We start from the raw sequence: 235,725 nt of genomic DNA, 5'->3' as shown, positions 1-235,725 counted from the left end.
GCGTGACATGCTGTGAGAAAGGCCAACAGTTATTTCCCTCTCGCTGGAAAAACAACTGACGTAAGACCTTTCATTAAACTAAAGCTGGGGCGGTGAAATTTAACTCTCAATTAGTGGTGCCAGTTCAAAATAATAATTTGGAAAGAACTCTAACTGGACTTGTTGCTCAACAGACAGTCAGCACAGCATCTTGTAAAACATACCAGTGGCTTGTGTATTAACAACTTAGATTAGATAGATGAGATTAGATTTATAGATGACTCTTTGGCAACAGTTTTAACATCATTTGTAATAAATTCTTTGCCGATTTCACACATAATTACCAGTAAAGCAACACTGGAGGATTCAACGCAGATTGTGAAAGCAGTTTTAGAGTTTTTCTGTGGGCTTCTTAGGAAGTCTCAAATATAGCTCCATGACATCACCGTGGCTCCACACATTACACAGAAAGAGTTCATTGTAAGCTACGCTTGTGGAATTTGATGGCAGCGTGGGTCAAATGAAGACTTATGGTGGGAAGTATTCAGAAAAAACAGACAGATGCTACATGGTTGTGTAATATGCAGAGGTGAGTTGTCTTTCAAGGGCTATGAATCCTTTTGAAATGAGGTAACAGTAAAAATACAGGAGAATTTCACATAGTCTAGAAACAATAAGTTTGCGCCTTTTTACTTTGACATAGCAAGGAAACTGAGTCCTTGCATTTCATCACTTAAATAGCAGACAAAGTCATAGCAGGACGTCTAAGAGTCTGTCTTATTGCTACTTTAATTGTCTGTCAAATTTAATAACATTTGTTACACTCTCCCAGACTCTGACTGCTGCCAATTTACTTCTAGTCTAACTGTCTTGGAGTTTTTTACTTGGCATTGTCTGTGAGGTCAGTGAAGTGACTGCTCAATAACTAAGATTACAACATCATTTTCCAAACCCACCCTTTCAAGCAGGCCACATCAAATCACAGATTGCAGATATTTCAGTGGATTTATAAGCTTCCAGAGACTTTTCACGCCACACATTTTAAAGACTTTCTTTGACGTGTCAGAGGATTTGTAAACATTCACTAATTTATTCGCCCGGCGGCTGCTTTGCAGACTAACTCTAATCTATCCATCTATTATCTGTATCTGCTTATCCTTGCAGGGTTGTGGCGCCTATCTCTAGTGGCCATTGGGCAAGAGGAAGGGTTCACAGGTCACCAGTCCATCACAGCACAACATAGACAACCATCCACACTCACAACTCAGGACAATTTAGAGAGAGCAATTAACCTAACAGTCATGTTTTTGGACTGTGGGAAAAAGCCAGAGTCCACAAACTCTGCAGGTTCAAATCCAATGCTGGGATTTGAACCCATGAATGTCTTACTGCAAAGCAACAGTGGTACCAACTGTGCAACTTTGGGGGTAAATGTAATTTTGAATAAATATATATATTTTTTTATTTCAATCAATGATGTAAAGATATAATTTTAACTTAATATTTACTGCATTTTTCTTAATAATTGTTGATGTTCTGTGTCTATAATCAAAAATTAAACTGTCAGCAAGAAATTGTTAGCAAGAGAGAAAAAATAAAAAATCAGCAGGGGTTCAAACACTTATTTCTTCCTGCTGTCTATCACCAGCACATTGCAAAAGCTCTGACACTGAAGTTTGAATACATTGTGAACTGAAGTTGTTTCTGCTGCAATTCACTTTGTCATGATTTAGACAAAGGATATGAATCATGAGAAAATCTCTGTACAGTTAGAAAGCTAAGCAATCTGAATCCCCCGCTTTAAAAACACACAGGATAGCAGACAGAAATAGAGAAGGAAAATCCCCTGTCAAGCAGAAATAAAATCCAAGGGAGGATCAGACACAGAATTAAGGAGTTCTCCATATCAGGAATGAGAAAATGAAAGAAGCACGTAAACAAATACCAAAATTTAAGGACAGTGCTGCCTAAGAAGAGCAAAGATAACATATTTTACATAGATTTTTAATTGGTTTTATAATACAAAAAAAATAATTTTAGATAAATAATTGCATAAGTCTGTGACATGTACTTTGTGAATTTCTATGAAAACTGGATGATTAACTGAGCCAAAAATTAAGTAATGTACAATTAACTATATTAATGTATACATATAAATCTGCAAAACCCTGTTTAAATAAATGCAAACTAGAAATTTAATTCAGCTTCACACATTTAATATGGAATGGTGCTTTATGCATCATTTAGCTTAAAGTTCATATGTAGAGCCATTACAAAAGTTTAAAACAATGTAACCTTACAAAGTTGTCAATGAGGATTGGATATGACACAAATATTTATTTTTTATTTTAGATCATTTTCATCCAACCAGTTTTGTTTCTGATAGGAACTGAAACAAAAGATAAGAAAATTTTATAATATGATCAATATTACATCAATATTACAACATGGGTTTAGCTTCATGGCACCATAAATACAATAGGATAAAAAATATGGGACAACAGGGACATAAGAAACGCAAGATTGGATATTTTTCCAAACCTGATGACAAAATGAGACTGAAAATGATCAGAGAAGCTGCCAAGCGGCTGTCAGCAAAAGTGGAGGAGAAGCTTATAAGACTTGCTAATAAGAACACATAAAACATCATTGGTCCGAGTCAGACTATTACTTAATTCTTAAGACCCCTCCTCCCCTCCACTCTGTTTCTTTTTTTTGTGACTCACAAGTTAGTCACTGACTGAGCGGAAGACCTTGAGCTTTACCAAAGGAGTAAGTCCTAGTGTTTGTGTAGAAGTTCCTGGAAAAGGCTGAGGTGATTTTCTGAATTGTATGTTGACAAACTGACTCACCTTTCTCTAAAAACACACAAATTCAACGGTGAGGTAAATCTCTCTTCTTTCAGAAGGATCCACATTGCTGAGACTGAAATACTATTTCCTACTTCAGCACCATTGTTTAGGGCTGTTTCCTTGAATCATGTAAAACAATCTGAGGAAGAATCTTAGAAAGAATGCTGAAAGAGATTAGGCTGGAAACTTTGTTCTCACTTGCAACTTGGAATGTCATCAAAAATCCCCTAAGAGGAGGAACCAAAATAACTTCATGTTGGTCAGGATGTTTGGAGACCTTAAAACCCCACTTCCTTATGTAATTCAAATTAAACCCTACCTATTTACCTGTGTTAATAGCCACTGACAGCATAACGTCTGACATGGTTCATGTTTTTGAATCTGCAGTTCTTGACAAAAGTGAATGCCTTTTTCTCATTTTGTTACAATACAACTTGAAAACCAAATTGTAAGATATACACTTTTCAGATTATGTTTAATCTGAAAATCGTGACCTTCACCTATATTTAATGCCCACAAGGAAATATTGAGAAGAGCCCAATTTTGCCTTGTCTTTTGGATATTTGTTTACGGGCATCTACTGACTGATTGCTTTTCCTATTCACCTTTAAAAATCAATTCACAGAAGTCAGTTTGGATAAATTGTGCAAACAAACATTTTCAGTGACTCTTTGGTTCGTTGGCGGGCAGCCAGCCTTTGCCCCAGACTCGGATCTTTTGCCACCTCTAATGGTTTTCTTTCAGCTGCATTAAAAGTCCTATCAGCTCTGATCAGCTTTCCTGTTGCTGTTGAAGAAAAGCATCCCACAGAATAATGGACCATGAGTCAACAAGATCAATGTTTAAGCAAAAGGGAAGCTTTAGCTTTCTACCAGACACATTATTTTTGCGTCCCAAAATGTTTAACTTTGGTCTCATCTGACCAAAACAACTTGCCCCACGTTTTACACAGCCTGTATCAAACTTTGAACATGACATGGAGTTTTTTTTTTTAGCACAATCAGGTCATTAAATAGATTCCTCTGACTGAGCTGTGAATATCTGCAGGATCTCCAGAATTTCCATGAACGTCTCACTGATTAATCCTGTCTTCTTCTGGCCTGTCACTTTCAGCGGACGGCCATTTCCTGGTAGGTTTGCATTGTGACACTCTTTTCTTTTTCAGATAAGGGTTTTAACAGAGCTCCATGAAATATCCAGAGCTTTTTCTTTTTTACATTTCTTTGAACTATTCATAATTTAATCCTCATGATGCTGTTTTTTCTCTAACGTTCTCTAAGAACACCTGATGCCTTCACTGAACAGCTGCATTTCTGCTTAGATTAAAAACCGTGCAGGAGGAATTTATCTACTAATGAAACAAGTAACAAAGACAGTTGTTTGCCATGGATTTATTTTGGTGTGTGGTAGAGCAAGATTCTTGTAAAAATACTATTTTAATTTCACTCCACAATGATTCAGTTCTTTGTATAGTTGTACCAGATGGATACAACTATACGTCTGATATAACTATATCAGACGTATAGTTGATATATTAAGGCCCTAACTCTAAGGGATTAAAAAATGTCCAGCATGTAGAAGGATGTGCTCCTCTTTCTTCAACTCTGCACAGACTAAGCCGACACAAAAAATAGGAGGCTTGATGGTTGGCTGTATATCTGGCAAGTCTTAATATGAAAATTTTAATTAATAATAAAAAAAAACAGAACCATCTTATTTAAAAGAAACATCACTACCTGCTGTCTTTTATATACTGTTCAACTTCTAGTTCTACTAGAACTTTTTTAACGTAATGACTGTAGCGTTTAACTGACCAAAATCTAAAGGATCACAGTAACACGAGAGACGTATCACAATGCAGACAAATGCAGAGGTGGAGTTTATGGTGTGACATTTTTATCTTCTCTGCTTTTTTTCCACGCAACACTTTCATCATATGTGTGAAAAAGAGTTCAGATATTTTAAGCTCATATTATTGAACCGAAACTAGATGAACATTAGCTGATTTGGAAATGTTTTAAGTGAATATTCTCTCAGGAAGGCAGTTCAATTTGCTGCACACTGTGAAGAAATGAATGGAGACGCATAGGAACACAACACACACTCAGACCTACACACACACACAAAGCTAATCCCTCTTTTACTCTGATGTGCTGAGCATTGAGAATCTACGCCTGTTGTTTATCCCACTGGTATTTCTTTTTTTTTCCGTCAGCCTCAACATCACATGCAGCAGCCATGACGTTTCACAATTCAGCAGCTGCACAGACAATGTAGTAATGAGCAGGGTTACATTCAGTTTAAGTTTGTGGTTTTTACTTAAATGCACAGTGTATTTATTTTCTAAAGAAACTGAAGAAACAAATGTTGCAAATACTGAACTAATACTTTAATTTTGCCCAGTCATCCATTTACAACTGTGCTTTGCAGATTATGCTATCAGGAGCAGGAGAGTTTCCTCCATAGCAGATAGTTTGTATGAACTCAAATGTAACTTCCCTTTGGTTCTGTTTTTCTCTTTAGAATAAGAACATCTATATAAAGCACTGTAGTACAACAGTGAGCCCTGTTTGCGCTGTGGTTTAGACAAACTACAGCTGCATGTTGGCTTAAAAATTGAAGACAGACATGGGGGTGAGGGTTCCAGAAAAACTGTAACAACTGTCAGATGTGCACATTTAAATTTAATCCATTTTATTTTACCTTTCAGTAAATCAGTATAAAAAATATAGGTTTAAAATGCAAAAGAAAAAGATATTGATTAAACTTGATTCCAAATGTGAACATTTCATCAGTAGTATTGCTTAGAAAATTGGTTTTGAAAGTAGTTCCCCCACATTTGCAGAACTGGACCTCACCACCACGCTGAGGTCAGTGATGGTGGAAACTGTTCTGCTTTTCTGCTCATATGGAAGAGCACCAACGACACATTATAAGAGTGAAAACCTTCCAGTCTGCATGTCTGCTTCTGTATGAAATCATGTTGGCTTATGAGCTGTTTTGCAATTTATTTTCTTTATTAAAAGAGAATGCTTTAAAAGAGAATGCTTCCTTTGTGCCTGCATTGGTTTATGTTTGGAAAGTCGTCATGTTGGTATAAAGAGGCCTTGAAGATTTTTAGTGGTCGGCTTTACTGAGAGGAAGATTAGAATAACATTCCTCTTAGCTCAACAACAAGCCACAAATATTCTCTTGTAAGAGAGCTACGCTGTGCTTTGAACTTCTAAGCACCAAAAATATATTGGGCTCCAACTATTTTAAGCATAAATGAGAGTTTTTAATTTTTGTGTTTTCATTTGTCAATTTGGTGCTGATGCAAGATGTTGACTCTGGACTTTTAGTGTTTTATTTATTGTTCAGAGTGGTCTGACTGCATCACCAGAATTGGTGGACAAGTTTGGAATTATTGTGGATTTTCTTTAATCCATTTAAAGTGAAAATTAAGCATCCAGCTTCAAGCACACAGCCTGTCCAAAAGCTAAATTGGCACCTGGATTTGACGAAGCAAACAGGTAATGATATTACACCTGCAATGTGGTGGTTCCTGGATTTGGTTGACACTTGGACAGAACTTGGTCTTCCAACAGGACAATAATCCCAAACATAGGTTGGCTCCATGCCAGAGGGAAAACAAGACAGGACAAGACAGATTTTATGATCAGGAAGAATAAATAAATTCTGTTGATTTGAATGTGTATCATCCTTTATGTTAGCAGTGGATGTTTGTGTCTGAAGGAAGGTGTCAGTGACAATTAAAGGCAAAAACGACCAAAAAGCTGGAGGAGAAAAACAGATCATGATTTGAAAGATTTAATCACTTCTGAGAAAGACTACAGTTGTTCCAACATGCCCAAATATGCAGCTTTCCTTAAACCCAGCAGAGCTCCAGGGAGACTTGTATTAACTGGGACTGATTGAAACAAAGGCCAATGTTAACATTTTGGAATGGCCCCAACCGCTACCCTGTTATAAATGTACAAATTGTGCTTACAATCAACATTCCTGCCAGGAAAAACAATTAAAATTAATTTACAGCCTGCCAGATATGCAGAAAATAGACATATTTTTGAAAGCAGGAGTACCCAGAGAAACCCCATGCATGGACAGACTTAATGTTTATAATGTTTGAACTGATCAAACATTATAATCGCTCGGACAGAACGTCACTAATTCTTGTTACCAGCAGGTGGCAGTTTTTGACTAGAACAAGAAAATGTGTGGCTTTGAAAGCCTGAAATGTAAACATGCACATTTTAAAAAATGTTTAAGAATTTTTTTTACCATCTCAAACCACAAATGTTTTAAGATTCAGCCATGAATGAATAAATATGACACATCCTACTGCTGTACGTTTTTGTACTGGAAGTCGTGTTCTTAGGCAAATCTCTCTCTCTGTATTTCACCAGAAAGAGACCTTGGCCAAAGCAGTCATCATATAAATCAGAACCTCCACACATTTTGATCTACCTTTCAAATGACTAAAAATAAAGTAATTAAGAAAAAGACAACAGCCCACATTATAAAGAATTTATTGCAAGCAAACATTACTATAAATAATATGTACAAACTATAAAACAACATTTGTTTACATGTTATGTGCGGATTGCTGGTAAAGAGTCTTCCAGTCTTGAGCTGACCAAGAATTTGGGTCACATCGCCAAAACGTGCAGGATGTGTACATATTTGACCAGATATTCGGGAAACCAACTATTTAAATTGAACAGCATTCTGAAAACTTTCCTACAGGTTTTCCTAGTTTAACTTTGAAAAGTATTTAAAAGAAAATTTTAAATGGGGTTCTATGAGAAACAACCTTTACATATTTGTAGCTGCTGCAAACATATGGAACTGTTCATAAAGCTCTGGGCGTAATTCAAGAGAACTTCAGCCAGATAAACACGTGAAAATATTTAATATTGGCAACTTTACAATGCACCACATCGCAACAGTGGAGATAAAGGCTGCACTGTCTTTGTACTTTATGTGGATATGTAATAAAACATCTGCCACATCCATCAATAGTGCATTTTTAAACAAAGAGAATGGATTACTGTATGATGAGTGGCAATAATTAGTATTTAAGAAAATACAAACATATTTTTTAAAAAAATCTTTCATTCAGGTCTTAACTCTAAAAAAAGTCCACAGCACACTATTTGGTTAAAAAGAAAAGCAGCTCCGGGGAGAAATTCCAAACAGCAAAACAAAAATAAAAGAAGAAGTAGTCAACATTTTGAACAGCAATCCGACTGATTGTCCCAATTTCTAATGAATGCAGACTGAAGAAAATTTCAGAAGTGCAACTATAAACAGCTCTTTGTTAAAAAGTGGTTTGTTCGCAGGAAAGTAAAGATGTCAGCTTATCCTGATGTTAGTATCCTTTGCTTTTCAACATTCTTGTAATGCAATTTGGAAGAGTACAGTATAATCCTTGTTAAATGTCACTGACAACCCTGTTCGTGTCATTGCTGTCGTTTCATCTCGGACTCTAAACAAAAGTTCTCATAGGCTTCTTCGATCTCCGGATCCATCTCGTCCTCGATGTCGTACCTGTAAAAATAATAAATCAATTAAAAAAACACCAATTCCAAAATTTGTCTTTTTAACTGTTTTGTTACAAAAAAGTAAGTAGTATTTGAGCAAACAAAAAACAGGGTCACAGACAGTTTTGGGAGAGGGGATGGCAGTGACTAAAGCCCTTTGACACTCAGCTGCTGACTAAACTGGATCTGGGGCCGGATAGATTCTGCTGCATTGTGGGTCACTTTGAAACATTTGTCAAGCTCAGGGGCTCACGGGTTTACAGTCGGTCATGTGACTTCATGTGTCTGGTGATGTTACCTCACAGTCACATGACGAAAGATGAACAAGCAGGATGAAACCTTTAGAGTGATATTTGAATAGTGCAGTAACCTGTGCTGAAAATATTAAAACATGCTAAAGAGGAATGAAGCAACAATGTGTGAACTGATGAAAGGAACATTGTGTTCGTTTGTTCCAGGGTGCTGAAAACTGTTTACCAGATGACGCCTAAGAACCGGTACACTAAGCAAACCTGCACCAGAACATGATCTTGGTCTAATACAAGCTTGTTGATGTTTACAAAAGTCTGGCTTCTCTGAAATTTACTAAAGAACATTTATCCAAACAACATAAATCAATCAGACAAATATCCAAGACTATTTGTCTGATTTTGACTCTCTGCTGACCTGAGGGTGAAATTATATATCGTAAGTCTACTTTAAATGCAGAAAGAATCAACTAAATGATCAGTATCACAAAAGGAGCCGAGCATTCATCCTCACAAGCTTAAACCAACTAGCTAAAAGGATTTTGACTATTGTAGCATTTATCTTCATAAAGGTTACTTACTCTTCATTGCCGTTTTCGCCATAAGTATCATGGAAGTAGTCTTGCCTCTCCAGGAGCTCTTGATATTTTTCAGCGTATTCTGTGAAAACCGACAGACCGACTTTTAGGCACAACAGAGACTGAGACAGAAGTGAGACTCTGTTACAGCAAAGTGAGCAGAAGAGAAGCGCCAACCTAAGTCCAATTTAGTGTTTATTAGTAATAATAAATACAGCTAGAATAAAAATGCTCAAATTTACTTAAAAAAATAATAGTTATTATTGTCCAAATGAGAACTTACAAGTCTAATCGTTTGGGTTTCGTAGCGATCAATGTTGTTCAGTAACCGAAATCAACAGCACGGTTGCTGTACAAATTTTATTGCAAAACTCTTTAACACTTAATTTTGCATAGTTCTCTAGGCTGCAAAATATTAGGAAATCTAGTTATGATATTTGAATTTCTTTTTCTTCTTTCCTTCTCATTTTTGCTTCTGTCACTCTGTGACCTTTGGCATTTTGTGCAACATCACAAAATGCTGATTGTTTTAATTAGATCACACCCGTCAGTTCTGCTTCAGACAACTAAAGCTCAGGAAATTAAATATTAACAGCAAGAAAAAATATGTATAAGTAAATGCCTGGTTTAATTTTATTATTGAATTGTGTTCCAATTTCTCATTTAACATGTTGATTGTATCCCTCCTATGAATTCTATTTATTTTAGATATTTGTTAAGCACTTTGAGGATCAGAAGTTATTCGACATAGTCAAACTTGACCTTAAATGTTTAACCTTACACCATTTATGAGGCTTGCTATGTGTATATTAGCAAACCATAAAACATTTAATTACTTTTGGTGTTTTGGTTATAATCAGTTTTTGCATATTTTGAGAACTGATCCGTAAACTCACCCGGATCTGCTGCTGTAAAGGGTGTACCGTCCTCAGTGTAGAAGGTGGGTTCATTCTGAAGAGCAAAAAACAAAACACTTCATCAAAAAGAACAACATATGAAGATGTAGAACTTAAACTGAAACTGGAAAGTCTGATCTTTTTTCGGTCAGTAAACACCTCATTCCTAAACCTATTGGGTTGCTGACAAAAAACACTCTTTGGTGTGGTCTCTATTACTAAAGAAAGAAGACTCAAAGATAACTGACTTTTGGTGTCACTGTTTAATGAAAAAGTCAGATGAAACTAATATGTGTGAGGCTATTTAAAAGCAACCTGTATTTTTTATTTGTATATTTTTCTTTTACAGAAGCCATGTTGGATCTTCATTTCAGCTGCCAAAATAAAAAAACAGTCTTCAGCAGATAACAGGAAGGCTGAACACAGTAAAGCACAGTTATACGTTAAGTTCTTCATCTCTGTCATGGAATGTAATTTTGAAGATGTTAGTAACCTTTTGGTAAACTCGGTGAAATATGTGCAAAACCCTGTTTTCTCCATCTCTCTCTCTCAGTGTGTTGTTGCTTCTTGTCTTTGTATAAATATTTAATTATCACTCACAACAGGAAGGCCAGAAAAAAAAAAGCTATTTATTCTGATTAAAAATCAGCATCAGCAGTTTCGCGGGTTTACAAAAACTGGAGATTGTCCACAAATCAACTAAGCAATAAAAGCCGATATTGACGTTAAGTCTTGACACTGACCATGAAGTAGTTGGGGTCGTTGTCTGGAGTGGCGTTACTGGCAGCGGCAGCAGAAGAGACTCTGCCCCAGTCACTGGATCGCAGCTCCACTAATTTCAGGAGCATCTGTCTCACGTCCCTGAGGAAAACCAGTTAAACGGTTTTACTGAAGATGCTCAGAGCATTGTCTTCCGGTATTGCTGAACTTTTTCCAGCTGCTAACTGATGTAAAGCTTATTACGGACATGTGCTCTTTAAAAACAAATATGGAACTGAGATTACCTAAAAAAAAAAAAAAAACATCATTAAATTGTTCATTCAAAGATTTTGGATTAGGTGGTATTCAACCATCAGTTTCATCTTTATAGGTAGATTTATCTTACATAACTTTCAAAGATTAATAAAAGTGGATGAGGTTACAGGTATTATACACACACCTGCTGCATGCAGCGTCCAGGAGAATAGTCTCAATTCTTTGGACCAGTTCTTCCATGTGCGATTTCCCGCTCTTTTTCCAGGCATCATCCAAGATTGAACCCGTCAACTAAAAAGAAAAACATGCTTATCTCCCTTTGAAGCGCCACTCGTAACACTGAAAACACTTTTAGGAAACAAAAATCTCCAAAGCATGTCGAAGATAATTCTGAAACCTTTAGCAGCTTGACGGCACAGATGAGATTTGCGTCGACAGGATGTGAAAGCAGACTTTCCAGCAGGTCTTTAAGAGCCGAAAGGAGAATATCTGCTCTGTTCGGAGCTTCTTTTCCACTTTTTATCTAAACAAGAAACATCATTCTAATGACAATGACATTTAAAAAAGAAATGTAAATACGGCAAAGCAAAAGAAGTATGTTCCTACCTCCAAATTTAGATACAACTCCCCCAGAAATAACACAAAGGAGTGAAATTTCTTCTGAGCTTCTGGACTTCCTCGTATGGCTACATTTCTTTGTTCATACTCTGTCTGACATCTACAACAAAAAAACACAAAAATATCTATGTTAATCATATAAACAATTATATGTTTTACAACATTTATTTTTTGCTGTTACTAAAATTATTTCTAATCAAAGCATCTCCCCTGTCTTTTTGTAATAGTAGACGTATAAAAAAAACGACATCCTGATTTTATTTCATCTTGATTCAGTCTGAGCAATGTAAAAACAGAAACATATTTACCGTTGCAAAAGCAATCGACGAAAGTTTCCACTTTGTGGGCTGAAGGCGAGGTGATGGGACAGGTAATTACAAAGCCTGGCGCCAGTGTAGGAGAAGTTTGGGATGGCAGTAGACTGAGATAAAGAGACAAAAACTGGGTCAGTTACACCAAATACATCCGTATCAGTATCTTAACAGAGAAGCTGAATCTGTAAACATTTAACTCGATAAAAAAAATAGAAGAAAACGGAACATTGCCAAACCTGCGTAAAGATCAGCTCCACCAGTTCCTTCAGCAGGTCTTCTGTCGTGACCCAGGAATTAAGCATACTGGTGATCTCTTCAACGTCGGACTCGAAGGAGCCAGGAGAGGAGCTCAGGTGAGCAAGGAAATCTGAAACTGTATCAGCCAATGAGGTGTCGCTGTAGTAGCTTTCACTGTAGCTTTCATTGTCGTCATAATAGCCCAGCTCCTAAACAAAATATAAAAAATGGTTTTTAATATTTAACAGAATGATATGAGTAATATGACTTGATTTTATTTTACAGATCTTGTTTTATCATTTATACATAGTTTTTTTTTGTCGACTGTGATGTGTGTTGTGTTGTGTGTCTTTGTGCCATTACCAAAGAAAAATTTCCATTTTATGTAAGTTTAATGGACAATAAAGGAGAATTAAGCAGTAGCACGTCCAAACAATATATTTAATTCAAATTTATGAAGTACAAATTTAACAAAAAAACACATATATATATATATGTGTTTTTAGGAACATAGCGAAAATCTGGTGTAAAAGTTTCTCTTACTTCATATGAGCCCATCCCGAAGGGAACAAACTCTGGAGCACTAGCTGAAAGCATTGATGTCCTGACCACAGAGTCCACATCGTTACTCCCTCTGGGGACAGAGGCATAGCCGGGGCTCACGTTCTGTTGAGGGCTGCCAAGTGTCCGAGAATCTGAAAGGAGAAACAAATATATATAAGCAAACTATAAAATGGAAGCTGCTTGCGCGACAAAATTAGCAAGGGTTCTTAACTGAACTGGCTGCGAGGCCAGGAGCACTAATTGCACCGTCTGCGCCTCTGAATGTTGCAGAAGGAAGTTGTTCTTGCAAAGCAGGTTTACCTCTACCAGAATTCATATCAACCCTCTGTGAGAACACATTGTAAACAAATACTATACAGAGGTATAGGATTTGTCGACTAAAATATCAAACAGTTCAGTTGGTCCTAATACTGATTCGAAACATGGCACTTACATCTGTATGATCACATCTAGTACTGTGATTGGGTCAGACTCTTTTTATTGGTCACAATTTATTAATACACTTGAAATGGGAACAAATAAATCTTATAACCACATCCAACTTATTTATAATAAAGTCCTAATTGGTCTGCATATTTAGTACGATTAAATAGTCTGCTTTCATGACCTTTCTACATTTTTCCTTGAAAAGATCTGCAAAAGAAGACAAAGGAAAAAATATGTGTAATTACATTGGACACTTTTTTCAAACAAAAAATAAATAAACAAATATGTCAGAGATAACAGTCTCCTGCATCTTTTCCTTAAAAAAAAAATCCCCAAGTATGATCTTTCATAAGTAAATACATATATATATATATATATATATATATATATATATATATATATATATATATTAGGATGCCACATATCTATATTTTTAACCTTTCTTTTAAGTAAAACAACCTTTGAAGAAAAATAATGTGCTCATTGTTGTCAACATAACATTAGGTTAGCTTCATATTAGCAGCTAGCAGCTCTCCAGATAACTTTCAGCTTTGTAAGCAGCCTCACTGTTGACACTGAAATAGGTGCGACAGCTGAGCAACAGCTTTTATTAGCCGCGTATTAGCAACCATGAAACAACAAAACATGTCGCAACTCCAACCCAAAAGGAGCAACAGCAACAACAGGTTAAGAATAATCAAATGGCTTCAAATGTTTGACAAGAGTATTTATGCGGGCAGATATATCCTTCATGAAGTATTTCGAAATATCATTTTGCACGAAACGAATCTGAAAGCAGCTACATTAGCCATGTTAGCTCCCACCTCCTCCGGGTAATCCAGCGGTCGCGTTGAAGCTGCTCTCCGGGAAAGGAGGCACCGACCGCGGCTGCCTCAGCGGCTCCCTCTGGTTGAGTACCGAGGCTTTGGCGTCACCATCTCTGGCGTTAACTGCCAGTGCGGGATCCGCAGGAGCTCCACGGGATCTCCCGGCTCCAGGAGCTCGATCAAAATTCTCGTTCATGACTGCTTGTTGCTGTCGAGCCTCAAAATAGCATATGAGGAAAATAAAACAGACCGTTTTCCTACGGCTTTATCCACCAGTGTTTATGTGTTATCACTGTAACACCTGTTCTATCTGTCTTTCATAGTGGCCTTTTTCTGATCGGCTGTAAGCTAGCAGCATAACTTTTCGTGCTACTTCCTTTCACAACAAACTTGCAGCCCATGACACATTTCTTGGTCAAAAGGAAAGTCTCTCTCTCTCTAGTGGCGTGGAGTGGAAGTTCAGTATGGCAACTATTTCAAGAAATAATCAAATCGCGTTCAGACCTACATTTTTTTCTTAATATACGTATAAAGGTTGCAGTATGAAGCTAAACGTCGAAAATTTTCAAGCTGTAAGCTTCTGTTTTGAATTTTTTGGGGCTGCATATTAGATCTATTTAGACTGAAATGATCAAGATTATTTCTTCCTAAAATAAAATAGAAACTAGGAAGAAAAAAAAGATTATTCAGAAAGGAATGAAGAGATTTTTTCCCCCTCAAAAATCTGAGATTAAATTTGGAATGAGATCATTTCAAAATGTTTCCAAATTTTCACTCATATAACATTGATGCTCTGAATTCTACTAAGACTTATTGTTTGACAAGTTGGCTTGCCATACTCCGACCTACAGAAGCTTTTATCCAGGAAAAAAAGATACAATACAATTGTATTTTCTTTTTCAGGTGTACATCTTAAAAGAACAAAGAAGAACATAGGCCGAAGAGGGTTGTAAAAGATAAGCATCTTAACTATTTTAACTTCACAAGAATTGAATATTGTTTTTTTTGTTCCACTTTAAATAAGTTTCTTTTTTTTATCTATAGCTCCAGCTGGTGATTTTTAAAAAAAACTAATACCAATTAGATTTAACAACAAATAAATATAAGAAAAATGTGATGCATTAGACAACTTGTGTTTTTCATCAATGCAAAAAAAAGGGGATTCATTTGAAAATGTAATTTATATGTGTTTTCTTTATTTACAGAAAACACATATCCCATTTTAAAATGTTCATGCACAGTTTTTTGAAAGAAAGCAAAAACAAAAATAAAACAAAACAAACAAACAAAAATTCCCTGAATAAATATCAAGGACATGACCAATCTGTCCATATTTTCTGTGGAGTTAGTTGTTGTTGGCTTATAACTTCGGCAGTTTCCAAAATAGACTTTCAATAATAACTTTTTATAATAAAACTCATCTCAGCTTTTTAAACTGCCAAAAGTTTGAGATCAGTAACACATTTTTTCCATCACAGAACAAGTAGATTATGGAATTAAGCACTTATAATCAGAGCTCTCTCAGTAGCAGCCTTCTCCAAACATGTGTTGCACCAGACATCCCAACGTAAGCATTCATTAGTTGTTTTTGGCCTCCAGGCATTTTCCACTTGTTTCCCAAAGCTGGATCGCATTATGCCACAGAGAATTCCTGAGCCACAAATTCAGAGACCCACTCTGATAAAAGATTATTCCAGTACTGTTGCTGTTTTCTCCCCATGCCAGATTCTTGGAGAGAGTTCAAACATTCACAGGTCTTGAGAATGCGAAGATGACGAATGACTGGGATTTGTGTGTGAGCATCTGTGTGGATGAGGTTCTCCCTGGCTGGTTACTCACTTCATCATTAACTGCTTTTATTGTATTGGTTCCCCAGCAACATGAAGCTGCATAAAATTTTATGAAAAGCATAAAACAGGAATATGAAGGTCGTGAAACAATAAATGTACAATCTGAACAGATTAGATGTGGCTCTGGAAAAAATTATGAATTTAATATTGCATGATATAATCACATGTTTTAAACCTTTCAATAAAATTCTGATTTGGAAATAAACAAAGAGCAGCTGCTGAATAAAATATTTTGTCTGTGTTGTTGTGAAATAGTATTTGTCCCCATACAGGTTTCTTCTATTTTGGGACGTTATGCAGACCGAATTTGCCCAATGTGAAAAGAAAACAACTGTGATTCTTGTCAAATCATGAGAAAATGAACCTCATTGCTCAAGTCGTACTAGCCGCACCCAGGTCTGATTGTAGTCAGACTGGTAGAAACAATAAATTACCTAAACACAACTGCTCTGGCAACTTGAAGTAAGCTAAGAAAACTAAAAAGGCACCACGCTATCTGCAAATAGAGAAATGATTAAAAGGAGGTCAAAGTCCCAAAATTAATCCAGTAGAAAACTGCTGACTCACCTAAAGGTCAGAAAAAAAATGAGAACATCATCTTTGTTTCTGCAGGCTTCACTTGCCTGAGCTGTGGTCAATGTACATAATTCAATATTGAAAAAAAAAAATAAAATAAAAAATAGCAGAAATAGCATCGGTTGCAGATTTCTCAGGTAAAATCAAATTCTGAAAAAAAAAAAAAACTGGTCATTGTCATTTTCAGAATTTTTTTTTTGACGATCTAAGAGACTTTTGAGAGAATACATAGAATGTGAAAGGTATTTCGCCCAGTGTATGTTTAGTCTGGTGTGTGTCATGTTACATTTGATATGAAACTTACAAAAAGAACATCATGCACCATAATGACTCATAACTGGCAGACCCCTGGATTCTGCCCTTCTCCAGAAAATCCCAGCGGAGATCGTTTGGCTATCATTTTATGATGTTAAGCTCAAGAACAGTTGGGTTCTGCATCAGGGCAATAATCCAAAAATCACAGACAAATCCTCCTCTCAACAGGAACTTGCACATATATCAGGAACTGATACCTGCACCGTTTGTCATGCACCGTAATCAGTGCATGACAATCACATGACTATTCATCACCCATAGTTTCATTTCATATACAACTCCAGCTGGCTGCATAGTTGGACGAGTGCCATGATGTAGTTATATTAAATATTTAGTTAGTGTAACCATATTCATGCACAAAGGCTCCCGAAATATGCTGAGAACAAACTTTGTCTTCTCTTCAAGGGATGAAATGTCATCCATAATTTAAACAAAAAGCATATTTCTGTTTGTACAATGACCAACTATTCATCACCCGTTTTGTTTTAAAATTAGACACAGAGAATGCACCATTGTGATTTTTTCTTTTCATGACAGACCTGCAATTCTTTGCTTTCAATGCACAGACAAAATTAATTACTTGACAAAGTAAATTTCACATTTTTCCAAAGACACACAGACTTTTCCACCCCACAAAACTAGTCTGCAAATTAAAAAAAAAGAAAAAAATAGTTTCCATGGCAGTACCTTTTACTGATGCACCTCAGACCGGTATTACAGCTGCAAGTCTTTCAGGGTGAACCAGCCAGCTTTGTACATCAGCAGACTGGAACATCAGTTCATTTTTCAGCAAAACATACATTTTCAAGTCTTCCTTCAGAATCCAATTTTACTTTACATCCTGACTTTGATTGAACCACAGAAACACCTGAATTGTGCTTTGATCTATTCATCTGACTGTGTTTAGGACTGGAGTCCTGCTAGAAGGTGAACCTCCACTCCAGGCTCTCGTCTGCAGACTTTAGCAGGTTTTCTTCCAGGATTGTTCTGTCTTCCATTAACAGTTTTGTTGTATTTTCTGAAACAGACAAACAAACAAAACCTTCTTCATAGCATTAATCGCCTTTACCATGTTTTAGAAAAGAGACTGTGTGTTAAGGGTGATGTACAGTTCCTATTTTTCTGTCACATTGTCCTTTAGGCCAAAAGATTGGTCTCATCTGTCCAGAGCTTCTTCTGCAGGCTTACTGTGAATTATGTTAAACTACAAATTGGATCTCTATGAATTTTTTCTTTACATCTTTCTTTGCCACTATTCCATATTGACCATATGTGTTAAATACTTTAATTATTATTGTTTAGTCATCAGATTTTCATCACTGAGCTGTGTCTGTCTGGAGAAATTTATTCAGTCTCGGCTGCTTTTACGATTAATGGTCTCTTTTTTGGATCTTTCAATTTATTTAGCTTGACCTCTCTTGATTTAGCTGACCTGTCTTGGTGTCTCGATCTTAGCATTTCTTGATTTCAGACAAACTTTAAACATTTACATGACTTCATTCCTACTGCTTGGTGTCCTTGGTGTTGGTTTTCCTCAAAGAAACCAGAAACAAAGGCGGTTTTAATTTAAGGATATCAAAAATGAAGTGAGGTGAATACAATTGCACATCACATGTTTAAGATTTTATTTAATTTAAAAACTTTCTATCTTTATTGTTTCAGAAAGAAGATGTTGCGTCTGTCTGTCCTTCTTCCATGTCTCTGTCTTCCTCTTCCACTCCTCCTCTGTTTTTTTTAACTGTTTGTTCAGAGATAGATGCTCTAAAAGGCAGGATAAGAGAACATGAGGCCCGGAAGCCTGTGGTGTTAATGTTCCCCGCACAGTCTTTTCATCTGCCATTAAGACAGCTGTCATTGATTAGTGTGTTTGTAAATGATTGCTGAGGGAAGTGGGCGGTCAGACGCAGGTCATATCTCTTTTTTCTCCCCTCTCACACACACTCAGATCCTCCTCCTTAAGCCTCCTTTGCATAGAGGAGCTGGATAAGCGTGACAAAGCTGATTTTATTTTTTATTTTATTATTATGAAATGTCTAGTTGATTTCTATCTGTTCCACAATCAGTAATCCTAATGTCATCCCATTGGGATGACATTAGGAAATGATGTTAATATCTACAGGTCACACCAGGGAAGTTTCCTCCCCGCAATTTTGTTGTGGTTTGTTTCCCTGTTTGTTTGGGGACTAATCATCAGCAGAATGGTTTCCACATGGAGGATCTGGTCGAGCATTAATGACTGCTATTTGTCCCTCCCTACCTCAGAGTAAGCCAGATAAGAGTGAAACCTACCCTGACCTGAATGCTTGCCAGTGTTTCTCAGGACATGTGCTGATACTTTGCTTTTTTTCTTTCTGCAGCTTTCTGTGCCCTTTGTGTGAGAAGGAACAAACATCCACACTGCTGCAGAGAAGAATCATAGTTTTATTTTCACATGATAGAGAGATCCTATAAAAAGTAGAACGCAGAGGATTGCTGGTGTTCCTTCCAGTTAAATATCTCACAAAAATAAATAAATCAATAAAATTCAGCCAAAAACTCAGTGGTTAAATATCAAACAGTTATTTTAAATGTGCTTTGATTCTTAATATTTAATGTTGTCATGATAATCAGATTTTTACCTTTGCCATTTTCTGCCAGACCTTTTTCCCTGCCTCTCTGGAGAAGTTGGATTATATATACCATATTTCGATACATCTAGCTTGGATAGTATCTTCTCTGTTGTCCACAGACTTCAGCTTCAAACTGTTTGGCACAGTAAAAAAAATAAAGATGACCCCTGCTTTTGGTGCCACTCAAAACTCAGATTAACATCTCTCACCTAAAGGAAATAAGCAATCTCAACCTAGTCAGAGTTCACTTCGTTTAACAGTGTTAGTGCCTTTTTCTTTTCCCAAATGAGAGATTTTTCAACACATGTCTTTAATTCATGGCTGTCTGGTATTTAAAACCTCTCATGTCCAGTGCTCTGTGTATCTGTTTCCACTCCAGGTGGGCTCCTTGGTTCACACCATTATTGGAAGGAAGTGGGTTGCTGTTTTCTTCCTCCGGGTTTTCATTCCCCTCAACGGCTTCCCATGGACGTTCAGCCCCACGAACATCTGCCGCTTCTTGTTCTTCCACTCAGCCGATGCGTAGGTGTTGTAGCCGTTCTCCTCGATGCGCTCCTTCAGCTTGCAGTCGACACCAAACTCTCTCTGAAAAATCAGACGCATGTTTGTGTCAGACGAGGTGAGAAAAAGGTAATTTTCCAGCACAGATCAATTTTTGCTCTAAAACACTCCTCCTTAAGCTCTAAAGTGCATTCCTATGAGATTATTGTGAGTGTGTAGAAAAGTAGAACTTCTTAAGTAGGAAACAACACATTTGAACTTATATTTATAATTTAGAGCAATTCAAGCAGAAAATGCACTTAATCATGATGCATGGTACAAACAATGGACATTAACCATCTGCATTTTCACAAACACTATTGAGTTTGTTATTATGTTGGCCAAACACGTAAATAACGTAAATCTACATTGTCAACTCCTCAGTAAAGTAAGTTGTCCTCAAATAACTAAATTATGACATCACCAAATTTGTATCCAGCTAAGAAAAATTTAGGTTTAAAGGAATATTTTATTTTCACCAGCATGCAATTTCAGTTGTTTCTGAGTGACACTTTAATTATCTACAAAATCTCCCATTGTAAAATGGACATTGATCATCTACGAAACCAGGAGCAAACTCAAGTTTCTTGTATGCTAAGATTTTTAAAATTCAGTAATTTTTTTATATTTGTTTGAATTGTTTTAAATGGCTAAAAGCAGCTGAGATAAAGAGTCAGTATGACAGACAACATCATGCTGTGAATCATTTAATTTTCTACAAGCTTACAGCAATCTGCCAATTTTCTACTAGACGTAAGATAACTATTATTGACAATACCTTCACAGAATCTCACTTCAAAATATCCAAACCACTCCTTTAATGGATTCTGCATGCTTTGCCCTATTCTGCATTTTGTTTTTGGACAAGCTCTGTGATTGCATAGCTCTCCTGCAGGTGTGCATGTGTCCACAGGCCTGACTGTGGATTTGATCCAACTGGCATGGAGGTAAAGATCAGGTTGCCTGTGATAAAAACCGCACAATCTAACACTATCTGTCTCTGTGGAGCATTCAGATTGACCTCTGACTTGGATACTAACCGCTCCATACAGCTCTCCTTTCCTGCTGATGGCCAGATAGTGGTTGCTGTTCAGCCCTTTAATGGCCACCACTCCCACTTCCACTGATGTGATTTCCAAAATACCTAAGAAATACAAAAAAAGGTTACATCATTATTCGTGATTATCAAAATAAACAAACAATCCCCTTGCATGCACCATGACTTCATAAAGAATCTCTGGATTGCTGGAACATTTACAAGATGACATCAAATTCAGATCTGCATATCCCATATATTTATATATATATATATTTTTTACACACTTCTTTAGTGCGTGCGAAAAAAAAATACAGAGAAGTCCATTGTAAGTAGTCTCAAGCATTTGAATGACTCGAATGTGATGTGAGGTTTTGCAGCAACCAGATCATCTTTAAAAAAATTTCAAGCTTCATAATTTGTACTCTGGGACTTTAACACAATTGGTTTTCAGATTTTACTGACAAACAACCATAAAATAATCAAATATGTGGGGAAATAAATGTGTAGAATTTTTGCCAATAAGACAAATGTGTTTAAAAATGAAAACAATTGTATTTTATACATTATATATAAATTAATTTTGATTTTTTTTGTCTCCATCCCAACCCAAAACTGACAGATTATTTTTATTTTATTTTTAATTTTTTCATTTAATTGTGTAACCTTTGGATATCTATAAACTGCACAATGAGAATGAATTTCATGAATTGCAACAATGTTTTTTGTGACCCTCATGTTAGTCACTTCAGAGACCTCTCATTATTTCTTTAAATGGATAGATAAAATAAAATCATGACATAAAGTTATATATTTTCCATAAACTGCGTTAGAGTAAAATTATGTTTAGACTGTGACAGCTGTAAGAAGATTGTGCAGATAAGATTATTTTGTTTTCTGCTTGTGTCCAGTGTACCATTATTTCAAGAAGTTTTAATTAGTTATGAAAAAAAAGAAACATTATAAAATAATAAAAAGAAAACTGGCACATTTTCTATTTGAAAAGTGGGGAGCAGATTTAAAAATCTGCTTACTGTTGAAAAACATAATTTCAGAAACAAGAGCGCTTTAGATTTATATTCTGCAAAACAATTCAATCTTGGCAGCACCCTGTTGTCCTCTGGGCCAGAGCAGCACCTTACACCTGGGGTTGATTCTGACTCATCTTTTATGCTGCCTGTGTTTATCCACTCTACAGCGCTATTAATTTATTCATATCTTTTCTGTAAATAAGCGCTATTAAGATGTTGGAGTACCGCCTCGGGCAGCCCAAATACCAGCAGATTTACTTGTTTGAGAGCCCTGGATCTGAATGACTAGCAACCTTCAAAGTGCAGTACATTTACATGTGGGAATATGTGGGAGTTCTTTTTAAGGTTACAATTATTCCTGAGCACATTTATCATTTTGGTGATATTATAAAGTTAGTTTACAGCCTACACCTGCGTAACAGATTCCAGCTGCACAGGTCATTTTGTTGGAAAATTAATAGGTGGATTCCACAGAGAATCTCTGGCTGTTTATGCTCTGTTTGGTATTTAGGCTACACAAATAATTTGGGTTTCTCATAGGCTGGCAGAGGGGTTAATTTATACCTGGGGTAACAAGCGTGTGTTTTTCCTGCAGACAGCCACGATTATTTGTGTGGTCTCAGTATCAGAGGTCAGAGAGATATAACTTCCTAATGTGTCCTCTGACCACAGAGCCCACTTGTCTCGTGTTTTGCTGTTGGTGTGTGTTTGTGAGAGAGTCCTGCTGGTTCCCATGACATGTTTGATTTCTTGCCGCCCTCCCTGACTTCCTTTCCACACTTCCTGTGAGCTGTCGTTATTTTATCTCGATAAGCATCCATGTGTAGGCACACACAGACACACACACACACGCACACAGACGGAGACCGGCGTGGGGGCGTGAACTCCGGAGAGTCAATGACATCCTTTGATCAGATCTGCAGTCCAGTCTGTGTCTGATGACTGTTTGTGTGGCGCTCTAGTCCACTGTCGCTCCCACTCTCCTCTGCCTGAGGTCTCCAGCCGTGTACATGAGTGGACAGTGGAGAGTCCAGGTGTGCCACCACCCCCTCCAAAAGAACAAATACACCTCTTAAATATACAGCAACTTCCCTCCTTGTCCGTGATGTCTTGGCTGTATCAGTTTCTAGTTCAAACGGTGGCACCTCAGGGCTGTGAGGTCTGAAGCCGCAAGGCGGTAGTGGGGACTGTGACACAACGGCCATTGAAGATCTGAGTGGAGCTGGTTTTCTGTAAGGGATCGGATGTCAGGTATGGAGTGAGGATGTAAGACAATCTATGGCAGTCTCTGGCTGCCCTGTAAACATGGGAGGGATGAAAGAAAGGAGAACAGAGGAGGACAGAGGAGCCATGACAGTGAGACTGGGGGTGGAGTGAGGATTAGAAAGGCTGTAATGATCACTGATCAAAGTCAGCCACCGGAGGCAGGGGCGAGACAGGTTGTATATACACATGTGCACGCGTGCTAATGTGCACATATGCATGCATGGACACACACACACTCAACATACGCACACAAAAGTAAATGTAACAGGTGAATGTGCTTTTCTACAAATGTTGGAGGAAAATAACCAATAACTACATTTTTAAGAGGCAACCTCAAAGGAAATTTTTATATTGTGGCTTTTGTTTTCCCTTTGAATATTATATGCATTTCCTGTTTGGAATTACAGCACCTAATTACATGCTGGTTGTGAAACAGATTAAGCCAGAAGGAACTGAAGGTGGGCTTTTTTTCCACAGTGGTATGCCAAAAACTAAATTGTTGCACTTAGCAGCTTGTAGCATTTTGTTGTTTTGTTTTTTTTTTACCCAAAGGTTGCTTTCACACTGTTTCTTATCTTGCCAAGTATGTAAAATTCAACTTTAAGGTGGAAAATGTACAGTTTGTAATTGTGTCAGAAAAAACAAACAAAAAGAAAACTAGGTTGCCATGATACATGATACATGATACATGATACAAGTGTCTAATCTAACCAGTTATATATATATATATATATATATATATAATATATATATATATATATATATATATATAGATATATAGATATATAGATATATAGATATATAGATATATAGATATCTATCTATCTATCTATCTATCTATCTATCTATCTATCTATCTATCTATCTATCTATCTATCTATCTATCTATCTAGCTATATATATAGATATATATCTATCTATCTATCTATCTATCTATCTATCTATCTATCTATATCTATCTATCTATCTATCTATCTATCTATCTATCTATCTATCTATCTATCTATCTATCTATCTATCTATCTATCTATCTATCTATCTATCTATCTATCTATCTATCTATCTATCTATATATCTATATATATATATATATATTTTTTTTTTTTTTTTTTCACTTTTCAAAGCAAATTCATCAGGACAGATTAATGTGCCATGTAGAACGTTTGCATTGCACAAAATGATTTTAGGTGAACAGAAAATGTCCTGTACTTGCACTTTGCTTTATTCAGCCCAGATGATTCCAAAGTGCTATACACTACATTCATTCACATGTATGATAACTACAAAGTTGTTACACTGTAGCCAAACAGTGGGGCAGTCTGACAGAAGCGAGACTGTGATGCAGTTGAGACACTGGGCCCTCTGACCACCACCAGCAGGCAGAGCAGTGAAATAGCTTGACCAAGGACACAATGACTAAGTCAGGTGAAGCTGGGCTACAAACCAGCAACTCACCAATTACAGGATGAACTCCTATTCCTGTTGCCCTGTCACCCCCAGATATCATTCTTTTGTTATGGTATCACTTTTGTGAATTTTGAGAGAGCATTTGTGTAAATTTTCTAGCAGTGGTGCACATGAAAGGTAGTTATAGTATATCTAATGTGTAATACTCATACCACAATTTTTTCCAGGTTTTACATGCTCTTGAGCATCTATATTTATTCTACTGTTAAAGAAATGTGGGACATCTTTGAGTCATACAGGAGAAAACAACCCTTCCTGCATCACAGTATATTATATGGAAAATATTAAAAGATACTAACATTGATCACTTGTTTCTTTTCAAGTGATCTTTTGCTTCTTTATCTTAAACATGAAAATAAATTCAAAATTGTATTTTTTTTGCTCATCTGAATTTGACCACAAAGTAGAAAAATCTTCCATTTCAGCAACTATTTTTTTGCCGACCTGTTTCTGATGAGAAAATCCATTTAACAAAACCTGTGCAGACCGAGCAATCAGCTTAATTCTGGCCACACTTGAGACCCCATGTGAAAAGTTTTCTGTCTTTTTTCAGACACCCAGAAGACCACTGTCGTTATTTGCTTTGATGAAAAAGATCAATGTGCATTCAGCACATTTAACTGGAAAATGACATACACTCTCAGACACTCTTCATGAGCTATGTCGCAAAGTGCGCTGAACACATGGCCTTCATCCCATGCATACACTAACACTCTTTCTTGACAGGCTCCCCCTCTCACACCATCAAAGATCATGAGCTAAACTGTTTCACCACCAGGCGTTAGACTGGGTCTTATTTGGCAATCTTTCACTCATCACTTAAACTTACTAGTTGCCTATAAATATAAAAGAAGTCAGCTGTGAATCATAGATATTTTAATTGCACACTCAGACCATGGAGATAGCTACTTAGCTGACTTCAGAACTTTCTCTCCCTCCCATTCTGACTGCCTCTGTAACCTCTGCACAGGCCCCTGGCGGGCTGGAAAGCCATGTGGGACAGTTTTACACTGGCATCCCCATAAATCTGTGGGAGGCTGGATACTGGCTCTGTAACACAGAGAGAGCCGGGTCTCTGCAGAGTCAACTGCAACACTTGAAACCAAATATCTTCACATCCAATGCACCATTTAAAATAGACCAAATAAACCAAATGTATCATTTTGTAAGCAGAATAGGAAGGAAAATCCTGCTTGTCACTTCAAGAGACCATGAGGGGTCCTCTACAAAAGATGTCATTTCTGGGATCATGCCTAGCCCTAGGGGCCAGAAAAAGAAGACTGAAGCTGCTGTTGAGTAGTATTCTTTACCATGTGAACCTGATAGTTCACATGGTAAATAATCCACACACAGTGTCCCTAGACCCCCTTAGGACAGAGCTTGTTCATGGCACCACCATTGATACTGAAGATGCACACCTTTGATGTGCCTACAATGACGTTCAGTCAGCTTATTCATGAACTTGTACCTCTAGAGGATCTCCCTTTCACCTCCCACCCTGGTGTTCATCACTGCAAAGACTAAATGACTTTTCAAGAAAAAAAAAAAAGAAAGAAAAGGAAACACACTGATTCAGTAAAAATAAAGACAAAGGAGCAAATTACCCTCCAAACAAACACAAGGTAAATTTGCACAAAAAAAAAAAAACTGTGTCAGGCTTCCTTGCACCACTCAAGCTTTACGACTTAAAAGAATCTGCTAACAAAGGTAGCAGTAAAGGCATCACTTCAATAAAGTTTCTTCTGTCATGACCTTGTCCAAACAAACATCTGCCCTGACATTCTGCTTCCCCCATGCTATTTCCCTTTAGTCACTTTGATTGAATGTGTGGTCAGGCTCCTCCAAGAGGAGAAATAAAGCTTCTTATATACACTGACTGTGCGACTGGAAGGCTGGGAAAATGAAGAACACGTCTGAACCTGTGCATGTGTCATGTAAAGTTTTTTGCAGATGACAAGCTGTTGAATCCACACTTATTAAAACAACATTTAATTATTGCTGAGTTACATTTGAATGTAAAATAATTAGCATGTTTTCTAATTCAAAACTGCAATTTCTATTCTATCCATCACTGGTCTTTAGGATTCAGAGTTTGATTTAGCATTTTGTACAAATATTTAGGGGTCTGAATAGATAACTATTTTAAGCTTCATTTTGAAAATTTGACAGGAAAGTAAAGTTCTATGAAAGCCAAATTTTAGTTTCTGTTGAGGCTAAGAAAGCCAATTCAGCGAGCCATCAAGTCCTGTCTTTCAAACATTTATGCTTTTTATGATGCATTTTAATGGCTTTAATGATAATATGTATTGGGATCAGGAGTGTTAAATTCACAGAGTTCCACGTTTATCAGGACAGGGCTGATTATTTTTGTTCCAATGTCATGAATTACCATATTTTTTCCAGTGTTCAAGATCAAATGGCCATCTCGAAATGAAATGTCAGTGAGCTATAAGTAAATAGATAAATATTACCTGAATTATTCTGAATATGTCATTGTATCAGTTTCACTTTCAGTTTCAAACATTTGGCATCCCAAGATGAGGGAATCTCCAATCCCACCCACAGAGCACTTGCATAGTGTAACAAGAGCAGCTATATTTTAGAAATATTTGAGTCACAATTGTGTAAATACTGTCAAAGTGGTGCCTATGTGTGATAAACAGCTGCCCTAAACATTATGTCTCAAAAAATCCAAGCCAGCCTAATAATTTACTACTGAGTTGCAAAGAAGATAACAATAGTGCAAAAGAGGGAGAGAAATATCTGTGACAATTTGTGTATGTAAGTTTCTCTGCCAATGTACTTTACATGATTCCTTGCATGACTCTCGTCATAGTTCTGTCATGCATCATCAATATGTCAGATTCAAAAAATTTTGGTCTTCACTGTAATTTCTGCCACAGCTGGTTTATCACACCATTGGCATATTCTAATTTTCAAAGGCACTCTTGACATCTTATCTACCAAAAGAATCACCAGATTTGTTCAGCTAACCAGTTTAAAACACTGCATGTTTTTTGAACTGGTTTTGCACATTTTCTTTGCCCATTTTCTTACTTTTCTATCCATTGATCGACATTTCATCGATTCCTTCCATACTTCCATAGACATACATGAAAAATTGAGAGCATGCATTAATATCTTCTACGTTATGATCACACACCCATGGAGAACATGCGGGTGCCTGATAGGCGCACACACACGAAGCTTGATGGGAATGCTGGGTTACAAATGAGAATGCTGCCTTACTGACAGATCCAGTGAAACAAACAACGTGTAATTACTTCTAAAGACACGTTTCTTAGAGGAGAAAAAGTCAAACAATTGTCCCAAATTTGACTGAGAATGTGTAATTTACTCCAACCTGTGCTTGCAGAACAGCAATGTGAGTGAGAGACAACAGAAAGAGGAAAAGAAAAGGAGCCTAAAATATCAATGAGCCTGACATTCATGTGCCCCCCCGCACCCCTTGCACCAGCCCTTTTCCTCTGTGGTTCTTATCAATGCTGTTTACCCTGGGTTATGAAGACTGCTTGATAATGGCCCAGTTATCTGCTCCTGTTCCTTTTTAAGCCAACTGAGAGCTACCATCATTGTGCTGAGTGTTTGGACAGAAGAGATATCAGTGAGATGTCTGGTTTAAAACAAAAGGACAACTCAAATTGAAAATTCTTCTGTCAAACCAGCAGCCTGGGATAATATGTTTTATTTATCATAGCCAGGTAGTTTCATATTCTTTAAAACTTAGTGCTGAATTAATAGTTTATACATGATGAGGTCCCCATCTTCAGAATTGGCTCCCCTCCTCTGATTTTATCTTTACATATTAAGAGGTTTTACTTACTGAGTGGGTCATCCTTGCTCTTGGTTCCATTGACTTGTCCATTCCTATCGATCCTCAGGAAAAATTTCTGGAAAGAGAACAACTTTCTTCTACGTATGTCTCCTTGAAGGTGATTGTAGCTGCGCACATGCCTCCCCTGCGGTCCTCCAGCCTGACCAGGCGGGCCCCTGGTGGCTCTAGGTCTAGAGATTAATTTGCTCTCTGAAATGTTCAGTGGAGCCCCAGATGTTTCCAAGTCGGGGGACCTCAGTCTGTCTCTGCCGTTCTGACGACACGCAACTTCAGGAAAGCACAGGGAGAAAGCCAGGAGAGCAACCAACACAGAGAAAGTCAGGGAAGAAAGCAGTCCTGATGACCTTGATCGGTAGCTGGTCCCGGAGCCAGAGTAAGCCCCCAAGCCAGCCCAGGAGCAGAACGAGGCAAATGCAGCCTTACTCCCTCCAGCAGCCCATCTGATCATGGTAGTGTGCAGTGAGGAGGACTAGAGGCAGCCTTAGAGCCTGGGACATGCTGCTGGGGGTGAGGAGAAACTACGAGGGCAGGGAGGGGAGCCCTCCACACTCCAGACTGGCTGAGGTGATCGCACTGCAGTGTCCAAACTTTTCACCACCTGCATAAAGTTTTAGGATATCCAGCTGAATAAAATTTGAATGTTAAAAACCTGAGAAATACACCCAAATCTGTGTGTTAAAAGTGGATATTTCCAAACTGAAAATGAAAGACTGATTATTGCAAAAAAAAAAAAAAAAATCTGTCATAGATTTCAGAAACAAACCAGGGTTATCCTTATGATCAGCAGTTCTTTCGTTGTTGCCCGTGATGCTTAAATTGATATCCTGAGTTGTTCCTAAGAGATCATTGAATTTCCAGGCAGTTCATAGTTGGAGAGAAAAACCTTAATATCCTAGTAAAATGCATACCAAACCTTACAACAATGTCCACCCAAAAATAAAAATGGGTTGTCTCACATCAACCTGTTTGAAGTAGATAAATCTTGATTTGTCCTCAGGAGTTTTGTTCAGCAAACATTGTACTCAGAACCTAAACATCCAGCTGCATGTCAGACAATCCATCTGTTCTCTTCGGTTGTCCTGCTCCTTTTGTTTTTTTCCTCTCATCCCACTTCCTCTCCTCTTCCCAATGACTCCACCTTCATGCAAAAAATGTCTGGGGAGGTCCTGGGGTTGAGCCCAGTTGTTCTTGCCCTTTCCTTGATTTGACAAATTCATTACCGGCAGAGTGACACCAAAATAAATAATAGTGTGTTCTGTGAAGGTTACTCACTCCAAAATTGAGTAAATTCAACTTCCCTCTAACATATGGGAGCAAGCACTGCTCTGTGTGTGTGTGTTTGTATGTGGGAATCCCTTCCAAACAAAGTAACATATGAGAGTAGGTGAGAGGTGATGACAGGGTTTATCTTTGTTGATGGTGCTGGGCAGGAAGAAGCAGCATGATGGTAACGGTTCTGTTCCTTCAAATGTTGATTGTGATGATGATTGCTTTATTGGTTAATGTGATTAGTGCTTTAAACTGTGTGTTAGAGCAAAAAATGCCCACTTGGCCATATTTATCTCTCTGCATGTAATGTTGAAGCCTAGATCCTGCTGCATTGCAGCCCTGAAATAAGTAAAGTATTTTTGTCTTCAAAATATTCTGACTCTTCTTTTCAGTATCAAAATAGATAGTTAAGAACTTTCATTTCTTTTTACCTAATTGAGTACAATGAACTCCCTATCATATTTAAGGAATCGGTTTGAGATTATTTGAGCTTTATACTACAGGACCTAGACATCGGCAAGAAGTCATGTGGTCATGAAGCAATGGACATGGTCAGTAGCAATAGTTTGGCCAGTTGAGGTCCAAAGGGTCTCCAAGAATGCATGCTATAGTGTGACATTGCACCACCAGCAGAGGTGAATACCAGTTTGAACAGGTCCACTTTTTGCGGGTTTTTGAAACTTGAGTGAAATCAAATCTAATCAGACAAGTAAACATGTTTGGAATCTGTAACAATCTAATTTGTTGAGGTTGTGGAAATTGTAGCCTCAGTTTCCTGTTCTTAACTGACAGGAATGGCACCCCGGGTGGTCCTCTGCTCCTCTAGCCCATCTGCCTCATCGTTCAAGGTTTTGTGAGTTCAAAAATGTTATAACAAGTGACTATCTGAACTAATGTTGCTATTCTAACAACAAGACCTGGTCTACAATTCTTTTCCCTTGACTTCTGACATCCACAAAGCATTTTCATCCACACATCTGCAATTTACTGCACGTTTTCTGCAAACTTGAAGGATGGTTGTGTGAAAATCAGCAGGGATGCTCACAGCGAACTCCATACATCAAAATGAGCCTGGCACCACCCACAAGGGCGCATTAAGGGACATTACAGTTTCAAATTAATTATTTCTGAAGGAATTAAAAGAATGTTAACAGTTTTTTGGTTTAGGAAATATTCACTTAGCATTTCTTATAAATGTTGTATGTGAATATTTCAAATAAATACAATATAAAATTAGAATATCCTTTTTCAGTTTCAATGGTTTAAAGATTGATGCACTTTTCCTGCTTGGGTTCATCCCTTGTATAAATGAGAGGAAATTCACAGCTTCAAGTACAGATGAAGTTAGTAAACCTACAGGGAGGACAAGTTTGTGCTTTTGTTTTTGCCTGAATCAACGATTCTGATTCAGTAATTCTAAGCTCACACTGCAATAAAAAAAAAGTACATTTTAAAATAACTGAACATTTTTGATAGATGTTCTCTTTCACACTTTTGTACACATTTCTTTGTGTTGTGGTGAAAGATTTATGTGGAACATCTACTTCAATTGTTTTTGCTTTTTATATCTGGCACATCTGTGGTTTTATGGTTGAGTGTGAAGGGGATAAGTATTACAAATTGAAATTGACCCATTAAGATGTGATAATCTCAACAAGTGTCTGCCCTCTTCTATCTCTGAAGATAAAAATCATATTAAGTTACCATTGTTGCTTCCAGTCTGGATAGTTGCTTTATCTCTACCATCTTGCAAAGGCCTCTCTTTTTCCCTTTAAGGCTTTATCGCCGTGTGTTATCTCTCCTGAAATGCTGTAATGCAATGAGGCTATCCAGTTTCAATCGCCAGACCTCAGCCTTCCTCTGTGACTCAGGTGTCTGAGTGGCTGTTAGCCAATGAGAGTCGCTGAAAAATTTAGTCCTCAAGGGGAGGGAGGCTCAAGATGGACAATTTTATTGCAGCCTTAACGACAATATATTTGGAAACTGTAAAAGATATTAGTGACATTACTAAGCCAATAAATCTTACACGGTCAGTTTCATGTGCTTTCATTTTTCATTCTTTATAAAATACATTGCTTTCCTTGAGCCCCTGTTTTAGTACCCTGTCAACAATCTGCAGCCAGAGAAAAAGACTTGCTAACCCCAGGATTTTAACTGGGGACTCAAATAAAGCAAATGCTATCAGCACTTCCTTTGCAGTATCCCTTTTCTCCACAGAGGTGGAAATAGGTCCATTTGTATTGATTAGTGGAGTAAAGTTTGCACAATTTTCAATTATTCCGTAAAGATTTTGATTCATATTCATATTAGTCTGCAGAATTCTGTGATCTTTTGTTTAAAATTCCTAAAATCTGGATTCTTCTTGTATTTACTTATCTGAGAAAATATTTTTGTTTAAATATGTCACACAGTTGGGGAGCCTTTCGAATTCAGTTTAAATTGTAGTGCTGTGCTCACCAAAAATATGTATTTGCTTTTAGCTAGTAGGACAGATGCACACAGATTCTCTGCTGGTTTGAGAGACAGAGTCGTCTAAAACTGTCCAGATACACCTTCAAGCCTTTTAAGTTCTCTTCTCTTTGAGGCAGTGAGGTCCTCAGATGTTTTGAGGCTTGAAATGATGCTGACAGACACACAAGATTTGCAGGACTTCTTCAGAGGCCAGGGAGCAAATTCTTTGCAAACCTGAATGCGCCTATCGTCTTTTTCTTTTTCCAAATGCAATATAAGTGAGATTTGCAGAAGCTGGTTCCGAACTCATCTCCATCCTTGCTCACAGCTTTAGCATTTAGCGTATCTTTATACATCTATCCCTCAGAATTGCGTTCCAAAGTTCAGGACAAGAAACAAGAGAGCAAAACAAATATACTCCTGATCCTTCCCCGCAGGCTGCTGCTCTGGCAACAATCTCGCACAATTCCAAAAAACAAAAAACATGGTCACAAAAACATAGCTGTAAAAATACTGGAAATTTCCACAGTTGCAGCTGAAAAAAAAAACACTAAAGGAAAACTGGTTGTATTTCTATTTCCTTCTCTATTTTCTTGAAACATTATCCCTTTTTTGATAGTGATCAGACTGTATGTGAGACACCAAAGTCTGTCCAGGCAGCAAAAGCATTTAAACCGCTGAAAATAAGGGAATACTGAGGATAAATTAGATTTTGACTGTGAAAATGACACCTACTGAACTAAAAATGGAAAACTGGCTACTGCAGCATCTTTTGTTTGTTTGTTGTATTGTTTTTATTTAATTGACAAAATAAATTTTATTGTGATGTGCAGACCACAATAAAAATAGAGGCAGCATTGTTAGTAAATAAACAAGACCAACATTTACTAAGCACTGCAAACTTTTGAGACATGTCAATAATATTATATGAATGAATTTACAGTGTTTTCAGACAATTTTGAAAGCACCTCATATTTTGTTGCGTTACAGCTCCGATGTTAAATGGTACCTTTGGATATTATATATGATTTAATCCAAAAGAATTGCATAATTTTGTCAATAAAAAAGTGTGTTTTGAACAGCTTTCAAACATGGAAAGTGCATCTGTCTTCAGCCTTGACATTTCAAATGAAGTCAAATTTAAAGCCAAGTTAGGTTATAAAACAACATTAGAATTTGGTGAAATTCTCTGAGAACTATTCAATGCATCATCTGAAAACTGTAAGTGTGATCTATCTGAAATATTACCATCCCTTGGCCATTCACCTAAAGCGACAGACTGAGCAAGGTGGGCAGAGAAACAGCCAAGTTGTCCCTTGTCACTACAGATGAGCTGCAGAGACCCATAGCTTTTAGTAATGCACACCACAAGTCCAGCCTTAATGAATGAGTGGCGACAAGGGATCCATTGTTGTGAAAAAATTTTTTAGAAGTAACATTTGCAGTTTGCCTCAAAGCCCTGGAGGGAATCAGCAAACACATGGACGAAAGGGCTCTGGTCAAGTCAGACCAAAATGTGACTTTGAGGCAACATGCAAAACTTAACACTGCATTTCACAAAGGGACATCCCAGTGGAACCAAAATGTTTAGGTAATGCTGCATATTAAAGTCCATGTATCATTTTGATTTTGTTGACCAATTATGAACTATATCATTTGTCACAGAACATACAAGCAAAATACACTGAAGGTTGTGGTTCCAGCATGACATAATTTGACTAATTCCTGGAAGATGAGTACTGTAGTTCACATGTTCAGTTATAGTGATGGAAGGATGGACAGACACACAAACATCTGTAGCATTTTGCATCTATAATAGTATCAGCTTGTCTCTGCGGTATCAGCATCAATTTTTTTTAAAATTCAAACAGTTTTGTTTCAGAAAAAAGTAAACTGTTCATTCTGCCTAATGTGCCACATCATGCTAACAATTTAAACTGTGCAGATTCACCTTAATTAGCTTTGTCATGTGTCTCTGATTTTACTTGGCCTCGTTCTGAGTATATTGGCCTCTCTCCTTTGGTACACTATCATTAGGCAGATGTTATGCACAGAAGAAAGCACCTCACTCTGGGATACTTAAGCTCAAATCCATATGTGGTCTATGAGGGAATCAAACGCAAAACCTGACAAACAACTAAGCTGACCTATGGGAACCATGTGTGTGTGTTTGTGAGTTCCCTGGGGCCTTTGTGTGTGCTGGGTCAGAGGAGGCTTTAATAACGGAACAGCCCTGGTACAGGGATGCCAGTCTGCCCGCCTCAGGACACAAAACCTGATGGAGTCCAGATGAGAGCCACCAGACCAGCCTTGTTACTCCAAAGTACACCCAACTGGGGCTGTTTGTTGAGCCAATCTGCGTCAATTCTGGGATCTCCAAGGTAAAGCCAAATAAATTTAATAATTTTTAAAATGTTCCGGAATGACTTCAAAAATTATTACAACATGGGTTAACGCAGTAACTTGCAAACATACATCTAGCTAACCTGGGCAGCCTCGTTCTCCTCCTGGTCATCTAATCTAAATATTTAATGTGTTCTTGGCTGTTGCATCCTTAGTGTCTGGTAACCTAAAAGATGAGGTTGCTGCATCCTGCTTTATGGTGATCAGTCGACTCTTAGTCATGTTATCTTTCCCATCCTGAAAAGCCACTTACATCATCCCTCTCTGCAGGGTCTCAGTTTCAAGAACACAGGAATTTACTTACAGATCAAACACTGGATCAACAGTGGTGCTCAGAACAATATGAGGTGATATTTTCTGACCAAACTTGTTTCTTACTCAGTGAGCACTGATAGAAATTCTGGTTTACAAATTGTGAAAAAAAAATTTTTTTTAATCCCTCTAGATTAACCAAAAGCAGAAAGTAAACAACCTGCCAAGATAAATAACTTATCACTAAAATGGTATAAATAATTTTAATAATTGTATACTGAACAGTCTATATGTATTTAAAAATGAAAAGAAAAAAAACATTGTTTTGTGATACAAACATTGTTTTGTGATACTTCTAAAAATGTGCAAGTCAAACTTTTAATTTCTCTAAATAAAAATTTTGACAAATTTTTCAATTATCGAACATTAATTAATACTTAGTGACATAAAGACATTTACTAATTATTTTTAAAACTTTTACTTGAGAAATACATCAAGTCCTTGTTGCAAAAATATTTACAGTTTTGATACTGCATCCGTCTTTTGCTCCAACACTTTGGATATTAGCTTCAGGACCAACTCCTGACTGGTCACTCATTCTGACTGTATCGTTGTTTGTAGTTGGACACAACAGACACAAAATCTTGTTGGGGCAAAGATATGGTACATTTTATGGCAATGGATGTAAAGTTTCATTGTATTGATACCTGAGCCACATACTCATGAATTCTGTCTTGTGACGAAGTGCTCCGCAAGGCTTCGAAAGGCCTTGCGGTAAGTAATTTGGTCAGACCAAATTACTGAAGGATTTTTAGGCAAAGTTGCTGGAGGAGGTTGGAGGGTGGATCCAGGATCCTTTGAGTTTGGCAAGACATAAGACTTGGGGTGGCACTTAGCATCTCTTTTCCGGACATTACTTTTTCCAGATGGCCAAAATGGATGGAAGGAGGCTTCAATGGAGAAAATAATTTTAGCCCATTACTATGTAGTCTAATCCTGGTATTTAATAAAGAATATCCATCCGTCTTTGATATTAATCTTGCAGAGAAGTGGCTTCTTTGCTGCTCTAGGTTATACCAGGCCATCATCCCATAGTCTCTGCTCAACACTCATTACACAGATAGCTCTGTTCTGGTGGAAGACTAATCATTTTATTCAACCCTCCCAATGAGGACTGAACAGAACCTAGCAGATTTTCATAGGAACATCTGCTTCCATGCATGAATGGAAAATATCCATAAATTCCTTCATTTTTTGTTAGATGTAAAATACAGCCTGTATCGGTCAACATGCATTGTTTTTCTTTTACTGGTCACAGTCTTGAGAAAACAAAACAAATGAAATCCATTTGTTGTACTTGCCAAGTCAGGTTTAAAAGACAATTGGAAATCAATACCAGAGAGGAAAAGCAAGATTGGAACATTTGTCACCCTTTACTGCAACCTAAGACTAATGCTAATTGCATTGATAAGTGGGAAAGTCGACACTTAGGAAAATGATGCACTCTGCTTTACTATTCATTGTTCAAAGCTTTAAAAGGGCAATATACAGGATATGTTTTTGGAAAATCTACAACTAATAAAATACACATTTATGCGGCATAATCAAAAAAACCACAACAACTTGGCTTCAGAGTGCTGAAGTTGTGCTGCCCCAGCTTTTAAGAGTAATTTTATGACCTTTTGGGGCTTTGTAGAGAACAAGCTCACAGTTGTTTATAAAACAGCTCAGATATGGCTTTTCAAGACAAATGAAATTGAGTGAAAAGAGCATTTTTTATTTGTCATTCAGAGTACTTGGTTAATGAAACGCAATTAAAGATGTAGGCATGGGTCATGCAGCTGGGTGGCGTTTGCTTCATCATGACAACATGCAGACACATCCTGCACACACACCATTGGCTTTTAAGACAAGACGCTCCCCTTTGACCCAGTATCGTGTTTCTCCTTCCATTAGTGCTGACTAACTCTTGGTCTCTGGCTTGAATGACAGCAGCACAGAGCATGGAGCAGGGCAAGGTTCTTTCGTGTCAAGTTATCTGGCACAGACAAGCCGGGAAAATCTGGGCCGGCTGAACACGATCCCTGAAACAGAGCTGCTGATTCAGGTGTTACACATGCATCAGCAGCATGCCGGCACTCTGAGGCAACAAATAAATAAATTAATGCAAATAAAAATCACAAAGCAAACGGCTACAATGGAAATAATGAGGTAGATTTGTTGATAAATGGACATTTTTATGATTATACCCCGATAGCTACATTGGTCAAAATATAAACAGCATATTATGTAAAACATATATGGATGAAAAAAATGAAATCAGTAAAAGGAGAACACAACTAAAATATTATTTTAAAAAAAAGTTTATTTCATGTATTTCATTTACAAAAAGTGTTACGTAAAATCTCCTTTTCGTCACAGTTATCAATGAAGACATGCAAAACACAAACACTCTATTGCCAAAAGTAATTGCTTACCCATCTAAATCATTAAGTTTAGTGTTCCAGGTGAATAAAATCCAGCACCTTGGCATGTAGACTACAAATATTTGTGAAATGGGTCGTTCTAAGGAGTTCATCGAATTGCTTAGATTCACTATAGTCAACTGTTAATGGTATTTTCACAAATTGGGAATGACAGCAACTCAGCTGCAAAGTGGTAGTTCGCAAGAAAAAAAAAAAAATCAGAGTGGGGTCAGTGGATGATGATTTGTAGAGTTTGCAGAGGTTACCAACTTGGAGCAGTCAGCAGCTGCAGTCCTCCTGACTTCATGAAGCCTCCAGATTGCCTTCATGAAATGAGTTTTCATGGGCGAGCAGCTGCAGTCAAATGTTACATCACCAAATGCAAAGTACAGTGCCAGATGCAGAGGTGTAAAGCAGTATTAAAAAATAAAAATTATTCTTTGAAGTGACAAACCATGCCTTTGTTGAGCAATAAAACTGGTGAGTCTGGCCAAGAGAACGATATTTGCTTGAGCGTATTTTGCAAAGTGTGACTCAGAGGATTTTTTTTTTTAAGAATTGGGGTTTGAGCTCTTAGCTCCAAAGAAAGGAACTCTTATTGCTTCAACGTACAAAGGCATTTTTGGGAAATGCTCTGGGCTTTCTAGGAATGGGTCCTTTCTGTTCCAACATGGCAAAGCAAACTCTGTAAAGACACAGATGAGTGGCCTTAATGTGGAACATCCACATGGAACTGATCTTAACCCAACAGATCAAGTCGGTACCAGAGTGCAGACCACTGTGACTGACTAGTTACAATGGCTTACGAAAGTGGCTGACCAAAAAAATGTGCTCTGTGAACATTCCTAGATCTTGTGGAAAGCCTTTTCAGAACTAAAGTTGTTGTAGCTGACATCATTTTAAACTATTTGGATTTGGAGTGGGATGTTACTCAAGTTTATATGTGTGAAGACAGACAAGAGATCAATTTTGACAAAGAAGTGTATGAGTAGAGAGGGGACACCCTGTGAACAATTATGTTTTTTCATCTTGCCTCATGTTTGTCCAAGCCTCTTTCACTCACAATTTGAAGTGAAAGGAACAAAGAGCAGCGAAGAAAAGGAACTGAAGATGTACAACTTGGTAAACAATTTCACATAATCACAAGTGCTATCTTAAGAGAGACCTGAGAGGGATGACCTGCAACACCTCTGTTTTAGTTTGAAAAGGGTGCAACGACTGTGAGAGGAGATTGTTGCATTCTGCAGCTGATTTATTAATCTTTGACAATTAGAAAAAAAAGGCCTATAAAAAGTTTTACATAAACACACAGTCAGTGCTGGCTCTGAGAAAAACAAAACATAATTCAACAAAAAACAAAAACAAGCATTAAAAATGTTGACGTCCATTCGAACAATGTTGGAATAATGGAAAATCTTAATGTACATTCTGTTTTTACCAGTTCATTAAAAAAAAACATTAAGTATTAGCTGTGAATCATCAGCAGCCTAATTTTACAAACACTTTTATTAAGTTGTAAAAGCACCTTTGACCCAGAAATCCATGCTAACACACAATGAGGCATGGTCCGGCTGTCTGTATTGAGGCAATGCAAGTTAATAAAAAAGCTACTGTTTATAATACTTCAAATGTTGTTCCTGCCACTTAGAACCATTTTATTGGCCAGAAGAGGTGCAAGAGTTGCCAACACTTTTTCTGGCTACATGGAGCATAAAACCCCCCCCAATTGTTTCTACACACAACTACTCAGCTAACCGAAAGAAAACTGGCACACGTTTCTGCACAAACAAGAAAGGATACATTTGACAGCTGGGAAATTTATGTTGTTGTGAAAAAACTTTGCAAGTTGTTTACCGGTCTCTCCTGGTGAAAAGAGAGCTGAGCCTCAATTTACCAGTAGAAGGATATTCCTACCCTGATCTGTGGTCACAAGCTCTGGGTAGTGAAAGAACGAGAACAGATATTCAAACAGCCAAAATGAAGGTGTCTGGGTTCGGTCAGCTAAGAGGGGTCCAGAGTTCAAATGGAGCCATTTAAGGTGACATGTTGCACCTGGATGACTCCCTGGAGAGGTATTCTGGGTACATCTCACTGGTAGGAAGACCCAGGACACCTTGGGACTCCCCTGGAGTAGTTGGCCCAGGTGGCTGTATGTTTTTATTGTCACTGTGGGCATTTTCTACACATATTTTACTTTTAGGAAAGAACAATTTTACTTTAAGTAATGCTGTTTTGAAGCTACCATTGGCTAACTATGAGCAGCATTTCTGTTAAGAATCTGACTGCAGACTGGCTACATGATCAGATGCCCTGACTAATTAACCAACCAAAATCGGCTTGTTTTCTATTCTTAGAGGAAGAAATGAACCAGCCTAAATCAAGTTCTACCTTTTGATTTTTGTGTAAATATGAACTTGTGGAGTTTACTTTGTGAGATTGTTATACCAGCCCATGCCTATGCATCACTTCATTTCCCCAGGTCCCATGCTCAAATATATTTCTGAAGTTTTGCAAGCACTTTGGCTTTTTGTATTACCTGGTTATGATCCAAAATTTTACTTCAGTGAGTTAAGAACAACTAAACATCATAGAAAAAAAAACACAACTGAAGAAATGCAGTGACCACTGAGGCAGTCAGTTTGGCTTGCTGAAGTTGTCATTAGCACCCTGGTTTCTCAGTCTGTGGATAGCGGTTGTTTCGTACCAGTATTTCATGAACAGATGGTAAGTCGCGTTGCAGTCATTATGAGTCCAGTCTTGGTAGCGCCCTGCAGGTGAAGCAACACTGCCTTTGAACCGACCGAAGCATACAGCGACCCAACAGCTTCAGCTTCTCACAGAAGCGGGAGGACATGGTGTTTTTTCTGCAAACTGAACAGACAGAAACCAAAACAAAACTTGAAGTTTAATACATGAACACATGTGCCCTGATATAAGGAAAGGAATGTAACTACACAATCAGGCCGACAGGTCGCGGCCTGATGAAGCTAAAATATCAGCTGATTTCTTAGTGAGTCTCTAATGCTAAACAGATTAGTAAGCAGTTTGAATTAAAGAAGTTGCTCATACCATTTTTCATTCAGAACCTCGTGTCCCCTGGTCTTCTCTGAAGGTGTACCGTGATGCCCTGCATATTTGCTGATTCCTACAGTAGGTGCAATGCTATTTGACATGGTATTACCTGCCATTTGCACAACAGTCAATACAGATGTATCTTAATTTTCTTGGCACTGAGTAGCTGCAGTTAGACCAAAGGCATAAAATAAAGTATGCCACTAAAATTTGATCAGCACTAAACACCAGCTTTGGAAAATTGTTACCTTCACAATGTGAAATTGAGGTGCAAATGTGTGCATGAACAATGCATGTGGGAACGCAATCTGCTTTTCCAATCAACCTCTTTCACCACCAGAAGAGCACAGGAACACGCTCAGGCATACAAACCTGAGTTTTTTTTGCATTCCTGCATGTTGCATTTCCTGAGTGTTTCTGGTTTAGAAATCTTCTCACAAAAGCGGTTTGGCAAAACGGCCGAATCCTCATCGGTCACGCAGTTGACTGTGCGCTGCTGTTGACCCTCTCCACAGCTCACAGAGCACTAGAAATAAGAGTAGTAAGTTAGAAAAACAATCAAAAATCTGAACTTTAATTGTGGGTCACCAGAGTGAGACTGACCTCCCCCCAGCCTTCGGTTTTCCAGTGCGTGCAAGACTTTAGATTGCACAGTTCAGTGTCGTTTGGCCTGGACATGGTGCTGCAGCGATGAGGTTCGGGGCAGTACACCAGTCGCTCCCTGATGCCTTCACCACAGCTGCCAGAACACTGGGGACAACAAGCATTACTGCTTTATTTTTAGATTGTTTCTCCAAACAGCAACCTTCCTCACACAGACAGCATTGCAAAATTGTTGACAGTAATACAAGGATGTTCTTTGATCTTAACCATTGTGCTGTAGCTCTCGCTGTATGTTTGGGTTTGTTGTAATGCTGAATTGTGGACCTCAGCCACAATTTTAAGTGTTTTGCAATCTCTTAGCATGTTTTCTTTGATTGTCTTGTTTATTTGGCCAGTTTCTCTGTCCCTCCTGAAGAAAATTATCTCCACAGCTTGATGCTGCACTGCATTTCACTGTGGGGATAATGTTTACAGGGGGAGCTAATACAATTTCCTATAAATTTCAAACTCATGAAACTCTTACCTCAGAGTTAATTAAGGACACAAAAATATATCAGACAGTCATTTTAATGCCAAAATAACTAAAAATGTCTACAATCATAGGCAGCATAGATAATGTGCCTAAATATGCCCTGCTATGTTTAATCACATGTAAAATGAATGTATGATTGTCCTACCAGTCCCCAGGGTGACACGGTCCAGTTCATACAGGGCTTTTGGGGGCAACCCAGGGCGCTTAGGGGTCTGCTGGACACAGTCTGACAGTGGAAAGGTCTGAGTGGACGTTTACTCTGAGAATCAACACACTGAACGTCACGGTGCCTCCTTCTCACAGACCCACAGCTTTCCGGACACTGTAGAGAGAATAACAACATAACACGCGCCGAAAAAAAACTATGTGAGTTAAAACAGACACAAGAAAGTTTTTGTATTTCTTCAGTGACAGAAATAATTAATGTATTTTAGTAGTAATTGTAAGTAACAAGTAAACTGTGTGACTATCAGTTTCCTGACAAAGTTCCTGCAAACTTGCTGACCTTGCTCCAGCTGCCAGTCTGCCAGGTGGCGCATGGTTGCAGATGACATGTTCGTGCAGGCTCAGGTCTCTTCACGTTGGCACAGTCCTCATCCTTCTCTGAACTGCACACCACGGTTCTCCATAGAGCTCCAATCCCACATGTTGTTGAGCACTGGACAGAAATGAGTATCATCTTTAAAAAATAATATGTCTATGCTTAGCACAACATTAAAGCATTACACTTAACGTCACTGTTACCATGGAAATAAAAAACGTCAATCATACATTTTCATGGATCATATTAGATCTTTGGACATTCTTCTTTTTAGTCGAATATATTATTATTATTATATGTTGGTTTAGCCCTCAAACTAGTATACTGAAAGCTACTTTATTTGATCTGCTTTATTTTTTTTTTTTTATTTTGTAATATAGTTACTCTGGAAAGTTCTTCTAATTCCACTTTAGGAACATTTCTAAGAACTGTTGTAGATTTTTGGTGGATCTACCAGGATAAAAACAGTAACAAAATAGAAATTTGTGCCTGAAAATATTTCTGCTGGGGAAATTGTTCCTTTCATAATACCCTGAACATTCAGTATGAAGCTTTTTGAAGGGAAGATGCAAAGCATTGTGGATTAGTTCAATTTTTCTAGTATTTTATGTGTCACTATTTTTCATCCCAGTTTAAATTTCGCTATAGTTTATACTTTCTGTTAATTAAACGGTGTGAATGTTAAATCTTCTTTAGGTTATCTGCATAAACAGAGTGAGAAGAATAAATCTTGAGGGTGTAGGATAATTAAGTTTCAGTCGACAGACGTTCAGGGTACCATCGTGGAAATAGCTTTAATGTAAATGTTTACTGGAATGATGTTTTGCAGACAGAGACAAAAAGTTTGAAATATATCTCAACACACCTCACTCCAGTTTCCAACAACCCAAAATACATCCATGCTCACTGGTTCTCTGGCCATCAGATTTCTTTGGTCACTTGTAGAACTGCTCCGCTGACTACTTGGTTGCTGGTTTTGGCTCTTGAAGTCACTTCCTTTGGAACTGGGTGGTTTTTTAGCACGAGCAGTTTGAGTGGTTTTCTTGGTTGCTGCAGGAGAGCTCTTCAGGTTTATAAGTGTCACATGAAGTGGAGCTCCAGTGGTGGATGGTTTTCTTACAGTTGTTACAGGAACTTGCATTGTTTTGAAGATGGTTTTTGAAAGGCCCGGGCCAAACTTATACATGGGAGTGGTTAGAGGAGCACGTTGTGTCCATGGGCGGTATGATTTAACATTTGAGGTGGTGTTGATGTTGGGTAAGTGGTGGGTTGCTCTTGAACATGTGTCACTACTGGTAAGAGAGAATGGCGCAGTAGTTGTGGGTGGCATGCTAGTTATATGCTTGGTAAGAGGACGTGCTTGTGGTTTTGGTGTGGTTGTCTGAAGACGAGTCGTTAGAGACGTTACAGTGGTGAAAAAATCCAGGTCAATAATCTTCTCTTCTTGTTTCGTCTTGTCCTCAATGATGTAATCATATCCTGGGGAGTACAGGACCCCATCCCCAGTACTTCCGTCCTCTGTGTCTACATTTTCCTTCTCTCTAACACTTGTTTTCTTTTCTTTATTAGCGAAAGTTGATTTATTAGGATAATCTTTCCTCTTTGCATTTTTCATTTTCCTCAAGAGAACACTAAACGCATGATCCTCTGAGACTATAATTTCAGTAAATGTAACTTGAGGACTTAAAGTGGATTTTGTGGTGGCAGTTGTAGTTTCTTTGGTGGTTGTTGTAGGTGCAGCTGTGGAGCTCATAGGTGCTAATGATGGTGAGCCAGGATGTTTAGTAGAGGGAGTTTTATTTGGGTAAATGCGGCGATACGCAGGGGGAAGCCCTGGACGTCTGTGAAGACTCGAGTTTGGGCAGCTCTGCAAAGCACACAGTGATTTGGACCTGGGTTTGGTCGAGAGGTCACAGATCTTCTTTGGAGCCAATGTGCACGACACTGTGCGTGAGCGAACTCCTCCTCCACATGTGACCGGGCACTAAAAGCAAAATGAAAACAATATCAAGCTGGTGGAGATTCTGGCAATGACAGTCTTTTATTGGTAAAACTGCGGTTAAGAAACAAGCTGCTACCCGAAAGAAGACAAGCTACCCTTAAAAAAGGCTTACTTCCTCCCAGTTGCCAACAGCCCATTCCTGCCCACATGGCACATCTCTGTTGCACGGCACCACAGGTTTTGGTTTAAGTAGATGCTTGCATTCCACAGGGTGGAGAACTCTCTCCTCCCCTGAAACAGTGCGGACACAAAGAACGGTTCTCTTCCTCAGTCCTGTTGATCCACAGGTTTCTGTACAATGCTGCCAACCACCGACCCACCACCTAAGAGCCAGAGGACAGAACAACAAGGTAAGCAAAAAGATTCTTACTAATCACATGGGGCTGAGACAATTTTTTTTTTTTTTTTAAAAATAAGCATGGACAAGTATTGTTTGCAATGTTCTTCTTTGCACAAACAGTTTATGAAAATGTTGAATAGATTTTAACTTTTAGTTTGTATGCATGGTGCCTCATTAAAGAATCTGAAATTTTAAATGAAAAATCATTTATGTTCCTAAATAATTGTTATGATTAGCTCACAAACAGAGAAAATGTACAAAGTAGTTCTTTTTTGGACTTATATATATATCAACAGATTTCAACAGGTAAAAGTTTAAATCTTGGTTATGCAGCAAAAACGGTTAATTGTGACTGTAGAAAATCTACAATGTAGCGAGAGGATGTCAGAGAATTCACACCTTGCAGGACATTCCATATTTTTACATTTGCGGTGTTGGTCCCCTGGACGGCTGTCTGGGTCGCACAGAGACTCGTCCACGACGCCCACATCTGTTTCAAAACACAGCACTGGCTGGTGCTGCTCTCCTAAGTTCAAAAACATTTCTTATTTAGTATATTTTATTGCAAAAAAAAAGCAAGATGTTTCAAAATAAGCCAAACCTAGGCCACAGGTGGTGCTGCAGTCGGTCCAGGCTCCATGTCTCCAGCTGTAAGTGGGTTCAGGGACCTGATTTTCTATAAATCTTGTCTTCTTGACGGTGTATTCTATCTTTATACCTGGATTTTTCTCCTGAAACAACAACTATATAAAAAAAATAATGTAATCAAATAATTCACATTCTTTTCTATCTGATTTTTCATTAGAGCTTTAATTTGGACCCTTTTAGATTTCTGTGTTTACTTTTTTGTCACACTTATGTGTTTCAAATATTCAAATGAATGGGAATAATACAACAACCTCACTGAAGAGCAGATGAGAAAGTGTCAATCTGGAAAGTGTTACAAATGCTAATTTTATGGCTTTGGGTCTCCAGGAAAAATCACAGTGAGAACTTTTATCCACAAATGAGTAAATATAGAACACCAAAATGTCACCAATGACTCATTCATTGGTCACACCAGAATCAGGAATATCTAAAGCACATTGTTTGTTCTGGCTTTGGTCACTGTTCATGCAATGAGTAACAACCAAACATGGCATCGATTGGGAGAAGATAAATCTAATCAATAAAAAAAAAAAAAAAAACACAGAAGACTGCTTTCACAGCTTCTAAAAACACAATGACCACCAAGACTTTTGTGAAAATGTCTCCACTGCGCTCATAGTAGAATGTCGTCCCACCTGCCTCGTACTCGCCGTTCCACTGGACGGGGTAAACGTCTGTTTTACATCTGTGGCATTTCAGAAAAAGATAATCTAACTAACAGGAAAACACAGTGGTGGTATGATGGTGTGGGCTGCGTCAGAACCCTGCTGACTTTCAATCAGAAAAACCTGAAAAGAAATATTCTGCCTTCACTTTGTAATCCAGTGGAATTGGATCATTAACCAGAACAATCACTGAGAGCATATCAGAAAGTTCATGTCTCAATGACAAAAAAAAAAAGTGGTCTAGTCAAAGCCCAGTCTGATTGATTCATTTTGGCCCTGAAAAGGCCATTCATGCTCAAAAACCTCTCTTTAATTTAGAAAAAAACTGGCCAAAATTAATCCAAATCCATGTTAAAAACTCACTACCAGGTATTGCAAACCTAATAAGTGAGTATGTCGCAGTCAGTTATGATAATTAGGGAGTATTGACTTTTCTTTTTGTGTTTGATATGATTATATTTACCTGAAATTTAAAATTGGTATAATCGAAACTGATACAAAAAAAAAAAACAGAAAAAAATCTGTAAAGGGCTAAATGGTTTTTCACAGCACTGATTGTATTTTCCTTTATTTTATTTAATAAAAATGAATGACCAAGAACTATTTTATGGTGGGACTCAATTCGGTTTGATTAGAAGGTGAACTACAAACACAAATTAATTCAGTTTTAACCTCTATAAACAGGACTCTTTTTAAGGGTGAAGTGGCACAATGCTGATTATACTAAAACTTCTTCTGAACAACTGAGAAAACAGTTGTTTTCATTCACTCCTATGAAAGGGACAACCTACCTGGAGCAAGACTGGCTGCTTGGTAGGTCCAGGTGCAGTGAGGTTCTCCATGTCTCCACTGCGCTCATAGTAGAATGTCGTCCCACCTGCCTCGTACTCGCCGTTCCACTGGATGATGAAGTTCCCGTTGAGGAAGTACTCGTCTGACCCCACACTTCTGAGGGCCAGGAAGTTACCTGCCTCCTCGGCTTCCCTCACCAGAATGTCCCTGGCGCCCTCTGGTATCACCCCCACGTCCATGTACCCTGGGAGAGTCGAGAGGGGAATCAGAGTCGCACTGAGGTAATGGGATGGCCCACCATGGCAGCTGCCACGCTCACACCCAGACTTTCAGACACCTTCTCTCTGATGTTTAACCCGGGTGGGCTCAGTGTGCATGGATGCCTGGCATGTGTGACTGAATGTGTGCTTATTCGGCACGGAGGGGGTGGGCTGGAGGTGGGGGTGCACTGCCCTGTCTCTGTTTTTTATTGCGTGGGGATGGGAGGTGGGTGGTTTGGGGGAGGACGAAAGCAGCAATGAGTGGTTCTGTGCAGTTTAATGATGTTTGTGGGAAGGTGTGTGTGTGTGTGTGTGTGTGTTTGTGAAAGGAGGTGGGGGGGATGCTTGCCCTCGGTGTGAGCCTTTTGAAGTCTCACACATCTGGGCCGCTTATCTGGAAGAGATGCAACGTGCGGCAAACACACACACACAGAAAGAAAGAGAGATTGAAGGGAGGAAGGCGGGAAGGAGGGGAGTTTTTATTGTTTTAGGGCCTCTTTCACTATGAATCTGTCTTCACGGTATGTTGATTTAGCGGGTGAGTTATACTTGTCCAAGTGCAGTAAAACCAGACAAAGATGTGTATCTTCAGACAAACATGGGCCTGCATGCATCCACACTTACATCTCAGCACAACAGGACAAACAGCTGCAAAGTGTGGACGAGGTTGCTGCCATGGCAATAAAGAACAACGGTGCAATGCTGATGCACTGAAATGACTTCTGCAGACATAAATTAAAATTCTGCGCTTTTTCATACTCATCTTAGTAGTCCATCAAAGCTTTTTCTCATTAGCAGTCTGTCTGCTTTGCATTAATAATTTTATAATCATACAGACTCCCTCAGTTGGAAACAGCACCAGGCCAAAATGTTCACACACATTTTTCCATGTTGCAATCACAAACTTGAATGTGTTTTATTTTGATTTTGAATGATAGGTCAAAACAAAGTGGTGCATAATTATGATATGGATATGAAAAGAAACTATATATGGATTTCAAAACTTTTCCATACCAAAAAAAAAAAAAATCATCACCCTGTAGAGATGGCTGTATTTCAAGCCATTGTCTGACTTTTGGGTCATTTATTTCTACAAGCTCAGTCAGATTAATGGTTGTGGTGCTAGTCCTGCTGAAATGTGAACATTCACCTACTCTCAAGTCTTTTGCCGAAATTGTCATAGCTGAAGAACTGAATCGTCACTGCATAATGCTGCTACCCCAATGTTTTACTGAGGCGATTGGTATGTAGGTAAATCACCTACATTTGTGCAGCGTTTTATTAAGTAAGAGGACTCCAAAGCCCTTTGGCTCAGTCATTCACCAATGGAATCGGCACCACCTGGCCCACTGACCACCATAAGCTTGAGGTATTATCTAAGAGCAGACTGCAACTTTAAGATGCTCCACGACTTTCTACATGATTTGCCTGCTGTGTTCTTTGGTCTTCATGATTATTTGTCCACTAATATGCTCTGACAGCTGCATTCATACTGAAAATAATTTAGGAGATATCTGAAGACAGTTGATTGCATTTCATTTATTTATTTGTATCAAAGCAAATCTGAGCACATTTAATATTTTTCTGCCATTTTTGTATACTTTTTCTTTGACTCTACAATGCTCTACTTTGTCTTGATTCTCATTTTAAATCTTAATAAAAGAATCTTGTAACATGTAACAAGTTCAAGGGCTATGAATAATTTTGCAAAGCACTGCAATTGGTGTCTCACTCACCTAAACCTTCTTGTTCATCATATGCCTTATAAACCGTCTCACAACTTGTGCCGTCGCCCAGACAGACCCCACAGCGATCCTCCACTGCGTTTGAGTCGATACCAAAGTCACACCCAACCGCCTACAAACAAACACACAAATCATAGCACAGTGGAAGTTTCCACAGAGGATCTTCTCCCTCTGTCAGTTTGTAGTTGCTCTGCAGTGTGTCATCATCCCGCTCCAATATAACCCTCCCAGTCCCTACAGGTCTCTTACCCAGGCACACTACCTTGCACACTCCGTTTACACAGATGTTTCTGGACTTGTTGTTCATGAAGCACGGGGTCCCGTCGGTCACCGCGTCAAGCATCTTCTCCGAAAAATAGTCACTCACTGGTCGGCAGTGAAGTTCGCAGGGATTTACTGAGGATGAGCATAAAACAAAATTAATCAGGTTTATGAAATTATTGACTTTTTTTCTCATTACTTTTATTTATAATCATCTATTGCTGCTGTTATTATCACTATAATTTTATGCCATACAAATATATATATATATATATATATATTATATATATATATATATATATATATATATATATATATATATATATATATATATATATATATATATATATATGATTGCACTACAAGGCATAAGGCATAACATAAAATGATGTAAGTGTCCAATAGATTAATACAGTGATGTCCAAATTCATTTATTCTGCAGTAAATCCGGCTATATTTTCTATCTCTTAGTAAACAGCTGACATACAAAACTCATCGGATGATACCGTTAAAATTGAATTTGTTTTGTATAAATTGACAACCATTTCATATCGACTAACTGCCATAAAAACCCAACAGAATTTGAGTGCAGATGCCACTTGAATGACAGAAATCTTTCAAGGGTTAACGTTGCCCCCTATTGATTAATACCAAGAACTGCATCTATTGTTGAATTATGTTATGAAACAGAAAATGTAAAAAAATTAAATAAAATACCTAGTCTGTTTGAGGTATTCATCACTTACATGGGTTAACAACTGGGATCCACTGGTAGAGCTGGTTGTGATACGGCACTGTGTCAAACTCACTGCACAGCATCTCCCTGAAGGACGGCTTCTCATTCTGACAGGCTTTGGTGTTACAGGTCCGGTAACGCTTCCTTTCTCCAGTGCAATACTTTCCTCCATATTCAGGTCTGTTGGACAGCAGAATATTTTGAATCAACCACACACCTAAGTATTAAAGGTAAAAAAAGGAGGTCCAGAGTAGCTTCTTACTTGGGATTGTTGCATTCCCTCTCTGCAGACTGAACTCCAGTTCCACAAGTCCTGGAGCAGTAGGACCATTTACCCCAAGACCCCCAGCCTCCATTCACAGTCTCTGGCAGTTTACCCACAATTACACACTCTCCAGAAATACACCACTAAATAAAAAAATTTATAAAAATTAGATTATTTAAAATCCCTTGAGGTGTGTACTGCAAACCCTGGTATGGCAAAGCTTATAACGGCGTTTACCTTGTCTGGTCCACAGCGAGTACCATCTATAGGCGAGTCCAATTTGGATCTACAGCTACCATTCACTGAACACCAAAGAATCTGGCAAACATTCTGAAATAAAAAGGCAAAAATCAAAATCAAGAAAGTTTGTTTTCTGAAGAATTTAATGTATAGTTTAATTTGAGCGAGACTTACATCCACCTCTGGACAGAAAGTAGCATTTGGACCATACTGGAGCTGGCACTGATGATGGGTGGTGTAGCGGATGCCAAGACGGGCAAGAGGGGTAGTTAGGTCTCTCTTGGAAGGACGGTCATCCAAACAGAAACCCCAGCCACGACTAAGGCAAATAAAAATGAATATGAGGTCAGTTATTTTGTTTGGGAGAAGAAGGAAATGATCTCTGCACATACAAATATTCGCACAAACTTTCTCATCTGATTATGGGGAAGCTGGAAAAACATATTGTGAGATTTAATCAGAATTATTGAATTAATCTTTAGTACAATTCTTCTAAAATAATTCTAGAGTTGTAATCTCTCGTGTCCCCTGTAACCGTCGTCATTTTGTTTGTTCTTCTTTCTTGTCTAAAATGCCATAAAGCTGTGTTTCATGGCTCGACTTCCATCATGCATCAGTACCAACACATTCAGGTCATCCAGGAGTACTACGGACCCAGCAAGAGATGCAAATGCTTCTTCATCAGGAAATTTACTTGCCCCAAAAGAGGGAAAATGAAAATAAAATAAATACATTTTTGTCAGCACTTTTCATAGTGAGTGGTTTTAGAATAATGAAGTTCTGATTGTGCCTTACTCGAGGAAACGTGTGATGTACTCTTTGGAGCAGGACGACCAAGTAAGAGGCGAACTGTCATACATCAGTTGTCTCGACATTATGAACGGGTGCTTTGTTCCCACCTCACAGTCATTCCCTTGGCCGTCATGATGGATCCCGAAACTGCAATGAATCACAAATTAACCCAACTTAAATAAAGACTGCAAAGGCTTTTATACAGAGGTTTTGTTTGTTTACTGTACTTATTTGGCAATGATCAGATTACCAGCATACCAGGAGGATTATGTAAGCTAAGACAAATCTAACGATGAATTTGGAATGATTTACAGAAAAACAAAGGAACAATGAGTGAAGAACTGTATTCAAAACAAGAAATATAGTTAAAGGATCAGAGGAACTAATGCAAAGAAAGAAAGGTTCATGCAATTTTAAAACAAATAGAGTTCAAAGATATGGCATAAATTTACTTTTTACTTTAATGGGAAAGTGCTGTTTCAAGTCCAAATTTAAAGGAGACAACATTTTTTGTACATTTTAGGTTTTTCAGTGAACTGTTCATAGATTCTGCCCTAATTTTTAGTTATAGTCCCAATGATATTGTAATGCTTAATTAAAGAATCATTTGGATGTAAAATAAAACTGGCCTGGGAATATTGTCTTGAGAAACACCACATGTAATCTTTGTTTTCTCAAATTTATTATTATTGTTCTACTGCATAAATGTTATATTTTTCAGCAATTTGATTAATGATAAATCTTTTTTATATTGTACATTTTAACAATTATCTGTCAATAAGATGACTTTCAAACTGGGAATCATGCTTTGGAAAAAAAAAACAGTGTACAGCTCTCTTATTTATCTATACCTTTATGTCTACAGAAATAATACTGTTAACAACACATTGATACTTTCTTCTTGTGATTATTCTCTGGTACTTTACAGATATTAAAATTGTACCACCTATGGCCCATTTCATGAGCAACAGTGAAGGCGACAGGCAGTCCTGAATCCTCGTTGATGTTGCAGCTGCGGTGGGGTTGACACATCCCAGATAGATGAGAGAGACCCAGAGTCTCACATGGCTGGTTCATTCCTGCACAAATGTCTTTCCTTTAGAGGGAAACAAAGTGAAAAATTAACTTCACTTCAGACAGGGAACATGTACAGAACCCATGTGACTTACAGGAAAGACTTTTGACACTTGCCTTGTGATCAGAACAGCCAGATCGTGGTGAGCTGGGTGAGTGTCACTCTGTGGATTCAGGTTTTTCTGCCACGCACAGAAACTGGACAGAGTAGTGTCTGCATGGTGAGCAATCTTCAACCCTTTCTGCAGCAAACACGAGAGTTTGACCAACAAATCACCACATTTTAAACTCTTCTTGACATTTTCCATTGACATTTCCACAGGATTATTTACACTTCTGAAACATTTTTCACAATACTATTCGCAGCTCAGTTCACACAGGCAAAGTTTAATAAAATCATTATTTATTAAATATGTCAAAGATAATCCATCCTTCCATCAATCAACAATAAATATGTTGCCTGTGATTTTGTACATATCTATTATTTGTCCCCAACCCTCTGCTGTTTTGCTGCACCTTTTGGATGGTTGTTTCAGCAGATCTTTAAGAAGCGGGCCACCTGCCCTCTCTCTTTTAAAGTATTACTCCCTCTGATGAGTGAACTAGAGTTAAGCACGGGACATAAAGTCCTGTTGCAAGCACTTATCAAAAAGTCACAAAAGCATAGTTGAGTATTTGGAAAACTTTGGATTATTTGTACCTCTTCTCCTTGAAGCAGAATGAGGCGCACTAAGATGACATGGATGGCATTTCCAATACTGGCATCATGAAATATTCCAGCAACCTGCCAGCATAAAAATTATTTGTGATGATAAAAAAACAAAAAACAAAGCAAAAAAAAAACAGCTTAAACCGAGGGGGGAAAAAAGTTCTTTACCATGTTCATGATGGTGAAAATGTAGGACTCAACATTGTCACTGCCATGGTATTCGATGAGTTTGGAGTCAGCCACCACCATGGTCTCCACCCATCGCTCTCGGCTGACTGAGCGCTGCGAGCGGGACTGAGCCTGAGCTTCCCCCCTCTGCTGCTCTCTCTCCCACTCCTCCCTCTCTTTTTCCACCTGGTGAGAGTCACTTGGAGCATCTAAAGGACGCATAATGAAACGCACAGCTTAGAGCACACTTATCCTGGGTTGGCTCAGGTGCAGGCTGAGCAGAAAAAAGGAAGAAAACTCATTTACAATTTCACACACACCTGCAGTCATATATTCACACACTGAGTGAAAGGACACACCTTGAACTCCACAGGGGCTGGGAGTGTGTTTGGACTCCAGGCTGCGTTTTCTTCTGTGGTTTTCCTCAGTATATCTTGGATAGACAACATGTGGTTCTGGAGTCCCTGCTGGATCACTGGGCAATTTCTGGGCAGGTTCGATGAAGAAATGCCCCTCCGGCAGGGAAAAGAATCCTCTCTGCAGCAAGAGAAAAAAAAAAAAAAACACGACAGCGTGGCAAGCTTGGGCTCAGATCATTCATTGAGATGACTCACACATCCCAATGTGCAAAGCAAGCAAAGCTTAAATAGCTCTTTTTGGAGCATGTTCAATAGTTTCACAAAAGAAAAACCTGTGTCAAATAAAATATTAAGTCTCATTTCCATACATGGATACAGAACTCTGGTAGAGATGCCAAATAAATCATCATTAACTACAAAGTTTCACTGAAAGCCAGGAGGGCAGATGATCCCCATCTTAAAAACCTGCAGAAACACATTATTTCCATCTGGCTGAAATCTGTCATTAGCCAGCGGATCAGAATATGAACCTTTTTCTTCTCCTCGGGCAACAATGCAACAACTCCTTCGAAAGTATGTTGTACATGTTCTTACAGGTAGAGGCTATTTAGACAGAGACACAAATTGCTCCTGCAAACAATAACATGAAGAAATTGAATTGACAGCCTGGCCCATTTCTTTTAGCCACACTTGAAAAAAGGAAAGACAAGAGCACATGACATGGCAAATGAGGCAGGTGTGCTCTGATCCTCACAAGTTCACAAGAACACAACAGGTCACTGAAACATCCTCAGGAATATCCACTGTTATGATCATTTGGTGTTTCAGGTTTTTTTTGTTTAAGTTTTGCACTGCATGAAAAGTATCAATATAAATGTGAATTTCCATGGAAGTTCAGGTAATGGCTGAAATTTTAAAACTTCTCCAGCAGATCAGATGGACATGACTAGGAATTGACATAAAATGTGTGTTTCAGGTCTTTAAGAACTCAAAAACAATGACAGGTCTCCTGCTGCAATGCTAGACCATCCACTGGAAAAATAAACACATAACAATTCTTAATGAGAAAATTAATGGAGAGAAGAAAGTCTTTATCAACAAAGATGAAAGCCAAATCATTCTATTTTTAATGTCATAAACTTTTTGGACTTATTTTCTTGCTCCTCGTCTAACCAGCTGTTCCAGCACTGCTCAGCTTTCTAGGTCATTTTGACAAGTCATACATGTGTTTCTTGGAAGAAGAGGCAAAAGAAATAGGAGGATGCTCCTTAAGCAGCCGGCACAGCTATGACTCTGTATCCCACTGCTGCGTTCACGGAGTTCAGAAACTAAAAGTCGACACTCCCTTTGGAACGGAAAGATTTCTCCATCTGCTTCACTAAATCCAAAAATGTAGGTTTCCACATATACTGAAACAGCTCTGCTGGATGCAGCTGAACTGCTCTAGAGAGTTTTCACTCTGGATCACAGTAAGAAAACACAAAGCGGATGAAAAATGTCTGTTTATGCTGGAGGTTTTGGTTATTTTTGAATAAAAATATTAACACTGAAGCATGGTTTCTTCAACAGCAACTCAGAGTGCGGGCCTTCTGCCAAACATCCCAGAGTTGTGGACTCATCTCCAAAGCATGCTGGCTGATATGTCTACACTCAGTAGGAAAAGTTTCCCACAGGCTCTGAGCAGCAAACGCTCAGCTGACTGAGCAGTTCCTCTACGTCTCGCCCAAACACTCCGTGTGACAGCAATAACAGATGGCCTTATCTCAGCTGTATGGGCTGAACACTGGACAAAATATTATTGGAAACCATGTTAATTTTATAAACTGCATTTGATACTTATTCATACCGCTTGAACTTGTTCACGTTTTGTCATGTTACAGCATAAAACTGTGTATTTTATGTCATAGACTTACACAGTGACGCAAAGAGAGGAATTGTGAAGTGGAAATACAATTATTATGAAACGTAATCTAAAAAATGTGACATGCAGTTACATTTAGTCCCAATGCAATCATTAGCAGAGCCAGATTTCACTGCAGTTACAGTTTGGGTTGTGTCTTTACCAGCTTTACACATCTAGAAATCTGGAAACTGTAATTTCTGCACATTCTTCTTTTGAAAAAAGATCAAGCTCAGAGAGTGTAGAAGGAGAACATCTTACAGATTTTTGTTGTGGTGTAAGCTGTGATACACTTTGATTTCTGGCCCATTTTCAACCAATTTCAATGTTTGCATGTGTATCCAACATGTTGGATGTCCTTAACTTTCTTTCAAAAATGACTTTGTTCAACTCTTTCCTGTAGAAGCCAGACTTCTAGTGTGCATTACTAATAGTTTTCCAGTCAACAGCTTCTTCAAGATGACCTTTGAATCTCTACAGCTCCTCTAAAATTATCATGAGCCTCCTGACTATTTCACTAATTAACACCTGATGATGTTAATGCATGACCTGACAGTCATGCATTTGTGCATAAATTGCATTAATAGTTTTCCCTGTACTCTTTCCATTTCCTAATTTTCAGACCTGAACCCTTGTTTGGCAGTGACTGTGATCATCTTCTTGTCCTGTTCCCTGAGTTCTAAGACTTCTCCTGAGTCCCAGCAGACAAAGGCAGGTGGTGGTCCGCAGAGCAACCAGTAAGGAATGCTACAAAGAGACACATTGAGAAGTCAGACTGCTGCTCTGCATGATGTACATGAAACATCCAGACATAGTCACTGTGCCTGCACTGTTTATGGTGTTAATGGTGATCTTTAAATTACTATACTCTACACAGATCCTTTGTGAGCTTTCTGATCTTCATGCACAGACAACCGAAGCCATGTTCGCAAAGTCTTTGTTTTCTGTTTCACCATACATGGAGAAATGCTTCACTGCAACTCTGAATCCTGAATGTTCTGTCAACTTGGACAGGATTTCACTTTCCCCTTTCCAACCTCTGTTCATTAATCCCTTTCCTCTGACCTAAAAGGAAGCGTGCTGTTTGGGTGCGAGGTGCCAGAGCCATAGGAGGTTACCATAACATGGATCTGTGCTCTAAATACACCAGCCATGTGGAACTGCTTTACTCCTGTTTCCTGCTTCTCTGGGCTAGAAGTGGTCTAGTGGACCTGAAATAGACTGGCTGCCGTAATGCAAACTGTGTCCTCAGTAGAAATTAAATGGGACACAAGGAGAGGTGGGGGCTGATGGTGCTCATTACTGTAACATGATGTAGCACAAACTTGCATTTATTGAAGGTAGATTAAGGGCTGCACCAAACAAATTTGTCTCTGCGTTCCTCTAAGTTCAACGTATAATTAAGAGGTGAGAGTTAATTTTTAGAGGTCAAAACCCTTGCTGGCATTTTTTATTTGCATAAATGCTGAGAATTTTTCATTTATGTGAGGGAAATAATGTTATAATAGGTCTGAGCTTGCATGTACTTGCCTTGTGCATTGCCTATGGGCATGCAAAAATGCTCCTGTGAGTTCCCAACAAAAGCAGCTAAAAACAGATTAGCTTATTCTCAGTTCAATAATATGGTTCAAGTGGTCAGCAAAAGTAAGGGGAACTGCATGATGCAAAGACACATGGTTTTAGAGTGAATATAGCTGAGTTAGCAGCTGTAAAACTTTGTTTGTTTGAACTGCAGAGCAATTAAATCTCCAGCCAGATGCAGGATGCTAAAATGGTGTTAATATAGTAGCTTGGGCTATGATGTGGCTTCACACCACTAAGGAACCATGATCCAGTTATGTTGCCAGCTTTGCACATTGCAGACATTTTCAAACATTCATTATTACCCAGTGGAGCTGATGTGAGAAGGTACTACTCCAAAAGACGGACTGTATTTACTTCAGTCTGCGCACTGGTTCAAACTTCAGTTTAGGTCATGTGCGATTGAAAGAGATCACAGTCCTGAGAATTAACAGCAAATTAATTTGGGTTGTTTGTGCACTCCCCCAATACTGACAAAGATATACATGTTGAAATCAGTAAAAAATAAATAAATAAATATATTTATATATGCACCATTCTTCATGGTATACACATAAGCTATGAGGTTTCTGCAAATGTCATATTTTGGGGGGTAGGGAGAGGAAATTATATTATCTGGCTCACTGATTGGTGCATCGCTGGTCTTTATTGTTCCCTCTTATTTAACGATGACACACTAGACTGTGGACAGGAAGTGTCGTAATTCTCTAAGAAACAAAGACAATAACTTCAAGAGCTCACTGTTTCACTGTAGAAGCTGACAACTCGACAAGTGAAGTATTAGAACAACTTGAATTTTAAAAAAAGTGGAACAAAGAAAAATCCTAAGTTACAGTGATATGTGTCATTGTTCTTTTACCTGTCATCATAAATGTCTACCCAGTGCCAGATAAGTAAAGGTTCCCATTTCCATGTATACAGTTCCTCTTTCTCTGCCTCATGAGATTGAATGGCCTCCTTGCAGCAGCCAGGACTTTTCTCTCACATCTGCCTGGCTGAGTCTTGGTGTTTGATGGTTTTTGTGTGCTTTCAGCTGCTATAAACTTTTATCCACAGTTCTGTACAGTGCAATACATCATCCTGCAGCAGGTTAAGGACGACAACGAGAACATTCGGTTTTGTACAAAGAGTACTTTAAACACTGTAAGACAAGAGAGGCCAAATTTAACATTACATAAGGCATTCTTTTTTCGGAGGAAGATGAAAAGTGGGTCAAAGATATAAATTTTCCAGGCTCCTGTCATCATTTCAGTCTCATTATGAGTCATGTGTGACAAATTAAGAAATACAAGTCAGAGAGACACGACACAATTTACACAAGCATAACTGAGAAGTAGTTGGATGAAGAATTCCTGTTGTGACACAATTGAGCAATACACTCACACACAGAGACACACTTCAATATAAGAAGCTAGAACATCACTTTTTTCCCACAAACCAAATGCTCATTTTCCTCATTCATGCTCTCTTTGGTTGTTTGTATAAACCTTGTCATGATAAATAAGGTATTTACGGTGAGTAAAGGCTTTGCAAAGTATATTTGATACATAAATCTATCTTGTGATTCCTGTCAATACTTTATGGAATATTATTTCTAGAAATCTGTTGTCCAGCTGGCTTTTTCATCTGGTTAGAAATGCTACAGCCAAAGTAAATACCTTCATATGAAAGAAGCAGGTTTTCCTGGGTTTCTGTCTGTCACACCTTATTTTCCATGCAATAAAATATGCCACAAACTGTTACAGAAGCCCTATTCCGAGCACTGAACAAAGAGACACTGCATGCTCAGATGGAGTTCATGAAGACATTCTGCAAGTACAGACAGCGGCAATAAGAGTGTATGAATGCTAAAGGGTGCCGGTGAAAAGGAAAAGATGTGAAGCAGCAGCAGTCAGTGAGTCTGCAGAACAGACCTTCTGCAAATAGTGTCAGGAAAGCTTTGAAGAGCAAACCAACAAACACAACACTGTCAGATAGAGGAGTCTGCTGGCTGCCTGGGGCGCATATCTGCTTAGAGTAGGTGTGAGCTGGCTACCTGCAGCAAGGAATGCAGGGTTTTAAAATGTGACACGACCATAACCTCCAACATTTCCCATCATATGTTCCTCCAACCCATCAATTTTCTTCCAAGAACAGATCACAGAGGTAATAAATCCAGGAGGAGAACCAACACAGGATTACCCAGAATCTGGCAGATTCTGGGTAATCCTCAAGAAATGATCATTCCTTGCTGCGTTCTGGGTCTGCTACAGGTACTTTAATGGGTCCATAAATTGTTTTACTTTTTTACTAGATTCTTTCTTTACCACCACAGTCCAGAATTGTGCCTGGGTTACTGCAGACAAAATCCCAATCCGTTTGTCCACCTCCTGGTCCATGCCATCATCATTTGTGAACAAGTCACCTTAGGCATATCAAGATATTTGATCTTCTCACCTGCTAGAGGCACAGACTGACCCCTGACCGAAAAGGGATAGTGCACCCTTTCATTTGAGAATCATTCTAAACAACATATCTCGCTTTGGGACATCACACTATTTCTACAATTTGAAGTCCTTTTAATTACATGCCAAAAGTGCGGCACATATTGCAGTACAGCACTCATCATAAACTATCTTTGGCTGAAAAAAAAGGCAACTGCAGCTTTTTATGGTTATAAAATGGAACCTGAATCAACAACATCAATCATTTAAAGCAAGCATAACTGTTTTGAAACTTCAATTGACAAGTTCTGACTGGAGTCTGGACACTTCTGTAATCAGATATCAGCTTGCTGCACCTGTGATAACGTGATAAATATTTTCTATTTGAATAAAACTAACAGGACCACATTTTTTTCTCTGATGAATGAAACTGGGCTTAAAATAAACTTTTCAGTCCCAGATAGTCAGTAAAATAAAAGGACTTCCTACCAGTCCTTTGCAGGTGCTGATGGCGGCCGTTCCTTTAACATCAGGGGTTTCCACTGTGCCAAGAAGGTGGCAGGAGTTCCCCTCAGACAGGACAGGCTCAGCCCTGCTGGCACTTCCATTCCTCCTCTCCAGGACATATTCGGTTGACAGCAGGTGGCGATTTTGGGTCAAATTGAACGTTAAGGTTCGACCATTGTAGTTGAGCTTATAATAGACCTGTCCCTCTGGAGAAAGGGACCGCAGTGCGCGCCTGGATCTCCCGGTCTTGAAATGGTGAGACACGGAGTGGGAGACAAACTCACCATCAGCTCTGATTCTCACGGGATGGACGATGGATGGATCTGAGCCAGACTGGGGCAATTGACCTGTAGAATAGTAAAGTAAACTGTTGAATGCACTCTGCAGAGATTTGCACACAAAGTTGCGTCCATGCAGCCACACTGACCTTGCCTGTTGGAGAGGGAGAGGAGTCTGGCAGATAACTCACCGTGGCCCGCTGCCAACATGAAGACAAAGTACAGCCGAAAGAGAAGCGAGCATTCCGGCGAACATCGCATATTTCATAAGAACCAAAGAGGAAACCCGGGAGAAGAGTCATCTGCATCTGCATCGGCTGGTTGGAGGAGTCGACCTCTTCGATCCTGAACTGCTCCGGGTCATGACATGAACAGACGCAGATTCCGATAGTGGATTGGGGGCACGCTCCGAGGAGAACTGGCAGCCCGATCAGGGTTTTAGGGGAGAGAAAGCTCCCTTCTCGGTGGAGGACGGAGGAGGAGGAGTATCTACTTTCCTCACAGGAGCGTGGGGGGAAGCAGAGGAAGAGGGTTCCCTGGTTTGAATGGACCGTGTCTGCTTCTTCCCTTCTGTCCAGACATGTCTGTTGATGCAGCAGCGCATCTTCAACACGTGTCAACGCTCAAGCAAATGAGTTGCAAACGTTAAGTTTTATTTCAATGCCTTACAGAGCGCTAAACTATGCAGAGAGAGAGTACAAGATTAAAAATATGTTAAAATTCTTTTATAAAACACTAAAATCCGAGCATCAGGCTTTGTCAACACTAGTAAATCCTGAAATATTTGACAAGTATCACAGCCTGTAAACATTTTCACACCAAGCTTTTAATATTTGCTTGGGGGGGATTTTCTTTCATTGTTGCATAAGGTTCTTTCTTTTATGAAATGCATTTTTGTTATTCAGAGAGCTGTTCCCAGATGCTTGATGTGTGAGAACATTTAAATGACATTGAGGTGTTTTCAGGTGATTATCAGTTGTGAGCTATCTCAGAATTTCTAAATTCTATATGGTAAAAATATATTCTCTTTAATCGACTGAGTGTTCTGATCTGATTTTTCAATCTGAAGTTATAACAGACTTTTACATATATGCTATGTTCAATTGTTTTTGCTGTGGTTTAGCAAATAAAGTCATAATGCTATAGGGAGAAAAACTCCACTCCTAAAAAATTTTATATTTCCTTTTTATCTTATTTGTTTGTCTTCAGAAGCATAAGTTGTAGTCTAAAAGTCAAACTTAAGGCCCAACTTGTGCAAGCACATATTTTTGAAATTCTAGAGCAAACATTTCTTGAGTTTCAGTATTGGCTTGAGGAGCATTACCAAGTGCATCTTCTCAATAGTTCCTTGAGACATTTATTTATTTCCTGATATAAACTAGCAAAATTGTTGCTAAATGCATGCTAAATATGAGGGATTTTTGTAGATCCCTCATATTTACAAGCTCCTCCCAAAGCTTGTTTGGGAGGAGCTTGTTTGCGAACAAAGTAACTGGCTCTATGCATTCAGCCTAAAGTTCTGTAATTTGAATCTTTTTAGTAATTTGCTAAATCGACCAAACTTGCCTGCAGTGCTTTATGACTTGGATTGAACTGGAATGTGTGCAAATGCAGTTGAGCCTGTTTGCATCACTGGAATCATGCTTCTTTGTTTCTGTATTTAAATTTTTTTTTTTTTTCTATGAAGTGGCTTTGGATTGGCACTATAAACTTAAGTTGAATTGAACTGAATTAAAGGCTTTGTTCAGTTGTACTGTCTGAAGGCTGCAATCCCCTTCAATACTCATACTGCTGTAGGTCAGTTTGTGTGATTTATTTGTGGCTCAAAAGCCACAGAGATATGACACACTGCCTCCTGCATGGTCTCACTCTATGACAAACACAAAGGCAGACAATACAGTCAGCTCATAAATCTGCAGCCTGAGGGCAGCACTCTATGTCTATTTATTTATTCTTCCAAAGTACAAAAGAAGTTTACCTATGAGTTTGTGGTTATGGACCTACCACAGACTTATCTCAACGTTGTTGCAATTTGGCCGTGGCTCAATTGTGAGTAAAGAAGGACTGGACTGGTATTTTGAAGAAAAAAAGATGTGAAAATGCTTTCTTACAAAACTGTTTCATAGACTAGAAAGACAAACTTTTCTGTTTGAACAATATCTCACATCCTGACCCTAAAGCACACAAAGTCACAACCAGACCTTATTTCTAGAGTGATAAACTTTAGCCTGCTTGTAAAAAAAAAAACAATAATATCAATGCTAATGGGCCATACTTGGGAGTTCCTCTAACAGGAACCAGTGTAGCCAAAATGTAGCAGAAGTAAAGATTTCTTTGCATGGAAACTTGGGATGAAAGCAGCTATATTTAAACTAACAGGCAATTTCCTTCACTGGAGCTAACACTCCCCCAGCTTTATAAAACAAATAGCATGTTGTGGGCTGGTGATATATTATAGGCATGGATGCCTTATTTTAGGAAAGGGCAAGCTTTGGCTGAGAAAGCCATATTGAAGTATTGCTCTAGATGTTTTATTGGTTGAATGGATTGCAAATGTTCAGATGAAGAAGTTTACAAGTCTTAAATAATATGTGCTATTCCAGGTCACATTTCTACAAATATGTCCAGATTGTTCTCTGGATGTACAATAATCCCAGTATGAATTACCAAACCCAACCTTAACTGACCCCGTTATGTCCCCCAGTTACACTAATGTTCATCAGGCTGTGAAATCTTTGAACTTGGAAAATTATCAAGAGCTTTTGTTAGTTTTAGGTGGGAGAGAGAGGCATTGACACAGGGAGACTGTTGCACGCATTTCTCATTAAGACTTCCCCAAGTGTTGTGGTGAAGCCCCTTTATTTTTGTCTGGCTCCCTGAAGGCTTTGTGATAGTTTCAGGTCAAGGTTAAAGTGCCGTTCCTATGATATGATACACTTATTTGTTGTAAAGATAAATAAGTGGTTGCATGGTATGCTAACATGAGAAGATTTAATAAATATTTATTTTAAACAGGAAAGGAGATGTTTGACCTCAACATATTTTTGATGTGAAAATATTTCAGCATAAGTCAGCCTTTTCTTTTACTAATTTCAAGTTAAGTAGATACAATTTAGAATTTTCTTTTTATCATTTTCTTTTATAAGTAAATATGAATTAAACTTATGGCTTAATGCAAAGAGAATATTTTTCATTCATTTACAGTAGTTGACTGAGTTTGTACTTGGGTTTATTGTCTCACCACTTTATAGAAAATATGATGTTCAGGCCAGAATATTGCTGATGAAATCATTCATTTTCTGAATCATTCTCTAGAAGTGACATTCGTGTCTTTGATCGTCTGAAGAGTACGCAGATAATCTGGAAGCAAAAAGTGCTTTTTGCTGAGGTGAGTATAGTGTTTCCAAGCTCAAATAATGTTAAAAAATAATAATAAAATGAAATACACGTAAAAATAGTTCCCTGCTTACTGCTGGCTTCATAGGAGGAACATTTATGGTCGTTGAAAGATTTTATCTTTTTTTTGGTCCTGGTCCACGTGTCTGCTCTTTCCTAGCTGAACACATGAGGGCGCTGTTTGACCCGGAATCCGTGAACTTTGTTCAAGTAGTAAATGGGCGTGTTTTTGTTCTGCGTGTTCTGTTCAGTCCTCCGACAGAACAGAACATGGAGTGAAGCTTGGTGCGTAAGTTGAGCTGTTGTAATCTGAGAACTTCTGCCGCTGGTGATTTCAGAAAACTAACGCAGTGAGGGAAAGCTTTGATATCTCTCTATATCTGGTTGCTCCATTTATTTCTGTAAGCACGAAGGTTAAATGTGATATTGATATGTGGTGGTTTGACTGGGTCTGTGTCAGTGATTGTAAAATGACCTTTTGATACTTTGAACTTAGTTGAATCACCTGTGTTAGTTTGTGGATTTTATGCTTATTTCCTGTTTCGAAGAGAAAATTCTTTGAATTTCACTAAATAGATACATGTTGAGCACCATTTTTATTATCTTTTAAACAGGATAAATCTAAACTACACATCAAGAGTTGTTTCTTTATTTGTCTCCTGTAGTAAACCCACTGTGTCTGAGCCACAGGGCTGGTGAACCTTAAGGAATAACGGGAAGGATGGAGAACTTCTGGGCAGGGGTCCTTTGGGCCACAGATATCTGGCTCTACCTCATTGTCTGCCTTATTATGATCCCAGCCATGTTTGGATTTTCTTTGGGTATCTCTGAGACCTACATGACCATCCTGGTGAAGACTTTAGAGGTATGGCCATATAAAACCACATGCTTAAAATCATCCAGATAATCTAATACACACTTGACTTGTCTTTTGTGTGACCTCTTCCACAGTGGGCCACTCTGAACATACAGAAAGCAAATGCAGAAGAAGAAAGTGCTAAAGCTTCTGCATCTAATGGTGAGACTGTCTGTGTTCGTGATTGTAAAACATGAGTACAGATTTAGGGACACAATTGTCTTTGCTGCAATACTGGATTTCTGTTTCGCAAGTCTGGACAGGCATGTTGCAATGACATGGTGGTTTGCTACCTAGCAAAAGCTGGCACTATTTTTTTTGCATCCTACTACAGTTCATTATCATCTTTACTTTGTCAAGTTAAAATATTTTGGTTTTAGCGATACAGAGACAGTGACTCAGGAACAGAAACATTTATGAAGCTGGTCTGGCAACCCTGCCTAGAGTATCTAAAAAGACACAATTACTCAATTCCTTATCGGATCCCACACTGCATGGGTTATGATTCCTGCAGCAGCATATAAATACAAAACAGCTATCAGAAAAAGCTGCTTTTTAGGTCTCTGTAGAGGCCAAATGCATCTCTGCCACACCGTTCGCTGTGGATAAGAACTGTTAAATTAATAATGCTTCAAAAATAAATGTTCAAAAGATTTGAAGTCGTCAACACAGACTTTAGTAGATCAGATTTTGGACTTTGATGCTATGTTGTCAGGCTAACTGCACTGAGATCATTGAGGGAGAAAGACAGATAACTTTTACTGCCTTAGAGTGAGCTGCAGGCATTGAAAGAAGAACTTCTTTGCATAATGCAGTTTGTTATTTGATAACTGGTAAAGCCTCTAAGAGAAAATTCTAATTTAAGGTATTTTTCCAGCAGAAAGTATTATTAGCATTCCATAAAAGGTGCAATAATTGATCTGAATTTTCCTCGAATGAACACAGACTCAAATGCTGTGCTGCAGTGGTGCAGAATGCCGCTAAACACCTTGATCAGTAAAATTTCAATAACACGCAAATAAGATGAAGCAAAAAGCAAAAAAAATAAATAAATAAAGTAAAATGAACTCAGTTGTCTTATGTGACGTTATAAAAGGCATCTGAACAACATAGAAAAAAATATAAGTGAAAACTATAACAGAAGGATATTTGGTTCCTCTTTCAGAACCATCTGGTTTGTACACTTTGAATCAATATTACTCTTTAATCAAATGTTACTAAAAGTATTTTTAAGTAAGCCTTGTCCTTTTTATTTTTCTCTTTGTGTTTGGTTTTCTTTTCCAGCCAGGATAATCTGAGGAGATATGGAGAGGAATTCATCCAGATTGCTATCAGGTGATTGAGTTTGACTTTGACTTTATCTGTTTGTTTCTTCATCAGGACTCATCCAAAGGGAACACGGCTCTATGGAGAAAGAGTTGGGGGAACTACGACGCAGTAGACCCAAACCTCCAGTAGGAGGCGATTTCACTCTTAGTGACTGTTTCTATTTCACTCGAAGAGGAATTGAGAGCATTGTGGATGATGAGGTGCCTTTGATTTTTGCCTACTGAAGTTTAAGTCTCTTTTTTCAGTTCCTACAGATCTTGGTTTGATTTAAAAGAATGTTCTCTGGTTTACTATAAAGGTAACCCAGCGGTTCACTTCTGAGGAGCTGGTGTCCTGGAATCTATTGACTCGCACCCACAATGACTTCCAGTACATCAGTCTGAAGCTGACACTGGTCTATGGCCTTGGTATCTTGGTGAGATACTGCATCCTTGCTCCTCTTAGGTAAACAAGTACTTTGCATGACCTGCTGACAGCCAAATCAAATTTTTAATGTATTGTTAAAAGATTGTCCAGGAGATTGTCAAACCTACATTGTGAATATCTAGCAGTCTTTCTTTTACTGAGAACAAGACGTTGAGACATGTTGAGACCAACAGAAACTTTTACAAACATTTCTGCTTGAAATGTTTCAGTGGTTTATAAAGCCAAAAATAAACATTTCATTAGAGTTAAGGGCTTTTGCTGAGAAATACATAAAGTTTATTCAAAGTACATTCTCAATGGTTTAAGGTTTCTTGGCCTTTGCTCCAAAATGCTAATGCTTTGATTTCTGAGAAATCATCAATAGTAATTTAGTGCTTCATCAAACATTGCATTGTGCAAAGTAACCTTGGAAGATGTTTCTATATGGATGAGTTCTTTAGTCATAGCAATATTGTTAGACAAAATGTGAGCAACCCCACTTTCTTCAATGAAAGGCAACTTTGTTCATGATTGGCCCAGTATCTTTTACTCTCAGCACAACACAGGAGATATGTTGTGCATCTCAATGTAACATCTCACCTTAGCTTCTCTGGATAATTATTTTTTTCCAGATTCCCCCACACAGTCTGAAGTGGGCACAGGGAGAACAACTTTACCCCATTCCTCTGCACTCATGTTCTGGTCCTTCTGCAGAATGTCAATTTGTCTTTAGGTGTTTTTGCCTCTCTTGACATCAGACCAGCATCCTAAAGTATTACACCTGTCTGTCACCATACAGTACCTAAGCAGATTCTATGTTTGTACCAGTCACATCTCTTGGCTAAATCCTCTTTAGAAGATAAATCTGCACATGCTTGACTATCTTGAGCCCTTGTAGCTTTCATCATCGTCATCGAACTTCTCTGCTTGAAGCGCTTAATAATTGTTCATTTCGTTGTGATCTTATTAGCAGCAGTATATCAGTCTGCGAAGGCCCTCTGGTGCAAAGGAATCACACCAGCATGTTTTCTTACTTATTAACAAAAGGAGAATGATTTAAGGCACCACTCCCTTTTATTACACCCACTCCATTCTTTTGATTTAATATAATTGACTGATATCTGATATCAGCTGTTCTTTCCTTATTGCTTTCCCCAAATAATGATAATATTCTGATTATGCCAACGGACAGGACAAAACACAGGGCAACTACGTTTCTGAGATTGAGATAATTTTTGTTAATATTGCAATTAGTTGCACTTTTCATGTATTATCTGAACATTCTTCGTGTCATAGAGTCAATGACCTCAGATTGGATTATAAACAAATAAAAATCTAAATCCTGAATTGGGAAATGGAAAAAATAATTGTGAGAGCAGAAGCAGCAGAACAGGCAGCCTTCTGTTTTTAACATTAGTGGGTGTGATTACTTTTATAAAAGCTGACCAGCAGTGTCCTGGTCCAAAACACACAATCTGAAATTGTGCACACATTTCCGAGTTGGAAAGCAAACAGTAATGACCTTAGAAATTAAACTGTTCTTCTCCATCATGAAATGGAAATCGCCTGACCCACATTGGGTCATTCACCATGACCGTTATCTTAAGAGCAACAGCAAATCTATAAAAGAACGCAAAGATTGAAAGTCCAGACCTGGACCAGACTGAAACTGTCCTGACAGCTGTACAGGATTTTTATTCATTTATTTTTATTCAAATGAAACAAGAAGTCATAAGTCTTCAGTAGTGAAAAGGTCATACACACTCTGGATTATATTAACAAACTCTTGCATTAGTAGGTTTCCCAAAAAATGTGTTTATCTTTTCACTAAAAAGTTCTGTACTTTTTAGTTTTTGAGTGGCATGTTAATTTCTTTCTTTTAATAGAAGAACAGTTTTTATTTTCAAACTTTATTGAATATTTATTCTGTATCATCATTATCAGGCTGGAAATAAGGTTGAAACAAAATTAGTAAAAGCCCTAAATGAATATAACATTACAATCAACTATGAGTCTGCTAACTTCTTATCAGGGCTCCACATCAAAAATGAAAGGACTAGATTGTGTTTATAATCTTCTGGTGCAAAACAAATGTCTTCAGGACAGATCTTTGTGGCTTTTTGCCTTTCACATCTCATTCATTCTGACATTTAGTCTTCTTTTCTCTGTTCAGGATCACACTGGCCTGCATCGGCCTGACCTGGTTGGTGATTGGAACGTCTGCGGTTGGATTTCTTCCAAATTGCAGGTGATCAGAAAATCTTTCAAGTCTAGCTATTGTTCCACACAAAGGGAATTTCTTGCTCTTAAAGTCAGTTTCATGCTTTGACCTGACTGTAAATTTCTAGGGTAAAGTTCTGGCTCAGTGAGTGGGTCCATGTCATGTGCTACAGGATCTGTGCTCGAGGTCTTTCTGCTACTATCCACTACCACAACAAGTATTTTCTCATTAAACATTCTACTGCAGGGGTGCCCGTCTTCCAGAGCTACTATCCTGCAGTCTTTATATGCATCCCCTTTCTAACAGAGCTGAATAAAATGTTTGAATCCGCTCATAATCATGTGAGTGATCTCAGCAGAGACCTGATAACCTGCCGTTCATTTGACTCAAATGTGTTGGAGAAGTGATTTTTCGAAAAGTTGCAGGATAGCAGCTCTTGAGAACTGGAGCTACTCTGTTTGTATCTTCAGAAATAAAATTATTCCTTTTATTTTCAGTTTGACAGTGACTTTATTTTTTAAATGCAGAGAGAATAGACCCAAAAAAGGAGGAATCTGTGTGGCCAATCACACCAGTCCTATTGACATCGTCATACTTTGCAACGACGGCTGCTATGCTATGGTATGTGATAAATCTAACATGTCTCCACATTTATTGCATGCAGTTTTCTGTAATCTTTGAAGTGTGCATTTTGACAGTGGAGCTTGTGGTTTTCAGGTGGGGCAGGTCCATGGAGGTCTGATGGGGATTGTTCAGAGAGCCATGGTGAGGTCTTGCCCTCATGTCTGGTTTGAGAGGTCTGAGATGAAAGACCGCCATCTAGTGACCAAAAGGTAAGCTTTCACTTACTTCCTGTAATGTTTCTCATTGGACCTTTTGCTTGCTTGTCTTTATGCAAAATGTTTCACTGTAAAGATGGTTGTTAGTGTGTTTTGTTGCAACCTGAAGTGTGAAATAAACTTCAGCGGAGTTTGAAAACAAAATGAGTATATAGGTTTACGTCTGGTTGAACAATTTTGTGCCCAGTTGATTCTTTTTTTCTTTTTTGGGGGGATTTTATTGCAATCCATAGGGGGCAGAAGAAACATTTTTGGGAACCACTGCCTTAGTGTGTACATTTATTTGGGTCTGGGAGGTTTTCCTTCACCTTTTGTTTTGTTTCCAGGTTAACAGACCATGTGAATGACAAGACAAAGCTTCCCATATTAATATTTCCAGAGGGTAAGTTTGGCCATGTTACCCGGTTCCATGTTTGATGTTTATACATTCATAGAAATAACTCTTGGAGGCCTGTTATTTTAGTTAAAGTTTTGAAGCTAAGTGTTGACTTGTTTAATATGAACATACATTGCATGTTTATTTAAAAAAAAAATCTCACACAACATATTCCCTTTCATCTCCTGTATGTCTTTTCTCTGCAGGTACCTGTGTTAACAACACGTCTGTCATGATGTTCAAAAAGGGAAGTTTTGAAATTGGAGCAACAATATATCCTGTAGCTATCAAGGTACTTTTCTTGTATATATTTTTATTTTAATGTGAATAATGTACATACAGTCATACCTCAGTTCTGGCCTTCTAATGACTCTTTAAACTGTTATCCTTTTAACAAATATTAAAGTTTGTATTATCAAACCTACCCAAAAGTCCCAAAGTAATGACATTCATGTCTATGATGAGTGTTTGAATCTATTTTATTGAAGCTGTACCTGCTTGCCGGTCCATTTTTAGTATGACCCAAAGTTCGGAGATGCTTTCTGGAACAGTTCCAAGTACAGCATGGTGAGCTACCTGCTGCGGATGATGACGAGCTGGGCTCTCGTCTGTAACGTCTGGTACCTTCCAGCCATGCACCAACAGGTTGGTTTCACAGGCTTGGAAGAACTCAGTACCTCCGCAAAGTGGGTCAGTTTTTACTCAGAAGAATATCCTGTTTGTTCTTTATTGTTGAATATTAGGAGGGCGAGGATGCTGTCCACTTTGCCAACAGAGTGAAATCTGCCATAGCTCACCAAGGAGGACTGGTAGACCTTCAGTGGTAAGCGCTGACCTCTTTTCTTTGTGAATTATCTCAAAACGTTGAAACTTTATTCCTAAACTTACAAGAAAAACTCAAACTTCAAAACTGTCTGGTAAAACAGTTGACGCCTTTACATCTCAGATAGTGAGAGATACAGCAGGTTTAAAATGTTGAATTGATCTGTGGCTCTGCAGGGATGGAGGTCTGAAGAGGGCAAAGGTCAAGGACACATTTAAGGAGCAGCAGCAGAAAAAGTACAGCAGTATGGTGGTGGGAGATGACAGCAGCAGCAACAGTGACTGAGATCAACTTTCAGCACAAGGGACAAGATCTCCATCTTGTTTTGACAGGCACATGATGGAAATAGACAAAGTTACTCCTTTGTTTTCACATTATCTGGACACAGTGAATGCCTGAATGGACTTAATAAGGAGCAGCTAAGTGGAAACTCAGCCAGTGACATTATGTGCAATATTGACGCTGCTAGAGCAGAAAAAAGGAACATCCTTACTGCTTATCTGTTATTGCAATTGAATATTATTGCTGAAAAACGTCAGCTTTTGGACTGAAATGTGTGTTTGAAGAAAACTGACTCTTGAAATGGTTCTTTTCCTTAAGAATTTTAGTTTACAGATTGCATGTTATCTGTGTGATTATGCAAAGGTCTAAATGAGTTCTGTTTATTAGTTCACATAATTAATCAGGAGGAAAAAAAACTAATTGTGTGATTTAAAAATAGAATTACCTTTGTATATTTATTATGTAGTTTAATTGCAAAAATAATACTGATAATTAACAGAAATCTGTTATGATTTTCAGTAAAGTGCCAAAGAAACGTGGAAATCTTGCTGAGTATTTCTTACCTAAAATGGAAAAGGGTCCTCCTGACTCTTAAAAGTAAAAACAAATCACAGACAAAAACAGATGCAGGAGGTTTTATCCTGAGGGATCGATACAGTACATAACAGTCCAGTCAACTAAACATCAGGGTCAAATGTTGGTTTTCACAGTATGACACACATTGATGACACGATGGGATTGGGTGCTGGTGGTGGTCTTGCTGTGGCGGTCTCCACACACCGATGACACATGCTTGTCTGAGTCGTTTGCTCTCTAGGAACTGAAAGCAAATTTCAGAAAAACTGATATTAAAGCCACTGCTTTTTTCTAATTGGACACTTACAGAAGGTCATAAAGGTTGATTAATGTTCTGCATGAACCCTCAACCACAATCCCTAAAGTTGTCATCAGACATCAACAATATTTTGGTACATCTTGCTGGAGTTTTGTCAATCTGATTGAACTCAATCTTGTTAAAAATTGCTGAGCTGAGTCCGTTCCATGAAACCAACCAATTTAAATTCACTCTACCAACTTTGTCAAGAATTGTACTTTAGAGATATTTTTGGAGCTTTTTAATAGATTAAAAAAATCAACAAACATTGGGGAAAGAGTGCAGGGCCATATGAGCAGTTAAATGATAATACATTTCATAGGCATCTTTCTTGACTCTCGAAGACACTAAAAAATCCTTCACTTCAAATAAAAGTAGAATGAAATTAATTGAATACAAAAAAATCTTACTTCTTTGTGTTCTTCATGTTCACATGAAGAAGGTCAGACAGATAAAAGGATTTCCTACTGAATATAAGCTCCACTGGCTAATGGAGCTCCACTTAGTGGAGCTCCATTAGCCATTGGAGCTAATGAAGGACATTACTGATGTGACAAATTAATAAATTGTTAAAACCTTCATATCGCATTGGTGGAAAATTGAAGTTGATAGTTTGTGTGTGGACCTGAACGTTTTCTCACCTTTAATCCCGAGGTCAGCTGGAATTCTGCACTGTCAGATCAAAAAAGACAAACTGTACAGATCTTGTGTATGTCTACATGGATAGGACTAATATGAAAGCCTCTAAATCATAATAGCACCTACCTCTATGGGACAGGGGGTCTTCGGCGGTACATCTAAGCAAACTTTAAGCTCCTCAAACCTGTTTAAATCCGATTACACACACACATAAGTGGTAAAATAAGCACTGGGCATGTCAATGATTTCTAATAGGGCCATTTACATAAATTCACACCAGTTCTTGGCAACAGTCTGCAAAATAGTCAAAGAAAACATCTCAAATAGGCTAGTATTTAAAAAGCATTCCTTCTTCTGTTACGAGTAAATCAATATCAGCTGCTTTACTATTAACAGCTGGGTTATAAAAAAAGCTTCTCATCACTAAAGTGTGGTATAAAGTGGAACAATAACATCAAGAAGACCTTTACAAAAATTCTTATTATTGTAAAGCTTACTTTTGTTAGTATTCTGATGAGTGTCTTTGGAGCCTTAAGCCGCAAGTGGAAGCATCATTTCATGAATCAATCATGTGTCCCTCATCATATTTCTGATGTAGAAGTCCATTCAGCTCAAAAACACTTTATTAATCCCAAAAGTAAATATTAAAAATTAAAAGTGCCATCCACAAGATTGCTGCACAAAGCTTATGCAAGTTTCAAGAAGAAGCTTAAAACTTGCATAAAGTTTGCTGCAGAAAATTTGGACAAACCAGTCAAGTACTGAAAGAATATTGTCAGATAAAGTCAAAGCAGAAATATTTTGATGTAATTCAACACATCATGTTTGGAGGGAGAACACATCTATGAATCACCTCAGAAACATCATCCTAAAGGGGAAGATTGCAGCTGCAGACATCATGTGGTAAAGCATGCAGTACTGGCAGGATTCCCAGCAGCACAATATTGGTATAAAAAAAAAATTTCGAACTGCCAGAATGAACTGCCAATCACTTCACTTATACCCAGTTGAAAATCTGTGGAAATAAATGACTCCTAGAACTTTTAAGATTTGAAGACACCTTTTGTGGTTGAATAGATCAAAATCCCACTTTAGTAAGGTGGTTAGTTATTTCTTTACCAAAGATATCTTCAAGTTATCATTACCAAGAAAGGCATCTAAAGCACTTATTTGCTGTACCATTTATAATGTTTAACCAATACTTTTTTTGTGGACTAATGTGCTTCAAATTATTTCCTTATTTGGGTTCTTCCTGACATCTGGTGTGAGTTTTATGTCAGTGGTGGAGCAGCTGCTGCCAGAATAAATGTTTAGAAATGTTTGATGTCTAAATGATTAAAATTAGCTCCTTTAATCTCCAGAGAAAAAAAAAAAAAGAAGCTTAAAGGGTATGCCAACAATTTGTACAAGTATAAAATTTTAATGGTAATGATTTCAGCAACATAATAATAATAATAATAATAATAATAATAATAATAATAATAATAATAATAAGCATGGAACTGCAGATACACCAAACACTGAAAATGCAAAACATGTGGCCGTTTTCTTATTCATAAACATTAACTTCTTCAACAAGTTAATTGATTCTCACCTTATCATACAGGTCTCATCCTGATGCTTTAGTTTTCGAAACTTCAGTGAATCTGGATCCTTATTATTGTTTGGATTCGATTTTACATCTAGGTTGGTTTTTTCTGTCTGCACCAGAGGCATTTCTGCCAGCACAACCACAGAGGTTAGAAACAAAATGGAGGGAAAAAAGGAGATGACAGTAAAAGAAGCATACCTTCTTCTTTGTAGTGGTGATGTTGTGAAAAGAAGAAATTGCAACTATTCCCAATCTAGTCAGTTGAGTTTAATTTATGAGTTGGAAAATTTGGTTAAAGAATTTATGGATCTGTTTGTATTTGAATCCTTGGTAACAAAACAAAGAAACAAAGAAAGATTCTAACTACCTCTTACTGAATTTCTAAAATTATTTGTATGTTAATTAGTACAATCAGTGTTTTACCTGAAGGAGCACACATTGCTTATAACTTTTTGTTGCATCATTTTCATTTTTTTATTATTGCGCTTCTGCTCTGGAAACATTCATTTTTGAAACACTTTTCTCATATTAGTATGTACTCAAATTTTATTCATCATTTTTTAATCCTCTGTTCTGATGCATAATGTTGGCAATGGAAAAAAGAAGACAAATGTTGGGTTTTATGATCTGCATAGAGGAGGAAGGTTCTTCTTTATTTCAGTTCTGAGGGGAAATTCAAAGCCACGGACACTTAAAATGGAAGATGGCAAAAAGAACTTGGAATCCTGGAAATTAATGTGTTTGTGACATTTGTCAGTATCATACAATCTAGATCAGTGGTTCCCAAATTGAAAAAAAAGTGTTTCACTGTAAAGATGTTTTGTAGTATGTTTTGTTGCAACCTGAAGTGTGAAATAAACTTTTTTTAAAATATTTTTGTTTCATCAGCGATTTGAAACAGACTTTTTGTATGATGCTTTTCTAAAGATTTTCTAAAAATATCTCATATTTTCATGTTGCTTGAAGAAGTTAAAGAGCATTTTTGAGACATGTCAGATCCTATCAAATGTATCCTCCAGCCCCTGAAGAATTTTATTTGCAAATTGTCACATCATTTACAAACCAAATCATAATTTTTCTAATTGTTTATTTGTCTAATTTTTAGAGGGAGTCCAGCAATTTATTTGTTAAGTCCAGCAATTTATTTGTTAAGTATTTCAGTACAGCATTTCTTCAAAGGAACAGAAGGGCAGTTGACAGTAACTTTAAATATCTTTAAAAAATCCACTTCATCTCCAATAATTGCCAGTGTCAACTATTCCTCTGCAGTAGCATTGTTACTTGAGTACACATAAGGCCTGTTACGATTCTTCCTTTTCATCTCCATGTGTGATGATGTAGCAAAGTTGCTTGTAGTCGATGTTTCCGATTGGGTCAATTGGTGCCAAAGTGAATGCCTGTTCCACCTATATGTTGTTGACAGGACAAATTTTATGCTTAGTGTTACCCAAATTTTACAACTTTGTAAATGACAATCCATAAAATATAGCTGACCTCTTCTGCCGTGAATTTATCAGCCTGATTCATCAGCAAACGTTTAAATCTAAAAAAAAAAAAACAAACAAACAAGCAAAAAAAAAAAAACTGTGTCAGAAACTTTATGTTAAGCAGTTATGGAAAATAAAAATAATTTAAAATAAATAATATTTATGTATGACATATGTTGGGAACTCAATTTATATATATTGATGTAAATATTACCATATGTACTGTATGTCTATATTGTATGTATTTTGTCACTGTTTTTGGATTTGGCTGTATCTCATAATATGTATGCACAGTGACAAACAATAAATTCTAAATCTAATATGAGCAATGTTAGGACCAAACAGTAAAATTAATCTTACTCGTCCTTATTAACAAAACCTGTCCCATTGGGGTCAAAAGGTTTGAAAGCAGCAAGTATGGTGTCTTCGGGATCGGTCCCTGAAAGATGACAAAGAAAATCTACATGTATCATTTGGGAGTCCCTCAAAGAAATCCCAAATGTAATATTCACGACTATAAAAGTCCCTTACCGTTGAGTTTCTCCCCAAAAAGTGTCAGAAACACAGTAAAGTTGATAGGACCCTTCCCTTCATTCAGCATCTCTTCCAGCTCCTCATCCTTAATGTTAAGTTTTCCTGGTGAACACACATTTAGTAAGTATGATGAAAATAGACTCAGCAGGTGCAGCAGGTAACTTTGTGGAGATTACAAATTATTGTTTATTCAATATGAATTCAGCTACTAACATGCCCTAAGTAAACAAATTAAATTAGACACCGAGTTGAGCGTAGGTCTCCTTCAGGTCCTGCTTCTTGATCACCCCGTCCCTGTCCTGGTCAATGCAACCGAAAGCCTGCAGAAAAAATATTAAGATGTGGACAAAAAGACGATGATTTTAACTTACATTTAGGTCTAGAAGAAAATAATTATTTAATTCAAATTACAGCAGAGTATATTAAAACTACACAAATTTGTTTTTCTTTTACCCCTTCTGAATAAATGTAATTTCAGCTGCATTTGGAGCTCAGCTGTACACAAAAAATTAAAACAAACTAGGATAAATTCATGTTGAAGGTGAAACTAATGGATCAGTTATTTTAATTTCTTTTTTTTTAGATTTTTCCTTCTGTTTAGTTTCTGTGCACATTAATTAGTTGTGAGTTCAGTAAATATTGTAATACTACGAAATTGAATGTCCATTGCTCAATTTTCCAGGAATCCACGCACTTACTGCTTAACATACAGTGGGTTTAGTTGATTTTACACAAAAGTATGGCTGGTGTACTTAAATAAGAACAAAAGAAAAACAACAAATAATAATTTTAGGGAACTGTAAGCATTGCCTTACCTCTTTGAACTCTTGTATCTGCGACTGCTCGAACATTGAAAATACATTGGAGCAGGACTTCTGATTCCCCCTCTGCCTTTTATTGGAGGCCTTTTTACTTGCCTGAGAAGATCAACAAAAACATTCAAATCATATGCTTTTATGACAGCAGAGCAAAAACGTAGTTAATAATTCGTTCCTGAAATTATTTAAAATAATGCAAAACCTTGGTTGACTCACCATGTCTGAATGAATGCATTTAGATTCTCAGCCAAGTTATGATGCTGCAGGGGGATTTATGTTCAGCCCATCTTATCAGACACCCTCCTATCACGGCTTGCAGTGGGCCGTGGAGCCCCTTACATGGCCATGTGAGCTCCCTGTGTCACTGAGGTTGCTTGATAAGAGGTGAAGTATGCTGGATTCCTCTGGGCTTGGGAAGACAGATATAGAGCTGTGCACACAGAAGAAATGGACCTCTGACCTTTGACAGACAATTAAACAGACATTACTAATGTCAAAGTGACCCCAGGAGATTAATAATGATTTAGATTATTTTGTCAATAATCATAAAGATACTAAAATGTCACGTTAATTTTGTATAATACCTTCTTTTTCATCCACTCCTTGCTGGTTTCTTCCATTAACTTCATGGTTCTTTGTCCTTTTGTTTCTGCTGTTCTTGTGGCCTGGCTCATTGTGTTTTCTTGCTGAATTATTTTTATTTTTATGAAAGTTTTCTTCAACTATTGCTCACCTCCAACTGTGTTCAACCACCACCTACATTAAGACACAATTTTTCCATTTGTTGTGGTTTCATCATTGTTTTGACCTGTTGACAGATTTGAGATCTGACAAATTTTCATAAAATATCTCATAAATATGTCAGTCAAACACAAAACTTAATATTTAATTATTATGTTTTATTTACATTTAGGTATAAGTATGGTTCATCTTACACATAAGAAAAAAAGTACACAGTACATGCTGACAAAGTAAATAGGATGTAAAGATAAAATTTTAAATAAACAATAACATATATTTCAATGCTTACAAACAAAAATAGACAAGAAAGCAATGAATTTGAGTTGGAGCTGATTGACAACAGCTTTTACAAAATATTTACGCTGTACATAAACTAGTTAGCTACATTTTAAAATACACATTAAAATCGGTCCAAATAACCAGTGCATGTATTTTACATTAGCTTTTGTGCCGCTCAAAGTTCCAAATGCAACAGTAAACAAGTCGTTTAAGGTCAGAAACAATACAACTGCTGCAGGATGGTATGACACTAGAGACAGGCTGCATTCACAAGATATTTAAAGGCCTCTTTGTCCTTAAATCTGTGAGTAGCATGTACTCTATTCCACTACTCTCAGCAGCAGATCTTTGGAGAGGATTTCACAAACAACCTAATTCTGAGCTTTTTCTGCTGTTCTTCAGTGGATTCCTCTCTTCAGATCCATGATGCCATCTTACAAGCCACTGCTGAGATCAGAGCAGCTCCGCGCCCGCTGCCCTCCTCCGATTGCAGGAAGGTTATCTCAGAATGAGGGGTGAGTTCCCTCACGACCTGGTGGAACCGGTCACGGAAACTGTAAAACAGAGGCACAACTGTTAGTATTAAGCATTCTCCATCTGTGATGAACTAATGTTACTTGGACTCATATTTGTACCTATTGAGCCAGCTAAAACACTTACTAAGGGTGCAGCTTGTAGACGGATCCATCAACCCCAATTGTGATCTTCATGGTATCTTGGCCGCGTCGCTCTTGCATCTGGTTAATGACCCCGGCGAGGCCTGCGCCACACATATGAGCAGAGCGAGTGGAGACGCTCTCACAGACCAGACGCACAATGTCGCAGTCCAGCTCAGAGGGAAGGACACCCAGAGAGGAGAGGATGTTGTAGATCTGCTTTCTGTCCCCAGAGTCACTAAAAAATAGGAAAATGTCACATTTTAGAAAACAGTTCTCAAAAATAAATTTTCCTGTTATTGATAATATTGTTTTATAGAATCTTATTTTGATTGTAAAATGCTTGCAAGTCAGCTTCCTATGCATCCCCAAACCAACAGAGAGAGACTTGAAGTTTTTTGTTTTTTTTCTGCTTTATGATAATTGTTTTTTTTCCATTTAGAAGTTTGAAACAAATTCTGTTACAAACATGTCCCATTTAAGCTCTATTCAATTTAACAATACATAACAACTGTAGTAAAACACACACCATGTCTTTCCATATCAACATTTTTTTCTAGTCTAATGTTCTGAGCACTAATGTTTCTTTTTTATCTGCTTTAAAACATCTGTAGCCTAGCTACCATTTCCTATTTATCTGCTTGCATGCATTTTATGGGCGATATCAGTAAAATGTTTTTTCCATCACTCACTGCTGATGCTTACCTTTCAACCTGGGAGACAAAGCGCGTCTCGAAGCTGCCTCGTGTCTTCAGCTGCTCTGAGGCTTCGCCGTCAAACAGCAGGTTCTCATTCACCAGCTTCATCATGACAAGTCTCGCCAGCTCCCCCATGTACTTTCCACTTATAATCTTCTCATACCTGCATTAACAAGAAAAGGCAGAGGGAGACATGTTATCAAAAATATGGTGAAGTACAAGAAATGTGTCATGATAATAGATGTATGTTTCAGTATGAAGGTTGCGAGTCAGAGGACGACCGGATAAGGAAGGAGACATCAAGGCTGAGGCTGGACTCAGCAGCCAGCATAAAAGGTAAACAGCCATTAGGCTTGGAGGCAATACGGCGAGAAGCCAAAAGGGGCCATTAATCTGACATCTCCACCTGCCAACTGACCGACCACTGACGTACGAAAGCTCTGTCCATTTGCCTACATCCTGAGGAAAACAGCTGGTAGCTCGGCAACTTTACAGAGACCACAGTTTAGGGCCAGGTGATTTCTGCCATAGATGGATGCTTAATTCATAAAAACACCACAAGATGGAGAATGGAGGGTGGGGTCAGAGTGGGCGGCACGTGTCTTGACCCTTGTCCTGATTAAATTCACTGACTAATTTGAGAAGATTGCTGGGCCTAATACAAACATGCGTGCCTGTGTGAACGTGTTGAATGCTTAATTTTAATGCATCTTTTTTACTCACAGCTGGTGTCCAGGGTTGATTGAGGTCTCGTCCACCACTCTGTCGTACTCCAGCCTGAACTCCTCCAGCTCGCCCATGTCTCCAAATGCTCCCCACTCGGTGTTCACACACATCCGGCCCTCCTCCCCCTCCACCAGCTCCACAGTCCTCATCTCCTCCATGTAACAGGCATTACAGCCAGTACCTTGAAGATTAACACACACAGAGAAAAAAAACATTAGTGTCTGTCATTTTATGAGTTTGTGTCAACTCAGCGTTGCCGACTCTCACTCTTCTGGAGTGAGACAGTCTGGTTTTTTGTTTTTCACTTTCTCAATCTTTCCAAATAAATCTAATAAAAAAAAATAAAAAAAAACATTTACAGATATGTTGGAGAAAGCATTGTAGCTTGTCTTTTTATGACCGATTATTAGTCACAAAAACTTGCTTTCTATCTTTTTCTTTAGTACTCAACACTTCCTCTTGTCTCAATTCAAGCTCTTTCCAAAGGTTGGCAACTCTGGTGAGCAGCCACATTTGCATGTGTTTATGGCTTCTTACCGACAATCATCCCGACTTCACAGCTTCTGTCCTCATAGTAGCAGGAGATCATGGTTGCAACTGTGTCATTCACCATTGCAACCACATCCATCTCAAAGTCCTGTATGACGAGATTGTATCATATTAGAATGTTTGCCATGTATGCAGACAATAATATTGTTTACATAGAGAAAAATGTGTATATTTACTCACCCCTCGTCTCTTGATTGCATCTCTGAGCAAACCAACAACATTGTTCCCTTCAGCCCCAGAGGCCTTGAAACCTTTGGTCCAGTTAAGCAAAATTCCCTGTTTGAGTAAAAAAAATGAGTACCATTAGATAGATGAACTTTACAATACGAAGGATAATTTTGCTTACTAACAGAAAAACTATATTTGTACCTTATCAAGGTCTTCATGCCGTACGGGGAAGGAGAAGGTGAAACCCAGAGGAAGCTTCTTGTGCTTGATGTGGTGTTTGTCCAAGAAGTCAGACATGCATTCTGCTATGTAGTCAAACAGCTAAAAGGATCAGAAAAATAAAAGATATTAGAGTACAGATATTAGAGTACAGCCATTTAAGCTAGTTGAATATCCACAGATTCCAAGCTGAGCTGATATGTTTTGAGTATCTGTAAGTAGAAAAAGCCAAACGAATGATGGCGTAAAAACAAGACAAACAGCAGTTTTCACTGACCATTTCTGCAGTCCCCGTCATGGCATCTTCAGGAATGGAATACATTTGGTTCTTCGTCTCCACCTTGAAACTTCCCTCTTCGTCTTCACCCACTTTCACAAGCATCACACGGAAATTTGTCCCTCCGAGGTCCAGAGCCAAGAAATCTCCCACTTCTATCAAACCAAAGAAGAACAAGTTTAAATTTTTTTTCATTTGAACTTCATAGACAATTGTTCACTTCAATTTTAAAGTTTTAAAGGATTATTTCCTTCTCTTTATACAGAATGAATTCCTACCTGATCCCTCGGGGGTGGAGCAGACGTAGGTCGGAAGCATTTTGACGCTGGCCTCTTCGTGGGTCTCCAAACGCAATCCTCTGTTCATTTCATGCTGCATCCTCTTCATGACTTCTTCCAGCTCCTCTTTGTTCAATCTAAACTCAGACAGAATTTCCTCCACCTGCAGTCGAAAAAGAACAGAGCTGATGAGAAGAAGCACAAAAGCACATTTTTCCCAACTCTCAAGCTTTTGTGTTGAACAAGGTAAAGCCCAGATCCGGGGAAAATTGAGGAGTACAAAAAAAATAATAATAATTTTCCTTCACAAGGTTTCGGCAGTCCTAAAATAAAAAAAATAAAATAAATAATAATTCAAGCTGCAGATAGAAAGTACATCTTACCATGCAGATTTTTTCAACCATATCATTGTAGCTACCGGGGAGCTTCATCATCTGGTCAAGTTGGCTATTGATGCACGGCATCTTGGAAGGTTTGGTTAAAAATGAGCTCGGATGTATTTTCTGAGAATAGAGAGTGTGTGTTCACCCAGTGTGTGTGGTTGGATCCAGAGGCGGTGAAGTGTGAGTGTCACTGAGGCCCCTGGCCGTTTTTATGCCCAGGTGAAGTGGGCAGGATGTGCTGAACTGCCCTCCCCTTTCCCATCTGCTGATGAAGGTTTACACACCCACAGTGGTTCAGAGATAAGACTGGAATGTAAAAAAACCCTAAATCCTCCATGTGACCTGATTTCAAATATTGGGTCCAAGGTCTGTGCACAGAAGCTAATTTGAACTTCTCTGAATATTGTAACAATGCAATTGCAGTTTTACAGTAAATTGATATTAATATTTACATAGCAAACAGTAACAAATAGTAATAATATGTTAGTTACCTCAAAAATCTTAATTGATTTTGAATTATTTCATTTGTGTCATGATATGCAAAGTACAGAAACGTTATTGATTTATAATAACTTATAATAATAATAATAGTAACTTCATTTTATTATTGTTTACCTATTATAATAATCATATTTTAGAAATGATAGATTGTAATTTTGAGTTTTGTTTTTATTTTTTCTTCTTAGAAAGTTTGATTACGTATGAAGAAAACATGAAAAGTTTATTTAGAAGTTTGATTCTATTATTTGTGTAAATTATAATAACTGTTGCAAGTCATATTGTTGCAGAGTCTTTTCTGGGCAATCTAGATTTACTTTTTTTAAATGATGATGCAATAATGTATGCATGTGATTTATTTGATTGATCATCAAATTTTATGTGTTCTGGGAAAAAAAGACATAGTGATTACATAACTGCCCTCCCCTTTCCCTTTTATTTTTGTGGGTATTAGCTGCAATCGATTTTACAACACAAGTTAAATAAATCCAAACAGAACCGTTGTTACAAAATCCTTCTTTTTTTTACCTTGATAGCTCCAGGGTTGCTCAATGGATCGCAGAGTTCCACGTTAGCATTTTTAAAATTAGAAAAAGACCTAAAGTTAGACCCAGAGAGGAGTGAGTGACCTCTAAAACAAACAGTAGCGCGATAATGGTGAAGGCCTCCTGCTCTTATCAAATCAGATAGTTTAACAGAAGGCAGGTCAGAGCTTTTTATAACTCTGAGGTTAGAACTTATAGAAGAAGTTAAGTAAAGTGAACCTTTTGCACCAGAGTCCAGACTGTTGGATGTGTAAAGAAACTAGCTTTTGATAGGTACTACGGATGTAAGTTAAGCAGTGATTATTACAATAAGAATAATTATGATAATTGGATATAATTTATAATTATGAATTATCAGCTTTTTCAGAAAGGATAGTAAAGGAACAAATTGTTTAGCCATAAAATTTTCTTCTAAAACTTATTTTAAACTTTGAATGTTCTGGACTCCTTATGAAGGGATAGTGGCAAATAAAACAGAATATTTGTCTTTCAGAGATGCACATCACAACAACATCAGTATGTTTGGCCTCTCAGCATCTTCCATTTATATCAGAAAAAATTATAAAATTACTGATATGTTGAAAGTGGTATAATTAGCATTGGAGGTCAATGTTTTGACCTTTCACCTACAAACAGAGGTCTTTATTGTTTAAACGGATGAAAAATTAAACTACAGATCACTTTTATATTCAGCCAGTTTCTTAGAATTTAATCCAGATATTTTGTGCAAGAATTGCATCATCATCAGTTCAAAATGTGTCTGACTTTTATAAGTAAGAAACAGTATTTATGACTAACAAATGCTATACAGCTGAATGGACAGATTTACCTAAATTACAGAAAGCAGAAAGCTTTTAAGGATTAGGACATTTTGAAAATCCCCCTCTGACTGTAAAACAACCAGAAACAAAATGTTCCAAGTTTGTGTTGCAACCTTTTTCTGAACAGAGCTGACCATGGGCCAAGTGCTTGTCGATAGCTGAATATCCAGTTAATTTAACTCACGCGGCTGTTTGTACAGAGACCTGCCTGATGGATCTCCAGCTGCCTTTGACAAAGTCAGCTACAGATACAGAGCAACATACAGATACAGATACAGCCATGAAATTAAAACTAAATTTGTGAGTATTTTGCAGATCATAATTTGATACAAGGCATACAATAACTACAACATCTGAGCGTTGTGGTCACTAATGAGAGACAAAATTCATCAAGATAAAAGCCTGATATGATATTCCTCTTGGACAGTCTCCGTGCATTTTCCAAATTTTCCTAGTTCTACTTCCAAATGTGTTGCATCACTTTAACAAAAATCCAATATGAACATGATATAAAGCAGTAGCAATAGTCTCTGTTGCCATGTTTTAGTTAATAATTTCCAAGCATGTTTTATTGGGTGATTGGGGAGAAGAGTGGCAGTCAAAGTTATGTCACGTGAAAAATGCCTTTTTGGAACTCCCCTTAAAACAACATGACTATTTTTTAGTTTTAATTTCCCATTGGAATAGAAGAACTATACATGAATTAAATTGAATTTGTGTGTGCCTGGTTAATTGCCCTGTGTCTCTGTGGGTTGGACTGTTGACCTGTCCAGAGTATAAACCACCTCCCACCCACTGATGGTTGGAGAAAGGCACCATCCTCCTGCAGCACATTAAGAAAAACAAAAATGGGTGAATCAATTACTCCAGAGTGACCCGTGTTTCTCCAAGAACTGCAGTATTTGTTTTCAGATTTAAGAATTTAATTATGGTACTTCATCATTAAAGTGCCATCATTAAATTCACTAAATGTAATGTTTCAGTTGTTGATTCTATGTTGCATGACTTTGTATTTTTATGCCTTTTTTGATGTAAAGCACTTTGAAATGCCTTGTTGCTAAAATGTGCTATACAAATAAAATTTTATTGACTGATTGATTTTACTGCATCCATATAGAATCACTAACTGACCAAAGATGACTTTAGACCTTTGGTCTTTTGAGCCTTAAACCTGAATGATCTTAACCACACATATAGAATAGCATTATAAAATTGTAAGCAACATCATCTACATGTCCTGGCACACAAGTTAAGGAAATATTTTGACTATAAATATTAATATGGAGACTTAGTTAGATGTTTCTCTTTTTTTTGCATTTCATTAAATAGAAACATTTGGATTTATGAAGCTTCATTACTCACTGTGCATAGTGGAGGTAAAATGAACAATGGGTCCACACTTTCCTCCCCCCACTCCTACTGTTGCCAATATGAAAGACTTTGTAATTGTTTTTCTTAGTACATATGAGCAGTTTTAATAAGAAGCCATTTTATTGTAGACATTTTCTGACCTTTGAAGATCAAGTTACATTTACCTTTATTGACTTGAATTGAATTGAATTGAATTGAATGAGATATTTTCTTGTCTATCCTACTTCAAAGAGTGACTAAGAGAAATAGGCCTCTGTGTTTTGTCATATCAGGGAAATGAGCAACAGATCAACTTAAAAGTAAAGGATAAAATGCAAAAATGTTTTGGTTATAATTTATTTTGTAGCAACTTTTAGGGGTGCCGATAATTATGGATATGGTGAATTTGTTTTAAAATTTGTCAATGGTATTTGTGACACACTGAGGAAATTAACTCAAATTAAGAATGAGGTTTAAAAACACCTCAGTGAAAATTACTGGGTCTATGATAAAAACTGTTTTACTCTAAGGTTTCTGAATATTTTACCAGGACTGAGAAGAGTTAGTGATGTCTGTTTTTTTTTTGTTTGTTTGTTTGTTTAAATAAGGTTGTATTTTGCAGCTCCTTTTGTTAAAGTGCAGCCAGTGCTTCTTGGACAGTGAAGTGGTCTGAATGGATCTCTCCTTCTCTGAGGACTAAAGTCATTTGGATTTATTTGAATGATGAAATCCCCAAACTTATTGCAGCATTACCTTGAGAACTGTTTAATTATTTGCATACAGTCACACACCCTCTGTCTTATCTCTGAATCCAAGAGGCTTGGCTTCTGTCATATGGTCTTCCTTAGGTAACCTGTCACGTTACTTGGATCATATATGAGGCATCATATCAGACAATATCTTTAAAATCAACTCCTATACATTGTTTCTTTTTTAATCATGTTGCAGACATAATTTTCTCCGACTTTTATTGAGGACAGGTTTTTTTTTATTATTTACATTCACAACTTAAATTCGGCTCCTTGATGTTGTCCATGACCCAGTTTCTGATTATGTAAGTTTGCCCTGGTTTTAAACTTTGACTTTTACCTTATCCATCGCTTTTGAACGAAGGTTAAATCCTGACTCTCCTGCCAACCATCAGCGTTCTGCGGTTGGAGTTTGAATTTTTCCAAATTTCTGCCTCAGGTGACGTTTTGCCTTGGAGTCCGTGCATAAAATGTAAAAAGATAAATAAAAAATAGATCCCTTAATTTTTAATGAAACGTAGGCCCAGCATTTTAAGACCTATGTGTCCAGCCTGTGAGCTTTACATGTTAGACATTTACATTTCTGACTTACTGTCAGTCAAATAAAATCACTTGGAAAGTAGACATGAAAAAAGGCTCATGTATTCTCCTCCATTCTTGCAGATGTCACATGGAAAAAGGAAAGAATTTTCCTTCAAGAGCACAAGCATCCCTTCTTGAAGGTGTCAGACATGTGTAAAAATACGCTCAAGAAAGTGAAAAAGTAAAAGTTGATGTGTCTTCATCCATCTAAGCAGGCTACATGGCCTAAAAAAAAAAAGTCCTATTCTTTCTTCATTCTTGATTTACATTCTGAAAGTGCCACCGCTCTCAGTTAAAAAAAAAGAAATGTAAAGCAGGTCCTTTATTCCACAGATATTACAGGCCTGATGAAAAATAAATATATGAACCAAAAAAATGAGATAACAAGAAAACCTCCCGTTCGTGGCTGCACTCCTCACTGATTGCTTTGCTCCAGTTTCTTATCAAAACTCGCACCAATTCTTGGAAACACAACCTTTCTTCCCTCTGCTGTCGGTGATCCAACAGATGCACCCAAAGTCTTAACGATTTCCACTTTGTGTTGCCTGGGAAATCACTGACAGGCACACTTGTGACATGGAAAACACTTACTTACCCCAAGTTAAGTGGCCAAGAGGAAATTGTTAAATGGAGCAAGATTACCAGAGGCAACATCAATTGAGGGAACCATGTTTTGGTTGAAACAACTGCTGGTTGAAGGGGGGAAAAAAACAACTAATTTCTTACCCTAATATAATAAAAGAATTGAACTAAATACTGAACTAAATACTGAATTAAAATAATGCTATGATTTTATACATTTAATACAACATTGTGCAAATGTTTTAAGCTATAGCTTCAGTTTCCTTATGTTTGAACTGCCTTTTATTTCATCTCTTACAGTAATCTTGATCAAAGGAGCTTAATGTATGCTGAAAACAGACTTGTTTGTTAGTTTCTACTCAGTCATTCTACATATAAAAGTGCACCATTTGCTTAGAAGTAAAAACAATTCATATGTTGAAAACAAAAGAAGAGTATATGAAAAAGTAATACACCAACAAAATCCTGACACAAAATTTCAAAGATTTTTTTTTTTAATCTAAAATATCTTTGAACTCAAACACAATTTAATCTCTGTCAAAGTATGTTAGCTTTGGGTTTCTTGGTTTTAATTTTATATTTGTTAAAAGTTATTAGTAAATTATCTCACGTCTGTTAAGTGCAAACACAATGTTGGTTTATCCCTTGAGTTCCAAAGACATATAAACTCTGAATGACGCAAAAGTCAGAGGGTTCAGAAGCTCAACAAACAATAAGGCATTTTCCTGGACTCAAAATAGATAAACACCCAAAGTAAAAAGTTTTTTTTTTTTCATTTCCCTTTGACTATTATTTTTTCAATAGTTTAAGAAAATTATACTGGGGGTTATTATTTTATATGGCCTCAAAATAATTCAATCTCCATGTGGGTCAGGTGTTTTTATACCTTTACTTAAAGTTATGTTCTTATATCCTGAAAATAATAATAAATAAAACAATTTTTAATTCTTATGTATATTCTTATTTCTGTTCAATATAATATAAATGTTTTCAAGCACAGTTGACAATTTATTTGAGATTAAAATATCATTAAAAAGGTACAAAATATGTTGATAGTGTAAAGCTTTTCAAGAGTTTGCTTAGAGCAAGAGTCATGTTATAATACAAATATTATTCAAAATGTAATAATTAGCTGATTTCCAAATTCCCTAGTGTTATGCACTAGGGAAGAATTATTTTTACTTCAAATAATTGAGAACTTTCACTATGAATGAGTTGATTTGACCTGCATTGTAATATGAATCACTAACGGGCAAATAAATTAGTATAGAAAAATCAAACCAATATTTAGTTCTTTGACAACACAAAATAATTGAAATTTTATTTTGACAGGACTTTTGAATTTTATTTAAAGCTAAACTTTCTTTTCATTTGGTTCCTTCACCATTTTCCTTTTTTCTTTATTTTGTTCTGCGCTGCATACTCCTGTCCAGCAGGTGTCGTTTTCATCCGTAATTGTGATCCACCCCTGAGCTCAAAGGGGAAGAAGAAACTGCGACGCGTCTGTTTCCACCGAGTCAACTCTGATAGGAGTGTCTGACTAATGAAGTTTTGATTTAACTACTGAGATACATAAAATTGCGTTGTGATATAGTGACGGTCTATTTTTACTACATATCTGAGCGTTTTAGTCGATGTTACCTCAGTCAGTTGTGTTGTTTTGACGGGAACTGAAGGGGTTTTGCTACTGTTTTGTCCCGGTAAGTTAGCTCGGGCCTCACAACATATAGCATCTGTGGCTAATTAGTTTCAGTATTTCAATAACAAAAATGTTTGTGAAGTTAACTTAATGACTATTTATGTCAACAAAAGTCTACGGGACTGTCTGCTAGTTACACCGGTAAACGCAGCAGACCGTAAACACCCTTCCATCTGTCGGCACGGAGGCTACTTTCGCTTGTGGTTTAACTCCAGTCGCTGAGCTGCCTAAGAGATAAAATACTCTCATGTGATCCTGCTTGTGTCGTGTGTAGACCACCGTGTCCTCTTACCAGACCTGATCTTGCGGCGTCATGAAGCTCTACAGCCTCAGCGTCCTCTACAAAGGAGCGACCAAAGCCAACCTGCTCAAAGCGGCCTATGACCTGTCCTCCTTCAGCTTCTTTCAGCGCTCCAGGTGAGCCTTACTGACCGCTGATCACAGGCTTGTCCCGAACAATTACAGTTTATGGAAAGTCTCCTATAGCATTTCTTGTCCAGATCTCTATTAATATTTAAAAAACGAACAATACACGTAGCTATGTTTATGTCTTTTAGGTACAATCTACATCAAAACAAACAGTTTCATCCAAAAAAACTTGAGTGGGTTCTTTAAAAACGTCAAATAACATACTTCTACTTCTCACTTTTATTAAAATTCAGTTTCTCTCCAGATAAATGAGACTTGGAAGTATATTGTTGTTGGACAATGCTCTCTCCAATCTGGAGATTTCAAGAACTCAAGTGCAAAAGTCCTGACAATTCCTTACAGGTCCCTCACACTGCAGCATATCCATAACTCGGATGTCAGACTCACCTCCACATGCGAAGAAAATTTCTTCCGTTTAATAAATTCAGAACCAACTGCAAGAACTTTTAAACCAGTGATGCTTGTTTGTCCTTCCAGGTCTTTTCATGCAGAGTTTGTACTGGCCTATTCTGTAGATTTGTTGTTGTTTTTTTTTTCTACAATAATTGTTTACCGTTTTTCCATGAGCAATAAAATTATCTTTTATACCTTTAGTGTTCAGGAGTTCATGACCTTCACCAGTGCCTTGATTGCAGAGCGAACATCTGTTGGAACCCGTGCCTCAGTCAAAGAGCAAGGTAAGACCGATTCTGATAGTAAATTAAGCTATATTACATTATATTAGTTTGCATTTTGGGACATTTCCAAATTGTGTGATCTTATTTTGCTGATGTGTTATTTTATAGATTTTTAATGTACAAATGTAAACAAAGCAGAGTTTTAATCTGTTTTTTTATTTTCATTGCATTTCTTTTTATTAGAAGGCCCTCAAACATTTCCTTGTTTAATATTCCTCTGCTATTTATTTCCACAATCATTTACCCAGTTTTCTGTTTACATTCATTTGTTTTCCCTGTCTTGAGTTGTATGTTAATGACTCATAAAGGAGGCAGCCTATCACAATCCAGCTATAAGAAAACTCTCACCTGTTTTTTTGTTTGTTTTTTTTTCTTTTTAAGTTTCAAAAGTGTTTAAAGTTGCCAAAAGAAGAATGACGATTATCTATTACATTTCGCTTGAGTTAATTGGACTGCATTTATTAAAATATATTTGCAGAGTATCTTTGCCATGTGTATGTCAGAAACGACAACCTGAGTGCTGTGGTGATCTCAGACTCTGAGTATCCACAGAGGGTCTGCTTCACTCTGCTTGACAAGGTGGGTATGAAAACAAAGCAGTTTGGTATTATTTTGCTTTCTACTATATTTCTTTAAAGTGTCTTGTGGTGTGTAGGTATTAGAAGAGTTTTCCAGGCAAGTGGACAGTATAGACTGGCCGTCTGGTAATCCTGACACCGTAAGCTACAAAGGTCTGGACATTCACCTTTCGAAATATCAGGTAGGTTTATCTACCATGTGAAAACCTGTTTGAATATCCTAATATATTAGAATTACAATTTCTTCTTGAGTCACTTGTTTTAACATCTGCTAATAAGAAGGTTGCAAAAACGTTTTAGCAAAGATAAATATGTGTCCCTTTAGAAGACAGATTGAATCATTTTGCAGCATTTTAAGCCAGTCATGTTAAAGCTGACGTCTGGTTTCGATCCAAATGTTATTCTTCTTCAGAACCCCAGGGAAGCAGACGCCATGACCAAAGTACAAGCGGAGCTGGATGAGACAAAGATCATTTTGGTAAACCTCTTCACAGTGATTGCAAATTAATACGAAATGGGTGTTGATGTTTTGGTGTATATAGGTATTAAAGTTGTTTGTGTATTGACTCTCTAAGCCTTGCAATGGCAGCAATGCAAATTGAGAAGTTGACTTGTTGTTCCCATTATGAGGTATAATGGAGACTGCCACTTCCTTCCGAACAGTCTGTTTGTGTGCCGTAATTAGACCGATGAGTTTGTCCTTTATGCTTCAGCTGAATTAAGATAGGAAACATCCAGCACATCCTCAGCTGTACCATCTCAAACTGATTAAGAACAAATTAAATTATAGAATGGAGAATAATACAAGCTTTGACTTGCTTTTGCTAAAAAAAAAAAAAAAAAGAAACATATGTTTTGATCATCACCTGTCAGTATTTACATTCTTTAAAGCCTTTTTTTAAGAGTATATATATATATATATATATATGTGTGTGTGTATGTAGAACTGGTGAATCTGTGTCAGATTTTAAGGCCCCAATGGATCACCCTGAAACCTTTAACTTAGTAAAGTCACTGTTTGAACTTGACTACAACTAATAAAGGAAAGTGCAGATTTATTTTAATCCAGAACAAGCAGTGAATTTATCCTTTGCCACACTCCAAAAATGGTAAAACTATTTCAGTGTTTTCACAACCCACAGATAGATCCAGGTTACTACTGAAGCAGTAAAAGGCTAATATTTTGTCTTTTGTTGTGCAAAGATAAAAAACAGAAAAAGCTCAAGAGAAAGATCTAAAAATGTTTCATCTAGTAAGGCAAGGAATGATGAAGTTATTTGGAAATCTAAACTTTTTATATACCCTGGAAAGGTCTGAAAAAGTTTAAGTAGGAAATAATTTATTGAGCCATTTTATTTAAAAAAAAATACTAAAAATTTACAAGAGCAGCTAATTCTGTCACACTAATTTAACATTTTTGGTTTACAGCTGTTATGTTTTAGTATGGACTTGCAGGTGTTATGTTTTTCAATAGGATCTCCTCATTTTACATGACTATTTGATAGCTTTGAATAAAAGTCTGTGCTGCTGCACTGTTTCATGACAAAATGTTGTCCTCTGCAGCACAACACCATGGAGAGTCTGCTGGAAAGAGGAGAGAAACTGGATGATCTCGTGTCAAAGTCGGAGCACCTGGGAAACCAGTCTAAAGCCTTCTACAAGACTGTAAATATGGCGGACTCTCCTGTAATATTAAACTGGATTCATGCTGCTGCTACAGCGAACATTGTGGTCTTTGCTACCTTTGCAGGCACGGAAACAGAACTCCTGCTGTGAAATCATGTGACGCTGCCGCCTCGTCCTTGTGGAAACGTCTTTCTGGCTTTCTGCTTTTCCTACAACCCCCATCATGCACCAGCGACGCGCTCTCCAACAGGACGCTATGTCAATCCCAGATGGGGAGCAGGAAAAACGGTGGCCACTTTTAAACGGGACCTCTATGTGATGGGGGCTGAAGGACTGAAGGCGTTTAGTGGGAGGAAGTAACAGTTGTGAATCATGCTTCAAACCTTATCTAAGGTGAAACATCCGTGTGGCGATTCTGACCAGCTGAGAATATTTTAGCGTGACGTTGAGAACTGCCGGTGTGTTGTTAGAACGTCTTCAAACCATTTAATGTTATTCAGGTTGAATCTAAACTCAATATCTTGATCTCTTAAACTTATTGACAGAGTATTAACCACATGTGTGCTTTTGCTTCAAAGCAACTGACAATCTCATATATTCAACATGTCAAAACTGGGTTTCTTGTTGCTAGGAACATATATGTCCAACAGGGGGCACTATCTTTACGTACTATAATCTCAATTAGACTCGGAAAGACACAATATCACAACTTTGCAGTCTTTTATGTGAAATGTTAAGCATCTTTGCATTGCTACATTTAGTTGCTTTATAGCCTTTGTCTGTCTGATGTTAAATTAAGTCTTCAACATTCCTGCCTTGACTGATTGTGTTGTGTGATGAGACTTAAAGCTGAAGAGGGGTAGAAGATTTGGTGTCAAATATGTTAAAAATTTCTAAGCATGTTAATCATTCATATATCCAAACACGTCACCTGAACAGAGGTTTGCCCGCTCAGAAAAAGCTGCACTTGTCTTCTGTTCCTCTTGAAACATAGATTGCCCCCACAGGAGCCCAAACCTGTCTGGGTGGGTTTTAGTCACTCCACTTCTGACTTTCACTTGCATCGAGCACCGTTTGCTTCATATTGAGTAGAAAAATTGTTTCTGATGAAACTCTGCCTTCAGATCTGTGTTTCAGATGTTTCTCTGCTCGCATTGTGTACATTTGTGATCCAACATACAGCTGCAGTCTGTGTAGATACTGAGTGCCTGTGCGTTTGTGTGCTGAGAAGCTTGTTGTGCCGTCTGTTGCTCTTTCTGCTTTTACAGTGTAAACTGTGGTGCAATATCTGCAGACTGTTGCTGTGTGTCTCTTTTGCAGTGCAGAAAAAAGCTCAAAATGTTTCTCACAACGGACACGTCATTAAACTTTGATGAGCTTTACTTTCGACTAATATTGATGAGAGGCTTGTCCAGTGAGTTTCTTGTTTTGTTTTTCCAGATCTTTGACTTAGTCTCTTGAAAAATGTTTTTCTGTTATGCTGTACGCTCCGGTCCAGTGGCCGCTGTTGGAACAGTGGTTTTAAACGGTTTGCATTAAATGTTTTGATCCAAATGTGAGCCTCACTTTTAAATTCAGTTGATCAGCTGTCATTTTCTGTCTTTATTGGAACGAGTTTGTTGCATCATAAGGTTGTTCAAGTTCTTTACATGCTCAGATAAAAATCTAAATACCTTTGTGCCCCTTCTTTTCATTTGTAAAAGTATTAATTATATTTATCCACAAATCAGGTCAAATTTGTGGAGTCATTCTGTCCTGTCCTGGATGGAGAAGCTGCTAATTTGCTCTGAGAAATGTGTTACAAAGGAAGAAATTAAAGAACGAGCGGTTTGCAGATGCAGGTGCTTTAAAAGAGGAAACATATTTTAATTTATCGGACTGTTGCCTAGTAATTTTTACATAAACATGTAGCTTACAAGCTTTTATTTAAGAGTATCCAATCAGCTCAATTTAGATTTTTTTTTCTTTTATTCATACAGTTAAAACAGCATGCCCTTTTCTGTTGCACAAATAAAACAATTCTCTAAAAAATGAAAACATTAAGTAGTCGTGTTTCTCAAATCCCTTTATGGAAAATAAAAATGTGTCCCTAAAATGTAACTAATGTAAATAAAGAAAGCGGTTGACTCTCATTTGGTAGTAAAATTCAAGTGGAAAATCTGCTCTATAAGGTTTATTGTAATTTATACATAAATACTTTTGGTAAGCTCTAAGATGTGGTCAGCAATATTTAAAAGAGAATCAAAAAGACGTTTTGTATTATTGTTAAAGGAAACGATCTCCAGTGTTATTTAACCAAGAAATAACTATTATTAAAAATGTTAATATTCTCCATTGTTTATCAGTCTTAGTATTTTTTTTTTATTTATTCTGAATATTTGTATGAATTCTTTCTGCCAAATGAATGAAGTCCATCTATTATGGATATGGCTAAAATATCCAACTGCATGTCCTAATGTGTTTTAAACCACTACAGGTAACGATCCTTTGTGAAGAATTGTAAAATGCGAGTTTGAAGGAGGTCCGTGAATGCATCACCAAAGGCGTTGAGGGTCGCAGCTGAAGCCCAGAAAGCAACGAGCAGTTCAGCAGTTTCAACTTGTAGCTCTGAAATGTGGACAGAGATGGAAAACAAAAGCTTGGCTATCGGCCGCCAGACTTTTATCTCAAAGATGAGCAGCTAGTAGCTCTTCTCAGCTGCACGATGGTTTTTGCAAACCTGAGAACATGCGATCAAGTCATATCATTATTTTTGCTTTGATGTCCACAAATTGTTCAATTTTCAGCAGTAAAGTTTCAGCTGTTGCAGTGAGCTGCAGAATAGTTTTGATTTTCCTTGTGATTTTTTTCTTCCCCCTGTTTTTAGTTTAAAGCTCTGATTGAGACAGCAGGTGCTGAACATTACCAGCAGTGATGCTCTGCCCTGCCTGGAATCACTGCCCTACTGCTTTGTTCACGCAAAGCAGAATATTTTTGCTGCATTTCAGATGGTTGACCCAAATCCGAGAGAAGAGCTTTTAAATGTAAATGGTAAGCTGCTGTCTGGTTAGAGGCAAGTTGTTTATGCTGCCTTTACATGCATGTTGAGTACAACGGTGTCTTTCACAACAGATAGTGTTAATAAACACAAAGGGGCTTTACGATTGCTACACTTAGATCAGATTGCAGTGCCAAACAAACTTTAGATCCAGTCAGTTTGCTTCAGGTGAATTCAGTTGAGCCATACGTCATCCTATCAGGCCTAAAGGATAGCCAACCAACAGTGTGCCTGTTCCCTTATTTTAAAAAGAAATGTTTCATTGGTTACTACGGTTTTATTTAATATAGCATACACAGGTGCATCTTAAAACATAATCCTGATAAGTGTCTACCTTTTTGTTTATTTTGCCCTAAGATGGGCCTAAATGGTGGTTATGTTGACTTACATGTATTGTAATTATTTCTGTAAGACCATAAAAAAAACCTTAAAATGTAAGATCTTGAACACAAAAATAACAGAATAATAAAAACATATACATTTAGAAAATGTCACCGATATCGCCCTTTAGTTTCACATCAATTAACATGTACATCTATTTTAAAATTCAGTTTTGTTAGCAGTGTTTTCGTTTCTCTGTATTGGTTTGTTAAAGTTTCCAGTGCAGCTGCCACTCATCCGTCCAACACAGAGGATTCTTTAACACGGGCCAACGGGATCATACCTGGTGAGCAGCTTTTCTGTTTCACAGTCGACCTTTGTATCAACAGCTTAAAAGAACAGCTTTACAGACAAACACTTTTGGCACAAAAGGAATGAAAATTTGTGTTTGGTTTATTATTTCTTTGTTCTAAAATATCCTTCAACTAATGGAAAGTCAGTTCGTCTAGTCTTTAAAAATCCTGTCCAACAAGTCCTGCAATAAATGAGCATTTCTGTTCAATAAATTACAAATGTAAATGCTGGGAGGTGGTTTACTTTTGTGAAGAAATGTGATGCGTTTGTGTTGATAAAAAATATTGCTGTTGTTTTAAGTTGAAGGAATAATTCAAAATTTAAAGCCTGAGTTGTGAAAAAATTAAACAACAATCATTAAAAAAATTATACATCACTGTTTTCATTTTTTGTCAGAGGGAAGATGAAGTGTTTGTTAAATGTGTTATGACACATTTCCTGCATGAAGAAACCAGTTTAGCGAGTTAAAAAGATTACAAAGCTGCATTATGAACTGCCTTATTGCTGAAAATGTGCTATGCAAATAATCTTGATTAATTTATGGTTGTCATTCCTGAATCACATCATATTTGTGTTTTTAGGTGCAATAGCAGCCTCTGTGTTCATTGCCTTTTTGCTTGCTCTCTACACTGTTCTCTGGAAAAGCATGACGTCGCCACTGCAACGGTAAAAATCCAACACAAGCTGGAACCCGAGTATTCAGGGGCCTCATTTGCTTGATGTGTGTCAGAGTTGTTGATCTGATTGGCTCCTCCTTAAACACATATCAGGCACATATTTGAACTTTGTACCTCAGCTCACAAAGAGAGAAAAAAAAACAGTTTCTGCATTTTAGGCTTTTTGGTGTAAATATTCTGTAAAAACTTAACTTCTGCTTGTCTCTCAGAAAGAAAAGCAAGAGGAGAGGAAGGGCACAACAGACGGTGTCTGTGTGAAGAGGATGAACATGTGTTCTGTCCAGCATCTTTAAAAACCAGGACAAACATCAGGAATCCCATGTTGTTCTCTGAAGACAATCTTTAAAAAAACATTCTGAAAAAAGAAATGAGTCAGTTGGATGTGATTCATCTGATCCATGGTCTGCTGGTGACCTTTGTTCACTCAAAGGCTGATAAACTGAAACACAGTTTTGCAAGTCAGACTACTTTTTCTCATGCATGTAACTCCAGCTGCTCTTCTCTCCAGCGTCCACAGAGCAGAGTGTTGAAAGAGGTTAGATATATTTGTTTTTTATGTAGGAATTCAGCTAAATTGCAGCAAAATTTTAGCTAATCTTTTAAAAGTATCATTATTTTGGTGTCTGAATTTTGCTAATTCACTGTAAAGTTGGAACCCAGGAAGCCTATATTGTTTAAAAAGCTCATTTTGAGATTTTTTTTTTCACAAAATAAACTCTAAAATACCATAAAACTCATATACCCACATGTATTTTGTTTTTGAATTCTAGAGCATGTTGGGGATTACTTTTTATTTCAATGGGATCCAAACATCAATTGGATGTTTCTTGCAAACATCCAAGAAATGTTTGCAGTAAAAAGTTGCCAAGCACAATAAGATGACCTTATTCAATTTTTTAAATGTAATTTATTTTTTCACTTCTCTAATGTTTTAGTTATTGTATGACTCTGCACAACACAACAATCTAAAGGAAAAATCTAACTTTCTATTTGTAGAGCTGACTCGTTGACCTCTACTTTGAATTTAAGACACTTTTCTTTCAGAACCAGCTCAACAACTTCAGGAAATCACACAGCAGTCCTGCCTAACCTATCAATGAGTGTGGAATGTGTATCAGCAAGGGAAAAAACCACATTACGTTTGTTAAACCTGATTTTCAACTCGGGCGTGTCAAAATGCCAAACTGGTACTCTCATAGAACAATTTCTACTTTGGCTGTTTATTATTGACACAATATGTACCTTTTATGTTACATAAATAGCATGACACACAGCAGTTTTCCTTTTCATGCACAAAATTATATATAACATGAAAGATAAGCATCTGTTTCTGGGATTGCAAAACATTCAACATTTGCAAAACAGCCAGATGAACTGATAAACCTCAGACATTTCTTGGTAGAAAAACGGTGTTGGCTCAAACATAAGCAACGCCCTACAACGCAAGAAATTATTTGAGATACCGAGGCAGGATAAGATGCAGAGCAGAAATCATTTAATTTTCTCTTTTCTCAGTAGCAAGGGACACTTAACAAGTTGTATGTCAAATACCCATGTTTAAAAGTAATAGAAAAGTTGTTCAGGCCACAATTAACTGATGGATTTAACATTTGATGCTTTGATGCTTTTCTTTTGCTTTGGGCAACAGCCTGCAGTATAAGGTCACTAACGGTAAATTGGAATGGCTTCTTCTGGTTATTTTTGACATTATTTAGACATTGACTAAAACATTACTTATTGATAATAAAAAATACACAAGATCAAAGTTTTATGTTTTATTTTTTTGCTGGAGTTCTTTGCACACAAATTTAACATTGGTTTCAAATGAAATTAGTTACAAATGAAACAGCTCTGGAGAATCTGCTTTGTGTGCTTTTCAGCAAAACCCTTTCTTGTACAAAACAAGAGCAGCAGCTTGTTGGTTATTTTAGAAGACAAGAATCTTGTTACCGAGTTGCCTGGTGCTCCACAGCAGAAGTTAAAGAGCAATAGCTTTATTATTCCATATTAACTTACGCTTATTTACAATGAAATTGATTAGCCCTTCGTCACAAGATTTACAAACAAGCAGGAGGTTGTGACCTTTCCCTATTGAACTTTTCTTTTTCTAACAGGTTTCCATTGGTATTTTCTCCAAAGAACACAAAACACAATTTTACCTTATTTCAGAAACACAAAAACAGTGAACAATAGCTGCAGAAGTATTTACAGCAAACTTTTAGATATTTGAGTGGTATTTTAAGCGATAGACCAACACAAAGTGTCACATATTTGTGAAACCACACTGCAGTTAAAGCTGTCTCTTTAACAGCTTTGCACAGACTAAAATGTTTTTTTGTTCTTCTTCACCAGACCGCTCAGTCTCAAACACATGGGACACGGAGCCGTCTGTGAACATCAATTTTCAAATCTCATACATTCTCACTTGGATTTAGGCCTGGACTTTGACTGGTCCATTCCAACACAAACATACTTTGAAAGGACATTTCTCCCTCTGGCTGTAGTCACTGACTCCCTGTTCAATGCAATGCACCCTTTTCTGAGAAGAACGTTGCATTCATGTACCATCGCATAAAATCTGCAACTAAAAGTTTAAATGTTTTATTGCCATGTGTGACCTGAAAAATAGAAAGTTTACCTGTCTTTAAGATTAACTTTTCACATTATATCTCACTTTCCAGGCAGTTCAGTCTAGTTTTTGAAACTTGTAACTAATCTCCATCTTGCATCTGTCCTTCCTCATACCTGCTCTCTCTTTACATCCTGTAGATAAAACTTCTAGTTCCCTCTGTGTTTGTTATGATCTGTAAAGTGAGTTGGTTTCGTGCAGTTTTGCATGCTTTCACTGCTGTGCCATGACGTAGTCTGAAAGCTTCTGATGCCTAACACACATCAATAAAGCATGTTAAGAGTGTGGTAGAAATCACAAAATGAGGTTTAGAAACAACAGCAACAACATTTTGCCTCCACTTTTGCAGTATTTATATTGTTGAACGGGAGAACAAAAAGGCTCAATATTGTTTGTTTTGCGTTTAACCCTGCAGATTTGCAACAACTTAGCCAGTCTTTGAAAGTAATTTGAGCCTGAGAGGGTTAATTAACTGTCAGAGATGTAACCATAACGTTCTGCACATGATCCGTGGAGGTGGTCAGAAATCTCAAAGCTGGATCTGATTTCACTAAACTCAGTGATGGGGCTCAAGTAGCTCTTGTTTGCAATGCACACCAGTTGCTGATGGGCGGGTGTTTGGCAGAGCGGGACAGCAGACTGAGGCCGGTAGCCTGTTAGGATTGGGACACAGGAAGGGGCAAGAGACGACTGAGGAGCAGGCGAGCATGTTGTGTTTGTATTCTCAGGATCCCTCAGGTTTGAACTTTCATGCCGCAAAGGTTTGACTGTCAAGACTTCAACGTCACAGCTGATGCACTCTTCCTGCCTTTGAGACAGCAACTTCTGACCAGTCTAAACCAGAATGCAGAACAAAAAAATATATATAAAAAACATGCCTTCTAGAGAAACCTGGAGTCATTTTTGTGATTATCTTTATCAGAAGAGGGTGCCGAATTTGGTGTGAAAAAAAGACGCAGCGGCGTACTTTTTCAAAGCAAAGATAAAAAAAACTGAATCATTAAAAAGGTCAAACATTTCCCAGCAAAAACATTCTTAAGAATTTACAACAGAAACTGTTGTAAACTCAGGAATGGATACAAATCTAACATTTAATGTTATAGTTTTAGGGTTTTCCACTTAGAAGTCACAGAAATTGAGAGGAAGGGATTTATTTTTCACAAATAGTCAATTAGTTCATTAGGAATGTTTCAGTAGTTCAGACAATCTGACCAACATTGAGGTATTTGGACACAATAGTAGTGACTTGAGGTCAAGACAAGAGTTTTTAAACATAACACTGTACCATCTGTCAAGTACGGTGGTGGTAGCAGCATGCTGTGGGGATATTTTAGTGATTGGAATTTTCTAAATATATTTAAACTTTTCAAATCAACAAAAAGATGGCTGAATTTTCATCCAATTGCATATTCCGACAGGACCGTTATCCCAAACACAGAGTTGGTGGATTTGAAATTGATAAAGATCAACAGTAAGAAGCATTTCAAGATTCTTCACCTCAACTCAACAGAAATCTGTGGACTACACTGAAAATGTGGATTTATACCAAGTGTTACCAAGAACATTGGTCAGACATTCAGCCAAAATTATACCAAAAAAATGTTGATGGATCCAAAACATTTGCAGATGGTGTGTAGCTTTCTATGAGATACTGTATCTGAACTGGAGAAGCTTAAAAAAAAGAATAAATAAATTTAAACTTGTCCACCCAGTTCTTATTTTAAAAAAACCTCTAAAGTTGCATGACTGAATGTAGTTATAGCAAACAAAATTAAAACTAAACTTCCTTTGAGATTAATGAAAAGTCATACCTCAAACAAGAAGCTCTCAAACTCAGGAGTTTTGATATTCATACCAGCAGGATAAGTAAATATCTCCCTCAGTCCATTTTTTACCCTGGGGGCAACACACAAAATCCCAGAGGTCTGAAAAAATTGAATATAAACATACTGGAGTAAATCTAAAAACTCCCATCTCTCACATTTTCCTTTTTGGCCACAGCAGAACGGTGCAGCCCAGCAGGAGCAGGATGGGTGTCAAGATCTTTGCTAAGTGGGAAAAATCTGCAGAGAGAATCAGAGAAATATCAGAATTCAGTGAGCTGGGAGAATCAGACTTTCAAGCTCAATTTATTGATTTTGGTAATTGTCAAAGTTTTGTGAAAGTCTTGGATCGAATGAAGCTCACAGTTAACTTTGGTCCTGATGGTAATGCTGGCAGGGAATCCAGGCCCAACTGTAGTCAGAGCACTCACAGAGCAGACGTATTCCTGGTCCTGCTGCAGACCCTCAATGGTTACTGACTTTTGCCGGGGATCATCCACAGAAACATTGAATGAAACTAGGTAGACACAAAGTTTGTTTATCTGACATTATGCCCACTAATCAAATTATATTATAGACATTGATGTTTACAGCAGTCCTGGTGTAATTTAAAGTTTTCTTCTGAACTCACTTGCGGCATGACCTAAATGAGCATGAGTCTTTACTTCCTGCACTGCTATCAGGTAACCAGTGATGAATGCCGGCTGAGCTGGATCCTCTTCATCAAAGTGCCACTCCAGTGTCACAGATGCATATGTCCTTTTAATAGGTACAATTGTTCTAGGGGGATGCACAGAGTCTGCGGAAATGGAAATGATGTCATGGAAAAAGATCAGAGTTGATAAGAATCACCAGAATAAACAGGAAGCATGATTATGCTCAGTTATGAGACTAGTTTTTGTTACAAATATTTGTACATGAATTTGAAGGTGGTTTTAATTGCTAATTTAATCAAGTAAAAATGTCATGATTTTGTGAAAAGAAGATCTTCTTGGGTGTTTTCCAGAGACCCAATAGACCTGATACACACCACAAAACATACAGACCAAAATAAATATTTTTGGGGAAAATTAATCAAATTCTTCTATATATGCCGTGTTTTAAATCTACCTTCTGCAAATTTTCATGGAGCCGATTGCGGTACTACAAGCAATGCCTTCAGTCCTTTTAAAGTCAGCAAATGTTACCAGTTTGCACATATATATTTATATACAGCAGGTGCAGGAAGTGATGCAAGACATGGACAAACACATTTCCTTTCATAGCATCAAGTTCACAAAAACTGAACTCGGCAGGTGATGCATCATCTGATGGAGCTTTCAATATCCTTAAAGTTTAAATCTTAATTCAAATACTTGATTAGAAAACTGATTAGCAAATGATTAAGCAAATTGAAGCTGCTTCATTAAATCTGTGTGTAGCAAAGAGCACTGGTCTTAAAGAATCTGAAGAAATTTGTTCTGGCAATAATGTTTATAAAAATATGCTAATATGGACAGTTTATTACATGATTTAAACATTTAACATTTAAATGTGAGAAAGACTTTTGCTCAGAAGGTTTAGTTGAGGAGCAGGCCTTTTTATAAGAATTAGACAGCATTTTAATGTTAATGCTAAAATGTTTTATTGAACACTTGTAATAAACTAATCCTGACTCCATTTTTTCATTTCCTCTGAAATAAGATGTATTTTCATGAAACAGAAAAAAATCTAAAATATGTTTTAAGGAAATATTTTTCTCAGTAAAAAGGCTTACTGCGCTCCTGAATGTATCCAGTCTGGGTCTCTAGCAGTTTGTCTCCATAGTCTGTGCATCCATAAATATTGAATGAATATTTCTGACCTGGTTTGAAATATCCTGCAAAACAAACCCACATAAATTACAATAAGTGTCCAAGTTAATGCAAAAAATACCAATGAAGAGAAAAACTTACCTGCAGGTAAGAAAGTGTTGTTTCCTTCAGGCACTTTCCTCCACTGCAGCTTGCAGGTTGCTTTGCTTCCCAAGATGCACCACTCCACAGTGTGACCGCAGGTGACCAAAGTTTGCTCATCCCACCACAGATGGAAACCATCAGCTGTTGTGCTCAGGCGCTTCTTCACTGGAGGGATTTCTGGACAGCCAAAAATTTACAATAATTTATCATTTAAACGTTTCAGCTTTTCAACTTAATACATCATCCTGTGGGGAAAAAATAATCAACACAAAGGAGTGCATATAAACTATTTATTTCACAATTTAGTTAATCAAAATAGCTTCAATGCACACCCCATGTAACAAGAACAAAAGCCTGCAGGACCATTTATTTTAAAAAAAATAATTGTAGTCATATTTACACTACGAAAAATTGTAAAAAAAAAATATATATATATATATATGCAAACGTCACCTGCGTCGTCCTTTGGTGGGACGATGATGTGGGCTGAGATGAATGACCCTATGCTAAGAACAGCTTGAACAGTAAAATTACACCTGCTGGGACCAATCGGGATGTCTGCCTGACTCTGGCCGCTGTCCTTCAGCTCTGTCACAGTTTGACCTTCCTGTGACCACTGGACTGCATAACTTTGGATCTTCACTGAGGATGCTGTACCAAAAGCAGGCTGGAGATACAATGGATCAGTTTAAAACTGTTCAGAAGACAAAGTTAGACTGATATGATGTTGCTCTTCTTTGTATTAAAATAATTAAAATAAACATACAGGCTTCCATAGCAGAGTGACATCACGAATGCCTGAAGGTCTGTACTTTATTCTCCTCCATAAGTCCAAGGTTACCACTGAGGAGCGTTGTTTGTTCAACGCAACAAAAGTGGGGTATCATTTGTTAGAAAAAATTGTTTTAAAGTAAATTTCAGTTCAACTTTTTATTTCTCAAAACAGAAAGTGTTTAAAGGAAATATACAATACTGTGTAAATAGTTAAATTGTGACAAAAGAGTTTGTTCTGGGTCAGGTTCCCTTCTACGGTCCAGATCAAGCTGACGTGTGTCACCCCAGGGATCAGTGTGATCCCTGGGGTGACACTGATCCCTGGGGTGACAAGATAACGCTGTTTGTTTAAATGATATACAACCTCTGTCAGAGATATTGAAGCTATAGGTCGCCGTCTCCTCTCCCAGCTGGTCCTTCACCTCCAGACGGATGTTGTATTCCTGCTGCTGTGGCACAGCTGGGAAAGTACAAGATGGTGGCTGACAGTGGATCTTAGCCTGGCCTGTGTTCCTGGTTATTGAGATCACATAAAAATAAAGATACCTTAAATATGAACAATTTGCATAGTCACATTGGCATCAATGCTTCAGCATTTCTAAATGTTTTACATTATATTGGTTTTACATTTCTAAAAGTGTGAATACCCAATAAAATGTAAAATGTGTGTCCTGTAACGTCAAGACTCAAGCCTTTAGTCATCCCTGATAGTTTACAGATTTTCTGAAAAAAAGTCAGACTAACTTCTAATCTTTTAAATGTCTCATGAGCCAAACTAATGTCAAACATACATTTTCAGTCTTTATTGGTAAAGGCTGAATATTTAAGGGCACCATAAAAAAACAGCCACAGTCATATTTACACAAATATGACTGTTGTGCAATCATGCTTACTCAAAGAAGAGTGTGTGTGTCTGGTTGTTGGTGTCAGACTGGTCTCGTTTCCTCCCGGGGTCCCACATGCAGGTAATGCTCTTCATGTCTGAGCTTATGCAGTTCAGGTTTCTGGGCTTTTGAGGAGGGACTACATTAAACAAACACAGTTCTTAAAGCGTTAGGATTTATAAACAACTTTTTTTTTCCAAATATCTGTAGATCTTTATCATGGGCTGCATGGTGGAAACATGGTTAGCAATGTTGCTTTGGAGCAAGACGTTCTTAAGTTTAAAGCCATTCAGAAAGGAATAAATAACATCATTCTGATGCTGATTAGTCATTTTTACCAACAAACTATATTCCCTATTTATTCCTCCAAGGACTAAGTGGATATTGACGATGAACAGACAGGTTTATGTGATAAACTTACAGCTGACAAAGTTCTGAACTAAGCTGCTCTTTCCAGTTGAATCAATGCAGCTGAAAAACAGTCTTTTGATGTGGATGGTTGGAATTGTCAGATTGGTCACTAAAATAGCCTTAACCCCATCTCCAATGTCCAAAAGTGGGTAGGAGTCCTTCCTGAAGGTGATACACCTGACGTTTATATCCACTGGGGGAACACAGCAGAGCATGGGAGAGCTTCCCTCTTTCAGTAACCGTTCGGAAGGAAATATCAGTGCTGTATCTGCTGCTCTGGCTCCTAAAACACAGACAAGCAGTTTAATGCACCTCTATATGTATATTGAAACAAATAAAAAAAACATTACAGCTATGAAACATAACAGGAATGAAGAAAAGTTAAATGACTTCCATTTGTTGTAAAAGAAATGAGCAACCTAAAGAGTGAAAGAAAGAAACATGGAGGCTTTTTTGAATTTTGTTTAAATCATAGTCTTTTAGGCTGACTGCCAGTCGACTCACCATGGTTGGTCACCCAGTTGCTCCAAGGACCGGGGGCGGTTTGATGACATAAACTTCGTATCCTGACTGAGTGATCGACACACTCAAGTGGCAAATCAGAGATCCATGTGAAAGTGGACCAACCTGAGTCCCCGGTAGATATGCTCACATTACTCTGGGTTAAAAAAAGAAAACATTAACAGTTTGGAGTTTATCAAAAAAAAGATCAATATAAATACTAAAATCTGATCAGTATAGTAAAAATTCTTGAAGAAATAACGCAAAGTGCCCCATAGTTTAAAAACACTCTTGTTCTGTTATATATCCCATTTGGATTTTATGTCATAGTCGACAAAAAGCAGCTCATAGTCAAATTTAGTGGGGTTTGTGAGCATCAAATTGAAAGTTTTGACACTTTTTTCAAGTTGGATTCATGTCTGGATTTTGACTGGGCCAAACATGTCTTGATCTGAACTACTGCACTGATATTTAGAGATACTGTAATGTCGAAAGGTGAACTTTTTCCATGACTGCCGGTTAAATAGCTCCATCCATCAACTGCGATGACACTGACTCCAGTGTTCCTTCGTCTTACATTACGTACAGGTGAACTCTACTTACATGATCAGGTCATCTGAAGTTAGCCAGGAACATCTAAACAATTTCAGTGCTACTTCACTCAGTTACCTCTGTTTTTTTTTTACTTTATTGTGTTTTGCACATTTTTGGTCCATATTCTGTCTTTCTTTTTTAAATAAAGCTACTATCAAGATTGTTCAACTCTTAGCAAAAGAACCAACTTTTACTTTCAGGTAGGAATCAAGTGATTACTTTACAACAGAGAGACAGTTTCTGCCCAAAGAAATAAAAAAAACATGAAAGCCTCAAACACAAAACAAAAATGCTCAAGTTAAATTTGCTGCTGTACCAATCACAATTCTCTCAAAGAAGAGAGTTTTACAGACAAGGATTTTACCAAAAGGAGATTTGTGGTTTCTTTGTATACTAAGAAGAAGTTAGTAAAGTGTTATTTGAAACTATGTCACCAAATTTGAGGCAATACTCCTCTTGTAACATACTCACATTATAGATAATGGTGTGACTTTTTGTGCGGCTGATTTGGATCTCATAAACGTCGTTCTCTGATGCTCCCTTGTTCCTTGGCCAGCTCACTACAAGGCTCTGATTGTCACTAAAATTATGAATGTTTGGTTTTGGTGGTAGAGAACCTGGTCCAACATAAAAAAAAAACACAACTCTTGAAAATTCAGCAGGAAAAACATAAATACATTCATTATAGGGAATCCAGAAAACCCAACTTACCAAAGTCCCCACAGCCCTCAGTATGAGGATGAGAAAATATAAGATACAAGCCAAGGAGGTGAGCGCAGAACAGTTCAGTGTTTCCCATCCTCATGACTAAAACAACAAAGTGGGACTCTGGCCGCCTACTGCAAACACTAACGGGAAGTCTCTTGAGTCAAAGTCAAATGGGAGTTTGCCTGCAGTGAGTCGAGGCGTGTTGCGAAATGTTGCACAAGAACTCATGAAAGATGCGTAGCTATTGAACGGATGCTTGAAATAAGGTGAAAGACACTGAAATAGATGTTTACCAAGATAGTTTTATATACACAGTGTTACGTTACATACAGCTCTGGTCAGAAGCTTTCATACAGACAACCTTGGCATGAATGTCATATTAATCTTATTGACATACTAATTAATTTGAACATGTTTTTTTTTTAAATATGACATGACTGTATAAGAATACACTTAATTGACTTTAAAAACAGTAACCTGGTGGAAAGATCTTAGTTTGAACAGTTTTCTTGATAGAACTGGTTAAATGATTGGTTTCTTGCACAGACCTGGCCTTTTAAAATATGCCAAACATTTTTAACAGGATTAAGGTCATGACTTTGGCTGGGCCACGCCAATAGCTTTGTTTTATCCTGCTATAAGCTTCTACACCTGTCTTCATATGTTTTGAGTAACTGATTAATCGGAATACTCACCCATGTCCAAGAATGAAATATGTGACCCAAAAAGTCACAACTAAAAGAAAAAAATAGCAGGAACATCAAAATCATCATATTTATGAAGGTATTTATGAACTGGAAAATACAGAAAATTGTACCACTGTCAACAGTGAAGAAAGTCTTAACATAAATATGAACAGAAAAAGAAGCTTCCTGTTATAGAAAAATACTGTTGCCCACATGGACAAACCAAAACCATTTCTATGACCAGAGCAAACAAAAACTACGCTAGTTTTACACAATGACAGGAACTTTCTTTGTATGAGTGAAGGTGAGGTTTGTGAACAAGTAAACATTGTGACAACTAATGGGCATGGTGGTGATAGCTTCGCTGCTAATTGTGCTAGTTATTACCTGTACATAATTCAACTTCACCTCAATTCATCAATGTGAATCAATCTGAACACAGCAGAACAGTTATTCTGTTTATATGTATAATAATTAGTTTAGGAATAGAGCATATTAACTAAGCTTCCCAACTAATAGACCATACTAAAGTGTTCACCAGTTAACCTGAACTAATTTCACTATAGAGGTGTGATTACATATCCAGCCAGAAAGAATTATTTTCAGGTTCTCTTGGTGTTTTTTGTTTGTACCTGGATGTTGTGGGTTTTATTTTTTTTCCAATTTCTGAGGATTTCTTATGCACATAAGATGCAGTTAAAGTTGTGCAAAAAAGAAAGTTGAGTATCTCAGTAAACCAGCCACAAACATAGTTCTGATAATGTCTACGTGTAAACATTTCCCTTTGAGACAATCTGAGAGAAACACATGAACTTGCATTTGTCAAAGTAGTGACAAATCTCTATGGATTTTCCATTTACAACTAGAACTTGATCAAATTGAACTGAATTTGTACAGCACTTTTCTGCTCATACCGACTATTACTTTACACTAAGGCCTCATTAACCCAATCTCACTCACACACACACCCACACACACACACATGCACATTCCCACATAGTAGGTGTGTGTGCTTGACGTTAAGTGCCACAGTGAGGTGAAATGTCATTTGCAAATCAAATTGATAATAAGAACATATTTGACCCCTTTTGTGTAAAAACTCTAAATTGTTCAATTGTAATAGTTTTGTAAAAAAATATTGTTATGTACAACAGTTCCACATTGCAAAATTAGCAGTTAATATTAAAGTGGCATTCATGCCGCAGATGAGGGTGTGTAAACTTCTAACCCCACAGAATACACAGTGAGACATTTAAAAACAAAACATTATTAATGTTGGGAGTGTGTGAAGCGATCTATGTCAAATAAATTAAAAGAAAACAATTATCTTTACATCAATTACAGCATCAGCAATGTTTTTGGCACTTCAGAGAGATTAAAAAATTAGGAATATATGATCATTTTTCAACACAATGTGCATAGGTAGCCTATTCATAAGAATAAACATTAAATATATATGTATATATGTACATTAAAAAATGTCAGCATATTTGTATCCTTTGCAGATGCTTACGACAACTTATGTTTTAAATGTACAACTTAAACAAAAACAGCACAGCAGAACTGCCAAACAGAATATTACATAGTCTGGGGAAGAGCTTCATTGAGTTTACCACAATAGTTTACTTTAAGCGCTTTTGGAGAAATGCACCAATTCTTCTGATTAAACTGTTCGAGTTGAATGTACCTCTATCTTCAAATTAGTGCAACAAATAATAAACTAGAATGTAAGAAAAAAAATAAACAGAATTTTCTCTTTTTTTTTCAAAATTAAAAAGGCACAATTGTTTGATCACCAATGAGGCACACCGAATTACATAAAGGCACATAGTCAGAATGCGTAAATATTCAGATTTTTAAATGGACTTGAGTCCATTTTAAATAGATATTTTACAATGAAGACACAGATAGATTATCCTTTTCGTTCAGTTGCTGATCTGGCAGCTTGCTTTGCTGCTTCCGGGATTCTCAGAGGTAAACGATGTTTTCCTCGACTCCCTCCTCTCCGTTCTGTCCTTCAAGGGAGAGATAAGCTTGGGGAGGGAGCAGCGGGGTAAGAGAGGGAGAGGAGGAGTTGTGCTCCTTAATGGGTCCGTGACCTGTGACCCCTGGCCTCCAGGAACCTGAAGTTTGTGTTTCCTCCAGCTGGGTGAAATCTGCTGCAAGGAGAAAAACGAGTCAACAATTCTGGGATCTGAATGAAGAGGAGATGAATCAAGTTCATGTTTTAAAAGCAGAAATGTGTCCTACTGTCGCTGCATCTCTGCTGCTGTGAAGGCACTCGGCTGCTGAGGGAGTGGAGGCAATCAGCGGACGGTCGGGAGCAGCTGTGGTTGTTGCTGTACAGAGGCTGCTTGCCGTGCGTTTGGCTCAGCAGCGTGTTGAGGCTGTTGTAGAGGCTGGCGCTAACGCTGCAGTCAGCTGAGCTGAGCGGCGGCCCATCCGGATTATTCTTCTTCTGCGTGGAGAGGGTCTGCTGGTGGTTGTGGACGGGGGGCTGGTGGAGGTGGTTCTGTCGCAGGGAGCTGAACAAACTCGACTCGTTCTTGAACAGTGAGTAGTTTCCGTCAAAGCTGCCTGTGCGGCTGTGTGTGGCAACCTGGAGAGGTAACATGAAAAACATACATTTTTTTATTCCATGACCATTGATTTTCCTGCTCATTTCTACAGCAGACATCAGCAGCTTTCCCTGATTAAAATTTTATTTTATGTTCTTGAAATGCAAAATATATTATATGGTAATCATAAAATAGAAATGTTTTCTTTTTCTTGTTATTGCAAACTATTTGATTCTGGAGAAATATTTTGATAATCTTAACATTTCAAAAAGTTATTTTCAAAAGATATAATCTGGAAATGTGGGTTACCTTCAATAGATATCTTCAGCACTACATTTAACAATAGTTTCAAACACAAAGCTGCTTAACAAGACTGCAATAAAGTTTCCTCATATCCTAAGTGATCGTGATTTCTATTAGTACATGTAGTAAAATTGTAATAAAATTGATACACAATTATAGAGTTCATCGCAGTAACAGTGAACAATGAACCATAAACAATTATGTATGAATTATGTAGATTAAAGATAGCACATAAATATAATACATATATATAAAAGATTATATATGTGTAGATGTATCAACCTAAAGCTCTGAATGGGAAAACAAGGAATATCTGGTTCAAAACATGAAAATAGTGAGGAATTAACTTGAATAAAAGACAAAAAAGGGAAATTAAATCAGAGCTAAAAAATAATAATTGCCCAAGATCTCGTTTTCACTCAAGAAAACCACATGAAAAATGTTTACAGTGCAAACAGCAATTTTTTTTGTGCTTCAACATTTAACATTTTCTGCCTTGATGTTTTTCCTCCTCCTCCTCTCTCTGATCTGCTTGCCTTGTATCCATCTAGTGGTATTGTGACGGGCAGGCTGCTCTGGCGGCTATGTCTCCAGCTCTGCAGCAGCCTCTGCTGGGCTTCGATCCTCTCCTTCTCCCTCTCCACACTCCTCTGGCCCTCCCTCAGCCTGTCCAGGTTTTGCTGATACTCCTGCAGCTGAGCGTCGAGCTCCTCTCGCTCGCAGCGGAGCCGCTCGGACTCAGACAGACACTGCTGCTCTCGCTGCTCCAACACGTTCTCCTGCTCAGTCTGTAAGCAAACAGGCAAATATATGTTTACCTATGCTTCAGTACGTTCTGTCTTTTTAACTTCAGGAATTATAATAGTATTTATGTCCTATTTTAACTGCTGTGAATGAATCTTACCTGTTGTTTCTCTCTGGCCACACACTCTTTTTCCCAGCGCTGCTGCTCTTGTTTCAGTTTAGCTTGGAGCTTCTGCACCTCGTCCACATCTTCTTTCTTCCTCTCCAAACTCTTCTTCTCCTCTTTCATCTTGTCAGAGCTCCTCTGCTTCTCCTGTTCCTGGAGGGATAAAAAGCAAATCAGCATCTTAATGCTATTTTCAACCTCATGCCACAAGTCATTGACTGGTCGGAACGTTGCATTACTTCAGCCAGTAATAGCAGCTCAGGTAAAGAAGTGGAGGAAATTTATTGTTTTCACAGATTATTCGTCTCAATAACAAACTGTCATGACATGGTGCCAGCTTTAACAAATATAGAGAAAACATTTTATTAAAGTTATCTACTGCAGCTTGAATAAAATGCAACTACATAGCATTTTCTTGGAGAAAAAATGCTATGTGTACATGTATTTTGCATGTTGCCTTTGTGGGGAGAGACATTTTAGTAAGCTAAAACTAATAGAAAAAATTTAAGGAAGCTTCTTGCAGACTGTTGGATGTAAAATTCATGAGCAGTAAATATTGTGCTAGTTATCAGACTTGCACCAAAGAAAGCAAGGCAGTTGCAAGCCTTTAAAATTGTGATGCTTTTGATGGGTCAGATAGACTCAAAATGGGAGGGCCCAATTAAATTTTCCTTTCAGCGCCCCTGATTACAGATAAATATTTAAATGAACAAACCAAGTTGGTCTGGAGGGAGGTGATGCTGCGAAGCTGAGGTCTTTCTCCCTCGTGAAGAAGAAGTTTCTGGACTTCATAGAAGCTGTCCTGGAGGGTCACAGCTGCCTGAAAACACGAGACTCTGAATCAAACTGTAACATGACCACCATGTTCTGAATGTCATCAGAGTTTTTCCTCACCGGAATACAAACTAGTGAAAAAAGTAAACTAGTAAAATATATATTGCCACAATTTCCTGACCAACTACTATAATGAACATAAAAAAAAAAAATTCTAAGAGTTATATTTTAAGGAATTAGGGTAGCTTACAATAAAGATTAATAATGCATTCATTCCCTTCTTCTGTATATTACCATAATTTTCTTAAGGTTCATTTCATGTCATTTTTATTTATTTCATTCACTCAACAATAAATATAAATAGTTAATGTAGCAACTGAAAGTAATCATGAATAAGAAATAGCAGAAAGAAGTATAAACTTATAAATGTCCCCTATTAACATAAAAAGAAAATTATTTTACAGACATATTTCAAAAACAGAAAAAATGCACACAAAAAATAGGCAAATCAAAACATCAGTTTTATCAGTTGATCATAATGATTTAAATTTTTTTTTTACCTGCAGACTGTAGAGAAGCTGAGTCAGGCTCTGGACACTCTCTGCCACCTAAACACAGTGCATTAATATAAAATAATAACTTCTATTTGTTAATGTGTGAAAACGACTGATAGAAAGGAGATCAAACCTTTAAAAGTGTTCCTTTTGCGTCTCCTTTCCTTAGCTCAACAGCTGAGCTCCACGATGCGCTCTCCATGCCCGCTAACTCGCTGTCAGACCCCAGAGAGTTGGAGCTGATACTGAGCGTGCTCAGATAATCCGCTGCATGCATATAAAAATCAGAATCAAGATTTCTGTAATTAAAAAATATATATATTAAATGCTGAACTGTAGGGTTATCCAGTGACTCACGTTCAGAGGGAGACTCCTGAATGCTGCTGCCGTGGCTGTTGTAGCTGCAGCACTCTGGGGCCTGGAGAGGAGAGTTCTGACTCGGGACGCCATCACGGGTCTGGAGAATGTTGATCAGGTTCTCAGCTGGAAAACAAACTTTAGTCAATTTTGATGATTGCAGAAAAATGTGCACTTCTCATGGATATTTTAATCACCCACATAAACAGAGCTTGTGCTCTTCCTAACAATTAAAGTGAGAGCTTGTTTTTGTTTTTATGTGTGTGTCTCTCCTGAGCCACAAAGTGTAGTATCTACCGTAGTTGTGTTTGAGCTCAGATTAATGGGAAAATATTTTTTTCTTTTTTTTTAAATAAATAAGCTAATTAAAAAATAATTGATTAAAAAAAATAAAGAAATAGTTAAAACAGCTATTGGCTGTTCTTTACTGTTTTTCTTTCATAACCTATAAGTCAAATTGTGAGAAAAACAGGAAAAGACACAAAACAGTGATTTAAAATATTAATTTTCCAGGATGTGACATTTAAATGACATTTCACTAATACACAGAAATTATGACAACAAAGTCAAGGAAGATCATTTTGGAAGATTAAACCGACATGATGAAAATTGTGAATCTTTTTTAAAAACAGCAAAAGGAAAAATGATATGGTCTTATGGTGGAAACCACAGCTTTTGGAATGATGGTTTTAGAAAAACCTTTTTGAGGAATTTCTCAATTTGATGCCCAGTTTCAAACTGGGATCAAAGTGTTTTCAATTCAAATCATATTGTTTGAATTTGTGACTCAGCTTAAACTCAAATTCTGCTACTTATTGGCCCACTGTATGTGATTTTGGTTGCTTCAACCCACAGCAAGCAGTTCAACCACAAATTGAGCAGCTAGTTTACAAAAAAACACACATTTTTGAGTGCAAAGCAGGAAACTGTTTTACAGACAGCACAAAAAAGTTGAAATAGAGAAAAATAAATCTGAGCATAATCTCTTGTTTCCATCACTGCACAACTATAAATTATGATCGTATATAGCCTTTATTTCTAAGAAAATAAACCTTGAAAACATTGCATCATGGAAATCTTGACACATTCAGAAATCTGTAACTTTAAAAATATGTTGTGCAGCTGAGTTAACCTTCTCTCAGTGCAGCTGTGAGCAGCGATGATGCTTGACGCGGCGCCTCAATGTCGAGGTACTGTGCAGGTCCCACCAGCAGATGGCGATGTGGGACAGATTCTGGTGACCGGAGAGTTAAGTCCGTGAGCTCAGCGTACAGCTGCAACTTTTCCTCCAAACTGTGGCAGATCTGCTGGTCCTGACCAAGCAACGTTTCTGCACAAACATAGAGAACAGAACTTGCTGTTTATGATTTTTTTAAAGAAATATTTAAAATATATAGATGCATTTTTAACTTTGTTTTATTTTACCCTGGAACTTGCTAATCTTTTGAACTCTGACTTCTGCAGCTTGTCTGGCTTCCTCTGTCTCTGCAGTTCGCTCCTCCTCCTCTTCTTCCTCTGGACAACTGCCATGTAGATTAGCAGGTTGTGAGTAACCCAAGCTTTATCACCCATTAACTTGACACACACACAGACTTTAACTCAAACACCCTGCTGACGCGCACACGCATACACACCTCTCTACAGCCTGTCGGATGTGTCTCATCCAGGCATTCCTCTCCTCTTTTGTGGTGGTGTGAACTTCATACATCTCTGGCCCCACAGAGGATGCAGAGATAAGGAACATTCCTCGCTCCTCATTAGCTACCTCTCTAACAATGAGCTTCTGCAGAGGAATAACTGGAGGCTTCTGGTCCTGAGGGAGAGCCCAGAGAGGCAGGGTTACAAGATGGAAAACTTGAGTATAGGTGTATCCGATTTCAAAGCATTGTTTGGGTTGATGCCCTTACCACAGATGCAAATATGAAGCGCTGGTCTTTCTCTTGCAGAAAAACCAAGACATCCGTGAGCAAAAGAGCTAACGTGTCTGGGAACCAAATAGATAGATTCATATGAGCGATTTAGAAAGTAGTAAAAAAAATCTAATTTGGCAGCAGAGATGATGCTCTTCACACCTTTCAGACGCCCTGTGGCAGTCTTCCAGTAGAGCAGTCCTTTGTGCTGCAGAGCTCTGTGCTTGCTGTGCAGGTCCTGTTTGCGAAACACCTTGCTGTTCTTGAGCTTGGCGAAGCTCTTGGTTTCCAGCCTGGCGAGGACTTCCTGCAGCTCTTGAGATCGCTCATACTTACCGACCATCACATCCACGGCTGTGATGATGTCACGGATCTGAGCCAGGGCATCTGACAAGTTGGAGTATTCCTGGCTTCCGTCTGGGGGAGGAAGCAGCGGCAGCAAAATTAATAAATATGTCATAATGCAATGCAGCTTCGCTGTGATGCGGTGAAATAAGTCCTGATCAAATTACTAAAACAAGAATGCCTTCTGTGATCTATATAAATCCAACTGTTCTGTTAAGGCCTCAGAGGTTTGTTAGAGAGCATTAGTGAATAAATAGCATCAGAAAAAACCGAGAAACACAGCAAATGTAATGTTGTAGAGCAGGATCATGTAGAGCTAGGCTAGAAATATCCCAAGGTTTGAATATCTTACTGTCTTTTAAATATGGAAATAGTATGGTACTGCAAGCCTAACAAGATATGGTTCCACACAATAGTAAATCTGGAGGAGTTACAGAAATCTAAAGCTACAGAGAGGGAGAATCTGCTCACTGGACATAGCTAATTAGTTTCGGACTTCGCAAATCTGGACTTTATGACAGCATGGGAAGACTAAAATCTGATGTGGACAAACACTCTCCATTCAGTGTTAGCACAATGTTTTCTGCAAAGTTAGAACAACAGACCTACCATAAAAGACTTGTGTAATTGCAGTGATAGGTAGTTTAACAATGTTTTTAGTCAAGGAGCCAAAACATATATTTAAGTCACATTCTTCAGAAAAAAAAATAGATTTTTCTGTAAGCATTATTTTGTGTTTGACAATTATATAAAATCCTAAAAAAAATATATAAAAGTTTTGGATTTTAATATGACAAAAGTATGCATCATTTTACAAGGTACTGCATACAAATACAAGATTTAACATGCATGAATTTTAAATCTTTTACAATACATTACCTTGAGTGTACTGCAGTATCTTCTCTAGCAGAACTGGATACTTTGTGATGCGCTGCGTGACCAGCAGAATGAATTCTGGCACTTCTCTTCGTCTGACCAGAGAGTTATTACTCTGTTGCTGTCAGGAGAGAAGGAATGTGAGAGTAAAACATCTTCAGCTAAGCAAAGGCATTTGAAGGTCAGAGGGAAACTTACTCTGACAAAGTTTTGAAACTTTTTGTTCTGCTGCTGGAGCTCTTTGAAGACATTGACAGCCTCCATGTGGTGACTGCAAAACTCTCCGTACACCTGCTTCATCATCTCAGCATTTTCATCAGAGAACTGAAGGAGATGACGATGATGATGATGATGATGATGATGACTAATAACATCGATCTCTGATTATCACAGACTGCCAACCTGCCACCACCAACCTGCTGAAGCAGTACGTCTCCAATTCGATGGATGAGGTAATTTCGGGAGTTGTCCGTTTGTGTTGCAGCCTGGCGGCATTCCTGCAGCGCTCTGAAGAGGTTTCTGTGGAAAAGCAGGAGAGGATCCAAGCAGGGGAAGATCCGGGCCACACAATCCGAGTCGAGCTGCAGCTCTTCCAGCATACCTCTCCTGAACACCTCCGACATGACTGTCAGAGTTTGAATATGGTGAAGCTCCGTCTGCATCAGCTCTACACCGAGAGAGAACACTGAGTCAGTCGTCTAATGGTTTACACACAGATGACTCATTTATTTGGAAAGTTTCCTCATAGTTTTAGCCAACTGTTAATACATAAGTTAATGCAACATTTTGAAGGAGAATGAATAAAACTGTCAGGACAGGTTAAACAGAAGAGCCTTTCTTTGGATGCCGAGGATAAGATGGTGTTCAGTAACTGGGAGGCTGGTTTTAGGCTCTTTCCAAAGGAACATAATTATATAATAGTTTGGTCACAACTATTCAAAAATAGAAACTTTATCTTGTGCTTTTGTATTTGTAGCATTTCTGTGGGAATGCTTGGTCTTTTGAATGACCACATTTCTAGATTTCAATAGATAAGTGACAAAAAATACACATATGAAAATATCCTGACACAAAATGGCAATTAAAATCAAATCACAAACTAAAGGATCATAGCCAACTCAATGGAATTGTATTCAGTTTTCTTCAAGTTAGTATTTCAGATATTTATAACACCAACTTACAATAAAAGTCATCTTAAGCCACTTTATAGGTCAAACAGGTGACATTTATAATTAAAATCCAATTCGGGCCAAATTAATCAACTTTAATCAGCTCAATTCATAATGCAATTCAGTCAGAATCATCCAGTTCCATAAAATCAAATAGATTAGCATTATTCAGGGTAATGACAGTTGGTAAAAAGTGTGAAGAAGCGCAGTCCATTGCATTAGGTCATGGACATTGCAGCAATCGATGACTATATCCAGGAGACCTAATAACACATATGAGAATGTATGACAAAGAAAAAGAAAGACTCCACGCTGAGGACAGTAATTGCTCTGAAAGTGGCAAAGCAAAACACAGAAGCTTCAAGTATTTTCTAGGTCACAGAAAAACAGAACATATAGAGTTTCTAGCAGTAATAGTTTTGCCAATTACTCTGTCCAGGAAAGAGACACAGCTCCAAACAGAAGTACTGAGCCATGATTACTTGATACGAGAGAAAAGAAATCAAAGAAAGTATACAACACTAAAGGCAACAATAGGTCCACGAATGGCCCCAACCAGGAAAGAAAAACAACGAAACACAGAAGTACTTTGCCAAGAATCCAATCTACAAAACAAAACGTTGCAAAGAAACCAGGAGTCATTTTAAATGTTTTTTTTTGTATACTTTGAAAGCCTCCTTGTTTGTGCAGTACAGCTGCACAGCTATGTCCTGCAAGAAACAACCAAAGACAGAAAGACCTCACCATAAATAACATCTTGTCGTTTGATTGTGCGTCTGTCATGTTGTCTACAAAAGTCTGGAGACACAGCAATACTCCACGACTCTGCCTCGAGCCCCAGCAAGTCAGCTGACAGGTCACTCAGCAGAGGAGCATCAACAGTATCTGTATATACAGCATTAAGACAAAGAGTCACTTTTATTTGATGTTTGCCCAAAATCCTGCTGCTCTCTGTCACTCACCCTTTGTGCTGATAGGTAGGTCGGTGAAATGGGGAGTTGTTATGACAGGTATTCCTTCTTCAGGAGGAGAGCTGTTAGTGTAAGCTGCCATGTTGCATTCACTGTCCACCCCTGCTGTTTCACTCCAGCCTCTACAGGGAAACAATGTAAAATAAAAAAATTAAAAATCAGGGCTCGATGTCCTTGTTGCAAACAACAATAACTTCAATAATAGCTTTAGCCACATGAGCATGATGTTGACTGATGAATACTTAATGCAATCATTCAGTGTTTCAGACATTTCCTGAAAAGCTTGTTTGCACTACTTATTCATAGCATTATAGTGCAGTCTAAAAGCATCATCACATTGACAATAGCAATAATATTAAAATAATTGTGTAATTGCTTTGGCATATAATTTACTGCTGCCCTACCTGCTGTCTATAGAGATTGATTGGCTTTTGGAGAAAGAAGCGACTGTTTCCCTTTTCTCTTTGGTCATTGTTGGAGCTGAAGATGATGGGGACGAGCAGGCGGAGGAAGAGAAAAGAGAAGCTGGAGAACTTTCCTTGGCAAAACCTGGAAGATAAACAGGAACCAGACTCAGTGTGGATTTGGCAAGTTATTTGTATCTGGATTTTATATTAAAAGTGTTTTTAAACTGTTGATGTTTTAGTAATACAGTTTCTGTGGTTTCAAGTATTTTAAATGACATGCCAAATTATGACAAGAGTTTTTTCTGCTCCATTGCCTCTGCCACAAGATTTTGCTAAGAACTGCCAGCCAGCTCGCTGAAAGTAAGTCCCCTCCTACATTTAGGTGCAAGAAAGATAAAATTGGCTGGTCATTGTCATTGTTGTCGATCTATTCACATCATGTCCTCATCATCAGATTAGTCACTACCATTGGCATCATCACAAAACTGAACATGTCTCTTTTGTTTACCTCAATTGAATCAAAATTTAAGTCCAGCTCCTTTTTAGTCACAATTTGTCCTGGGGTCCATCTTCTTTGTGCTTCACCTTTTTACGCTTGTTCACACCTTCTGTAAATACGGTGTATTTTTTAACCTCCCAACTCACTTTGCAACTTCTACCAGTTTTTTAAAACTGTAAAGAAACAGAAGTCCTTGTTGGCACAAATGCAGAGTAATGAAACATGGGTGTTATCTAATTAAAATGAACACACCAGTTCTTCCGTCCCCTCAGCTTAAAGAACTAACTGTTATTCTTGACTGAACTCGGGTTCTTTCAGCCACACATTGTCAAGATAATATCTTCAACATATTTCTTTCTGCTCAGCTTTAATAGCCTTCTCTCATCTGTTACTCCAAGCAACACTGTGTTATCACTCGATCTACATATCATGTTTCTTGTCACTGTGTGTTTATCATGAGGGCCAGAGCTTCCAGCCACTTTGCCCTCTGGAATTCTCTTCTTCTGTAACTCCACCAGTAAAAGAGACTGACCTAAAAAAATGATCTGAGCAGAAGCAGACACGCTGCAGAGTTACATCACACGAACCCTCTTGTGCTGTTTTAGGATGATCAAATCATAGTTGTCTTGGTAGTTCCACTGATTACTCACAGATTTCTGATAGTGACCCATAAATAGTCTAATATTTTGTGGGATCATTCCAGTAGAAGCATCTGGTTTTTACTACTGTCCTCCAGAGCTGCTGACAGGAAGTTAGCTCTTTTCCACTTTCATTCTCATGTTAAAACAAAGCTGATGATCATTTGTCTTCAAGATTTTAAAATTATGTTCAGTAGTTTTCAACTTTTCTCTGGTTTTAGGTTGTTATACTTCTGAAAAATAATCTAAAAGGTTGACATAAACAAAATATGTTGCACAGTAAGTTAGTAGTTGTGCTTTAATGTTTTAACTTGAATTTATGCACCACATTGAAAATAGCAAAAGCTATTATTGATTGCAGTACTATAATAGTAACAACTGTGGATTTTCTGTTCTAACTGAAAGAAGCAAGATGATGTTATATATGTTTATTTTAAATATTTTCTGAATTACTCAGGGTTATCATACCAGCCTAGTTTCAAAGACTTGTGAAATACTTGTATATATTCTTTCAAAAGCTTTCAACTTTTGAAGAACTGCAGGACATTAAAATGTATTGGATTTTATTTTCTTAACTGCTAATTACTTGAGATCATAAGCAATCTTAATTTCCCAAAAGTGTAAGAAAAAGGTGAGCACAAAAACACACATAAAGACAATCCAGGCTTCACCCCCAACTGAGGTGGATTGAAGTTTAACTGGGCAGACTGGGGGATGAAGGGAAGAGGTTTACTCAACTGTGAGATGAGGGAGGACAGGTGAAAACTAAATAAATACAAAATAAAGAAGGACTTTTGATCCCGAGTCACTTGGGTGGGGGCGTGGATACTCACTCTGTGGGAGAGACATAGTCTTGCTTTTCATTAGCACTAGATTCCTCTCCTGCAGTTTCTGGGAAACAAAGACAATTATATTAAAACGAGCAAATAAGTAATTTTGTTCATAAAATGCACACGTAGTCAACATTTACATAAAAACAAGGTGACTGTAAGAAAAACACATCTATTTTTTTCAGTGTGTCACCTCTATGTTTGTACAGTTCATGGGGTTAAAGGGTCATTTGTGTTTGTTGAGGCTCAATAGTGTTTAATGTGATAAGTTCCCAACTCTGTTGAGAAAAACCTATTGTGTATGTGTTGGCCTGCAAAAATAGTGCAAGTGAAAAGCACATAATCTAGCAACTATTACTTTTTGTGTGTCGAAAAGGACAAACCTTTTTAAAAGGGTTTTAAAAATGTTCACTGTTTATCTGAGGGTGAACTCATAAAGAATGAAAAAGAATGAAGATCTAAACACCAAAAAGGTCTGGTACCCCAAAAAAGTAGATTTTCCTGCCTTGTCATGTAAAAAGTAACTATTTTGAGTCCAAATAAGCTTCTTTTACTGTAATTACTGCTTTTGATTCAGTACACTTTGCATTGCTTAAATATACATGACTGGTTATATCATTAATTTGAATATGAACTTTTAAAAATTAATCAAAGAATATAGAAGGCTTGAATTTGACTTTCTCTTTCTTTGGCGTCAAAACATGTCAAAATGCAGAGGCTAATTTTTCATAGTGACACTTCAAAATAAGATCATTACACACTATTTAGGCCCAAGCAGTTATTAATGTCAAGAAACAAGATTGTCTTTCCTACCATCAAAAAAAAAAAAAGGAGTTTGCTAATCCATACTGAAACTTTGTGAACCTTGTGCTTTGGTCAGATGAAACAAAGATTGATCATTTTGGCAGCAGAAACTCCAGATTGATCAAATATGAAACAAATTAATTCATTTATAGGAAAGCACTTCTTCCTCTCTGTTAGGTTTATAGAAGTATCTGTGATCTGTGGGTTTGTTTCACTTCTAAAGGCTCTCGGTAAAACTCAGCTCCAAATGATCTAATAACAAACGGTAGTTTTAATTTATGTCGAAATTTTCCAAAATGCAGTCTACGGATCCTCTTGTTTGTTTTGTTTTTTCATCCAATACATAAGGGAAACTATTCTGCAGGTTGTTTCATAGAAGTTATCATTTTAAGGTGAAAATTAGCATAAGGAATTATTATCTTATCTTCTTCAATGCATCAAAGCTCATGACACTCAACATGGTCTAACATGCGTCAAAGTACATGCTGCTGGCTGGTCTTTATACCCAAAGAATTTTGCAAGTTTATCATATTTGAGAACATGATTTTAAAAAAAGATATTTTTTATTAGTACTGGGTAATCAATTCTAATACATTAAAATAAAATTTAAATAATTTGCTGTTAAACTTGACATCAAAATGAATAATGAACAATTACCTTTCCACAGGCTGCAACAGATTCCCGACAGGTTTTATGGACATTCAGAGAGCAGTCTACAGATTAAGGCAAAGGAAATCCCAGTTAATTTCATAAATTGACTGACAACAAACTGAAGTATCATATATATGGATTCTGTTTCCAGTGACGTTGGTATTCTTCTGTCATGAAACATACTTAAAGTCACTATGGAAAACTTCATGGCAGCACGTGCAAAGTAATTTAAACAATCTTCAAACACTCCAACCACTACAGGACATGATCCAACACCAGTTCTGACATTAAATACTCACTGGCGCACTGCAACGACTCTTTCCCAGAAACAGGCTTATCACAGGCCACACAGAGAGAAAGAGCAGACGGAGACATGGGAGCGAACTGGTGCCCATTAGACGCTCCCAGCTTCTCTTTTCCCTCCTTTGTCTCTTTCCCTTTTACCTGAAACAAAAGAGGTCATAAATACTTGGATTTTACTCCTTTGGCTGACGTGTACTGTACTTAAAGCCACATTTCTATGTAAACCGCCAAAGATGTAGCACATAGCAGCCCTCAGTTTGGTGCAAGACACCTGCTGGAGTGAGGCTAGCTGAGATAAAGAGGCACATGAGTGGGCTTTTCTGTTTACTTTGCTAAGGTCTACGGGGACAGCTGATGTTAGAGTGCTTTATCCTCGGGGGGCATTAGAGGGATTTCTCTCTGTATGTGTTTGATGGGGCCATATTTATTTTCTTCCCAGACTTTGCAAGGAAGTCCGAGAGCGTGTGTTTGTTTTTTTTGCTGTCCCAGTGTATTGTGTGAGGAAAACATGCCTTCAAGCACATACAAACATGTGTTCACGGGATTACAGCAGAACGTGTTTTTAGTTCTGCAGGCTTTTTTGGAGAAAAATAAGTTGAGGGTGGAAGGGGGAAGCAGAGGGGTGTACTACATGTTATGTAAGGGAATATTTTTCACTATGTCCTCTGCAAAGTCCTGAAGAGAGGAAACTTCTCGCTTTCCAAATAAAGGCACAACTATCAGACAATGGGCCTCCCAGGGCAGGAATTCTGACCGGGCTTTTCTGAGGGCTGTTAAACGTTTTAGTGCACTACTTCCAGAGGCCTTTCAGCTCTGACTTTTTAATTAGAAAGGTCAACTGCACAGATTTTTCAGTCACATTTTAACACATGCCAGCAAAATGTCATCCAGTAGGAATTTTATTTTCCCTTTGGAACAAAGTCCGTCAGCACCGACTCACCTTGGTTTTGCTTCGGGTACTGGACATCCTGCTCTTTAGGAAGCTGAAGGTCCGGCTCACTTTGTACTTCTCCGACTCAACCTTAGATGGGATTATGTATTTATCCCACTCTTCATCCTCAATCCTGTATGGTATATTCAAAGGGAACTCACTCTTACATGATTTCAGAATTACCTCTGCACTAAAATCTAACATGCATCTCTTTTGCTATGAAATGAATAATTATTTTAGTACTTTAGCAAACCGTTAAAGGATGACTAATCAGGAAAAATGGTGTCATGCTGAAATGAAAGAATGTCCAGACAGTCTTCCAGGATCCCTGGTCTACAGATTATTACTCTTAATAACATGCTTGGCATGCTTGGAAGTCACTATGGACTCAAGTAGTTGCTATTTATAGATCCACCTTGGCAAACTCCGGTTATTAATTTGTCATCTAATTTACAGCAACTAATATTGGTTACCACAGGCCTCCTAGGCAAAAAGAAACAATGACAGAGAGATAGGAAAGAAACATGCAATGAGAAGTAACCTTTCCCTATATATTGGACTAAACTACTACACATTCCTGCACAGCCAAATACAAATACAAATGCAAAAGAATAAAAATCTGTGCGTTTAAAAAATGGGCTGTAGATTGGTGCTACAGCAGGGACAGAATGAGATATACCACACGTGCATGTCTATGAGCCCATTTTTTTAAGGAGACATACTCTTTGAGGAACTCTGTAAGCGTGAGATGTTGGACTGATGTCGTGCTCTCCTCCTCTGCTGACTGGGCCCGCTTACGGAAACCCAGAATCCTGTGTGGATATAAAACACCTCAGAAAGGCTTCATATCTTCTTAGGTAGGAAACTGAAAATTAAAAATTTATCTTGTTGGTGGTATCTGGGATTAAGGTTTAAGGAAACTATGTCACAGACATTTGTTATTAAAGGGTTTAAATAGAGTTTTAGTGGAACCAAATTACAACCAGAGAAGCACTAACAGGACACAAAGTCATAATAAAAAGGAATATACAGCAGTTCAAGTGTTTTTCAGATCAGGCCACATAGAAACAATCTGATCTTTCCTAGTTTTTAAGACTAATCCAGTGTGCAAAGACACACAACTGGTTCCAGATTTTCATTATTAACTGAAGAAACTTTTAATGGAGCATCTGTAATTAACAAATGAGGTACATCCAATGATTATGCAGGATGTAGAACCATACTTAGTAGCAATAATCCGAAATGGTTGCTTTCTATATGACTACATACTTTTATGTTGTTGAATCGGATTTTTGGCACCCTATTCTTTACGGAATCTCTTTGTACTTTGCTTTGAGCTGTACAGCATCAAATCTGTCTTCTTTCACATCAAACACATCTCAAAACTTTGTCCTTCTCCACCTGATCTTGGAGCTGAAACTCTTTTTCATGCTTTCATGAGCTCCAATCTGGATAAATGCAAATGTGAACTCTTTGAACCAGTCAATTAAGTTCTGGAAAAGCTCTGACATGTCCAAAATCAGGATTTTTTCAGTTCATGCCAACACTTCTCCCCCACTATCAGTCAGTTTCATGTAAGTTACAACATTTATGTTCTTGGCCAGGCTTCACCTACTGGACAGATCTTACCACTAATTCTAGAATACTTTGAATACTCCATGAAATAAAATGGTGGCGTGACTGAAAAACATGCTCAGACCAGCAACCCTCTGTAACCCTGCCTGGTATGAGGTGTTTCTGATGATATCCTGTGTTTGGTTTTTGCCAAACACGATTCTGTTGGCTTTGGCATCACTGTTTCAAAGAATATATTTCTAGCAGTCTTGTGATTCATGTTATTTTGCAGATAATTATGGTCACATTGGTGATTATCAGTTAATAAGTAATGGAAATCTATCTTCTATTTTGTCTTTGTCTTCGTTTAATTAACAGTCACACTGCAGAGTGTGTTCTTTGTGTTTGTACACTTCAGGGTCAGCTTTTTATAAATTTACAACCAAATCGTTTTTATTATACCCTGATACATCCAGCTGCAGAATTAATGTGTTTTCTTTTCAACACTATTGTATCTCTAGTGCCTATGCATCCAATATAATTTTCTAGTTGTCTAATACGTAGGGGCTTACCGAGTTTTCTTCATGCAAAATCCCATAACATCAAAACATCACAATATTTCCTATTGAAGTGACTCCAATCTCAAACCCGAGCCAGTTGCGGTCATGGTGGCTTTGCCTGATCTTTGAAGTTTATTTTAAAGTAACATTAAAATTCTGTCCTCAGTACAACTCAGTATTGTCTCGTCTTGTGAGTTTTATGTATTGTTATATCCCTACCATTATAATGCCCTGATGTTTCCTATGTTAAAGCAGTAAATGTTTTTTAACAAATGATGAAGTCAGTGAGATGAAGATGAACAATGGTATATGAATGAAATATGTTACATGAATGGAAAGAATTTAAAGCAAATGTTACTTCAGAACAGCTGTTTAAATCACCACCCAACATAAACACTACAGTATGCACACACAATAAATTCAGTACCACTAATGTGGTACCGATGTTTCCTGATGTTTCTTGACATCCAAGAAGGCCCAGGGTTTTGCTGTTTACTCTGGGTTATTTTGAGGTTGCAACCAGAGAATACTCTCCAACCCAGCCTGGCTACAGGAAGCATGTCATATCCTGCACACTAAGACCCTGGGTAGTTCAAAATCAGAGCGATACAAACACAAAACCTCCCACACATGTGTACACATTCGGCCTCCATCTAAGCCAATCTCTATCTGCTGTTCATTGCTGATGACTAAAAAAAGGGACGTAGGTCTGAGTGAGAGCACACACAGTTCAGCAGACCTGATGGTCAGGAAGTGACGTGCTGGTTTACCTCTTTTCTCTCGTCGTTTCAGTCAGGTTGAAGGCTCTCTGTTCTGTAGCAAGGAAACAAAGAAGTTAGAAATATAAGTCAATGCATTTGGAGATACAATGCAGTGAAAAAAGTGTTTTTTTCCCCATCAGATCTATTCTGTTTTTGCTTTGTTCAAAAAAATATGCTTCTCCCCCTAATGAACAAAATCACAGTGTGAAAACCCATGTCTTTAAGATGTGAGTAGAGCTATCTTTTAAGTGTGACCAATACAAAAAACAGAAGAAATCTGTAAGCGGACAAATCTTTTATTTTTTTTTTCACAGCACTTTATTAGCTGCCACAGAATCACAGAAAGATCAGCTGACAGAATTGGAAACCCCCACCAGATCTCATTATTATTTAGAGGCAAAAACAGGGATCACATAAAAAGGCTGAATCCAGCAAAACCCAATAGAGCAAGAACAAACACAACCTTTTCCATGAAAAACCAGATGACAGTGAAGATGGAAAAATAAAAAGCCAAGAGGAAAACAAAACGTGACCAAAGGGAAACATAACAGAAGCCTCAGACCAGAAACAATTCCTCCATCCATCAGATGATCAACGGGAGCCGAGTGTTATTCCAAATCTCCATTCTTCTGCTTGTCAGCCATTATAGGTTCTTTTGTGTTATGAATTAGTTTTTGGAAAACTATTATTTTGTTATTCATGGAGGGAAAATAATGAAGATTGGAAAAAGGTCTGCTTTTGATTACTGGACATCTGAAAATATGTTCTTTCAGTGAGACAGTGGTCTCATGCTCACCACCATGAATTAAATCCCACCACAAATACAGAACTGCACAATTAGGGCAACAATGGGAAACTACTGGAAAGTTTATTATACAACAAAAACAGGCTTTTATTTTCTGCTTTTCTGATTTGTTTTTAAGTCTTTATAGATTTAAAAATATAACAATCTCAAATGTGCCTTGTAATTGAGCAGCTCTTCACATGAAATGAGTCAAGAAACAGTAAAATGCTTTCACCAGCAAACCAAGTTGATGTCTAAGTTGCAACCTGCACTCATACTTACTAACTTGGGTGAGACGTGATAATGATTTAGAGAGAGATAAAGCCTGAAGTAGCGAACGACCGCCGCTGCTCAATGTGCCATCTAAATGGAATAAAGCAGGAACGTAATGCTGAAAACTTTTAGTTTAAAATCACAAACTACAATTGTCTCATCATTAGTAGTGCCACTGCAGCGCTATACCAAGGCACAACTGCACATTATGGTACTTGAACTGTCCACATTTTTCAGTTCAGCTGGCTTGTAAACACAAAAGCGGGGGATCGCAGGACAAAGATGCCAAAGTTCACGCACCTTCTTCCAGATCATTGACAGCTGAGTCCCGGTTCAACAGAGGCCGCGATGGCCTCGCCTTAGGGGAGGAGTAGGAGTAGGAGCGCATACGAACCTCAGCATCTTCTGAATTCTGGGTAAGAAAACACGTGATGAAAATGTTACTTGTAAAAATGTTCACAAGTTCAGTCAATGAGCAGGGAAATTTGGAGAACAGCACAATCACATAAGGCAAACAGACCCATCTCTGACCTTTAGGCCTCATTATGGAGCTATTGATAATCTGACCTTGTCTACTGATGGCTGTCAAGGGAGGTTGTGTTTGTTGGAAAACTTGTAATGGAGGATGTTTTTTGTGGAATGACTGAACAGGGTTCAAATTTGAATTTAGTTTTAAAAGGGGTATAATCGGTTTGATGGAAAAGATTACAAAAATATAGTATATAGTAACACTGAATCCAACATGTTAGCCACTGAAGGTTTTTTCTAATTATCCAGCTCCAGTTTTCATCTGCTTCTAATGGACTGAGATGTACCTTGTTGGACGTCTTTGCAGTTTCAGAGTGTGAGCGATTAAAATCGGGTGAAGTGTCAAAAGAGTCCCTTTCTTCTCCAGAGCTGGACTGCAGGACGGACCTCTGTTTCGAAGATGAGCAAGGGTAGGATTGGCCCAATACATCCTCTTCTTCACTGTCACACTCTAGACTGGGGCTATTTACCCACAAAGAGATGCAAAACACACAGATAACACACATGGCATGGCTCAGTTTTGACCCTGAATGCTAAAATATAAATTTTTCCAGCATCATTCAAAGTACATACAGGTAAATTAACAAATGTAGTTGAAGTCCTGGATTTGCCTGTCTTTTTATGGCTGTGTAAGTCTTGTGTCTTCCCCATTTTATAAACTCAACATAAGTCTTGATCTAAGTTAAGAAAGGAGTGCCTCATAGCTGTGTACTCAGACCATCACATTTTACTTTTATGTAATTCCGAGTCATTACGTTATTTCTCATCAGGTTCACTGCATTTATAAGTCAACTCTTGTCTAGCAGAAAATATCAATGCACTCAAACGTAGCCACAGTAAAACCCTGTTTGTGGCAGTGAGTGGGAGATGTGTTTCTAAATATAGATTGTTTGTCTAAAATCCTGAAATCCAGTTTCAGTGTATGACCAGATGTGAAAGCCCCTAAATACTCCATCCATCTGGGAACTTGTGGCTGAAATTCTCAATTATGATTTTGTAATTTTCCATCAACATAGCTTAATATCTTATTTTGTTGTCAGAATCTCTAAGAAATGGCAAAGATATCTACATAAGATAACTAACTTACGTGGTTGATAACTACCTCAGATCAAGAGGATTCTGTAGAAATGATCTTATTCTTCAAAACTTGAAGAATAAGAGTAGAGTGGCAACCCACACAAAATAAAACTGAATTGCCAGAAAAATACATTTTTCATGATGAAGCATAATATAGTTCTATTTTTATTCTGTTAAGATAGGTACCAGCTCTACCTTTCTGTCAGATTTTCTGAATTAGCAAAAAAATCTCCATACTTTAGATGATCAGCAGCTGAAGGTGATGCGTTTTATAGAAACTGTGTAAGGCCTTTGTTGGATTTTTCTTGAAATTGAACATGATTTTCAGATGCTGTTCTGTTGTTTCATATTTTTCTCTTAGGCTGACACTTTGGTGCTCAACTTGACCATTTGTCCTGAGATTTTCAAGCATGCATTGGACAGCTTGTGAACAGAAAAAAGTTGTTTAAAACTTAAAAAGTAAAATTTTTCAAACAAAACAAAAATTTAAGCAAAATGTAAATTCAATACTTTTCATGTTAAAAGATAAAGAGTCAGCTTGTCACCTCCTGTTCATAAACATAAAAATTTAAGAAGGTCCTTAAGTCAAGTTCGACAACATACTAGTTTCTGGTAAGCTTCAAAATTTATTTGAGAAATTCAGCCACATTGCCCTCGTGACCCAGAAAACAGTACTAACTACCATTGTGTGCAAATCTGAGCATCATGAAGTCTTCTGAGGGATTTCCTGAGGTCAAACCTCACTGAGGAAACTCACACAACAGCTCAAATGCATCAGGACTTCTTTCTTTCTACTTCATCTTCACTAACTGCTGCAGAAAATGGCTCAAAATAGTTTAATGAAGCAGCTGCATTAAACTTAGCTGTCTTACCATAATGTCTTAAGTATTTATTGCAGCAAGATCACACAGTGATGAAACCCACAGCAGAAACAGAATCATACCTCAGGCCCCGGCACGCATCTGTCAAGCTGCACTCTTTGTGCTTCAAAGCTGGAGAGTCCGAAGGACCAGTCAGCGTCTGTCGCCTCTGCCCTCCCTCGAACAAACGAATTGCGGAAGCCAAGGGAGAGGAAGGAAAAGATGGGGAGGAGGCAAAGGGATAAGGGGGAGAAACACAAGAGTATGCCTCCCTGCCATTGTCCCAGCCTGGGCCCTGACTTCCCCTTGGCCTGTGATGGGGTGAGGATTGGGAACGATTCTGGGAGCAATTCCCCGATTCAACGAGAGTGGGAGAGAAGGAATCCCAGCAGGATGAAGGGCTGACCTCCTCCTCATCCCCTGGAGACCGAAACTTAATGTCAGCTCCATCCACCTGAAGCAGAAACGGGAAAAAGCGAAAAGAAGAAACTTTTCTGTATGCAGATTTCTGTGTTTTACATTAAAAGAACTTTCACTCAGATTAAAAAGTGATTGTAGCTCACCTGGTCCACCAGCATGGCGTTGGCGTACACTTGGTCTTTGCCGTGTATCATTGCTGAAAGTCTGGCAGCTGCTGCCCGAGTCGGGGACGAGGCCTGGCTCTCCCTTATAGACTGGCTTTTCTCTGCACGGAGAGGGGATTTTTCAATATTACATTTGGTTTCCAGAGCAACACCAAATGACTGCTCACAAACACGGGAAGTGACATAGACATCCTGGGCAGATGCATGTCATTGTTCAGTATCAAGACTCTCTCTCTCTCTCTCCTTGAGTGTGTGTGTGTGTGTCAGGGATTTTTGCACATACATGAAGTTGCTGTGGATGGAAATCTGTAGATATGTTTGTTCCCCGCCCTGCTTTTTGATACAGCGGGTGAGTGGAAATAACTCCTGGCGAGCACACAGTGGCATTGAGAGGAACCCTTCCAACACAGAGGAGGTACTGTGAGCTGCAGCCTGGCTGTGCTGATCAGCAGGGGAAAAACACACACACCTCTCCCTTGGGCATGTTGCTCTACACAAAGCACACCTTCTCCGCAACACAGCTTTTTTTTTTTTTAAATATATCAGGCTACAATGTAGCATATGCATAAGCTGCAGCCCCATGAGCCTCTGAGGAAATACTAATAGTTAGCTATTGTTCAAACTTATCTGAACAAAGCACAACGAAAGGGCTGTAAATGCTAAGTCAACTCAGGAATCTGAGAATGCCCATTTTAAAACACAAACAGTCAGGCTCAAACTGCTGATGAATATCATGTGATTGATCAAAAGCCGTCAAAGACTTCTTAGTTTTCAGGGTTAAAGTAAAAAAGAAAGAAGAAGAAGAAGTAGAGAGGAAAAAAGTATTTTGAAACTCAAAGCTACAGCATGTTTGTGATGATTGATTTTAATTTGATTTAAACTTCAGTGAAGTTCCAGAAAATTTCCACTGTTTCTAACTACAAAAATTGTTTACAGTCTAATTTTGTTAAATATCATCACTGCACTCCTTGGTCAACCGGTGCTTTATCTCATCTCAAACTTGTATAGTTTTTCTATTTTCAAATCATGCTGAACTTAAGTTTTTACATGTCGCTTTCTCCTGATTAACCATATGTAAACAGCTCGACTGTGTACAGTCATGTGCAAAATTACAGACTATTTTTTAGCTCTATTGGCAATGTACAGCTTCCCCTCTACAATAAATGTTGCACACCTGGTTCTCTCTTACCTTTCCAGAAAGATTAGATTCTTTTTTGCTACTTTATATTTTTTTAATGTAGGGATCTCAAGCTCCAAATCTAATCTCACCATATGGTACAGTTGTGTGCATTTTAGTTCAATTGCAGGGATCATATCCCTTTCCATTTCAAACATTTTCTCACATAACAACCTCACACCTCAGTGGATTTTATTGGGGTTTTATTGACTAGATTAGAAAGGTAATAGGAAATGGATTATCGTCAGCTGATATTTTCAGCAGATATAAAAAAGTGCCTTTATTTCCAGAACCAATCTTCGACTTCGCCCATTATTTATGAAATGGCGCACTTGGAGGCTTTTTTTGGCCTATACTCTGACTCAGAGGATTTGCTAAATTAAACAAGCATTTAAAATCTTGTTGTTAAGCCAGAACTGTAAACATGTTTCAAAGTGCAATGTAGTGAGTCAGAGTATTTATTTTCTGAATGAAGTGCATTTCTTTGAAAAACCACAAGTGTAATGACAGCAGTTCAACAGCAACAAATCAAGATGTCGAGGGTGTGATATATTTAGGTCATTGTGAGACACGCGTCTAAAGTCATTATTAAGAAATCACAACACATTTAAAAGACATTAATAGCCCACACAGTCTGAGAAAGTTTCTGGGTGATTACCTTTTCACCAGAAAAAAATGTGAAGATAAAAGCTCCAGTTGGTGTCTGTATAACTGGATATAAAGGTTGTTAAGACTGAAGTTTTGTCTAGGATAAATCTCATGTCATTATTGTTCAACTCTGTGATGAACCACAACAGTTTGTTTGATTCCCAAAACAATTCGAAAAACAAAGAAGACAGTTTAAGTAAAAATCTTTTGCATTTTTTAAAATTTACTTTGGTTTGGTTTTGGTTTTTGATGGTGTATTATTTTATAATAGGGACTACAAGGTATTTTGTATAATATTAAATATAAGTATGTAAAAAAAAAAAATAGGAGTTTGTTTGAAACTAGACAGAGGAGGGACGCTCATGAGCTTAGGTAAATGTTAATTATTTTTATAATACTCATTTTACAACCTTTAAAGCTCCCCTCCAATTATAACAAGGGGTGGTGGGTGAAAAAATATTTCTAGCAGAAATGCTTCTACCACTTCTCTTCCAGCATTGTTTAAAACCAAAACTCTGCAGTATTCTTTAAAACAAATCCATCGTAACTATTAAAGTGAGCAGAAGAAGAGAGGTTCAGCATCTGAAACACAGAATAAATCAGACCCACAATTGGCTGTGCTTCCTGTGGGCGGCAAGTCCCATAAATCTGAGAGGCAACGGGGAGTCAAACGGACACTGATGAGGACGCCAGATGATTCCCGTCACATTCACATTAAATCTAAATGAATTAACTCTCGTTGAACCAGTCGAGTGTATACAGAGATTACCCGACATCGTTCCTCATTCTCCAAAGTCCTGACATACCCTTCAAACAGACAGCAAACCGTTGCGGCTACTTTCTTAAATCCTCCGGGTCCAACAAGCTTCTACTCTGTTTGAAATGTGAAACCACATCTGAAATATCTGCACAAAATCACATCAGGCACGCTACTACATATCATCGGATTAGAACGAGTCCAGCAATTTAATTCACAGGGGGTGGTTATAGCCTGGATGGGGATCAGACTGCTGTCTGAAAGTAGATACGGTTTCATATAAACCCATGTCATGAACTTGACAGACAGGCTAAATATTTCAGGTTCTGGGCCCAGTCCAAAGCCACAGCTGGCTGCCATGGACTCAATTACTCACACACCTCTGACCTATAAACAGTGACTCAGTGAACATTACTGTCAGGCAGCAAGATCTGTGTTTAGCATCAGTTAACCAGTGAAATAAGACATTAAACTACAAAAGAGTTTTAATAGTAGTGCACAATATCCCTCTATATTTGTTTTGTTGTTCTCATAAAAGGTACAACTCTCCACAACAATTGGTACCAATGTTAAAGATACATAACAATTCTTAAATATATTTAAGTTTAATTCAGATTAATTCTAAAAACTTTGAGGAAAAAGCAGTCTTACAGTCTGCTTGACTTAAAAGAGCTGTATTATATATTTTCCGGTCACTAGAGATTCAATAATGCATGAAAGAATCAAAGCAACATTCCAAGTATGTTTTTGATGAGGGAGCAACATCTGATGTAAACCTTAAAAAAGGAAATTTTACTTAATACTCCTTTATAAAAAAAATTTTAGGGGTGCCAGTAAGTGATGCACAAGTGATTTATTTTATTAATAGCATAGTCTTATAAAACCTATTGTTTAAAAAGAAAAACAGATAGTGTGACAATTGACAGTCAACTGACAGTGCAGAATCATGATGATAGCTGAAGGGTGAGGTTGTCACTGAGGATTTGAAAGTTTCATTTAAAAGTCAGAAAAACTAGCTGACAGCCCTCATGAAGTCACTTTCCAAGCAGCTCTGGGTTCACTTTCCAATATATGGCCTCCTGCATTCACAATATAGGAAAAGTTAAATTACCAAACTATGGCTAATTTCTCATGGTTTGCTTCTCACAAAAACTGTGTTAAAAATTGAGTGAATTATCTATTTGTGAATATGTTTTGTGTGTGAATGGTTAAAATGGCTGCTACATGGTGAAGTAGCTGCTTGCAGCAAGATGGTTCTGGATGCAAGAAGTTTGCATATTCTCCCTAAAGGAGGCTCTTTGTGGTTCTCCCACAACTCAAAAACAAGACTGTAGCTTATTTGGTCTCTTTAAATTGTCCTAACATAAAGTGTATGTGTGCATGGTTGTTCCTAGTTGATTGTGCTTTACTTAATCCCAACTAATTTCCTCATATCTACCTTGAAATAGCCAATAATAAAACCAGTTAAACAAATAAAACATGCCTAATCTTTGTTTTGAAAGAGTAAAACCCTTTTTTACAGTAACTGTTCTCTCACAAACATACAGTGATCTGCTTCAATTATAAATAATTCAAACAACAGAAATTATACAAAGAAATATATTGCACAGTAATGATTGTAGTTCCTCAAAAACAATCTAAATCAGCTTGTCAATGCTTTACAAAACCTGGAAATTGTAGTGATTCTTCAATGTTTACCAAACATCCTAATAAATGCAGCGTGTTTAATGTATGTGGAGGGATGCGATAGTCAGAATAAATTGCTATGTGAGAGCTAACTATACAGTAGCAGCACCATGAAAAAGAGAGCATGTAGGTCTGCACAGACAAAGACAGCAGTCACAGTCAGGCTTCCAGACCAGGGCAGTTAAACATGCAGAGAGTGACCCTTCAACTCCCGCACACCCCAGGGAAAAGGAGACGGAGTGTGCTTTGACACAAAAACACTTTCTCTCAAGGTTTCTGTCCAGCTAAAGTGTTTATGCTGAAACCAAAAGTTCCAGATAAATAAAATTATTATCAATATAAACATTTGGAGCAATTCCTTTTGAGAGCTAAAGAATAATTTGCTCATATTAAAACATTTCTTATGATGTAAGTTTCTTTTGAAACACCTATCTAAACCAGCAGTCACTCTGAAGATAGCTGAGAATAAAATAATAATCAAAGTCGAAAGGATTCATAACAAATGTTGAAGTATAATTTTTCAGCTTTGTTTTAAAGGACATTTAAACCATTAAAAAGCTGCTCACCAATATCCACAAAAATGGCTCTGAGTTATGACACCTGTGGTCGAACTTCCTGGTCCAAGCATCACATACTCGTCGTGTTTACATTTGAATGCATGAAGAGATCAAGTCAGAGAGCCAGACTGAGCCAGCGATCATTTCTCACCAGTAAAGAAACAGCCAAGCAGCTGTGCACACCTGAAATCACGATTCACTTTTCATGTGTTGAAAAATGAAAATGTCTGTAAATGTTGCAACCTCTTGTGAGATTTAAATGTTTGTGTAGAGAGAGTGTAAAATGTTTGCAAATGTCAGTAAGCGTCACTGTGGCACAGATAATCTTCCAGAGGGTTTATGGAGAAAGTTGAAGAAAAGAGCACTGGAGGTAAGCCATGACACAGTCGTGGCAGTAACAGGATCTTCTCCTGCGTCTCTTTTTCCTTCCAACAGCTACTTGCATACAAGTCATAAGCTTTAAAACCACAATAGAGTAAATTTGGACTATTTTAAGCTCCTATGTTAGGTTTCCCATGACTCTCCCTGAAGGAAATGTTAAGTTAAAGCACACACGTGAATTTTGGTAGCTAACGACTGAATGTAAACTGCTACTTTCAATAGACGCATGAAGGAAACTGGATTGTCGTAAAAGTAAAATCAAGCTTTTCTTTGGCACTGTGCTACAAAAGCACCACTTTTAGCTCCTTCCACGAAACAGTGCAGCCTGAGGATGATGAACGCCACAGAGCGCTTCATCAGCCTTCGAGCGGACATCTGACATTCCCCAACACGCTGTCAGAGATCAGGTTACATCACTGGAAAAGATGCGGCAATCTAAGTCTGACTGAGCCGCCGCTGCAGTGTAGAATGCCTGAGAGCAACAATGCGTAATGGGAACAGTTCTAATTTTAACTTTATTGTTCCACAGTGAATGGTGAAACATATATCTGCCAAGAGGGAACTCAGCTGTCATCTTTACCGTAAAGGAAGAAAATAACCTAAGACTAAAACGCTTTTTAAACCATCTATTTATTGTCCAGCTGACAACAAATCCAGAACTTTGTTTTAGACATAAGCTAGTAATCTTTATCAAGGCACAGAGTTTTCTCAATGTTATTTTTATTAAAACCACAATGATTTGCAAAAATATTGTTCCTACTATTTAAAATCATTTTAATGAGACTCAAATTTCTTCTGGGTGATCCTCTTCATTACTTTTTCTGCTGCAAACTGCCAATGAAATGGATAAGAGAAGTCTCCACACTGTTCCCTTTATAACAAGAAAGCAAAACTTGGAGTTTTAAAATCATTTTCATGGTGTAAAAACTAAATCTAGTCTGTATTATTGTCATTTTAAAACTACACTAAGCAAGCCCTGATCAGCATGTCTGTTGTACAACCAGTTGCAAGCTGCATACTCAGATAGATGCTTTGACTGATTGAGACTAATGTCAACTTTTTACTCTAAAAAGAGTCGAACAGAAAATTGTATAATATTGATTTTAAAAGATTCCAGCCCAGATAGACTACTTTTACTATTGATTGTTCACTTCATAGTACTAAAATAGCATCACTTTACATTATCACAGTTGATTCTGGACTTCTTTCAGTTCTCCTTGGTCTAAATTTATCCTTTCATACCACTTCACATAACATCCTCAGTGACAGATATGTTTGTGTTCCTAACACACTCTTCAAATACTTTAAATCATATCTCTTGGACTAAATAAAACATGAGCAGCCATGGATTGTAAACTGAAGGGGTATCAATCATCACACTTATTAAAGCAACAAAGGTTTAATGAACGATAAATAAAAAGGATAGGTAAGATTATTATACCAAGAACAATTAGTATATTCTTTTTGCGGTAATAGAAATTGTTGTCATGTCTCTGTTTTAAATTAAAGCAGTGACATCATGCTGTATATTTTTGTTTTCTATATTTGTCAGCTTCTAAATATTGTGAAGCTGTTGTATTTTTGGTCGAGGGTGTCATGCTGTGAGAATGCCCTATGCCTGTTCCTCCGTCGGTATTTGAAAATGTCATAAAAAATATCCAAGAACGTTTTTATCTTTATGTTTATATGTAATAGTTTTTAAATAAACTGACATCCTGTTACCTTTTTTCCCTGTTTTCCGGCACATCCTCATCCTGGGAAATGAAGGCCAGGAGTAGTTGAAAGGAGAGTCTGAGTCAGAATCCATGACTTTTGATGTGAAAGAAAAAACCTTCATCCAAACAGCTCAGAGAGTCCCAAACATAAACGAGTGGAGCCTCATTTTACATCCATTCCCCACATGGCTGAACAGTCTCCAGACAAGCTGCGGCTCTCGCTCTTGTTTTTCCAGAGCCCCGCTGCAGAGTCTGACACTTCAAGAGTGAGCCAGCATGTTCCCCTCTGCCTCCTCTAACCACCCCTCCCCCTAAAATCCTTGCCTCCCCCCTGCCTCAACCCGACCAACAAAGCTAGGACACAACTTTTTCATCTGTAGCCTCGTTTTTATTCTCTAATAACTTGCTGCTGCCTTTCAGTTTGTCTCAACTCTGCGTCCATGTTCTTTAATCCAGTCATTCATAGATTGTGCTCAGTAGTGAGTGAGTGGGGAAGATATCAGCACATACTGACAGCAGAAGGGGGAGGAGGGTCCTGACTCACTGAAGAGTGACTGAGGGAAGGAGTGAAGCAGAGGGAGAAAAAGAGAGAGAGAGAAAGTTGAACATAGGAGTGACTTCAATCTGCAAAAAAAAAAAAAAAAAAAAAAATGCAACAGGCAGCTTCAGACATGGGAGAAATCATCAACCCACTGAGTTGGTGATCATCTCAAAGACAAGCCGCTCTGCAGCTGAGTCCAAACATGCCACATCTGAAGAGAGTTCCCCTCTAGCAGTGCACCTTCTCGTTCTTTATGTTTTAGCATGTCAAAGCTGAGATGGGGGTGGGGAGGGGGACTGCCAGGTCAGCAGCCTCACCATGGAGACAGCAGTGAGAGCCGCTGCTGTTTTCTTCTTCCACGTTGCTGCTCTTCTACTTTTTCTTCTTGCTGACGACCTGCAGGGGCACGAACAGCGCAGCAACCCAGAGGCAAGTAAAAATCCTCCAAATGGGCTGGTTAAAGGGAGTTTAAGAGAAAAATTGGACAATGATTCTGCAGAAAGAGGCCAAACGCATGTTTGTGAATGCACATAAATTTAAGAATGTGATAAAAAAAAGGACAGGAAGGGTTTAGTAGGGAGAGTATCTGCTGAGAAGAGAGAAAGAGCCACACTGTGGCTGCAGAAAAAAAGTTGTGTGGGTGTGCGTGCGTGTATGGAGAAGGCTGCTGGAGGATGTTGGCACTGTACTGGTGCACATTAATGCTGGCCTTTGTGGGGTCTGTGTGAGGTTTAATCCTTTTTTCCAGTCTCCAATTAGATCCCTCGGTTGGGGTCGAGGAGATGGAGGAGGGGGGCTGATCTTGTTGGGGCTCCCAGCATTGCACTTATCGTTTCTTGTCACTTCACCAAACTATCCCTATCATAAATCCCTTTACTGTTGCTCTGTGTCTTTTCCCTGCAGCTTTAAAACTCCTGCGCTCTCCTCGCCCGTGGGGATTTCAATGAGCGGCTGGAAAACTGCATTCAGAAAAATCCTTGGCAACCCCCATTCAGCCACAAACACCTCTGTTAAAAAAAAAAAAACCACCAAAAAACTCTCCTTTGCCCCCTTTTAAAATCATTCTTCCCTTCTGTGGTTTTCTTTTTTCTCACACAAAATAATTTCCACATTCAAAGCTTCTCTCTTCATTTAGCTGTGAAGAGCCTCTCTTTAAACTCACATTAAACACGGATGTATACAGTGGACATTTTTGATATAGGCAACATAATGACTCAGGGGGTTGAAACAGGAAAATATATACATGAATGGATGACGAGAGGGCCTCTTAACTAAAATATAGACTAACAGGTCTGTGACAGCAAGAAATTCCCCCCACCCCCCAAAAAAAACCCAAATGTTCTGGATTTGTCTTTTAGATTGTGTCTCTCAATTAATATGTATCTATGATGAAAATTATGACCTCTCCATTCTTTGTATGTGGGAATATGTGGAAAAATTGATGTCAAATGCTTATTTCCCCCAATGCAGGCAGCTTGCAGTTTTAATGCCTCACCTAAACATACATTTACACGGGGCAGCAGGAAGCTGCAATCAAACCTACTACTGCAGTGGTGAGACACTGCAGTAGTAGTGTCTCACCAATATTTTTGATGCACCAGCTTCATTTTTCACATAAATCTCAATCTAGTGTTTCAGCTCCAAGCAAAAACACTTGGAGCTGAAAGTGTTAGACACAACAGCCTTGGATCAGGTTCAGAGCAAAAACATTTAAAATCTGAGGTGGCTTATTAACAATACCTATTTGTCTATTTTCTGGATATGGTATCGCACAAATTGTGTTAGAAATGGAAAAACCTTCCACTATTAAATATTGCTCTACATGCATGTGATACAGTGCTAAAAATGTGATCAATTGTGATCAGTGGCAAAGCTTCTAATTTTTTTATTGCACCACTTCTAAAATATTTTAATTATAAATATACACAAGTTCACTTGCTAATTTGCTTTTTAAATGGTCAAAAAGCTATTGTGTCTTCTGTCTTTAAACTTAAATGAATTAATATATATGTGTTTTTAATATACACTTGAACTCTTGTAAACAGTATGGCCTTGTTAATGAAGTTACAGTAAGCTGAGCGGGTGAGAAGAAGGATGACATCAGGAAGACAGGGGGAACATGACAAGTACCTTCCAAATACCACATCCCATGCTGAGACCCCGGCTGCACAGATTCTATCTGTCTACCTGATGACGCATACATGCCAGTCAAACGCCATACTGCATGTGTCAACAAGCTGATGCAGTCACAATGTAAGGCTCAATAGTTTGCAAAATATGTAAGGTCAGCCACTCATGAGGCCCGGCAGCTCCAGAAAAACTTAATGTCTTCAAAGCTGAAAGTGGGTGTTATTAAAGGAGATGTCACATTTTAGTCCAGTTACATTTTTAGGGAGCTGAATGAGGTCAGTATACAGAAACTTTACAAAAATATGCTAATTTAGCCAATAAAAACACATAAACATGCAGGACCAGAAACAGAAAATACTTCACCACCTAGAGAGTGTTGTAGTCCAGTTCCAAGTATTATTAACTTGTAACCACAACATTCTTACACCAAGGCATCAGTCTTCTCTGCAGCAATCAAGACAATTATTAACCCACAGGATGTTCCCAGTTTAAAGACCTTCATTTTACTATCCAGAAGCTGCTTAGAGCAAAACCACACTCAAGCTTCGAGCATGCTATTCTAGTCCAGAGATACTCAAACATTTTAGTACCAGCACAGTAAAAAATACATTTATTGAAATCACCACCACACTGATGGACTTATAAAACAGTGGTATAACAGGACTTGGACCTTATCGGTTTGCCATTTCGTGCTATTCAATGGGACGTTTGATACCAACATGCATGTTCCTCTGATAAGCAACAATTTTAAGTATTTTATAAATATGTAGAATATATATATATATATATATATATATATATATATATATATATATATATATATATATATATATATATATATATATATATATATATATATATTCTCGTCATTCCCTATTGTGAGAAAATGATTACATCAATCCAACAAATAACACATCCCAGCAGGACATTTCCTAAATTTACTCTAATTGGATCAGGATCCCATAATCTGTAATATTTTATGGGACAACTGGCTCAAACAAGAATCAGAACCAAAACTAATAAAAACAGGAAGCACTAAAAAGTTGTTGGAAAACATTATTCAGCTGACATAAATTACATCAGATTTCCAGCTTTTTATTTATACTTTAATCCCTAATAATCATAACATTAAATGGTGAAAGGGTAGAGCTGTTTAATGATAAAAACAAAACAAAACCACAACTATTTCTGCTGACAGTAATAATATGCACACTGTGTAATTCATACCCTGCCATGCACTTTATTAGCTCATTAGCTCTATGTATCTCTTAATTACAGGACTTACAGGACTTTATGCTATTTTAAACTTCTTTTGAAGGTTAAAAAAAAAAGAAAACTTGTTCTTCAAATCAAAGTCTTTAAACCTTCAATATGGCAGCAATCTCTAACATTTGGACAATGATTTAGAGTACTTGACACCAAAACATCCTCTGAGAACCATTAAGTTATTTGAACCACAGTTTTAAAATGCTGTGTCTCGTTTTTTTCCTACTTATCAGAAATCAGGTGGCTCAACATCTTCTTTGCCCATCACATCAAATTTAACAACTTCTTTTTGGTAGCGCCATAACTATAAAGTAGCAAGATTCCAAAATCTCCAAAGGTTGGAAAGAAAAACCTATTATCTGGCCTGAAATGTGATCCCAGTGTCAGCTGGGAATGTAGTCAGCCATGGTTGACCATTAATGCTAAGCTCCAAGTTTTGGTTAAAAAAAAAAAAAAAGAAGTAAATGTTTCCTCTTTTAATGATTAAAAGACACGTTAATAACATCCTACGAATAAACCAGCAATGATCTGTTTAAATCAGCACAAAGTCTGATCTCTTGCAGAAGCACAAGTAGCTCAAGAATTAAAGCCAAGTCGTAAAGAAAACACTTGTGCTAAAGGAAACTTTAAGATATTTACCAGAGTCAAAGTGTGAAGGATCGTCGTCTTCGTCCTCCTCGTTCAGGGCAAAAATCAACGGCTCCTCGCAGTCCTCAGCAAAGAAGTTGAGAACCTTTTGGTGGAACAACAAGCACGTTTACTCGGGGAAACCTTTTGCCTCAAGCATACCAGAAATCACAAGCAGAACTAAGCACAAAAACACAAGTGTTTGGCCATCGCCTGGCCGTGTGAGAGAAATCAATTAGTTAACCATCTGTATAACATAAAACAGGTTCCATTGGATGACCAGAGTCATGTGTCACACCTGTCAAAACATTAGACACACATTCAACCTGCTCAACAAAGCCAGCTTTTCTTTACTGTGTGCAAGGTGCCAACTCCAACACCTTAACAATAAGAGATGCAATAAAGAGCATAGAGGCTCAGCCACTTTCTGCAAAGCTGGTGCAGATGTTTATCAAACCTCCATTCAGAGGAGGATTTAAAAGAATGAGGAAAATACACAATGCTAGGAAAAATATTCATCTTCTCACAAATTTATTTGATTTTTTTTTCTTTCTTTGTCACGCTAAGATGTTTCAGTTCATTAAACAAATGTTCTTATCAGATCAAGGTAATCTCATTACTATCCAAAAGAAATGAGGAATACATCAAAAAGAAAGGAAATGGTCTCACATTTGCTTAAAATGAATTTCTGAAATGTTATGAGAATATTTTGTGGACTCCTGAGACAAAAAATAAAACTATTTATTCTTCACATCAGATCTGACACTAAACTAAAAAGAAAAAGAACATTCTACCATCAGACATAATGGTGACAATGTGATGGTCTGGGTTTGCTGTGCTGCTGTGGGATCTGAACAATTTGCCATAATGAATCAAACAATAAATTCTGCTCTGCATCTCATGTGTATCTGATTTATAGTATGAACAATGAATCAGAGCAACACCAGCAGGCTTCCCTCCAAATGGTTCAAACAAATCCAGCTCAAAGTTTTGGAATGGCCTAGTCAAACTATGATCTTCAGATTCTTCAGATTGGGATGCTGTGACATGTCAAATGTAGCTGAATCCACTGTTTTCTTTACAAACTCTGATTATTTTAGCATTTTGTTTGATAATCTGGAACATTTAAGCTTGACAGAAGCAAAAGAACAGACAAAATCTGCAATGGGGGCAAAGACTTTCTCATGGCTCTGTCACTGTGGGACTTTTCTTAACACCATCTGGTCTGCATCATATACTCACATTTACATCAGCAGAATTTTCTTCGTTCATGTCAGCATACAGAGCTGAAAGATGAAGCCATACAGAAGCCGTTAAACTTCAAAAAGGAACTCCAGCAAGCACACATGTTACTCAGTTTTTTAATGACAGCATGTAAAGTCTGACATTTGTTTTTTTTTTGTATAACCTCAGGGAATTTCTACTGTGTGACCTTCTTCTTTTCCCCTTTTTACTACCATGTTCATCTCAGACCAAAGTCTGCGGTGTATAATCGCTTACCAGAAACAAAGCATCAACAGACAGTGTTTGGCTGGTTTGATTTACGACGTAGAGACAAAGTAAAAATGTAAAGTAGAGAAAGGTTGAAAGAGAAAACAAAATAGCTTGAAGACGCTGTGGAAAGGGAGAAAGTAACAGCTTAAGAATGTAAAAAATTCTAAAAGCTATTCAAAAACCTGAATGTATTTTCTCTTCCAATTTGTGACATCAGGAAGTAGAGGGTCTATGGCACAGTAGTGATATACAGCAGTGGTATCTATTGTTTAGATAACACAAGAACAAATGCACAATGAAAGGATGAAAGAGACTAGGGCAATACACCAGATAAAATGTCTGCATTTCTCTTCTATTAGTCATCCAGTCATTACTGTGGCTTTTGGTCTGTTTGTTCGTCACTGTATGAAACATCTCCCCTAAAAATATGTACTGAAACGAATTATGAGACTTTTCCTCCAGCGCCTCCTGCAGGCCAGATTTGATCTCATCTAGTGCAGTACATTTACATCCATATTAAAATATTGACGCCCCAAACTCACTGGCACAAATTCACAATTAATTTAAATATAGCATTTTTTAAAGCATTTTCATCATATTATGCCAATAAGAGTGTTGAGAAACTTAATCCATTAGCTATGGGAAGCAGAAAAAAAGAAAATCTAAAACTCACTTACGTTAAATGATTTGTATTAAACTTTACCAGGATGCAAACTAGTGTAGAAGGTACCAACTTTTAATGATCCAACATAAATCTATTTATCTATTTGTTAAAATTGTCAATTTGTCCAAATTTCAGTTCATGATCAAGAAGAAAATCTCACTGTGCTCAGTTAAAACCAACATGGTAGCTTCACCATGGAGGCCTGAACTGTTAAGTATAAAACTTTTAATAATTTTTCAAAACATAAAAATGTGGACTTAGCTCTTTCAAATGATGATGTAACAAATATAAAAAAAATATTTGAATAACTAAATTATCTATTTAAAGAAAATTTTGTTGTGACAAACGGTTTGAATTTTATATAAACTACCAAAATCAAGTCACATTTTTCTCTTTTGAGAAACTTTTGCAGTACTTCATCTTCCCATTAGATGGCAGTCTGTTCCTGTCAACAATCAGGTGAAAATATTGACCCCTAACTCCTCTCACCATCCTCCACTGACATTTGCATTCCTAATTTCTTAATATTTTAATTTCAAACACCCAGTTTTTATGGTACTCTTTTCACAACTAAAAAAGTAGGGGAAAGTGTTAGTTGTTGGTAACAAATACCTAAGGATCAAATTCACCAATGTGTGTAAAAATTTTTGTTTTTCCACTAAAATGAGAGGAAGAGTCAACACAGCTCAGTGTTTGAGAAAGTCCCAAAATAATACTGGTTAAAACCACTTTAAATATTACAAGAATGTCAATTTGGAAGCAAGTAAATCAAGAGAAATTTCAGTGTTTTTTCATAGAAACAATTAGAGAGTTTTTACCGGTGTCTGCAGGATCATCCACAAGTTCTTCCTTCTCTGTTATGGTTTCCACCCGCTCCCTTCTGAGCGCTTTGATCTGCAGAATGAAAAGTAATGGTGGAAGAAAAAATATGCAGTAAACGAACCAAACAGAATCTGTGCTTGTGTTTTTCACTTTTTGAACTGATGCATTTTAGTTAGGTGCACTGACAGTATTGTGCGTTTCTCCATCTCAAGAATAGTGGAGGTTTATGAAAAGATAATAAATAAATGATAAAATGGACACATTAAAAATAGACAAGATGGATTTAAAAAAGAAATCAAGCTTCTGTGTATAAATAAACAAACAAATAGTCATTGGTATTGCACATTAAAATGATCTAACTGCAGTTCAAATGTTGCACATTGGTCATTTTTTGTGTTCCAGCAGCAATGAATAATTCCTGGTGCCATTTTGATTAAAATTTAATTAAATAATATTACAATATTGAATTTATTATATGAATATTCCAGATTGTGCAAACTTAAAGAAATAAAATATTACTCTTGCGTGTAAGAGCAGATTTTTTTTTTCACCATCAAGCACAAAAAAATCCTGACAATGAAAAGAATAGCTTTTTTTTCATTTTCAGATCCAGACTTGCTTAGCTGTTTGGTAACACAAATAAACCAATTAAAAGATAATTTGATATTTTTCTGGTATGATTGACAACAATTTTTTTATTAAGCTTTTTAAACACAATTTAATTTATCAAAAAATTAAAAAAATGTGAATAGGCTTCCTCTTAGTGGCAAAAGTGCGGGGGTTTTTGGGCCTTACTAATCCTTACCTCCCTGAGGAAGTTCTCATCTCTGAGCCTGTTTCTGAGCAGGAGGATGTCAGCGGACCGACTCTCCACTGAACTCCATCTCAGGTTTTGTCGAACGGACAGAGTCAGGTTCCCAGTGTCGTGGCAAAACCGCAGCAAGCGGGACCGATCTGCCCACACTTGCGTCAGACCTGCTGGAGGAGTGGCGAGGGGGTTGGGTGGGCTGCAACGGGTCAAGATGATAAAATTTTTCAAAAAAGTAAATCAAGAGAAATTATACTGTTAAAAATAATTGACATCATATAGAAAAATGTTATAGATAATAGTTAAACACATAAATTATGGGATGATCTAATTCAATCTTAGATATCAGCTCAGTTTCCCAAATTGGTGCTTTTGGAAATGAGTCTGTCAAACTCCTGATCGCTCTTGTTGCCTCACAGAGTTTGATGAATTAAAACATGTAAATCAAATGGCTTTATTAAAAAATTAAATGTCCCAAATCCACACTTATTCATGTGCTTATTTATGACTCGCATCACTGTTGTATAAACTATGTTTATTTTTCATAAAATATATGGGATTTTCGGTGAGAACTGTCTGGGATTTTTCAGATCCAACCCCAGAAATCTGCAAAGCTGGAAGAAAAAATTCAGCTTTCATTCATAAACATACCAGTATCACATGTTCTGTAATACTGTAAGTAGGCCTGCACACATTATTTTGTTCATTTAAAGATTCTGAGACTGACAAAAAAAAAAATAAATAAATAAAATAGATCTTTGCCTTGTAGAAGGTAAAAGGGTGGTCAAAAATTCCCATAGACACAACCTAAATCTTATGGAAAGCTTTTATAGCACTTATATAAATAAAAAAATATATATGTAAAAGGTGGGATGTTACAAATGACCAAATAAAGCTCTGCATTCCAATTGAAAGCTCTTTTTTGAACATATTCTCTTTAGCAAAACATTTTTTCTTTTTGTCGTATCGTTTCGAAGAACTACCTAACTTGTAAAATCCTAACTTCTTACTTTGTGAGCAGCTCCAGGAGCTCTGTGTTGCCTGTGGTCTGTGCCAGCTGCAACGGTGTGACTCCCTCTTCGTTAGGGAGACTGACAGCCATCAAACCCCCCGGCTGGCAAAGCAGCAGCTCTGCAAGCCGATAAAATCCCCACCGTACAGCCAGGTGGAGGGGACACTCTCTGGGAATGCATTCTGGAGAAAAGAGAAACAGACACAACAGCATTGAAAAATGTATGTAGAAAAAGACACAAGCAAGAAAGAAAAGGAATAAGAAAATAATGAGGAGAGAAAAATGATTGGCTGTTACAGAATCTGAGGAGAAAGTAACACATGAATTGTACGTTTGTTTATAAAAACATGCATCCATTCTAGGTTATAATCAGCATAATCCAATTTAGGGCTATAAAAACTGAACACTAAGTGAGGACAGATTATCTCTTTAGCCGATGAGCGTCATTTTCTAAATCTAATCAGCTGAAACAAACTGCTAATACTGAGCATGTGCAGTTTCATTTAGCTTCTTTGGTGCTCTAAATTATCCCAAAATATTTCATTCCTAAAAATTATTTCCATTTGTAGCATTGCTTAAAATCCCAGCTATTCAGACACCGGTCATGACATTGCCATTACGGGAGCAAGTGATCAAAAGAGGAACTTTGTAAAAAGTTAAGCCTCACAGGGAATGCTTTGATTTGTTACACATGCGGACTAGTGATGCGGTTAAATGATTACATTTATAAAAAGGTCAGACGATGCAAGAAGTGGGACCAAATCATTGTTTTACAAGTCACTAGTAAGTCTTAAGTCTTCCCTCCCGAGTACAGTCCCAGGTAAAGACATGTAGTCAAGGCACCTGCATCAAAAACAAGTTGTGAATTTTGAATCTTAAACTGTATATTTAAAAAAAAAAATTAAAATAATATATGTAAAATATTAAATTTAATAACAATATAATAATTAATATTTTAAAATTATTTAAATCAATAATAATCTATTCATAAATCCTGATTCATTTATAACTAATACATACATTGTAACTAATAAACATCAACATAAAAATGTGTGTGGATGTTTTTTGTTCTAAATGTAAAACCAAATAAACAAAACAGCTATTTAATTTAAAGAATGGGAAAACTGACCCACATAAAATACACATTTTTTCACACTAAACTATCTCGATTTGACCTAATTCAACAGCACAAGTCTGTGTCTGAAATCTTTCAAAAGTAACATCAGGTCATGAAAATAACAAAATTTCTTATGCTGTATTATGTTTTATTGTGTAAAGCACTTTCAACTGCCTTGTTGATGAAGTGCGATATACAAATAAACTTGAAAAACAAAGACTTAATCCCAGTAATTTATAAAATGTAGACAATACAGTAACATCATGAGTACTGCTATCCACCTCACTGCAGACATCCAGAGGGAGACATTGCAATGAAACAGGCTGCCATAACAATATTAACCAGTAAAATTATGTAGGTGGCCTTACACAAGCTCTCCGATCACACAAACAGTTGGTGGCAGCTGGTAAGCAACGGTTGGCACCAACGTACAGCAACCTTGCATACACACACTCACTCACCTTCAAATTTACTGAGCTGTGCCTGTGGTTACTTCCCAATGGAAAGGTTCTATTAACCCCATAACACACTGCTTAATTGGCTTTGATTTATCTGCCCAAAGCACACATGTGACTATGTTCACCTCCGATTTCAACCCTTTGAGCTCAGAAAATAGGAATAATAGCAGCAGGGAGTAAATTGGAGGAAAGAAGGGTTGAAGAGTTCACTCTTACTGCAGGTCTCTCTGCAGAACATTTTAAACAAATCATGATGAATTCAATTCAAATTTAACGTTCCAAAAACGTTATTCACTTGAATTTTATATTTGTGATGAATTCTGCGTTAGATAATCCATAAACAATGTCAAGATTTGCATACACTCTATACTATGACATAAAAGAGGTGTGCAGTCCTGCTTTTACCATCTCCATGGTGGCTGCCCAGTACATTCCAATTTGGAGGAATGTCCAGGTTGGCCATGGCGAGGGCCACTTTGCGATCCATAGCCCTCCGAGAGCTCTCCTGGCGCAGGCTGAAGAGGCTGCTCAGTTCCTTGTGATCCGTGACATTCAGACAATGTCCGTGAATTATGATATGCTCTGCCAAGTCCTGTGAATAATCAATCGTCAAGGAGGATAAAATTAGCACATGAAAGGAGAAAACTCAAGCAAACCTTTTTTATCTTGTTTGGATGCCTTAAAAAAAAAATACTCGCGTGATACTTGCCAATCTGCAGTCAAATATTTTTGGATATGCCTAAGCTCAGCCATGTGAGAAAAAGTAGAAAACCCTTAAAAGCCTTTGTGTTTTTCTAAGACAACATTTCAAATACAATAACTGAAGTAAAGGCCTTTTTTTTATTAAAATAAAATGTTATGGAAAATGTCTAATGAGGAATAAATAAGGACATTCCATTATTTATTCTGACATAAAATTTATACAATTACACAGAAGCGAATCAGATCAGGTACACATGATTGAATATTATTACAGGATTTTAAAGATCCTTTGCTGTTTAAAGTTCATAAATTTTGTCAGGAAAACTGTTGATTTGCCGTCATGACAAGCTCTACTGCCGGGAAGAAGCTGTTCCACGGCAGAAACCAAGGGGGAGAGCGTAAGCAGAGCATACACAAGCTTGATTAACAGCCTCTTTCTGGCTTTGACTGGTTGTTTCTTGCACATGGCACTGGAAGCATTGGGAGAAGGCAAAGAAGAGAGATATTTTTTCACAGATTATCTGTCTCATACCATATTGTCACAATGTAGAGACAGTTTTAACAAGTATGTAAAAACATTTTTTATAGAAAAGCTACATATTGCAACTTTTAAGAAACAATATTTAGGAAAAACTAGATCTTATCTGGTGATGTTCATAAGAACATGCATTATTCTTTTAAAATAAAATTTTAATGTTCTTATTCTTTTAAAACATATATTTTAAAAGAATAATGCAACACTTCAGGTGACATAAATAAAATCCATTTACCTGAGCATCATCATGTACGTACTCTAAGGAAGCCCCTCCCAACCAGGTGAGCTGAATGGATTCAGAGCATAGATAGGCTTGCACAGACACCTCCTCTGGCAGATTGTGTCCTAAAGAAGCAATAAGACTAACTTTAGACTGACTTATTTAAGTCTGATCAAAAATGTATTTTATTTTCCTATGTGACATGAGGCATTGGAAATATAGAGAAGGAAGCTCATTCCTTTTGCAGGTGTGCTCTAGAAATGTACCGATGTTTTCCACAGGGCAGGTAAGATGAATCAACTGTTCCCCCTATTTTTTGTTTCAAGAAAACAAATAGAATGAAACTTTCATGTCAAAAAAGACATGCAAACACAGAATGCATACCTGGCACAATAAAGTAGAGCATGACATCGTTTTGAGCCCGGGTTACATGGACCAGTGTGGATCCCTCCAGAACAACATAGACTTCAGCATCTTCTGGCACTGTGTCTAACCCCTCCAGCAATGTAAATACTTTGGCTTCGCCCTGAGATAAAGAAAGGTGATAATAGTTGAGAGAAAAATAAAGAAGAAAGATGATAAACAGACAAAAACTGATCTTCTCGCAGAGCATGCAGGCTCATTTTAAGCTCTGACTTCTGTAGGATTCTACAGATTTATAAAGTACACCAAATCCCCCAACAGCAGTCCTTGAGGGTACAATAAAGAATCCCCCCTCAATAAAAAAAGGAATGCCTCATGTGTCTGATGTAAAGACCTGCCCTGATCCCAATAGGCAAGAATAATTCTAACTTCTCATGTGAAGCAGCACAAAAAAGTACACAACTTTTCATTTTTCATACTCGTACATCCCAATGTAATTTCAGGCACCTGATAAAGTTTCTGCCTGCTTTAAATGTCAAAGTCCATGTAACTTCCAGTAACGATCTATCATTTAACTGATCATTTAACTGATCATTTAACTCAGACATGTCCAAAGTCCGGCCCGGGGGCCAAATGCGGCCCGTGGTCAATTTTCATCCGGCCCGCAGCCTCCGTCATAGAATCAATAACGCCTGGCCCGCGTGTAATACATTACTTGCGTGTTCTAAGTGCTGACATCTAGAGGCTCAAATAGGAACAGCATATTAGTATGTGAGGCCCCCCAATTTTCTAAAATGGCGGCAATTAGCAAAAGGAGGAAAGTTGACAGCGAGGGCCGACGGTTCAAGGATGGGTGGAAATTGGACTATTTCTTCATTGAAATACGTAACAACTGTGTTTGCCTCATTTGTAAAGAGACAGTGGCTGTTTTTAAAGAGTTCAATGTGAAGCGACATTATCAAACTAAACATGCTGAGGCACATGACAAGATCACAGGTAATGAACGCAGCGAGAAACTGAAACACCTTGAAGCTAGCTTAATCTCCCCGCAGCAATATTTTACAAAAGCTCGAGAGTCAAACGAGAATGCTACAAAGGCTAGTTACGAGGTAGCAGCGCTGATCGCAAAGCATTGCAAACCTTTCACCGTTTCACTAGTGCGCAGCGTCCTGTCCCCGCGTCGCCAAGCCAGAGAGAGGTGTGCTAATCAACATTTATAGTTACTGTCATATTTTAAATGAGCCCTGCACTTGTTGATATGACAATTTCTCTGTTATTGTGTTTAAAAATTCTGTAAATATTAAACTCCCATTTTGAGATTTTTTTTATGTTTCAAATGTAATTTGCACCCAAGAGTACAATTACTTCTCTTCAACTGTTACAAAAAAGTTAGTGTTAAAAAAGTGAAGTTAAATGAATATTTAATTTCAATTTTCAATGTCAATTGAATTTTGATATGTATGTTTCAAATGAACCAAAACATATGCTTAAGATGGCTGAAATTAAAATAAAAAAGCAAATGTGAAACACACAACAGCTCGCTGAAATGTATTTAAATTAATTGCTGTTATATGTAAAGAACGTCCGCCAAGGTTGGCCCCCTATATTTTTAACACACCAAATCTGGCCCCCTTTGCAAAAAGTTTGGACACCCCTGATTTAACTGATCATTTGTTCAGTTAAATGCAAATGATCTGTCCCCAATCTCTTTCTTAGGAATGAAGAGGCCACTGAAATATAATAAATTCATTTTTATGTTCAAGAAAATAGTCTGTGATTGTTCTGATATGGTGAATTAGTTATCAGAAGATAACTAACGTTCTGATAGTCACAACTGATTGTGATACATTTGTGCCTGTAATACAATTACAACTAGAACTCTTGGCATAAAGCAGAATCAATGCATTCATCCTGTTTAAGCTCAATTGTGGCCATACAATGTGAATGCTAAAGAACATACATCCTAAGGAAAAATATTTTCCTATTCTCATCTGACATCAATAAGGTATTTTCTTCATACAACTGCCAAGCATTGGATATTTTCTCTTTTTCTGATCATTGACTGTGAATCTAGGAGATGGTTCTGAAAATCCCAGATCAACAAACATATCGTGTTCAGTCATTTTAATCCCTTTTTTCCCATCCTGATGCTCAATTTGAGCTTCTGCAAGACGTCTTCACGACTGTCCAAATGCATTAAGTTGCTGTCATGTCAGTGGCTGACTCTAAATTTGTTTCAACAAGCAATTAAACAGATGACCATAATTAAATGAGTATACTATAATTAAATGAGATACTATAGTATCAAAGTATTTCAGGGCCTTTAGCCATTTTACAGATTTGCCACATTCTAAAAGTCATAAAGAAACAGAAATCAATTTGTCCACCTCAAGTGTCTGAAATAGAGCAGAGTATTGAGGCCACAAGACGAGCCGTGTGGGTTATTCTTGGAAACATATCAAACAACTAACTCAGGCTGGAGCCAAAGAAACAAGCTGAAGGAAAAGGACTCGACCAATATGTTGAATATAAATGATCATTGATTTGAGGAGATTTGTATGCTCATTTTCTCATTTAGATTATATTAGCCTTGCTCAACAGATGACCTAATTTTATAATGGAATTAACTGAGAAGTTTTTCAATCTCAGAGACTGGGTAATTATGTCTCTGTTTCTCTCCACCTCCTTGACCTGATTGCAAAAGGTTGTGGAAGGACAGTTGAAGAAATCACAATAAAATTTGAAAAACAAAGACAAGCTCAATACAAATTTAATCACATTTACAAGCAACTGTTTGTAATGGTCTGCAAATATTTAAAATGTTTACAATGTATTCAATGTTGACATCCTTAATATATTAGAAACTACAACCACATTGTGTAATTATATACAGTCATGTCATGGAGAACAAATTAAATGTGCAAAACATTTCACACAATTTGAAGTTCAAAGAAGGAAGGAGCTATGGGATATCCATTGTAAAAGGATATAATTGTTATACTTTTAAAACAAAGATAAAATGAATAATAAAAAAAATAATAAAATTTGCCATTCTTTAATAAATTCATATCAACCACTTAAATGTTTTCAGATAATTTCACATAATAGGCATCTTTTCCAAACAAAAAAGACAACTTTACCAGTGTCTCACACAGAGAAAAGACATAAGTAAAAGAAAAAATTATCTTATCTGACAAATTAAATATAATAAAAACTAAAGTCTGAGTGCTGTGATGTCACTCCACCCTTCTGTTCATTACACCACTGGTGAAAATGTAATGACATTAAAGCTGAGTACTTTAGTCCTGGATTTGAAGTGCCTATTTTTTCAGATAAGAGTTTAAAAGCTAAAATGTTATGTATAGATTGGAAGCATTGTAAAAAGAACAAAAAAAAACCCAGCTAATTCTCCTAAGCTGATGAGAAAATGAAGGAGTAAACATTTTCAGCAAAATGTTGCTTTCAGAGCACTTTTTGAATGAACATTCAACGTTTCTAAAGTTGGTGAAAAGTTCCTGCCTTCTGCAAGATAAATCCAAAACGGCTGTTCAAATTCACAATTTCTCAACATACTAAACACTGCTTTTTATGTTTTCTTTTTCACAAGGCTCTCAATAGTTGCATCTTAGCACAGTGATTTTGGTATTTTTCATTACTAGTGGAAAACACTGGATAACTTAGTGTTTACTTATATTCCTGCTGAGAGCAAAGGTTGAAATAAACGTCTTCAGATCAGAGGTCTCTGACTTCCCAAAATGGTCAATCTTTCTTTCCATTAATGTTTAATATTCCCTAGGTAACCTTTAATCAAACTAAAAAAAAAAACATTATATTGAAAACATGTCAGCTTTATTTAAACTGAAAACAGTGTGAGGAAAGGATTTCCTGTCTGATCTTCAAGGAGCCTTCAGCATTCCTGAACACTAAGTAAACGCTTAGTGTTTACTTATATTGTCAAGATGCCCAACCTAAAAGCACTAAAGTGTATTTGACTACACTGTTTGACTTATGTTGCATCACATATGACAGAACCTTTGAAATGTTCACCACTTGAAGCTCCACAAACTAATTGCAGAGCAAACACACAAATTATTCTTTTATTTTTAATTATAGGGTTACTCATTTGCCAGCAATATAAACATGTGTCAGGCCACCATTGTTACTATCAAACTGATGGATTAGACTGTTTTACGTTTTGTATTTTGAAGTTTTGATTTAGTGTTGAAATAATCCAATAACCGATCACAGAAATGATAAATTCAAAGAGCGATTTAAGAACATCAATGAGTATGCATCAGTCACTCTCATGCTGGGGTCACTGAGGTCTTACTGGGATTTTAAAAAAACATTGTGTAACTATATGGAGCAATGGAATTGCATATTTTTACTAATGGAGGGACAACACAAAGAAATGCTGCATCTTGATTAGACATACATTCCTCGTAAAAGTATTAACCTGCTTTAACATCTCAGCAGGTTAAAATCACAAAAATGTTTTTTTTTGTTGTTGTTGTTTTTGATAAATTAACACAAAGTAGGGGATAATCATTAAATGGAAAGAAATTGACGTATCAAAGTCTGAAAAGAGTGTCCTGTCTTGGTATTCAGCTCCATTTACATTGATAAACATAAATACAAACAATGGCCTTCACTCATTACACATGACTAAACATGGCCCATCTGTGCATAATTCAAACTGAGTACACAAACTAATTGTGTACTCAGTTCACAATTACTGTGTACTGAGTACACAATTGAGTGATGTTTAATGTTCCCTTTAAACATCACTCAATGTTTTAAGGGAACATTGAGTGAATAAACAGCATCATTAAGAACAGGGATCAAAAACAATATTCCATCCCTTTCATGCCTTATGGAAGACTGCTAAATCTATTCTCATGGAATGATTATTGCACAGCTGCAAATCTTGCAACACATGGCCGTCTACCTAAACCGACAGTCCAGGCAAGGAGAGCATTATTCAGAGAAGAAGCACAAGGTAATTCTGGAAGATCTTTGGATATTTGTATCTCATGTGAGCAGCAAACCTGTCAAATTCAGAGCTTGTGTGTGCTCTGGAATCAGAGCACACACAAGCTCTGATTCCAATGATAAATCTGAATTCAGATTTATCTTTTTTTTGGTTTAACAAAGCCAAGCACCCCACACATCTGGTGTCCATGAAAGAGTGGGAAAATAAATGCCACAAACACTAGAACCCCAGTTTGAATTAGTTACAAGCCACAGGTAACATTTAGAAAAAGATTATCTGGTCAGATGAGACATCTAATAAACATTTTACCCTTAATGAAAAACATGTTGTGGAAAACTAAAATTACAAATCAATCTGATCAGAGTGACATGGAGATGTCACTGGCTGATTAGAAGATTGATGGAGCAAAATACAAGAAAATCAGGGAAATAACTTGACAGACATTGCACAAGACTTGAGGCTTAATTTGCAAATATATAACTAAAGAATTAAAGTCCAGACCCAAATTCAAATGAGGATCTGACGCAAACCTTGAAAATTGATGTACACATCTGCTCTCCATCTAATCTGGCTTAGATTGAGCTGTTTGCAAAGGTAAAACATTTAAATTATAGAAACAGGAAAGAGACTATCCCAAAAGACTTGAAGACTTTTGGAATGTTTCTTTGATGAGGTGGAGGTGAACAGATAGACACCACACATTTCTTTAGTTTTTCTTGCAAATTAAAGGAATATGAATACATTTACAAGACAGAAAGAAAGGTAACTTAGATTTTCTAATTAATGAGGGCACTCATTTTTCAGTGCCATCCAAACTCATTCTGCAGATTTTCCGCAGGCAGTCCAACTTACTCTTGAGATTAACTGAAGAAGCTTATATTGAACTCGACAGCACATATACTCACATAGAGAGGCACCTTCCTCCTGCTCAGCTCCATGTATACAGCAGCTGCAAGGTGAAAAAAATATTGACACAAAATGAGAAAATGGGGGAAACGCACAGAGAAGCATGTGACTCCTAATTATTTCCTTGCTTATTTTGGTTTTCCATCTGATCTTGAGGATTATCAAAGCATTTAGAGAGGTCATTTGAAGAGACAGCATCAGCTTTTGATCACAAGAAGGTGAATAATGATTTTAATGATGGACCTTCCTGCCATAGTGCGTGTAAAGAGAGAACACCAGAATGTCCATGAATCTGATACACACCGCAGTTCAATAATGCGCGTGCCTGGCTTTGTGCATGAGCAGGAAACCGATTACATTTCAATGCTCCAGGGTTCAGATCTGCTCTGTGTCAGCGGCCACTTCCTAAATGAGACCCAGCAGCGAGATCTTAACAAACTGCCACGGTCATTGTTCATAATGACACGGCTTCCTGTACGCTTTTAGTCTTCTGCAATCACACACTTAGAAACAGGCTGCAAGATCTCTGAGGAGGAAAAGTGTGAAAATAGCTGTTTATGACACCAAAAGTCCTGCATAATTGAAAAAAAATTAAACATGCTTTAACATTAAAACATTAAATGGATGTGATTTCTTTCATAAAGACTTAAATGAATAATTTTGTGCTCATTTAGTTTATTGATGTAGATACCAACCACACTTCTATAATAATTATTTTTAAAAAAAGACTACCACAACACCACTTACCTTGGATCTTACACTCCAGCAAATATGTCCTCAGAGTAAGTTATAATTCCTTTAGGACAAGCTCTGAATTCAGATTTATCATTTTTTTCGTTTAACAAAGGGATCAGCTCGGGGCCGCTGCTGTCTGCACTGTTTCAGCCTCCTCTCTGGTACAGCACTGATGCTTGTCTTCAGCCAAAATCCCTCCTAACGTGATAAAGTTACCCTATTGCCTTAAAGCTATAGCGACCTCAAGCGGAAGATCATATGACTGACAAATTCTGTTCTCAGTGGAAAGTTACAGTTCTTTGCACCTTCTGGTATGAAGTGTTCATTGCACCTTAACCTCACTTGAAAAGTCCAAGTGCATACAAGTAGGATACTTGATTTTTATTTTACTTTTTTCAGTTTTGTTCATCAGACTTTATTGTATTTCGCTGAGATTTTATGAGACATTCCAACATAAAAATCACAACAAAAATAAATAAAGCAAAAATAAAATTTTATACATTTTTGTTTAGACATCATGAGTCAATATTTAAACCATCTTAAGTCGTTTTGTAGCCTCTTTAAGGTTTTCTTCAAAATTTGACCTGTACTTCCATCTTCTAGTCAGCTTTGAGCAGCTTCTCTGCAAATAACAAAGAAGCTCCCCATCTACCGAGCATGATGCTGCCTCCACCTGGTGGACGGTTTGCTATGTGATCTCGAGTTACTTGTCTGCCATATAGTGTTTTGCACACAGACTTTGATCTCATCTGATCAGAACACCACTTTCTTCCACATGTTTGATGTTTTCCCTGCATGACAGGTCATGCAAGTTCACTATGTTAGTTTCACCATGCTACCACTCGCACTAATGCATAAACTAGTATGACAATGTCCCTTTGTACTATGCTTTGCTTCCTATGAAAAGTAAAAACTTGTGGCTACTGAGAAACCATTGCCTCCTGAAGGCATGGTCTCTGTTTTTCAAGTTTTAAATTTGACCCAGTTGCTAACATAGGTAATGCCAGATCAACACAAGAACCGGGAATTGCCTTCGCTGTAAACAATTATCCACCACTGTAAAGAGAGAAATCCCAAGCCGAAGGAGGAAGATGTTAATACTAATTAAATTTTTGGAAGAATGAACAGCTTTTGTTCATTTCCACCGCTGCCATTGTTAAACTACAGGCAGACCACAATTGTAAAACATTCCATGGAAAAATGGAAGCTGAACTTCTGGTGTTAAACGCATTATATCTGCTATATATGACACTCATTTTCCTCCCATTTCACAATTACTCTACCTTGTCTTAGGCACCTTCACAACATATAGAAAATTCAAGGAGTTTGAATATTTTTGAAATTGTACCATAAAAAGTTGACTAGTCTCAAATTTTATTTTCAACTCAAATAAAGCCAGTAACACATGAAAAAACCTTTATTTCTTTTCTGCTTATATGAGTGTCGGATATTATGAAAGTACTTCATACACACACTGACGTTTACAATTGATGCTTATTGCAATTATTCAAATTACATCAAATATGACTTATTTAGATTCACACATTCAGAAAGTCTCCACGTAGAAAATGTTTTCATTTGGTTCCCATGTACAAACAACATGGGTTAGAATGACACTGGATAAGATGGAGGGATGGAGGCCTGCTCTGCTGCGATTGGTTGATATACCAGTAGCATCTAAACAAAGGGCAAAAAACTAATCTCTTCGGAGAAAAATATCCTGTTTTTTGACCCTACGCCTTATTCTAGAAGATATAACCAGTCGACTTAAACATATTAGATGTATAATACAAATAAAGTTAGAACCAGTCAAACTGACTGATCAACCTGCAACGACTGCTCTGGATATTCCATTTTTAGGTTATTTTTTGCAAATTAGGCTTTTGCCCAAAATCTGGGTAAGAATTACTACTTTTAGTTGAAATTTTACAGCTGGATTGAGTAACAATTCCTATGCCCAACTTGGTGTTGAGCATAAAAAGTAGAGAAATCTCTTTGAACTTTGTGCTATCTCCAGCATACAGACTTTAATATTCCAATTTAATTCGAGGTGAGAAAGAGATGTCAATTCAGTCGAGAGACCTTTGTTTAATGATAAAATACTACAATATAACAAATTACAGCGAATGAATTCCCACAGCAGACCTCACTTCCACCAGAAGGCAAAATGTAGGACTCAACACAGATCCAATTAAAAAATGTTTGTTTGGTGTTGTTTATACACAGAAAATGATTCTGATGCCTTCAATCGAGATTTTATAAAAATCATCCTAATCCAGACTAAAATCAATTCTTCCTCTCATTTGATCTCAGGTGACCTGAAGCTCTGGTCTCGATCTGCTCGCCTCTCCCTGAGCCAGCCCGTTGGATCTTCCCACGTCGGAGTACGGCACCTCCTTACGAGCGATGGAGGTGGCAAACATGGTGTCCAACATTCCCAGGACCTCCAGTAGCTCCCGCTCCAAGTTGATCTCTGACTCCAGGATGTTCTGTAGGCGCAGCAGCTGCTGGTCGATCAGTGCCGACTGACCAATCACCGATTTATAGATATCAAGGATCATTTCAGCTGCCGTCAAAAGGACGGGCGCAAACCTGGTGTCGACAATGTTTCTGAAGAAGAAACAGAAACAAATGATCAAGGTTTAAACTTTAATTTGATAAATCTGTACATTATAACACCCTGATTTTATTTCACAACTTTATTGATTTGAACCCAAAAAGTAAGATGTCTTCTGCTTCATACCCAATGACAAAGTGGAGTAACTGAGAGAGTTTCTTTTCATCTCTTCCTGCTAACGCGTTCTTCAGAGTTCCTCTTCGATCCAGCTCTTTGATTACACCCACAGTTATCTCTGGCTTTTTCTTTCTTAACCATATCTATCAGAAAAGAAGATTGAAGAAACAACTTTGCTTAAAACAGCCTACTAAGCCATTATTTGCTATTTGGGGCCCTCAATTATCAAATGTGGGAAATAAATCAGTAATTGTGGGAAAGTAAACATGATAAAATAAAAACAAACATTTATTACTTAAATGCTTGTGAATATTTAGATTACTCTTACCTCCAAGGATGCATCCAAAGCTTTGGATACATTAAATTTCTTGAGCTCCCTGTCATATTTGGCCAAATGTTCTTTGACTGGCTTACTGACAAGATAGTCATCCTGTAAATGCACAAAGCAAGGAAATTAGAAATAAAAAAAAAGTTGAGTTATAATTCTTACAGAAAAAGATGAGTGAAAGATGACTGGAACATAGAAACCTACTGGTTTTGGGACATAATTTTTTCCTTTCACAAAGACACGATATGACGGGCGGCGGCTACGCTGGCTCATTATTTCCTTTGACTCTTCAGTGTGTTTTCTGTGTTTGATGCTTAAAATACTGTTGGTCATTCCCACAACAATGGACTCGTCATCCGGCTGAGAAGAAAAAAAAGTTTTCAACTTTGGCTCAAGATGAGTGCAAAACAATACCCCTTGTTTGCAATGCAACATAAAATAAAATCTTTCATGTTGTTTTCAAAGTGCAAACAGGGAAACTTGTATAATTCCTGTTTTATCTACGCTGTCAACATGTCAATTATCTAAAGAAATGTTTTCACTGAATATTGCTGGAACATTTATTCTTACAGCCACAGCCAAACTGAGGATTGCAGCAGCGTAGTCAAAGTTGTGGACCACTTTGTACGTGGTTGTGTTGTAGACTTTCACATGCCTGAAAGACAAATGGTCCACGCGTCAAAATATTTTTCATTCATTCGCCTTTTATTTACAGAAGGTGGCAACAACAAGAGGACTTCCACAATTCTCATAACACTGTATTTGCAACCTTTGCCAGACAGAAAAGTGCCAGATTTAAAAAATTAAACATTTATTTTATGTCAGGAATTCCCTATATCTGAAGTTCTTATACCTGTCCAGAGATCCCGACAGCAGTCTCTCTCCGTTCTTGCCGAGAGCCAAACAGGTGACGGTTTTATGATGGTTTTTCAGCGACACCAGAGGCTGACCTCCTTTTAGCAAATCCCACATTTTGACGTAGCGCCCACCTAAAGAAAGAGAACCAAAATTTGTGAATTAAGGATGTATTTCAAATATTTCCAAATAAACATAAAAAATAACCCATGCACATATACTACGTAAATGTAGAGTAAAAATAAATTGGGATGGTTCATAGAAATCTGAACAAATCTAACATGTTTATGTGACATACCAGCCTCATAAAGCCTTTCATCAAAACTATATAATGCTCTGATGAGCTTAACACAGATGAAATGTGGCAAATTGTTGTAGGACGCATTCTCACCTCATCAATTTGTGCCCGACACATAATTGTTCAGTGTAAAGTTGTCCATAAAGTACACTGGTCCAAAAGCAAACTGGTTCGAATCTTTCCGGACATGGATTCGAAATGTGAAGTGTGGTTTGGACCCAGCCACTCAGCCATATGTTTTGGACCTGTTCCTGTTTTTGACTCACTTTCTGTAATCAACTCGACCACAGTACAACTTTCTCCACTCGCTGTTTTATTTCATTAAGCATGTGCAAATATGGGTGATCTGGATTATTAAAAAGTGTATATTTTTATTCAGAAAATATCTTGTGGTAATTTGTTTTTACATACACTTTAGAGGTTAAGTTCTGATCTCTGATGGAAAAGAAATTAACATAGTGACTGCCTTTTAAAAGCGAAGCTGTCTGGTCTTGTGCTATCACAAACACTAAAATCAGGCACAGTGACAGACCGAGGAAAACACAAAGCCAAAATGTTAGTGGACCCTATGAATCAGAGAGCAGTGTTTCTGCATTGGACCTTTGCTGACCGCTCGGTTCTGAAATGAATCTGAACTTTCAATTTGTTTTGTATAAATATGCTAAATGATTCGGCTGACAACCTGCTGAGACAAGGAGTCCCTCAGAGGGGTAGAGAAGGAGGCTCTCCACCGGCTGTCCATGATCCATGGTCATTGCACTCTTCTCTGCTCTGGCATCAAACACTTTCAGAGTGTGGTCATATGATCCTGAAGCAACAAAAAATGAGAAACAAATTAGATTTTTGTTGGTGCCAGTCAGCTGTAACAGGAGACATATAGACTCTATTTTATTATTTTATTTATGTTTTGAGTGAAGTTAGAAACTACCTATAAAGAACCGCAAACAGATGTTTATCAGACAAAAGGTTAACTTCCTCTTGACCCTTTGACATTTTCCCACTCCTCTGCAGAATGATCTTTTGACTAACCAGTAATGAAGAGATCTCTGTTGAGTTTGCTGGCAACACCACAGCGAATGTAGTCTGTGTGTTCCTGGTAGGTGCAGAGCTCGGCTGCGTTTGGGATGTCCCACAGTCGGCAGGTGTAGTCGTCAGATCCCGTGAGGATCTGATAACGTTCTGAGGTGAAGTCAGTGACATGTACGGCCCTGAGTAAAAAAAAAATAAATAATTTAAATTCAAATTAAATTAAATTCAAATTGTTTTCAGTATGCAGGATTTTAAGAATCTCAATGGCTGTCAGAATTCTTGGGATCAGCATGAATTTCAGTCGATGGATCACTCAAGAAATCATCATTCAACATTGTTGTCATCGGCCAATGACTTCCACCACATATTCATTCACCCAAAACTCTCCCATTTGAAAACATGGATCGCTGACAAAGGTCAGTTGATGTTGATGAATAAATAATACAAAGTTCCTATTAGGGATGAAGATGTCAAATTCAGCATGATATTGCTGTTTCTTTAACATCACAAAAAACAGTCAAAAAGAATAACCGATTAATCACAACAGTCATTATAATGTAATTTACAGTTATTTTAATATATTAACATAGCTTGCAGTTTCAAAACTGTGCTACAGTATCTTAAAAAAGATGATTGATTCTTCCTAAGTGTTGCCTATAAGTCTTACACAGCAGGAAATATTTTCAAAAAGCTTCTCTTTCCTGTGAAAAAGGAAAAAGTATTCAAGCTTTCTTTGGACTGGAGGACTGCCAATGCATAGCAACAGGTTTAGATGTAACCAGTCTAAGCCTAGTTTATTTTAGATCAATTAGAGCAACAGAACAATAAAGAAAGAGCTTAAAAAGTCACCACACAATTTCACCTTCATGAAAGATTTTCTTGCAAATTTCCTTTGCAAGAATTCACTAATATGTCAATGACCTAATGACAGAAACTTAAAATATGAGACTCACTTTGTGTGTCCTTTGAACATCCTTAGCGCCACCTTGCCGCTGACATCAAAAAGTCTGACAACCGAGTCTTCGCATCCCGCCACGAGCAGCTGGCCATCTGACCTGAATCTACCACAATAAGCAGTGTCCTTGAATCGGGTAAATGTCTTGACAGGCTCTTGAGAGAAGGGCCCATAGACGTGGATCTGAGGGGAAAAAAAGAGTTAGAACATGAAGAAACTGTGAAAACAAAGGTGCATCCTTTACTTATAGACAAATAAATCATTTCAAAACAGAACTGTTTATCAGATTGCTTTAGGGTTGCTGTTTAACTTCATAAATTTGAGAGCCTATACCAGTAGAAACTTAATTTTGATTATAAAATAGTAACTGTACAAAGTAAAGAATATGAAATGGGAACTTAGTGTTTCCTTCCTTTATGTTATTGTCTGTGTAAATAAGATGCATATCCTCTGGGAAAAAACAAAATCCAATATGAAAATCAACCATGTCATAAGGTGAACTACCTAGAATTTATGCAAACAGAGCCTACTCACTCTTGTAAAGGCAGTTACAGCAAAATTATGAGGAGCCACAGGAGAGAAGTCGATGTTTGAGACTGCTCCATATTCTTTTATCTGAACAGGAGCCTATGAGTGGGAGGAAGAGGAAACATATCAGGCAATGGATTCCTTCAAAGCTTGAGATCACAAATTGTTCAATATATTTTTTCATCCACAATAACATGAAATGGAGCCCATAGCAGGTGACTCACCTTGTAGTTTTTCCAGTAAAGTGTGTCCTGTGTGACTTTTTCTCCGAGCTTTGGATATACTGGGATTTTTGTGGGTTTAAATGAAGCCATCTATATGGCGCTTGTTGAAGCGTCTGCATACACCCAGTAGGAAACGACAGTTGAAGAGGAATCTTGGCATTTAAAGAGTTTACAGTTAAGAAATTACACTATTTCTTGTTTTTTGGGTTTTTTTACTTTTAAAATGAAAACAAAAATTACAGATAGCACCAAGTTGTTCATACTTCTTACTACATACTGCTGCTCCAGGGTTGTTCATACTACTCTACATATTATACGGGGAAATGAAGCAAAAATTGTTACGAATATGATTTTAATTTTGAAATTATATGTACATATTGCAAGAGAAAACAAATAATTCTAGAAGTAAACTATACACTTACTGAGCATTTTACACATTTCCAATTGTCTATTAACACAAATAGTAAATTAGCCAATGAAATTACTGAAACCCAATGCATTTGGGCATTTCGACATGACTTGCTGATGTTAAAAGTGCAGCCAACATATCCAAACGTTAATGTTAATATGAACCAAAATTTTAAAAGAATGATTTTGGTGCTTTGTTTAATCTGCACCATGGAACAACTTGAAGACAAAAGGGATCCAATCTGGTTTTTAAAAAGATTAACCTAACAAATAGGCTAATGAGTGTAAAGTATATGGCAAAATTAAGAACAGAAATTAAACTAAACAAAAACATGCTATCTGAGAGAAATTATAAAAACAGCATTTGACTTTTTTAATAATGTCATAGAAATAAATTAGGTATCTTTTCCGTTAGTGCACTAACTTCTACCTTAAAATATAATAAAACATATTTATGGACATTACACAAGTGAAATTGCCTAAACTAGTTGATTTCAGAGACAACGCACTGTAGTATTTCCCATGGGTTTCCTTGTATAAGTGAATGATTCGTTAGTCTTTTGATATAACATTCAGTGCTTAAGTTTTGATTGTACAAAAATATACTACACCCTTAAATCTAAAAGATTTACCGTCTTGACAGTTTTCAGTTTAGGCATTGAAGTATCACCCATGTTGTGTTATCTATGTTGTCTCATCTAACAAAATAAAACATGATGTCAGCGATGAGGCTCGGGCAACAGTCAATTAAATCTTTAGATCGTTCATAAACAAATAAAAACAGCACTTTGTGTTCTTTAAGCTGAAATAATGCACGTGATTATGCATGTCTCAAACCTGGCACACTGTCTGTTGTTTATACGACTAATATTTCACACAGAAATGGCTCGATGATGTTCTCACCTTTGATTAGAAAAATGGTCCCAGCGTGCAGATACGTTTCACCTACAATAGGGCTTATTTAAAAGTATACAATCTTTTGTTATCTAAAGTGAAGGAAAACTTTCTCATTTTACCGAAGAATCACGTTGCCTCTCGGCGAACAGGAGGACGCCATGTTTGAATGTAACTACTTCCGCAATGAAACAATGGAATATTGGAAATAAGCGTCTTTTTATATTGTTTTTTTAATTAGATTGTCTATAAGATGCTTGAATATTTTTTCGGATAAATAAAATATTAGTTTTTCTCTGTCCTTAATATTTTTTCATGTTCTTTTTATTCTTTAATTTACGTCACTTCCTGGGCTCCCTCCTTTCTGCCTCCATCGCTTATTGCGTGAGCCGCGTGTTTACACACTTCCAGGTATGTTCCTCGCTGTTATTCTGTTTTTTTAAATCATGACATATAATTTTAATGTAAGTGTAGCTTTTAAAAACTAATTCTGCCTCAGCTTGAGAAACCTAATGCGGGAAAAACACACTCCTTTCTACTGTAGGAACATCTGTTTGAGGAGGCCCTAGCTAGCTGTTTAGCTGGTTTTGCTAACTAACCAGTTCCGTTGAAGTAATTTAGACTGCACACAAAATTTACGACGAGGTATGTTAATAAAATAAATTGAAACCAGAAGGACTGGTTATACGGCATCACCCTAAGTCAAATGTTGTTTCATTGGCCTAATGTGAAAAAAGTTGTAACCCAGTACATTTGTGGTTAGCGTGTCCCATGCTAGAGCTGTAGTTGCCCACCTCCTGCATTACTTGCAGACAGGCTCTGAAGTGTGACGCTATTTTCGGGGCCGTATGACAGCTCTGCATTCTTGGTTTTCTGCGTGAAAGAGCAAAAATTGAAGGGAGATTTGAGGGGGATTTATTTCTAATACTTTCAGTTTGATTACATGTCTACCACTTCTTTCGAACTGCTAGATCACACATGTAATAAATAACACGTTAGGGGCAATTTCTGTTGATAGTGAAAGTTGGAAATGTACCATTTTTTCCCCTCCATAATATATGTCATTTAAAATTAAACGATTAGAATAGAACCAGAAGCAATTCTGATTCTGAGAAATAAATTAGCTAATATTCAAATTGTGAGCAAAAATATTTTAACTTCACCTAAACTAAGATTGGAATGAGATTCCTATGCTATGACTGTGTCATAGTATTTACAAATGAATTAATAATTTACTTTGCTCTTTTGATGCACATATGTAAGCAAGAATAAAATAAAAACCTAGAAAGTTTAGTGAGAAATTTCCCTTGCTTATTATGCATAATATTTGACATTTTTTCCATTATCTACACTTTTTTAGAGTCATCCATGTATAACAAGCTGGTATTGTCTGGGTAATTAGCCAAAACTAAGGTACAGGCCAATGAAACAACATTTGATTACTTAATAGCAATGTCTCTTCAGAATCAGAATAATCTTTGTTGTTCCCCAAGGAAAAATTTATTATCCTATAAAAGAAAATATAAATAAAATCATTTGTGGTATAAAATTTACAACACAAATATAAAATTACATTGTTAGATAAGACCTAAATATAAAATAAATTAAATAAAATGAAATAAAAATACAAATTATTGAAGTTTATCAGCTTTCATGTAATTGCTGTCCATGTTTTGTGGATGTTTGGAAATATTTCCGAACAGCCATTTTGTCTCGACTACAGCAAAAGATAAGCGTAGCAGAGTTGTGTTACTTTCTGTCTCATATAACTGGTGTTAGGAAGGTGTTAGTGATTCCTTTTACTCCAGCTTTTTACTTGACATTTCATTAGAGTTGTGCTAATAACTCCAGTAGAATTGTTGTTTAAATCTGAGCCTGTTCTCTTACATGTAAGATGAAGGAGTCGATAATGAATCAAGAGAAGCTTGCCAAGCTGCAGGAGCAGGTCCGCATAGGTGGTAAAGTAAGTTGCCTAAGTGCTGCCAAGTAATAGTTAGAATCTGAATCCTTTGCTAAAGCTAATTTCACTGCTTTGTAGGGGTCAGCCCGAAGAAAGAAGAAGGTGGTGCACAGGACGGCTACAGCAGATGATAAGAAGCTGCAGTTTTCACTGAAGAAACTAGGAGTCAACAACATCTCTGGTATTGAAGAGGTACGATAAATGTTTGAAAAGTAACACACAACTGACTTTATTTACAAGTAAAAATTGTCTTAATGTCTTTAAATTGCAACTAAAACTGAACTGAAATCCCAGGAGATGAGATGCTTTGCCCAAAGAGTTTTCCAGAGTGTAAAAGTAGGTACCAGCAGCAATGCTCTTTCCACTCAGGAATAAGAGAGAACGCATTTTTTAAAGAATTTTCATCTTAAAAGTAAGCTATTTATACGGTGCATATTCATGTTTTCAATATGATATGATATATTTAAAGAATATCATTACAAATAAGTTTCAAATTGATTTATTTTTTTAAGTAATCTGCTTTCAAAAATCCCATCTTTTTCTACTCAAAGGCGGGTTTGTGGCAAGTTACACCTACCTCCCAAAATATCAAAAACCGTTGGACATAATGGGCTGATTTTTTTTTCTGCTCTTTTCTGGTGATACACTAAGTAGAAAAATGCATTCAGAATACAAAAAATGAAAAGAAAAAAATTGACTGCCGGTACCTAGTGAAAGTCCTGATTTTTGACATTCGGTGGCCACATATCCTTTGCTGTAAAAGTTGCAATGAACTTTATGATTAGCCATTTAGTAAGAAAGTAGTTTTCATATTGCTCAGTGAATGCACTGCTGGCTGACATGGAGCGTATGATTGACTGTTTTAACTTCTGCCAACAGTTGGAAACTTAAAATGTTTCATGGTCCTGTTTCAGAATTTGTTACTTGTTTTTATACAGGCTTTGTGTGATGCAGCCCTTGTACAATTCATTTTCCATTTTGACTTCTCGGCTCTGCTTTTTTTTTTGTCTAGTTTTGCTATTTAATCAAGTCAGAATTGTCCATGTTCCCTTCTCAATGTATTTAAAGTCAAAGTACAAATGTAAATCTATTTTTGTTGTCAGACAATCTCTATTTAATCAAACTTTCCTTGATCTATTTGGCAAAGAAGAATGTGCAAAAATGTCAGCCTTGCAGCAATAATTTCACCAAAAGATGCATCTACAAAATATTGAGGCAGGGAGATGAATACATTTATTCCAGACTTTTCAGATATGCATCTGTATTTAAAAAAAACATTGATGAGTTCCTTCCACTTCGCAATCATTCACTACTTTATATTGATCCATTGGATACATTTCCAATAAAAGACATTGAAATTTGTGGTGGTAACATGAGAAAATGTAAATCTTGTTCAAAGAGTATAAATGATTTTGCAATACATTGGAACATGATGGCAGATTAAAGTTATCTTAACTGTGCTCTGTTCTAATGGCCCCTTTTGGGTCCAGTAATATTGTACTGGTTACTTAGCTGTTTACTTTTTTAGACCAAACTGTTGACTTTTCAAATAAGTAGAAATGAACTTATTTATTTCCACTCGAAAAGACTCAGGATGGAAAGCTGCTGTTCTTTTAACAGCAAACCTGCCACACTTCTATTCATATATCTTTAATCCTTTTTGTTTTCACTGTAGGTGAATATGTTCACAAACCAGGGGACGGTGATCCACTTCAATAACCCAAAGGTTCAGGCCTCCTTGGCTGCCAACACGTTTACGATCACAGGGCATGCTGAGAATAAACAGCTAACAGAGATGCTTCCCGGAATCCTCAACCAGATGGGAGCAGATAGTCTTACCAGCCTCAGGAGACTAGCAGAAACCCTGCCCAAACCTGGTATGCACCATAAACTATTCCTGGTTTTCTCCACGACTATTGTTGTATGGTGTCTAATAATAAAATTCCCTAATTTTCATCATAGCTGGAGACAACAAAGCTCCCATAGATGCTGCTGAAGAGGAAGATGACGAAGTTCCTGGTAAGCAAGAACATTTGCATCTCATTTATTTATAAATACAGTGTATCTTGCTGAATTGTTGCACACTAAAGGCTCTTAGAAATAGCTAGATTTTTAATAATAAGATGAGTGAGTCTACTAGTTCAAATATATGCTTTAAATAATTTTACCATCGTTTGCAGAAGTCCAAGAGAAAGCTTTATCGCTAACATAAACTGAAAGAATTCACTTATACCTATATTGTATTTGTCCAAATTTATTCTTATTTCTTTCTAATCTGTTTATATAGTTCTAAATATAATACGCAGTAACACTTTGTTTCATTTGCTGTTTATTCTTACTTCCTTTTTCTTTTTGCATTTTCAGATCTTGTGGAAAACTTTGATGAAGCTTCAAAGAACGAAGCAAATTAACCAACATAACGACATCCGAGTGTTTCTTGAGTCACCACCGTATTTAAGTCATGTATTTGTGGCTACAAACATAATCTGCTTTTAAATTCAACAATTGGGTTGGAACAAGAAAATTGACTTTTTACGAAAAATGTTATTATACAGTTAAAGCAAACAGAATTTAGCAGAACCTGCACAAGCTTCTCTTTCTCATGCTGCCTTCTTCACATTGCAGTACCCATGCATCAAAAATGTATTGGTGGAATTAATTGTGTGATAAATCTAACATTTTAACTTCTTTTATATATGGAGCAGAACAGTTTTGCTTTGTTTTGTTTTTTCACAAATTAAAATCATTGGAGCTGTTCATCATATTCAAATGTTAAGTTCTTAAAACAGTAGAAGTATTAAAAAATCTCTCTTCTATCAAGGAGCACTGACAAAGATGAGTTGCAAGGCAATTATGTTCCCAAACACAAAGAAAAACAAACACCACTGTTGTAACACCACATAAAATATATGGCATACAAAAAACCCAAATTGTTATACATATATTACTACAAATCTTAACTAAAAACATTGACACTGAAGTTGTTTTCAATGTTTGTTTTTTTAGATTAATAATTGATAATTAAACCAAGTGTAGTATAGCTTGGAAATCCTTACATTTGAAAGCAGCTTTGGGAAATTATGTATGTGACCTCTGACCTATAAAACAACTTTCTAAAGATGGAAAGCTGGTATACACAATACATTGAAACAGTATTTGAGCAGACTGAATTTAATGTTGGAACTTGTCCTTCAATATGTTAGCCATGAACTTTTTTGAAGTAACATTTAACAACCAATAAAGTTTTCATGTTTTTATTATTTGGAAAATTCAGATCAAACACTTTATATATCTGTCTGCATAGATATTAGAATGTAGCTATAGAGGAGGGAAACTAAAGAAATGTAATTAAAAATCAATCTTTTGGAGTGCCTGGATCAACATAAAAACATACCTGTAAATATAATGCATACATTTTAAACAAGGTCTCATTTTGGATAATAAGGGAAGAGATTGACTGGGATGCCCCTAAACTGTAAATCATGAGATTTAATGAAACACAAGGTTATTTCCTATTGTAAAAAAATAAACATGTTTTTATTGTTTCTGGTCAGACAAAACTCAGATTGGTTGAGACAGGCATGGTATTTCCTGTTTCTGGAAGGCTCCTTTGTCCCCCTCAACAATTTCTTGGAGCCACTTGGAGTTTAGGATGTGTCAGAAAGGGACAGAATGGACTGGGAATCATTTAAAATCCCACTTTCCATTTTGTGAAAACATTTATTGTATTCATTCTCTTAAATGAAAAACATTCTCTTAGGCTTTAATTTTCTCTTTGAAACAACAGTGGGATTTGGTTGAATATTCCTTCTCAATGTAAGCGATTTATAGTTATTCCAAAAGGTTACCGGGACTTATGGTTTGTTTGTTATGGAGATTAATAAACTTATTTTAAAGTGAAATACTGAATAATCAACAGCTCAAAGTGCATTTTGATCATTTAAGAAATTAAGCAAAGAAAATGAGAAATGACTCCCCTGGCTAGTACAGGGAATTTAAGAAAAAAGACAAATGTATTGCTTTAACATTCACCAGTTCTGTAAACTCATGACTTCCCATCAGCTTAACAATGAAGGTACAGTTGTTTTTTTTTTCACAGCTCAGCATCTGCATGGCCTTGGACGGTTCAAACCAAGTACAGAGAGGTAAACAACCTCCCAGAAGCTCTTCATCTTCAGTCTTAATTAAGCCAAAGTTTTATTTTGTCATAACTGGAGGATCAGTCCTGGGCGTTTTCACACTGTCCAAGAGTCAAGTGTTAAACCCTTGGAAGTTCTTGATGAATGTTGCACCGGCACTTTCAAACACCAGCTTTGTCAAACAAAATCTGTGAGACATTGATCGACCGTGGAGTGACGATGAGGAAACTGGAGTGACGATGAGGAAACTGAAAGTTGAGCTGATTCTTTGTGAATATAAAGTGGGATCAGTCATTCAAACATTCAGTAAAAATCATAAGTAAGTTTGGCTCCAGTGGAGAGATCCTCAAATTAGTAAATTTGCTTTGATTTTTATTTACCAATTTACAGAAAGCTACATGCAGCATCTCCTCATGGTCAGCAAAGATGTGAGATGGATGGACAGATACTTCGTTGGCATTACTGAATAACAATTTTTTTGTGCAGTTTTGACAATTTTGAGAATTGTTCAGTGTGATCTCTGTGGCACAACAGAAGGGTTTTTTTTTTTTGTTGATTTTTAAAATCTTTTTGTTTATTGCATTTGGGCCTTTCTGATGAGGTGTTTGGTGTTTACACTCCATCTCAGATTTTCTGAAATGTACTGTATATTTCCAGAAATTTGAGACTTGTGATACATTCTTCCTTCTCTCACTTGAAGTTCAGGGCACAGGGACAATTATTTGGTGTTTTTTTTTGTTTGTTGGTTTGTTACTATTTAGTCATTTTTTTCATTTTGTTGAATGACATGTTCTACTTATAAGCTTCTTCTTTAGTGTTTGAGATAAGATCCGTAATAGTTGAATAATGGTTTATTTTAGTGTTTGTGCTGTGGATTCAGGGAAAGTTGTTGGAGTTTTTTGTGTACTGTAGTGGGCTGAAGACACAGCCTTGGGGGACACCACTGACAGGTATAATATTTATTAAGGTGTGGCTACTTAGCTCAGAGACCCGCAGGAACATGAATAAACCATTTCAAACAGAGCTTTGGTCAGTAATGTTAGTTGACTGATAGTAATTCAAGTCAACATTTAGATTTCATATTTAGTCAACAATCACCCAAATTTAAACCAAATGATCAGATACAGACGCAGACGAGGTAATTTGACAGAATGATTTTTGATAAAGTGAAAATCTGTGGCACAAGTACCAGGACAGAAGTTTTATTTAGTGTCGTGTTGCATTGTTCATGCAGAATACAGTTTTGATGACACGTTTCATCTGACTTGAACAAATAGCACTTTGGAGTGTCCCAGAATTTCCACTTGAATCTGGTGGAGAATCTGTAAAGGGAGATAAAAGATTAAGGTGATGCTAAAGATGCCTCCAACCCTGAAACACTTGGTCTATCACTAAAAATAAAGCCTCAAAAATACCAGCAAAGGTAATACCAATAAAGGTTAGAATACTAATTATTGAGAAACCTACACATCATTTTAACGTGTTGTTTCACTGTAAAAAACGATTCTCCTTTGTTTTTAGTTTCTGATTGATGTCTGCCTCATTTCTGACCAGAAACAAAATTCCTAGTAGGATAAGAAACAAATTTACATTTAAAACAGTAAAGAGTATTAATAGTTTGGGGTTTAACTGTAAATACAGTAAGAAATTATGATTATGGAATAAGTTATTTTCATTATTAACATTAAATTTTACTGATGTTGCTACAGAAAACTGGAAAATATTTTGACCCGAATTCCGTGTTGACTGATTTTAGTTTATGAAAATAGATATAATGTGCTTTGGTGTCAGGTGGTGCTAAGCGAATTTATTTGTGTACATACAGGAACATGGTGAGTACTGACTGCCAGTAGCACTGTGAAGTAGTTTTATTTTGTTTTTATAAAGCCTTCTAAAGGAAGAATTAAGAACCTAGTGCTTGAGAACTTCATTTCTGAAAAAAATTATAAAACGGTAATAATAATAATAAAATAATACACATCTTAGTGCGTAGACCAGCCTCATTGGAAATGAATTTTATATTAGGAAAGTACCAAACAAATGGATCAAGTGAAATCAAAGGCAGTCCTGAAATAAACTGCATTTGAGCCCACAGAGCATTACTGCTTTAGTTTAAATAATATTTATGACTCAGTTGTATTCCAGGAAAAGGCAAGACTTAAAGTTTGCGAAGCTGGCAAAAAACTTTTGTGTAATTGTCAATTTCAAGTTATGTGATATTCCCCTGGTCTATCACATAAAATGCCAGAACAATACAATAGTAGGCAAAATGTCAAAAATGTTTGATTAACATAAATACTTTTATAGGTACAAGAGAAAAGTTGAGTTTTTGAGAATGTGACTCCTCACTCAGCCATTCACACAGTGATTCATGAAGTGGTTTCTCAGAATCCTTGTTGCTTTATGTTGTGAGATGGATGGACTGTCCATGCAGTTTATAAGAGTGGACAGTCTGCTTTCGGATAGAAAGTTTGAGCTTTTACTTTATTGTAACAAGATCAGGCCCTGGCAACAACATATGACTTTTCTGAACAACTCTGGGAGGAATGTTTGCTGGTAAAATGGTGGTAAAGGAAAGTTGTATTTAGACATTCTGGGGTACTGACATCACTGACACAGTCATCTGTGTTACTTGTGTCTCTACCAAATGTGATGGTAATAGTTAGAACAAACTATACACATATTTTATTTTTATTTTTTTATTCGAATATTTGGTTCCGGTGCTTATATTCAGTAGCACTCCTGTGTTCTGTGACTCCATTGGCTTATTAGGGTGAGTAAAACCCAGAACTTACTGAAACTGAAAGCTAATGAAAGTCATGCCGAAAATCATTTCCAGTGAAGTAATTAGAACTGTTGAATTTATTTCATATGTGTGAATATAAGCAGGGAATTTCCATTTCTTCAGTAAGTAATATGAATGTTTTGGTAAAGGTTATACATTGTATCATTTCTAGAGCACACTTTTTTAATTTTGCTTTCCAACTAATTTTGTTCACTAATTTTCAAAATGAATGACTCTTTTTTGCACTCTTATATTTGCATTTTCCCCAGCACAGGATGACACAAGCTTTTCAGGCTTTTAGGGAAGTGAAACACTACCCCCAGCTATTTTTTAGTTTACTGACCGAAGAGACTTCAAACGCTGGTTCAGCAACATATTTGCATCATGCATGTTGTGGTGAAGACAGCAAATTTACTCAAGAAAGAGGAAGGGGGGGAACGAAAACGATTATAACACCTAATGTAACTGGTACTCCTTCAACTACATCACACACACACGACAGAAACGATATGAAAAGAGGGAGGATAAACACCCAAGGCTCTGTTTCTGTTTCCACTTAGTTGACGCTGACATTTTGCCAAGCAGAGGAGGGTTGCCCCGTCTGTGATGGGGAAGTCCTGGTGCCAGTCCCATTTTTTTCCCTGCCCAAACTTTTTTGGATTGTATTTACATTGTATGTCGGGGGAATGCCATTGGAGGAGATAATTTTTTTTTTTCAAAATCTGAAAATAAGATAGTTTTAGATATAGGTATTTTATATGTTTTGGCTAATTTACCTCATAAAGTTTTTCTTTACAATAAAAAAAACTTTATTACTCTATTTAAAATTGCCATCTTACAAATTTATGGCCTTTTTGCCCATTTTCTTACACTTATCTGATTTAGATGAAACAAATTTTGACATCGGTCAAAGATAACCCATGTAAATGTAAAATTAAGTTTTTAAATAAGAATTTATTTTGGAAAATAATGTCCACACTATCCTTACTCCATGTAAAAACATAATTATCTCCTAAAACTAAATTGACTGGAACTTTGGAATATCTTACAACAAATACTGTATATATTTGCTGAAGCATTTTGGCCCGTTCTTCCTTGTAGGATTGTTTCAATTCAACCATGTTGGCGGATTAGGTAACCCTATTTTTTTTTTAGCCATATCGGTTAAGTGGGGGATAGGTCGAGAGCAGGAGGGGCTTTTGTTCAAAAGTATGAAACAACAAAATAGGACAATATTTTATTGTTTAATTTATTAAGAGAGCCCAAAATGTTGGTTTAGAGTTGCAGGTTCCAGAAAGCTGTGATTCTACCTCAGTGCAACTGAATCTAAAAGAGACAAACCCCTGTACTGTCACTTCAGTACATGGGGCTACAACAGGGGCCAGGACCAGTTTTACAAAGGCACCTGATCCCAACTTGGAAGTAATGACAAGTGAAATTCTATACAACATTAATTATGTTACACCAGCTAGAACTGCCCATGATTCTCCTGTGGGATTTAATTAGTAGAATTCATGATCATTTCATTTACAGCAAGATGTCCCAACTCTGAAGCAGATGTCATGATTGACTGTCAATAGATGATCTTTAAAAGGGCTGTGCTAGCGCTGTGTCATGTGTAATTGGATCCACACCTTCCAAAAGATCCAGTTGGGTTCATTTTGGTTAGCCACTCTTTCCTATCGAAGTTTCCCCACGTTTCCATGCAACCACAGTTGCTTCACACCACACTATAAGACCTTTGGGCACTTAAATAACTTAGAAACATCATAATATGTAGAAGAAAACATAAAATACAGTTTGTGGTTATCGGCTCTCGCTGCTCTTTGCTGGAGCCTCAAAGCCTTTTAATAGCGTTGTAAGTCTTTCAACAATGACAGATCTCATTGACTTTGTTTCTCATGTTCTTGGATCTGTTTTGGACATGCTGTGTTTTTTTTTTATCTTTCTTCACTTTGTCAGACATATTTTATTTAAGTGATTCATTAATTTTACAAGGCAAAAAACAAAACAGTGGCTTTATCTGTGAAAATAAACTAAATCTGTGAGGAAGTGTATTCTTTCTTACTACACTGTAATGCTAAAATATTTGTTCTTTGAAGATGTTATGAAAAGGATCATTTATTTTAACAAAGACACATAGATGAGAAATGCTTAATTTATGACCATAGCTATAAAATTTATGACTGGCAAAGAGAAAATTACATAATATGCCATAAAAAAAAAACGCTTTCTTCTTGATGTAGAATTAGGTCTTTTTCTGAGTGTGGACTTAATATTCAAATTACAGTGCATGTGAAAAGTTAAGTTTTTCACCTTAATGGTCAGTGGCAAAACCCCCGCCTCATTCAGACACCCACAGTCCTTATCCGCATCTTTCTTTCTTTTTTTTTTTCTTTTTTTTAACCCTAGTCGAAACTCAGATAATATCTTTTTGCAACGTCTGAAATGCAAAGCAGAACTGAGGAAATGAACTATCTGCGGGCTTTTATTAGCTCACTGCAGGTCAGTTTCTATGGGACCTCAAAAAAAAAGGTGTTAAAAAGAGGTGTGGAGTGATCTGATGATGTCTGCTTCACACCACACTATAAAAATCATACACTGTGAGTAGTTAGAGCATACATCACCAGGTTCACTTGTCCTTTCCGCCTGACTTCAGAGTAAATCCATCTAATGGTAAGAAATAACTAGAATAAAAGAAAAATAATTACTTTCTTGTCTGAGCTAATTTTAACTTTAGAATGTTTCAACTATCAAAATAAATATTTGACTTTTGTTGGCATCATTATAAAAAAAAAAAACTTTGTAATTACAAGTCACTGACCTGCCTAAATCTTTGTTTGACAAAGACACAAAGATTGTAAATGTTTAATTTATGACTGCAGTTATAAAATCTATAACAAGCCAAGAGGAAGATGAAATAAAATTTTTCTCTTGAACTTCCCCTTTGACTCTCTCACTGTCAAACAATCTAGATGACCTTATTGTTGTGGATCACTGCCTTTCTGCTCATCAGCGCAACAGCAGCTGCTCAACAGGCTAACCTCGACCACTTTCCAGAAAACTGTAGGTTCTTTCAGCACACACACATTTTTCAATTCTCATTTGTGCCTCATGTGAAAGTGATTCATTTTGTCTAAAATTAGTGCATCTCTTTGTTCATCTCTCTGAATCTGTGTAGTTGTGGTGGCAAAACGAGGCGAAGATTCTGTCAGCCTGACCTGCCTTGCGACCACCGCTGGACCTGTGACATGGAAGCTCAACAACGAAGACCCCGATTTTGAAGACTACATGAGCAAGAGTGGCCATAATCTAATCGTAAGGGATGTGGATACACCCCTGCTGGGGGAATACAGCTGCTGGAGAGGTGAAACGAAATTGTCGTCGATCTATCTGCTGCAGGAGACTGACGAAGAAGAGGATACAGGTGAGTCTCATCTCTTTATCCATCTGCCGTTCGTTCAACTGAAACTGGCTGAGTTAGTCACAGAAAGCTGATGCGTGTGACAATCTCTGGTGTTCTGTTTTTAGTCGCACTTCCATTCACTCTCGCTGTTTATTATTGCAGATTCTTTGTTCACATGCCGTGCAAAGTCCTATGGTTGTAGATTCAGCTGCAAATGGACTGAAGACAGCTACGGAGCTGTGCGCCTTGGAATTGGCCCTGACTGGTAAAAATTAATTCAATTAAGGAGACCACATTTAGTGCCTTAAAAAAGGCCATTGTATAATTACTGTCAATTCTGGTAAAGATGTGTAAAAAGACATTTATCACGTTATGACATAATCTTCCTCTAAAAAAAATTAAATATAACCTCCAATCGTACCACATAGAGTGGAAGGTGCCACCATGACTGACACAATAAAAAATTCTATAAAACAGGTAAAAATGAATAAAATGGCTTTTCTGAGCTGTCAGGATGTGTAGGAGCCTGTGAGTCAAACCACTGAAGTAATCTATGACTTTATGATGTCCTGGTCATAAAAAACATCGAATGGCACACCGGCTCATTTCTTTTATCTTCTCTTAATATTAAAAACAAGAGGACATGCCATTTAAGTAAAGCATATGCATGTTGATCTTCATAAGTCAGAAAAAGGGGATGAATTAATGGAGATCGAGATATAAGAAAATAACTACTTATCCTAAACTTTTACTCCATCTGCAGTTATCAAATAGCTTAAAATAATTCAAATGTATCATTTATATTTTACTTTTTAGGTTGATCGGAATGTCGAAGAGCGTTTAATTAGTAATCCATGACATAAATAAAACATGGTACAAAGGATTTTTTTTGTTAAGCCAATTTTGAAATGGGAAACATACACTGGCAAGTGGCAAGAGAAACATGCCACTTCAGACAGACAAATGTAGAAGGAGCTTTATGAATTGAAGAAAATAGTGACAGGCCTGACCTTGCCCATATCTCCAAGAAGATTAGAAAAAAAATATTAAGAATAGCTTAAAGTGTGACTAACTAGTTTGGACAAATAACCATGTCTTTCCTTTGACCATAGACACTGAAGAAGGGACATGAAAAATCTTTAAAACTGACTGTCAGAGAACTATTGCATACAGAAGACTTTTGTGGACATCAAGCCTCCATAATTTATTTTCAGACTTTTATGCACATCTTTGTCCTGCAACTTTGAAGGGCTCTTTAGCTGTTGAGCATCATTTATTGATCTAATGAAGTGGTATTGATATCTGACGTCTGTGGTGCTGTTTGCCCCTATAGCACTAAAGGTCTGCCATCATGTAACTGGGTGAGCGGCCAGCCCAACAGCCAGGGATTCCACTTTGAGCTGACCCACAACCTCTCACCATTTGGTGAGGAAAGCACCAGGCTGGAGGTCACCGCCGAGGCCATCAACGACTTCTTCCTCCTCAGGAGAACCAAACTGTTTTATCTTAGAGACATTGGTGAGTTGAATGAAAATATGGGAAAACTGAAACAACTCAGTGAAAGATTACCAGCAATTTCACAACGATCTGAAAAAAAAAAAAAAGCTATTAGAAAATAAGCTAATTTCAGATGACAAAGCACAAGAAATCAAGTATCAAGTGCTGGATTAAAACTTATCGTTCTATATTTCTCTGAGAAATATTTCAAATGTTTTTCCCATTTCTATGCTTTTGCTTTTGTTTGCTCCTCTGCAGTTGTACCTGACAGCCCCCAGATTGTCAGGGTTGAGGTGGTGCAGTCGAACTTGAATGTCAGCATCGAGCCACCGTCCAGCTGGTCGACTCCTCACAGCTTCTTCACTCTGGAGCACGAGATTGAATACGTGCTCAGAGACAATGGAAAGGTAAAAACGACCAGACTCTGAACCACAGTTTTGGGTTTTAGGGTTGTTTCATGTTCTTTCTGTGGTATTTTGTTGTCTGACTGTAGTTTCTGTTTGACTTCAGACCGGAACCTCTTCGTCTTCTCTGATACCGAAGAAGATCAGCATGTTCAGGGCCCGCTCCAGAGATCCGCTGGTGTTCTCATCTTGGAGTCATTGGACTCCCTGGAAAAATGTAACCCACTGAAGTTATCTGATCGCACTTCTTTCAGCTTCTACTCTTTGTATGCTCTCATGTGTCCCGCCTGTCTGCAGTGTCTTCTCGTACTTATTAGGAGGGACTTTGATGACGTAAACTTCTGCCTATCCACAAACCATCTGGAGCCCATCGATGATTGAATTTTAACACAGACCATAAAACGTTTATACTGAGAAAGAGAGTGCTATTAAATTTAATTTGACAGTTTCAGCATAAAACAACAGACAAAATAATTTAAAATTGGAATTTAATATCTAGAGGGACTTGCAGATTGTAAAAATACAAAAAACAATATTTATTGTTGTTACAACCTGACACTACGAGTTCAATGCTATCCTTATGTTTGACATTGGTTTGTTCACAAACACGTCTTAGCCAATAATAACCTATTATCTGTGATTGCTTTTGGTTTGAGCCAGTTAAACTTGGCCGCCTCCACTGGATTTCATCAACTAAAATGTATTAGTTATGGTGCTGTCCTTGACCCAAAGAGGGGCCCAAAATCAAACTCTGTCAAACTCTGTTACAATCTCAAAACATACAGTTTTTTTATGTGCCATAGACAAAATGTTCATATATTTTTTTTATATTTAATCTTATTTTTTATATTTATTTGTGGTAAAAAAATATATATATATATATATATATATTTATTTATGAGTATTTATTAAGTTTAAAGTTTACAGAACACTTATTGCTAATGTCAAGTCTGATGCGTCATTGCGGGGGTTAACTGAGATCGAAGGGGGAACTCTCAGCTCACATCTCAGTTGGAGGAGTCTGCTTCAATGTCTGACATCACAATGTATGTTTGTTATTTTTGTTCGTATGTTGGTGTTTCTGTGAACTTCTGTGGTTTTATGCAGAGCTAAGCAAATGAGTATTAAAAGAGCTTTCTGCTTCCTTCCTTCATTTACGTGTTGCCTGTGTAATGCATGTATGAGCTCAACAGAGAAGTTCCCTTTTAAAGTGATTCTCGGTGAACGCTGTCGATTCAAATGTCTTCATAAGGCGTGAGAATCTCGGCCTTTGCTGTACGGACGAGAAACTAATTTCAAAGTGCTAATTAATCAAATGCTTTTTGCCAATATATAAAAAGGAAGCACACTTTCCAAAACCCACAAAAAATAGGCACTACTAATTTAGTCACTACAGTTCCTTGTGAACCTTTTCATATCTCTTTAACATGTTCATATATTGTCACATGATGACCAATGTATGTCATGAGATAAACCAACACTAAATCTTTTACAAATGTGAAAAGTGTGGCATATTCATCAACAATGACTTTTATTTAACCTGATAAAAGTTGAGATCTTCAATAATTTTTCAAAGAAAACCTGGCAAGATAGTAGCACCCTTTACAAGTATAAACATTTACATCAAACCAAAAAAATAGATTCATTTTTCCATGATCCCATCAATAAAATGCATCCAAATATCACAATAATCCCACTGCAATGCTTTCGGGGCTGGCATGATGAGACCAGTTTCATGTGTTTTTGTAGCAAACATCATTTTTCTAACAGGCCAGAGAGATTAATTTCTGTCCACCCTGATCAGAGTATCTTCTTCCACAACAGATAATAGAAATTATACTTCTTGCAGCTTTCTGTGACAATACAATTCCTCCATGAAGGTCAGACTTAGAGGCTTCACCAGTGATAGTTGCATTTTCCTTTCTCAGCCGTTGACCTCTGCTGCTCATCTGGAGTTTCAGTTTCTTAAGTGTTTATTTGATTTGTTCTCTCCTTTATGTTCCTCAATCTTCACAATGTTGTTTTCCACTAGTGTTCTGTAACAAATCTACCAAAGCCTTCGCCAATCAGCTGTATTTGTAAAGAGAAATGTTTTGTAATCGACATATTGCCTGTCATTCGCTTCACAATTGTTCAGTCTTTTGTGTTGGTCTGATATATAAACTACATTTAATGTTGCAATGTAACAAAATCCCCCCCAAAAAAATTAAAGAGGAAAGAATACTTTTGAAAGAGCTGATGAAATGCTAAAATATAAAGAGGTATTTACATGTATAACAATGCCACTTTACTCCATTTAAGTCACTTTATAATTTTAGTGGAATAAAGTCAGAAAGTGACTTTGGGAAGAAATTAAAAACATGTTCTGTTATCCCTGTATTTTTTTAAGGCAAACTACAGATAAATGTCTAATATTTGACCTTATTTTTATTAGTTAAATTTATACTTGTGTTAAAACTGCAACAGAGAGATAGGCAGTAAACATCTAGGATTTTTTTAGTCTCACATGATATTGTGGTGAAATGTTTTTAAGCATTACACTCATCACAAAAGAAATTCATCTGATTATTTTTGGATAATAGTTCATGCTAAAATTCTAAGAAAAATAAGCACAAGAATGAGAAATCCCCCATCTTGTGAAAATGATCCAGCTTGGCTCCAAGCATTATTGTTCAACAATGATGCTTACCATTTGATTTATGAGTCATTCACAATCTTTGTCATCACATGGTCTTCCAATTTAGAGTTTCTATGAATTTGGACAAACGCATTTTCAGTTTTCAGTTTTCAGTTTTCACTTCAATATCTAATCTGTTGCTGCTTTATTGCAGGGGAGGAATTCATGCCAATGTAAAAAGAAGCAGACATCTGAGCTGTCACCCCAGTGTTTGGAACGCTGCAAGAAGAAAATGGAGAAAAGAAGAACTAAACATGTTAAACAAAGTCAACATCTTCTAAAATGAAGTTGTTTTTGACAGAAATGTAGACATTTGAAATGAGAGGGAACATCTTGGCACACAACAAAGCACTGACAGATCAATTTCTGTTTTTAATTAGAGAGAAAAAAAGCTCCAAAAAACAGTTTTTCATTTGATGCATTCACATGAGTGAAGAACTAATTAAGTCATTGAGCTGTGTTGGAGTTATCTGGTTTCAGAATACAAAACTGCATGGCGAGTGTCTGTCAGACATTTAGAAGGTTGAAGCAGAAAAACAAGGAAAGGAACAAAACATTAGCAGTGTGTGTGAAGCCACTGCCAGGTCAGTGACCAGTATGCACTCAGTGGGGATTGTTTTGACCATCTCTGGTTTGCATGAAGCTGGGAAACTCTAGAATTGTACAAACAAACAAATTCCACCCACAGGATTGCAGTTGTGGGCTTTTTTTTTCACCTTGGCTCCATCTACAGCTGTGGTACACAACAACATCGCTGTAAAATCATTGCATTAAATCCTCTAATGTATCTGTTGAGACATCCAATAAATTATAAAATATTTGCTCTAATATGGATAATAGGTCAGAAAATGACATTTTAAAAAAATGATGTCTATAGTTTTGATATTCTGATGTTAATCGTTTTGTTTTATTATAGCTGTAAATTGAAATTGTTCCCAATCAGCAGAAATAAAAGCTTGAAAACATCAATCTGTATGTTCTTGAACTGCAAATGAAAATACTGTATGAAACAGACAAAACATCTTGAGAGACTGACCCTCTATAACTTTAATACATCAAGACACTGTAAAGAGAGATTTTACAGGACACACGCTTTCTTATTTCATGCAGCTTTTCAAAGATTTTCTTTTATTTTATACGATTCCCTATGTAACATTTATTTTTTATGAAAATTCTCCACTTTCAGATTTCCTTCCCTCTATTATTTTGATAATTTATGAAAAATACATCATATTTTTTTTCAGTCAACTTTGTACATAATGTTTCCATAATTGCCACAGTCAATTTATTTTATTGTTTTTGATCGTTTGATGGCAATAAACATGAATTCAACAACCCATGTGTTTTTTCTTGTTAAAAGAAATTTCTTAACATACTCCATAACAAATGGAATAACATCTTCTTTAAAATATCCGTTGAAAGAAATCAGTTGAAAAAAATCCAAAATATACTGTATGTAAAAATATTATTGGACATATAAGCCCCACTTTTTCTTTATTTATTATACATGTTCATCAAATCAGGAGGCTCGTTGGTCAGAGTATTTAGAATAACAGTAATGCAGGAGATGAACATACATTTAATTAATCCAAGCATTTCTGTGTTAGTGTGATGTAGAAGTCATGATTTTTATCAAGTGAAGATGAAAAAAAATCATCATAATTAACAGAAGTAAAGGCCTGAAAACATAATCCGTGTGAAATAATTCTAGAATACGATTCACTGGAATATAAAAATAACAAAACAGGAATAACAGCATTTAGTCATTATGCTTTTAGGCAGTGATGCCAATTTGCTTATCTAAAAATTTGCTGCAGAGTTTGTTCGGATTATCTCAGCCCCTTTGTGTTTAGATTTAGGTTAAATCACAGCGATGTTGTACTTAACATGTACAACATCTCTATGTCAAATTTTCTGTAATTTAACTTTTTTCTGTGACCCACTTACCTCCTGCTGCACCGGGGGCACAGCCGTCCCCACACTGTCCTCACTGTGGCGTCCCGCAGGGCCGGGCTCCCCCACACGTAAACGGACGGAGTGGAAACAGAATTCAAACGGGCCAGGATTGCAAAAAGGTTTGTGGCTTCGTTTCTAAACGTCAGCCCCCCTCCTGTAAAGAACCTAATGGCAATATTCACAAAAGAGGGGCACCACAATACCAGGAAGCTTATCACAACAAAAATAATGATCTTCAGCGACTCTCTCTTGCTCTCTCTCTCTGGGCCTGGCGGCTCCCTCTCCAGCTGATACTTTGCCACAACATAAAGTTTGATTGTCATGACCACTTTGGTGAGCACTATCAGCTGAAAGAATATGATTCCAAACACATACAGCTGTGTGGCTTTGGAGACTGGCAGCAGGTTCCTAACCACCAGGTTGGCAGCATTGTACAGCCAGCAATAGACATTTATTCCTATCACAACCTGCCTTGTTATGAAGCGGCTGTAGACAAATGGATAGCATACAGCAAAATACCTGTCAAACTGAGCAAACAGAAAGGTCATAATGTTGACCCCTAGCAGATCCCGTAACACACTGTATGTCCCGTTTCTGAAAGGATACCCATCATGAACATCAAACAGGCCCAGATAATACACAGAGAAGCCCACCAGAGTGTCACAGATGCTGGTGTTCAGCATGAAAATGAAGCGGTTCTGAAGGCGGAGCGCTCTGGTGGCCGAGATCCCGATCACCACTGTCCCTGCAATCAGGACGGTGGTGGTGGCGAACAAAATCTGGAAGATGAAGATGAAGTAGTCCTCTGGACTGCTGAAGTCCACAGAGAGAGGAACTCCTGCTGCTGCAGAGTGCGTCATGTTGGACAGGAGCATCGTTAATGGAGCTCAGCCACAAACATCGAGATTTATGTTCTGTGAAGCCACTGGAGAGGAACTCCCCAGAGTTTAAGTCAATTCTCTCATCAGACTTTTGCAAAACTTACTAACGTTTTGTCACGTAACCAAAACACTAAAGGTATCTTATTGCCCTTTTATGTGATTGAAACTATAATTCTGAAATTATATGCCACTTACACTCAGTGGCATAAAATGTGAAATTACTTCATTTATGTGTTCATTTATTTTTCAAAGTGTGTTATGTATCAGCCACTTTTACTCTAAACCCCTTTACCTTGAAACTTCAGCTGATTGCTGATCAAAGTGGACAGAAACATAAATGTAACTAATGTGATCTTTATCATTTCTGTCTGGGTGATTTTGAGTGCAGATCCCAATTTCTAAACGTGCAGAGCTGGTGAGGAGGATAGTAGCTTTACAATATGCACACCGCCCTTTTCAGTTTTTTATTTGCTAAATAAAAATTAAAAATGTGTTCAATTCTTCACCACATTGTTTGGTCTTTACAATAAGATCACAAAAATTCAGTTTCACACTTGAAATGTAAGAAGGTGATGGAAGAAATGATGAAGGCAAACATATAATTCAACCACTTTATTGAATGTCATTTGTTGAAACCTGATTTTTGTACTTTGTCTTTTATATGAGTGTTTGGTTTTTGTTTCCTTTTACTTCTTTTTATATGACATCACTGATCTGAAGTTGTTCATCTTATTCACCTACTGTATGTCCTGTGTTCTGTCTATTCTATGTCCAGTGTTTGTATGATACAGATGAGATTCTGCATTTTTTTCATTCTGTTTTTTTTTTATTCTGTGTTTTTATTTTTATTTTGTAGTAGAATTGATACAACACCAGTAGAGAGACTTATTCACACATTTGAAACGTGTTCTCTTGTTTTTTCCCTCTCCTACAGACGACAATTTTAAAAAATCCCTTTGTCATAATTTTAAGTAGTTGTTAAAACCCAAAACCGGAAGTGAAACCAGCTACTTTGTCTTAGCAAAAAATGATTCATTCAAGCAACAGATGATTTGTTCTTCATTTCATTAGCTGCACTCACACAGATGCTTTTTTATTTATTTATTTATTTATTTTTCTAACAACACTGGATCTTAATTGCACGCATTTAGGAAGCAACTATATTACTAGCCTGAACCACTGAGACATAAAACTGTTTCTGTAGGTTGTCAGGTTTTGGAAAATGTGACAGCACAAAATCCTCCCTTAAATTACAGGGTTATTTGTGCACAACATACACCAAGGAAGAGCAGCTTTGCACACTCACCAGTTAGTGATGGTAGTCATTGCTTAATAGTCCCGTGATTATTAGAAGGTTTTCTTTAGTTTTATACTGAGTCACGGGGATGTGACTGAAACTGATGAGGAAGGAAAGAAATGTTCTTTTCCTGTTGCTGCAATAACAGCTGAACTGAGTTTCTTCCGTCATAAAATTCAGTTGGAAGGACTTTATCCTGCACGTTTCATTAAGAGGCTCAAACATTTTAGTCTCTGAAAAGATAAAACTGTATTTTATTAGAGTACGTGAGTAAAACAAACAAACAAAAAAAAGATAATTAAGAAGCACAACAAAATAAAATAGACATAAAAAAAGGAAACAAGTAATGTGTGAATTTTAGAACGTTGTTCAAAGTTCAGACAAATTCTCAATGTCGTAAAAATAATATTGGGGTGTAATTTAGGAAACTAATATTTGACTAAGACTGAGATAAATAACTTGGAATTTGATGATTTATCATTTTTCTGATTGAAGAAATGAGGAACATGGAGGCAGAGGAGCATCATACTTCCAAGAAGATATAAGATGATACATTTTAACAGGAACTTTGGGGAGAATTTGGGATCAACCTTTATGACACAGAATGAGCCAAGGCTTGGAATATGACAGCTTTAAGAAATGTCCCAGGAATGCTATTCAATTTATAAACTTATCTTTTTCAGCTGCCGTATACTCAAAGCTTTCCTTTGTTTTACTCCAGCAAACACTTCAGAACAACATTCAGAAGAACTGTGAGGGTAGTGTTTCATTCAATAGAAAATCCAGCCTGCTGACAAACAGCTAAACATGAAAGAGAAATCTATACTTTTAATCATAACTTAAAAATAAGGTCACTGTAAAACTGTAACTATTTCTGGGTTAAGTCATCACTGTTTTGGATTATTATGACTCATCGAGATGCATCCATAAATAAAGTGCAAATTTAGAATTACATATATGATTTTTTTTTCTAGCAACATCATTATTAAAGCCATATTACCTAAAACTTGGCATGCAGCAAATGATCAGGTTTCTTGAAGATTATAGGGTTAGAAAATAAGAAAACTTAGCAGCCCAGAAATTTGAACCAAAAAACTACATTGAGAAATTTGAGGGAAATTTACAATTTTACAATTGAAGTCAAATCAGCAAGTAATTAGTTTAAAAAATATAATTTTTTCCTAATTAAAGCACCATAGGGGAGAACATGCAGGCTCAGATCCGATACTTTTTAAGATCAGTCTTATTAAATTGAATCAGTATTGCTGAACTGAATAGACAAAGATTACGGACTTAACTGAAAAACAGAAAACATTTGCATCTTTTACACACTAAAGCAGTACTGTTTAAAGTATTTCCACAAAAGTAGAGGATTATATTACTGTTCATCTTGGCGCCTCACTGGGATCTGCCTTCGGACAAGAGCCACATCTGGACATAAAAAAGAGCTTTTATGAGTTTATAATCATTGGATAATTTATCATTGATTATCCATATGAATCACATCTGTTTTGAACGCAACTTTTAGGGAGACCTTTATCTTTCCTGATGACTGACAAAAATGGACAACTTTCAATTGAACTGAATAGTGGCTGCACTTTTTTTCCCAAGATGCACTTACTTTCTCCTGCTGCACTGGGGGCACAGCCGTCCCCACACCGTCCTCATCGTGGCGTCCCGCAGGGCCGGGCTCCCCCAGATGTAAACGGACGGAGTGAACAACGCATTAAAACGAGCGAGGATCGCAAAAAGGTTTGTGGCCTCACTCCTGAATGTCAGCCCCCCTCCTGTAAAGAACCTAATGGCAATATTCACAAAAGAGGGGCACCACAATACCAGGAAGCTTATCACAACAAAAATAATGATCTTCAGCGACTCTCTCTTGCTCTCTCTCTCTGGGCCTGGCGGCTCCCTCTCCAGCTGATACTTTGCCACAACATAAAGTTTGATTGTCATGACCACTTTGGTGAGCACTATCAGCTGAAGGAAGACTATACTGAACACATACAGCTGTATAGCTTTGGAGACTGGCAGCAGGTTCCTGACCAGCAGATGAGTGGCATTGTACAGCCAGCAATAGACATTTATTCCTATCACAACCTGCCTTGTTATGAAGCGGCTGTAGACAAATGGATAGCATACAGCAAAATACCTGTCAAACTGAGCAAATAGAAAGGTCAGAATGTTGACCCCTAAAAGTGATGGCAAAACATTATATGTCCCGTTTCTGGACGGATAGCCCTCCTGAACATCAAACAGGCCCAGATAATACACAGAGAAGCCCACCAGAGTGTCACAGATGCTGGTGTTCAGCATGAAAATGAAGCGGTTCTGAAGGCGGAGCGCTCTGGTGGCCGAGATCCCGATCACCACTGTCCCTGCAATCAGGACGGTGGTGGTGGCGAACAAAATCTGGAAGATGAAGATGAAGTAGTCCTCAGGACTGCTGAAGTCCACAGAGAGAGGAACTCCTGCTGCTGCAGAGTGCGTCATGTTGGACAGGAGCATCGTTAATGGAGCTCAGCCACAAACATCGAGATTTATGTTCTGTGAAGCCACTGGAGAGGAACTCCCCAGAGTTTAAGTCAATTCTTTCTTGATGTAGAGTGCCTTGAAAAAGTATTCATACACTGAGGTCAGCCACAATTTTTTTTTTTTTGCTGAAATGTTGTCTAATAGATCAACACAAAATTACACATGATGAAAAGTGAAACAACTTTTACAAGTTAAAAGTAGAACAGTGGATTTTGTTGTTGTGTTGTGACTTTTGGTATTTTGTGGACAGGATTTTAAAAGTATTGTGTCCATCGTTCCTAAAACTGATGTACTTTCCTGTCAGTGACAACAGAATCGTTTCGCACGTGCTTGGGCTCCAGAAGAGCAGGAAAAACACAACCACCACGATTATGATCAACAGAGACTCTTTCTTACTTTCTCTCTCCGGGCCTGGAGGACCTCGGAGAAGCTGGAATCTGACCACAAAAAGAAGCGTAACAGTCATGGACACTTTGGTGACGATAATTACCAAGATACTTATTCTGCTATAAACTGAAATGTCTAAAGCTTTGGACTCTGGCACCATGCGCTGGATGACCAAAAGGCCGTAAACATGCACCCAACTATAAATCGTCACATATACAACAATTTTTGTGGAGATAAAATTAGCATAAAAGAAAGGATGGCAAATAGCAAAATATCGATCAAACTGTGCGAATAAAAATGTCATAATATTAACTCCAAGTACTGATGTTAAGACATAAAACGTCCCGTTTTTGGAAGGATAATCATCCCTCACATCAAAAAGTCAGCGTGTCAGAAATGTTGGTGTTCAACATAAATATAAAATGATTCTGCACTAAAAGAGCCCGGGTGGAAATGATGCCGCACACCACAGAGCTCGCTACGAGCACAGTGCTGATCCCCGACATGATGTGGAAAATGAAGAGAAAATAGTCTCCTAGAGAGGTAAAGTCAACACATGGATGAACCAAAGTGAAGTTGGTGGACATGATGGGAAGGTGTCTGCCACAGAAACAAAACATCCAGTCTCTCTACATATCGGTGTTAATGGATTGGGCGGAGTTTTGATAACCCTCCCATAACTTATCATAACTGATCGATTAGGTTGATCAAGTAATTTTTTTATTTTTTATTTTTTGAAACTTTCTTAGTTTTGAGTGATCAGAATCTTGACAAATCAATGATTAGGTTGCTGTCCAAGGTGCTGAAACTGCTGGAACGAACACCGGTGTTTGGGTTTCTTATCGGTTGGTTTTGTGTTTCAGAGCTTTGAAAGCTGGATGAGGCCAGTGTTACTCGATTTCCAAAACGACATGGTCGTCTTTAAGCGATATGCACAATTATTAAGGGAAGTTCAGGGTTGGAGTCTAATTTGATCAAACATGTTTATTTATTTTTTATTTTTCATACAGTAAAATCAAAACAATGTTTGGAGGAAAGTCGTTATTTTAGCGTCTTGCATAGGCTGTCTACAAATCAAACCGCTGTACAATTGTGTTGAACAGCAGCCCTTTCAAGACAGAGCATGACTGGAAAAAAAATAAACTATACATTCAATGTCAGTGAACCGAAATAGTTAACACTTCCAGGGACAAAAACAAACATTTACTTGATCTTTAGACGTCACTACAAGCCCTGCAGAGTTACAGACGTTGTGTGCAAACAAGTCTCACTTAACATTAACTCTAGGATTAGTTGCATTTAATAGCTGACCTGTAGTCGTTGCAGATCAAGATCACAAACCAAGTGTGACTCTCTGCTATATTCCTGTCAGTCAAATGAATAGAAAGCTGCATTATAATATGACTTGCTTTGTCAAATTTCTATTCCCCAACCAGACAGACAACACTAAACAAGAGTTAATGACAGAATAAGATAATTGACATCGACAGAAATGAGGAGCTTGACTGCAAATCCGCCATCCTAAAATTGTTAAACAATCATGAGTTGATTTTCAGCCAAGAAACATTGTATTGATATATTTTGTGCCAAGTTTATTTTAAGAGTTTCATTTTTTCTTGATTTTCTACAGACAGACATGAAGGGCTTTTGTGTTATATTTAAGATTCATAGAAGTTTATCTATCGGTAAGTCTGGTGAAAGCAGTTTCAGCGCATTTTGCTCCATATGGCTTTCCACACGGCCGCTCTGAGCGATGGACTCGCCCACAGGTAGAGAGACGGAGTGCACAGAGTCTTGACTAGGATTTTCAGAGGATTGTGTGTGTCATTTCTGAAGAAAATGTTTGATCCTTTCAGAGCGTGTACAACAGTAAAGAACATGCTGAACCCCAGAAAAGCAGAACAACATAAAAATGAAACAATGCTGTGTTAAAAGAGCCCGATTGGCAGAGACGCAGCACACCACAGAGCTCGCCACGAGCACGGTGCTGACCCCAGCCATAATGTGAAAAATGAAAAGAACATAGTCTCCTGGAGAGTCAAAGTCAACACACAGAGACAGGAAAGTCTTGTTGATGTTCATCATGGGAGGGAGCAGCTCAAAGCCGATCTGCTGCACAAACTGAGAGTCTCAGCTGTTTGGAAGCCTTATTCTTATGGTCGATTGAATGGTTGTTGCTGCATGTAGGAGGAGACCATGCTGCCAAAATAAAACACAACCAAGATCGAAAATAGTAGATATAGTTTTTAATGTATGACATTCAGAGTAACGTGAAGAAACTATTGTTGAATAATGAAAACTTACCATATCCTATGTGAGAAGGTTGAAGAAATGTTGTGTCTTGGACAGATCAGCGTGGTTGACCGCAACAAGTGGGACATTTTTCCAAATTAAACTTAAGAAAATTATACTTCACCACCACATAATGAACATGTTGAGCTTGACAAACATCCAGCTACAAACACAATATGAAATGAAGTAGGAAAAATAGTGAGGGAGTGGAAAGGACTTGCAGTTGTTGGGTCAGTCTCAGAAACAGAAAGCTGTTGGTGATTCATATGAAGGTAGAAATCATCCAGGTTACGATTAAAATAAATAATAATAATTAAAAAAACAAAAAAAACAAGGAGTAAATATTGAAAATGAGTTTTTTTTGTGAGACATGAACCAGAACCAAGGTGTGTAAATGTTAGACCATTCACAAAACAAAACACATTAGGAACAAACACCTGGAAAGAGGAAACTGAAAGAAAGCCACAAGACGCTTTGTCTGCTGTTCTCAGTAAGCTTTGTTGGCACCACAGAAAACACATGAGGGGAAATGTACAACACTTATTGGTGAACTATTTTTTATACAGCTCACTGTAAACCATTTTGGATCACTAAAAGCTTATTAAACAAATTCAAAGACAAAACAGAGTTTTCAAATGAAGTTCATGTGCTCTGATAAGTGCTTTTTCTCAGTATTTCTTTCTGTCAGATGTTTTATTTTCTCAGTGCAGCATGTGAAGTAACTGCGGATTTCATTGAGATATCAGATACCAATATGTCTTCATTTTGTTCTTATGGTCGTTTAATATATAAATTATCTGGTGCGTAAGGTTTTGTGTTTTTGGGTCATTTTCTGCACATTTTCAGATTTCAGTTTGCGCGTAAGGCTCCACCAATGTTTCACTTTGTACAAATTGCAATTTTTTATTTCTGCTTACCAACTAATTTAATAATAAAAAAAAATAGTTCAGCAAAAAGGATGAGACAGCTATTAAATATTGTCAAAATTAAATATTTCAAAAGCGTTCCTTGAACTTTTTGCAAAATATATTCAACTTACATCTAACTGGATATTAAATTGATAAATGAGTAAACATGTCAATGCAAATTTGCTGACAGATTTTTGACTGTTTTTGCACTTTAAAACAACAAAACACATTTTAAAATCCAGATTATTTACTGGCACACATTTTGTGCGCTGCCTTGTGCTTTTCCTTTCATACAGTCATCGAGAGGCATGAAAAAAATCGCATTTTTGGGGAAGTGGTGTTAACTTGTAGGTGATTATGTACTTGTAGGGTAGTATACCTTCTTCATTATAGCTTTGATGATGAAGGTGCTTCATTTGTGGTCACTCCGCTCATATTAAAGGTCACTCTGTAAAAGAACATCCACTGTTAGATTCACTTCTCACATACAAGTTAAAAACGGATTTTGATGTAAACGCTCATTACCTCCCCTTCCTCCAGGGGCTGACCTTCTGCCACACGGTTCTCCACACCGCCCCCCGCAGCGCCGGGCTCCCCCACAGATACACGGCCGGAGTGACCAGCGCGTTCATCCGCGCCATGGTGGCAAACAGGTTGGTGGCTTCATTCCTGAACCTGAGCCCTTTTCCAGTCAGCTGCCGGACAATGATGTTAACAAATGACGGGCTCCACAGAGCCAAGAAACACATGACCACAAACACAATGATGCGCAGAGACTCCTTCTTGCTGTTCCTCTCCGCGCTGGGCGCCTCTCTCACCAGCTGGCTCCTGGCTATGATGTACAGCTTGACCGTCATGATCACCTTAATGAGCACTATGACCTGCAGGGTCATCACGCCGAACGCGTTCATCTGAGCCGCCTTTGAGATGGGAACTAAGTTCTGCGCCGTCAGCATGGAGTAGGTGTAGATCCAGCAGAACCCACAAACTGAAATGACAGCAGGCCTTGTTATGTAGCGGTTGTAAAAGAAAGGGTGGCACACAGCAAAGTAGCGGTCAAACTGAGCGAAAAGGAAGGTCAGGACGTTAACGCCGAGGAATGACGGCAAAATGTAGAAGGTTCCGTTCCTGGAGGGGTAGCCCTCTTGGACGTCGAAGAGGCCGAGGTAGTAGACCGAGAAGCCGGTCAGAGTGTCACTGATGCTGGTGTTCAACATGAAGATGAATCGGTTCTGGCCTCGCAGGTACCGGTTGGATAAGATCGCGATGACCACCGAGCCGGCCACCAGCACGGCGGCGGTGGCGAACAGGATGTGGAAGATGAAAACGAGGAAGTCCTCTGGGCGGTCAAAGTCCACCGACAGAGGAACCGTGATGTTGAGGAGCATCCTGGAGCTCCAGGAAAGAAGCAGCTTTCACAGCTTTTTATAGGCTGGACAGTGTTGGTGAGGAAGGAGACAAACCTCCAGAGAGGAAGGGATAGATAGATAGATAGATAGATAGATAGATAGATAGATAGATAGATAGATAGATAGATAGATAGATAGATAGATAGATAGATAGATAGATAGATAGATAGATAGATAGATAGATAGATAGATAGATAGATAGATAGATAGATAGATAGATAGATAGATAGATAGATAGATAGATAGATAGATAGATAGATAGATAGATATAGATAGATAGATAGATAGATAGATAGATAGATAGATAGATAGATAGATAGATAGATAGATAGATAGATAGATAGATAGATAGATAGATAGATAGATAGATAGACAGTTTTCTTCTATTGCACATTATTTGCATTTTTCAAACCATCATGTTCAATGATCTAACAAATACACATTTGTTACAGCATGTGTTGTGTAAATATCTTAAGATTATACAGTAAATCAATACCTTTTGCTTCATTATTGTGAAGGACACAAACCACTCAGTTGATTGCTGAGATAAATTTGCTTTGCGGCCACAAGAGGGCGGACAAGACATGTTTCTTTCTTTCACTGGGTTTAACGCCACTGCATTTCACCAGAGGGATTTTCACAAGCGCTTCAATTATGTAATAGCAAAGTAGTTATAAAAGTTAGATATAAATCATGAACCGAAAAAGAAAATGCATTTATATTCAAGGTTATATTTCAGTGCAGCAGACTGTAAGCAGTGATGGTTGCGCAGTCTGATAATGTAGAAGGAATAACCAACAGTAATGTTGTGTGTTCTGTGTGTTTAGGATGCAGCAGCTGCACTGAAGGAGCTCTCCAGCTCTGTGGTGACGAGGTGAATGGAAACATTGTCCAAGAGTAATGTCATTTTTGGCAAGAACATCAACAACCAACTCACAACAACATTCTAGCATATTTATAACAAAAATCAAAGAAAACAAAGCCATGATTGTTGCTCTAATTAACTCTAATTGTTCTCAATTAGAGTTAGTTCTGAACTTTGAATGAGCCATTCTCACATATGATATGTGTTGACCTGTAGCGTTTCATTATAACTCTGCTGTCACAGGAAGGTAAATGTTACATTTTGGTTGTATGTCCAGAGCAGCTTTACTGTGTCTTTTTTATAGCCTTGTGGTAAAATCAATACTTTTATAGCTTATTTGTAAAAATGACTTTCCAAATTAATGGAGTGTTTAATTTTTAGTCTTCTTGACAATAATCTTACACCTGAGCTGCGGATCCCTGCATCTTCTCCAGAGTCACCATGAGCTGGTCATCTGCTCGCTCTCCCCGCCTGGCCTGTCAGTTTAGCTGGGCAGACATGATTTAGAAAATTAACAGTTAGTATGGAAGCACTTTCCATTTCCCGGTGATGGACTGGGCTGACCTCTGTAAGATGTCCAAAGCTTAAAATATGTGGGTTTATAGTCCGAATTCCTGCTTTACATTTCTTCACAACTTTCTTCTTGACTTGTCTGCTGTTTGTTCATTTACAGAACATCTGTATTGCACTGAGAAACTGTATTTGCTGAGGTTCAAAGCACTGCATCTTCGGCACAAGAATGATCGTAAAAGATTCATATATTTGTTTGAATAAAAGAATATAAACATCTTCCTCTAATTAGTCGCTGCTCCCTGTCTATTTTTACCAGCAAACTATTCTTCAAGGGAATTAAACTCGCTCAGGTTAATATCTTCCTGCATCTACATGAGTCAGATCAGAGGGCAGCCCCCCTGCTGTTCCCTTACAGCTCCCTCACTAAGACTTCTTTTGTCTTGAGGTTCTGAGGCGTTTTCTCTGCACCTATGACTAACTTCAGCCATGTTTTGTCTCCTGTGTTGCCTCTGACGAGTTTTGGCAACGTGCTGTTGTTTCTTTTCAACATTGCCCTTGCTACGGCGATCATCAACCTGAACGTGTCTGTGTTCCTCTCCATTCTTCTAAGCAGGTCGCTGCGCAGCGAGAACCGCTTCATGTTCATGCTGAGCACCTGCCTCAGCGACATCTGCACCGGCGTCTCGTTTTATCACGCAGGCGTGCTCGACGTGAAAGACCATTACCAGTCCCCAACCCGCACGTTTTACATCGTGCCCACGTTTCTTGGCCTCTCCTTCATGGCTATCCTGGCCGCGCAGGCGGACCGGTACCATGCCGTTATATCTCCTTTCAAATATTCCCAGCGCATGACCAGGAACAGAACCCTGTTAGTTATCTCCGTCTACTGGTTCTATGCGTTCTTAATCGTGGCTGTGCAGAACCTGGTCCCAATAGGGACAGCTTCTAAGATCACCAGCATCGGTACATTTATTGGGAACATTTTCAGTGTGGTTATAATGATAGGTCTGAACATCAGGCTGTTTCTCATCGCCACCTTCCAGCTGGGCAGGGAGCCTCCCTCTGAGGAGAGAGACAACAAGCGCTCCTCGGTGTATCTCATTCTGGTGGTGGCTGTGTTTTTCCTGGCGGCCTGGATCCCCTTGTTCTGTCACATTATCGCCTGTAATTTCGTTGGCACCACCTGCTACACCTTTAGGAATGAAGGCACCGATCCTCTTCGCATTTTGCCCAGGGTCAACGCTGCTCTGACCCCTGTTCTGTACTTGAGAGGGTGCAAAGCTCTGAGAGTGGCGCTGTTCTCCACTGTGTGGAGACCCTGTTATAAAAACAGGTGAGGTGCTGATTGTGTTTTTATAAATTTTAGGCCATTTAGAAACATATTTTATCACACGTTTAAACTGCACCTATCAAATTTACTGTTTTGTGTACATCTAAAGTACTTCTAGGATATAAATCTAAATTATAAATGAATACAATACGACACAAATGAGGATAGGTGAGTAAAATACAAAGTGAATTCCAATCAGAGTTGCACTGAAAGCCTTCTTAATGTCACAGTTCAGAATCCTTTGCTTTTACAATGACAGCTGTGTGTTATGTTGTGGAATGGCCTGCTGACCCAAACTCTTTTGCTCTCTCTGTTAAGGCTACTTCACCGACAGCTTGGCCCCTCTAAGCATCCAGACCCGACTTAGTTGAGAGGTTGTAGGATTTTTAGGTCAGCATTCTTTGCAAACTCTGTTTTTTTTTTTCTTGTGTACTTTTTGTTGGAAGTTGTTTGACATTTCAACTGGTCTTGATGGGTTGTTTTATTCAATGTCCAATAGAGATTATTACTGAGCAGTGATCACATTGCATTTATATTAAGTTGTGTAGTTCATACAGAAGTGTAATAAAATAATAATCTCAAGAAGATGTGATTTCCTTTTTAAGACAATGATGTTAGCTGTGCCTTTTAAAGCTTTTTAAAGCAATTTGTTTCTGTGTATTTCAAAATCCCTTAGTTGTCCAAATAAAATAATGTATGCTTGAGCAGCTGTGGGACCTAACTTGCTAAATAAATTGAACTGTAGCTATATTTAAAGTCCATCCAGTCACAACATACAACTACTTTTGCATTTATTCTTTACTTAATTTTGATCTTGATTTGAGAAAGCATTCTTCTGACATAATCTGTAAGACTTTCTCTTTCTCTGCTGCTGTTTGTGGTGAATTTGTTCATGTCACATTGTGTCTTCAATGAAATGTAATGACGCATAATATAGCTTCACATTTTATTCGACTCTTCTTTTCACAACAGAGATTATGTTGAATTTTAAATGCGGATTTGTGTAATTTATTTGTTAAAAAAAACATTGCTTTACTTTTTGTTTTAAAAGTCACTCAAAGTATAGAGTTAAATTCTGTAAAAGTAACTTTACTCTGTATATATTTATATAAAACACATTAAAAATCCTCATCCAGACTTTTTTTGTATGATTCCCACACAAATATATAATCATCCGTGTTATCTTTCCTGCAAATTCTTTTAATTTCAACATAAAATACTAGAAGTGTTGCATCAAAAGATCGCTATCATCAAACACCAATTTAGTTTCTCTGTCGTTATTTAATATCATGCAAAGTTTTTCTCCTTTATTTCTAACCTGAAATCAAATCTGTAGCATCTGTAAAAGGTTTCCATGTCATTTAGGTTCTGTTACTGAAATCATGTGTAACTGTGCAGTTGTTTTTTTATGGTCTGGTTCTGCAATAGTTATTTGTAAGTAAGATCTGTGCTTCTTGGCCAGTGGATTAAAAAATATCCCATAATATTTCCAAACGACATTAAGTAATTAAGACTTTTAAATAAGAATATGTTCTTAGAGAAGATATATATTTATCTTGAAATGTCGTCACGTACAATTGAAACAGTCTGATGCAATTTTGTTATTTTTTCAGCTTTTTCAACAGTGTATTGACCCTGCAGAAAGATGCATTATGGAGGGTACTGCACAGACGTAATTTGAAACCTGACCACACGGGGTCACCAGAGAGCTTTGGCACGCAGCCATAATATTCAAAACGATGTCAAAAGCTGATTTAATATATTATATTCATTTTTATAAAATAAAGTCACCATTTCTTCTTTTGAACAATTCAGAAAGTGATGAAGTGCCTTTTGTTTCCGAAATTTGAATCACTAACACAGACCTTAAAAGACTGGGTGGGACTGAAACCCATTAAGGCTTCTTCCAGGTTTCAATAGGCTGGAGGAGGGTCGCTGTTGTGGGAGGAGGAGCCTGAACAACGTCACACTTCCGCACATCTGGTGCCCAGTCTTTGAACACCATTATTCGTATGATTCATTTCTTTTATAATTATTTGAAAGGGGGTAAAGGACAGATAAACATTATTCTATACACTGTAACAGAGGTTGGTAGATTTATGCAATAACAGGTTACCACTAATAAAAGAGCTATCATCAGGCAAGCTGCTTCAGTGTGTGTATTGAAAGGGGGATTTTATGATATTCAAACATCCACTAGTGAGATTTGTGTAATTAAACTCCAGCAACAGACATTTTGCTGGAGTTTGTGGTTTTGCCACAAATGTGGCAAAACCACAAATGATTTTGCAACATTTGTCAAACTGGGATCAAAACTGTCCTATTGCTCTAACAGACAATCTTTGTTATTTTTCTGTGCCTCCGTTACAGAACCACTGTATTTCACCACCAAGTTATCATGTCTGGGATATGTGTTTGTGTTATTCTGCAGCACAATATAAGTTGCGTCCTTGGAATAAAAAGCCCGCCCTGAAAAAAAAACCTTTCTCTTTCTCTCTTTTTTTTTGTATTTATTTTTTTTTTCTCTTATCCTGCCGTGTTGCAGGTAAAGTTGCCAGGGGTCTGGGTCTGAGAAAGTGGTCGAACCCTCCCACAGTGGGGTGTGTGTGTTTTCTGCTGCGCTCTGGGCTGGTTTCTATTCAAATGTGGGTCAGGGGTGAGGAAGCCTAACGTCATAAGCTTGCAACATGGCGTCCCGAAGGCTGTGAGATGAGCAGGAGGATGGTAAAGAACGCCTGAGAACGGTCCTACCGATGTAAAAAGGTATTTTCAACGCGTTATTTCTCTTCACGGTGGCTTGGGAGTGGACAAACGGAGCTGCTTTGGTGTCTTTATGTTTGGTTCGGCTGCAGGAATCGTAAGGGTATTTTTTTCCCCTCTTCTACGGCGTGCCAACAAAAAAAGAGGGCTCTGCTGCTGGTGGCTGTACATGCTCTACCAGGCTGCTTGGCAGAGCTGTAAACACACCGCGGGTTTGCAAAAACGCGCATCTTGAGTTTTTGGTGCTTAATCGCAGAGCGCGTTGTTTGCAAATATCGTGGGGTTTATTTTCTCGTCGCAAGACTCCCACGAGAGATGCCCCACACACAGGACGGACGGCTGTGCATACCAGATAATTACCGGGGCTGGTTGGCAGAGCGCATCAGCGACGAAAGAAATGATCTCCCTTAGAAACACTGAGATGTTTTCTCCAAGGGTCTTTTCTCCCCCTCTCAGGTTAATGGTCTAAAACGCTCGGAGAAATCTTCTGAATGAAAATGTGATCAATGAAATTACTTGTTTTGGTCGATTCTCGTCATTTAAAAGCCCACAGGACCATTTCCCAAATGGAATTTAAAAGTCCCTCGCTTTGAATTTTACGCACTGCTTTTGGCACAATCACAGACTAATCGTATATGTTGGTGTAAACTGCATTGTTTATATGTAGGTTAAGCTTCCTTCATCTTAGGTAGGGCCAATTAAAATGATTTAACAGGATTTTGTGCGTAGACGATCAACACAATATATAATCTATAGCACATGAAATGTTATTTTCAGGAGCCTTCTCGTTAGACCGATGTGATTTCTAGATTGCATTGTATAGCGTGTTTTTTTTTTCACGGGGCATGCTGTGGGTGTAGCGTTACACTGACCTACAAACTGCAGTGTTTTATGGAAACAGTGGCGCATGACTTGAATTTCCGCGTGCAAACAAATTTCTTTGGCCCAAATCTGATCATTATGTGGTACGTTTGATGCGCTCTTATTTTTAACTTCCAGACTGGGCCATGCGCATTCCAACAATGCATGTGCTCAGGTGTGAAGTGAAGGCAGCTTTGCTCCCAAGGTGATCAGTGTTGTTTAAGTACCAAGGGGCATGGCGATAATAAGGCACAGGAATGTCAGTAATGCGTGTTTGTCTTGAGTGGCTGCTGTTTTTCTGTCTTAGTGTTTTAAAATTTTCCATCTTGCTTCACTTTTTGCTATTGAGTGGTATGCTTGCATATGATTTAACGTGGTGAGCTGAAGTGTAAATATTAGGTAGAGTGTAGAAGTTTTCACTTGTCTGAAGACAGGTTTGTCTGTAAAATGACAGTTGAAATAATATTACTTACTCATTGTTATGTGTTTACCCCACTTGTGTGTGGAAAGTGTTAGTTTTTTGAGTAATGTAAAGATAAGAGTCTGGTAATAGTTTTGGGCATTGCAGTTCTAATATCATTACCATGTATGTAATTAGATTATTTTATTTTATTTTATTTTTTTTTTGACGTAGACTTAAACCAAATTATGTAATAAACGCAGTCGATGTTTATTAGTAGATTTTGCGTGATGTTTTTGTTGTTTTGTTTACAGTGAAGCACTGGGAGTGTAACTATTTGATTTTAGCCAGTTAATTATTCATATATCTGCTTCAGTTGAATCTCTTAAGAGACATGATACTCAAGGCTTGCCATCCAGATGTTGTTTTGTTTCTGTTACTTCATTAAGAGTGATTGGTGGCTATGCTTCGCTCGTTTCCCACAACATAATAACTTTTTCTGCCACTGGTAATATTAGAAATGTGTTTTCATTGTTGATGCAGAAAATAATGCTGACCTTTTCTGTCAGCTGATGGGCAGTGTGCAGCAATACACGGGGGAGGGGCAGCTCCAATCATCTGGGGAAAAAAAAACTCAAATCACTCCAGCACTTTCTGTGGCCTGTCAATAAAAAGATGGTATAAATGTCTTAATGAAAATTTGGACCTTTTGAACCGTTCCAGTCATTCCGACTTTCTCTTATACAGTTAATTAAAAGAATGTCAAAGCTTTAAGATCGGTGTGATTAAAAGTGTATCAGTTTTGAAGTCATGACCTTTGGTAATCTTTGTATTCCTTGACACCAGAAACCAGCCCAGGCCTATTTTCAGCAACCTTTTATCCCTTTTGTTTTCCCCGGGTGCTTGAACCTATAATATGAAGATCCCTATATATTATTTTGGCCGGTTACACCCAGCCAGAGCTGAAGTTCAAATGTTCAGTTGTTTGTCCCGTTAGACTTGTTTATGTTTTTAAACATCAAGGGTTATTAACACATTTTGACAATGGTGAAAATGTAGAAGCCTCTTTGGATCATACAGGGATAAAATGATGCATATATTGTAAAGGCTATAAGCACTAAGCAGTCATCTTCACTGTAATTTCATTGCCCAGCTGTTTTACCACCCATTGCAGTTGCAGTCAGGTAATTATGCGACCTTACAGTGACCTTACAATTAATTCAGACCATTAAAATGACCAAGTCAACTGATCAGTGTGACAAGTTTCATTGATTACTGTATGGGCAACAAATTCTGGCCTGCAGGGTAATGTAAGGCCTGTGTTTGTGTGCCTCATCTGATTCTCTTGATCAGCCGGTTGCCTCACCCTTCTTGTCCCTTCCCCTCCTCAACATGCACTCAGCATCCTGTGTGCAATGCAATCATGGCTTACAGTGGCATGTGTGGGCAGTAAGAAGGCTACTTAGGCTATATGTTCTGCTGACATGTTGGAGGAGGACTTATAGATTGTAGCTGCTCTGCTCTGTGCAGCCTGTTCATAGGCAGTTTGGTTTGTTCAGTGGATAAAACACCTCGGGGCAAGGTTGTTGTTCTTCTTGAAGAATGTGGAATGTATTACTGATAGCCAGAAGGTTATGTGCAGTTTAAAAGTTGGTGGGAGAAGGGGGAGGGCGGTATTTTGTGAAATATTCTCTCCAGCCCGCCTGCTGCTTCTTAGTCCAACCAGAAGGCATCGGGTCGTGTGGGTTTGTTGCTTCTTTTTACAAACCAGGGTGAAGTGGAGAGGTCTTATCTCATCAAGTTTATTGTGTCAAAACAGAGAACCCTTCATCACTTAATCATATCTTCAGTTCTCAGTGAGGTAGTTGATCACCTCACTTCTGTGTGAGAGCACACAGTCATGTATTATGTGTGTTACAGCAGGCTGCCACACAGTTCAATGAAGGTGTAAATAGTATCGTTTCGGTCTTTATTTAATTTCTCCAGGGTCACTTTGGGTGAGCCACGAAATGCAAAAGCGCCACTGATGACGCAGAACAGAGTCGTGCATAAAACAAATCACAAACTGGAGGTTGTTTTTCTCAAAGGGACTGCAGAAAAAAATAAATAAATTCAGTGTTCATTTTAAATCAAGCGAGCTTCTTGCAGATCTAAGCTCTGTCTCAGACCAACTTTTAACTTCTCTCACCTTATTCCAAGAATAAAATCATGTATGGGTTTCTTTATAACATAGAAGGAGATGGGAACATCATTCAAAATGCATTTCGAATAATCATTCATTATTTATAATAGGAGCAGAGGCAACGTCACACCACTGTGTGAGAGCAGGCACCATAAAACAAGGTTTTACTGTTATTGTAAAAAAAACAAAATTATAGCTTAAATATATTATTGTCTTTATCACCTTCTAGTAGCAGTAGCAGAGCTAACATGACTAAACCTCTATATTCCTTAGAGAAGTTAGATCATTACTTTATCGGCGAGATTTCTAAAAAGACTCATTTTCAATATTTTCAAATTCCAGGATGTCCTTTTAGTGGATGGAAGCTCAGATGAAAAACAGAATCATTTTCTTCATTCATCCTGCTTATCTGCTTGAAATCTTGCTTTCTAACTCTCTCTATCTCTCCCATGGTATGAATAAAATGCAGACGTTTAAATTTTTTTTTTTTAATTGCTTCTGATATGCTGCTGACTCCATTTTCAACCACGTCGGTGATGGTGCTCTTTACTCAGTCACTGCTTCTGTGCCAGAGAGTAGAGCTGTCTGTAGATGTGGTGCTATCACTGATTTTAAAATGATTAGATTTTCAAGTTCTGTCAACAGACCATTTAAGTGCTTATCGCTACTACATATAGGAAAGCACATAAAAAATAATTAACTTTATTTATAATTGTGTCTTGAAATGCCTCCTTCAACACTGTAGGAAGTGAGGAGCCATGATCTGACACTGTAGCCCGGTGATGCTGTTTTACCTTTCTTGTTCTATCTTCTTTTCATCATACAAATATTTGTTGATGCACCTTGTTTTTGAGCATAATTTCTGCGTTAACTTGTAAAGGCTTAGATTCCCTGCATTAATAATTCAGAAATACTAGTTATGTTTCCATTTATTTTCAGTTGCAGGTCTTTTGCTTGAATACATGCAGGATTTGTTGTCATCAATTAATATTGGTACATCATCAAATTCTAATGAATATTAAAAATATGAAATTTGAACATTTTCATTAATTGGATATTTTAATCCTTTTATTTCTTCTTTATTTGCAATTAGGATTCTTTTTTTAATGTTCCCTATAGCAATGCTTAAACTAATAGATGTCTGTCAATTCTGTATTATTTGGAAACTGTGTTGCTTTAAGAATGTACAATCTTCCTAAACATGTGCTAGTTTTATAGCTGAGAAATTAGTTCTTTATGTTTTACCACATAGTGGTAGGAGAGAAATGGTGCATAATAACTCTTGTGCTTCCGTTACACTCTGTAAATTTAATTTAGCATGTTTGTTTTGTTTTAGTTTAGCTTTAGAACCTAGTGTCATACAGGTTGGTACCATGCACAGAGTAGCACTTGAGCGGTGCTCTGAGACCATGATCTCCTACTGTAAGGTAATTCCTGAAAGAAAAATGCATGTTGTTCGACTTCTATATTAGAAACCTCACAGCACTGGCACATTTGGGGTTCACTGCAACCTCTGCCCCTCCTTTTCCACTGCGCAGCACCCTGAGCAGGACCTGTTTGTCTGCAGGGAAGCCCATCTGCCTGACTGCAAGAAATCTGACATTGTTTTTACAAAAAGCAATAGCAAATTTAGTTTATGTACTTCCCCCGTCTTTAGCCATGCAGCACCGCTGTCATGTAAATGTTTGGCTCTATTGGTGATCTTGCAACTCTGCAATGTTTTGCTGTTGTAGGCTGTTTAACAGCTGCATCCTGCTCATGGAATTGGATTGATGTGAGGAATTCCAGTAAACAACCAGCATGAAAGGCATTGCATAATTTGGCATGAGGACAAAGTTTTCATTCATGATTAACTTAAAGACCAGGAGTTAAAACACATAACAATATTTTTTAGAATTAGCTTTGGATCATTTCTTCTAATATGACAGAATTTTTAAAAATTAGATAAACTGGGATCAAAGTTGAGTTTGTCGCTGATTTCTGATCGATGGTTTTCTAGAACTTTGACCTATCGATACAAATTTTAGCTGGTATACTGCTGGATGACATGGCTGAAAAACTTACCATGCTATCAATGTTTCATCAGTTGATATCAATAATTCTCTAATGGATTTGTTTTTAAATATTTGAAATACTGCCAGACTGTTAGCATGACCTTTCCTGTTTTTAGCCAGTTTTCACTCCATGCCGTTATGAGGCTTAGTGGCGAAACCTGAAATTGCTGCTGCACAAGTTACTCACCAGGTTATTGCTTGGTAACCAAAGAGTCAATGAGTTGATGCTTAGCTGGCCGCAAGAAGTTGAGCAGCTAAAGCCTTTCCTCTGCCTACATCCCCCAGAATGCTGTGCAGTTCTGGATCAGAGTTCAGTGAATATTCTTTATTTTGAAGAATAAAGAATTATTCTATCAGATGTGTTTTTCATTCATGTTGATCATATGTTTATTATTATATATTGTTATTGATTTATTGTCCAGTCCTATTTGTTACATGATTTCTCATTTAAATCTTGACATATTTCCTGGACAATGTAGATGTTTACATTATCTTTGAAATTTCCAAAACACTGCCGACATTTTCAGAACCAGAATCTTCTGCAGATGGAGGTCCAATGCTCAAAAAAATCCAAGAAAACCATTTTACTGTATTCTGCTTAGACTTCCTGTTATTTGTTCAAAGTTTTGCTCTGTCTCTGTTCTACAGTCTGAATAAAATAGGGATGGTGACATGCTGTTGTCTTTGAAATGGCTTCTTATGTCTCTGAACTTCATCTGACGGCTAACTGATTCTTTAGTTGGTAGCCATGTTCAACTTGAACAGTCTTGTTGATGTACTGATCTGGTGGCATTTCGGTTCTCTGACCGATTGGAGTTTTGAAATGGGGCTGATTAAAATCACCCAATACCAGTGACCAGCCAATTTCTCAGAGGTTTAAGTCCCTTTTTATGAAAGCTAGTGTTTTGTCATCTTCCATAACAACTACTTTTACAATACAGGCTCCTGATTCCCTAAATAGTATACAAAGGAGGTTTTTTTATTATTTTATTTATGCTTTTTATTTGCATCACAGAAATTCTGAATGATGCCATATGTGACACAGCTCAGACAGGTGAACTATTGTGTGTGTGAAAGCAGCATAAAGAAAAAAATAAACTGCAGTATTCCTTTGGGTGCATCTTTGTAACAACAGTAACCAATTTGTAAAACAAGCAGTCAGAACCTGTTGGCTCTCTCTATGCTCGGCTTGTCCAATACGTTCACATCTACTGCTTTTCATTTAGCCCAGAGTTTAAAGATTCATGGAGCAGAAACAGGCTTTTTTCCCTGTGTAACTACAGCTTTTTACCTTGCATGTACTGCCCCTTTCCTGATACCACCTTATTTACTTATTTATTAGCGTAAGCTCAGATGTAAAGGTCCGAAGATGGACCTTTATGGATGCTCCTGCCTTTAGCCATTTGCAGCACATACTGCATACATGTAAATGTAAACAATGGTTTACATTTACACTACAAAGCCCATCTGTTGCATTTAATCTCCCCATTGTTTCACCTGTGAGAGAAGTGAAAGTCTGGCTTTTGCAGCTTCCATGAGTCCTCAGCGGTTTGGCCTGTGCCCATGCAGCAAGGTCAGCCATGTTGAAATGGCTCTGAGGTGGTTGCCTGGTGTTTGTATTTCAAACTGGCTTTGCACCATCCCCCCTGCCCCCTCCCCCACTCCCTCTGCCCACCAGCATATTCCTCTTTCTGTGCGTTGTCAGCGTGCGTGTGTTTAAGTGCTCCGTGTTTCAGGGCACACACACATAGACCGAAGTCTTTTTGCTCCTGTACATGATTGGCTCACCAGTCTACATGTCTCTGCCACTAATCCTTTTTTGTGCAGATTCTGAGCGTCAAAGGCGGCTCGTTGTTGGGCTGCTGTTTAATGTAATCAGAGTGAACGATAGTCATCCAGGTTGAGTGTTTTTAAATTCTCAATCTTGCTCTCTGTCTGTTGTGAGTTGATGACCTTTCACAATGCTAGGGTGTGTTTTGTTATTGCGCCAGAGGACTTTGCCTCACCTCTGCCTTAACTCTTTGCTCTCTACCCCCCTGTTCAGGAGATTACTGCTGCAGCCCACTGCTCCCTCATTCACCTTTGTTGCATGAACACTCACTCTGTTAGGTTTGCTTACTTGATTTTTAATCCAGAAAGTCCTTGTAGGAGAAAAGGGAGCATAAAGACGAGCTGTAAATGAGGTCAAACCTGATCATCCACGTCTCTGGAGTAACCAGTTTAATTCAGAGGTGGCTGATATTTATACACTGCTTGGGGCACTTAAAGGCTCTCTGGTTAAGTCATGAATCAACACATGGGTATGCCAACCAAATTACCTCTGTCTACTTTGTGGTAAACATCCATGTCAGCTCATCTCCTCATCAGCAGACTTCTGATAGAGGTCAAGGTTGAATCATTTGACATGACGTTGCCTCCTCTATCATTAGGCCTTAGTGTTTTAAAAGGTTAACTCTGCAGGGAAGGTAAGCTGATCATGTGTCTCTACAAGAGCAAAATGCCCCCTGGTAAGTTGCAGTCCAAGTCCAAGGCTTACTTTGGATCTTATGTGGTGCCAGAGCAGGTCTTATTTCTTCTCCTGATCAGTGATCATGCCATCTGTCAGCTGACATGCCAGCCATTGCAGAAGGATTAAAAACACAGGACGTGCTTTTGCAGGCTACATCTTGCAGGATTAACTTTCTAATGATTCATCTTTATTAGCATTTTTGTTCTTTGACATTAGAGCACAGTCAGCTGGCGTTTCATCCCAACTGATTTAGCTTCTACTCATGAAACTAGTGGCATTTGTTCATTGTTGCACTTCGGGTAAACACTTAAGGCGATAACGATTTTTCTTTCTATTGCAAGAAAGAAAGACATCTCTGGTGATTTTGGTCACCAGAGGTTGGCTGGTGACTGAAATCAATTGATTTCCACCTTGATCCAGCCTGCCTGATTACCAGCCAGATGAGTCTTTCTGATTATAAATTGCATCATGCTGCTATTAAATCTCGCTGACGGTGCTCTTCAGTGTACAAGGTGTTAGCAAGGGAGGAAAACTTAAACTTAAACATGTTCAGTGTCACTAATGTGTTTAAGAAAGAAACCAGAAGAAACAGAGAAATGAAAAAAATTGATAAAAAGAGCAAACTGTAACTTCTATGACTTGTAAAAGATTGTCAGGTTGTGGGAGAGGAAGCAAAACTTTAAACTGATAACAGAAAGGCTGATGGGGATACATCAATGTTGCCCTGTGTTTCCTTTGAAAGCCCAGCCTCTGCTTGTCATGGATTATACTGGATCAAAAAAATGGCAGCCATTTTAGAAATCTATGGTTACAAGAAAGATAAAAATTTTCCATGCAATACACTCAGACAAAGTTTTAGCCATTTTTGCTGGAATAATAATGCTTACTGCCAAAATAAGGTGCTAAAGCCAGATTAAAATGGTTTTATGGTTTATGGTTTTAACAGTTTATTAGAAGTGAAAACTTCTAATAAACTGTGTTATTGTAACTTTCAGTATGTGTTGTATGTGCACCAGATATAAGGAATAATATTTCAGCTCTGTCTTTGGACTTACAAGTTATCAAGTCTGACTTTTGATATCAGCGGCTGTTGTATTTACATCCTCCCAAATGAAATTCACTCATTTCCACTTTCGAATGCAAGAATAATCCACCATTATTTGGTGAGTCTAGAATGCTGAAGAGTCATTCCAATTGCTTAGATTGTGGCTCTTGCAAGAAAATTCAATCTTCCACAGACGGAGGTCCTATGATGGTGCAGGTCTGCTGTGATATGTCTGTTTTTCTGGCCAGCATCATTAGAACATGGAGCTGAGACTACATGTATCCCACCCTAACTGCATATAGATCAGCAGTAATCCATTAGCAGCCCCCTGGAATCCAGCCGGCATGGCGCAGCACTGAAGGGGCCAGGGGGAGAGTGTAGCTGAGTGGGAGATGGGGGAAGGAGGGAGAGCGAGGGATGAGAAGAAGATGGAGGTGGGGGAGGGCTTTTTTTTTCTGCTCCTGCGCTGGTTTCTCTGCTCTGGTCCCAGCCCCCTTTTAATGTCGGCCTGCAGGAAAAGCCTCTTGGATCCCCCCGTAAAGCATGCAGAGGTGTGTGTTTGTTAAAAGAGACTTGAATGATATATGGCTTCCTGGCTGGCATCTTAGCAGAGGCCCTCTTTTCTCCTGCAGCACTCTCCTCCATTACTGCCTGCAGGGTTGAGAGCCATAGACCCCCTGAAGCAGGTTCTGTGATTAACAGATTTGGATTATGTATCCCAACATGTCTGATTGACATTAGGGACAGCTTGGTTTCATTCCCAGAGACTCGGTGGTGAGGGTGGGAAGATAAAAGAGGAAACGATGTGTTGCTCAGAGCAGACGGGGGAAGGGAGGAAGACCATGAGGAGCAGTGTCACAGCAGATGAGGCAAGCCAAGGCGTGGACCTGAGAGTAATGATTACTTCAGCTGATTGTATCAGCCAGTCAGACTGTGACGGACCACAGTTTACAATTCTAACCTTGTTGCACTTAAACCTTGTTCAATACTGCCTGAAAGGCTTGCATTCTTCCTACGTTATCAACAATTGTTTTTGTTTTCTTTCTGTTTTTTTCCAGTCTAGTATATTTTACTCTTGCGTCATGGTCAGAATGTTATTTTTGAGTCTGAATTTTTTTCTTTTCTGATTGAAAATATGTCTGAATTGAAGTGGTATTTTTTGTGGGGGGATGATTTATGTGCTTCCTGAAGGTAATACTGCACAAGGAATTCCCCTGGGAACTGCAGAAATATTTTTTTTTCTCCTCTTGCCATTTTAATGACAAAAGACTTGACATGCACAGATTAGCTATACTATTATGACCACTGAAAGACTAAGGAAGATTGTATTTGTTGAAACAAAACAAAAAAACAAGTTCTGCTGGTTAAATCTACATCATGAGTTCTAATTGGCATTGCTTTGAAAAGTGCACCAACCTAAATCCCAATCACATTTTTTGCCTACCAAAACAATAGGTAAAAGGTTTTACTCTTAAATCTGCTGAAAGTTGATTCAAAGATCATAAACAACTTTAAAGCCATTTTACAGAACATTTCAAGCAAGGATAATTGCATCTTTGCAGATTTTCTTCTGAATGAAAAATAATGAAAGCAAAAAAATCTCTTTAGTGACCTCCTACTGCTACACTAATCAAAGTCACATAACACATGTATTTAATGAAAGCTAATAATAAACTAAACTATTAACTTAAAATCTTCTGCTTTTAATGAGGTGGCTTCCTGCAGCGTTCAAATTAATGCATGTTGTGTGTGAAAGGTTCTACGGGAAATGAAGAAATCAGATATAAAATGACATATTAAGGTACAGCGTCACTGTAATTAATTTGATCTGTTAAGCTTTTTCCAGAATTTGAAGGAAAAAAATGTACATCAGTGCTGTAGATCTGTATTTGTCCAGGTAGTTTATACTTTACCTAATGAGCAACAAGTCGTACAAATTGTAATTCAGATTCTCTTTAGTGTTCCTTAAAACAATACTACATCAGTTGTTTTCATGCTAATAACTTGACAGAAAAGCTGGTATGTTTTCCAGAAGTTATGCAACTTAAAGCTCCTGTTGCCTAGAAATGCTATAGATGAGCTTGAGAGCGTCTTAACGGTACTAACTAATTTAGCAATCAGATATTCTTAAATCTACATGCTAAAACCAATCGTGTAAGCCTGAAGTTCAACCCAACCCTTAGCCCGTATCTCTGCTCTTAATAGTTCAAAAACATTTCTTGGTTATGCATTTTAGGAATGGCCTGTCGCACTGCATCACTGTAAATGATAATTCAGATGTCACAGGACGAAAGATGAACCACATTTACCTTTAACCAAATCAATTTAAAAGAGATTTGAGACAAAACTGCTGTCTATAGGCTGTTTGTTTTTTCTTTCTACCGTTTACTTTTTTGATGTGTCCTGGTAATGCAAATGTTTGCTTTTTACTTTTAGGCTTATTTATTTAAGAAGAATCCTCTCTTTCCCTGTTGTGAATTATGAAAGAGAATCTCTTGGTTGGCACAAGGTTAAAATGGTGAATTTTCACACGCATTTACGGCTTGAGTAAAGCAGCATTTATCTGCATTTCTGTTTAATCTCTTAATTCTCCATGCTCTGAATAATGGGAGCTCATTTTACCAGTGTGCCCAAATCCTACAGAACCTGTTAATCGAGTGCCAAAGACAGACTTGCTACCAGAGGCTAGATCCACTGCCACTAATATAGAAGTTGTTTTGCATGTACTGCATAAAATTGGTGAAAGCCACGGTTTAGTCAGAAAAAGTTCACCGTGATACATTGTAGGTAATCAGTGAATGAGATTTACTTGTCCTAATTCCATAAATGAGGGCCTCTTTGGAGGATCAAGTAGTGGTGTCCTTGTCTTTGAGCCACACCCTCCCCCTCCCCTTTTGCCCGGGCTCTTGTGTAGTTTTACCTGCTCAGGTGTCACCTAATCCTTCCCCCCGGCCCTGCTGTGCTACCGACCCCCACCCTCAGACAATGGGGCTGGACTGACATTACCATGACCTAATGGAGACGAGAGTGATGCATGTTTCCATGGAGGGCACCCCACAGAAACTAGAGTTTCTCTGGTAAAATAGGAAAAACAAGGTGAGAGGAGGAACTTGAGGGAAATGGTTACCTTAGCCTTTTCTTCTCCCTCCACCCCTTTTGGCCTTTGTGCGAAAACAGCAGCAGTGTGCACAATCAGAACTTGATCCTTGTAGGGTAGCGATTTGTTTAAAATAGAAGAGGAGGAGGACTACTTGGTTCCAATTTCTCTACTGCCATGTTTTCTGGCATCTGGTGTTACTGCAGATATGCCGATCAGAAGGCTGTCGCCGATTTCCAATCTGCAGGCTTTGTAAAGCTTTGGTCTGCTGCGTCCTATTTTGATAATATGCATAAGATGGCTCGGAAAACTTTTCATTTTCTACGTTTCCTATAGTATGATCATTATTTATTTACAACAGAAGCTGTCACTGTGAAACGTGTTACTTTTTTTTTTTTTTTTTAAAGAACATACCAATTACAGAATTGACACTTTTGTACTGCTTCAGCAACTTTTGCAAAACTTGAATTATTAAAAGCTTGTCAGCTTGTCTGTTTCAGAAAATTTAGGTAATTCACTCTGAAATTTCTTAAAGGCTACCAATATTTCCAAGTCTAGGATGTTGCTTGACAGAAGTTGAAATCTAAAGGTAAAACAGGAGCTTTGCTTCACTATGTTCAACCTTCTTATATTTTGAATGATTGTCTCTCACTCTCCTTGGCCTTAATAAAACAGACATGTCAATAAAGAAATCAGCTTTCTTTTTAAATGGCTTCCTATCATTTAGTTTTAAATGAATTAAGTGAGAAATTAACAACTTTGAGTACACATAGTAACTGCATCCTCACCAAATGTTGTCAGTGCATCCTCACTGTGTTTTAGCCTGGTGCATTCAGTCATCTATTTTTTTTTTATTTATATATAAACATATATATTTTTTTAAAGATTTCCACTTGCCAGTAACCAGGCAGTGTTCATCGAGCTAAAAATCAATTTCTCAGTGCATCACTTCTGGTAACAATTACTTGAACTGAGAATCCAGCTAGAATTGCTCGCTAAAATTATTGTTTTAAAGATGCAAGGTCATGAAGAAATGTACCTTGATTACAATGCGAGTCATATAGATGGTAGCGCTCGCCTTTAAGATGCAAACTTGAGTGTAGAATGCTTTCTAGGCAGCAGTTTTATTATTTGACTGGTGTAGCGGTTGGCACAGTTGCTTCACAGTATGAACCCCAGATTGGTTTCTGTATATTTTACAACTGCCAACTATGAATTGCTCTTGATAAAGATTTACATCGTGACAGATGCTCGACAATTACTGTGCTGGTAATTGTTCACATTGTGGCACTATCCAGTAAATGAATGAGTTGTGCACTGTACATTTTATGTAGACCTAACGTAAAACATTAACATGATTTTCTTTATGCAATGTGCTTATTTCGGCTTAAGACTCAATTCTATTCAAATGCATTTCCAGCCTGTGAAATAAACAAGTACATGTGACTTAATGTCTGGTCGTTAAATAAATATGTTTGCACTGAAATGAAAACATGAAATAAAAAAATACAACGTCAAATGGGAAACACAAATGTAGACATCCTGTAAATGTTATAATTTTTATGATCATGAGATCAGGGCCGTGTTTTATTTTCATGTGGATTGATGCAACATTAGCCGTTAGCTTGGAGAAGCAGCAAATGACACACCGTGCGGTTTTGGCGTTCTTTCACAGCATGAACAGATCACGTTCCAACTCAAAGGAGGCGCTGTTTAGCACAAATTAACAGTTCAAGCAAGTGAATGGATCATTTTAATGTACTCATCCCAGAGATTCAGTTCACTCAAATGAACTGTTGTTCCTGTTACTGCAATACTGACGCGGGAGTAGAAGACGGACGACTTAGCTGTCATTCACTGCTGCATGTCTTTAAATGTGCGAGAGCTAACCCTCTTTTCTCTCTGTTTCAGCTTTAGGTGGTGCACGTGTAGGAAGACAGAGAGAGAAGGAAGGAGGAAATGGAACTGCCAAATCATGCCAAACAACTGCTACTGCAACTCAACCAGCAGAGAGCCAAGGGATTCCTCTGTGATGTCATCATTGTGGTGGAGAACGCTCTCTTTCGCGCCCACAAGAACATCCTGGCAGCCAGCAGCATTTACTTCAAATCTCTGGTCCTCCACGATAACCTTATTAACCTCGACACGGAGATGGTGAACCCCTCCGTGTTCAGACAAGTCCTGGACTTTATCTATACTGGAAAGCTCCTGTCGTCGTCAGACCAGAGCAGCGAGCAGAACTTCAGTGCCCTCTTGACCGCAGCCAGCTACCTCCAGCTACATGACCTCGCTGCTCTGTGCAGAAAGAAGCTCAAGCGGAGTAGTGGGAAGCCCCTACCAGGAAAACCCTCCACCCCAGGTCCACTCAGCCGCTTGCGCCTCAACAACCAGCGTCTCTCCTCTTCTACCCCTGCTGGTCCCAACAACCACTATCCTCCGACCCCTTCTGATGCCGACCAACCACAGCCAGATGAAGGCCTTCGGGACAAACTGTCAGATGATGAAATGTTTGTTGGGAGCTCTGGGAAAACTGGGAATGGGGGAAATGGCAGCAGTAACGGTAATCTCAGCAGTGGGGCAAGTGCTGGAGAGCCAGATCTTGGGTTAGATCTGTCCAAGAAGAGTCCTCACTCTGCTGGCACAGCCACTGATGCCCTCAGCCCACACAGCAACTCCCAAGAATCCCCGCAATCTGCCTCAGTATCCACAACCAACAGTGCCTCGTTGGATGACTCCTCAACCACCCTGCCAGGTGTAGACACATGCATCTCAGAGAACATGGAACTAAATTCCTCCAAGACGCCAGATGACTCCCTAAACCAGCCCGAGGGCCCGCCACCCCAGAAAAAGACTCGACATGCTGCTCGTAAGAACGAATGGCCCAAAAAAGAGGCATTAGGGTTGAAGTCTGAAGAACATGACAGGCCTTTGGTCAACGGAGTGATTGTAGGTCCTAAAGACGGCCGCTCCTCTGGTGCTGGTGGAGGCAGTGGTAACAGCTTTGCATCTGACCAGTCCTTCCAGTGCAAAGATGAGGAAGAAGGGGGAGAAAATGGCCAGGACCACAGTGAAGAAAGTGGTCAGAGTGATGGAGAGAGTGCAGGAGGTGGAGGAGGAGCAGGAGGCGGACACCATAGCGCCAACTATGTGTACCGGCAGGAAGGTTTTGAGCCAGCATTTGGGGACAACCTCTATGTGTGCATTCCCTGTGGTAAGGGCTTCCCCAGCTCTGAGCAGCTCAACGCTCATGTGGAGACCCACACTGAAGATGAGCTCTACATCAAAGAAGAGGGAGGGACCTTTGTGAAAGAAGAGGATGAGGAGGAGGCGGAGGATCTCTCTGCCCCTGTCGGTCCCTCCAGCTTTGCCTCCGAAACGCGTCCCTTCAAGTGTACCGTGTGCAGCAAGAGCTACAAAGACCCCGCAACTCTGAGGCAGCACGAAAAGAGCCACTGGCTGACCCGGCCCTTCCCCTGCAACATTTGTGGAAAAATGTTCACCCAGAGGGGAACCATGACGCGCCACATGCGTAGCCACCTGGGCCTCAAGCCATTCGCATGTGAAGAGTGCGGCATGCGGTTCACACGGCAGTACCGCCTAACGGAGCACATGCGAGTTCACTCTGGGGAGAAGCCGTACGAATGCCAGCTATGCGGCGGGAAGTTCACCCAGCAGCGCAACCTCATCAGTCACCTGAGAATGCACACCTCACCCTCTTAGAAACGCATCAAGCCAAAGAACTACAGGAAGAGAGAAAAAGGAACATTTCTCCACCTTTTTTCCATCTCAGAAGCAAAGAAATGCACACACAACATACACACAGTTCTTGAATCTGATTCCAGTTTACGACACCCTGGCTGAGTGAACGGTGTAGCTGCTTGCCACAGTGCGCTCTCTTGGTGACGGTGGGATCCCATTGATGCAAGGATAGGGTCATCGGTTATAGCGAATGACAAGTGCTCGCCTCTCAGGAGTTTTTCGAGGGACTATTTACTTGCGTCTCTCTCCAAAGTCACAAAGCCATGGTGGAGAGGCACAGTTGGTTAAATGTGAATGTGGGCACCTCGTACCCATCAGCCGCCTTCCTCTCTTCATGGTTTAAGCATTAAATCTTAAGAGTTTTTTCCCCACTGTTCCTAAAACAACTTTTGACCAAAAAGAAGTAGGTGCAAACAAAACTGGCAATAATTCAGCAAAAAGAAAATTTTTACCCTGACAGCTTTATATCCTTTATGATGTTGGTGATGCTATATGTATGAAAGAGGAGGGGTAACTGGGTATGGGACCATCTCTGTGCTTTACCTGAAAGTCTAGAAAGAGGGAAAGAAAAGCTTTTCTCAGGAGGACATGTTTGTTTGTAGAAGATAACAAATACTCTGTGTCCTCTCTGTGGCTGTTTGCATTGATGTAGACGAGAGTTTTCATTCAATTTTGTTTCTTTAGATTTGCCTGCTAGAGCTCCAAGGAAAGAAGCTGGAAAGAGAAAACCCCTTGTGGTAGTACTCATACTTTAAAAGCTTGTCATGTTTCAGTGAATGTTTTAAACTGGAAGGTCTTGGGATTTTTCTGGTCAAGTGCGGGTGGGGGTCGGGGTTGTTGGGCAGGGAGGGAGGTTTAAAGGGGTGTTTTAAACCTAATGCTATGTTCAGTGGGTACGTCATATTTTTCTGTATAGCTTTCCTCCCCTTGGAAAAAAAAAAAAAAAGAAGTCTATTTATATATAGGCTTGTGACCTCGCTACCTCTGATTACTCTTTTGAACTCTGTCGATTTAGTTAAAAGTTGCTTATGTAATTAATTGTAAAAAGTGTGTAGATTATGTAACTTCTCACCCAATGCTTTAACCTGCCCATCTCTCAACACAGGTTTTTGACGCTCATAGATTTTACACATTCTGATTGTCTCTAGCTAATATTTGTACTCGTCAAGATATAACTTCTCTTTTTTTTTTTTTTTTTTTCTTTTTTTATGTTTTTGGGACCCAGGTCACCGTGGCCCCCAATTCAAAGTGTACTGTAGCGTCCAGCCTGGAGCAAATAGTGGTTCGTTGGTTAGTTTTAGATGTATAGTGTTCCAAAGATCTTATGAATGTTGAGGAGAACTGAACTAACTAACAAACATTGCTAGACAAGTTCATAACCAAAGTTTTTAAAAAAAAGATGTACTTAAGATATATAGCATACTAAATTATTTCTCTTTTGATTTCTTTTATTGCTGTATAAAACAAAATAAGAATTATCTTCTAAAGTGCAGACAAAGAAATCCACTCTTTTTGTGATTGTTTTGGCCAATAACTCTGAGGTTCTGGTGATGGTTCTGGTGGTTTTGCAAGGAAAAGCTTGTGCTGATTGGTGGGCTGGTGGGGATGTAAACACTTTACCACCTGATGGGGTTCTGGAGTGACTGGTAAAGTCTAAGACATGTTCACTGAGCATGTTTATCCCATTTCTGTTATTTTGTTTGTATCCAGAGTCCTTATCACTTTATATTCTCTGACTTTTAAAAGCAGGACTTGATGACAGTTTGTGTTCTGTTCAGACCAAAAAAAAAAAGAAAAAAAAAAAGAGTAGGATCTATAATCAGAATTTTAATGTGAAGTTTAAGTTACTCAAGTCTTTTCAATTTCTCTGAGCCGAATTTGTGAAAACCTGTCATTTAAAAAAAAGGAGAAGCAGAGATGCACTGGACAGCTTTATAGTTATATCACTAAAGATGACTTAAGTTATTTTAAACTGTTGTTGATGTACATCTCTCATGAAACTTTTAGATGTACCTCAACAACAGCAACCAGAGACTGGCTCTGGGTCACTTCGCCCCTCCGCTAATTTGTACCTCAATTTCATCTCTTCCTGTGTATCTGAAGCTGATAGTTCACGCTGTGATTTCAAAAACCTGACTGGACTAGAACAGGTCAGGCTGTGTGAACGTGATACATCATCCTGATAGTAATCCTTATCATACTGTAAGAAGTCTGTGTGTGCAATTAATTACGAGAGCAGGGTAACACAAACACTAGTATCAATCCGACAATGCCTGGACTACAAGCTGCAGGCCTTAACTCTTTCAAGCTCTGAAAAGGAGAGGAGTATGCAGAAAATGAGACAGCTGTGTAAGCGCTGATGACTGCAGAAAGGAGGACAGTAATAAGTTAGTTCTTTCTGCAATCAAACGTCAGAATTTTCCCAGGAAACGTCTGAGGTACAATATTTTACATTGTACCTAAAATATTTGTTGTGGGGCAGCTTTGGTTATACGCCTGCAAAGTTGTATTTTGTTTCAGAAGGGAAATCAATTCCACATTTGGAATCGAGTTTTGAACTATTAGACATTTTTTATTTTCACTTCAAGTTGTGAATTATTTCCAGAAAAAATGGTTATAAATCTACCGGCATCTCAATGTAATGCCTAAGGTTCTTGTCCCTGTTTGGGTCACAACCAATAAATCAATAAAGATCAAAACTTCAAATGTACAAAATGGCGAAGGGGCGAATTATTTAGTACTCGTGGGGAATGGCTTGTTTCTTGTTTGTCTGTTTCTCTGCTCAGTGTATCCACTCTGAAAACTCTCACTGTGGATCATTAACCTTCACTACAAGTTTTTGTTATAGGCATTCCTCTGTAATGTTGAATTTTAACTACCCTCTTGAGTTGATATTTTTTGGTAATACTTCCTTCATCCTCTTGTTAAGGTTCTGTGAAATGTTTTTTCCAGCGTTGCAGCTGAAGCTCCGTTTGTAGGTACCTGCATCCTGGACTCCCAGAGTTGTTTCCTAATTTAACATTGACTTTCTTGTTGTTCTGCATGGTACATGGGAATTTTTCACACTCCCCTCCCCTCTTCAAACAACAAACATGTTATTTATCACCTGTGACCTCTCTTGGCTAAAGAGGGAGTCCTCAATGCATTGCCTTCAAACGTTATTGTACGTGTCAGCACTAGGTGCACTGCAGCACGATGTCTGTAATGCAAAAGGTGTTTGTACATTATCTTTAGCCATCTCTGCAAAGATTTTTTTTTTTTTGCAGCTGCATTTAAATGCTTGCTTGTTTGTCAAAACGAAGAAAAAAAAAACTCCAAACTGTGACCATACTACTACTATTACTACTAGTACTACTACTCTTCAAGTACTTCAGGGATTGTTCTGCGTGTGTGAACACAGGCTTTCAGCTACATTTGTTAGATAAAGCATTGTATCAGTTTCTCTGTATTTTAGACTTTGGAGAAGCAAAAAAAAAAAAAAAACACTAGTTTCATATTAAGATGAATAGGGGGGAATCTTTTTCAACTAACACAAAAAGCCTTGACAAAAGGCGAGGCAGCTCAAAACAAAGTCTACATTTTTAGTTAGTTACACAGTACGTGCAGAAATGGGTGCAAAGTTGTACAAAAAAAAACTTAGAAGAAATAATAATTAAAAAAAAAAGCTCATACCCAAATTCACAAACTATTTTTTAAACCAAAGCACATTTGAATGATTATGGAACCATGTGTGGCTCTAAAAAATAATAAAAAAAAAAGAAACATATGTATTTATCTCATTGTTTACATGAACTTTTACAGTTTTACAGACCTCACTCGAGGCTCGGCCAGTCAAAGATTTTTACTTTACGTTTTCTCATGTGTGCGTGTGTAATTAAGACGCTTTTCCACAGACGTTGCTGCCAAAACAGAAGCATAGCATTAAACATGGGGTGAACTGCTGCATATTCAATTAGGGGGAGGGTGTGTGGTGTCTCCTCCCTGCCAGCTGGCTTTGGGGTGACCCTGCACCCCGTTCTCCTGCCCTCTGGCCCGTCTTCAGATGGGACTTCAGGGAGTGGTGGGGGAAGTGGGCAGTGCATCTTTGACGTATTAATCAAAAAGGCATTGTTGGTCGGGGTCTGTTAGCTTAATGTTGTCTCTGTGTTTACCCAAACAAGGTCAAGGCGTTACTTCTCTGCTTAAGCCTTTCTAAATGGCCATCTTACATGGTACACCTCTTACCGGCCGCTGTCTTTAAAACCCTTTCGGAGAATGTAGCACGATTTGTTTTTTTTTTTTACTTCTTTCTTTTTGTTCTTTGCATGTAAACGGGCTCATCAGGTAGTCTTAACTGTGAATCTTAATTGTTTTTGTTTCATACTTTACACTTTTCCTGTATTTTGTGGACAAAAGCAGCACAAACCTCTGGCTGGCCGAGCCTCAAACAACATTGGCGCAAACACTTATTGACAGTGTTCTGTTTTTGTTTTGTTTTTTTCTTCTGGTTTTTATTTTTTAATCAAATGTCTATTGTCGGTGATGAATGTATTTATTTCCGGGGCCTGCCTTCACCTCTCTAAAGAATTTTCTCAGTGTGTGAGACTGAGGTGGAGGCGGGACCCCCTTTCTTTTTTTCATTGTTTTTGTTTTGATGACTTTCAAGCTGAATCTTAAATGAGACTCAAACATAGCCATTAACCACAATCTGTGAAGACTTTTTTGTGTGTGGGAGAGCTGATGTATTTTTTTTTCCAACTTAAAACAAAATGGTCTATGGCATTTACACCTGACAGTCTGTAGAGTTTTTTTTTTTTTTTTTTTTCAATTTTCATTTGTTTAATTGAGTGGGATTTTTGCCCCACATTGTCTTGAGTTCTCACTAATTGGACACAGAGGGGACGTGAACTTTGACCTCCTCCTATGTGTTTGTCTGTGGACCTGAGCAGGATGCTGTTGCTGCCTGTGCAGAGCGGAGGCTACTGTATGTTTTAAAACTTGCTCTCCCTGGGTGTTGCCATGATGCTGAAGAAAATAAAACTATATAAAGCAGAAACATGCACACAATTCACGTTTTTCCTCTTGAAAATTAAGTCTCTTGTCTTAAACTTCCATCTTTTTGTTTTCCAGTGTCTCTTATCTCCACTTTAGCATATATGTTTTGTTTTAGAAATGTTGGATGAGATAGCTTTACTAAGTGCACTTTGTATGTTTTCTAAAGCTTCTGAGAGAACTCAGAGGCTCTCATATCAGCTCCGATTTACCTGACGGTTTCTTCTTTCTCTTCTTACCTCATCATTATTGTTTGCTAATACTAACTAAAACCCATATCATTATGCAGTGTTAGAAAAGCTTTAAAATGACACATGAAGCAGGAATCCCCTCTGAGAGAGTGTGCAGTTCTTTCGTTGCTCTTTAGCTACTTTTGCGATCCACCTTTTTCTTTTATTGGTGTTATCATGAAGGGGCTGTTCTGTCCAGTTATTTTGTAAGTGATCCTTACCTTGGCAGGCTGAACCGACCAAAGCTAGTTTATAAAACAGCCTTTGTGCTATTAAACCCTGTTTTAAGCTTTATTGCCCCTTGCTTTATCTCGGATACACCTGACGCCTGCTTCGAGCCCTTTTGGTTCTCTGTAATCTTTACTGCACAGAGGCCTCTATACTCTGCTCTGCTGCATTTTTCAGTGTTTACTGTACCTCCAGTGACACCAAAATACCTCAAAAACTTCCAGTGTTTACAGACAAATGCTGTCTTGCCATTACATTTATACTGTTTTGTTTTTCTTGCCGTCCATCTGTAACCAAAAAGAGTTTATAGAACCGTATTTTCATACAAAACATTTTCTTTACATATTTCTATGAGTTTATTGCACACTGTCACCTTGCTGTGCACTACATTCACAGACGGACATAATTAGCTGCTAAATGTAAAGTCAGTACTTGAGGAGTTGACTGCTGGAGCTGGGTAGATCGAGCTTTCTTGCTGGTTTTCTTCAAGCCTCTCAATAATGTATCAGGATCTATGGGGCTGAGAGGCTCTGGAATGGACCTGTAGGGTCTTTGCTGTTAAATAATTAAAAGGGCAAGAATCCCTTCTCCTTTGTCAAACACGCATCTCATGCAAAAGGTGCACACGCCCAGGTGCGCTTTTTTTTTTTGCCATGTGTTAATGCAGACCTCCTTCAACGCAAACACGGATGCCACTGTCTAAGTCTGCAAGTGTGGCCTCTAAAACCATGCGCACACACCACCAGTATTTAAAGGGAGGTTTCCTGACCCTTGTTGTGGCTTTTGGCAGCACCCAGGCTGGGCTCTCGATCTCTCTCTCGTTTTTTCCTCTCTTTATCTCCACTCCTCAGAGAGCTCGTATTCAGGTCAGAGCCACCGCTGTGTAGCGATCGGGCTCGCAAACTCAAAGTGTCATAAAAGTGTAATACAGCTGACCTCAGCACTCACAACCTTGCAGTCTTAATGTACAGCAGTGAGGAAGAATAAACTGTTATTTTATGATCTTTTCATTAAAAGCTTGATTGAAAACCAAAAATATGGCTTGTCTTTTTGTACTTTATAGAGTTTACCTAATAGATCAACACAAAGTAGAATATACTTGTGAGGATGAATGTCTAAATAAAATTAAGGTGAACAATTATCTTTATAGCTCACCCTATGGACTAAACAAAGTGAAACTGTATGTTTAGTCTCAGTAAAGGTACAACAGTTTGTCAGTTTTTCAGAGCACATTAAACAGAATCATAAAGACCAAGCAACACAACAGAATGGGCAAGAATAAAGCTTAATCTGAAAATAGTAGGAAATTTCTAGCGGAGATCTATGAAATAATTAAGAGACTGCACAGTTTAAAAATGAGGCTTGCCTTAAAACCAGAATGATCCCCAAAAATACAGCTGTGTTAGAATGGCCCAGTTAAAGTCCACTTAAAAGCCAGTAACTGGCAAAATTTAAAAACTGATGTTTTTTTTAGATGCTCTCCAGTCAGTTTGGATGAAATTGATTTCTTTTGTAAAAAAGTGTGGGCAATCAGTTTCTAGATGTGCAGGTAGAGGGAACACCACAAAATTACGACTTAAAGTCCTACAAAAGGTGGTTATGCAAAGGATTGACGCAGATTTACTGAGAAAGTATCAAAGCCTTTTCCATTTTCCATCAGCTTCATAATCTCACATTATTTTTAGTCTGTAACATTTAATCCCATAGAAATACATAGGCTTAGATGTAACTATTAAAGTTCAACTAGAAAGCGTTCTTGTTTTGAAGGAATGACAGTTTGATACATTATCTGTTATTTTTGAGTTGATTTAACAGTTTCAGTCACAGCTAGCTGTCTTCAGGACGTTCTACCGGATTGCACCAAAGTTGAGGAATGCTCTTTAAAGACAGGTGTGTATTTAATTACAGTTTGTGTAATTCATTCCTGGTAAATGAAAACTTGTTGGCAGCATTTCACACAAAAGATAGCAATAGAGAAGCATGCATAGAAAGCACTGAAGCATGAGGAAGAGCGCAAACTGCCTTCAAATGAGGTTTGGCAAGTTTGCTATTTGTCAGAGAGAGATCACGGAAAAGTAAGATCACCGATATCAATTTCAACAGCATTCAGGCGACTGTTATATATTATGTTCCAAAAGTATTCATACTCTTTGGTTTTCTTGGCATTATAATTACAAAGTTCAATGTTTTTTATTTGGATTTTATGTTATGGACAACAAAAAGGTTACACATAATTAAGATTAGAAAATTACAGATATGTACAGAAGAAAACTGAAAAGTATGATAAGAGTAGTGTAGAATATCTTAAAATTAAGTTTGTAGTTTAAACATCATAAAATGGGCACTGTTTCAGTTGTGTGGAATCTTTTCCAAGGCCCTGTTTTAGGTAATAATGAGATTTATAGAACGTAAGTCATTAGTTTACCACTCTTAGACTGTTGAATCTAATTCGTCTTTTGTGTTAGGTTCAAACTGAGCCGTGGCGAAACCTGGGTCTATTCCAAGCCTCTTTAAGGGCCCCTTCCCTCAGTGTCTCTCGTTTTACTTTGATGCTCAGACAGGAATGCCCATAGCTGTCGGCTTTTTTACCTGCCAATCACTTACATTAAACACACACACAGAGATAACGTGGAGTCGTTTGCTAACTCCCTCCTGAGCTATGCAGATGAGCTCGTTCAGCCGTGCTGTCAGCCTTGCATCTGAGTGAAACACTTTCTGCTCATTAGTTCCCACTTTTAATCCAGTACGCTCAGTTTTTACTCTTCTGCTTCTTGTCATTCTGGCACAGGTCAAAGTGTAGGGAACTGGCACGTTTATTTCTCCTCTGTGCCATTTGGGACAAACTGTGCCCCTATAGGTGTCAGATGCTAAATGACCCTGAATAGAAGTTGCTCAGAAACAATAGCCCTGGTGTCCATAGCCCTCTACCCTTCCCTCCCCCCAACCCGAGGCCCTCTCTCTGCTAGTATCAGAGCCAACCATACACAATGGGGTGAGCATGGGAGGCAGGAGGGGGGTGGGCGCTGTGAACTGAGTGGATGTTACCCACACAAAGATCTGGAGGTGCTGCTTTGCAGCCTGTTCTGACTCCTCACACTCTTTGTTTTTCTGGTTTCACTCGACAAAAAATAAAAAATAAAACAAAATCAGAATTGCCCAAAAAATTAATGGTCTTTCCCAACCTTTTCCTGGGTGGGTTTGTGGGTCTGTGAACATGAGTGGAATTTACCAGGGTCTGCCCAGGTGGGTTCAGGCTTGCCTGTTCTCGTCTGAGATGGCCCTCCATAATCTGAGGAATGTGGATGAGAGATGCCTGGCCTGCCCACCGTGGGCGAGGGAGATGGACAGAGCCTGTTACAAGGGGGTGTCCACCCACATGGAGCCCACACCCACCTTTATCTGCAGGACCAGATGACCTTCTTGTCTCTGAGCTGATATTAAGCAGATGTGCTCAAGTCTTGTCTTGGTCACTACTTTTGCCTTCCCCTCAGTTTGAAGAAGTGTTTGACGTTTGACACTGATAATCAGATGGTGCAGCTTATCTAGATTTTCCATCTTTCGTATTCGACAACTGCCAAACGGTTGTCATTCGTCAAATAAATATATATCTGAGTTTATAACTATTCACCCTGCAATTAGAATAGCTAGTATGTTCTGTTTATGTGTGCAGAGCCTGGTCAGATGTTTCTTCCATTATGTTTTCAGCCTAAGGCCAAATTCATATTCATGGTAACCACATCTGCTGCTCGGACACACTTCTATTGATGTGACATTGTGGATCAGCTGCACAAAGCTTTTCAATGCATGGGCATTTAATTGATTCATACAGTTTTGTCAGTTATATTATTAGAGGTGTGGAGAAGAGTATTATCCAAAAACAAAGACAAAAGACGTATCAGTTGTTTTTCTGCTTCGGTTACTGCAAACAACTAAGCAGTTGTTTGTGTTGACGACTGCTTAGTTAGTTTTCTCAGTAGAAAGTGTCTTCATTTTTAAGTTAGATCAAATCAAAGCTGCTGAAAAGCTACAAACTAGCACAGATGATCATTTTTAGCTTTCTCATGTGAAATGCGCTTCCAGTTTTTTTCTCTATTTCTTATGAAGTTGTACAATAATGTGCTAAGTTTGCACATTTACATAAATTTTAGTAGTTTGAGCTTTTACTGACTTATTGGAGCTGTTTTTTCACTAATTGCAGTTACAGTAATTTGAAAAAGATTGAAATGATGGTGGATTTTCTTTAATTCATACAGAGCAAAAGTTATGGACGTAGGCTTCACTTACTGATCAATAAAGGAACAAATTAATCACTGATCTGATAGGTATTTTTACCTAAGTAAAAAGAACCACAGACAATGTTAATTAGTATTGATAACATGATCATTTATAGATTTTGTTTAAAATGAGTTTTTCTCATCTTAAGCAAAGTTTAAGATGAGTTTTTGTCAGGAAATTTTCCATTTTTCTCATGAGAAGTGAAATCAAATATAAACGGCCAGAATTGTGCCAGAATTTTATTGATGGCAAAAATAACATGTGACCAGTTGCAACTGGTTAAATGACATTGGCTCAGTACCATGTGTATATCTGGCTGTGGATTAGAGAAAATGTATTGTCCATTTGTCCATAAATTTAAATAATTCACCCTAGAAAAACTTTTTAAATAAATTGATAAAAACCAATAACCTAACATGATGAGTGTGTTTGTAACCACTGGTTTCTGAGATATAATAGACATAACTTAATCTCAATAGACTAGGCGGTAATATTTAAATTTACCACCATCACCATCAGTATTAATGGAGCATCTCCCTTTAATCAAAGCTTTTTGCACCAAGAAAAATAAATGTTTGTTGGTTTTAAAGCAGAACTGAGTTCTATGGCCCCAAAGTTGCTGTGTTGAGTGACTGTATATACCGACAAACTAGAAAGACAGAAATCTGCTCCAGGATATAAGGAAATGTCCACGAGAGGGATTTATGCATTCTGCTCATGTGTGCATTTATCTCCAATGTTTTGATGGGCATCAATTATTAACAATGTGTCGAACTGACGCCATGGAGCCTCGGGTTGTGTGTGCGCCCGTTACAGGCTGTGCAGGGAAGGAGATCTGGGGAAATGTTGATTCGGTGCCTGTCTACCCCTTCGAAACACAGCACTGTCTAATTCATCTCCCAGCTTCCAACGCTGCTTCTCCTTTTCAAAGTTTCTTCATGTGCCTGCCTCTGCCTGTGGGGCCGTTCCTTCTTTCCATTCAACCAGTGCTGCCCTCCTCCCTCTCTCCTGCGTCCTCAGGGAGGAGGGCATCAAACCCTGTCCCACTGGGAAGACAAGTGTCTTGGCACAAAAGTGCAGCGCTGCAGGCAATGTATATATCTCCATTTGTGTGGGATTTTATTGATTTCTTTTAGCGCGTGAGAATCCACACATGTATATGACAACACCGTGTTCTGGCTCTATCTCATTATATCGTCACGCACATGCATACACAGATGTTTCTCTGACAGCGCTGGTCTCATGGTGGTGCAGGACAAGGATTCGCTCAGTCCTTCATCAATAACCCATCAGTATTGATGAGGACTAAGCTCACTCTGACCATCAATACCCGATCTTAAATTCTGCCGGGCTGCTAGTGGAGCGCGGGGAGGGTGTCCAAGGCTGGCTTGCAAAAACAGAAGGCAAAAACATTGCATGGTTCAATAAACAGTATGAGGTAAGGTTAAAATAAAACTGAAGAATTGCAAAAAAGACACAGATAAACCGTGTTCACCTTTAACCTTCTTAAAAATCTGACAAACAGCATCATGTATCAAGAGCAGCTGATACAGAAAGACAAGATACATAAAAACCCCCCTCACCAGAGAGCTTTCAAAAAAGAAAACCTCATAAAAAACATTCATTAATCAGAATACTCGTTCTGATGAGGCTCATCTGTCAGATTGATAGCACATTTTAAAAATTGATTACCTTTAAGCAGATTTAAAATCTACTTTTCATTAAGGTTACATTTCTGTGTTAAATTTTAAATTGGTTTGATTTTAAATGTTGTGTTTTCATTAGCTGTAATCAGAAAATCATTATAATTAACAGAAATAAAGACTTTCACACACACACTGTGCTTCCAGGGAGTATATAAGCTTAAATTGCATTTCAATTTGTGATTGCATAAGGAGGAAACTTTTACTCTCCTATGGAAAAGTAATTCAGGTCAGGCAGAAGAGACTTCAAGTAAAGACCATGACTTCAGGAACAATGCTGTTATAAAACTGAATTGTTTGTGACCCAGAATGTTGGACTTGTTTGGCATTAATCAAGTGCAATATGTCAGGAATGAGTCAGGGACCTACCAGGTATCAGAGGATGCCCAAGGAACATGTTAAAAAAAAAGAAGCAAAAATATCACCGTGGCTGAAGAATTTGCTAACTTTTTTCTCATGTAGAAGAACATTGTTGATGAAATCATTTTGGTAAATGAGTAAAACTAATTTAGTATTTGTTGTTTAACTGAAATGAAATCACTTTATATTCAAAATATGAAGAATAGAAATATGTAGACACACTGATTATAAACTAAAGTGGTGTCCAAGTTTTTATATGCACATCTGCTTTATGTTGCAACCTACTCTCTAGATTGGATGCTATTTACTCTGTTTTGCTCTGTTCTTTTCTTTTTACCCTCTCGTGAAATTAATCTTCTCGATCTTTTTGTCCCCTCTCCTTTTTTATTGAACCTGTACTGCTGAGTCACCAAGCGCTTTGACGTGAAAGGCAGAGATGGGGAGCGAGGGAAGGATGAAGGAGAAAGAGCTCGGCAGGTGGTGGGCACCTTTGCAGCCGCAGCCCGCCGAGTCCTTTCAGCTGGCACACAAACCGCGAGGCTGTCACTGGGGCCCTGCTTTCCATCAGAATATTGGCCCTGCTCTTCCCCCTCTTTAAAACGATAAACGGGGAGAACAGGCTTGGCCTGGAATAATAGGATCCTTTCTTTTTGCCCCTGCCATGTGTGAGCGCGGGAACAATGGCCGGGACAGGGAGGGGAAATGATTCAAAGTGAGATTTTCACCTGCTCCCTTCAGCCCCGGCTCTGCTCCTTTTCAGACCATGCTAATGCCAGTTCATTTGCAGAGCACTACTGTAAGCTGTGACTGAGAGGCACACACTAAAAAAGAACAAGACCCCTTTCGCTCTTTTTTTTTTTTTTTGGGTGTAGAACAGTTTAGATTATTGTGCTTCAAAGCGTACATTTGGATAATCACTCTCATTATCATCATTATCCCATTTTCAGGCCTAAATAAGAATAAGGAGGTGTCTCATCTTAATGGTGTTGTTGCTGTTGGTGCATTATGTTGCCCCAAATGGCAACTGCAAAGTTTAGATCTTTTTTTTTTTTGAACATTTAAATATCTTTTTCTGTCTTTGAGGCCTTTTTTCGGTACATCCATCAATGCGACATGAATTGAATCAAGTATGGTATTCTTTTGTAATATCTCTCTGGAGGAGCGTTTTCCAGACTTGACTGTCTTTTTAATGAACAGCCTTATTATTTATTTCTGAAACAGTGAAAAAATGAGAGGTAAAGCAGAGATGGACTGAAAATATATCTGCTGCTCTTTCTCACTTGTCGTTTTCAATTCACTGAGAGCAGCCACCAATAAATAAAGTCCAATTTTACCATTTCCTTACAAAACAAATTATTTAGCAAAACCCAGTGGCAAAACAAAGTAATTAATATTGCCATGGAAGAGCATTATCTTGCTAAACGACCCAACATTCAGTCCTTTCTATTTTTAGGTAGAGTCAAACACTTTGAAAGACTTCATGATGCTATGCGCTATAGCAAGGATTCAAGGGAAGAAATAAGTTCACGGCATCACACCTTTAGTTCCTATTGAGCTTCATAAATGCTACAACCAGAGCATTTGTGCTGATCATGTCTATATCTTTATGACCACAGTCACAAGGCACCTTCGGAGAATTTTATCTTAATATTAGCATGGCAACATGGATGGGAGGATTCTGGAAGGCATTGTTTTATCTGACAGTAAGTTTTTTGTTTTTTTTCTGAGTACCACTGACCTCTTTGTTTGAGGGCAATTTCTTTACCTGGAGGAAATTCCCTGATCATTCACTTTATTGGGGCAAACCATTGGGGCAAAGGTGACATAGGAAGTGGGCCAAAGCTTTACTTTTATTTGACACCAACTAATGTATTAATTGTTGTGTGAGTGAAATAACTTTGGAAAGTGACCTACTGTGACCTCTGAAGTTGGTTAAACAGTTTAAGCTGCATTGAAGTTGTGACTTTGGTGCCAGAATCTGCAGCTAGTGAATCTGTTAAACATTCTCTTAAATATTAAAAGAAAAACGTTCAGAGTTCAGAAAAACTGATGCAGCCTTTCTCCAGCACTTTTTTAAACCTTCATAAAGGTGTTACAACCTCTCCCCAAGACCATAACCGTAACAAAAGGCAACAAATTAAAGTGCTGGAGAAGGCAAAGGTGATTCTAATCCAGTTTTAAGAAGTTGTACTTAAATAAAATAATAATGAAACAGTTATTTATCTTAATTGTCTGTTTGAGTCATTGATGGAGGTGGGTTACACACGACAAAGGCTTCCTTCTTTCTCTCTGTGTTGCTGACACATAAATTGCCTCCTTTTCTACATGTGAAAATTAAATTAAATACGCTAAAATACAAACACAGATACGGATATAAATATCTTCTTTGTTTTGGGTCTTCAAATTTATTTGTCAGAGTAAATTATTATCATTTGCTACCTCATTATGGCAGAAATCAGGATTAAAATATTTTCTATCCTCTTTAAGTTTGGGAACATAATTGTGAGATAATTTGAAATTAAAAACAGCCGTGTAAAGTTCATTACCCATAAACAAAATAGGTTTATGGGTAATGAACAGGGATATAATATGTAGCCTCTTCCTCATAAGCACCGTGCGATAAGCACATTTGGAACATTTGAAGGTTATCATAGAGAAGAAAGTTATTCATCTTAAAAAGTAATCAGTGTCATAACTCTTTCGCTTTCTAATCTCCTCCCTTTTTGTCATATTTCTCAGCCTTTTCTGTCTGTGTGCTTGCATAATTTGATTAATACAATTTGAATCATAGTGTCCAAATACGCTCGTGATATTACATATCTCAAATGTCAAAAGTCCAGCTCTTATTGTAGTAGCTGCTGCTGCCTATTTAAAGTCAAACACAAAACATTAGTTTAACAAGAAGCTTCTGTTTCATAAAAGAAAGGAACACAGATGTGCACAGAGGCGTAGTAGTTCCTTTCATTTTGGTTAAAATGCTCCTGTTTTGGCCAGATAAATATGAGAAAGTAAAAGATGTAAAAGAAAAACCCCTTCTGTGTCAGGGTTCATTATTTTAAAAGAAACAACAATGGAGCCTTGGAAGATCTTGCTCTGCTGGAAGATCAAGCAGTATCTGAAAGTGTCTCAGTTTCAAAGAAATCCCTCCTCTTTGTTTCTGCTCCTCGTTAGTCTGCAGGGTGCCTTCATTGAAAGCTGGGATTTGGGCTCAAGATAATATCAAACATACTGTTAAATTAAAATAGAAAATCAAAAACTTTCTTCGTTTAATGGTGTCTCTTTGTTCCCTTAAGTTAAATTTTGTATGTTTTAGAAGTCATTACCTGAGTCGAATTGCAGAAACCTATTAAAGATATTAAAGTGATCCCACTGATGGTTTCTTTATATTTTACATATGAAAGAAACTATTCTCCACTTGGAATCTTAATCAATAAAGAAGAAATAATCAATGAGTTGTAATTTAAACATAATAAAATTACACCGTAGATAAAGTTTGTGCGATGATTTGAACCTGATTTGAAAAAACGTTTCTATTTTAATGGACTAATCTCAAATATTAACCTGTTAATATTTAGTTTTAGTTCATAAGCAGCTACAGTCACACTTTAATTTAAATGGTCATTCTAAAAGAAAAAAAAAATCAGCCCAAGTTAAAAACATGCATCACAGCACAGAAATGTTGAGCTAACTCTTTTGTTTTGAAGCGTTTTCATCTAGTTGTTGAGATGCATAATATATCAGCATTAACATCTGTACTGGCCAAAAAGAGTCATTTTTAATTTATCATTGGTCCTAGTAAATAAAACACTGATATTAACAGCTGGTATTTATTTCCATCTTGTGTCTGTTTCAGAGCAGGGGGCTGGTCATGTGGTATTTGTTTGGTCATGTGATATTTGTTTGGTCATGTGATATTTGTTTGGTCATGTGATTGTGACACAGTGCAAAAACCAGCCACAATGTGAACATTTCATAAGCAATTGTTTGAAACAGCAGTTAGTTTTTCATTTCTTTACATTTCCCTTCATGCTGTCATCTTTTAGAAATCTATCTTCCATTTGCTTATTAGCTGTGTCTGAATTCTTCACCCTCTTTTCTCCACTCTGGTTTATATTAACAATTGTATTTTTTTTCACATCTTTCCATTTTATGTAGATTACAACAGATTTCTTTCTTCTGTTTCTTCATTTTTCTCTTTCTCATTTTCGTCCTTTTTCATATTTTATTGTCTATTATCTCTTTTTCATGCTGTCTTTACTCGCCTCATGTAAATCGTTTCTGCTCCTTCTTGGGTTAAGGACAGATAAAGAGCAGAGACAGTGATAGCAAATAGACTAATGTGAAGGTAAAGGTTGTGTCTCTTAAAGGGCTGCAGAAAACTCCCTGGTGGTACAGGATGATGTCTTAACCCTGAAGCAAGTTCCTGGCAGCTTTACTCAGGGGACGAAAAGAATAAAGGAATGTTTTTTATTTATTTATTTATTTATTTTACAAAGAATAAAATCTAACATCTCACAAACTGCCATCTAACAACCTAGTGATGTGTTTAACATTTTAAAAATCTTGCTGTGTAATAAATTTATATTCAACCTTCCCATTGGAAAGATTTTTGTCATTTTATTTGAATTAACAATGTAGAAAAGTGGCATTTGTCTAAGAAAGTATACCTTCAATAATGTGTCCTTCTCTGTTGTAAAGCTGATTTATTTTATTTATTTTTTTATTATTTCTGCTGCAGTTGTATGTGTGAAGGCCAAATACGTCTGCAGCATAGAAATTGCCCAGTCCTTGCCGGTGTGGTCTGATGCTGCAGGGGGACGGAGGAATTATTGTGTGCAGAGAAGAAAAGAAACAGAGGCAAGTTGTGGGAGGCATATTAAAACAATTTTTCAGTCAATCTGTTACTCTAGATTTCTGATCATCATTCACTCAGATTCTTTTATTCTAACCATGGTTCTGCAGCATTAGCTTCAAAGCGATCTACTATGTGAACATGCTACGTAAAATAACAACAAAAACTGATAATATTGAATTTCATTCCAAGAACTGATGTTACACAATCACAAGAGGTTTTACTGTACATCAGGTTGTGTGTGACAATTTTTTTGTTTAAAAGTGCACTTGGCAGCAATTCAAAGCATTTTGACATTATCTCTATGTAAGGTAAAAAAAACTGGGAAAAATGGAGATTTAAATGAGTTTGAATTTGATCTGATTGTTGGTGGATGAAAATGTGTTACAGATGTCAGAGGTCTCCCGGTGAACACCTATGGTGCAAAAGAGGATTCCTGAAACTAACATAAACACTAAATAGAAAGGAAACTTGTAACCGAAAGAACATAAATTCAAAAGCCCAAATAATAATAACCTAAGAACCAAAAACACTGAGATGTAATTAAACGAACAACAAAGAAAGAATAATAACATAAATACAAATGAAACCCAAAGCACAAAAAAACACTGATAATAAAAAACACACATTTTACATCATAACTAAAACAGGTCCACATCATCATCCTCTTTTTGTAAAAAAAAAAAAAAAAAAAAAAAGAAAAAAGAAGAGAAAGAAGAAAATTCAAGTTGATCTGTTTTTCTCATGCTTTGCAATTTCTTGCAGTGTTATTTGAAATTACATACTTGATTTGCTGGTCTGTGTTTCCGTGAGATTAGATTGTTTGACTTAGAAAATGTGATCTGTTTAAATATTTTCTAACAAATTCAATCAAATCCCTAACAATTTTTTTTTTATAACCAATTTTTTGTAATTTAAATAAAATAAATATTGGAAACACTAAACAAGACAAAAAGAAACCATCCTAAACATTATAACTCAATAATATTGAGTTATTTGATACTCTTATTGGTTCGGATCACAAGGATCTGGTATTTTGACCCAAAAAGTATTCTGCTCTTTTACCTTCTTTGTTTAAAGAATACAAATCCCATGATGCTCAAAAACAGTTGCGCTCTAACACATGACCTGTACTTACTCAGCTTCATCTCTCTTCATCAACTGTGAAGATGTTCCAAAATGTTACACTGACACTTTAAATGAGCCAACAGTCTCAGATGAATAAGGCTGTTTTAGTAAGAGGGCACCTGGAAAGGGTGTAATAACCTAAGAGCTGAGCCTGACCCTGTATTCACGACACCATTACTATGCTAATGCTTACACAGCAATTGCGACTGCATTGTTCAGTCACAGATTCTCAGAGCGTGCCCGATATGAGTGCATTAGTGTGAGAGAGAGGATGAACGGAGACTACTGTGTCTAATGAGAGCATGTGTGTTCAATCTGCATTTATGGAATCAGATACTTCCACGTCTCAGACCATCCTGGAGATAATGGAGTGGATGAGTGAGTGGCAGGGTCTTTCAAGGCTCAGGGATTCATCAACTCTATCTTTACTCTTAAGTTTTTTCAAACCCTCCCCCCATCCTCTGCTGGAGGTGAGTGGCTTCAGAGCAGGAAAGGATGTTATGGAGTATGAATAATTGAGGAGAAAAAGAAGCATGTAAGCTGACCCCGAGCTGTCCTCGCCTGTATAGGGCCAATCCTGCTCAGGAATCCACATTCAACTGTTCCACAACCTGGGTATCAAACTACACCAGCCAGTCACTGGAAAGGGTTAAAGACGATTGGAGGTGGACGATGAAACATGGTGCTTGAGAGACCTTCAGTGTGGGTTTCTGCATCGTGTGGGTGTGCACACACCTTCAGTCGAGGGTCAGTTTGAGGTTGCGTTGCACTTATCCTTTCATTCCCAGGAGAGCGCCACACTCTGCAACCGTGCACGTCCGTGTGTGTGCGAGGAAGAAGGAGGCGGGAGGAATGTGTGCGGGTGAGTCGGTGAATGAGTTTTATGCCCTCTTGGTTTCTCTTAAGGTTCCGGGGGAGCCACAAAGGAAGGAGAGATTGTTGCCATGCAGGCTTGACCCTATTCAGTTCCTGAAAGATGTAGAGTGGCTGCAGCGTGGGCCAGCACTCCCAGTCAGATGGTGAGTGAGGCTGATGGGCACTGCAGACCCTTATAGACGAGTAAACACACCACACACCTACAACTCTCTCACCATGGTTTCTGGGGAATGTCGTGGGGCAAGTCGAAGCAGATCTCTGGTAATTCCACCCTGCCTGGCAGCGATGTTAGTGTGCTGGTGTGTTTATGTGTGAGGCAGGCAGGTAAGAGGGTAAATATGCTCTGGCTTGCTACCTGCAAGAGGATTTGAGGTTTTACACAGACATGAAAATGATGTTTGGTTGCTTCTCTGTGGTCATAATATCTTCTCCAGCAGTGATGTCAGTTTTCTACTCATAAGCACAAACAATCTGTGGACAATACAGAGAGTCATGAGAGGAAGTCTGTGCAATTGATTAAAGCAAACATTTCATCTTCTCCCTCATGTGACTCAGTGTAAAGCAATGCAACTTCCCATTGCTACAGTGTTAATAATGGCTGATTAAGTGTGACAGTGAAGCTGCTTGTCATAAGACCTACTGCAGTTCATAATGCGTTTTGAAAGGCCTTTCATGACCCCAGTTTGTTTGTTTTTTACTTTAATTAATCATGACAATTGCTCTACATACAGTGATTTGCAGAAGTATTCATCCCTCATGAACTTTTTCACATTTTGTCACATGCTCATACCACAACTATCAATGTATTTTATCTGAATTTGTAAGGGGAAGAAAAATTGTATGTTTGCAGTTCTGTTATCCTCATCCTGTCCAGGCTGAGGGTCATCCTGCCCAATGGCTGCTGGAAACAGGCACCAGCCTCCCTGTGACCATTTATAGATGGATGGATCTTCTCTTCAGGTCACTCATGAATCATTTTAGGTTTGTTGTAGCTTTATTTAGTTATGATGACTGAATAGCACTTGAGTTCACTTTGCAAAATCTTTCCAAGTATGTTTCGTTTAGTTTCTAGTGTCTTATATCCTAGTGCAGTTGATATAAGACAAAACTAACTTACAAGTAACTTTCCAGAAGGATAGGGGAGTTTGTTTAAAGTCAATAATCTCTTAATATATATATATATATATTTTAAATACTTGCATACCACTGGAAGAATTTTTGTTTTATTTATATGACAGGAAAAATGTCTTGTTGTAAATTCAAAATCTGTCAGGGAAGCCAGTACTTTTTTATTTATATAGAAGATTATTGAGTTAAAACAAACTCCTATATATTGCTGAAGAGTTACTTGTAAGTTAATTTGTCTAATTCCAAACATTATAAACTAGACAAAAATACTTGGTCATATTGACATGGTTATTGTGTTTTTAGTAGGATAAAGGCCTTGAAGCATTTTCTGATGAAGATATCTTTCCTCTTAAGTGAAGCATTTTGTGCAGATCGGCCATCTGGGATTTGATTTCCAACTTTTTATTCTTTTACCTTACGCCCTTCCATTTCTATCAAAAGTTTTCTATTAATAACCAATGCATCCAGATATTACTGATCCAGAAAGGGGGACAGTTTGGTGGTCACCTCAACATTTCAGGTTTTTTCACTATCAATTACTTTTTTTGTTGTTGCCAATTCCAGTCTTTATGCTATGCAAACATATATCAGAGTAAATTTTGCTTTCTTTCAACTATGATGTTCATCTTGTCATGCTTTATTACCAGTTTGTACAATTTTACCGATTCATCATATTGTTTTTCAAAACTTGATTAAATGCATGGTAATCTTACTGTCACAAAACAGTTGACTTTAAAGAAAGTAAGTAGAATTTTCAAAGATTGATCTCTGTTATCATTCATGCATTTAGCAAATACAACTAATTTTGCTAATACAAACTAACAGAAAGAAAAGAAGAAAATTATCTAATTTAGTGTCAGACATTGTGTGTAAATATTAAGTTTCTATCTGTTTCTTTTTAACAATGTGTGTCAAATCATCCTGTGTTACTTTGAAACATGCAGCTGTTTCTAGAGACATTTTGGTATTGTGCTAACTTTTGTTTTTTGGATGCAATTTTACAGCTAAAAAAGACAAATCCAAATTTTTTGAAGATTTTCTTAAACACTTTTCCCACAGTTCGAAGTAATAATCTCATTACTGCAGTAGCAAAGCAATTTACAGGTGGCTTTTCAGTCCCATGCTTTGGACTGCGGGTCTCTGCATGCTCATAACCAGTAAAACCAGTGGCTCTTGTGCTGCGTGTATGATTTTTTTTCTTTTTCTTCTTGTTTTCCCACCACTGGCTTCTCAGATATGATTTACTTAGTCTGCATGCAGCCTCACTCAATTTCTTATATTTGTCTCATTTTGTCTTTTTCTATTCCACATATTTTAAAACAATTACTTTCAATGCTTCAATAAAAATGTATTTTTTGAGGCTTTGCTGTTAATGTTGCTGTAATACATGTTATATTGCAAGACTTTGATTTAAATAATCTGTGTAAACACTGAAAAGAGAAAGTTGTGGGGTTTTTTCAGTGCTGGTTAAATGGCCTCTTGTCTCTGAATGTTGAGGCGAAAACAGCTTCATTATTGTTTCACAAGTGGAGTGCTATAGTAAGACATTAGCTTGACATGTAATAAAATCCTGGGCTACCTCAAGCAGACAAATGAGCCACACGCCAACACAATGAATATAAATTTGCACTTGCCCAAAGGGGGAGTTATGAATCCTTATGTTGGATTTGTTTTGGTTGCAAACATGCATATCAGATTAAAGGTAAAATCCACATTCTTTCGGGCTGTTTCTCATGCTCAAGCCTTCTCTTTGTGTGTTTGTGTGTCTTTTTGAGTGCGTTGAACCCGTTCACCTGAAGACTAGACTCCACGACTC

General features: G+C 37.7%; 16 protein-coding genes and 2 pseudogenes across 23 annotated transcripts; 6 read left to right on the top strand and 12 right to left on the bottom strand.

Moving 5' to 3' along the window:
• Positions 1 to 7,344: 7,344 nt before the first annotated feature.
• On the bottom strand, positions 7,345 to 14,435 carry paip1 (poly(A) binding protein interacting protein 1). The gene is made up of 11 exons (XM_055039500.1): positions 14,055 to 14,435; positions 12,784 to 12,935; positions 12,240 to 12,449; positions 11,998 to 12,110; positions 11,678 to 11,789; positions 11,469 to 11,594; positions 11,256 to 11,362; positions 10,840 to 10,957; positions 10,097 to 10,151; positions 9,204 to 9,282; positions 7,345 to 8,381 (listed from the first exon to the last, which is right to left on the bottom strand). The coding sequence occupies exons 1-11, from the start codon at positions 14,251 to 14,253 to the stop codon at positions 8,294 to 8,296; spliced, it is 1,359 nt and encodes a 452-aa protein (XP_054895475.1). The 5' UTR covers positions 14,254 to 14,435; the 3' UTR covers positions 7,345 to 8,293.
• A 4,829-nt stretch (positions 14,436 to 19,264) lies between these two features.
• Positions 19,265 to 29,235, bottom strand: fgf10b (fibroblast growth factor 10b). The gene is made up of 3 exons (XM_055039506.1): positions 28,592 to 29,235; positions 20,988 to 21,091; positions 19,265 to 19,992 (listed from the first exon to the last, which is right to left on the bottom strand). The coding sequence occupies exons 1-3, from the start codon at positions 29,049 to 29,051 to the stop codon at positions 19,801 to 19,803; spliced, it is 756 nt and encodes a 251-aa protein (XP_054895481.1). The 5' UTR covers positions 29,052 to 29,235; the 3' UTR covers positions 19,265 to 19,800.
• Positions 29,236 to 37,328: 8,093 nt separating this feature from the next.
• Positions 37,329 to 60,519, bottom strand: adamts12 (ADAM metallopeptidase with thrombospondin type 1 motif, 12). Of its 2 annotated transcripts, none has more exons than XM_055039493.1 (24): positions 60,086 to 60,519; positions 59,641 to 60,005; positions 53,248 to 53,425; positions 52,889 to 53,097; positions 52,712 to 52,795; positions 52,129 to 52,253; positions 51,884 to 52,033; positions 50,941 to 51,084; positions 50,320 to 50,464; positions 50,143 to 50,235; positions 49,903 to 50,048; positions 49,651 to 49,820; positions 48,906 to 49,039; positions 48,635 to 48,755; positions 46,638 to 46,882; positions 45,135 to 45,276; positions 44,933 to 45,059; positions 44,306 to 44,516; positions 43,057 to 44,175; positions 42,156 to 42,308; positions 41,796 to 41,972; positions 41,119 to 41,265; positions 40,888 to 41,041; positions 37,329 to 40,314 (listed from the first exon to the last, which is right to left on the bottom strand). In XM_055039493.1, exons 1-24 carry the CDS (start codon positions 60,195 to 60,197, stop codon positions 40,187 to 40,189), a joined length of 4,779 nt encoding a protein of 1,592 aa, XP_054895468.1. In that variant the 5' UTR covers positions 60,198 to 60,519; the 3' UTR covers positions 37,329 to 40,186. The 2 variants fall into 2 exon arrangements, with proteins under 2 accessions (XP_054895468.1, XP_054895469.1); XM_055039494.1 differs by having other exon boundaries at positions 60,128 to 60,519.
• A 2,783-nt stretch (positions 60,520 to 63,302) lies between these two features.
• On the top strand, positions 63,303 to 70,997 carry agpat9l (1-acylglycerol-3-phosphate O-acyltransferase 9, like). Of its 4 annotated transcripts, none has more exons than XM_055039504.1 (14): positions 63,303 to 63,324; positions 63,998 to 64,197; positions 64,284 to 64,350; positions 65,569 to 65,717; positions 65,816 to 65,961; positions 68,096 to 68,170; positions 68,271 to 68,360; positions 68,671 to 68,764; positions 68,861 to 68,976; positions 69,309 to 69,364; positions 69,565 to 69,650; positions 69,875 to 70,003; positions 70,102 to 70,181; positions 70,358 to 70,997. In XM_055039504.1, the coding sequence occupies exons 2-14, from the start codon at positions 64,054 to 64,056 to the stop codon at positions 70,464 to 70,466; spliced, it is 1,341 nt and encodes a 446-aa protein (XP_054895479.1). In that variant the 5' UTR covers positions 63,303 to 63,324; positions 63,998 to 64,053; the 3' UTR covers positions 70,467 to 70,997. The 4 variants fall into 4 exon arrangements, with proteins under 4 accessions (XP_054895479.1, XP_054895477.1, XP_054895476.1 ...); XM_055039502.1 differs by lacking the exon at positions 63,303 to 63,324 and adding an exon at positions 63,567 to 63,617; XM_055039501.1 differs by lacking the exon at positions 63,303 to 63,324 and adding an exon at positions 63,595 to 63,682.
• A 3,702-nt stretch (positions 70,998 to 74,699) lies between these two features.
• myl7 (myosin, light chain 7, regulatory) lies at positions 74,700 to 76,663 on the bottom strand. The gene is made up of 7 exons (XM_055039508.1): positions 76,623 to 76,663; positions 76,404 to 76,505; positions 75,833 to 75,908; positions 75,586 to 75,690; positions 75,415 to 75,493; positions 75,062 to 75,110; positions 74,700 to 74,973 (listed from the first exon to the last, which is right to left on the bottom strand). The coding sequence occupies exons 1-7, from the start codon at positions 76,623 to 76,625 to the stop codon at positions 74,869 to 74,871; spliced, it is 519 nt and encodes a 172-aa protein (XP_054895483.1). The 5' UTR covers positions 76,626 to 76,663; the 3' UTR covers positions 74,700 to 74,868.
• Positions 76,664 to 77,308: 645 nt separating this feature from the next.
• On the bottom strand, positions 77,309 to 81,543 carry gck (glucokinase (hexokinase 4)). The gene is made up of 10 exons (XM_055039499.1): positions 81,381 to 81,543; positions 80,998 to 81,160; positions 80,720 to 80,874; positions 80,425 to 80,544; positions 80,236 to 80,331; positions 80,044 to 80,143; positions 79,504 to 79,687; positions 78,788 to 78,943; positions 78,087 to 78,320; positions 77,309 to 77,980 (listed from the first exon to the last, which is right to left on the bottom strand). Exons 1-10 carry the CDS (start codon positions 81,459 to 81,461, stop codon positions 77,842 to 77,844), a joined length of 1,428 nt encoding a protein of 475 aa, XP_054895474.1. The 5' UTR covers positions 81,462 to 81,543; the 3' UTR covers positions 77,309 to 77,841.
• Positions 81,544 to 88,002: 6,459 nt separating this feature from the next.
• ykt6 (YKT6 v-SNARE homolog (S. cerevisiae)) lies at positions 88,003 to 93,190 on the top strand. The gene is made up of 8 exons (XM_055039507.1): positions 88,003 to 88,207; positions 88,481 to 88,623; positions 89,230 to 89,312; positions 89,791 to 89,891; positions 89,968 to 90,072; positions 90,303 to 90,368; positions 91,454 to 91,555; positions 91,641 to 93,190. The coding sequence occupies exons 2-8, from the start codon at positions 88,520 to 88,522 to the stop codon at positions 91,674 to 91,676; spliced, it is 597 nt and encodes a 198-aa protein (XP_054895482.1). The 5' UTR covers positions 88,003 to 88,207; positions 88,481 to 88,519; the 3' UTR covers positions 91,677 to 93,190.
• Positions 93,191 to 93,926: 736 nt separating this feature from the next.
• On the top strand, positions 93,927 to 96,559 carry sb:cb288 (uncharacterized). Its single transcript, XM_055039510.1, has 4 exons — positions 93,927 to 94,546; positions 95,149 to 95,220; positions 95,810 to 95,894; positions 96,115 to 96,559. The coding sequence occupies exons 1-4, from the start codon at positions 94,504 to 94,506 to the stop codon at positions 96,161 to 96,163; spliced, it is 249 nt and encodes an 82-aa protein (XP_054895485.1). The 5' UTR covers positions 93,927 to 94,503; the 3' UTR covers positions 96,164 to 96,559.
• Positions 96,560 to 97,665: 1,106 nt separating this feature from the next.
• Positions 97,666 to 106,317, bottom strand: osmr (oncostatin M receptor). 2 transcript variants are annotated; one of them, XM_055039497.1, is made up of 15 exons: positions 106,170 to 106,317; positions 105,930 to 106,075; positions 104,868 to 105,021; positions 104,374 to 104,646; positions 103,962 to 104,091; positions 103,433 to 103,581; positions 103,061 to 103,137; positions 102,748 to 102,961; positions 102,292 to 102,471; positions 102,114 to 102,215; positions 100,989 to 101,156; positions 100,722 to 100,874; positions 100,516 to 100,597; positions 100,346 to 100,430; positions 97,666 to 99,368 (listed from the first exon to the last, which is right to left on the bottom strand). In XM_055039497.1, exons 1-15 carry the CDS (start codon positions 106,261 to 106,263, stop codon positions 99,003 to 99,005), a joined length of 2,373 nt encoding a protein of 790 aa, XP_054895472.1. In that variant the 5' UTR covers positions 106,264 to 106,317; the 3' UTR covers positions 97,666 to 99,002. The 2 variants fall into 2 exon arrangements, with proteins under 2 accessions (XP_054895472.1, XP_054895473.1); XM_055039498.1 differs by having other exon boundaries at positions 104,374 to 104,556.
• A 131-nt stretch (positions 106,318 to 106,448) lies between these two features.
• On the bottom strand, positions 106,449 to 148,034 carry LOC129365942 (rho guanine nucleotide exchange factor 28-like). Its single transcript, XM_055039492.1, has 36 exons — positions 147,889 to 148,034; positions 145,907 to 146,090; positions 144,894 to 145,095; positions 144,085 to 144,160; positions 142,351 to 142,394; positions 141,121 to 141,214; positions 129,603 to 129,724; positions 129,123 to 129,493; positions 127,390 to 127,564; positions 126,875 to 126,986; positions 126,584 to 126,664; positions 125,527 to 125,569; positions 123,365 to 123,454; positions 122,652 to 122,775; positions 121,708 to 121,852; positions 121,415 to 121,470; positions 119,957 to 120,014; positions 117,984 to 118,128; positions 117,571 to 117,701; positions 117,353 to 117,523; positions 115,856 to 116,106; positions 115,638 to 115,763; positions 115,443 to 115,560; positions 114,381 to 114,635; positions 114,216 to 114,292; positions 113,943 to 114,121; positions 113,734 to 113,831; positions 113,441 to 113,638; positions 112,309 to 112,434; positions 112,085 to 112,218; positions 111,958 to 112,005; positions 111,339 to 111,443; positions 110,618 to 110,776; positions 110,250 to 110,501; positions 109,103 to 109,451; positions 106,449 to 109,008 (listed from the first exon to the last, which is right to left on the bottom strand). The coding sequence occupies exons 1-36, from the start codon at positions 147,968 to 147,970 to the stop codon at positions 108,821 to 108,823; spliced, it is 5,169 nt and encodes a 1,722-aa protein (XP_054895467.1). The 5' UTR covers positions 147,971 to 148,034; the 3' UTR covers positions 106,449 to 108,820.
• A 9,305-nt stretch (positions 148,035 to 157,339) lies between these two features.
• On the bottom strand, positions 157,340 to 164,343 carry utp15 (UTP15 small subunit processome component). 2 transcript variants are annotated; one of them, XM_055039993.1, is made up of 12 exons: positions 164,200 to 164,343; positions 162,889 to 163,001; positions 162,671 to 162,763; positions 162,135 to 162,319; positions 161,182 to 161,360; positions 160,835 to 160,960; positions 159,853 to 159,988; positions 159,570 to 159,654; positions 159,204 to 159,359; positions 159,000 to 159,101; positions 158,681 to 158,814; positions 157,340 to 158,547 (listed from the first exon to the last, which is right to left on the bottom strand). In XM_055039993.1, the coding sequence occupies exons 2-12, from the start codon at positions 162,976 to 162,978 to the stop codon at positions 158,247 to 158,249; spliced, it is 1,587 nt and encodes a 528-aa protein (XP_054895968.1). In that variant the 5' UTR covers positions 162,979 to 163,001; positions 164,200 to 164,343; the 3' UTR covers positions 157,340 to 158,246. The 2 variants fall into 2 exon arrangements, with proteins under 2 accessions (XP_054895968.1, XP_054895969.1); XM_055039994.1 differs by lacking the exon at positions 164,200 to 164,343 and adding an exon at positions 163,929 to 164,093.
• Positions 164,344 to 164,505: 162 nt separating this feature from the next.
• LOC129366136 (transcription factor BTF3 homolog 4-like) lies at positions 164,506 to 168,914 on the top strand. The gene is made up of 6 exons (XM_055039807.1): positions 164,506 to 164,601; positions 166,085 to 166,153; positions 166,229 to 166,342; positions 167,826 to 168,027; positions 168,113 to 168,169; positions 168,515 to 168,914. The coding sequence occupies exons 1-6, from the start codon at positions 164,506 to 164,508 to the stop codon at positions 168,559 to 168,561; spliced, it is 585 nt and encodes a 194-aa protein (XP_054895782.1). The 3' UTR covers positions 168,562 to 168,914.
• Positions 168,915 to 169,027: 113 nt separating this feature from the next.
• Positions 169,028 to 182,198, top strand: si:dkey-88e18.2 (interleukin-12 subunit beta). 2 transcript variants are annotated; one of them, XM_055039806.1, is made up of 8 exons: positions 169,028 to 170,295; positions 176,050 to 176,140; positions 176,256 to 176,501; positions 176,643 to 176,745; positions 177,814 to 177,998; positions 178,236 to 178,384; positions 178,488 to 178,598; positions 181,213 to 182,198. In XM_055039806.1, exons 2-8 carry the CDS (start codon positions 176,050 to 176,052, stop codon positions 181,342 to 181,344), a joined length of 1,017 nt encoding a protein of 338 aa, XP_054895781.1. In that variant the 5' UTR covers positions 169,028 to 170,295; the 3' UTR covers positions 181,345 to 182,198. The 2 variants fall into 2 exon arrangements, with proteins under 2 accessions (XP_054895781.1, XP_054895780.1); XM_055039805.1 differs by lacking the exon at positions 169,028 to 170,295 and adding an exon at positions 175,707 to 175,750.
• Positions 182,199 to 182,923: 725 nt separating this feature from the next.
• On the bottom strand, positions 182,924 to 183,889 carry LOC129366019 (uncharacterized; annotated as a pseudogene).
• A 2,688-nt stretch (positions 183,890 to 186,577) lies between these two features.
• Positions 186,578 to 187,700, bottom strand: LOC129366017 (uncharacterized). Its single transcript, XM_055039608.1, has 2 exons — positions 186,814 to 187,700; positions 186,578 to 186,623 (listed from the first exon to the last, which is right to left on the bottom strand). Exons 1-2 carry the CDS (start codon positions 187,698 to 187,700, stop codon positions 186,578 to 186,580), a joined length of 933 nt encoding a protein of 310 aa, XP_054895583.1.
• Positions 187,701 to 187,911: 211 nt separating this feature from the next.
• Positions 187,912 to 188,701, bottom strand: LOC129366016 (uncharacterized; annotated as a pseudogene).
• A 3,134-nt stretch (positions 188,702 to 191,835) lies between these two features.
• LOC129366014 (G-protein coupled receptor 183-like) lies at positions 191,836 to 192,702 on the bottom strand. Its single transcript, XM_055039607.1, has one exon. The coding sequence runs from the start codon at positions 192,700 to 192,702 to the stop codon at positions 191,836 to 191,838; it is 867 nt and encodes a 288-aa protein (XP_054895582.1).
• A 5,401-nt stretch (positions 192,703 to 198,103) lies between these two features.
• Positions 198,104 to 219,514, top strand: hic2 (hypermethylated in cancer 2). Its single transcript, XM_055039542.1, has 2 exons — positions 198,104 to 198,194; positions 212,251 to 219,514. The coding sequence occupies exon 2, from the start codon at positions 212,299 to 212,301 to the stop codon at positions 214,057 to 214,059; it is 1,761 nt and encodes a 586-aa protein (XP_054895517.1). The 5' UTR covers positions 198,104 to 198,194; positions 212,251 to 212,298; the 3' UTR covers positions 214,060 to 219,514.
• The last annotated feature ends 16,211 nt before the right edge of the window (positions 219,515 to 235,725 follow it).

This window comes from Poeciliopsis prolifica, unplaced genomic scaffold (genome assembly GCF_027474105.1).
Source record: "Poeciliopsis prolifica strain line A6 unplaced genomic scaffold, Auburn_PproV2 SCAFFOLD014, whole genome shotgun sequence".
In the NCBI taxonomy this organism is placed as follows: Eukaryota; Metazoa; Chordata; class Actinopteri; order Cyprinodontiformes; family Poeciliidae; genus Poeciliopsis; species Poeciliopsis prolifica.
Note: the sequence above shows the minus strand (reverse complement) of the source record. Positions and strands in the feature narration are given on the sequence as shown.

Coding starts and splice junctions, on each gene's coding strand:
- paip1 (XM_055039500.1), bottom strand. CDS start 14,253: ATGAACGAGAATTTTGATCGAGCTCCTGGAGCCGGGAGATCCCGTGGA. Junction 12,450..12,783: donor TCGGGATGGGCTCATATGAA/GTAAGAGAAACT, acceptor TATTTTGTTTAG/GAGCTGGGCTATTATGACGA. Junction 11,363..11,468: donor GTGCCGTCAAGCTGCTAAAG/GTTTCAGAATTA, acceptor TTTTCTTTTTAG/TTGACGGGTTCAATCTTGGA.
- fgf10b (XM_055039506.1), bottom strand. CDS start 29,051: ATGATCAGATGGGCTGCTGGAGGGAGTAAGGCTGCATTTGCCTCGTTC. Junction 21,092..28,591: donor GAGCAAGGATGACCCACTCA/GTAAGTAAAACC, acceptor TGTATTTCTTAG/GTATTTTGGAAATCACATCA. Junction 19,993..20,987: donor AAGGAGAGCTGTATGGAGCG/GTTAGTATCCAA, acceptor CTGATTTTTCAG/AGAGAGTTTGGTGTCGACTG.
- adamts12 (XM_055039493.1), bottom strand. CDS start 60,197: ATGCGATGTTCGCCGGAATGCTCGCTTCTCTTTCGGCTGTACTTTGTC. Junction 52,254..52,711: donor TTCTGCTTCAAGGAGAAGAG/GTACAAATAATC, acceptor TGTTTGCTGCAG/AAAGGGTTGAAGATTGCTCA. Junction 50,465..50,940: donor TACATCACACGTTTCCTCGA/GTAAGGCACAAT, acceptor TATTTGCCTTAG/TCGTGGCTGGGGTTTCTGTT.
- agpat9l (XM_055039504.1), top strand. CDS start 64,054: ATGGAGAACTTCTGGGCAGGGGTCCTTTGGGCCACAGATATCTGGCTC. Junction 68,171..68,270: donor GGATTTCTTCCAAATTGCAG/GTGATCAGAAAA, acceptor GTAAATTTCTAG/GGTAAAGTTCTGGCTCAGTG. Junction 68,977..69,308: donor CGCCATCTAGTGACCAAAAG/GTAAGCTTTCAC, acceptor TTTTGTTTCCAG/GTTAACAGACCATGTGAATG.
- myl7 (XM_055039508.1), bottom strand. Junction 75,494..75,585: donor TTTTGGGGAGAAACTCAACG/GTAAGGGACTTT, acceptor GTCATCTTTCAG/GGACCGATCCCGAAGACACC. Junction 74,974..75,061: donor ATAAATTCACGGCAGAAGAG/GTCAGCTATATT, acceptor AACAACATATAG/GTGGAACAGGCATTCACTTT.
- gck (XM_055039499.1), bottom strand. CDS start 81,461: ATGCCGTGCATCAATAGCCAACTTGACCAGATGATGAAGCTCCCCGGT. Junction 80,875..80,997: donor CTCCACCCCCGAGGGATCAG/GTAGGAATTCAT, acceptor TTGGTTTGATAG/AAGTGGGAGATTTCTTGGCT. Junction 77,981..78,086: donor GTCTACAAGCTGCACCCTTA/GTAAGTGTTTTA, acceptor TCTGTTTTACAG/TTTCCGTGACCGGTTCCACC.
- ykt6 (XM_055039507.1), top strand. CDS start 88,520: ATGAAGCTCTACAGCCTCAGCGTCCTCTACAAAGGAGCGACCAAAGCC. Junction 90,073..90,302: donor TTCACCTTTCGAAATATCAG/GTAGGTTTATCT, acceptor ATTCTTCTTCAG/AACCCCAGGGAAGCAGACGC. Junction 90,369..91,453: donor ATGAGACAAAGATCATTTTG/GTAAACCTCTTC, acceptor TGTCCTCTGCAG/CACAACACCATGGAGAGTCT.
- sb:cb288 (XM_055039510.1), top strand. CDS start 94,504: ATGGTTGACCCAAATCCGAGAGAAGAGCTTTTAAATGTAAATG. Junction 94,547..95,148: donor AGAGCTTTTAAATGTAAATG/GTAAGCTGCTGT, acceptor GGTTTGTTAAAG/TTTCCAGTGCAGCTGCCACT. Junction 95,895..96,114: donor ATGACGTCGCCACTGCAACG/GTAAAAATCCAA, acceptor CTTGTCTCTCAG/AAAGAAAAGCAAGAGGAGAG.
- osmr (XM_055039497.1), bottom strand. CDS start 106,263: ATGAGGATGGGAAACACTGAACTGTTCTGCGCTCACCTCCTTGGCTTG. Junction 100,875..100,988: donor TCATTTAGGTCATGCCGCAA/GTGAGTTCAGAA, acceptor GTGTCTACCTAG/TTTCATTCAATGTTTCTGTG. Junction 99,369..100,345: donor TTGAGAGCTTCTTGTTTGAG/GTATGACTTTTC, acceptor ATTCTGGTTTAG/ACTGGTCAGAAGTTGCTGTC.
- LOC129365942 (XM_055039492.1), bottom strand. CDS start 147,970: ATGGATCGCAAAGTGGCCCTCGCCATGGCCAACCTGGACATTCCTCCA. Junction 120,015..121,414: donor CTGTTGCAGCCTGTGGAAAG/GTAATTGTTCAT, acceptor TTTGTTTCCCAG/AAACTGCAGGAGAGGAATCT. Junction 114,122..114,215: donor GCTTCATATTTGCATCTGTG/GTAAGGGCATCA, acceptor GCTCTCCCTCAG/GACCAGAAGCCTCCAGTTAT.
- utp15 (XM_055039993.1), bottom strand. CDS start 162,978: ATGGCTTCATTTAAACCCACAAAAATCCCAGTATATCCAAAGCTCGGA. Junction 161,361..162,134: donor ATGTTCAAAGGACACACAAA/GTGAGTCTCATA, acceptor TTTTTTACTCAG/GGCCGTACATGTCACTGACT. Junction 159,360..159,569: donor TCCTCAGTTTGGCTGTGGCT/GTAAGAATAAAT, acceptor TTTTCTTCTCAG/CCGGATGACGAGTCCATTGT.
- LOC129366136 (XM_055039807.1), top strand. CDS start 164,506: ATGTTCTTTTTATTCTTTAATTTACGTCACTTCCTGGGCTCCCTCCTT. Junction 164,602..166,084: donor GCGTGTTTACACACTTCCAG/GTATGTTCCTCG, acceptor CTTACATGTAAG/ATGAAGGAGTCGATAATGAA. Junction 166,154..166,228: donor AGGTCCGCATAGGTGGTAAA/GTAAGTTGCCTA, acceptor ACTGCTTTGTAG/GGGTCAGCCCGAAGAAAGAA.
- si:dkey-88e18.2 (XM_055039805.1), top strand. Junction 177,999..178,235: donor GTTTTATCTTAGAGACATTG/GTGAGTTGAATG, acceptor GCTCCTCTGCAG/TTGTACCTGACAGCCCCCAG. Junction 178,599..181,212: donor ATTGGACTCCCTGGAAAAAT/GTAACCCACTGA, acceptor GCTTTATTGCAG/GGGAGGAATTCATGCCAATG.
- LOC129366017 (XM_055039608.1), bottom strand. CDS start 187,700: ATGCTCCTGTCCAACATGACGCACTCTGCAGCAGCAGGAGTTCCTCTC. Junction 186,624..186,813: donor CCCCAGTGCAGCAGGAGAAA/GTAAGTGCATCT, acceptor TTTTATGTCCAG/ATGTGGCTCTTGTCCGAAGG.
- LOC129366014 (XM_055039607.1), bottom strand. CDS start 192,702: ATGCTCCTCAACATCACGGTTCCTCTGTCGGTGGACTTTGACCGCCCA.
- hic2 (XM_055039542.1), top strand. CDS start 212,299: ATGGAACTGCCAAATCATGCCAAACAACTGCTACTGCAACTCAACCAG.